This window comes from Lonchura striata, chromosome 6 (genome assembly GCF_050655825.1).
Source record: "Lonchura striata isolate lonStrDom1 chromosome 6, ASM5065582v1, whole genome shotgun sequence".
In the NCBI taxonomy this organism is placed as follows: Eukaryota; Metazoa; Chordata; class Aves; order Passeriformes; family Estrildidae; genus Lonchura; species Lonchura striata.
Window position 1 is genome coordinate 12,971,972 of NC_140708.1, and position 247,055 is coordinate 13,219,026.

Sequence of the window (247,055 nt, forward strand, 5' to 3'; positions counted from 1 at the left end):
CAGCTCAACCCAGGATAACTGCTCCATTTGCATCCAATACAAGGAGCAGCACTTGTGATTGCTGCCCTGTGGGCCACGGTGAATTCTTTTGGTTTTGAGCAGTGAAATGTCTGAGGATATGTACAGCAAGGCAGATGGGATTGAATCATTAGAGTTCAGTAGGTTATCATTGCTGTAGGAATAGGTAATGACAGATATTCTAATTAGAAAAAAGGACTCGGTGGTTAAGGTAAATTACAGGCTAGAGCTGATTTGACCCCAATCAGTACAAATGAGGGTACAGTGCTCCATCATACCGACAGCACCAATAGCATCAGGGTTCAAAAGCCATCTGTTCCTTCCAGCCTTTTAAAAAACTGTGCTCAAGGGTGTTTCTAGGACTCTGGTGTTTCAAACTTCAGTCTATCACACAGATGGGAGTGAGGTTGGCTTCTGCAGGGCAATCATTTTGCTTATCATTTAGGTAATTTTAATGTTTGGGTAAATTTTAGCTCATAATTATCATAAATGCACTAGCTGAAAACTTTAGCTAAGCATTATTTCATATTCACTTGCAAGTAATAGAACTAACAGTTCTTTCAGATGCAAACACCAGTCTTCATTGCTCAAACTCATGGATTGGTTTGTGTGGTCTTGGGCTTGAACAGGCATTTGACATAGTAGTTTCCCCTCTGATCTCATATTTCTGGTCATTTTTGCAAGTCAAAGGGTTGAAAAAGAGTGTTTAAGCCATTTCAAAGGAGATGATAACTTTGGGGCATAACTGCAAGTGAATGCAAAAGCAAATGGAGGCTTTTCACATCAACTACAGCAAATGCAGAAAGGTTGGTAGGGATGTTTAACCAGTGGGGTAAAGAAGTGCAAGGGTTCACAGCAAACCTGAGAAAAAAGGGTATTTAAAGTTTTACCCACCTCTGTATTCAGCCCCATTGCACTTGGAGCTCTTAGCAGGGCTAAAGCAGCCTGGGTTCCTTTGGGCCTGGCTGTGGGGGACATAAAATCAGGGATGTGATGAAGAACTGCAGGTACTCCCAGCTGGAGTCCCACAGGGTCCTGAAAAAATTAAAGCAAGGAAGTGTTGCAGTCTTGCAGTGGCTTTTGCAAGTTAACCTTGGAATGTTTCACTTTTATGAAAATGTGTGATTAGCACTCAAGGTCTTGGTGATAATCAGAGACTTTGTATTTAAGTATTCCCCTTATGCATCCGTAAGTCTTTAATTGCTAATGAAAGTTATTTAAGGAAGAACATACGTTGAAAAGTCTGACTTAGACTTACTGTAAATTATTTGGTAATGAAAATCTACTTCCATATAAGGTGAAATATGGGGTTTTTTAGGATATAAAATCTCTTCTGGAGTATCAGGAATTTTAGAAGAGGTATATATTATTTTCCATATCTCACTTCTGTTGAAATGGAAAAATAAATCCATTAAGGAACTCTTTTTCATACAGTCCAAATGTGGAAGAAAATTTCTTGGTTAATGTATCATATGACTTAGCAGAATGTTAAATAATGCTAATAGAATATTGCTAATTGGACCTTGTATGTTAGAATATAATGTTTAATTGAGAATAAGAATAAATGTTTAATTAAAGAGTAAGAAATAATATCCTTTTTTGAAATATTAGTTTGTAATTTTTTAATATTTTTCAGCTTAAGAAACCTAGTAGAAATACAAATAAGTAAATAATACGATCAATACTTTGTTAAAGAAAGGACAAGGTCCAAAATACAAACTGAGCAATATTTGTTTATATTGTGTAAGAGAAACCTCACACTGGTATAGCACTTGTGTGGTTTTGATTCCAAAAATAGGGAAATAACCTTGGAGTAAGCTTTCTATATTAAAGCAGCTTTTTTCAGTTGATAAATCTTGGCAAAAAGTCTTATGAAAAACACAGTTTTTAAATGAAAAAAATGTATGGCAATGTATAATGTAGCCAACTTTAAACTACATTGTAAAACCAGTTTGGGGAGACAGAAATGTCTCTTTTATTCCCTTTTATTTTTTTTTTTCTCTCTAGTTCTACACTGTTCATCAATTTTTTTCCTAAGAGGATTAGCTAAAGTGGAGTTTAGATTCCCTATCCCACTTAGTTCAGTTGTTTCAATTTATGGATTGCTGATGCTTACCTCTTTGGTAGAGAGGTGTCTCTTCCTCAGTCAATTATTTTTCACACCCTTGGACCCTGCTCTGCCTAGGCAGCTCTACAGGAACTCTTAAGCATCTCCAAATGGTGCTAAAGGTCAACCTGGATCCCTTCCAGTGAGGAAAAAACATTAAATTCAACTAGTTCTGTTTATTAAAGCTGTATCCAGGGTCAAATGCTCAAGAGAAAGGATGTTTCAGTTACAGCCACAGTTTAAAAAAGGTCAGAAATAAATGTGCTTAGTAACTGTTTAAACCCCGCTGGCTTACAGTGATGTGGAAGACTGAAAGTCTGATTGGGCAGTGGCAGGTTTCCCCTTGGCTGCTTGATTTCACTCCTTCAAGTGTCACTTCTAACCTGTGGAATGCTTTGATGAAATAAAATTTAAAAGTCCCTTTCTGCTTTGGGCTGTGGTAGTTCAGATTTTGCACCACATTGTACTTTGTATTAGTGACAGCTCAATGCCAACAGCTTTTGTAACACCAACAAACAGTGCCCAATCAGTGGGGTGTTGCTGTATCAAGCACACCACCTCTGTGACATGGGACAGGAGATCTGAATAGCCAAGGGCCACTTGAGTGCTGAGCACCCCCATTTCTGGGTGAGCAGCTTGGCAGAACTGCATCCAAAGGCTTCCTGGTGCAAACCCCTCCCACCTTCTGTCACTTCTATTGCTGCTCTGGGGACGCTTCTGCAGGACAAATCTGCCGTGTGAAGTGAACATCCAGAAATGCTGCATGCTTCTGAAGCGTTCACTTTGTGCCTTGCTCAAGTTCACGCAGCAAATTTCACAGCAGAAGCAGGATGCAAAATTCTGGAGCCCAACTCCGTGACCTTACCTCCAGTGCATCACAGGCCATCAGTTTTAATGTGACAAAGAGGTCTTTGTCAGAATGTCAACAAAAAGATGCAACCAAGCAGCAGCATCCTGTCTGCTGCTAGGCCATATTTTGTCCTTGGAGTATTATGTTGACGCAACACCGTTTATCCAGGATAGAAATCACCATATCACATTACTGGAGGTGTGACCAGTGCAGGGAGTTTAATTCTGAATAATTCTCTCTCTTTGCCCTGAGGTGAAGAATCACACTTTTAGCCTTCTTTTAAGCATTTCTTGAACTGCTTGGACTAAAGGCTTTCTGTTCTGCTCTTGGAAGCATCAAAGTCACACATGAAAGGGAACCACAGATTAATTCCTCTTTTCTGCTCTTTAAAGGCTACTGTGTGAGCACAGAAGCACTAGTTTACAAAGCTTTGGGATCATGCTTCCTCTTGTCATGGCTGCTTTTTGATCATGAACTCCATCTTGGTGTTCATGATCAAACCAATGGATTTCAGCACATTGGGAATAGCTTTATTGACAGTTAAACACGTGCTCAGTTAAACATGTGCAATCTCCATGTATTAAAGTTTGGGAGGGAGGGCAGGAGCAAGGCAGGGAGAAAACTTTTCTTGCTTTAAAAAGGCAGGAGTGATTTATTTAACACCTTGTGGGATGAACAGGAAAAAAGAAGGGCTCCTTTTCAGAGGTTTTTTGATCAGATTGAAAAGTTGTGGCAGGAATCTTTGCAAATATAGTTGAATAGTAGAAACTCCATGGAAGAAGAACTCACTTAGAAGGAATATCTGTTAAATTACAACTAATTAATTAAATAGGTCTTCAACAGCAGATGTCACTGAAGCCTTAAGATTTAAGAGAGGATTTCAGAAGGCAGAGGAACTGAAACAAATGAGCCTTGGTGTCACTTTAACCTTAATCATACTTAGCATGTACATTACTTTTATTACTCTGAGACTCTCATCTCTAGAAGATGCAACAAATTGGCATTTTTTAAATTGCACTCATTACTGTTACATTTGACTCCAGCTTTGCTAATTTACAACTGTGCTTTAAGTTTTTCTCCTTAAAATTGCCTTTCATATTTATAGCTCAATTTTATCAGCAAAAATGCTGAGAGGAGTCTGCTGTGTAGGAGCCATAGGGATAAAGATTATTCATATTTGCCTTCAGTCTTCAGCCCCTGGGTCAGACTTTTCCTGCTCTGTACAGCCCTCAGTGAGGAATGTGTTGCAGCCTATTTCATGCAGCCACTTAACTATGGGTAGTGGTGTTTCTGTGTTCAGAGATCCCAGTGACAAACGCTGCTTTAAAAAGCTGCCTGCCCTCACCAGCTGAGCATCACTGAGAGGCTCTGTGGCCCTGGGGCATCCTTGGGGATGTGTGGCTCATCTGGGAGCCCCTGTGGCTGTCCCTGTGCCCAGGGTCAGGTGCCTGTGGTTTGCAGCCTCCTGCTTGTCTGGCTGCCCCAGTGACCTCAATCACTGCAGGACCCAGATCTTCCCTGGCCCAGACAGGGAGAGGTGTCAGCAGCGACCCTGAGAAGGAGCATCCTGAATAAAGACAGGAGAGATTAGCCTCCACATGGTGAGAGTGATATTAAGCAGCTCAGCTGTCCCACTTTTTCAGGTCTTCTTAATAATGCTGCTTAAAGTGGAAGGAAGCTTAATATCTGTGTTTGTAGTAGTGCTGAGTGGTACAGCTCAGGACAGCAAAGTTGTGTGAAAGCAGGGTCAGACTGATTTTTCTGTACCAGATTTTAACCTTTCCTTATATCCAGCCTATTTTGTCACCCTGTGTTAACATAATGCAAATGTAATTTAATTTTCAAGAAATTGACCCAACCTATCTCACTATTCTAAAATAAAGTGAGTGGACAGTCACAATCAATTAGGACCAGTGTGGAATAGCCAAAAAAATCCCTATGGATGCAGTTATAAAACATCTGTATCTGATAATGTGTGTTAGATACTTGCTTTTTTAAACACCTTTGATTAGGGTGGGAGACTCTGGGTTATCCAAGCTGAAACTTTCATGGAGGAAGCTTAGGAGAATGAAAGTACGACTCTTCATTTCACACCCTTTTGAGATGATTTGCATAAGAAAATTTAGATCATGGTGTAAACATCATATGCTTTCCTGTTAAAATGTATAATGTGAAAAAGGTTGTTTTTTTCCTGTTTTTATCTGCTTTTATTAAGCTACTGAAAACAAATCAGCTTCTCAAGGTCTTCTGAATAGCTTCCTAACCCAAAATATCTGAAAGCACCATTATTCATAACAGTAATTCATTCCTGGAGTGTAAAAATAATCTGAGGCAAGGTCAGAAAAACACCTCACATTCAAATCCTAACCTTAAAGTGTAGGAATTGTAGTGAGATGGTCTGAACCCAGCACAGGTAAATGTGCTGCATTTAGGTGGGCTGAAGAGGAAAGAAAACATTCCCAAGGAAGGTCTACACCTCCTGATCTGCTGTGTGAGCACAGGAGGATGTGGTACAAGAACTCCCACGCCCTGGGATGTGTTTGGCAGCACGTGGCTGAGCAGAGCTGCCCTTCCTCTCCCTGTTCTCATCACCTCACGTGGCAGGGCTGGCTCTGGCTTTTTGGAGAATCACACACTGCTTTCCTGCCCCGTGCAGCACAAGGAAAGCTGGGCACTGCTCGACTGACACAGATGAATAATGAATAACATGCTGGAGATGTTCAGGCTCAGCTCCTGCACACCTTGTAAATATTGAAAGTGTTAGTAATGCTCTTGCTGTATTATAAAAATTCACCAAAAAACACTGTTGGTGATTCACCTTAGAAATTTCTGAGCTGTTCTGCATTGTAGAGGAAAATCTCACTACCCTGGCCTGATGAGATTTCCTGGCACACACACAGGCTGTATTTCATACCTTTGGTTTTTGGCTAAGTGATAGCAAATAATGAAATCTGTAGATACTTTTGCCTGCTGCTTGTGAACAGCCACAGGTCAAGAAGACTTGTGAATTTTAGCTGTGCTCTCCAGGGATCACTGGGAATACTCCAAGACAGATTCCCTATGAACAAACAAGCAAAAATTATTTAAATTTATACTGTAATATTGTCACAGGTCCTATAAGACATTGTTGAAGAGTCTCATCATGTCAATTTTAGCTATTTTCTTAATTGTTCAAGTCCAGCTTGCTCCAAGGGAAAGTATACTCTCAGGCAAAGAAATAAATGGGATGGCATAGAGATGCTGACAAGCTATTTAAACATGTCTGTGGGGTAAAACACAACTTCTGCAAAGAAATCAGAGTCAAAGAAGAGGCAGTAGGTCACAGTGACAGAAGAATTACTGAGGGGAATAAAGACACATTGCAGGCTATACCACAGTCATTGTATAGGACAGCAATAAAAAAAATCACAACTCTATTACCAGCACACAAAGATAAGTAAGCAGAGACTGGAGCACAATGTGCATGAACCCAGAGGAAGGGATGTGCACTCATGCTTGTAGTTCCTGAATAATGAAAACTGAGCCATTTAACTAGAGAATTTCTCCAAATAATTTTTTTAATGCAGTGCTGTTAACTGGTGATAACTGACAGATGCCGAGGAAAGAGAATCAGAATACATTATTTTCTCTCACTGCTGTTATTCTGCATTTATTTCATTCAAAAGGCAATTTCAAGAAACTGTTAATATTTTTTTCAAATAAATAAACAATAGCCAAAGCAGAGTATGATATGAAGAATATACTTTAAAATAAGTATTGATTACTGGGAATGTACATTTCAGAGCTGATCTGAGTGCTGCTATGTCCAGCTGCGACAGCTGTGCCATAAAGAGAGATTGTACCGAGTTGCCAGTTGCCAAGCAGAGAAGCTGAGGTGGCCAGGACAGCAACAGGGGCTTCTATGTTTGTTTGGAGACTTGCTTCAGTTCCCAGCACTGCAGAACACTTCTCCAAAGCAAAGATGTTTTGCCTGTCCTAAATTTAATCTACTGGAAGAAATCTTTTAGATTATAGCTGTGTCCTTTACTGACCCTCAGCTCTTACCAGTAGGTCGTGGTGCCAATATCTTAATTTTTCATTTTATGCTGCTTGCTTTAACAATGTGTTCTTTGGCAGGCAGCCATGTCTACAGCACTCTGCTATTAAAATGTCTGCTCTCTGCTGCAGCTGTCCATTTACTTTATGAACTGATCAGCCAGTCGAATGTGATTTAAGAGAATAGGGATAAGTCATAGCTGAGGGCACAAAGTATCAGCTGATGTGCTGTATGCAGGTCTGTCCTTCAGAGATTTCTGAACCTTACTTGTCATACTACATGTTTATTTTTTAATTAGTGCAAAATGCGAAAAGAGTGACTTGGCATGCTGCACATAGTGGTTGAATAAAACAAATCCTGCCCTGGTGGAAATGCTCTTGGTACCAGGAACACTCAGGAGCTGACAGAATGAACACAGAGCATAATACTTTCCCTACTTAAATATTATTACAGGTCTAGAGGGCAGACTAATTTGACTTTGTAATGACCTCAGCTTTAACATTTAAATAAAGATGGCCAGTTCATAGGGGACACTTTCATACTAGAACCAGACTGTAAGCTGGATTTTTACGTGAGAGATATTCCATAGAATGTCCTATTTGCCTGTAAGAATGGTCTGTGAGAGAGGGCGGACAGGGTGCCTGCTGAAGGCCAGGAAACAAAAACAGCTACTGGTACAAGCCAAGCACGGGGTTGACATCATGTCTGGTAAACAAGGGAGGAATGGAACCAGAAATTAATGCATCATAATTGATGTGCTGGCAATTAGAACTAACTGGCAGGCAGGGCAATGAGGGGGGTGACTCTGCTCCTTACATTTTCTGAAGTGAAGAAGAAGTGTGAGAAGTGGCTGTTGAGAAAGGCTGGGAGGATGGAAGGAATTTAGCTGTCGTCTCTGCCATCTTTAGTATCCCTGGGATTTGGAGAAGCACACCTGCTTCCCCCACACCCTCCTCAAAACTGCATCCTTATTGGGCCTGACCCAGAGACGTGCATCGATGAGATAGGGCAGAGATCAGGAATGTTGAGACTACAGTCTCATTCCACCAGCAAACAAAATCTGGGACTACCTTTTCTTTGTTCTCTGCCTTATTTTGCATCTCCCAGCTCTTTCTTTTCAAAACTAGGCATTAGCAAGCCATGAGAGACTCTGTCTCAGTATTTCCATGAGCTGCTGGCCTGAGAAGCATCTGAGATCAATGCCTGAAATGGCTCAGCAGTGGTGTCCCTTTGCCAAGTCTCCTAGCAGCCAGTGGGACTGAGTGCCTCAGTTCATTCCTCTGAGAACAAGCTGCCAAGGCTATCATATAGATACATATATATGATGTATATTCTTACAGATATAAATAGATGTGCAAAATGGAGACAGGAAAATGAATGCTAAAAATAAGCATAAAATATGTATCTACTTTTTATTCTTAAGTACAAACAAGGAAGCACCAGATGTATCATAATGATGATTTTTGCCCCTTCAATATGAAAAGAAACAGTTATAGACAGGTCTCCAGTATATTCCTTTCTTCTTGTCCTTCCCCCCAGTTCATTTGTAAGCTACACAGTACGGAATTTACTATGCTATTTAAAATACAGTCTTCTGCTCTTTTCTGCATTTTGATACAGAAATATATTCTCACTTGTATATACTATTTTACAGAACTCAGTGTTGCAGAGCAAATATAAACCCCATTCTCACTGATCTGGTGTTACTCTTTCTCTTTACTATCCATATGGATGAACTTTCAGTGCCAGCTTCATTTCTTCTCGGCAGTGACCAAAGACGATCTAACACAGAGCTTTAAACATATTATTAGCCTTTAAATGGTGAATTTCATATGAAATTACATGCTCTACAAAGACAGAGGTAATAGATAATAAGATCTTTATCTCAAAGGAGCTGTAAAGGGAACATAGTGAGATTTAATTCGCAGTCACCAACTGGGTCACATCTCAGTGCAGGCAGTGTATTATTTCTGACAGACAATATGGTCTGATGGCGATTAAAAGAACAACAGAGTAAGTTTTAGTCCTAGGCTAGTCCTCAGAGATCAAAGTGCTACTGAAGGATGGTTTTCTCAGTGGTTATCAGCATTTCAGTCTTGTGACCATGTACTCTTCGTTCTCTAAGGTTGAGTGTTATACATTTTGGCAAAAAGGCCACAGACTAATTAGACATGGGTTCCAAAGTATCTTTTCCTCTGAAAAGGATTTCGTGGCTTTGAAGAGAGATATGTTGGCAGTGGAACATATATTCCCTAAAGCTGTTTCAAAGTCATGTAGAAATAGAGAATTATGGTTTTCCAGTTCCTTAACCTGGTACATTTATCATCATAGCTTTCTAAATTTGTAAGAAGCTTAAATCATCCTCTGTTGAATTATTAATCATGGAAATATCTGAAAAGATCCATCAACATATCTGTGGGTTGCTTTTCTTCCAAATTAACTTTTACTGTAAGAGCTGACATTTGTCATCAGCTGTGGACCCCTGTAGAAAGTCTTGGTGAGAGTAAGCTGGAATAAACATAATTTTGGGCAATATCTTGGGGAAGAAAGAGACAGCTCAGTGATTTTCATGATCCCTAACAGCAGAAGATTAAGCACATATATATTTTTAAATAAAGACCTGTTGAGATGCAGGAAAAATGGCTGTGTCTTCCAATATACCCTTAATTAAAATCCTAACGTTCAAAATTCATTTATCAGGGCACATTATTTTAAGCAATAATTCTGTATGTTCATTGTGCCTAAGTCAAAAGCTTATGAGGAAATGCTTGCATATCCATTATGCACTATGTTTGGAATCAGTTAATTTAAAAAATATTTGAAAATAAAATATTTGAAATAAAAGACTATCCAAGCTGATATTGGATCTATAGTTTGTACCTGGAGGAGCAGGACAGAACCAGAAGTGTCAGAGAATTGCAGACTCTTGCTTAAGCTTTTTTAAAAAGCCAGTAACCTTGGTTACTGACATACCAACACTTCCAGATAAGCATTTCTGCATTAAAAAATACAGTGGCCTTCCAGGACTCATGGAATGGCAACTATTAATTCAGTGACAAAGGGAGAGTCACCTAAACGCTGATTTAGAAAGCAGATCTAAGGATGATCATGCTTCTATCCCATGCTTGCATTTTAATTCACTCACTGAATATGCAAAATGTATATTTAGCCAAGTACTTGAAATTGGCCTCAGGTGTAAAATTTTACAGATTGTACTTGTGTCTCCCCATTGATACCCTTGTGTATCTCTCTCATTAGGGGGTGCCCATGTAGGAGAATCAGGAATTAAAAGAAAATTGTGCAAGTACAAAGCTTCCACCACTCCAGGGGAAAATGACAGGACTATTTTTTTCACTTCTCTCTTATTAACAAGGTCATGTTCTCCTTCTGATTTGAAAAACTATTTTGTGACTAATTTTTTGATTTTCTGATTCCCTTTCTTCCTAATCTCTTATTTCCCTCTGTCTTTTCCTATCTTTGGACCACTCTGGGCCATCTGCATCTAGAGAAACGACACTTCCCATTCCTATCTGCAGCTGCTTTGATGCTTTCCAAACCAAAATTCTTTCACTGGGACTATAGGAGAAACACAGCTCTGGGGGAAAACCAAGGCTCATTTTTCTTAGCTAGTTCCTGCAATACTGCTCATGATTTAGGTGCATCAGCAGCACAGGTTACTATTTCCTTAATATTGAAAGAAGTCCCTTTAAATGTACACTGTCACACAATCTCTGTCAGGATGAAGGGTGCAGTTACTAATTTAGGAGATTATACCTGTAAATAATTATTTCCTGAGGAAAATTACCATAAACCATTTTTATTTTTCCCATTTAATTTCTCTCTTGTGACATATTTTGGAATCAGTGGAAGAACTTTAGTAGCTGAATTTTCACATCAGTGAGGGTTGTCATCTTGGCACATTTTCATAGGACTGATAAGGTATCTCTTTTATAATGAAAATGATTCCAAACCCCTTTTCCCTCTGGACACCACAGTGCATCTTGATCTAATTATGGTTAGACATTCTGGCTCCAAAAAGAGTTTTTTACCCCTAAAATGCTTTCTGATGAGCACAAGAAGATTATGTTCCATGCAAAGGTGTGTAACAGTGTGTCACACACAGAGCAGCAAAATCATGAATCTTAGCAGAAATTAAATCCTCCAAACATCCAGTGATGTGTGTCACTGTGTGCACTGGGAAAGCCTTAATTCAGGTAGTTCCATTCTCACTGTGGTAAGTGAATCATGCAGAAGAACATTCCCCTTTCACCAAGATCCTTCTTTCCCCATAGATGCTGTATTGAAACCCAGCAGCTGTCATTGTATTACTGATTTCATTCTCTAAAGTATTTGTTCTCACTTTTTTCCTGCTGCTTACAGTCAGGTTGCTTGAGTTCCATCCTGGTCTTGAAAAAGGATGGCGATGGATTATAAAAATGTAGCATAAAAAACCCCCAGCAGACATATAAAACATGTTTGCAATCAAATAAACAGCTCAGAATGATATTAAATGGAAGAAAGCCAGGCATTCCCTAGAAGTTTATCCACTTATCTGGGCATTCTACGTAGGTTTTTAATTTTCTATGTGCTTATCTACTAATACTTTCAATATGTCCATCATTGCAGTCTGAGTTAGTTCTGTACTTCAACTCTCCTCTCAGTAAGGAGATAACCCCCAGCTTCTCTGAATTGGCCTCTCCTTCTGGGAACACCCCTGGGACTCCTGAAACCTTGGATTTAACCATCAACATGTAGGCAAATACACACAAATACTGCTTCTATTTACTCACAGCTGTTCCTGTTAAAGCTTTTTTGCACTCAGTGTATCAAGTTTGATTTTCTTTCTCTGCACCAGTTTGGTATAGGATAGTTCCATATAGGGTCTGCATGGGTCAGTCCTAAATGTATGGATCTGACAGGGAGGAATGGTGGATTCTGCCTCTGGCTCACCACGAGCTTGCCAACTTGATCCTGGCACCTTTCTACACCTCACTTTATTTACAGTTAACTAGAAGTAGCCCTAACTCTGTCAAAGCAAATTCTGAGGGTACATTCAAGTTTGTAGTACCCCAGGAATTCCTTGATTTCAACTGATTTTGAGTGCAAAGTATTTCTCACAACTGTCTTGATAGTGAGACTGAAAGAACAGCAACTCTTCTCATGATTCTGCATTTAACTTTTTGTCTGCCAGCATTTTCTATTTTCTAGAATAAAATAAAATGTATTTTTATTAATTCTGAAACATATTTTTATCCATTAAAATGCTAGAGTCATGCTGTTAAGAATTTGTTGAGTCTTGTGACAACTATGGAAAGCATTATTATTTATTGCATGCATTTGTAAAATAGTTCAATCTCTTTCCAATTTGCCACTATCTACAGTTAGAAATTATCAACTTGGAGAAAAAAATCTTCCACACCTCCTGATTTAAAAGCAAAGCAGAACCTTGCTACGTGCGTTCCTAGACAGAGTAGGGACTGATTCTCTGGTGCCAGTATTTCAGGAAGCTGTCAGAATCTCTTGGGATAAATTCCTTCAGAAGTCCATGTATCAGAGGCAAGTATAATAATAAAATTTCTGGTTTGTCTTTGTGAGAATCCAGGGTTTTTTGACAGGAAAGCAAGCACTTGTCACTCACTGCAACTGAACTATGCAGACTGAAAACAGTGTCCAGAAAGATTCAGTGTTTAGGAAGGACCCTGGAGACAGACTGAGGGCTCATCCTCTGGCCCATGCTGAGCTGGGCTTCCCAACCCCACATAGAGGAACAGCCACTAATGATCCAGTAAATTGTATCTCCAGCTGCCCAGGGTCCATATTTATCAATCATCTAAACACTCACTACCATTCTCCAGATGATTACCAGTACCTAAAATTTTTAAATTTTTAAATTTTTAAATTTTTATATTTTTATATCTCTACATATGTACACACACAGAGGTATGTATATACATACATATACACATACATATAAATGAAGGTATATGTAAAGTTATGTTTTATAGAAATATATGTTTATTAGTATACATGTGCATATATAAGCACTATTTTCCTGAGTAACCAGGGTTAATAAAATAGGAGGGATGGAGTAAACATCAAAGTAGAAGAAAAATTTTATAAAACATTTTGTGAGATAATATTTCATGATTTTCCAAGCTACAGTGATTTTGGGCACGTAGTGTTACTGTTGTTGATGTTCCTGTGGAGCTCTGAAACACCGTTATTCAGTTAATTACTGGTTGGTCACACGTGATTTGGGATAAGGTCAGCTCACTCCTCAGTGCACATGTTACTGCCATGTGTCCAGGGGAAAAGCAATTGCATTTTTTAATCTGATCTTTGGTTTTTTATTGCTATTTAATACTGCAAATGTAATGGAATTTCTGTTTTCCTTTTTTATCTTCTGATGCTTTGACATGTTCAGACAAGAAAGATTAGGATCACATATATACATAGAATAAAACTATTTTTAAACTGTATTTTGAAACCTCTGTGTGCTACTGGAGCAGTCTACTTGTATTTTTCCTTAAGTTAATTGAACCTAATTAGTTGCATATAAAAATTACAGCACGATTGGAGTAATATTCATGGGAACAACATCACTTAGAGTCAACTCCTTTCTGCAGTCTGATTCAGCTATGATTCAAGACTTGAAATATATATGAATCCTCTTGAAACATCTTCATGTTTCATCTGAGCAGGCAGGAAGTATCCCCTGTGCCAGCTTTGGGTAAACTGGAATCTTGCACAAGGCCTGACTGCTCACACACAGGGAGGGGCTCCTCAGTGGGATGAGAGAGGAGCCAAGCTCATGGAGGTGGAATCTGATCTGCTTCTATCAGGCCACTGACTGAGCTGTGACTTTGCTCGAGGATTTGCAGCCTCATCATTTCAGGTGGCTGTGGCCAGAGCCCATGTGAAGTACAGCAACAGTGCAGGATCTGTTTTCTTTCCTGTGATCTCTCTTATCTGTAATGAGAAATAGATAATTTAATTGATTAGATGACATATTTTAATCATTAGTGCCTCCTTACAATATGCAAAAGCATCTCATGTGATACTTTTCTCGTATAACTCCCTAATCAGTGAGTGGGAATTTTCCCCAAGAAAGGAAGGTGGGATTAATCTATAAATCTGTCTGGTTTAGGATTCTTAAACTGAAAGAAGGCAGGTTTAGACATAAGGAAAAAGGTCTTTACTGTGAGAGTGGTAAGGCACTGGAACAGGCTGCCCAGAGAATGCTCCAGTCCTGGAACTGTTCTTGGCCAGGCTGGATAGTGCCTAGAGCAACCTGGTCTAGTGGAAAGTGTCCCTGCCCATGGCAAGGGGGCTGGAATGAGATAATCTTTAAGGTCTCTTCCCATCCAAACCATTCTGTGATATCACCCTGTCATTCTTATCTAGTATCTCACTGATTACAGAATATCTGTCAATGGTACAGTATCTAAAGAAACAAAATCATGGCTATAAAGGTAATTCTGGGCACTCCTTAAACCTTTCTAGCAAAATAGCAAATGTTACAGTGAAACACAGGAGGAGATAATGCAAGTATCTTATTTTAAAAATATTTGAGAGAACATAATATAATCAAGCTGTTGTTAGGGCTGGTGAGATGACTGGCAGTCCTAGAGTTTGCCAAGAATCAAACTGCTCTCTGTATATCACATTTAACTGTGTGATAATAGCATATAGGAACCTTTGGTCATCACACCACCCAGGTGTCTTGTCCTTTCTAAACATTTTTTGAAAAAGACCCAGAAAGATCATGTTTAGTTCACTTCCAGCTGTGAGTCTTCCCTGTGGATGCATGTTAACAGGAACGCTGTTCTTCTAGCAGTCAAATGAAAACACATAAATATGATGCTCTTGCACTGTTCTTCTCCTAGAGGCTTTCTTTCCTCTTGCATTTCTTAATATGTACAGCTCTGTTGGTCCATTATCCACTGTGTTGTGTGCTGATTATAAATAGATTGCAACTTCTGCAAATCTCAGGATTAAAAACTGTAATGATATCATAAAATGGAGGACACTGTCTATACAAACAAAAAAGCTATCATTTCATCTTCATTAAACCTTTTAAGGATTGTAGAATTTAAAAAGTTATTAAATTACAAAATTAGAAAACCCATTAATTACCCACATCAATCAGTTCAGAATTTGCATTAATTTAAAGCAGGCTCCTTTGTAACAGTGTTTACATAAAGATAAGCCATACAACTGCAAATAAATTTTCATCTTTGTTACTGATTTCTACTGAGATTTCATTGAATTACAGTTAACTTTTCTCATTCTGTTCAGTTTGAAGGCCATTATTAGAAACATGACTGTTGTCTTTTCTCTTGTGTAACTGAATGCCTTCACAGATAAAGAAAGAATCCCAAACACAGAAGAGCAAGTCCCTTAACAATGTCACTAGTAAAAGGCTATTTTTTGAGTTCTGAGATTATCAGCCAACCTTTCAGTTATAAAATGCAACGAAAACATTCATCTGTCCTGATTTAGAAAAAAATTTAATTGCACAAAAGGAAATAATTTCCATAGCTGTACATTAAGCTGAAATAAGGAGTTTTATTTATGTTTCAGAATCCTCCAAAATCGCACTCAATAATGGAAACAGTAGGCATTTGGATTCCTTTGGCCTTTCAGCCTACATACAAATAGAGTCACAATGAAAAACAAGGAAGAAACTGTATCAGACTTAAATGAAATACATTATACACGAATGTGTTTTAACATTCAGACACTGAGAAGCAGTATCTTCTGTAAGAAGAAATGAAAAGCATCACACTTGGATTTTAGAAATGTGCCATACCATTTTAATGACTGCCCAGAAAAGCTTCCCTGTGTTTGTAAAAGTGGTGTGGATGTGTGGATGATGCAGAAAACAAATACTCTATTTTAGAAGCAGCTTTAATGAGGCTTCTTAAATTGTTTAACTAGTCTGCTTAAATAATTTATATCTAGGTAGGTCTAAATTATTTAGACTAATGTAGTGTTTTGAAACATCATGCATGGTCAGCCCTCAGAAGAAAGAGCCCAGCAGCAGCAAGGTGTAAAGATTCCTGAGGTGGGTTTCAATGGCAGATTTTATTGAACTGGTCCAGGCTTCTTCTACTCCAGGCACCACTGAAAAATAAGAGCAGTTTAAGTCTGTGTAAATTCACTGCTTTTCCCAGCATGAACAGACAGTGTAGTGCACCCTGAGCATCTCTGGCCACAGAGTAACACATCAGAGAGTTTTAAAAGTACATCCTGGACTGATATTTGAGTATTCTTTCAGCAATGTTCGGAAGAAGAGTTTGACCAAAAAAACTTTTCTGAAAGAAAAGCTCACTAAACCTATAAATACAGCAACACTGTCTTTGCAAGGTAGAAATCTGAGACAATTATTTAAATAACAAAGCAGCTGAAACTGCAATGAACAGGTATTCATTTAAATATTACCCTATTAACTAAATATCATTTAGAAAGTGGTAGATAGCACTAAGGTCTGAAAAGATATCAAATCTTCAATTACTTCACTTGGATTCTTCTTCAAAGCTAAAAAAAAAGAAGGACTTAGTCTTAAATGTGAGAAGGTAAAAGTGTATTTCAGCAGAATGAGTTTGAGCTCACCTCTTAGTTTTCCCTTAAGTAAAAAGGGAAGAAGATTCATTGATGGGGAACCACTATAAAGACCTCAGCTTGCGCCAAACTGAATTATTTTATTCTTATACAATTATTTATTGCAGAATGGTACAAAGTTTCATTGCTTGTGGACGCTATAAATGGAAATAATACATATACACACATATGACCACACTCATCTCTGTGTGACATTAGCCCAATGCTTTCCTTCTTATCTCAGTAAACAAGTTAATAGACTTGAAATATCCATTTTAGTACATATTTTTAAGGTAGTACAAAAATGAAATTACCTGTATAGTTTAAAAAGTATAAGAAGTTGAAAAGTGAATAGGTAATTTTGGAGACAGTGACTCCTTTGTGTCAAAAGAAAACACGGAAAATAAAAGGTATATATTCCTTAATTAAAAAAAAAAAATAAAATTTGTAGATACACAGATTGTGAAGACAGCTGAAAGTTTATTTTTGATGCCTGTTGATGAATGCATTTTACAGAATCATGAGACATTTTGAAATGAAGAATTTCAACCCCTAACCAGCCAACTGCACGCACTGTCATATATTTAATGAAATATCCACCTAGACCCCAAGAAGCATATAGTTTCTAATTTTAACATCTGTTTTCCTTTTCTTGAATATTGGTGAATTAGTGAGAATCCATGCTGCAGTATTTGGTAAAGTAAAATGCCGACAATGAATACATTATTACTTATATGTGGGGGAAAAAACAGTTGCACCTGGGTGCTTATCCCTTTTGAACTTGAAAGAATGCAAACCAAGAAAATATAGCTCATCTGTCAGACAGCATAAAATCTGAGTACAAGCAGAATATGTTTGAATGCAGTAACAGAAAGTGGATGCACAAAGTAAAAGTGAAATTTTTATGAACAGATGAATTTGCAGCAGTCACAGCATATGAGCTACAGAGCAAGGATTTTTTTATGGACATCATGGCAAAGATAATTTTTATGAAGTGATGCAGGAAGCAGACTGTCCTTGCTTTGAAGATAGTTTTAACTCAAGCAGATTCACTCAGCTTCATTGTAATGAAGAGAATTACAAATACCTAATTCATATTTTCTAGAGTGTAGGGCTCTGCTACATGGTCAAATTTGAGAAATCCTTCTCTTCTTTTCCCTGGCATGTGAACTCTTGGGGCTGGGAAAATATTTGTGTAAATATCACTGATGGCACATCCAGCTCTTCTCGGGGTGGCTGGTGTCACCCACTGCTGTGTCTCTTGTTTTGGAGGCAGCATACTGCCAGGGCAGTGAGTAAAGAGGATAATAACAAGCTTTTAGTCCAACTCCCAGTGTAATATAATGTCCATTTAAATCAATTTAATAGAGAATCAATTCAAGGTGAAGACCTCAAGCTGAAAACATCTGATAATAAACTGTTAGGAAAAGATACTGCAGTTGATCATAGCTGGCCCTCAGTCTGCAGTCTGACTGTAGGAGGGTTAACACCATTTCTTGAGGCAAACAGTCAGAATCTGGAGTTTTGTATGTAACGCTTCCTTTTTCAGAAACTCTCAATTCTGCTTCAAGACTGGATCTTAATCTTTAGCCTATATAAGCACACGGAAATCTGTTAAATGCCTAAACAGACAGTGGAAGTTCTCAAATCCGTCCTAAAATATCTCTAGGTTGCTTTCTTCTTTTACATGTGTAGTTTTGTTTCAGAGCTCTGTTTCATAATTATTTCCGGATTATAAAAGCATGAGCTGGAGTTAAAAAATGTGGTTATACCACCACTTCCAGGTCAGCACACACAGCGTATGTGCCTCCTTTGTGCTGGTTCCAAGTGCTCCTGGTTCTCTGATTTTTATTCCTTGATCTCACCCATTGTGCCTCAGAGATGTACCAGAGGAGTTCCACAATCGCTTCGTGGGAGAGGACTTCAAGTACTGATGTTCAAGAAACACTCGTCAGTGCCTGCAGAAAGGCAGTGGGAAATACAACTCTTCCAGTGAGTCTCTAATATAATTTCTTTAGTTAGGAAACAGAGAAGTAAGTTATTAGGAAGAAATTTTTATGAGGAATGGGAAAGTTGTTATGTTGTTTTGATGAACAAAGTAGGGAAAAATCAAATCTATGCTAATGCAGTTGATGTTCAGAAGCTGAGAATGACTGGCAAGAAAGGATGATTGTGTGGTTAAAGCACTGAGGCCTGACTGAGGAAATCTGAGTTCATTTCCTGACCTTGCTCTCTTCAGCTTTGAGCAAGAGATTTAATCTCTCTGCTTGCCCCCCCTTCCTGTACCACAGGAGAGTCATTTTACTTCAGATTGTTCTAAGAATAAATGCATTAATGTGGCTGGTACATTTAAGTTTAAGCAGAAAAAAAAAAAAACAAACACATAAAAGCTTCAGTTCTCATTCCTTCTTTTTCTAAAAAGGCCTTTCTGCTGCCCATGGGGCGAATGTACCAAAGTCTTCATGCCCTGTGTCTAGAAAGATGAGGAGGCACTTGCAGTGCCTGGGCTGACATCTGGGCACACCCAGTTTCTAGTTAAGAGGTGAAGAAGGCTTATCAATTACAGGGTGTTGGTTTTATTTCTACACAAATATACACCTGAGGTGACTGCACAGCTTCCTCCCTCTGGGAGGCCTGGCAAAGCAGGCAGGCAAAAGCTTAGAAAAATTGGCTATTGAAAGTTTTGACAGAAAAGAAACTTTGAACACCCAGTGTTGAAGCACAGCAAATGAGATGGTGAAATGCTGTGGTAGTGTAAACACAAACGCCCCAAACCAGGAGAGATGCGGAAAGACATTGAGGTGTAAATAATGGTGCAGTGATCTACTTCACTGGCAAGGAACTTCTTGAGCCTTCTGTCAGTGCCTTCTAATTCCTAGCACAGGCAGAAAATTTGAGGAAATTAAACTTAATTAATTCTGTGAGCACCGGCATGGAGAATGCCTGGTCTCCCATGGGTGACTGCAAGAGTCCTTCAGGATTTTTGTACAGCTGGGTCACCACCTTTCTCCTTTGAGTGCCTCTGCTGTAGTGTGGGCAGCAGGACCAAGGCAGGGATCATCCCAGTCCCTGTGCTGGGCATTGCTGAGGCTGCACCTCGAGTGCTGTCTTCAGTTCTGGGCCCCCACTTTACAAAGGACATTGAAGGACTGGAGTATGTCCAGAGAGGGGCAACAAAGCTTGTGAAAGGTTTAGAAAATATATCTTGTGAGGAACAGCGAGGGAGCTGGGGTGGGGGCCATCATCACTGCCTGCAGCTCTGTGAAAGCAGGTTTACTGAGGTGGGGCTGGTCTCTTCTGCAGTGCCTGCAGAGAGGACAGGAGGAAATGGCCTTGAACAGGAACAGAACAGATGCTAGAAGACAATTTTTTCACTGTTTGGGTGGTTGGGCACTGGAGTAGGTTGTGCAGAGAGGTGGCACAGGGACAGTCTCTGGAGGTGTCTGTCATCGGGATCTGGTGTTGGGTGATGGTTCAGGGCTTACAGTGGCCGCACTGGGTGATCTTACAGGTCCCTTCCACCCCAGACGATGCTATGATCGTACCCTCCCATGCCGCAGGGCCGGGACACTCGCAGGCCCATTCCTGCAATGCCTTCAACAACTCCCATTCGCCCTTGGTTGTGCCAGCCAGCTCGGCGATTGCTGGGGCAGGCTGACAGAGGCTTTGCCCGCCCGGTGGCAGCGTCACACGGCCGTGGTGTGGCGGTGTGGGGCACGGCGGTGTGGGGCACGGCGGAGGGGGCGATGAGGCGAGGGGGGCGATGAGGGAGATGAGGCGAGGGGGGCGATGAGGGAGATGAGGCGAGGGGGGCTATGAGGGAGATGAGGCGATGGGGACCATGAGGGAGCCGGGGCGAAGGGGGCTATGAGGGAGATGAGGCGAGGGGGGCGATGAGGGAGATGAGGCGAGGGGGGCGATGAGGGAGATGAGGCGAGGGGGACCATGAGGGAGATGAGGCGAGGGGGACCATGAGGGAGCCCGGGCGATGAGGGAGATGAGGCGATGGGGATCATGAGGGAGCCGGGGCGAGTGGGGAGATGAGGCGAGGGGGACCATGAGGGAGCCGGGGCGAGGGGGGAGATGAGGCGATGGGGACCATGAGGGAGCCGGGGCGAGGGGAGCGATGAGGGAGATGAGGCGAGGGGGACCATGAGGGAGCCGGGGCGAGGGGGGCGATGAGGGAGATGAGGCGATGGGGACCATGAGGGAGCCGGGGCGAGGGAGGAGATGAGGCGATGGAGACCATGAGGGAGCCGGGGCGAGGGGGGCGATGAGGGAGATGAGGCGATGCGCTCCGGCGCCGCCGCCGCCATGGGCCGGGCGGGCGGGCGCGCTGACGTCAGGCGGGCCGAGGGGCGCGGGCGGCTGCGTGTTCCCGCCCCCCGCCCCTCCCTGCGCGGGCCGGGCCGGCGGGAGCCGAGGGCGCGGAGCGGCCCTGCCCCGGCAGGCGACAGTGGCCCGCGCCGTCCGCCGGTGAGTGCGGGGCGGCCGCCACCCCTGCCCCCCTCATCGGGGCTCTGTGCCGGCGGGGAGCGGCCGCCGTCCTCCCGGCAGCGCCGCCGCCCTGCGCCGGGGCGGGGGTCGCGGCTCGGCCGGGGATGCTGCGGCAGCGGGGCCGCGGGAGGCCGGGGCGGGGCGGGCTCGGCGCTCCCCTCGGCGCTCCCCTCCGCGCTCCCCTCCGCGCTCCCCTCCGCGCTCCCCTCCGCGCTCCCCTCCGCGCCGGCCGGATGCCGCGGGCGCGCCGCCGCCGCGCTGCGGCTCGGGGCAGCCGGCACGGCGGGCCCGGCGCCGGCGCTGCGGTGGTTTGTGCGCCCTGTAATTCGTGCTCGGGGAGACGCGCCCGCAGGTGCTGGGGGCAGCTGCTGCGAGCCCCGGCCGCCGAGGTGTTGTAGCGTCAGGTTTCGTGTCTCGAGGGTTTTAGTCTACGAAATGGGGAAGAAGCAAAAGCACCCAGTGTGTGTTCGTAGACAACAATTAAAAAAAAAAAACAGTAACGGTGGAAAATAATTATAATGGTGGCATTTCTACTTGAGCAGTGATCTGTTGAGATTTATACCAAGGGGATGTTCTGTAGGTTGTGGTGATTTCTCTTTAATGATACTGAGACTTTGCTTTCGTCACCCAGAGCCTGCTGTTCACTTCGTGCTCTGTCAAATGTACTTTGGCACACAATGAAACGTAGGCAACCTCAGCCTTTAACTTTGAGCTGGAGGAGGTCGAGCTGTTTATCTTCAGTTTAAGAAAGCAAAACTGCATGGGAAGTTTATGCTCTAGCAGAGCCGTAGTGTCCAGGCCAGACATCAAATTAAGGTAAGGATTGTCGATCTGGTACTCCGTCTGGTATGCTGTGTAAAGATGTAGAGCGCTTTTCAGGGAAGCTGGTGCATCTTGCAGGGTTAGAACTTCATATCTATAGCAGGTTTGTTCTTGGTGTCTGTGGGCTTTGAGCCTTGCTTTGGTGCAGAATAGAATTTTTTGCTGCGAAGGTGTTAAAAGTGAAATGAAGTTGAATCTTTAGTTCTCATTTTGTTACACTGAGAGCCACTTCACATATGTACCGAGACTTTAGTAAACTTCTATCTTCTTGGGTTAGCCTGAGGCAGTAACCATTTACATTGTTTGTTGATAATGAATGAAATTGGCAAGGTTTTTTTCTCGTGTATATAATGATCATGTGCCTCTAAATTCTATGGGCCCATTTTGAATTATATGCCTCCCAGCTGAAGAGGTGATGGCCTAACAAATGGGACACGAGTAACCTAAATGTCAGCCAAGGATCTACGTCAATATCCAACTTAAGAGTCTAAAAGTTGTTTCTGAAGTTGAAGTTTACTTTCTGCTCCTATATAGTATTTTTCATTATAAAAATGTCAATGTTTGGACTCCAGAAACTGCTCAGTATTGTCTTTTAACTGTAAAGCTGTTGAAAAGGGTAGAAATAGTCTCAGTTAATATAATGATCTCATTTAATGTATTGTTATACTAATGAGTAATCCTGTTTAATGGAACTGTTCATGTAAAAGCTTATTGGAGTAAAATCCGTTACTTTTGGACCTGATCATCCTTTAAGAGGGATTGGTTATTTGGAATAAACCAGTTAATGGGAAATGTTGGCAATGGGATCTTTAGATAAAAGGCTGTCATGCCATCAGTCTTGTCATGAACATTGCTTGCCTGGAATCCTTAGAAAGTGTGGATCTCTCGAAATGGAGAGGAGATGAAGGAATATAAGATTACAGAATGTAATATGATAAAATATATCAACAGTGGTAGTGGTGTTCTCTTTCAGCCACTATTCACTGTAAACAGCAGCACCATCTTCCTAATTAGAAGCTTTCAGGCAGGGTTAAGTCCCGTGCCAACAGGGATGCTAAGGAGATCAAAATACTAATGGTGCTTTTGGTAATTAGGTTGAAAATCCTGTATTGTGTTTCAGTTAGAGCAATAAAAACAGATTATGTAAATCTCTGGATACCTACACACATGTACGTTACAGTAAAATCCCAACAGCTTTAAATAGTTATCTTAAATTTGAAGTTTGGCTAGTCAGGAAAGGTCTTTGCATTTCTTCACAGCTCTTGGACACACACCCCAGCTCACCTTAAACTGTTAGCAAGTAGGTGCATTTTCAAGATATTCTGAAATGTTGTTTCCTCCTTGATCAAAAGTAGCTGGATTTGCAGAGTTCTGGACTTTGCTCAGTAGTCATTCTCTCTCCTAAAGGGAGGATTCAGCTGCAGCAGTTCTGCTGACATCCTATAGGAATTGAAGAAAGTCTCCTCAGGGTGGGGGTTTTGCTTATCCCTGGTCACATGGGGAACTGGTGTCACAAGTTCTTGCTAAAATGCCTGTTTCACTGCAGATTGTTGGGTTTTTCAGGAGCACTTAGTCTGTGCTAAGCTGAGGCCCTGCTCTGCAGAGTGCATTTTAATGGCCTTTATTGAAGAGGTACTGGCACTGCTGGCAATGTCCTCACTGCAAGGAGGCTTGGCTTCTTAGCCAGAGGAAATGGTTGATAAGGATTTACTTTGATGAGGTGGCTAAACAACTTACAGATCAGGAATAACCCTTAAATTGTAAATAATATCTGCAATTATTCCCTGAAGCCTAAGAAATTCTGTGCTTTTAGGCTAATCAGCCCAGATGGCTTGTGACACACACAGCACAAGGAAGCATCCAGGGAGAACTGCATGTCCCAGCTTCTCTTGATTCAATTATATGTCTGCTTTAAGCTGGAGATTCAGAAATCTCTTCTAGATGGATGCAGAGTTTATCACTACACTATGGATTTGGATGATAATTTGATTCACACTCTTTTTGTAAGTTGTTTTAAAGATTTGCTTTGCTTAAATGCTATTTTTTTGCTGATCGTATATGTTAAAATTATTACACAGCCATGTTGATACATATTTTTGATGAGTTGAGGGTTGCTGTGGCTTTTGAGTAACCTTCATCTCAGTAAGGCAAAGTTGCAGAAGTAGAAACTTGGCAAGGCCCAGGCTGCTGCTGTCAGTAGCATGAGACTTGAGGGGAGGAGCACAATCTGTCAGCCTGCATAGCCTTGTCCATCTGTAAACAGAGTTAAAAACAGAAAAAAAATCTCTGTGTAAATCTTTTAATCATGGAAGCTTTCTGAAATGGTAATTTGGATACATTTAGCTTTACTATGACTCCATGGAGATCCTTATTAAGCAAAACAAGCAATATGTATCGCCTCCCTGTAAATTTGAGTAAAATACAACATAGATGACTAACTCAGGAACTGATCCTGTGACAAACTGTCACTTGTAACTGAAGTTACATCTCAGTCTCTCAGAGAATCTTTTTTTTTTCCTCTTCAGTTTCAAACCTCTGAGGACATAACAAATATCTGTGTCTTCCACATTGTAGGAAGCTGACCTTGAGAAATACATTCCAATATAGCTGTTGGTGTATAAAGCTAGTAGGAAAACACAGAACACACATTAAAATCCTGTAGGCTGCCAATCTGTTGTCAAAACCATGTTGGTATTTGTTATGCTGTGGCAAACTTGCAAAGTTGTTTGGTACTCAAACATTTTCAGGGAGTCTGGTTTTGAGACTGGAAACTGATTTATATCAGTGGAATTATAGACAGAAGCTATATTGAGTCCAGCACTAATGAAATGAAACTCAATAGCAAGAAAATTATACTTTGAAGATGTGTTTTACAAATAAGCAAGTTTCAGCTGAAAGCTCTAATAAACAGGTGTGTGAGTGCAGTATTTTTTGATCAAGGGTAGATGTTAAGGAGAAACAAAACTTCAAATAATACAGTATCTTAATGAAAACACGTAGATGTGAAACAAACTGGAGTGTTTGGTAGCCAGGAGAGTGGGTATCGGTAGCCTCTTCTGGCAGTGTAGGGCGTTTAGAAGTAGTTTTAGCAATCTTCCTTGGGAATCTGTGCAAGACAATTAAATAACCTTGAAAGAGCTGTTATTTGGGCTCTGGAACTCCTTGCTTAAGGCTGTCAGGGATGCAAAAAGTTTGAGGCTCAAGGACAGGTTACACAAAATAGTGGACAAGAAATCTATGGAGGGTTCCTGAACAAACTGCATCAAATTTAAGATATTCTGTGAACTGAGAACAGTTGAAGGTTGAAGAAGTCACATTCTGTCTTTGCCCTAATCATCCCTTCCCTGGTGCATTTTTATTTTAAGGAAACCACAAGAGTTAATGGGATTTTTGTATTCTTCACCTCTAAAATAAAATTGACTGGAGGAACTATATGGAGAATTGAACTGGGCATTGAAGTGCCATGATCAGTGAAATTCCATGATTTATATAATATTCCCAGCTTATGCAGGATTCACTGTCTGTCTTTCATGATAGCAGTGTTAAGGATTTTTTCTGTCAGTCCTTTTTCTGGTGTTTTTTTAATCCAGCAGTGGCTGATTTAACAATATGGTTTTTTTAGATACATCATAATGTGCTGACATGTTCTTGTCTCAAGATCATGATCTTCTGTAAAAAACTGAACTATGCTGAAGTAGCATTGGCAATATGTAGAAAAGAAAATCTCAAAACTGGTTTTTTTCTATCTTCTTTCTGCTTCATCTTGTCTAATATTGCTCAATTATCATGTGCTAACCTCTTCAGACTTATTGAAGATATCCCAGTATCAATGAGTCTATGAGTTACATGCAGTCTCTTCCAATTATCTCTGCTTGGCATTCAACTTAACCTATAACTAGAATTCTTACTTGGGCAGTAGGAGAAAGAAATAAATAATGAGTGTATGTGGCTGGAGAGGAAAAAAAAACAACTTACATACTGGTTGAAAGCACAGCCTCATTGAAGATTTAAACCCATGGAAACTCTTAATCTTAAGATACTCAAATAGAAAAATTGTTCAGCAGCAGTTCAGACAGGAAGTATTGTTTCAGTTATTAGTCATTATTTAATCATTACAAAATAGATATTGAAAAATACAGTAGTACCAGTGTGAGGGGCTTCTAGCTCAAGACAGCTCAGTGTTTTTACATGGAGAACATGCATCAGTTGAATAAACAAACCAGAGGAGTAGGATGGACAACATGGCAGTCTAAAAAGGGATATTTCCAGTTAGAATTAGCTGTATACCAAGTTTCACTTGGCTTTCAGCCTGCCTGTTGTTATCAGCAAGAAAATCCTGCTCCAGCTAACATGTTTGTATGTGAGAAGTAGAAAACAGTAACTGGTAACCAGCTCTTTGAGTTTCATTCTTTGAGTGAAGTAAATCTTTCCTAGAAGAGTTAGAGATGGGAATAGTGTGTTTGAATCACTAGGTAACAGTGGATAGTGCTGAGGAAAAAGGTTGTTCTGTTTTTAAGTGAAATATTTGCTAGAGAACAGGAGGTAATTCCTTCTGGTTTGCAGTAGAACATTGCTTTTGAGAGATACAATCTTTCTGGATTTGTTTTTACAAGACAGATTAAATTACCCATGTGAAATGCTGCTGCTGAAGGACTTATACCATCAGCAGAAGCAGGGGCCTGTTTCTGCTGTCAGTTTGCTTTGATGCTGACATAATCACAAAATGTTTTGAGGAGAGATCAAGATCTGGCATTTCACTAGTAGAAAGCTTTAATTCTAGACTGCAATTGATGTTTGGAGTTTTTCAGTCAATCTTAGCCACAACATAAAATTTAAATTGCCTTTATGATGATGATGACACCTTTAAAACTCTTCTGAAAGGCAGGTTTCTGGTTACCTGCTGCCTTATTCTTCACATAAGAATGCCAGAAATGTTTGAGAAACCTTGGAAAAAAGATGAGAAAGAGGAGAATCTTTCCAAAATCGATGTACTTGCATACAGGCATATACACAATTATGGTTTATCTTCCAGGACAGAAATCTTGCTAAATGCAGGGAAGTTTTAAGACAGCATAGGAACCTAGATATAAATGTGCTTTATAGTCACAGTATGTTTGGGGTTGTTTTTGGAAGGGCTTGGGAGGTGGTGCTGGTGAATGATTAACAGGTTTTGGCCACTTTGTAGGTGTGTGACTTTGTCTTCAGGTTGCAGGGCATTGGATCTGTAAGGCAGACAGACTGTCTTCTCTTACTTTAGTTCTTCCCCTTTCTTTTTGTTATCCCTGCAAATTTGGTACCAAGTATTTAAAGTATCATCAATGAGAGAAACAAGTAAAGGCTTTTTGTTTCTCCAACAAAGATGTTGAAAACATCTGCATCTTTTGCTATTTAAGAGCTATTAAGCAACTCTAATGAAGAAGCTTGACTTGCTCACTGGGGTAGAATCTCTTGGATTGGTTCAGTCCAGAGAAGGCCATTCCTCGCATAACATAAAGAGTGAAATAATCCACATAATTAAATTCCTTCTGGCAGGAGTGTTTCTGGACTGGAGCCATATGTATTGGTCATGATTATGGGAATTGTTTCTGATATATGGCAATATATCCCTCCCACCTCCTGCAGGGTTCTTGGGGTCAGCACACCTAATGTAGTGCTTTTCTCATCTGGGCCTTGTGTTCCTTGTGTGCCAGTGAAAGCCACTGTGCTCTGGGTTGTGTGGTGTGGAGCTGGTTATGCAAGGGCTGCCTGGCATTTAGATCTGCACCTACAGGCTTTACATTGCTCATCCAGGTTTAACAAGGTCTGCTGAAGAAGGGAATTGATGACTTCCTCCAAGAGGACACATCAGATGAAGAGCAGGTTCAGAGAGGAGTCATGCATCTCCAATGTTTTATTCCAATTTCTAGCTGACCTGTCCCTGGCAGCAGTTAGGCTGTCAGCACTAAGGCAGGAAAGAGTAATTGTCATTGCACTTCACGTCTCATTTATGAGCAAACCATAATAACCTGCATCAACACTTAAGAGGAACTTGAAAATGTACTTTCAAGGCTTTCTTCTTGCTCATAGACTCTGATATTCTCTTTTACTGGGAGTAATTTATTTGTACCCTCAGGTAACCTCTTCCACCTTCTTTTCTTTGTGATAAAGCTGGCTAAGCATCTGGACCTTGACTGCCTTCCACCTTGTTAGTTGTGTAAGAATGCCAAAAATCCATGCATCTTCACTTGCTTGAGAAACAGGTTTTTAGCAAAGGTTTTTCTTGTAGTTAAAATTTGCATGATTTATCTTCAATAAAATCTAAAGGGGCTTATGGTAACTCATACCCTGTTTTGGTTAGGTTTGATGTAAAAATTTGGAGTTTAAAAGGCATAGTTACTGTTTGACTAATATGAAAAGCACAAGTGGGCAACAGTTACAAAATATCCTTATCTGGGCAGATAACACTTAGCCCTTTTTTGCTTCCTTGAAGTGTTTGGTGCTCCATGTAAACAGCATTAATGGCAGAGTGAACTGACAGTGTGGCCCTGAGCGATGCAGAGGGAGTTTTTGATTCTGGAAGTATTGTGGTAGCTTTCTTCTGCAAATAGAGCTGCTTTCTTTCTCTTCAGAAAGTGCTTATGTCCTCTTGGCTTATCAAACATTAAGGATTCTGATGAATAGCAAGAATGCTTTTAGAGATGACAAAGGATGTCACATTTTCTGCTGTATTGACTAAAGATACTGCTCAGTGTAAGAAGTACTGAAACTCTTATGCTGTATTTCTTGTTCTCTTCTCCCTTTTTTCATTATCATGTTCTGCTCCTGTTCTTTGACCCAGTGTATTTTGGCAGTAAATTGAGCACAAGAGCAGCTTGGATACCTGGTTGTTTGGTGTTTGCTGGATCAGCCATTCAAAGTGGGTAGAACCTTGTTAGTCTGAGGGAGAAAAAACAGAAAAGGGCGTATCTCTAAGCTGTCTTGAGACCTGAAAACAAAATCTTACCAACTGGGACACAGAAAGGCAAGGTAATTTAAGAGAAGCCTTTGCAGTCTTGGAACTTCTTGCTATGCTTCCTGACTATGGTACCTTCAGAAGACAGTGTCAGGGAAGCTGGTGTTATATTTGGACATAGGAAAGGGAGAGTGGCTAAAATTCAGGGATGCCTTCATAAAGCATTGGGAATTGATTCAAGAACAGGTGTTTTGGAGAAATGAAAGGATAAGGAAGGCAGCCTTGGAGGATTTTACTGCAGAGCTGATAAATCTTACTGGATCTTGGAGTGAACATGGCACTTTTGACTGCACTGAAACCACAAAATAACACAAGAAGTTGTAAATACTCAAAGTTCAATCTTGAAGCCATCAGAAGTTCCGGTTGCATTCTGATTCATTTTAATTCATACAGCATGCATGATTTCCTCAGGATTCATGATCTTGAATTCCCCAGGGCTTGTCATGTGCAGAGCAGGTGTTTGCCAGCTGGATCTCCTGCCAGTTTCTTCCATTCTATTAAGCTCCCATGGTCCTCTTAAAGCTGAAAATTGACTTGCAGTCATGCTGCCTATCTTGCAATGGTCTTAAGCGAGTGCTAAGGAAGCCTTTGCTGTTTCTGTTGCAGGGACCTCACAGATTTTCCCTGTTGACATTCAGTACCTCCCTAGGTTGGTGGAAATAAGGTATTTTCACATAACTGATCTAATGTGTTTTTAATAACCCAGAGGTATAAGAGGTGGCTTTTTAAGCTGTGCACAGGACACAATGGAAATACACGTGCACTGAAATTTCTGTGAATGAAGCACAGATCTGAAACTGCTGCCAGGGCAGTAGGTCTGCAGAGGGGAATTGCTCTGGCCTGTCACCAGTCTGTTGGATATGTTCCATTCCTCAGCTGGGTATTCCACACTGCTGTGACAACAGGAGGGGAATTCAGTCCCATTCAGGAATCTGGAACTGGAAAATGCTGATATCTTCTAGTGGCAGGGATTGTAGGGATTGCAGTATTTTAAGATGCTTAAGCTTTCAAATGTGGGAATCTTTAAGCTGTCTTCTGTAGGGCAGAGTCTCAGATGCAAAGCAGAACTTAGCTGAGAAGCTAAAGTATAGGAAACTGCCTTCCTGGTGGTGCTGAAACAAACTGTGAATGAAATTAGAGTGAATGTTGTGCTTGCCAGTAGAAACTAACAGTGCAGGATTTTATCAAAGTGTAAATAATTCTGTAGAGGAAGTACCAAGGAGGGTCAGAATGAATATCCTTTTGCTTATCACCAGGATCTTGAATATCCTTGAAGGTAAGGATGTAGCAGCTTTTCAGTTAATTCAGATTATACTTCAGAGGGGGTCTGTGGATTTTAACTCCTTTTCCCTGGATCATTATGTAAGGCTAGGCTCTTTATAATTAGCTTAATTCCGATTAGGCTTGTGTGCACTAGATAATGTATTTCCCAAGGCAAAGAATATAAAACTTGTTTGCCCAAATGGCAATTTTTAAAAAATCCATAGATTGCTTAAGTCTAAAAATACTTTGAATTTCTTTATAGTACAGTAGCTACAATTTAAATTGTATTGAACTTGAATCTTCTGGGATGCAGAAATCATGCTCTAAGTAGTAACAGTGCTGCTTGATAAGGAAATTTAATTGTTAGGCTAGTGTAATCTTTCCTAGTAAGCATAGCTAAAGATTAAGGAAGTTTAGAGAACTTAATAAGAAAATTCCCCATTTTCTGGGAAACGTCTGCCAGACATGATGCTGTTAAGTTTTAGTGGGTTTTTTGATGACACTGAGTGTCAGTGAAACAAGTGAAACCTGGGCTTGAAGAAGTGGTACAGTAGTTCAAGTTGCATAGCTAATAAAATACAGAGAAGTATTGTTTGTTTTTAATTTAATTACCTGAAGTGTTCTGGGCTATCAGTATGGTTTTGTTGAAGATAATGTGTTGTCTTTGCCTAATCAAGGATAAATGAGCAAGAGCCCTTTCTAGAGAACTGGAAAGGTCTCCTTTTCAAGTTTAATGTGAAGCACTTGGTGGAGGATTAAAGTAATCTAATTAAATGGCCTCATTTAAATTTTGCAGTCACCTAAGAGATGGTAGACAGATGTGAAAAGGGAATTATCCATAGAGCATGCAAGTTAAATTAGCAGCTTTCTAATTTAACTTTTTCAATTTGGAAGATTTCTTCACAAGACTTGCCTTTTCTTTAGAGTTAGGTTAACTTCTGAGGGATCTGAACTATGATGCTTGCTGGGAATTAACTCATCAGCATATTAAAGGCCATTTTTTGTTCATGGAGTTATTAAAGAAAAGCTTTATTTTATGTAGTTGACATGAAATAAAGATCTTTGATGTTGCCTGATGATATTATTTTCCTGTGCAAGGTATACAGATCCACTCTAGGCAGGAAGTCTGACATTAGACACTTCCATCCACGTGCAGACAGATGTCATACATGGCAAATGAAATGTTCTGTGGTCCCGGGGGAAGTACTTTTGTCCTTCTTTGCACACCTGGGTGAGGGCAGCATCTCTGGTGTGCAAGAATTCAGCGAGTCTTTGAAAAATCACATTTGTGTCTTTCACAATGGAAATGCACGCACCAGTTGCAGAATGTGGATTCTGATGTTTTCACAAGTTAGGAGCCTCTAAATGCCCTCTCTGCAGTATCTTTCTATCTTTGTAATGTAGATCTGCTTCCAGAAGTACTGCTTCGGGGCATCCTATTCACTGACAAATCCTAAGGGCATTTCAGTTTGCATGAATTTAATGCCACTTCGATCTTATCCTTGATTTTATCTTCAGTTATATCACTAAGAATGTAAATGTTTCTTAGTGACCTCTTGACCTCACTCTGGGGAGTGACTCACTAGAGGGTAATGCTTGCTGTGGTTACACAAGGTGTTCTGTGTACTTTGAATAAGTAGAACTTCTGAATTCGCTTACTAACACTGACCTTATGCAACTGTTGCACTGTACTTCAGGTTTTATGTGTGAATAAGATGATTTCTAAAGTAGACTACAGTCTCCATGCAAGGAGAAAACAATGACTAGGAATGTGAATCTTGATTTGGGAAGATCCATAACATTTGGGAAGAAAAAGTATTGTGGTGAGATGCATGATGAGTGGTTATTTTCTATATTTTAGGCATTGGGGAAATGAAAACAATCTCAAAAAATTAGCTTTTAGTCAGATTTTACGTTATCATTTTTTGCAGGTTTTTGCTGTGTCATATTTGTGGCTGTTTTAAAAATACTAAATCTTAAGTTTATAACTCAATAATTGTAACAGTTGGAAAGTTCAGTTGTTGCTGAAAATAGGTAAATGGAAAAAAAAAAAAGAACAAAAAAAAAAATCCAACCTCTTCTCAAGTTTATTTTATAGATTACAAAGGGAAAACAAAAAAAAATGGTTTTAGTAGAGAATGAAAGTTGGGAGGGGGAGCTGTTATCTGAAGAACATATTACTGCCAGATAATTGCTGGAACTCTGGAGTTCACAAGATGTTTCTGGGTTACTTTTTATCAGCATGGTGGAGTAATGCACAGAAATCTAGGAAGCATATAGTTAGAGATATATAGAAATCTGTGCTTAATGTGTGGTTTACTCAGGTTTAATATTGTTTTGTTTTTCTTTCTTAGATTCAAGCACCCTTTAAGGACCAATGTACCCAATAGCTCATGGAAGAAAAAAATCAAAACAGGACATCCTTGGTTTCCAGGCTACCGAAATATGGAACGAAAACTTTAGGGACTGTTTTGCAACCTATGCCAAACGGGACGGCTGTGAACTTAGCAGGGAGTAACGGTGGCAAAAACTTCAGCAAGCACAATGGCACTGTTGGAATGTCTTCCTTTGCTTTCAACTGGAAAAAATCAAATAAATATCAGCTTAATGATCAGAATGGCAGAGAGGCCAATGCCAAACGCAACTCTAATGAAAAATTAATTGATCCTGAGAAGTACCCTCAGTCTCAAGGAGCATTGGGCAATGATGAGCTCAGGCTGGGTTTGAACAGTACTGCTTCAGTTGCGTCAAAAGCAGCAAAGCAAACCAATATGTTTGTATCTTCTACTGAGGAATTAAATCCAAAGTCTATACCTGGACTCTCTAGTTCAGCTAAATTCACCAAAGGTACCCTGTCAGGAAGGACATATTCTGGACTTAATACTCCAAGATCAAATTTAAATGGATTTTATGGAAATCGGCCAGTGGTAGGTTTGCAGAGACCTAGAGCTAATTCTGGTGCCACAAGGACAAGTTTGGGAGAAACCCTGGCACAGTCTACAGACAATGCTATCAAGGCTTTTTCCTGTGACAAAATGGTAAGATCACAAAGTTTTTCACATTCCATTCAGAATTCTTTCCTTCCCACTGCATCTCTAACCAGGTCACATTCCTTTAATAAAGCTGTGGATCTTACAAGGCCTTATCACAGTCAAAATCTCACTGCCAGGACGTCTCAGAGGTCTGCTCTGCTGTCAAGAAACGCGTGTCAGTTGGATGTACCCAATGGAAATGAGCCGATGAAGTATGGATTTACCAGACCGTACTCGGCTATGTCAGCTCCTTGTTCCAAGAAACCCCCACTGTCAAATGGATCTGGGTCAGCACCTTCCTATGGATACAGATTAAGTCGTCCTTCTCTGCTGAAGCCTACCAGGCAGAGGTTTGCTGGGAATACCGTTGTGGATGGCAGCAAAAGCGTGGCTCCGGACACGCGCATGGTGGAGAGCGCGGAGATTTCAGCGAGCATCAATAGAGCCGTTGATAAAAACAGTATTCTAGAGAGCAGGGCTCAAAGAACAGAACCTGGTGAGGCCTTGCATGAAAGTCTGGGAAAACATGGGTCAAAAGTGATGTGTATGAGCGATGATGGAGATGAAATATCTATATCTTCTTTGTCATCCTCTGAGAAAAACGATTTGAGTGAAGACTTCAGTGACGATTTCATAGATATAGAAGAGGCAAACAGAACTGTACAAATCCAGCAGAAGGAGAGCTGCCTTCAGGAATTAGAGCATGGGAGCAGAACATCCATCGAGCCGTTCACATCTCTCAAGGGAGGTGGAGGATCTTGCTGTAATGCTGATGACTGGCTTGATATAAATGTGTCTGGTAAATACCTTTTTTATGTTCTGTTTGAAATTTTAGGTGCTAAATCAAAATTCTGTAATGGTAATTAAATTATTTAATGTAATTGACCATTGATTTGTTTCAGAATGGAACTGCTCTGTGCTGGCATATTTGTTTGCTTGTGTCTTTTCTGCATTACAATTTTTCCCCAAGCATTACTTTGAAGAGCTCTTTGTGATAAAAATGAAGGTGACCTCCTTTAAACACATTTGTGTTGTGGTTGTGGAATTCCTCATATCCTTGCTTTGCCATTCATTTTCTGGGTTGATGATATTTTAAGAAAATTTCACCTCGTGCTCCTACCTCTGTAGGCAGGGAACAGCTGTAACTGGTTCTAAGTAATGAAAATAAGTGTAGGATGTGTAATTGAATTAGTTCAGTTATAAACAGGATTGTTACTGGGTCTTTTTTGTTTTTTTCTGTTGTATATTAATTTTCTAAAAATGAGTTGAAGACACAAGAAGCTGCTTTTAAAAGCCACATTTTCAAATCTTTGATGGGCTTCTCATGACAAAAGCTTGTTTGAGATGTTGCAATTGAAAGTCTAGATCCAAAGGATATATTTTTGAACCCACCTTCTAATATGTTAAAGAGATACATATTTCTAGAAAGTAGCTTCCATGGTGGGTGAATTAGAGCAGTGTAAAAGGTTAGCAAAGATGTAGGTTGGAAGATTCCTTGGTTGTAGCTGCCAAACCAGCTTGAGCTTTTCTCCCTTCTGGGATGAGGGAACAATACTGTAGAAAGCTTTCAGGTGTTTCTGTTACAGTACAGTTCCAGCAAAGGTAGCACACCAGTAACAGGCATTTTAATATTTGTTTTTTTAAATATTGGATTGTTTTTCTAATCTTAACTGATGCTTTTCTCTTTAAGCAGTGGATGACAACAGTGAAAGCACAAAACACACTACTGAGAATGTCATCTCTTCAGAGATGAACTACAGAGCTGGCTCCTCCTTTGAGCTTTCTCCATCTGACAGCTCTGATGGCACATACATGTGGGATGAAGAAGGGCTGGAACCTATAGGAAGTGTCCATCCGTGTGGAAGTTACGACTCTTCAGAAATGAACAGCATAGTATGTATCCGCATATCTGCATTCATAACTTGCATTATTACAATGTGTTGAGTTTGTTGCTTATTAAGTATGTTTATTAATATTAGTGCTTTAAAATTTTTTTTGTGTTTCCTCTTTCCCCTGTAGTTGATTGCTTTGTGAAACTTCTTGTTTAGGAGCTCCTGTTTGTGGGCAGGTGACCTTGATCAGGCTGTTTGCACACATTTTTTTTCTTTCCTTAGTCTAAAGTCAGGAGAAAACAGGTCCTTCCTTATGCAACCTCATAGCAGTTCTCACAAGGAATAAAGAAATTTGAATTCTGCAAAGGATAGGTTCAATACCTCCTACTAATCTCTAAACATAGGAGTGAAAAAGCCAGAAAATAGCTATTGCCTCTGTGGCTTCTTGCATTTGTTGTTCTCTACTGTGTGCTCATAGGGCCCTTGTGAGATGAAGCAGATATTTGAGTTCTCTTTTCATGCAATCATAGCATCTTTGAGGTAGAGACCTGGCTGTAGCTCACTGTAGCAGGGCTCTTTGTGCATCTCCAGTGGGATGCACAAATGCAGCACAACCTTTTTCTTGCTGCTAAACTCAAACTGATGTGCATCATTAAATATGAGGAGAGTGGATGGAGTGTCGTTGCTGTTGTGTGATCCTCCATCTGAGATCAGGAAGTCAACCTTGGACTTCTAGTGGGCCTGAAGGAAATTCTGTCTGTCCTGTTTGTACTCCTTTGTCTGCACAGACTTCTGAATCAAGCAGCTTGGATTTTATTAACATGATGCTAACAATCAGAATGTTTGAGAAAACCAATTTGGTTTAATCAATGTGCCATGCTTTGTGTGTTTCAGGTGTGTTAGGTACTGTGTCACTACTGTCAATTTAGTAATGTAGATACCACTTTCAGACTTGAGCACAGATAGGTAATTATATTATTTATATGTAACTGAATATGAATTCCTGATATATTTTCAGCTGCTTGTGGTATTGTTTGCTCTCCATCTTATATTATTACGTTGGGATCTAGTGCTTGAAAGAGTTTAACAGTGATTATTAACTTTTTGAGGCATTTATGATCAGCTTGGAAAAGCTGTTAGAGATTTTTTGTAGTATGAGTTTTGTAGCTTTATTGGTGTTTATAGGGAAAACCCAAGCTTCATGGAGGCCACTGCAAAAACAAGCACCCTTGTCTCTAGACACAGGGGTGCACATGCTAAGAAAAGAGGGACGTTTTTAAATGTTGTCCTTGATAAGTTTTAAAAATAGGTATTTTGATGCATACTCTGAAAAGTAACAAACAAATGGAAGACACTTTTTTTACTGTGCTTTTGGAGCATATATCTAGGTTTTGATACATGTAGCCCCTATGAATTAATTTGTGCGTGGGTATGAGTTCCTTTTGAATCAATGTGCTGATTGACAGAAGCTGTTGTAAACTGATGTGGAGCAGAGGTACATTAGAAGCCTTTGATATTCTTGTTCACTATTTTGGATTATTTATTTGTTTATTGAAAGTAAAGAGTTTTTAGAGAGGGCTTAAGAATGGAAGAATGTATTTACTAGTTTTTGAGGGCATGGAGAAAGCAGATTTTAAGACTTGATGTTGAATCTAGAAGATCACATGTTTCTACCCATTTTGATTTTTTTATTCTGTTACTACTTTTCCTGAATTTCAGTGCTTACTGTACTGTGACATTTATCTGAATGAGAAAAGCATCAATGGCATGTTTTATTTTTGCAAAGCAGAAGTGTGTTTTGAGAGAGAAAAATGTAGCTCTGAAGTGTTGAATTGCCTCTTAGTAGTTTGGTTTTTTTCCCCTGTACCTGTTGATTTTGGTAGAAATTATCATATATTTGATTTCTTTAGCCTGAAGATTAAACAGTGATCTTTTCTAATCTGAAGATGCAGAATGATTTCTGACGCAGTTTTTCATTCTTTCTGAAAAACTGCTTTCGAGTAGGTTACTGTAAGCTTTTGTTCCATGTTTTTCATTTTCTCTGCAAGTAGGGAGTATAAAGACAAAAAATGAAGGCATTGAGAATAATTATTGTGATTAGTCAACACGTCAGATGTTTTGATTGCTGGGAGATCCGTGATCAAATTATGCAGTTTCTATTCTCCAGTGTGGTGAGTTAAAAGCAGTTCATATCTGTGTGTCAAAATCCAATTGATGAGAGTCAGATTTAAGAATTTGGAGTGCTTGGGCTAATGCCAGCCTGCCTGCCCCTTGGATTTAGTATTTCCAGGGCAGTCACCAAAGCAGTAGTTCTGGAGTTCCTGTGGCACCAGGCTGGGGTGAGTAGAAGCAATGTGTCCGAGTGACAATTCAGGGAGCTATGTGCTGAGTAATTGGGCATGTTTACTGCACAGTTGCCCTTTTTCTTCTTCATATCCATCCTGCTCTTGTTTTGGTAGTCTTTTAAGCTGTATCCTTCTTAGTAGCAGCAAATACTAAATGGTAAATGCTTTTCCTAAGCTTTTCTGTAGATGGCAGTGCAGCTGCCATTGGGTGATCTTAGTTTAGGAGTGTTCAGATCATCTTTGGAAGGGCAGCTTTTGTAAAGGGGTTTTTAACTGGGCTTCTGAAGTGAGAACCAGCATAGGAAGGTAACAGCAGGAACTTGCTGGCCTCTGAAGCTCATAGTTCTTTTTTGGGGAGCAGAAAAACCAATCTCTTTGCTATTCTCAGTACATCTTGGTTTTAAAGACATGAGGACGAAGAATAAAAGAAAATTTGGCCTCTTTTAGTATAGTCCTCTTGTTCTTTACTAGCTGAGCAAACAGCCGTGGAGAAAATATGTAATCCAGTGTTGGAGGTTTAAGAGTCATACCGATTTAAATAAAATCACAGGGAGGACTTAGAGCTTGGTAGGAATGTGTGGGGTTTGTGTAAGGATGAAAATATCTTTATTGTCTAATTGCATAATTCCACTATCCCTGTTGTTGTTTGATTTCTGCTTTTGAAGTCAACAAATCACTTGGATAACTTTCTTAATGCTGAACTGCTTTCAAATTTCTAAGCAGTGATTTTTTTGGTGCTCTTTATAGTCTTTTCAACAGCTGGACTTTGCTGCTCAGCACCAAGTTCAGTTCTGTGTGAGCAGACTGGTGCTTAGCAGAGCAGTTGATGGCTCTGTAACTCAGCAGGAAGGGCAGTATTTATCTATAGGTGCTCTCACTTGATTTTAGCTGTACTGTTTGCTCCTGTCCTGGGTTTTAGTCACTGCCTGCCATGCCTAGTTGCTTTAGTGCTTCATGGCCAAAAGCTGCTCAGCAGTGCAAGATACAACTCCTGGTTGTAGTTGAGTCTTGCTAGGTTTTTGTTACCAGTAATTTTTATCTGAAAATACTGGTTACCATAAGTGTAAGCGATGTAGCCTGAAACAGTCTCAGAGCTCCTCTGCTTGCCTCTCTTGCTGTTGCAAGGTTTGAGGTGTTTTCTCATCTCCAGCACATTAAGGAGACGCATAAGAAACAGAAGCTTTAATATGTGTTTGTTCAGAGTGAAGCTTTGAATGTTTTTGGCAAGTGCAAGTCCTTATTTACATTGAGAATGATAGGAAGTACAGCAGTTCTTGTTCTGAGGTATCTGCTTGTTTTAAAGATGCTACAATATTCTATTGCTCAAAGTCTGCAAGAAGTAAAAGTTTAAACTGAAAGCATTCCAATAGTTTTGGCTTTTGGCTTCTCTCTGTAATACTCTTGAGAGAAGTTCTTGTGATGTGATTTGGGGTTTTTAAATTTCTTTTCAAGCAATTTTGTTTGGACAGGAAGCTTTCAGAGTGTTCCCTGGACTGTCAGATTGGCTCTTTTTCTTGTAGGCTCCAGTAGCAATGTGAATCTTTGCTGTGTTCGTTTTTCCTGAACTAAATAAAGCCAGTATTTTTGGGTAGGTGCAGAGTGAACATCAATGTAATTATAAGGGCATAGGATTATGGAATAATAATTGAAATCTGGCTTGAGGAGACAGATGGGTTTTAACTGCTTTGCTGAGAATTTAATTGCTCTTGGGATGAAATCTGGATCTCACTGGAATGAATCAGTTTGACACATGGCCAGAATTTTAGCTGGAGTATAAAATAGTTATATTTTTCTCTTCTTCTGGGCAATTTTTGAACTTTTGTAAGATTTTTGTTGTTGTTCTTTGTTATATTTTTTCCCCTTTGTGACTGTAACTTGGGCAAGGGCAGTTCTGAATTAATTTTTGAGACTGGGCAGAATGCTTTCTGACTCCCGAAACATTGGTACTCAGTGAAATATGCTCTACTTCTTAGAGAAAATGAACTTGCTAAAGTAGAATTATTTAGTTCAGTTATTAATTTCTTTCAGTAGTTATTTACAAGTAATTTAGTGTTAATTACCTTAATTGTTTAAATAATTCACTTCTCAAAATGATTCTATAGTAAGGTTTAAAATGCTAATCTGATTTATCAAATGATTAATTTATTAATGTGAATTCAGACTTGTAATAATACTACAATAAATACATTTATTCCTTTTATTATTTTATTTATTTCTGTTTATTATACTTTCTTGATATTGCCTTCTATACATCTTCCTTTTTTTAGTTGAACTTTCTTTTAAGGAGATTAAAAATTCTTTTTCCACGAGCAGCTGGTCTTTTTAAGCTTTGTGATGTTTGGTTACAGCTGTAATGAAAATAAAGGTGCAAGTAAGCTTAAGACAATGTAAAAAAGTAGATAATATTTTCTTGGGTTAGGCCACTATATCTCTTGACAAGAGATATCACCGTAGCACATGAGGTCTTTTGTGAGGTTTTAGCTTCTATTGATGCATTCTAGAAAATGGCAAACAATGTGTGAATTTTTACTTGGGATATAGAAAGATTTATTGGAAATACATTGTTTGGGAAGCTGTCATTTCTGTGGTCAAACTTCCTGCTGAGGTATATATATGTATCTATATAGTGATTTTGGAATTGGAATCTAATACACGTCAGCCTTGAAAGCTGTTTTTCATTGGAAGTTGCATATTGGACATTGCTGTAGTTGGTAACCTCAATTTAAGCTTCTAAATTCATGTCTAAGTTCCAGGTTCTTTTGGCCAAATGTCTTCATGTTGTGTTCCAGAATCTGATGAAAATTATTCTGATTTACTTAAATTGTACTGTTCTAACTTCATACTTTTCATTTTTCCAATAATGCATGTACAGAAGTCTGTGGCATTTGTTTTTCATCTTCTTAATTTCTAAGAAGCCTATGCCTAAAAATGTATGTTTGGAAAACCACTAGACCACTTGCTCCTGATTTCAAAGCTTTAAAAGTCAGGGTCATCTTTTTGCCTGTAATCTTCATTATGAACAGATAGTATTTGTGAACATACTGAAATAATGGGAGAGTGTCCTTGAGTAGTATTTCCACCATTAAGTTTCTAGTACAAAACTGCAACTGTTATGAAAAGTATAGTCTGTATTGTTGCTTGTCAATACAGAACTAAGAGCACAAACTCATTTCAGTGTGTTCTGTCAGCTCCTCAGCCATTCCTTTGGTGGACTTTGCTGGCAGGCAGATTTCTGCTCATGGCAGAGAAAGGAAATGACATTAGATTATAGACTGATTTTAGAGTGAAAATAGCCACCATCTACTGTCCTACCTCTGCTCCAGTCTTCAACTTCTGAGTATAACTATAGCAGCAAGGGGAGGTGGTGAGAAACTGAATTACTTAATGAGATGGCACTTCTGTCTGTCCTGTGTTACATAGGTGTCCTTACTGTCAAACATTATTAGGGAGTAATATGACTATTGCAGTGCAGAAACCTCATGTGATAGTCATGAGATACATGACATTTTGTAAACAACCTTTTATGGCAAATTACCTTTTTTCCTTTGGGATGGGAAAGCTTGTATGCCTTTGAGAGCTTCTTCCTTTCAGAACTGACACAGTAAATCTTAGGCTGTTTTGGCTGGAAAAACCAAGGAAAGCAATTTCACTTGGACTTCTGTTCATGGCATCTATTAATGACACCTTTGGGTTTGTGCCATGGAGAGAGCGTGGCAGCTGCTGTGGTGGTGTGTGAAATATGAGAGCAAACACTGGTAGAAGTTAGCACTTGGTTCATTTCCTAGGCTTGCAAGGGACAGTTTCTGTAGGAGCTGGTAACTGGATATCCACGTATGAGCTGGTTCTGAGCTTTTGTGCTCTTGGCTGATGCTGACTGATGCTGTGGAAATGTATCAGGGTGATGTGGCATAAACACACTTCTGCAGTAGTGCACTTAAGTGAGGGAACACTTGCCATGTTGTTAGCAGCTCATGGAGAGATTGGTCAAAATAGAATCACCCCAAAGCAGCTCGGAGATATTTGAGGATTGTTTTAGTTTTAATTAGAAACAAGAATATTAAGCTGACTGTGTAAGAATAGAACACATTAATGGTGTGTAACGTGTCATAGTCAGGTTACTCCAAAAGTCTCGCTAGGGTAGAATTAAAACTCTTGCACAGAGGAAACAACTGAGCTCCTGGTACAGCTGTGCCCAAGCTGTTCCTCTGAGGTTATTGTTTGCTTCCTTTCTCAGCTGGGAATTATTTGAAGCATCTATATTTTCCTTAAAGCAAACACTGTACATTTAATACAGTGCAAGTCAGTGGATTGAGAATTATTCACAATAATTTCTTCCAGTTAAGAGTAGCTGTAGCAATTGCACATTGCTTAATAGGGTAAATTGCTCTGTTGTTGGTTAGATAAACTGTAAAAGCAATGCTGAACCTCTCGTGTTGGTAGCCTTTTTGTGAAACAGACTGGAAGCAGTGAGTAGGAAGAACTGCTCTTCCTCAGTCACTGTTTATGCTCACTGCTGGCTGCTTTCTGTGATTGTGTTTGAAAGTAAACAGGAACCTCTCTATTTAAAAGCATCAGCCTATTAAAAAAAAAAACAAACAAACAAACTAGAAAATCTTAAATTTTTCTGGAATTCTATAGAAAGATGGTTACAGTGCTTCCCCCTTTCAGCTTTCCTCATTGCTGAAGGCTAGATGGCAGTCAAGGAATGCTGCATGTGGCAGTGGGTGTAGCTTAGGCCCCGTGTTTGAAAGTGCTGCTGCTTATCAGTTGGTGAAATCTCAACAGAATGTCTAATATTTCTGGTTTTCTCTTCTTTCATTGTGAAATTGAATTTCAGATTTTTTACACAGTCTGACATCTGATTTTATATTAAAAAAATTAAAAACCAGCAAGTATAGATGCTTTAGATACAGTATGCAATAAGTTAATAATGAATTCCTCTATACCTTCAGTAAACCTAGGTAGAACATACAATGCCTCTGTAAAAATGTTTTCAAGAACAGTAAATCTCTAAAATTTACTACTCTACTTAACAGTTAAACCAAAAATGTTTTGGATTTCCCAGACTAAGTTGTTACATATGTTGCCACATCAACCTTCAGTTACAGAGCATGGACAAAATTATGAAATACTTGTTCGGCTTAATTATCTTCAATGTGACTTGTGCAGTGTACGCCTTTCCTATCCTGTCTTTGGTGACTTGTAGAGTTCTATCCCACCACTTCCCTGGGTGGTTTTCTCTGTTTTAAGGACTTCATTTACAGTGGGCTTTTCTCTTCAGCCCTGTAGTACAATTTGTGCTTTTCCTCTGCCTATGTTTTCTGCCTTCACTTAAGAGTTCTGTTCAGTTCCTATATAACATTGCCTTTTTGGACACTTCCTGTTTCTCTATTTATCTCTGTCTCTGATGTTGTCAAATGCTGAAAATAGCATTGAAAAAAACCCCGGAGGTTTCCTTCTTTTCTTCTGTCAGCTTTGCCTTGTGTTTGACTTTGACAGTTATTCTTTAGCTGCCCTTCGGATGAATGATTTACCCAGTCTGTTTTCTGTTTGTTTTTAAAAGCCACTTCCTTTTTTTCATTCCTCAAGTACCTGAAATGATGGTTTCTTAGTTTTGGTGCTATTCTTGAATGCTTCACTTGAGTTTTTTGGCCTGATTCTCCTGTAGTTCTTTAATTTTACTCACACTTATTCTGAGGTATCTGCTTGTTCTAAAGATGCTACAATATTCTAGTGCTCAAAGTCTGCAAGAAATAAAAGTTTAAACTGAAAACATTCCAATAGTTTTGGCTTCTTTCTGCAATGTTCTTGAGAGAAGACGTTCTTGTGATGTGATCTTCTGCTGTTGTCTTTTTTCAACATCATCAAAAGCAAGACCTAAGTCACTAAATCAGTTATTTTCCTTTAGCTGTCTGCTTCCTAAAGGTGGAACAAACAAGTGAGGTTTGAGATTGTGAGTTATGAAAACAGATAAAATGTTGTTCCTAATGCTCACCACCAGTTCATGACTCCCTGAAAGCAATTGCTTTTCCTGCAAACTGTTCTAACCTGGCATTGGTACTTTGAGCTCAGACTCTTCTCAGTTTTGGTAGCACTCTCTAAAATTAGTTTAGGGCTTTGCATTTCTGCACTAACCTTAATGCCTGACTTTTTTTTTTTTTTTAATTCCACTGTGTTAATTTTAATTCCACATGGTGTTATAAAATTTCACTGGTCAACATTTTTATGTTTAGTAGGGAGAAAATGAAGATACCTATCTGCCTTCTATTTTGGGCACTTTATGCTTTACTTTGGTTGCATTATAACCTTACAATACTTAGTGCAAAAGTGGGAAAGCTGAGAATCAGGCCTCTTGCCTAGGTTCAGCTATTAAGCTAAATGGAGCTGAGATTGGTTGGTGGACTGAAAAATAGCACTCCTCATTTTAAGAAAAAGCTTATGATGCATATTGCATGAGGAATTTTTGGAAACGAAACTTTTTGAAAAGAATATTTTGCACTCCAGTTCATTATGGTGAACGTTACTTTACAATGAAACCTGAAGTTTTGCTTCAGAAAAAACAGCTCTTCTTCAAAGCAGTGGGCTTCATGTTGTATACCTCACTAGAAAGGGGTGCTGGGCTCCACACCTCCAACAAACAGGGATAAATCCCAAGCTGTGTGGGTGAGCTGTTGTGTGTGCTTACTGAACCTGTGGTAAAACACAGCATCTGAAGACAGTCACACCAGGGATTTGCAGAATATTGAAGTTGCTGAAAATGGTATGACACATGTGGTGTGCCTTACCCTTTTAGCCTTTTCCCTTCTCCTTATGCAGTAGGAAGGTTCCCTGCACCGGGTGCTCGAGTTACTCAGTTCTCACACACCAGGACTCACAGGTGATATGTCTCACCTCATGCTTTCCCTGTTCTATTGCAGGAAGCCAGCAAAGCACTATGGAAAAGCTTTGTGGAGAGAGAGCTTGGGGACAGCACTGTAGTTGGACCTGGGATTTCACAGTCCCAAACTCAATTTCTTCCTAGGTTGTACCAGCTTGAAAATCTAGTGCAGAATCAGCCTTGTGAAAATTATACCCCTCTTAATATACGTTACTCTTCACCTATACAAGTAGAATGGGATTCCTTTTCTGTAACTTATAGTAATTGCTTAAACGTAATATTCTGTAGTTGGAGCTGATGCACTTGGAAAGAATTTCTTTATTTCCTATTCTGTTTGAGCTCATTGCCCTGAATCATTTCATGGTGCTAATTGTTGTTAAGCACACATTATAAATTATACTGTTCCCATGTAATTACCTGCAGTTCCTTATGCAGTAGAAAGAATAACAGTGGAAGTATCTATTTTTTTTTTTTTTTAATGCACTAGTGTGTTGATGAAACTTGTACTTTATCTTATGGCTATTTCAGGATGACATTGCTGGCACCTATATGTGTATTGTGTTTCCCAGTAGCTTGCTGGGGGAAGTGCTCCAAGTACATTCACACATGGCCCAGTGATTACAAAGTCTTGGTATTTGCAGTTGTGTTTTTTTTTTTTTTTTGTAGCACGGAGTTTCCTTTCCTCAGTGTGGTGAAGAATGTGTAATTAGGGAAGCATAATGAAATGTGCTGTTGACAGGAAAGTATGCCTGGAATCTCAAATACTGACCTTCTATGACACCATTACACTTCCAAAGTTCTGATTCAAAGATAGTAAGGTGGCTTATATAGATTTATTAGTAAACATTCTGCCATACTGTGTTTCTATATTGTACATTTTTAAATGCATTTGTCCAGTGATGGCAAAGCTTTTCCACTTTGTTTTGTGATTGTGGCTGCTGTTTTCATTTTATTTGTCATGCTCATTAAAGTTCTCGCAGTAGAAGAAAATAATGCTTGCTCACCCTAATTTGGAAGATGAACGCATGGCATAAGAAATAATTTATCAACTAGCAAACTGAAACTGCCTCTCAAGCATGCCTGTATTTTGCAGACTTGTTTGAAAAAATATGTATTAGTTTAGAAACTCCTGGTTCCTGAATAAATGGAAGGAAAAGTAGCAAAAATATACAGATGTTTTGTTGTCCCAAATATTAAATCCACATTTCCTTTAAACAGCTTCCATTTTTTTGTGAAGCTTTTCCATAGTTGAATTTATTATTATTTCCAATGCCTTGCTGTGTAGGTTTTTTTTTCTATTTGTGGACAAAGCGATTCAGATAGGACTTTGAAATATGGCAAAAACAGGTGGTTTTGACTCAAGTATTCCATCTTGATTTTGTATTGCTCATGTTTTACAAAGTGCAAAGTAACTATTTTCATATCACACTCTCCCTTCTAAGTCAATAAATAACTTGCCCTGCAGAAATGCAAAATGTCTAATGTCCTGTGTCACAACCCAAATCTCCCCAAAAATCTTAAAATATGCTTAGCTCTTGTCACCATTTATAATAAAACACAGTAGTGCTTTGTGAGTGCTGTAGGAAGGCTGCTGAAGAACAGCTGGAACATTTCAGACAAATACCTGTTAATGTTCTTCATTTTCACCTGTGCATCTGTGATGAAGCAAATCTAACAAATGATAGCCAGCAAAGGGGTGGCTTTGCAAGGGAATATTGTTGTGCAGTGTGTTGGTAGCGTGTCTGCCAGTGTTCACTTAAGTGTTTAATGATCATGTTACTCTGAGAAATAATTATAAAACACTTATTTGATTTAATATTTGATAAATTATACAATATTGGTGCCAGGCATCCCTTTTTTGGGTAGCCAATAAACCCAAGAAAAATCCGTTTCTGCTATTAGGAAAGAGGCCAATGTGTGGTGCCTGAGTCTGGTCTCAGGCCTTAAAGGCATGACTTTCACTGGGAGCTCAGGAGTTGGAGCTGGATATCCATAGGAGTTTCCTCAGGCCTGCTGTGTGTGGTAGTCACTTGGTGTTCATGGGTTTAGTTTCCTTGGAGTAATGGAGTGAAAGGGTGTCTGGGTTCTCTGCCCAGGCTGCTGTGGTTTCCAGCAGCACTGGCAGTGTCTGACTGAGCTGTGAGCTGGGTGTTCCACTGCCTTGACCTCCTCCGTTTCTCCTCCTCTTGGTGTTCTTAAAGCAAGTGTGGTCAGTCTCTGTCTTTTTAACACTGACTGGGCTTGCCCTCTTTAATCTACCTGACTATATTTAATGTATAATTCATTTAGCACTAACACTAAATAGCATTTTTCTTGTGCCATTAGCATACCCATGCAATGTGATGGCTTATTAATCCCTTTAGGAACAGCTTTATATGAACCACAATCTGAAAGGCAAAAAGAAGCAGAGAGCAGAGTTTGGTGCTCATAATAGTGTGTTTGAATCTTTGTTGTCCCAAAAAATCAAGATAACATAGGTTTCCCTCAGTTCCTTTCAATGATTTTGTGATAATATGAGAGCTGAAATAAGCTCATCTATTTAACATCATCTCTTCACAAAGCTGTTTTCGAATTCCAAGTAAACAAAGTAGTTGAGTTTCAAAAATGCTCCCAACTGCAGAGAAGGCAAGATATTAATGAATAATAAAGTCTTGTGAGTATTCCATAGGCATCAGGCAGAAAAATGTTTTAATCTATCTTTGTTTCATCTAGCACTGTTACTGTGTCATATTAGCAGATGTGTGATGATTGTTGCTTGTATAGATGGTCTCAAATAAGGCTGATCTTCCCTGAGGAGAGGAGGCTGCTGGTAACATTGGATGTTTGCACAATAAAAGTGTAACAAAGCTTTTTGTGACAGTGGGGTTTATGAAGTGTCATGGAACCAGCTGTATCTCACTTTTCCTTTCTTGCAGGATATCTTGAATAATCTTGATTCATGTGATCTTGAAGATGATGATCTCATGCTTGATGTGGACCTGCCCGAGGACCCACCTCGTGACAAAGGTAAGTAAGGCAGCCAAGCAATCTCACTGTGAAACTGCTTCATGGGCAGAAGAGACTTTTGAGTTGCTTCCTTCTAATGCTTGACTTAATAAATCTGTGCACTCTTCAAGTTGGGGTGTTGTTTTTTAATGTAACAACTCCTACTTTTGTGAAATACAGGAAGGGAGATATTTCTGTTTTCCCAAATACAACTCTTACATTTGAAAAAAATCTGAATATAGAAATGTACTGCCTTGAATAAAAGTGCAACCTTGCTTCACACTATTGTTTTCTTAGTATTATTTCTATAGAATAAATTTCAAATTTTTAAGTTAGTCTTTCAGTCTCATGATTCAGCTCCATTTGAAAACGCTGGGACAGTATTTTTTTTTTTTAGCTTTGGTGAATGACAGTGTAATTCTTTGAGACAAATAATTATTTTCTTCTACAAAATGACAATATCTCCTAATAGATATACATACACTTCAGGGTAGCAGAAGATGTAAAATTTAAGATATGTGTTTTCAAATAGTGTTTTATGCACTCTTGCTTTCAGTGAGGGTTCTGGCAGACTTTTCACAGAGAAGGTAGATGTACCTAGATGCCCCTGAAATAGAACAAACCCTGAAGAGAATGAACTTGGTAAAGGAAATTACAGCTGCACTTTCTCAAATCTCAGACTGGAAAAGTTTGAGGCTTTGGTTTGTTTATTCCTGAGCTACTCATGGGACTGATGAGTATTGTTATTATGATGAGATATTGTTATGTGAATATAGGTATTAGTTTTACCTCCAAGTTTAGTGGAGGGCAGTCTACAGAAACACTGAATGTGGAGCACTGTCAGGCCCTACCCAGTGCAAACTGGCACTGAAAGGAAGAGGGCTTTACTTACTTTGTGTAACATTCAGCTGCTTCCTGAAGTAAATTCAGGGAGTAAATTCAGTAAATTTTTGAGAGTACCTCCGAGTTATTTGGATGAAGACTCCTATATGTATATTAGATATGAGGCCAAATTTACAGTAAATAAACCACAATTTTCCGTCCATGATCATGGTGGCAGATCATGTTTTAACGTTGTGCACGTGTGCAGTACTTAGACTTTTAAATCTCAGAATGAGTTTTTCAAAGTGCTTGTAGGAAATGATTGACGACATTGCAAGTGTGCAACTTTTCAACCCTGACAGGTATGAATTTTTAACTTTTTTACTCATTTTCCAGAATGGGTAACAATGCAAGCCTAAGGCATATTCTTTCAGTAGGAATAATTTAATTCTGTTGAGGAAGAACTAAGAAACAATTTTAAAGGGTAGATCAATTTCTCCTAAGTTTCCTTGTTTATATGAAATGTGCACTGCATTTGCATCAGTCATTCCATTACAAATTATTCATTTAAAAACTGCTGGGAGGGCATGTTTTTAAAAGTAAATGTTTACCACAAAAACATTAAGAGCTAATTACTGCTACTTTTGACATTTTTTAGAGGTTGGGTTTCCTTATAAAATTAGTCTGACATAAACTGGGTATCTCTGCTTCTTATCCTGAAAATCCTGTATTTGCAGCTGAGGATCTGAAAAGAACTCAACAGCCACATCCAAGTTTTCCCTTATGTAAACACTTGTAAAAGCAAAACTTCTTGGTTAATCTCCACCTGTCTTTACTCGGTGTCTCAATATTTAGTTTTTCGAAGCTGAAAATCATAATTGCTTGTAAATTTACTGAACACTTACTTTGTTATTAATTTTCATGTGTTATGACCTGTAGAAAGACATTGCTAAAGGAAAATAAATCTTGTTAGTTAGGGTGAATAAGTTTATTTTATTATGCAATTTTTTGGTTATTTGCTAGGTGATAAAAACGGAATTGTAGGTATGATTACTTATTCTAGTAATGTTTAACAGCACTTTTTGCCAACACTTTTTCTATAATTATGTGCCACTTCACTGACGTCAGCCTCTTAAGACTTTCCTGGTCCTCAGAAACTCTCCTGGTTTCACTTTGGAGCCTGGGATGCTGCTTGGCCACTATTTATAGGCGCAGTTGTAGCTGCAGAAGCATGCAGGGAGTGAGGAGGGCTGTGTAAATCACAGGGTGACGCTGGGCTGGCTCCCGGCCCCGCGCAGGCTGGGATCCCAGCAGGAAGGAGGGCCTGTTCGGGAGCCGAGTGCGCAGCGGGGCTGGGGCAAACACTGCTCCCTGCGCGCCCCTGCTCCCAGGAAAGGACTGACAATGTGAGGGAAAGCTCCTTGGGTAAGTCAAGAGCAAGGGGTGGCGACAGAATCGCAGTTTAGGACTGTTTTTGCCAGATCTTACTCCTGGGTAGAAGTTGTTTTGGCTTTCTCTCAGTCGTTTCCGGGCTGTTGCCAAATTTAGCGTTCGTTCCCTTAAGACATTTGTGGAATTCCTGTGGCTTTGCAGAAGTTGGTGTTTTAAAGAGCTTGTTTGGTTTCCTTGTTTTAAATCATGCTGGTTGTCTGGATAAATACAGATTAAATGTCTCTGAGTCTGAAAACCAAACCGTGTGAATAAGACAAGGTATATCTGTATCTTAAGTAACGGAACAGTTTTCTTTTTGCAATTAAAAACTGGTCTTTTTTTACAATGTTGTCTTTCTGTGTTTGTGTGTTGTTAGAACTTGTTAATGGCCTAGAGATACCATCTGTAAGAGAGATAGGAAATTGTAACTTTTAAATTTATTTTTGCCATAATCTCTACCTCCTCCAAATGATTTGCTATTTAAAGTTAAAATACTGTTAAAGCTGGATTCTTCAGTTTCTGCTACAGGTTGCTATTCTTGTAACAAGTTTTTTTTAATAAAAATATGACAGTGTTGCAGAAGTCCACTTGACACTTCTAAAATGCATACTGTTTTGGGTTGGTTAAAAAAACCAAAACAAACCCCACAGACTTTACACTGCATCTGTTACCAGAACATAGTTAATATTTTATTTGCAAGGTCCTGGGAACAAGTCTTATGATTTTTTTCTAACATTATGCCCTCTGTAGAGGAATGTGAAAATATGAGTCGCTATGAGAGACAAGACAGAAATACGAGACAGCATCAAGAGGGATTCTGGAAAAGAGCACCACAACAGCGATGGAATACACAGGAGCACTATCATCTTGGCCATACTGACCATTATATCCATGGTAAAAATGATTTGAACAGGTAAAGCACTTTTCTGTATCCTCACAAACATTCAAAGCACCAGTGAGCAATTCCATTTTGGCACTAAGGGATCTCAAGTGATATTGAGTACAAGTACAACATTTTCGGAATAGTTGTATGTCTGAGTGGAAGCACCTCCGAGGGTGTAACAATATATTTTCAAAACTTACGCTTCTGTTTTCAGTCCCAGTACTTGTTGCTCATGTTGATACAATGTTATACATGTTGATTGAAATATCTTATGTGTTCCATGGAAAACCAATGTCTTATTACCTCGTAGGTTTGGGCAGCTTTTTGCAGTTTAACTTTTTGGTAAAGTAAATGTAACCATATAGTCCTTAAAGAGTTGAATGACAGTTTATAGAAATTCTGCTGAACTGACTGGTTTTAGGGTACTGTAGTTTATAGTCTGAGAGGAGTCTCTGGGAGTGGAAAGGAAAACATTAATTGAAATAGCATTGACATTTTCTGATTCATTTATTTTCTGCTGTGTGCCACAGTATGTAAGTATATCCCACATTGCATAACGCTTTCCTTTTTACCAACTGCTGTCTAGCTCCAGTTTGTCATCTCTGTGTGTTTCTGTTTTGGGTTTTTTTAGGGGTTCAAACTACGTGGAGCCTGCCGCGGGTCCCCTGGAGAGCTTTGGGGCGGGCAGCGGCTGCGCGGCGCCGCGGGCGCTGGCGGAGAACACGGTGATGCTGGACGAGATGACCCTGCGGCACATGGTGCAGGACTGCACCGCCGTCAAAACCCAGCTCCTCAGGCTCAAGAGGCTGCTGCACCAGGTCAGCTCTCCACAGGCACCAAAGCACTAAAATAAACGGGGGACTGGGCCTAGGTGGGCTTCTATTCTGTTTGGCTTTATTAGGGTATTGGTGTCTCATTTATACATTGAGTTACAAAGTTCCAGGAAGTGACTATGCCTTTTTTTTCTGTTTTCAGTAGAACTTTTCTGCCTTGTCAGGACTTTACTGACTCCTAAATACTAAAATTTTCAGTATTTATTCAATATTCAAATTTACATCTCTGAGAAAATGCCAAATTAAAGAAGAAAATCAGTGTAAATGAAATTCAAAAAAACTGGGAGTTAAAAAAAGTACTAAAATTGATCCCATTGATCAAACTTTTATTCAGCAAATCAGCGCTATTAGCTTTTCCTTAAGGCTTTGTTTTCCTCATTATTTTAATATTTTCTTAGTGTTTTGACAAGAAGCTTAGCAAATCCTGCTGGGTCATCTCTATTGGAAGTGTTCAGATTTAACCTTCCTATGTTATGAAATTGTCAAGCTTTTAAGGAGGTTTTACAATGTACCTCAAAACGTGGCAAGTTGTGGGAGTTGGTAAACTGCTGAATGACTCAGCAGAAGTATGGCATTTCAGCTACAAAAATGTCTTTGTTACCATAATAAAAAACAGTCCATGAGACTTTCTTAGGAGGCATACACATATTAGCATTGAAAAGTGTGTGATGTTGTATTTTAATACCAGATTTGTTGCTGTTCTTTTCTAATAGGATAATGTAATGAAAATAACTTTGTGCCTTAAAAATAAGGCACTAAAACAAAACATAACGAAACAAAAAGCAAATCAACCTTGAGGTTAATTCAAGGGTGTGATTGTGCCTTTTAGAAATGAGAGCATTTGTTTCCTGTGCTGAGATGTGTTCCTGGTTTTGTCAGGGGGAAAAACAATTGTAATGAAAATAATGCAGTGCCAGAAGTGGAAGGGGGTGCTCTTAGAACCTAATGTCTGAGTGGTGGGCTGCATAAACTGTGCTCCCCAACAGCCCCAGGCATTAATACAGAGGTGGCAGGGAACCTTTCTCTAGAACTTTTAATGCCTTTAACAAAAGGGCAGTTTGGCAGTTTGATGGATGATATGTGTGTGTGGTTCATGGTATAAAGGTTTGCACTTTATAGCTAAGTAATGTGTGGCCCTGCAGAGTATCATGTGTAAAATCTTTATCTAGTTTATACTAGCCAAATTGCAGAATAAAAACCTTGCCTCAAGTAGCTCAGCTTAATTTTTTAAAAGAACTTAAATGCACAGAATGAAGCAGTTACTTTTAATATGTCCGTTTTTAAAAATTTGCTCCTGATCTTGACAAATGCCTGATCCTTCTTCCCTGTAACAGTGAGTTTCATAATAGCAGGTATTATTCTTCCCTTCACACTTTGTCAGGCATACTTGGCTGTATTTTCCTAACCTAAACCAACCCTGTTTTGACTCACCACTTCCAAAACTCATCACTGGACTTCTGAATATTTATTCTGCTGTCCTGTGTATAATCCAGTCTTTTAATCAAAGAACATGAATAGTAATGTAAAAGTAAATTAGCCTGCTACAGAGGGGGAAATATCAAACCTTTACTACTTTAATTTGCTAAACAACTAGGGCAAAACTTTTATGAAATATTTTTTCATTACATTAGTGTTAAGCCTTTACTGTAAACATTGAGCTTCATACTAACAGGAATGAGTAAAAATACAATTCTTTTTTAATTCTTGAACAGAAATAATAGTTTTAAAAACAATTAGTTAAACTTTAGCATTCTGAACTCTGAGCTAGAACTAGGATCACAGACAGCTCCTTGCAAAATAGAAAAAAAATCAAGGTACAAAGTCAATTGCTTTTAAACTCCAGTTTTATTGTGGAAGCAAAAGGTCTTCTATTAGCTCCACCAATATTACACATTTAAGTCTATGTGTTGCCTTTCTCCATTGTGACATTCAGCAATAATATTTAATTTGGATAGGTAGGAATAGAGGTGTAGTCAGGACTTGGGCACGAGGTCTCAGAGGAACAGTTACAGTAGAGTAGGAAGAATTAGTAATTAAATTCAGTTTTATACAATTATCAGCTGTAGCGTGACTTAGTGTTGAGCACAGCATGCAGTGAATGTATACCTAACAGATTCCTGGGGAGACTTAATGTGCTGTACTGGATTCATTGCTGTGACTGGAGCTCATGTAACTGGAGATAAATTAGCTGGAGTATTGCTAGCAACATAGCTGCAGCAGCGTGGGGTTGGTGCTGCATTCCCAGTTCAGCTTGGAAAAAGAAATAGTTCTTTGAGTAACAGAGCCTTGGCTGAGCTCTGTGTGAGCAGGATAACAGTGGCAGCAGTAACACCTGCTGGCTGCTCACTCCTCACTCACTGCCATCTTCCTGTGCCTTCAGACAGTGAAATCAGCAATAGGAGTCTCTCTCATACAGAGCTTAGGAAATTTTCACAGTAGTGTGTATAACCTTCTCTGATTTCTCAGTGATGTTATATTAACCTATATGGAGTGAAAAAAGTGGCTTGTTCTTCTACTAAATGCAGCTATATTTGCAGAGAGATGTGCTGCTGGAGAGCATTCTCTCTTTAATACTTAACTGGAATGCTAAATTTGTATTGTAAGAAGAAAATGTTTTGGAAGTCTAATTCTAGTAATAATTGACATGTAAATGTTAATGCCACCAACATTGACTAAGGTGCTTCATTTGCATGTGTATTAAGAAATAAGTTTTCTTCTTAGCTTAACAATTTCTTCCTCCTCCTCAATTAATTTCATAAACTTGCTGCTCTGGGTGGAGGCTAATGTGTTAATACAGTTTTGAATAAGGTTGTGCTATTTCTGTTGCCCTGGAACCTTTGATCTTTGCCAGGATTGACCATCCTCTGTAGTAACCCAGCAATGACTTGCAACCAAGTCATTGCTTGCACTTCTGTTCTTGTAGGGAGGACTGAAACATTAAGTAGCTCACAGAACTGTGAGATCTGTGAAGCTCTTTATTCTGTGGGAGGCAGGTTTTTATAAAAAACGTTGCATTTCAACTTATCTTTCATGAACAGAAATGAAATTCTATTTTTCAAGCACAGCTCTTCAGTGTAGCTTATCAGATGTGGCCCATTTGTATGAAGAGGTGTGAATGAAAAATGTGAACCACGTAGTGCAAAATTGTTAAATGCATCAGTACATTTTGCTGAGGCTTTAGATCAGTAAGTCACTTCTGTACCTTTGAAATACGTATTCATTGTTCCTTTCTTTTTGCATCTGGTGAGATCCACAAGAGAGATTCATCTTTGTTTATGAGAAGCCTGATGTTGAGAAAGAAACAGTTATAAATAAAAGGACGTTTGTGTCATGCATTAAGTTGTATAAATTGCTCCTACACCTATTTTTTACTAACCACAAAATAGTTCACCTCAGTGATGTAACTGTGCTTGAAAGAAACAGAAGCAAAAGAGATGAACAAACAATAGCAAATCAGATTGGCAAATTTTAGGTTTAAGCCATTGTTTAACTGTCAAATTGTCGCTGTGACAGTGTTTGACAGTGGCAATGAGATTGACATAGCCTGGATGAAACTGCATTCAGAATGCCAAGCAGGCAGCAGGTGAATAGCACCCTCTGCTTGATGGCCACTTAACACAGCTTCTGCTTGCATCATTATAAAAATGCTTTTAGCAAAGGAGTCTATTCAGATGAGTGATTTGTACTGAATAAAGCTTGGAATTGGGAATCAAAACCTAGACCTTGGTAAAAGTTCAGTAGACCCTGATAAACTTGCCACTGCTCTGGATAAGTGATCATACCAAAATAAATAATGTGTTCTGCTACTGTAAAAATGTTAGCCGTAGCAGTTTTCTATATTGCCTGTTTTAGTGTGATGTGCAATACCTTTATAAAGTTTTTTTTATCTTTACCAAATGATGTTCTCTCCAAGTTTCCAAATTTAGGGTATCTTGGTATACTTCTTAGTATTATTTCTAGCCTACCAAAAATGGCATATGCATATAACCAGGTGCATTTTCTTTGCTAATTCTGTCATTTTTTCCGTTCATTCTGTTATGTTTTTTTTTTGTACAGGGATGACTCTTATTTTGCTGATTTCCCCTGTTTCATTTTAGCAGTATAATGAGAAAGAAACAAAAAGCACAAGAAGACAGATTTCATAGATTAATCCTAGCATGTGTTCAAATGGATGCTTGAGTTCCTACTGATAGTTAAAACTGTTTCTTTTCCAGTTGTGCTGTTTTCTACTTGTGTACTGAGGTAATTGCAGCAGTGGTGGGGGAATTGCTGCAGAATATCTTCGTCCCTGCTTTGCTGGGGAATGAGTCAGGAGTAGCACAGCCCTGGAATACTGATTTAAATCACCAGGGAGTGTGTGACATACTAACCTCCTTTGCAATCAGGTCTTAATCTGCTGTTGTGGAATGTCATATTGCTCCACTTCCCTGCATTTTAATAGCAGTTAAAGGTATATTGAGCATACAGAGCCTTGAAAAGCCATGCAAGACACTTTTGCCTGAAATAGTTTGTCTTGTTTTGTATTTCTTACCATTCCCATGATGACTCTTTCACGATTGTAACTGTGACCCTCAGTTGCTTCACTTCGAGTGTGTGTATTTGTTTGAATTGTTGCTTAAAATAAAATGTTTGTGAATTTTTTAATTGGGGGATATAAGAGAAATATAAAATACATAAATATAAAATATTAATAAATATGTATGGTATATAAAATACAAATAATATAAAATACAATATAAGTACACACAAAAATTGTAACACTGAAAGTATTCTAGGATTCTAATCACTGCACTTTTCCTCTAGCATTTTAGAAAAGTTTTGAACTAACTAATGTTTGTGTTTTTATGGTATTACTGTGCAAATTATTTCAAAGCATTCTGGTAGAAATTCTCTGTAACATGGTGCATAAACTGCTGCTTCATCAGTCTTTGATTTGCTGGCCATGGGCCTGGAAGGGACAAGCAGCTGCTTGAGAACTGATGACAACTGAGTGCTGGACAGTGTAAACTTCACTGTTCTCAAAATTAACAGTCAATTTATATAAAAGCCCAAGAAACAAAAAAAAAAAAACAAAAAAAAAACAAAAAACAAAAAAAAAAACAAAAGCATCGAAACCAAAACAGCACTAAAAACTGTGAGATGTAAAGTTCTATCAAGTTATAGAAATGAAATATAATTGTCTGTATCTTGGGCATTACTTGGGCATTGTACACAGGCTGCAGCGAGGATGGCTGTCCTGTGGGGGGAGAAAGGAAACTTGCTGTTTCAACAAGTGATTCAAACTTGTATTCTTGTGTTTGTCCCCTGGTAGAATGATGAAAATGTGTCACTCCAGGACATCACATTCTCAGTTCCATCAAGTCCAGAACCACAAGAACCTGAGTCAACTTTTAAGGTAAATGACATTGATTGACTCTAAGGAATAAGACCTGTTTATATTTAGAAAATACACCTAAAGCTTGTGTGTTACTGAAGTACTGCTTCTTGCTTCTTTCTTTGTTTAAATGCTAACATAAGTGAACTCCACAAAGTCAGTGGCAAGTTTATTGTTTTTTAGAATGAGTATTAAAGGCAGAAGAAATCACAATAGTCATGGCAAATGGAATCATCTTTTCTAGTTGCAGACTTGTAACATTCTGTTTTCAATGGTGGTAAGGTTTTGTAGCATTACTTGGTTCTTACTGTAAAATCACTATACAAAGATCATTAATTCTGTATTTATGGGAGGGAAACTTTGCTTACTAGAAATATAACAAGGCTATAAATACTTCATGAAGTTGAAGAACATGTAAAATCTAATGCCTGTTCTGAGTTCAGTAATTTCTGTTGTTGATAAAGAGGATTGTAGGTAGTATTTGCTTACTAGGCCTGTTCATCTGCATGCCACTTGTTTGCACAACAGATGAATAATGCTTCAAAAATGCAGCTGATTTACTTACCCTGGAAATTTAGTGGGTCAGCTGAATTTGGCCTCTTAAAGGAACTTTTAGTCAAGTTTCTTCACATTTTAGCCCCTCTCTGTGTGAACAGGAGGAGGAAAGTAGGTGCTGTGTCACTGCCATCCCTCCAGGCATGTCTGATCTCATATCTCCTGTAGAGGTGTTCCTTAGATCATGCACTCCTTACACAAAACCACTGTTCTGTTGCAGATGGATGATCTGCTGAATGAGATCAGGAAGCTTAAAGATGAACTTAGGAAAAAGGATGAAACAATCAACCAATTAGAACAGCAGCTTGTAAGTATAATCTAAAATGTTTAGCAAAATCCCAGGTGTGCCCTGCAGAGTACAACTTCAATAGGCAGTACTGATGAAGGCTTTAAGAAACCTTAGACAGCTATTTTTTTCCTACACTTTCACTGTAACAAAGGTAGGTTTGGGTTCCCAGTTGTGCTCCTGGTATCTTTAATTCCATAATCTGGTCATGATTTTGTGTGGCACTAAGCAAGGATGCTTATAGTGCTGTTGAAAGTAATTTCCAAAACAATTTTGAACATAAAATTCTTCTAGAAGCTGTCCAGGAGAAACAGTGAGGAAAAGGTAAGGCTATATTTAAAGTATTTTAAAAATGGACAAGGATTGGGCCTATCAGTCTGCTCATTCTGCTTAAAGTTTTTGTAATTGTTTTTTTCTCCTGCTCCTTTCCTCTACTGTCCATTATCTTAATAAAGAATTGCACCATATAATTTGAAGCTGAGCAAAGTACTATCCTAAGTTGATTGTGTTTCAAGGAAACAATACAAAACAAGTTGAGTATTCAGATTACATCTGCCAACTAGGAACAAGTTATGGGTCACTTCATCATAAATTAGGTTCAGGGAAACACAAAGCCTCAATCAAAAGTCACATGTGCCTTTTACTTTTTCTTCTTGTTCTGAGTTTGGATTTGCCATGTATATCTCTGCGTTTGCTTTTGTTAAATTCACCTGCTGTGACAATTATTTTAAAACAGCCCCACATTTTCAAGCCATTTCAAGCCACAGCAAGATCCTATAGGCAGGTAGATGAAATGTCAAGAGGTGCACACCATAGATGTTTATCATAGCTAGAGGCAATTCTTGTGTAACCATAATCTCTAATGAAATGTTAAACATGTGCTTTTATAGGTGTGTGCAGTAAAACTGATCTGTGGCCTTCATCCTCTCCCTCTCTGGCTTGGGAACATTCCCTCTAAAACAAAATTGAAAGATGAAGATTTGGTATTTGCTCTGCTCTTTAAACAGCAGAATCCCAGATCACAGCATTCCAAACAAATTACCTTGTTTGTTAGCATTTAGCAGTAAGTGTTGGGTTTTGGGTACACTTAATCTCACTCTTAACAGTCAGCCAAAATTCCTTGAAGGAAGTTTCTCCTTCTCTGCTCAGTCATGTACCTGATTGCTGGAGTAACCTGTAAATGGGGCAGCAGAGGAGCTCTGCTGTAGAGATGGGTAAAACTCACATTTGTAATGACTGAAAGATGACTTGAAGAACTCAGTGCTTCAGAAATGTAAGTGGAAAAACTCTTTCCAAAAGTCAGTATTTATTTTGGATTACTTCTCAGTATCCTTTGGGAAAAGCAGCAGTTGTGCAGCACTGTAAAGAGTGGTTTTTACAGTTTAATCATATTGTGCTCTACAGTCAAGTCATGCCTGATGTTTGAACACTGGGCCTTGACTGTACTTTTCAAGAGGCTCAGTTGGTTAATTTCTAACTAATTATTGTTTGTTTTTCTCTTTTTGGGGGTGATTAAGGCCACTAGATGTAACTGCCAGAAGGACAGTCAAAAACCTCCAGTGGCAGTGCGCGCGTGTGCCGATAAATTCACACAAACCTCCTGGAGGAGGAGTTCTGTGAGTAAAGTGGGCCCTTCATGCTCGGGTACCTCTTTCTGCCTTTCGTTCCCCACTTCTATAACCTTGGCTCTCACTCAGCTCAGCCCTGTTTAAGAGCTTCTCTGCTCTGTTTGAGTAGAGTTCTTCCCACTGTGCAACCCTTGCATTCTTTTGCAGCTTTGTTATGTAAACAAATACTAAAAACATTTATTTCAAAATAAATAATTAAACTTTAGAAATCTTCTTTTTAAATAATCACCCATTGCAGTATTTAAGTTACAGTCAATCTGAGTCAATCCTGTATATCTCGTCACTTAAGAGATTTTCTTATATCCTGACTTCAAAGTCATAGGTATCTCTTTGGGTTTTTTCCTGGTCACATCTTCATTGTTGAAGTTTTCATGTTTGTTGAGGAAAAGAAACAGTGTATTCCAAATTTAGCTGCATAAGTGTAAAAGCAAAAATTAATATTGTTTAACATTGCTGTTTTTTATAATTAATTGTAATAACTTGAATCATTAAAAAATAATTGTGTGGAAATCACTTTGACAAAAGACATCTTCATTCCCATATATTGTTGCATGGTTCACATTTGTTTCCACTATGTAAAATTTACATTCTTCATAAAACACTAAGAGAATATTTACGATGGGGGAGGGACAACACATTTCATATGATATAAGAAGAAATTACCTTTGCTAAACAAAGCTTTTCTTAGTTACCAGTGTCAAATAGCATTTGGATTTTGAAGCTACTGCTCTAGCTAGAAAACCTAGGACATTTCATTTAAAGGTTAAAAATGGGTTTGATTTTTTTCTTTGTTTTTATCCTACTTTGAGTTACTTGATGTAAGCTTGTAATAAAAATTAATCACCCATTACCCTTCTAAAATTGCTTTTTTAAATATATAGCACTAGAGCGCAGAAGCAGCACCACACTGTGTTCACCAGTTACTGGCAAACAGCTTTACCCATGTTTTGCAGCCTTCTTCTTTCTGTCATAAGAAGCTGTCAAAAGATTATAACCTTAAGTAGTTTCTGGTTTCCTTTGACACCTCTTCTCCCCCATGTAACCTCTTCATTCATCCCATGTGTTTCTCCTTTTACTTTGGAAGTTCTGAACCCTTGCATTGTTTCTTTTTCCCAAGTTAATTTCATGTGTGTGCTGTTCATTGGATGTCTTTGTGCATTGATACTGTTACAAGGTTTGTGGCTATTGTTTCCATCATCCTTTTTTTCTAGCTCATTTATCACGTGGCTTCAGTGACAAAATTAATAGTCATGGAAAGTTAGTTGCTAACTACATGAGTTTTAGTTTGTGGAACTTGTGGTAATTGATAAGACAAAGATACTGCAGAAGATGAGGAATTTGTGTTGCTGTCTCAAGCACAAGGAGTCACTCAGCACAGTTGTCTGGTTTGGGTCAGGTTGGCCAGTATATTTTTTTAAAGTTATATTTTAGTTTTGTTCAAAAAGACTTTTTTTTTTTGTCAGGAGGAAGTTTGGTTTAAGGGACAGTATCTTCAAGAAGAGCTAAAGGAGCCTCTGCTGTATTCATGGTTGGGCGTGTGGATATATGCATATGATACCCATATGTATTTCTAGGCATATGATCATTGCATGCACAATCCAAACATCTTCGTATTTTTATCCATGTGCAAAGTTTCTTACAAAATTGATAAAGGACTTAGGAAAATTCATGAAGTGTTAACAAATTTTGAAACTGTGCTGCTTTTCAGGACCTTTTAATAGCTGTGAGGTTTTGGGCATGTTTTTTGTTTTTTTCCCAACATCTTTACATGCATATTTGTAAGTGACAGGCTTTCTGTCAGCCAACAGAAACAGGAACTCTGTAATGTGGGATTTCTCCAAGGAGGACAATGGTCTGGCTGGTGCAGCCAAATTTCAGTTCTTATGGTCAGACCTCAACTTTCTGGTTTATGTTTCCTCTGCTAACATGCATTTGGATGCTTCCTTGCATGGCTTAACAGACGTATAAATGTGTAAAACAGTTTTTGATCTGGAACCTAATAACAAAAAACGTCTCTTGCAGTAGAAAGGAGACACAATCAGCTCTTATTTTCTTGAGGTAAGAGTAGATAATAAACAGAAGGAGACACCTAAGTAAAGCATATACTCAGCACTCAAATCCCAAAAAATCTCTTAAAGAAATTCTTGTGCTTTAACATTCCTATTTAGTTCAGTTTAATGGACTTGACCTAAGAAGAAAGACTAACAAAAATCATGTTTATTGGTCCTATATGCAGTATAAATCTTGAAATATTGTTAGTATTTATTAAATTATCAGTTTTCTATGTAGGCTAGCTTTTTTTTATGTAGAGTAGCTTTTTTTTTTAAACCAAGTTGTAATTGGAGTCTTGGCAATGATAGAGTGGCTCCTTTGAGGCATCTTAGCTTTTTGCTTCTTTAAGCTTGTTGTTTCCAATTTTGATTAATATTTAACTATTTCATTTTTTTCCTATTAGTGTTGACCTGCCAGTAATTTTAAATTATACTGTGTATTTGATGTATCAAAATTTTCAAAATTAATTTGGCTGTGTATAAATTCTATATATTCTATACAAATCAGAACTGATACAATGTCTTAATTCCTCAGGAGTTAGTACCAATCTGGGAACACAGTCATTTAGTATTCCAAGGAGTACTTTAAATGCTGACTGAAACATGCTTAACAAACACTGTTAATATAGTGTGTCACAAAGAATACGTGCTAGAATAAACTAGGAAACAATGAGAGTGGGAAGCAGATACTTCAGTTAGAAATTTAAGACCATATGAATTGCAGCAATTGCTGGCCATTTGAAGTGGCTGGTGTTTCTGATCACTTCATGGTTCTGCCACTAAATAAATAAATGGATATCATTAAACATATTCCTTTTTAAAAGTCATGTTCACATAGTTTTTGTTATTAAATATTTATAGAAAATGGCCCATTCTGATATGATCAGAAACTTGTCTAGTATTGTTCTTTTCGGGGACCACAGTTTTTCAAAGTACTTTTAGCTTTTTTCATATTTAAAGGTAAATATGTACATAAGTGAAAATTATATAACTTAATCCTTGGAACTTAGTACTCATGTAATAAAAACTAAGGGCTAGAAAGAAATGTTTGAGAAACTGGGCTTAAAAATTGATAGCTAGCTACCTATTGCCTGTCTACTGTGTCTTTGACATGGTATTTCTTTTAATTGTCCTGGCAGGATGCTCAAAATTTTGGTAATGTCTAGGTTAGGTTTGTGTTTTATTCTTGGTTAGCCATCCTTGGGATAAAGGCTTGTACAAATATTTGCTGGCAGGGTAGACCATGACATTTCTGGAAGGATCTCTTACAGGTCTCTTATACAGAATTCATTCCAGTTAGTGTGTCTTAGGATTTTACTATCATGGAAGAAAATAGCCAAGCTCTGGAAGAAGATAAAAATTACCTGAAGAAAATTAATGTTAATGGACAGCTTACAAGAAAGAAAAATGTGAGCTTCTATTGCCACACTTGACTTGCAGGCTTTGCAGGATTGTTTCTCTAATAGTAAATACTGATGTTTTGAAGACTTTGAGGGTAAAAGGGTTAGAAGTCAATTTTTTTTTTTTTTGATAAATAATTTGGTTTCTTGGGCTGGAAAGGATGTTGGCAGATGCTGAGAAGTAAATGGACAAGCAAGCAAACTGAAAAGCTCTGAATTTGGTCCAAGATGCCTAGAGAAGATTCTGGCCTGTGAGGACAAGTTCCTTCTAGTTGCTGGTTGCTCTTCCACTCCCTGCAAGAGTAGATACTCTGTACAGTAAAAGTTGGATATTTCCCCTTGGTAACAGCTCCCAGTGATGAGATGAGCTTTGCTGCCTAAATGTGCATTCGAATTCATTCTTGTCTCTGCTAAAAATTACAACAGAACCTGTCAGTTTGCATGGGAATGTGCATGGTCTTGTTCTTTGCTCCATCTTTTCTCTACTTTTGCACTGAAATATTCTTTGCCTCCCTTTTGAATTTTCTTCCAGTTTGTCATTCCAAAGCCTTTCATATCAATCATTTTGGTGAACCTTTGTAATCTTTTGTCTGTTTCTGTGTACTGTTGGCCTTCTGGTTTTAGTATCTCCTTCCATCTTAGCCTTAAACATCCTGTATGTGTCAGCGTCTCAACCATTAATTTAACCTTGCAGCTTTTGAGGTCCAGTCACTGTGTTCATCTTCACAGCCAGCCTTGTTTTCTCTCACTGTTTGCTTTGCTGTTTGCTTCATGTTTTTACACATGTACTTGGTGAAACAAAACCATAGCTGGACTAGGTGGTCATGTTGTGCATCTGTCTCTTGTGCTGTGACTGTGCATGATGTGGAGGGACTACATTGAAGACGATCCTTGAACCCTTCACAAGCAGTTCTTGTTGGTTTTGTGTAAACCAGCACGTAAAACTGAGTTGGTGAAGTTTTTCATCTGAATACTTTCAGAAAGAATATTTCATGTCATAACTGCTCATTCATGATCTCTTTCTGGGTGCTAGGACAGTAAGAGAAGACTGCTGCAGAAGCATTTTGTTTGCCTCAGTAGTGAAGTCTGTCATCCTAGGTTTGTTCATGATGTGGAGCTCTGTGTGTTTATGAGACAACTGGCAGTGCTTGGTAAGAGGCAGCAAAAATCACCTCCTCACTGGAGTGCTCAGAGGCTCCAGTTGTATGGATTTAAAAAAAGGATCTTTGCTGTATTTGTATTTGTTTCTGCAGCACAAAAGACTTTTAAAGCAGTAGCAGTTTTGTATGTTGGTGCATCCTTGGGAAAAGAACTGGGGTATCTGGCTGTTGGGCTAAAATTACTGTGCAGCAGTAGCTTAGAAATATTTTGCTTCTCCTTTTCTGGAAGAAGCAATTGCTTTTGTTCATGTGATTTCTTATTCTAAGGTTGAAGTCTGCTCATAACTAGCAATGGAAAACTCTGGCCTTAGTCTTCATAGTAGCATTTAAAAGAAGAAACAGCCACCAGGTTTTCCCAGTGCAGTTAGAGTCAGAACTTCGTAAAGCATTTAGTACAACATAAAGCAATAGTACAATTCATCAGGATCTCAGAAAAACATTTGTCCTTCTGGTTTGTAGTTAAGGGACTAACTACCTCAGTTGCTCTTATTTTTCCACTCCTGAGTCTCATGTTGTTTTAAAGTTCTGATTCACTTCTCTATGGAGATGGCTTTGCTATTTCACAAATCCAGTATCTGGAAAATAGGAGTGAGATTTAAGAATAGTGGCTGGATGCACATACTACCTGTGGGGAGAGACTGTTCAAACTGCTGTCTAACACTGAGGTCTTAGGGAAAAAAAGTTGCTTCAGAACTCAGAAGAATTCCATCAGATATTTTTGTTCGGGTTTGTTTTTTTTTTTTAATAAAAGTTGAGGTAAGTCATGTTGTCACCTTTCAATTCTAGAATTCCTTGCTTATGAGTTTTATAGATATTGTAATAAATAAGTGGTGATTCAGGTTTTTCTTCTTTCTTACTTTTAGTAGGAAACTGCCACATTAACTGTGTATTTTGAATATGTAGCATCATCTGAGGAGATACGTTTTTTAGTGTTCCTCCTCTTTTGATTTCTTGGGAACCTCAGTGCACATTTGAGTAATAAGAGATGAATATGAGTTGATGCTTAAAGGAGAAAGCTTGATAAATTTGCTGGAGTTCTGTACAGTAATTACTATTAAAGGAAAATTAATCTTTTTGTAAGCCAGGCATATTTGCGGATATTTAAATCTTAATGTGCTATATCAAAGGGATCGGTACATCCTTTATAATTGTTATAATCAGTTGAAGTCATAGCACTCAATACATTTCCCAGTGCTGTATCTGCTGATTCTTACTTTTTCAATTGATGTTGATATTAATTACCTTATTTGATGTACAATTAAACCACCCTTGTTTGAGGTATTTTTAGAAAACATTTATTTATTAATTTATTACAAAAAAAGAAATCTGGCATTTATTTGAAACTTACCTATATGGAGCAATGTCAGCTGCAGTATTTGGGAGAAGGGGATTAAAATATGCCTGGAGACCAGTTCAGTTCAGCAGGCAAAAGATTCAAGGAAGTTACTTGTACTTTCTTCATTTACCTCTCTAATCAGAGAAATAATAAACTAGCATGAAGAATTATTGAGAAGACTGTACTTAGTGCTGGGCTTTGAAGTGCTAATATGGATGCTTAAAAATTTCTGGAACATATCAAGACATGTAAATATTTCATTGCCTTTACAATAGTGTCTTAACTGTTACGTAGCTCAGATAGCTTGTGCTTCTCTTAATCTCTCTTTTCAGAGAGTAAAAGGGAGAGGATATAAAATTTTCACCTCCCTTCTTAATGTGTTAAAAATTTCAAAGAAAAAAGCCCATTGCCAACTCAGATGAAACTCTGCAAGATCAAACTTGTGTCTGGTGATAATGTGTTTTCTACTGTGGGAAGATTCAGTTCTGTTTAGAGAATGGAAAGATTTTTTTTCTTGGTGTTCCAGTACCCTGACACAATTTTGGATGAAATGCAAACAAACCTGTAAAATTCAGTGTTCTTTTGTACCATGCTATGAAAATCCAAAGCATTTGATAATTTTTCAATCAGTCATTGACTGATAAATCATGTTCCCAGGACTATTTATGTATTCAGTCTGTATGTACCTGTTCAGCTGATGCAGCACATGTATTGTCACATTGCTTGACTGAAGCTCATACCATTCCAGTACTTTCATGCAGCAGTCTAAAAATTGTGATCTTAATGACCACTGATGGAGGACTGTAAGAACATATTAGGTAATCAATACCTCCATCTAGAGATAATCAGACTGAAGAACTTGTTTCATTTTTCCCCTTGGATTTTGCTGCACTAATGGTTTTATCTTGGCTTCTGAAAAACAGTAAAGGAGTCTTGTCAGGCTTTTTTCTTTATTTCCTGTTCTAGATGAAAGGTGTTCTGACTAGCAGATTCTAAGACTTGACTAAGTTTCATCTTAGCAGTACTGAAACCTGGAATAATGCTGGATAAAATCTGATTAGGTAAGGATAACTGGAAGATTAGGGAGGTGTTTAAAACTCTTAAGACAAATAAAAGCATAATATTTATTTATGGAAATAATGTGATGTTTAACATTGTTGTAAAAAACGGATGGAAGTAAAATACTTTATTATTTGTCCAGCTGTGGCAGTATGGTCTGCAGCAGAGAATCTGGAAAGGAGGGGCAAATCTGGAGAGGAGGGGCAATCCTGTTTTCTATCATGTGGGTGCTGTTCAGATACCTTCAGCCTGCTGGCTCACAGGGTAGCCACAGTTGGTTGCTGTTGGTCAGGAGGCAGTGGGGCAGTCATTATTGTAGTACCAGTGTTCCAGGACTTAGAAAAGTAGTTTCCAGCTGCTTAAATGGCAAAAGGACTGTAAATACTTAAACCTGCCCTGCTGAAATAGGAAATCAAGATTGTTGTTTAAGAGGGAAGTTGCAGCTTGGATTTGCAAAGGTAAGGATGTGGGAAAAAGGAAAAGTAATAATAAAATTACTTTTTCTTATTTTGAGAACCTGGCAAACACAGTGTGTCACATTTGTGGTGATTTAAGAGCTCTGAAAGGCAAACCCTGCACTGCATGGATCTGCACAGTTCCCTGATCCTTTCATGGAAGACTCAAGCTCCAAGAGCAAAGTGCAAGGAAAACATTTCTGTGTCACCTCTTCTCTTCCATAATAAATAATATAGGTGAAATTGGAGTAAAGCGGCCTCTAAAGCACCAGGACTTGCTGGAAAATTTGTTTCTATGCATTAGAAATTTTTGTTGTAAAGTTGACTTGTTTTCCAGTAGAATAGAACTAAGCAAGCTACTACTTGGTGAGGCATTTTTTAAATACTTTTGAAAGCTGTATAAATACAATTTTGTCATGTATTTTTAATCATGAAAAGCTCAGCTTCTGTAGTCTTCTTCTAAAATTACTGAGGACAGAAATGTGTGCTTACATCTTGAATAAAAATGGAGGTATTTTGTAAGATTTCTAACTAGTTTAGGACATCTGGGCTCTGGTAGCATGTAACATTTGCTTTTACAAAGTAGAACAACTGGAAATATAATGATACCTTTCTGGGGGCAAAAGAATGGTGTGGCTTTTTGGTGTCTTGTTTTTCCCTGTTCTCTTTTTTTATTATACTTCTCCCCCTCTCTCTTTCTGCACAGGGTGGGTATTCTGCTCCCTCCTTCTCTCCCTGGCAGGGCTCATTCCAGGGCATCCCTCGGAGTGTTCCACCGCACCGCAGACAGAGTGAGTCTGTACCTCTCACTCATCTCCCTCACCGTGTTCCAGTAGCAGCTTCCCCTTTGCACGCACCGTTCATCTCGTAGTCTCCTCCTCTCTCAGGCAGATCTCCAGGCATACACCATAGTCTGTGCCTAACAAAGCGCTTCCTCCGGCCAGCCTACGAGCAGCTACAACTCATAGCTTTATAACAGTTACTCTGTGCCAGTAGACCTCAGCAGTTCTTCAGGCAAACCCGAGTAGGCCCTTGTTTCCAGTCTTGTCTTAACATCAGTCTTGCTTGCTGCACTTCCCTGTTTTCCATGGCTGTGGTGCACTCTCCTGTCCGTCTGTGTGTTCTGTTCGCTCACGCGTCCGCACGCGCGTCTGTGGGAGCATTCACGTGCACGCGTCGTGGTTGTACAGAAAAGTGTTGGTGGGACAGTGTCACTTGCATTGTCTCTCACAAAAAGTTTTAACTTTTCAGAATGCCTTCCCTCAAACTAATTATTTTCCCCCCCTCCTTGGTATTTGTTATAAAAAGGCTTCTCTTACATTGAAGTGGCTGTTGCACAACTTGCATGATTTATTAACGTTTCTTTTGCGCTAGCTACAATGTGGGCTGATATAAAATGCATTTGTTCACTTGGCTTGGATCTGCAAAGCAAAGACAATTGCTGATTTTAAAACTGTATGCTTACGTAGACATAGAGAAATGGTAAGTCTTATTTTGTGCTTTGGTATTGCATTTTGAACAGATAAGTGTTTGAAGAAATATAACTACTTCATAACGCTAAAGTTATATTTTTTAAATCTACTGTAATTTGCAAATTACAGTGTTTGCCTAGCAAAGCTCAGGAGTGTATTTGGACAAGAAATAAAGGCAAAGTAAAATTACGGAAACAAAAGTAAGATTTCCAGGACCAGTGGAGATCTGAAGAGTAAGCTGCACCTTGGAAAACTAAGCTTACATATATTTCACACTGCAGTAATGTTTACTTGTATCAATCACCGGAAAAAAAATCCAATATTTTGTAAACTGTGCTTCAAATACTCTCTTGATGCTTCTGTGACAATGTTCATGTAAACAACTCATCAGGAATGCACAGCCTGTTTCATGGGCTTTTCTCTGTGCAATAAGAGATGTGCTTCATTTTTCTGTGGTGTTTGATGTGGGACTCTGTGTGTGTAATGAACATAGAACCCCAAAATCTGATGATTGTGCCTTTTGTTGCTGAGTGGAGGGGCCAGCAGTAGCACAGCCTGGGTGATTCACTGTCCTATCAACAGAGACTGACTTCAAGGAGATCCTCAGAGCTGAGGATCATACAAATGTTATGTTTTTGGGGCTTGGACACTGACTGGAGAGTCAGAATGAGAGGATGGTGTCCCAGCTTCCCCGTGAGCCTCTGGTGTCACATCATTCACAGTGGCTGCTTAGCTGAAGAAGAAAACTTTGCTTGCTAATCTTGCTGCATTTCTGAGCCTCTACTCATCCCTCTCTAACAAGGGTGACCTCTTATTTGGTATTCCAAAGTAAAATTCTATTACTGAAGCAGGTTGGATTTTTTAGTATGCATCTTATATGTTGCATTCAGTTAATTGCTAGTAAAGGAAGTAAAGAAAGTGAAAATGGGCCCTTGACTAGTTAACCTAAACTATAACTAATGCATTGTTTAGGAAAGTAAGTTCCCCCTAGTGGAATGTTCCTAGGTTTTTTCATTAAGCCTGAGGTTTACTCTATAGAGCAACACTGGGAATAAAAATGAAGCATACATTAGGAGGTTCCTTAGACATTTTAAATGGAATTCTTGAAAAATCAGTGCTTTATCACTGTGTGAACAGTTTGTAAATTAAAACATTACTGGAACAGTCACTAGTATCCTTCTTTCCCACTTGGTTCAGTGGTTTCAGTGTTCAGGTTTTGGAGCTGATATGAAATGCCAAATACAGGGTTTTAAAGCAAATGCTGAGCGAGCATCACCACTGAGTGTAGGACAGCCTGAAACACTAATGTTAGTGTTCTTTTGCACTAACACAGAGAAGGTGATGGAAACATGAAGTAGTCTCAGGTTTTGTTTGGCTGTGTTTTCTATATAGACTTGGAAACCAAGCACTTCTTGGCTAACTTCTGGATCCTGAACCTAAAATATCTCTGCATATGAATTCTGCAGGTTTCTTCACTGCGCTGTTGATAGTTGATGGTTACATAGATCACTTACAGGCACTGTAGATTATGAGGGTGTAAATCTGTAAACTGTACATATTACAGTGTATAAACAACTAAAAATAATTTCCCCCTGCTGTACAGGACAGGAAATATATCCCTGCTAGGTAATATTACACTAGTGTAGGTTTATGGTTCTCTCTAAGCACCAGTCACAATGTCAGCACACCTGCTGCTGAGCTTGCCTTAGCTTATCACTGCACTGCAACAAACTTCAGTATTGGATGTATGTTTGTCAATTTTAATGACAGTTATTTTTTAATACTTACACATCTATTAATTTCATGTTTTTTCACCAGCCTTGGAAACAATTCAGCACTTTGCATTTCATAAACACTTTTATAACAGCACGTTAGTTTTGTCATTTTAGGAATAAAAACCAAATAGTTTTGTTCCTGTAATTCCCATGTGTCTTAAACTAAACTACTGTGTAAGAGTAATTTATTTTTCTTTAGGTCATAGGATATGTTTTGATGACATCTCAAACTTTATTCAACAGTTAAATCCTTTCCATTTGTGTTCTGGAGCTTTAATGATGCAACTCTAGAAACAAACATTTACAATACCCATTAGTAAGGAAGCAGTCATGAGTTTGTGTTGTAATACAAGAATATTACATGAACTTCTCTAGCACTCCTTAGTGCTTCTCCGCACAGAAATGCTGATCAAAACTGCTTTGTTATTCAAGCATTGCAGTTGTTGCATCTCCACTTACTGTGCACATCCTGGAAGAACATTTATTTCGACTTTTTGTGTGTAAGTATTACATATAGAGATAATCGAAGCAATTCTAGCAGGTGACACACAGCTTGTTATCGCCAGGAAGAAAGCTCCTCTATGCCTAGTGACTATAAATCAGATCCAGGCTGTGCTTTTTCATACATTTTCTTTTAAACAAATACATGTTGCTGAAATGTTTCCAAAGCTTTATGAACTGCTACAGCTTTGTAGGGTGTACAAAGTGCTTGTGATAGCAGAAACAAGTTAATCCAGAACATTAGCTGGGAAGTTCTGTGACCAATTATTAAAAAGATCCTGGAATTTGTTCCAAGAGTGTTCAGCTATATGAAGAGTCTTTTAGGAAAAACTTCTTTCCTCCCAACTTCAGTACTTAGAGTCAACTACAAGAGAAAGGACTCTTGCACCAAACTAAGTTCATGTTTGCAAAAAAAACCACTTGATTTTGTATATGGTCATATTTATCTGCTTGCTGCACATATATCCATATTTGTGGATGAAATACCTGCCTTGACGTAGTTATATGTTACTTGAAGTATTTTTTTTTTTTGAAAAAATAAATTTTTCCAAGTTGGGGTTTCTGTACAGATATGCATAAAGAATAATAATGCTTTGCCACATTACCGATTATTTTACTAGCCTCATGGCAGGTCAATGATGATTAAAAAAATATGGTTGTTTTGTGTCATTATCTGAGGTCATTCTCCATACTGCAGAATCCTGTATTTTAATGTTGGAATATGGATATAATACAGCTAGATCAAAGGGAAAGGAAAAAAAGTTCAAAAAGAAGGTGTTAGCAAATGCTACACATTTAAGGTGTGAAATGTTGATGTTTTCCAGAGGTAGAAAATGAGAGCTGTCTGGTGCAGCCTTTCAGCAGGGCTGTGTCTGCACAGGCCGTGGTTTGAAATGACAGCTTATCCTGTGCCAAGGCAGTGAGAGGAGGGATGACAGAACTCATGAGGAAATGGAAGAGTTGCATAGCAGAGTTTGTGACCCTTCCCTTCCACCCCTTTACAAAAGAACCTCTGGCAGTTGTCTCTTCCAACTCATAAGTGATTTGCTAGGAAGATGAGTTACTAAAAATGAGGGCACTATGATCCAAGCATGGAATGCTGTGCCTTTAATGACCTTGCTGTTCAGGGTTAGATATTGAACATACTTATGGATGCAAAGATTTTTCTTTTATTCAGTTTTAATAATACACACAAATTCTTGTTGCAGTATTTGAAGTATAGGAGATTAACTGCTAAAAATCTTGAAGTTATAAGAGCAAAGGTATTCCATGCAGATCTTGCTATAAATGTTTTTGTACTGCATTACTTAAATATTGTTGCTTCCTTTGTTTCTTGAAGGAGGATTAAAAACCAATGGGGGACACGGTAATTGCAATTGAAATGGTGAAAAGTTGCAGTTCTGTCATGGCAATTGCTCATTGTTTTGTCTTGGTCCTCTGACATCATTGTCCTTGTCTTTTTCTTGTCTCTGCTTTCCATTATGCCATTGGCAAGGAGTTGAGAAGTTAGTCCATTACTTCTGTGATAAAGCGTGGTACAGTACAACTTCAGATTTATTCCCACCTCTCCCTCACGCAATTTCACTGTTGGATTTTTTCTTTGCCCTGTGCATGATGCATGTCTGTGGGAGATGTGCATGCAGTTCTTGATTTTCCATTGCATCGCTTCCCTCCTTCCTCAAGATACTGCAGGGAAAAAAAGACTTTATTTCATTCTACAGAGGTATTATAAAGGGAATCAAGATGGGGATCAAGATAACCAAAGCAAAACTGAAGGAAATTTTCAGCTAATGAATGAATATCACAGTCATGACCACATTTTTAACTTCTTTAATAGTCCATTTAACTTCTTTAACAGTACAACATGATGTTTCAGTTTTCCAGCACAAAGCTAATACAGCCTCAGTAGTTTGATAACTGTACAATAGTGGTAATCTTTATTGTGGATGTCATCTTTCTCTGGATGATGTAACAGCCAGTTTTTTACTTGAGAGAAATAATAGAAAAATCTGTTGGGCTAATGAAGCAGGGAGTGAATTTAGTAATTTTGATTAGTGCATCAATATTTAGAAGGCTTTGAAGCTCTTGCCAGTACATAAAAATCAGTTTCTTTGTGCAGAAAGGGGCATGTGGACAGAGCACTTTGTCGAATATACTTCCAGTTTGAGGAGGACTGAGTGTCTTCAGTTACATTGTACTTGAAATGTTTGAGTCCAGCTTGGCACTTTAGGAGCATCCCAGAGGAGTGCAGATGTTTGTATACCTGCATGTTTTCTTTATGGGACATAAATAGAAGTTTGGGTAGCATGGCAGTCTATTCCAAATCATGGTCTGTCCCACCCCAGAAATATTACAACAAACTCAAAACAATGCACATGAAACCCTATTTTTAGGACTTGTGTGAAATAAAATACTGTGCCTGGAAGGCTGGATGCTTTTTTCTTTTTCTCCTTCACATGATGGAATTCACCAAGTACTTCAGTCCTTCAGCTGGCTTATTGTTTTTACCAGTAACATGGTCAGAATTTCAAAGACTTTCTTTGTAAGAGGAGAACTTGTATTTAGTACAAAGATATGAACTGTGGGTGGCAATAATGTCAGTGTTGGGTACCTTGTGAACTGTTATGTGCATATTTTGCAAGTGGCATTTTGCTGCTTTTAGTGTCATTTTGAATGTTAATGCATGTAGAAATTTGATTATATTAAAATCTGTCATTTTGATAATTGGACAGATCTTGAATACAAATGTATAATTACAAAGCAGTACAGCATTTAAAACAACTGGGCAAAGATGATACCAGAGCTTTAGTGTCCTCATAATTCTGAGCACTTAGACATTTTCTACCTTAGTATCACTTAACTTTCTAGGTAATAAGCTGCTTAGACCTTTTAAGGTTACAAAGGATAATGAGGAAAACATGTATTTAGCTGTTTTTATATGTAAAATGTGAAATTGCCTGAAGGGAAGAGCTCAAACACTACCTAGTCTTTGCCAGAAAAATTCAGAATAGCATTATTGAAACCTTGATGGCTTATCTGTACTTCAGATGTGTTTGTATTTAACTCAACTTTCCATACAAATTTAGTTTCTTCTGTAACATGCCAATTTTTAAATTTTGCTGATTAGTATTGCTAGAATTATTTGATATTAAGTTAGATTTTTTATTGATTAGATTAGATATTTATCTCTGTTTTTGTAAACTAGCATTTAAAAACCCTTCCTAGCTGAGGGAGAAAAATTTTCTGACAATTATTCTGACATTTGACACAGTACTGTGGGCTATAAATGTTTTAACTTTTTTTATTTCAAGTGGGATTAGAAAATAGGATTTGTTTGTTTTAGTATTTACATGGGAATTAGGTACATGTTGCTTTGGTTTCTGGATTCATTATTAGCAGTTTTGGTTTTGCAGGTGAGATCTCAAATCAGTAAGTCATTTTGGCTAACATCTTGCTGTCAACACCTAGACTGGAAGGATAATAACTTCTGTAACCCAAACATAAACACTGGAAAATGGAAAAAAAAACCGTGGAGGACTAACTTCATTTAAGCTGTAACTCTCTGTGTATGGAATTACTCCTTCTGTTTGTCATTTCCTTCCTGTAGGATTGTATGGTTAAGAAGGTTTTAAAAAGTTAAACTAGTTTTGGGTCACATAAGGAATAATGTTTTGGTACTTATCTGACACCATTTTGCAGGCATTTTTGCCTTTTTCTAAAATCTTTTCCCTCTTTCCAAAGCAATCATGTTTTGGCTGCTCAGGATATTTGGCTTACATGTCTGTCAGTGATAGTGGATCTCACCAATCCAGATTTGCCTTGTCTTATGAGACAACTCTTATATTCTAAAGGGAAAAATTGCCCATAGAAAAATAGATGGAGAAACCTTGATTTTCCTCTCATTAACCTTTAATTTTTTTTTCTTGATGAGGAATTTTGAGGATTCAGTTTTCAGTAGTAATCCTGCCAGGGGAAAGATGAAAAGCCTAAAGAGTCCTGAGATGGGCTATGACCCATTGTTAACAGGAATCTGGCATGAACAGTTATCATTGCATTCTTCCTGCTGATTCAAAGAAGAGCTAAGAAGACCAGCCAAATAATGAGGTTTTTGTTTAGAACTTGTGAATAATTCAGGAGAATGACTAAAATGACACTTAGTCAGATCTCCATAACACAAACATTGCTTCTTTTTTATTTATTCTATTTCACTAGTAAACAGAATAAGGCTGTTTACTGTGTACATGCAACCTGTCAGCTGGTAGGAATCCAGGTAGTTGAGTGATAACTAGTTGGCAGGAGTTTGGTTCCCCTCCTTTGTAAAGAAAATACAAACCTGCTAAAACTTTAGTTTAGGTTTTAATAGATTATGGGTTTTGCCACGAATTGCAGAATTTTTAGTAACGCTTCCAAGATCTATATCCAAGTAGCAGGTCTAGGATGTATTGTGAAGCTAGTAATTAATCTTTTAAGTCTCTTTACAGGGCAGAACAAAGAGAATAGAAATTACCCAGAAGAGGTACTGGCGATTCTTATCTGATGCGTGTTTGATTAGATTGTATCTTCTGATAAAATGTAAAATCTTCTACAGTTCTCTTTATCCCATGGCTATCAGTGTGGTCTCTACTTTCACACAAACTCTGTCTCTTTCAGCCCATTTGAAATCAGTTCAAGATAAAAGAGTTACTTAAGCTGAGTCAGTAGCCTGATTAGCACATACTTCCACCAGATTTTCTGGCTTCAGTAATGCAAGGAAACGCCTGTAAGCGCATGTGGTCCATCCAACTCCTTTCCTGCCTGTGCAGTAAAAGGGTTGGGGTAGTTGAGGTCAATATGCAGTGAGCAGAAATTAAAGCTGGACACTGCTGTTGCATTGGGTTAAGCACTTGGTTAGAATTGATCTGCACCGATGTTAATTCTTGCGCTGTCCTGCAGATTTGGGTGAAACCATCAACCATGCCTTCTTCATCTTTCCTTTATAAGCCGTTCGGTTTAGTTTTTGTCTTTACGTTGTTGTTTATTTCAGTGCTGGTATATTTTTTTCCACTTCAGTTACAAGTTCCATTTGTGTGTCCCATGACCCATCCTGTTTTGCCAAAGTCAAAGTTTTGATTTAAAAACCCAGTTATACAGCCCTTATCAAGCATCCAGTCAGCTCACGTTGGATTCTGAGTGTATCTGGTGTCTTCTGTGCTTAATATATTCTTGTGTTATTTTCTCTTTAACAGCCTCAAGTACTACACCCTTCCAGCAGCCTTCCCAATTCCACAGACCTCGCCCAGGGAAAACTAATAAAAGCTCCACATATCGAGGCCCACAATGAATATCCTAAACCAGATCTGCATGACAATAGAAATCATCAGAATCGAAATGCTGCAAATATCTCTCTCCCAAATAGCCTGAATGACGTAAACTCTTCAACAAATGTACAGTTAAACACAAAAGATGAAAATGCATCATATTTGGACAATTTGAAAAACAAAAACACTGAAGACCCTGGAGAGGTGGCTAGTAATAAGAAAGGTACATTACCACCTCGTCCCCACTTTCAGACCTCTACACGAGCTGATGCTCCAGAGGTACAGACTGGATTACCTGTGAAAGGTCAACCCTCATTCACAAACCAGGCTTCTCAGCCAAAGACTTCAAGAATCGTGAAACCCCCAACTGCTTTAGTGCCTCCTACCATGGCCATTCCCGTACGATCTGCAGATCACTCCGCTGCTTCCAAGGAACGTGAGCTTCTACCACTGAGTAGTTCCACTCAGCCACAGCCAACATCTGGGCAGGATAACCTAAAGGGTAAACAGAGTCAGAAAGTGTCTAAACTTCGCCCACCAACTGCGTCCTTCGTCAAATCCAAGCAAGTGAGCGGTCAGAAATCCACACCAGTACCTCCAGAGCCTCAGAACACCTCCCTGAAGTCTAACATCCCAAGGCCACCAGTGCAGAGAAGGGAAGGCGTGCAGACGCACGCCGCTGGTGTGCATTCCGGGGACAGCATGGCCTCCCGCCGGCACTCCCACCTCCCGAAACCAAAGACACACTGAGGCTGTTCCACATCTCGGCGCTCGATGCCGCGCCACGTCCCGCTTCCCGTCTTGTGACTGCCTCGGAGCCTGCTGCACCTGCAGCCTGCAAATCCTGAGTCACTGTTCCAAACTGCATCGTCTTGAGGGTTTGCATTCTCCATCCTGCCGTGTTCCGAGGCTGATGTTACGAGCTGTGCAGTTTCTCTTGAGAGTGCTTTATTTTATCGTTGGTCTGTAATAAAGATGGTATTGCAATCTTTGTAATTAAGCAAATACTGAAGTCTGTGGTAACCACAAATGCCAGAATGCTGCACTATTTATGTCAGGATGGCTGAAGTTATTTCTTACCTCTGTTTGAATTATTAGACAATGAAATTGCTGTTCTGTTTAACTTCTTGGTTCTGAGTACTCGTTAGGTCAGAGTGGTAGAAAATTAGACTGACTAGCAGATGTTTTATTGGCCATAATTCTGACTCTGTATTCCAGAGGCCTATGCAAAAATCCTTGTATTTATCATTCTCTCAAGACTGACATATTTAATGTTATTTAATCTCATGGGTTGGGTGGGTTGTGTTTTGTTTTGCTGTAATCTGAAGTAGCTCTGTTCTTTATTTATCCTGTTTTCACTGTTCACGGACATTAGACAGATTTCACAGGGTGAAACGAATCTTCTCGCTTAAACATCTTCATTTGTTAAATGATTGTGGTATGTTTTTATTGTGTTGAATAGACACATTACTGGGTAGATTCTTGAAATGCAGTGCTAAGGATGTTTGTCCAAACCTTCCAATGCAGGCTCTTAGGAATTGGTAAGTAGGGAGCCTCTGGGAATAAGGGGTCCAGAACACCTATGTTGAGGTTGCACAACATGCATTTTAAGTAATATTTTAAACTTTTATTGTTCTGCTTGTATTTATTGATTTCTGTTTAATATTGAAAGGCTCTGAAGTACCTGACTTGAAATTTTGCACAAACTTTGCCATATGTGTAAGAATTTGAAACTATTTTACAGAATAAAACTTATATTAAAAATGCAACTATTTTTTAGAAAGGAAAAAAATTAACCCCACTTTTTTGCTTTGAGCAATCCTATTATGTCCTAATCCAGAGCTGGTACTCTTAAGAGTTTTTCAAAGATGTGTTATTTTGGGGTTTTTGTATTTTGTTTTCCTTTATTTTTTTTTTTTTTTTTTTTTTTTTACAGTTTCTGAAGAAGTGCGTAACTGGTAAGGAGCTTCTTGGGGAAATCAAGCAGAAAAAAAATTTACATTTTTGTGCTCTCTAGGAGAAATATGTTTTTTCTGAAAGTCATCTTGATGCACTCTGGGACCATGACATGAATGATACAAGTTACATGTGAGCAGGTCCAGTGAAGCTTTGCAGAAATTTGTTATGTCCCATCTCCAATTCTTCCCATGTTTCCCATGACTCTCTTGGATGTTCCTAATTTTGTTTTTTGTTTTTGGTTTTTTTTTTTCTGTTCTTGAGTTGGTTTCAAAGTCAGCAGCAGAAGGCTGCTGCAATAATTTGGCCCAAAATCTGTTCCTGAAGAGCACATAATGTCAGTAAAATTCAACACAGTGTTATTTTGTTCTAGGCTCTGGCTGTAGGACATTGACATATTACAGTATTTTCTTTGAGAGAATTAAAGTGAGTAGGTGAAGACATTTCATAAATGAATTCAATATTCAGCTTCTATAATATAAGCCCTTTAACTTGGGTACCCTGATGGATACCTCAGTTGGGTGAAGGAAAAAAGAGTCATCTCACCTGAGTTTCCAGTACATCGATATTCAAGAATTATTTTGGATTTCTTACACTGTAATTTTATTTAACTGAAGATGAAGTAGATGAAGTGGAAAAATGAAAAGCTTGGGGAGGAAAATGGGTCGGGGGAGATTCTTTTTCTGAAGTACTTAGATCAGTCTGAAATAAGGGACCTGCAGGACCTTCTGTGAACTGAGGTGATGACAATGTAAGCAAGACATAACAAGACAAATAATGTTAATTGTTATAGTTGGTATAGGATCAGAAACCACAACGTGAGATTGCAGTAACAATTATGCTCTGGTGATAATTTATTCCCATGAAAAGCATTGAATTAGTGGTATTTAATGTACATATTTACTTTCAATAAGAAAATAAAACTCACTTTTTATATTCCCCATAACTAGCTCCTGGCAGCTATCTGTGTTTCTCAGGAGTTTAAAGACTGCTGAGGGAATGATCAGATTCCTGGTTCATTTTCTGGTCCATGTAGATTTCTATGGAAGGTGTGTTTTTTAAGTTTACTTTCCTTGAAGAGAAGCTGATTTTATTGTTAGTTGTATATGATTTTGTGTAAAAATACAATTTTCACCTAATGTTATTGACAGAAATTCATCATCTTCTGCTTCGTATTCTGGAGGTATCGCCAGCCTAATTTAGTGATGTTTCAATTTTTATGTTTACATTTAAAAGTATAGATATCTCTATTCATATCTGCACCTTTACTGAAAATTAAGGAGATGATCAAAGCAAATTAAGCAAAGAATATCAAGATGATCAAGGTTTTAATTAAAAAGACAGTTCCTAATTTTTCTTTCCAGAAGAAAATCTTATATTTATATGGCCGTGTACATATGTATTAAAGGAACAGAAGTAGATTATAGTCCTTTTTTATAGCATTTCCCCATTTTGTTCTGACAGGTTAGTGAGACACTGAGCTGGAGCCAGCAGGATTTGATCATGGATGAGACAGATGCTAGCCTGGCTTGTGTTTGGGTTCAGCTGCTAACCTCGCATCCCTCTAGGACAACTGCATGTTTGGGCTCTTCAGACTTTACCAGGGAAGGCTCTGTTGCACGTATAGTAAGTCCAGAGTATGGCAAAGCCTGCCACGAGATGGGCAGCTAGGAGAGAAGTGGTGAAGTGAGCTTTGAAGCTTCACCTCGGTGAAAGAGGGGGTTGGGGGAGTGATGGATGAGAAGGCACTGAGAGTGCTTGTCAAATGTGATTAAGAGAGTATGTTCAGGTATCATATCTACCTTATGGAAGGTGCAGATAGATCGTGAATACTGGTGCAGATTATCCAAAATGTGTACATTTGAGTAGTTGATATCTTCAGGGGTTTTTTTTTAGGTTTATAAAACTGATTTATTGCCATTTTTTTTTTGTTTTGATTTCTCATTCTTTTGTGCAATATTCACAAAAGTATTAAACTACTGTTCAGTATGTGTGTACAGAGGCAATTACGCATTTTAACAAGTGAATAAACACAAAAGAAAAGAACAGAATTGCACTTTAAATGAGCTTTATTGCTTGGAGTTGTGCCTAAAATGATCTAGATGCCTCCTGCTGTGTGTGGCTTTTGTTTGAAACAAATTTCTCCTGTAGTGTTGCTGTTTCCAAGGTATTTTCACATCACTTTCACAGGATCGATATGCACTCTAGCATGTTTAAAAGTATTCATATAGTGTACTGAGTTTTTGTTGTGCAATGACTTTAATTTAACCGTGGAATTCTAATTCTAACACTGATGATACAGCCAAATCATTATTACCTTCCCCTTCCCTGAAGCTAGCACTTCCTTCTGCCAATCAAAGCCAATGGCAAAATTTCCCTAGGACTAGCATAGCTCTCAAAGAAGAATGGTCCCAGAATATGGTTGTGAGAAAAGAAGTGCAATACTATCTCTCCAACTTTCTCAAAATAATTACAAAGGCCCTGAAAATCCAAAACGACACAATTTTAATACAGTTTGGAAAAAAAAGGGGTTCCTCAACTTTCCATTTTACAGCAGTGAGAGTAGGCATAGCAACTAGACTGCATTCTAGGTCAGTACAGTTCATTTCAGCCTCAATCTAAATGCTGATTTCTTGTAAGGATGCCTGAAAACTGAATACCATTTGCGTGATTTCCTTTCTTTGCATGTCACAGCCATATGCACATTCTAAAGTGTCATACTGGGGTAGGTTGCATGTTGGGGGGGGAAGTATTTCTGGTTTTGCACAGCACATAATCCTCTTAATATGGACATTCTCTTGCCGTACAAATGAAAATCAGTTCTTGAGTTTGGCTTCCGTAGCAGTTCCTTATCTCGTTACAGAGGCTTTTCCTGAGCAGAGTGGATTTAATGTGACCCTGGTGGTAGGGCTCAGTGTAGTCATCTTACAACTGTGCTTTCAAGGAAATTCAGTCACTGTTATGGTAAAGCTGCTCACTGCCTACTAATTGTAAAAGCACCACCATAAAACCAACATAATTCCTGTGTAGCAAAATTTTCAATTCAATACTAGCTAAAACAAGAGGTACCCTTACTGTCTGCTTTGTTGTTTTTGGTTTTTTAACCCAGGCCAGAGTAAATACTGTATATTGGAATTTGCTTGTAAAGTTGATTAAAAAACCTGTATGTAAAAATTCTTTCCTCAATGTTGCTCTAGTGAATAAAAATAAAACTCATAATTCTAATAAGTATCTCTTTCTCTTGAGTATTCATGTCTATGTTTTTTCAAGTCATTGTGCAAAATGCAGACAGAACTGTAGGCAGAAAATCTGGGGGGACACAGAGATTAGGTTTACACTTACAGTGGATTTTTTTTTTTAATTGTCTTTCTCCAGCAGAAATGGCAGGCTTTGAGTATGACACTGTTAATGAAGGAAAAAATAAAAGGAGGTAAAAAAATACTTAGAAGAGCTAAGCATTTTAATGTATTGATTGCAGATGAACGTGAACTGACATGGTTAGTTTTTAAAGGTATGTTATTGCACCTATAGTGCAGTTAAGACAACTGTTAAATACTCTTTCTCAGTATTGTAACAAGTTAAAATCTTTATCATAAGATACTTTGAGAGAGTTATTTCCCGACAGAAGTCCAAATGAATACAACATGTGCAAATATGCAAGTCCTAATTGTATGTCACCATGGTTTGAATGGTGTGCTGTTCTTGAGATGAAAGGAAATCTGCTCCATTAATTATTCTGACCTATTTCAGTAGATGGAAGTTCAAGTTTGAAATTATGATCAAAAAGGGAGGAAAATTCTGTAGTTTGAAGTAAGAGCATTTTAAATAGACCGTAGGCTGGCACTTGTAATCTTTAACCTAATGTTAGCTTCAAGATGGCCTTTGAAAATTCACATGGATTTTGGGGGTGGAAGGGGCTGCACAGGGTTTCTAAGTTCAAACCAAGAAGGAAGGAAGGTACTGTAAATGAATCCTGTAATCCTCCTGGGTGAGTGTGCTCTTTGTTACTTGTGGCCCAGACTGTGTTACTGGGATGTCTAATCCTTATCAATGTGGTCATCAGGTGTCAAACAGCTGATGCAATGACTATGGAAATAGTGTCCCTAAAAGCTGTGATTGACAGCTTCCCTGTCTTCCTCCTCCAGAGGCAAAGGCTTCCTCAATCTGCTGCTGTCCAAACTGAGAACAGTGGTTTCCTGGCTGCAGCAGAGCTGCTTTATTGCTGTCGGGCAGAATGTTACACGTTGGGAGAAGGTGAGAGAGGGTGAGACATTTCAGACATTTCCCTTCCTTTGCAACCCAGAATGAATACCCCGGCAGCTTTCCTTTGACAGAAATGTCTGGGGCTTTTATGAGCACCACTGAATACAGCTGAACCACAAGACAAGTTAATACCAAACTATTTGTAACATCAACCAAGTTTGTGCAGATGCTGCTTGCCCTTATGAGTTATGGGTATTAGCTGCTGTGTCAACAATAATTGGCTTGTAGTAGAAGGCACTGAACATAAATGCTCCAGCTCTAAAAATTAGTTGCTCAGATATTTAGTGCTAATCTGTCAATCTGAAAGCTAAAAGGGTGGGTTTCTGTTAGGATTTCTGATAGTTTCCTCTGAAGCCACAGGCAGTAAGAACTTTCAGGTCTCATACATTATGTGGGGTGCACTTCAGGCTTGCTCCAAGTCCTCACTGAAAATACAGTATGAGTTCTTATTAATAGATGCTGAAGGCAGAAGTAATTGACCAGGAACCACATTTTAAGAAGGATTTTGAATTTGATTATTCCAAAGCAGAGCACAATCTGGAACCTTCTGAGCTGTTTAAAATGCTTCCCTCTGTCACAGGCTCCGAGAATCCCTTCAGCTGTCTGAAGTGTTTCATGACACAGGTTGGCTTTTAAAGCCTGTTACAGTGCAAGCCCCTGAAATAATCCAAGATGAGGTGTTTAAAACCAGTTGTAGACATGGGATATTCCAACAGTTACTTCACTTTGGTTTGGTTTGGTTTTTTTTTTTTTTCCTGAAAATTCCATAGAAATGCAGCAATTTGAGAAAAGCATTTAGATTTCAGTGGAGCTTCACAGTCTGACATGTGGTTCTCAGCACCTCTCCAGTCAAAACAATTATTTAGATTTTATTTTGAAGAGACCTGATAATATCATTATCTTGGGTGCTTTGGTTAGAGGCATAACCTTGAAAAGCAGCCTGTGCATTTGCTCATTATATCAGAGCACCCTTTGTATACATAGTGATCAGTCTAGGGGTGGTAAAAAAACTAATTTAACTATTTCAGAAGCATATGTATATAAAACCTGTGAGCCTTTAAAGACTTGAATCATTTGGCGTGATAGGTTTCAATGCTTAGTAATACAAAAATCCAGCTATTCCCACAATTCCATTTTAATTGCTACTCAGTTTGACAAACTGTACTAATTATTCCACGCTACCTTTAATCTCTCTGCCTTAGTGTCCTCATAAATAAAATCAGAATTGTACTGATGTTAGAAAAGGCAATGCTCGCAAAATTCTATGCTGACATCATGAAAATAAAATTCCCTGAGGAAATTAATCCACCCTTATTTTCTTAAACACTTTATTAATCTTCCTGCATTGGCCTGCTCAGGAGTCTTTAATTTTTTTTTAAGTAATTCCTTACGTGCAAGTTTTGTGGACCTTGTTGAGACTCTTTTATTAGATCCAGTGAATTTCCATCTTTTATGAGTTCCATGGCAGTTATTTACAGGAATTCATGAAGTGTAAATGAGAGGGAACAGTCTCTCTGTGTGAGTTAGGTGCAGCACAGCAAATAAGTTCTCTGAAGCTGTGTAAGGAAGTCCTCATGGAAATCTGTGTCCCAAACAGCACACTGGCAGTTTCAGGGGGTGGGAGAAACCTGTGGCCCTGTCTTCCAGGAGGATCCCTAAGGTGTTCATCACATTTATGCAAACAGTTGTGAGTTTGTGGGATCCTTCCTTTTAATTCCACTCACCTTTGGCCAAGTGATTCCGTGTCAGAGACTGATGCAGGCAGCTCTGAGCACAGCCCTGGTTTAGTTCTCTCCTGTGTAGTTCTGTGGTGGTTGCTGTGTGTTCCTGTCCCCCAGTGGTGAGGCAGCAGCCCCCAGTGACAGGGACAGCCCCTGGTGTGAGCCGCTGGATCAGGCAGGAGGAGGGAAGCAGTTCTTGCTGCAAGACACAGCAGAAGGTTGTCAGGCTGAGCTGATCTGCCAGCATCTGAGCTTATGTTTCTACAAAGTCTGATGTTCAAACCATATGCTTATAAGCTGTTGCAGATCTGGTATTCCCATGCAGGATACCTAACGATGCACAAGCTCTCTGCCAATCGTGCTCCTGTGCTTTTCATCATAGCATTCAATTCCCGACTTCAAAGGAATTAGTTAAGGTCTGTGCATGAGCATTATATTAACAGCTGCTAAAAGCTCTGTGTGGCATTTCTGGCACATACAGGGCACTGGAAAAATACTATATGTTTGGAGTTTGTATTTAGGCATGAAAAATACGTATTTCCTTTAAAATGTGCTTCTAATGACACAACACTTTTTTGAGCTGCTTCGAGGGTGTTCCTTTTCTCAAGGGATTATCTTTGTGAGTTATTATTCTGCCAAGTAATATTTTCTGATTTCACAGAAATTTATTTATTTTAAAGGGAAAAAGGGGTCATGGAGGTTCTTTCACAGAGCTGTATTACACTTCTTATGTTACTGACACAGACGAACACTGCATCATTTTTGTTTTCTTGTGACCCATCCTGCAACGTGCTAGTGCAGGAACAAACTAGTAAATTTGAGGAGGGGTGTTCGCAACACACTTATGGCTACATGATGAATGTTATAGAAGGGCTTTTCAGCAGTTACCGTAGGTCAGAGCATGGGTCTATGTGTGTGCTAAGTGCTCTAAGCTCAGTACCAATTGCCCAGGCCTTAGCAAACATGTTTTAGGCAGTGTCTGAAAGGTTTACCCCAAAATTTGATAGTATACATTTTTTCAGTAAAGCACTTGGAGCTCTAGTAACAGAAAAAGACAAGAATTAGGATTATTACTTAAATTCTAAAGTCCCAGCTGGCAAGTGGATAACTGTGGGAATCCAGGGCTTCCCTCTGGCTGCCCTGGGACCCTGGCAGGGGTCAGGAACCCCCCTGGACAGAGCCCCCAGAGACACTGTCTGTGATCTCTGGCCATGGAAAAGAGTTTTCAATCTTACAAGATGAATTACCAGCTCTGACTGTAGGTAATAATTAAGTGTGTCATGGGTGCAAAAGTAAAATTTTAGGATTCTAGGTTAGGGGTTCAAAGGGGACAAGATGGAGGAAATTGGGTGTGCCTTGTCCTTTTTCTCCTTCTTCATGCCCTCCATGTCTCACTGTGGTGTTGGCATTTTTCTGTTGGTTCAGGCTGGGGACACACTGTCCAACGTAGGTGACAGATATTGGCACGTTATTGTAAATCCAGCCCAGGGAGTTTCTGGTATTTAATGTTTGTCACATCCCACTGAGGGCAGAGCCCCACACGCTGCCCTGCAGGACAGAGCTGGGCAGGGCAGCAGAACATGTGAGAGATAAACAGAATAAACAACCTTGAAACCAGCACAGACCAATTATGGCTTCTGCTTTGGCAGGGGGCTGACAGATAGAGACTTTCTACAATCTGGGGATCATCAATAGCACAGATTCCGACAGGTAGCAGTGAGCAGGATGAAATGTTTTGTGTGGGAAAAGCCCCGAGGAGAGACGCTCCGGTCCTTGGTGCTGGCAGCAGATGGCAGTGCAATGCCGGCGGCTGTGCAATGCCGGCAGCAGTGCAATGCCGGCGGCAGTTCAATGCCGGCAGCAGTGCAATGCCGGCAGCAGTGCAATGCAGGCGGCTGTGCAATGCCGGCGGCAGTGCAATGCCGGCGGCAGTGCAATGCAGGCGGCAGTGCAATGCAGGCGGCTGTGCAATGCCGGCAGCAGTGCAATGCAGGCGGCTGTGCAATGCAGGCGGCAGTGCAATGCAGGCGGCTGTGCAATGCAGGCGGCAGTGCAATGCAGGCGGCAGTGCAATACCGGCAGCAGTGCAATGCAGGCGGCAGTGCAATGCAGGCGGCTGTGCAATGCAGGCGGCAGTGCAATGCAGGCGGCTGTGCAATGCCGGCAGCAGTGCAATGCAGGCGGCAGTGCAATGCAGGCGGCAGTGCAATGCCGGCAGCAGTGCAATGCCGGCAGCAGCCCTGCAGCCTGGCCCGGTGTCGCACGGCTTCCCGGCCACAGGTGGGGCTCTGGCCATGCGACCAGCACACAGCCCGTGCCTCCTCACCCTCCCTCCTTCCTCTGATGGGCCAGCCCCAGAGTTAGCGCTACCGATGTGTTTGGTGCTCAGTGGAGACAAGGAAGCCGCTGTTAGGAGGTGGAGAGGTAAAACAGACACTGGAAACTGAAGAGCTGTGTAATTTGAACGGGAATGATTTGTTTTCCCTGCTTGGTCTCTGTGACAGGCTTGTGTTGTTCCAGCCGGCTGTATTTATCATTCAGCTCACTGACTGCTCAGGTGGGAAGTCCACAAGAGAGATGGGAGATAAAGACTAAATGTTCAAACGTGTTGGCACCTCCAAGCCCCTGTAGAAATCTTTGACTGCTCTTTCAGTGCGCAAACCCTGCAGAGCAAATCCTGCTGGGAAGAAATGATCATTTCACTACACCAACACATTTGTTGTGCTGGTGGTCACTGTTAGAAAATTGCTCAAGGAGAAACTCCGTGTATTTACTTTCCTGTTTAATTGTGTATAAACTTCCCTGTACATAAAACACATGAAATAAGTAGAAAATCAGTCTCACTATTGGGTCCTGTTTTCATTGTGTTTTAAATGAGCCTGATTTCTTGAGCATTCTTCTGGTACATCTTTAAAAAGAAATAATTACTTGCTCATATGGTTTCTTGAATTTCATATCCAGTAGGTAAAACTTCCTCCTCAGACCTTCAGCAGTAGAAGTCATCACTCCTGCTTGGGGTCAAAACTTTATTTGGATTTTATTCATATAAAAAATGAAGCCTGTTGTGATCAGATTTAATTTAAAGAAAATATTTCTTTAAGTAGAGCAAGTATGAACTAAGGTTAGAAGAACTTACCAATTACACATTACTGACCTGAATTGAGGTAGATATAAGGAAGCAATTTTTCAGGGAATTTAATTAGTGATGTATTAGACCTGGGTCTTTTCATTGGAGTCTCTTCTTTGTTTGACCTGCAGCTCTGTGATACCTTGGACTCAACCTTTTTTATTTTTCTAGCCATTCTATTCCAGTACACAGTGAAAAGATTCTTGATAACCCCTGAAGTGTAACTGTTTAAAAATGTCTCTCTGACCCTTCAGATAAACTGAGTCCACATTAACCTATCCCCATCTTCACATACAATTTTTCCTTTAGCATTTTTATTCAGAAATTTTTTTCCACATTGCTCTTTTCAGACAGAATCTTTTATTTTAACTGATAGCAAGCAAATCACATTTAAATGATTATTTATTAATTTTAGCAGGAAATTTATCTATTATTTGTTAATTTTAGCAGGAAGCAACCAGGGCTTTATTTATGTTAGCTCTGTAGAAATACAACATGGCACTCAGCACACATGCTGCTGCTGGATCTGTGTCGCCTTTCAGGGCAGGTGTACTTTGTACCATTCTGTAAAATAATTCTTTTTTGCAGACTGAATCCACCAGAGGGAGCTTTTTGGGTTTTGGATGGATTTTTTATAGTGATGGCTTTTTCTCCTATGTTCTGCAGATACTATAGCATGGGTTACTGTTGGTATCTCCCACCAGTCTGAAGAGCAGGAAGGTGGTGCTGCCTTATGTCACTGTAGGTTTGGCAGTGGCTGTTGAGGGGCAGGAGGATGCTGCATTAGCAGAGAAGTGGGAGAAAGCTGTAACATCAAATCCTGTAAAATCTCTTGGAGGAAGGACAGGGCAGCAGGATCAGTGCAGACTACAGTAACTTTTAGACCAGTAGCAGAGTAACTATGTTAATAACTATCCCTGTCCCAGCTCAATGACAATGCACAGTAGCTGAACCCAAACTCACCTTTTTATTTCCCTGGGATATTTTCATACATGTCCGCACTCTCTCCTGTCATGCATCTGCACGGTATTCTAGCTGTTTAGATGTGTGGATTCCTTTTATTTGTAATTCTAAGTGTATCAGCCCAGTAACTTAAGTAATTCTGAAACTTTTCCCTTCCTCTCTGTTTTAAATCAATCTGCAGCTAATTTACTCAGGCCAGCTTTTGATCTCCATGTCACCTTGCCTGCTTTTCCTGTCAGCCGTAGATTACATTTGGTCTTTGTGCTTTGTGATTTGATTATTGGTAGCTACTTCATTGTTCCTCTCTTCCATAGTGAGCCATGGGCATTACTGAATTTGTCTTTTCATTGCCTAACTACAGAGGACACAAACCTTTCAACAGCAGAGTGCAAACTGACAGGGAATTAACCTCTTACTTGTGGAACCAAGGAAGTGTCCCGAGTCTGCTCCTCAGAGATGTTTCCTGGCTGTGCAAAGCCCTATTGTCAGCCTCTGTGCTATCAAAGGTGTGGGAATAATTAATTCTCAGCTTTGAGGTTTGGGTGGTTTTGTGGAAACACTAAGCAGACACTGTATGGATTCATTTTCCATGTGGTATTTATAAGTCTTTTTGAAGCTGCAGCTTCGATAAGGATTCTACCTCTATTTTCTTCCTTTAATTTGCTCCATTAAAACATGCCTGACCTCTCAGCACACCTTTGGCACTTGCCTGTGTTCTGACTGGCTGCAGCTGAGCCTGCTGCCATGGCAGGGCACCTGAGTGAGATGTGATGGAAATGCACAGCCCTTACTCCCAGAGCAGCTGGCCCTGCTGGCAGTTCTGTACAGGGCTGTGCCTTGTCTTTCACTTTTGTTTTGGAAGTTAATGGCCAGAGCTCAAGCAAGACTATTTCCCAGAATGGACCATTTATTCTGACATGGTCTCCGTGGTTGGTTTTTCTGGGGTTCCTTGGGCTCTTTCATTGTCTTGTTTGGGTTTTTAGCTGCACAATGCTAAGGTGCCTTCCTGCCATGGTGGAAGGTACATGGGAATCTCTGGCCACTTACCCGGTGCTGGATGTCCTGCAGACTTTGGTACCTGCCTGTTCAGCAGGTGTAAAGTTCGGGTTGGATGCACACTGGTGCCTTGGCTCTCTGGGGACCACAGTGACCACTTGTCATGGCTGACCTGATAAATCTCAGTTCTCAACGTGGCCAGTAGTACCAGTGCCAAGGATTAAGGAAACTCACTCCCCCAGCCCAGGATCTCTCTTAATTTTGTGTTTCTCTGGCATGTTTTGTGGTCTGGGGGCTGGTGCTTTGCAGGGGCTGTGGCTTTGCTGAAGGCAGCCCTGAGATTTCTGTGAGCACTGGGAGTGTGTTGGACCAGGAGGAAATTGCACATTGCAGCCAGGTGAAGGCAGCATTATTCTGGTGCAAAGATCCACATCTCTGGAGGTTTCTGGAAGGGGAAGTGCCATTGCTAGGCACCATACTAACGGGTGACAGGCTCCAACTCCCTCCTCTTTGCCCATTTCACATGTGTGACACAGGACACCCCCAGGGGCAAGAGCCAGGATTCTCCAGTGCATGGGAGAGTGGGGGAACTCCCTGCACTGCAGACAAGGCTGTGATAACCAGATGCTGGGGAAGTTTCTGGCAGAGATAACGTGGTTTAGAGGTGCATGGTGTTCTGTGCAGAGGTTTTTAGCTAAAAGGTTGCAACTGGAGCAGCTGGTGTTGGATCAGATTCATGGCAAGGATTAGCAATGTGTATTACTGTATGTGGGTGTGATTCATGAGGGGTTTGAAAGGTACAGAGGGTTTCTTGGCACCTTGTAATGGCTGTTACTTTTCCCTTCTAAATAGGGGGATTGAAGAAAAGAGTTGCTCAGTTTTAAAAAAGGAAATTGTTTGCCTTTTTTTGTCTTGGTGCCTCAGGTGCTCCATGCAAGCCGGTTCAGTCTCTGTTTATTTTGCACAGCATCAGTCATTCAGGTGACATTTCCATTTGTCTTACTGCCAGCTGAACAGCACCTTATGGGCTCTCAAGGAGCTCACTGACGTGAGTGCCCTGACTACAGGATGTTCTTTTTCCCTCTTTGGGTACCAGCACTTTGAGCCAAGCAGCCTGCTGAATGTCAGACGCGGTGGTAGACCTGGAGTTTAGCTGGTGTACTCCTGAGGATGAAGCTGGGGACAAAATTCTGACCTGCCATCACCACTTGTGCTTTAGTGTATTTAATTCTGGAGGCAAGTGTTCTGCTCTATGCAAATAGCTGATGCTGGATGTCCTAAACCAAAGTGGAATGATTCCTGCCTAACATGAGCAGTGGACTTGCTGTCTGTATTTGTGTGTAAATGCTTTTGCATCATGTTAATGAGTCATGAATGGCCACAGTTTTGTCCTCTTTTCCAGAAGGTTCTGCCACAGAAAAACAACTGCATTTTATTTCTCAGGTACAATGAGCTTTCTCACTGCTCTCTGGTAGCTTATTAATGAGTTGTGACTGTGAAAATCAGGGATGCAGCCACTTTCAGGCAGGTTCATGAGCTGTGGTGCTTTGCTAAAGCCCAAAAAGATATTTTTTTTGGCAGTGCTAGAGATGATATGAAAGAATATCAAAGATGATTAATGCATCTTTTGTAAACACGGTCTCTTACTGATCTCTGTGCTTCTGCTTCTGGCTGGATAAAAACTGCCCACTGAGACTCCTGCTTCAGCTGCTGCCCCTTTGGGGTCTGGGAAGTGTGAGGCTTCTGAGCTGGTGCTCATTACTATTAATTAAGGAGCAGCTCTGTTCTTGGCAACCTGAGGCACAGTTTCATGAATAAAATACAAACTGTTCTGAGCTGATCAATAAGAGTCTGTTGCTTTCAAAAACTGGAACCACTGGTTTGTAATGTAGTGTTATTAGGTTACTTTATTTCTAAGTTAATTGCTATATGATCAGCCATAAAAGGTGGTCCAGCAAGATCTACTTTCTCTTGACAATCATTGCCCCATAGTAGCCCTTCACTTTCCATTTGACTGATTTGGAGGTAGATGTGTAGTTTTTAATTGGTTTTTAATTCTCCTCAGCTCTGGGAGGTGGTGACTGAACAATCTTGAATTAATTTATTGATTTGAGTTCACAGTTCTAAATTATTATTTTATCAGCATTTATTGCTTGTTCTTCTCTGTGCTTATGCAGGAAGTCAACACTTTTTTTTCTCTTTTAGAGAATGAATTAATAGAAAACAGTTAGGTAAAGCAGCAACTGAAAGTTTTGAGCTGGTGCTCAGCTGAGTTCCTGTCTCTCTTTTCCAGAAACCATACTCAGGAACGAGCACAGCTTGTATGAAGGAGCCAAGGGTGAGTCACTTCTGGAGCCAAGAATTGAAGGATCAGATCATAAATTCAAGCTGACTAAGTGTTTGCTGAAGTTCTTTACCAGAAGCTCTTAATATCCTTCCTGGTAGTCTGTGGTGGCTTCTGTACACACTGTTTATCACACTGCAGTTTGGGACCCATAAAGTGCTACCTGAAGCTCACTTTGAGCCCTTGCACAGCAGAGTTTTCTCAACACAACCTCATCTGGACTGGAGGCACTGTTCAGAGAGGCTGAGCAGTGCTGGGTCCCTGTTTCAGTCCATCCTGCCTGTTGTTTGGGGGTCCTTACTGCTGACTGGCCATGCATGTGCATGCTCTAAAGGTGAAAATAGCACTGCATTGTTTCTGGATTCTGCATGCCTTGCTATGTTTGATGTGGACTGAGATGGTCCCTCTCCTCCACTATTTAATACTTACAGGTTGTTTGGAGTCAGGGCAGGGGGGCTCACCAGGGCTATTCATTTTTCTTCAGGGCTCTGGGCATGATGCCCTGCAGTGAAATGGCTGGAGATGTGTGGGTTCCTGTCTGCCCTCCTCACAAGTAGAACTGCTTCCACGGTGCTCATCTCCAGCAGAGTCTCTGGTCTTGCCCAAATCCACTTCAGACACCAGCCATAAGTGTGTTTCAGGAGGGGAAAAGCACACTCCTGGAACATTTGAACTCCCTACCCTACCTTTTGGAGAGTTAGGAGGAAAGAGCCTGAGAAGTGGGGGAGAGAGTATCAATATGGACATTGCCCATCTGGAAAGGTGCAAGGATTTTCCTTGCCATCAGCAGCGTTCCTGCTGTGGGGTGACCAGCTGTACCACCCCCTTACTTGAACAGGAAGAGGAACAGGCAGAAAAGAGATCTCTCTGCTTCCAGCAGCAGCTGCATTCCTGGGTTGAGTGCCAGAGGATGATGCTGCTGTGCTGGAGACCTGCCATGTCATTGAACAGCATTTTGGGAGAGCTCCTGCTGCAGTGCCCAAGCTGGGCCACTCTTGGTGGGAGCCTGGTCATTAAATCTTGTTGTTTCCACCCCTCACATGCATGTAGTAATTAAAAGAGCTTATAATTAATGGGGACTGGGGAGGGAAATCAACTGGAACCTGTCAATTTGAGCTCTGTTCTGATGGTGAAGATTTACTCAGCCAAGTAGCTGATTTTCTTTTACAGCTTTCATGGGTCACAGCTGTACCTGGTCCTGTGAATAGCCAGTGAAGCCTGGCATACCAGGGGGGAAAACCTCAACTCATTAAGGATTTTAACTATCCCAGATATTTCATTTTACCTGCAAGTATCTGAGACTGCCACTCTAGTGATTTACGAACATACAGATTGTGGGAGGGAATCCTTGATTTAAACACATGTATATTTCCTTTAGCAATGAGAAAAGCTACTAAAATAGTAATTTAAATAAAATCTATTTGTGTTCTCAAAGGGGTACATATATGTGACCCTAAGCCAAGGGTCTTTAGAAATAACTGTAAAAAAACACCCAAAAGCTGTAAAATAGCCATGAAAATTATGCCTAATTTTTCATATTTGGTGGTTTTCTTCCTTTTTTGTAACAGACACAAACAAATTCTACATATCTGTAGGAGCCATAGCTTGCAGGCTTAAATGGCTCCCGTGTTGGGAATCATTCCTGGCCTTCTCAGTAGTCCTTGAACAACTGAGAGAGTAACCAACCCTCTCAGCAGGAGTGGCCACAGTTGGGTTTCTGCTGTGATCTTTCCAGGAACCTGCTGCTGCAACAATAACCTGAATTTGTACTTCAGTGTAAATTTTACAGCGTTGTTCCCAGCATCCAGAACTCTGCATCAATCAGGAGAATTGATTTACAAATAGGTTAAGAAAATAATTGAGCTGTATTGGCCAGGGACAAATCAGGCTCCAAGGCAGTGGCAGGAGGAGTGTGGATACTGTATGGGAGTGGATAGACTTGTCTATAACTGAGATAATTACCCCACTGACACGTCATGGCACCTCTCTGGGATTTAAGAAGTGTGACATTGGAAGGTATCCTCCTTGCTCTGCGTGGCCCTGAGACCCAGCTCACAGGATGCCCTTAGCCAGGACATGCATTGCAGGCCAGACATGCATTCCAGCTGCTGCTTTCCTGCCAGAGCTGCCTGGAGGAGCCACCCTGCCCTGGAAGCTGCTTGGGCACTTTTACAAGCTCAGTGAGTGTCAAATTGCAGGGTGCAGTGGGCAAAAAGCCCAAGCCAGACTGCAAAAAGCCCAAATCAAATTGCCTGGGAAGAGCAGAATAAACTGCTGCTTTGGGAGCCTCAGTAACTTTTCCCACATCTGGGAAGCCCTGCAGAAGAGCAGTGCCCTGTGTAATGAGGCATGAAGGGGGAGCTGCCAGACTCTTCCTCAATGTCTTTTTAGAGCTGCTGGTTTTACAACAGCCAAACTTAGCTCATATATTCCCCCTGTCCCCTTTCCTACAGTAATTCCTCAGCCTGCCCTCCCTCCTGCAGCTGCTGAATCGAAGACACCTGAGCATTTAGCTGGTAGCTTTTAAAGCCTTTCTAGGGGTTTTAACTGCTCACTTCCTGCTGTTTCTAATGGAGCCAAGCAGTTAAATGCTGAACTTGAAACCCTGAAAAGGTCAAAGGCAGTTACATTGCAGGTGTGTGGTGTTCCGAGGCTGTCCCTGTGCCTGCAGGAGCAGTGGTGACAGTGTTCCGTACACGAGCTGCCTCTGCTGAGCCCTTCCTTAATCCTGTGTGACACTGATTTATTAACAGGGCCATCAGTCCTGTGCTGCTCAAAGGACCATCCCCACTCTGCTGCGGGAAGAGAACGCAGGACACAAGTTTATCCAGGTGGGTGTGGTCCTAGTAGGTACCACCTTTTGAAAACAACTGAATATGGACTTGTTTTCAGTTAGTTTTCTAATTGAAAAGAGTCTTAACCAAGTATGAGGTGAACTGGAGAGATCTCAGCTGATGGATGAATGGCAGAGAGGCTGTTTTAGTGGCATAAGCTAGAAAACAACTTCACTAGGAGAAGAATATTAACAGGCTGAATCTGTACCTTATTAGCATGGAGTGACTTGATAGCAGAAGCACTTGAATAAATCCTGTAGGAATTTACATGAAAGGGTCAAGTAAGACAGATGACTTTAGTGAAGAATTTATGTCCTTAAGTTTTTTTAATTTGCTAAGTGTTTTTTTTTTTTTTTTTTTTTTTTAAGAATTGCCTTTACATTCTACTCTTCCCATGGAATTTCCCTCCGAGGTTTTTACAAGTAGTAATTTTATCTCAATTTCAGTCAGCTACTGCTTTTAACTGGCTGAAATGTGTGTTGCCTTGTGATGTATTCCTTGTTTTGCAGTCCTAATTAGGCTATTGAAAGAGTTAATAGATGCCCATTTCAGAGGCTGCTTTTGGCATCTTAATTGCAGTATAACTAATTCAAGCCTGTGTGAAGTGTACTTATCAATGTAAGGTAATAAAAGTAGCCTGAAAAGTGCTAGTAAATGTTTAAATGATTCTCCCTCTGATTGATTATGAATCTTTTCAGTTTGTGTAGGAGTCTTCAGTGGTCAGTTCTGTATTGGCAAGTCAAATCTTGTGATTGACACTGTGTGACCCTCCTATCCCCAAAAGCTATTCCTTTCCATATTTGGATTTTGAATACTTGGGTATTTCCAGTGAAGTCTTTGATTTTGTTATTATTCTCAGTTCTGGAAGAGAAAGAAGTGCTAGAATCTTATTCCATCTTATTTGGTTTTATTTTTATGTGTATACAATTTGTTCTGTTCATGCACTTCACAGAATTCAGTGGAAGTAAGATGATATATCCCCTCATAGATGGGGATATTTAAAGAAGGAGGATGCTGACGCACTTTAGTTACTACCAGTATTTCAGACACTTTCAGATATTTTATCACTGGATTTCATTGCATATTTCTTGCCATTTTGAAATCATAAAGAGAACTTTCATAAAGAACGATAAGACAGGAAATAGCAGCTTTCTTTAGCCTTTCAATCATGCACATTTCTTAAAAGAAAAAATGTATTGCTGCTGGATTTAGCTTTTACAAGTTTAATGGTGGGTACAAATAGAGATTTAATACTGTGTCAAAGTAATATGACTGAACAAGGTTAAAGGGTCAAAAGGAGAAATGTTAATTTTCAGTATTCAATTAATCACCCCTTAACAGCAAGATGATGATATGCTCTTTCATTCACAGGAAGCAATTGCTATTCACCCTGAGGGACTCAGAGCTGAGCATCCAACCAAACAAGAGGACAGGACTTTACAACTCTGCCACTCACTGTATCACCCTGTGCAACAACTGGTGTGCCTCACTCTGTGTGAGCTGCTACATGTGCTTCCCATTTGCCTCTGCTTTTAGTCCTGGATTTGGTTCAACATGCTGACTATGGTATAAATTGGTTATTCTCCAGTCTGGGAAGTAGTTGTTTCTGTGCTTTTAGCTTCTGCCACTGTTGGCATGGCTGAGCTGTGTCTCAGGGCCGACAGCATTCAGACCCATGGCTGAAATGGCTTCAGATGCATGGGATCTGCTCTCCCTTTTCCTTTCCCTTTTCCTTTCACCAGCCCTCAGCCAGTGCTCCTTATTTCCCCTGAGTTTTGTTTCTGCAAACTAAACTGACCAAATTATGCTCAGGGACCCAGGCTCCTGGATTAGTTTTAGATTGTGAAAAGCTGCAAATTGAATAGAAGCCTTAACAGCATTTTGGGCCATTCCCCTGAATTTAAATCCTAACTGTGGATTAGCTGCCTTAGAGGATTAGGACTGTGATACACCAAACTTGCCACCTTTCGATTCCTTCCTTAAGTGGTTATGAACTGAGCTGGGTCACTAATGAATGTGTTTTGCTGCATGAGGCCTGGGTCCTGTGCCAGTCCTGTCATGGACAGTTGTTTGCACTTTAAACCTGTCTTTCTGATCAGTGAAATTGCTGCCTAATGCACAACATCTCTCAGTCTGTAGCATTTATGCTGCTGTGATGAACAACATCCTTAATTCCAAGTTAATTAATTGATGTTAATGAGCACTCATTGTCCACAGACGCCCACACTCCTCCAGAGGATGGAGAGAACAGTCACTTAACATCCCAGCAGCCACAGGATGCACAAGGGAGTTCTGCTTGTCCACAGCTTTTTGTTGGAATCTTCTCAGAGTATTCCTTCTCCTTGCCTTGAGCTGCCTTGAACGCCTCCAGCATTTTTTTTTTGGTTGTGCCTTCCTTGAAGCCCTTTCAGCTGGCATGGGCACGTGTGTGTCTAACACAGGTCCAGCAATGGCCTCTGTGCTTGGTGAGGCTGTGAAGCTGCTCTGTGCCTGAGGTTCCTTTCTCACTCCTGCTGTATTCTGATGATCCTGATGAGGAGCTCTGCAGGGCAGTTCCCTGTGGGAATCCAGGGCTTCCCTCTGGCTGCCCTGGCTGCCCTGGGACCCTGGCAAGGGGTCAGGACACCCCTGGACAGAGCCCCCAGAGACACTGGCTGTGATCTCTGTCCATGGAAAAGAGTTTTTAATCTTACAGGATGAATTACAAGCTCTGAGTGTTTGATATAAGTAATAATTGTGTCACGGGTGCAAAAGTAAAATTTTAGGATTCCAGATTAGGGGTTCAAAGGGGACAAGATGGAGGAAATTGGGTGTGCCTTGTCCTTTTTCTCCTTCTTCATGCCCTCCATGTCTCACTGTGGTGTTGGCATTTTTCTGTTGGTTCAGGCTGGGGACACACTGTCCAACGTAGGTGACAGATATTGGCACGTTATTGTAAATCCAGCCCAGGGAGTTTCTGGTATTTAATGTTTGTCACATCCCACTGAGGGCAGAGCCCCACACGCTGCCCTGCAGGACAGAGCTGGGCAGGGCAGCAGAACATGTTAGAGATAAACAGAATAAACAACCTTGAAACCAGCACAGACCAATTATGGCTTCTGCTTTGGCAGCGGGGCTGACAGACAGAGACTTTCTACAATCTGGGGATCATCAATAGCACAGATTCCAAGAGTTCCCAGTTTGCTGGAGAGCTTTGTGCAGGAGCTTCAAGCTGCTTTCACAGCTCTGGTAATGGCACTCTGTGGGAGGCACTGCCAAAAGAGATGGGAAATCTGCACCCAGAGCTACATCTGGAGGGTTGGAGGGAGGGCCCTGAAGAGCTGGGCTTGTGGAGTGAAGGTTCAGGTGCAATGTGTGGAGGGGAGTGACCCTCAGCATGTCTGAAACTATCTCCTACAGCCTAACATTTTATTCAGGATAGCAATTTGGGGGAGCTAGTGCAGTATATAAACCAAAGCTCTCTGTTTCTGGGAAGTATGAAACAGCTTCCACAAGCCTTGTCTCACGCTTTGCATGAAGGTTTAGGGCACATCTTGATCTGTGCTGACAGTGATTTAGACACTTGCCTGTACTATTGGCAGTGAGCACTTCCTCGAGTAAGGGGTCATTTTTTTTTCTCCACAGACACAACAATTTGTTCAACAAAACAATTCTGGATTCATGTTTATAAAAGGTAAATCTCCCTGGGTTTTATTCTGAAATATTTTTGGGTTTGTGCTTTTCTGTCCTAATATCCTGAGCAGGGTTTGAAGAAAGTTCATGATCCAGCTGCATTGACTTGCAAAGAAAGCATTCTTCCCTATACCAATTTACTGTGTTAAAAAAAGGAAAAAAAAAAGAGATCTCTGAAACTCTTTTTCTCCTTACTGAGTTCTGTTAGTGTGTGAGTAATTCTACAGGTTTTGCTTCATTTTCTGTACCCCTGGATCTTTGCAAATCAGTTTAGAGGAGACTTCAGAGAGGCAAGGTTAAGAACTGCCTGGTAAGTGCAAGTGTGTAGTCAAAGTCTGCCTCAGTCTGCTCCCTTTTCCTTTTCTTTTGGGGAAAGAGGGTGGAGCTGAGCTCCAGCATTGATGGAAACGAACACTTTTAAATGAGGCACCATTGTGAACATCAGTGCTTAAAGGAAGATGGACAGTGAGACTTGACTACCTCTTACAGACCACAGTTTTGTTGGTTATTCAGAATGTATTGATTGCCAAGAAGTAGTCCCTGAGCCGAGTGATTCCCTTTTTCTTTCTTATTTTCAGTTCCATATTTATGGTTGAAGTAATGAAGATTGTGAGAGCAGCTAATAATCTTGTTGTTGCAACAGAATGAAGCTAGAGGGGGTTATAATTACTCTGTTTTTCTACTTGTTAAAGTGGCAGGGAGGCTGCTTCCAGCAGGGCATATCCATATCTGCCTATTTTCTCAATGTTCTCAATGTTTAGAGCAGTTATTAATTATGAAGTTACAAAGTCAGGTAGGTAATTTATACCTATATATATATATATATATATATATATATATATATACATACATAACATGCATGCATATATATACATATTTATATAATGTATACACACACACACACACACACACACACACACACACACATATATATATATATATATAACGTGTAGAGCTGTAGCTGTACTGGTTAGAGCCGAAGACCTGAGGTTGTCTGAGTTGTCAAAAGGACCAGACCTTGCCTATATGTGCAGTGGAAAAGAGATACATAAGAGCCAAGATGAAGGTGGCAGGATGGCATTCTCACTGTAAAGATGGAAGTGGCACTGAGGGTTCTTTCAGTCTGCCTTGCTGTGGGCTCAGTTATGAAAAGATTATTTTACAGTGTAATGGCAGGGAGAGTGTACAAAGGACAGAGCCAACATCTTCCTGGAGGTGTTTAAGGAAAGGATGAAAGGCATGGAGAAAAATCACAGCAAGGGAAATTCTCATTAGTTATTAGGAAAGAAAAATTGATCATGAGGTGGTAAAATGTTGAAATAGGTTATCCTGAGAGCAAGCTCAGCTGTTGACCTGACCTCAGAGCACCTTGCATTGAGGGGGAAATTACACCTAGAGGAGCTCAAGATTCCTCCTGTACTTACTTTTTCTATATTTTTTGCTTCTAATTTTGAGAGTTCTTGTGCTTATCAGAGCAGTAATGTGAAAGCCCAATTGAAAACAATAATATATCTTTAATGAAACCTGCTTGTGCCTTCTGAGCGATCCTGAGGGAGCAGCCAGTGTGAAGAGTGAGTCTGATGCTGAGTCTGGTGTGAGCAGGTTGTTAATTCCATAAGTATTTCAGTGATATTACAAATTTGGCTGATGAAAATAACAGTGCTCCTCGAAATCCAGCAAATAACAAATCCCACTGTATTTTTAAGCCCATCAGCAAGAGACAATCACCTCCCACAGTTAAACACATCCCTGGGGCAGCTTCCCCAGCATTAAACACAACCCTGTGCTGCCTGTGCCTCGCTCCCTGCATGCTGTAAATCCAGGAGAGGGGAGATTTCTGATGCAGTAAAATATGTCAGAACCATCATGAAACCATGCAAAAGGAAAATTGTGGCACAGAAACGATCACATAATTTCTGGATCTGCTAAAACTAGCCTGGGCTGGGGATGTCAGCCAGAGCAGGATGGTGTGGGTGAGTTGACATTGCTGTCCCACAGTAGTGTCATGAGCATTCCTATTGGGAAGTGAGTTTTATGGCTGTTTTCTTTGTTCCCACAGTGAAGGTAAGATGGAAGTTGTCCCTCTGAACAAAGCTCCTCAGTAGCAGGTGGAAGTCTCACTCATGGGGCTGGAAGGAGGTGCACTGCCTCTGTGTCAGAAAGCAGCAGGACTTGAGGTAATGCTACCAAATCTAACAGAAAGATTTGTGGAAACAAAACAAGCAGGGGGAGGAAAAAGTGAAAATCAATAATTATGAACCAGAGCCTAAATCAAAGGGCAAAAAAAGGGTATATTAGTTGTGGAGAGAAAGGGTATATAAGTTGTGGACAAGTTCTGGTCTGGAATTTCCTTTTTGGGCATGGTGGGATGGGTGGGGCAGTGGATCCCAAGGCAGAAACCATAACTTTAATATGATTTCTATGTTGCTGATTCTGAATTCAAATCACAGAGCACTTAATCATTGTCACCTATAGAGGACTGCTGACTTCTGGACCATTAACAAAATGATATAATGACCCAGACAGGAAATAAAACATCGTTTGGAACTTGTCAGGTTGGGTTACACAGCTGAGGCTGGCTCTCCTGAAGGCTCCCTGCAGCTGTGAGGGACTGGCACTGGATTCAGTGTCCTCAGCTTCTAAATCAGCCATGGAGCAAGGGATCTGCAGCACTGGCCCTGGCACTGTGTTCCTGGCAGGGGTTGCAGGGCCCTGCCCACCTCTGGTGGCACAGAGGGCTGACAGCAGGAGCAAAGCAGCCAAAAACAGTTGCCTGGGCTGCAAACTAACACAGTCTTTTCCTAAATGCTGCACTTCCAATGTTTTCAACATGTTCATTTATTTGTTTCAGCCTATAAAGCATCAAAACCAGTATCATCTTCCAGAAATAAATGCTTCTGTCCTGCTTTCATCTGGAATAGAGTGAATCAGTGCTGTGTTTTGGACAATTTGTGTTTTAGACTTTATCAACCTGTGATATTTTACTTGCTGTGGGAGTTGGAATGAGAACCAAACATAAAACTTTCCTTGACACACTTTAACCACAGCTGCAGTTTATCACCAGGCAATGGTAAATAAATAGTATGGGGCAGCAGGGGTGGGTGTGTAGTGTGGTGATTTCCATAACATTTTTCAGTTTCTCAGCATTCAGACAGACTCAGCGTTTTGGAAAGCTGCTCAATATTGTTATTGAATTTTTCTCCATTGTTTTAATAATAGTACCTTATCTTCAAGCATCCTTTGTCCCATCATTGTGCTGATAGCTTCAAACCATGTGAAGATCCCTCTCCTAATATTGTCAGATTTCAGTTCAGTGCGGCTGCTCTGCTTGCTGGAAGAAATAAAGGTGGAAAAGGGCAAATCTGAATTTCCCAGCTGTGTTTTGCTGTGATGGGCTCAAATTTCCTCTGTGGCATTTGGAACCAGGACTCAGCAGCAAAGAAAAGGAGTAGAAAGGTGGGTGCACACGTGTGGGTTATGAGGGTGGGCCAAAATCTGAGGACACCTGAAGTTAAACATTATATTTACAGTTTGGTCACTTTTGCTTTTACATGTACCTGTTTTGCTGCCTGTTTTTGCCTTTGCCTCAAGGAGCAGTGGAAGACAGAATCATTGCTACTTGATAGAATGAATTTTTTGTCTTATTTTTGTCACTTAACATAACATGCAGCTAGAGACAGTAGATGTGATACAGTGTTCTGGGAATGAATAAATAATTAGCAGAAATATGTGGTCTGTGCTTCTACAAAGTTTATTTGTATTTCAGACCAGGACAGGGGCAAGTTCACAACTGTTCTTGCATCACAGCTGTCTTGTCTCCTTGTGAACAAAATTCCCATGTCTTTTCTTGGCCCTTCCTCTATTGTGTGTCTACAATAGTTCCTCTGCTGGGGAAAAGAGAAACCTTGGACTTGTGTCTGCATTAAATATTTTGTTTTACATTTGGACCAGCTTTTCTGTATAGAATTCTTTACTCCTGCTCTAAAATGCCAGCATTTCCCTTTCCTCAGACTTGTTTCTTTTGAAGAGCATTTTGCAATGTTATGTAGAAGAATGCCACCCAAAATTAAACCGTGTGGAATTGTCTCAGTGTATTGCTCATGCAGCTCAGACCAGGTTATCTTCTGGCCAGGAGCAAGGCAATGACATGAGAACCTAGAGCTGACTGTAGAGTGTTATTTTTTATTATAGACAGAATAATAAGCTCAACCTTCTGCCAAATGCCCTTTCTTTGCCACACCCTTCTTACCTTTTTCTGTTTGTATAAGATTAGTGAAGTATAGAGAATGTTTAATTAAGTTTAATTGCATGACAGCTTAAAAGTGGGAAGGTAATTACTCATTTAATTATTGTGCTGCTTCGTGCTTAAGGTGTGTGTATAATTGCTCTTTGTATAAGGACAGTCAACTTTGCAAGCTTGAATGAAATTATAACAGCCCCACACCTTTTTAAAATGAAGCCAAGCAAAGGGAGAGGTGCATTCGGTTACCCCAGGCATTCTCCCTTCTCCTGACAGGTTTGAATGGTGTTGCCCTCCCTCTATGACATTTTTGCACTGGGCAGAACTGTAACATTAATCACATAACCCCTTCTCTTTTGCCTATTTTTCATTAGCAGTTGTAGAACGTACTGAGAACTTGGGATTGCTGACATGCCAGTGTAAATTATTATTTCCTGCATTGTCTTCCTTAATTATTTCTACAGTGGCAACCCAATATATCATGGAATTTGACTGTGTTATACAGTCAAAGGTTAAGTGACTCCTAGTTATGAGTGCTAATGTGGAGAGACTTTTCCAGTGTGCACAAAGATTCTCAGAGGTGTCTAAACAACTGCCCTTCTTTACAACAGCTCAGTTCTCTTCTGCCCTGACTAGCACTAGCAGTGAGGCTGAGATACTGAGGTTTGGGCAATCCAATAATGCCTGGAGCATCTACCCACGATGTCCAGAGGCTGATTTCCCTGTAGAAGTCACCAGAGTGGAGAGAAGCAGAGTAGTGAAGGAGAAAGCTATTCAAACACAATCACTTTTGTAATTGCAGGGGGACTCAGTCTGAGGTAGCTGCAGGCTCTGAAAGATTATTTTTTGTTTAAATAGCAAACAGTTAGATTATACAAAATCCCAGTGCAAAAAGTCCCTCTGTAGCCATTAGGCAAGGCACAGAATTCCCCAAACCCTCTCAAGGTTACTGTCAAATTAATTTGTGTGTTGCTGAGTTCTTTTCCCTTTCCCAAGCTGTAGTGGTGGGGGGTTGAGTGTGGCAGGGGGTCCTTATGGCAAGTCAGTGCTTTTCTGTGGTGGCTGATGTGACAGAGCTGTCACAAAGCCACACTGTGTGAAAGCTCCAGCCAGAGAACCAAAGGCTGGAGCTGCAGGCACCCAAGGGATGGTGAATGTCTGGACTGGACTCTCCAGCCTGCAGCTGCCCTGGTCTCTGTCCCTGTGCCTCCAGGCACTTTTCCTGCTCTTGAGGATGGGGTGGTCTGGAGCAGCTGAGGTCTGTCCCCTTGGTGCACTGCAGAGCCCCTTGGGACCCCTCCTGTGCAAAGGAGATTGTTCCTGGGCACTGGCAGCAGCTCTCAGCCTTTCCAGCCTCTCAGTCTGTATCCCTCACACATCTGCCATCCTTTGACATCCCAGAGCTTCTCCACTGTTCCAGCATTCCTCCTGCAGCTCGGGCTGTGTTTCTGAGTCAGTGCCTGAAGGGGGTGATTTGGCCTTTCAGCATCTCTTTGGGGGCTGCTGCCATCCAGACCATACACTTCCCCTATGAATCCTATGGCTGTTATGGAAACTTTTCTCAGCAAGATAAACTTTAGTGATAGAGCAGTAGGTACATTTATGGCATAAGCACTAGGGTAAGAAAATTTTAGTGAAAATAACATGACATCCTTTCTTGCCTCATCTTTTACTGCTGTCAGAGTGGAAAAATACATGATGTTTTCTTGCAAGAAAACAAGAGAGCACCAAACTCGATACTTGGATATTTCAGCTTTTGTCAGATATTTGCAAGACCTACAGGTACATATTGCCCAGTGATAAGTAATTCCTACTGGTCTGTCTGCTGGGGGAGTGGGGAGGCAGGATTTGGAGGGTGGTGACCTGAGAAAGCAAATTTCTTTGCATGGTGTGGAAAAGAGAGTGGGTAGTTGGCATTAAAAGTGGGATAGGGGAAGAGGAGGAATCCAGAATCAGTAGGACTCCTGATGTGTTCATAGAGACAAGGAAATTACTGCTTTGCACAGGGCTGTGCCAGCCTCTGGTGAGGCCCAGAGCATCCTTGGTTAGACAGCTCCCTTTAAGCACTGACTCCTGGCACACAGGATACAGCCAGTTCTCTGCTGCCTGCAAGCCAGCATCTCCAGCTCCTGATGGATTTGGAGAGAGCTGTTTTGGGAAATGTCCTCTCCAAGGCAGTAGGCTTCTGAGCCAGCAGAAATGTAATGCCTGGCAGGGTATAATGTTTACAGCCTAATAATGCTGTTAAATCCATGTTCAGGTTTTTTCTAGGAGAAACTGTGAGGAGGAGTAGAGAGAGTCTGCATTGGAAAAATGAATATTTACATTTTATTTTAATTTATTATTGTATTTTAATTACCTGGAAGCATAGCCATGGGGTGTGCACAGATGTGGGAGCAAGAGAAGTTTTGCTTAGTGAATGATGAGGTAACTTGGGCAGAATTGACCAAAATGAGTGACATGTGAATGTCATTAATGCCATTAATGTTGAATTAACCTCGTATGAGAACTGTTTGGGTAATTGGCAGCTTCATTTGATGAGCATCAGGTGATCTTGATTTTCTTCCACCTGCCACCTAAACCTCATCTGCTGATTTGGAACACCAGGTAATCAAGTACTAATTTCATCAGCTGTGTGGCCTGGGCATTTAAAGTGTTGAAAGTTTTGTTGACTATTCAAGGGTTGTGCTCCTCCAGATTTGGATGTTTTATTTGTATTTAAGAGCTCTCTTCTGTGTTTAAAAGGATCATCTCTCTCTAGGTGCAGCCATTTATCTAAAAAGTGTCTATAGGAAGCAGCCATTGCTGGGTGTGGTGGTTACAGCATTACTGCACAGACAACTACAGGTAAGGAACAGGAGCTGGAAATGTGCTGGAATGCTTTGCCTGAATCCTCAATCTGACTTGTTTGAACAAATGGGGTTTGTTTTTTTCAGAGGAAAAAGAATTAAAACCTTTCTTAATGGATGTTTTGCACATAATAATAGTGTCACAGAGTAAAGAAAGTTAATATGATTTTTAGATGAACTGTGCTACTCCTACAGGCTTTTTCTCCCTTTTTTTTTTTTAATTTGGTGCAAAGAAGAAATCCTTACTTCAAGTAGCAAAATGGCAACTCAGACTATTTTTTTTTTTCCCTCCAGGAAATGAAAACTTTCTCTTATGCTTCATGCTGAAAGTACAAAAAGAAGTTGATAAATTCAGTGCCTCAATGCCAGTAATTTGCTTTCTTAGAAATGTTATACAGACTTACTATAAAATCTTGAGTTGAAAGACCTATAGAAAGAAGTCTTTATGGATGTTTTTATCATTATTATACATGATTTCTTCAAAAAATGTTAAATAACATGTTGGAAAAGGAAAGGTCAAGCAAAAGTGGATCTGTGTAATTTTGCTCTTGGAAAGCACAAAGCATAACTGGAATTTCTAGCACTCCTGTGGAGGTGGGTCTGGTTACTTAGGGGTCTGAAAGAGTGCAAGAGATGGGATGTGTGATGACAGGCTTACTTTCCACGAGGAAATTGATTAATCTTGCACTATTATTTCTGAGAAGTGAATTCACTTTATAATTTCTGTTATTATTTGACTTTTTATTCTGGAAGATTTCGGGAAAGCCTGAAATTTTCTGCTGAAAAACTCTTGCATATGGGAGAACTACACAAACATAAGAGGCTGAAAACAAATCAATTTACACTACAACTTATTGGATACAGCAGCTTGGCAAAATTAGCTGTCAGGTTTCTCAGATGCTGCTGGCCTGAAGGGTAAACATCGCTCCAGTGTGGTCAGTGGTGCTTGCCAATGATGAAGTGTAGGTTTCTTGGCTGAGGTGGTGCAAATGTTGCTTTATCTAGGAACAAAACAGCTCCAGCTTTTGTGCTTCTAGGCTGGCCCGGTGGTGTTTGGGTCTCAGCAGCTCCTGGGGTGCTCTGCTTGGTCTTTAATGGCAGCCCTGGGTGCTGCTCCAGACACACAGTGCCCATCCCAGGAATGTGCCCTGGGCTCCCACAGTTTTCATTTGTCAGGGGGAAGCTGATATTCCCCTCCCAGGAAGGAAAAGCTTCAGAGCTGAGAGAGGAGCTTGGAAGGTGCCGGAGCTCACCCCTAGGGGTGGCTCCGTGTGGTGGGAAAGTCTCTCCTCCAACCTGAGCTTCCAAAGAAAGGCTCAGCAGTCTCTGTTGTCTGGTCTCAAGGCAGTTTATTGCAAGTTATCTAAAAGATTTTCTTCTCGGGCTGCTGTGGTTTGCTCACAGCTCAGGCAGAGGCACACACACACCCTGACATCCTCTCTGACCCCGACTGCTTCTTCTCTCCCCGCCCAGGGCTGCTGCTCTCTTTTGTATGGGACATTATGTGTTACATGTTTATAGTTTTTCCCCAATGCCTAGCACCTATATTAAATAGTGCCTTTCTACTCTAAATCAATCTGTGAGTGCCAACATCACCAAGAACATGGAGGTAAGGAAGAAGAAAGAGGGAGGACAGGACAGGCTCAAATCCCTCCATCTTAAAACTTCTGACCCCCATGTACAAATCAAAAACCCCCCTGTACAACGCTAAAAAATTCTTCCCTCTACTTTGTAACTACTTCTACTATAATATCTAAACTTTTGTGACTTCTTGTTCTTCCTGCAAAGTTGGTAACTCATTCCACAACTCAAACCCAAAATCACAACTGTTTCCAGCTGCCTGCCAGGGTCTCAAATGCCCAGAACCTCCAAAAATGTCTGAGGGACATTCTGAGTTCCAACTGGAAGGAAAGCTCCCCAGGCAGGGAATAGCCAGGAGATGCTGGCAGGAACACAGGAGGTGATTTGTTGAGGGAAGGAGAGGTTTTCAAAGGGCAAGTACTTACAAAGATTAAATGTTACAGAGCTTGATCTGCAGCTGGTAAACAGGAAAATGCCAGGGTGATATTTCTGATGTGAATGTCTCTGCAGATTAACAGTAATTAAAGCTGGTCTTAGTCTGCTTGGGGCTTTCCTTTCCCTCAGTGGCCACATGCTTAACCATTAATCCTACAAATCAAGTGTATTAATACCATTTTAAAATGTCTATATATTTTTTTTTCCCATATGAAAGCTCTAGTATTATGGATCAAGTCTGTACTATGTAAACCTAACTGCTCCAGTGACACTTCCTCTGTATTCATGCTTCCTTTTAACTGCATCTCTCATTTATAATCCCATATATTTATGATATATCCTGCTTAAACTTCCCCATACAAACCATTCAAAAATCAATATATTAGCTAGACTGGTAACACAGTTACTAGTTGCAGAAAATTTCGGTGTCTTGAACAAATTCTCCTTTGCTGCAAATATGCTTAGGAACAGATTTTTTTTTTTTTTTTTTTTTTTTTTGGTTGGTTGCCTTTTTTTTATCTCCCTTTTCCTTCTTTTGCCACTTTTTTCCTTTTTCCAAGAATATTTGCATTTAGAAAGAGCACAGTGTACTCTGGAAGATACTCTTTTTATGCACAGTGGCTTGTTTTTGGGAATACAGAATCCATAGAGCTGTATCTTTGTTAAATGTGTGCAGAACTGTGCCCTGAACTTTCTCACTGAGCAGTGTGGGATGAGTCAATTGCCTTGACCTTGGCTCTGGTGTGAGTCCAGCTGAGTGTTTCTCTACATTCACTCCCTGCAAAGCATGAGAAAATCAGATTCTGCCATCCTGGACACAGCTCTCTGTTTATATACAACAAGCAGTCACAAGGCTATTGCAGCAGAGGCTGATTCCAGGGACCAGGATTGCAGCTTAACCCCCTGTATTAGCATAGTACTGCACATGTGTATATTCTAGCTCCATCTAGCAGTTTTCCAAGGTAATGTCTGAAATAATAAAACATAAAATAATAAAACAGTGCTTAATCAAAGTTCTTATGTAGTCTGGAAAGAAAGCCCCACTGAGTTATCTTTCATGCTCAACCTTATGTACAGATGTAATCTCACTGCCAGGCTGGGACTGTTGGATCCCATTTGTTTCCCCTTCAGGTGGATTTGGAATCAAGCAGTCACAATCTGCCTAAGCACTTCCACTGATAAGCAAGGTCAAACCACCACAGAATTTGTACTTCTCAGAGTATCTGTTTGGTCACTTTGCTGCCTTCCACCTGAAGGCTGTGAGCACATCAAATGGAAGATAAAGTGCTGTTCTGGCCCCAGCAGGGGGAAGCTGGAGTTGGAGAGACTGAATCCTTGCAGGAGGTGCAGTGGAGCCTTCCTGAAGCCCTGTGTCTCTAATAAAGCTTGTGAGAGATGCACATTGATGACCCACCTGGTCTAATGCACAGCTTTTCCCCCTTCCCTCTGGTGGTAATCCTGTCCTACATGTGCAGTGGGGCTTGCTTCCAAGAGCTAAACTGGCAGGATTTAACCTCACAGAAGCAGTTTTAGCCTGTGAAGAATGTCAGTGTGCTCAGCAGCCACGCTCAGTGTATCAGAACCATTAGACCATAATTACCTGGTGGTGGGTAATGGGTGGGTGGGGAGGAAAGTCAGTGGATTATTCACATTATGCAGTTTTGAATAAAAAAATAAGAAATGTCCAAATCATTGCATGTGATGTGAAATGAGACCCATGGCAGATTAAAATATGTGATTTTTATTTATTTTTTTTTACTGAGCATAAAACACCTCTTGGATCCATCCTGTTCCCGCTGTGTGTAATAAAGTCAAGTAAAGGGCAAAGAGATAACTCAAGAGTTGCTGGTATAAAAGGTTAGGATGTAAATTCTATAGATACTAGGTTGCAAGATAAGGCTGTGTAAAGCATAAAGTATGGCTGTCTTTTTTTTTTTTTTTTTTTTTTTGAGGCAAGAGATAAACCAAATCAAAGAGACAAAAAAACCGCAGCTCAAGTATCAGATTAAAAAAAAAAAAAAAAGCTCAAAACATTATTTTAAAATAACTAATAAAACTAAATTCCTACTGGCTTGAAGCAAACAACTCACAACTAAACAAACAGAAAGAGCAAATCACCAAAACAATAAAACAAAGCCCATCCAGGCAAGTTTTGGGATCTTTGTAAATCACAGCTTCCTCTATTTGTAACAGGCAATTCAAAACCTCAGCAGTGTCCTTCTGATGAGCCTTTAAATCACTAAGCCCTTATCGGTGCAGAGTAGAATAACTTTTCCTCCAGCAGGTTTTTGCTTCCCTTTCATTTGAATGCAGCAAGGCAGAGCACAGTGTCGCTCCCCCAGAGTGAGTGTGGCTGGTTCATATTTGTGTCTCTCTGTGGACAGGCTTCACTCTGCTTCTCATGGTCTTGTCTGCAGTGTTGCCCTCATCCTTATGGGTTTATCCAGGAAAGCACATTGCAGGTGCTGTGCTCTGGTCTGGGCTGTCTGTTAGCCATCGTGGTTTATGCTAACAGGATTTTTTGTTTTGAAGGAAGCTCTTTGGGTGTTTTTCTGCATTCTCCCAGTCAGTGTCTTGGATGAAGGTGAAAGCTCAGGTAAAATATGGCAATGAGTGTTTTGACAAAAGGTGGGGGTTATGTAGAGAGAATTAAGTTTTACTTATCTAAGAAGTGGGAGCAGCTGACAGAGAAACTTTGTTCAGCTTTGTCCTTTGGGCCAGGGTAGGAACATCTGAGTGATGTCTCTGAACTTTTTCTCACACTGAATTGTGGTTGTGTGTTGAGGCATGGACCTTAGGGCTTGAGAACCTTGAGCCTAGCCCAAAATAAGAGTTGTGATCCCATTCATCACTCCAGAAGGGAGAAAACTTCTCACACTTGACCTTATTACGCTGCTCTGTGTCCCTGTATTCCCAACAGGTATCCAAGAGTTGCCTTTCCTAATGCATTGTCTCTCCTAGAGCAATATCTTCTCAGCAGTGAGAAGTGAAAGACAAGACCTTCTGCTTCAAAAACATCATCTTTGTTGTGCTTCCAAAGATCTCCTTACCTACTACTGCATCTTCCAAAATTGCTTAAACCCACTAGATTTTATCTTGTTGTTACTTCTTTTAGTAAAAATGAGAATTGTGGCAGGCTTCCAATTCCTAAATTCAAATAGAGTGGGAGACAGATGTCTCTTTTTTCCTGTGGCATCTTACATAGGAAAATGAAAAGTATGTGTGTTAAATCGGAACAGGATTTGGAAACAGATTGTCAGCTAAAGGTGAGGTGGCCTTTGAGACCAGCTGGTTTTGTCACACCTGTGGTTAAATTCTGACATCAGGTTTGCTTAGTTGTTGGGTCTTTACAGGATTTCAAGAGGAGAAACAATATATTTATTTCCATGAACTGTGAAATGACATAATGATGCCTTTCTGGTATTCCTCATGGGAAGGGGAATAGACTGAAAGATCTTCTGGTAATCAGGACAACCTAAGTGTTGGCCAATAAACCTGCACAGAACTGTCAATTTTACCTGGGGTCTACAAACAGCTCTGAGTATTTCTCTTCTGCCTTACTCTGATGAAAATAAATGAAATTTCTCTGACACATTCTGAGTGTGTGCACGCACTTGTTACACTGTTCTATTTTACCTCTTGTCCTCATGAGCTTTTGTGTTGAGGAGAGTCCTTTATCTGTCTTCTGTACACATTAAGGAATTGCTCAATTGTTTTGTCAGAAGGCATTGGGCTTCATCTACAGATGGAATGCCTTGGAATCCTTTGAAAGAAAGTCTCCTAAGGCTACCTGTGCTCAGTTTGGACCCTTAGCTCCTCTGCCTTTCAGGCTGTGCTCTGACCTGTGGTCGCTCCTTTCTGCCCTGAAAATTACCTCTGTTGTTGGAGCTGTCACAGAGCTGTTCCTGAGTGCCATGAGCTGTTGGTGCACATCATGTCAATGAGTTGAATGCTTCCTGGAGGTTTTTCACATGCCACTGAGCTCTACAAATCTGCTATTCCTCATACTCCTCTAGCCCAGTGTTCTTGGTTTTACTGCCAGCTCCTCTGCACCATTCCTCTGGAGACTCTACTGCCTCCCTAGATAAAGAAGAAAGTCTGAAACTAGAGGTAACATCCTTTGGCTGGTGCTTCAACTGCAGATTTCAAGTGTTCAGGTAGATAACCTGTTTATCTCTAGTTGCACTGGTAATTGTAGTACTTTCTCACCTTCTACTCTGCAATTAACAGGAAAACCACTCTGCAATTAACAGGAAAACCAAAGAGGCAGAGCAAATGCTGAGGTTTAAATAGGAGCAGTGAGTAGAGTGAACACGAAGGAGTGAGATTTTTCATGGCACAGAGTCTCACTGTGTAACCAATCACTTCTTTTTGTTGATGTAAAATTACTTGGTCAGCCTTCCCAGCTGTTTTTGCTCTCTGTAGGTCCTGTTTTGGGCACTGCCTGGTTTACCTTTGCTCTCCTGCAGCTTAACAGGGTGAGTTTCTAACAGTCAGCTCAGTGAAGAGGAGGTGAGTCACTGACCCGTGTCACTGCAGTAACTTTGGAAGGCTGGCAATTGGCATTATTACACTTGCATTAACCATTTAGACACACAATTATGTGCAATAGGAAGATAAATATGCAAATGAGAATAAAATCGTTTGGGCAATAGCAGGAGAGAACAGAGATGCCTGTTAGTGAAGCAGTGAGAGCTTTCTGTTTTGGATAGCACCTTAAAGTCAGCTTTGGAAGCTTGGAGAGAGAAAAAGGGAAGAGGAGATGGCAGATATCAATACAGGCCTTTTCCTATGCAGACAGAAAATTCACTCTTAAAATAGCCAAAGGAGATTTTTTGAAGGTTTATGAATGACCCTGTGCTGAGTGTTCAGAAGTGACTGCAAGGAGCCACAGAGAAAATCCTGTGGCAGCTGAGTGAGCTGATGCATTGCAAATAGAAGCGTTTATTAATTTTCAGTCTAAACTGAAAACAAAACAGAAGTAATGAATTTAGTGTCCAATACATCTGGGCCACAGCTTGGGGTAAAATGCTCTCTTATCACCTGCTGAGCAGAAGTCAAAAGGCTCATCAGTGCTGCATTCTGAGGACATTGAGATGAACAGCTGCTGCGAGGCTGCACAGATGGTTGCACAGTACCCAAGTGTTACAGCTGTGCTTCAGCCCCCTGGCTCCAGGAAACCAGAGCCTGCCAGGGCAGAACCAGCCTGGCCACAGAGAGGCATGGTTAAAAACTTGGGAATTTAGACTGATTGGACACATGGGCACCAGAAGATCCATTAGAGTTCCACCATGTGCCACAGGACTGTGGCTTCCAGTAGGGTTGGGACAGATTGATTTCTCTTCCATTAAAAAATTGATCTTAGCATTTAGAATTTTTTTTTTCCCTAAGTTCATGCTCCTCACTGGGTAAATACATTTTAAAAGTTTGGATATTTGATACACTTTTCTCTCCAGCTCTGCAAAAACAAAAGGAGTTGAATAAGTTTTGTTACTTCTACTTTAATCTTGCACAAGACACAGATTTTCTTCCTCTTGTTTCTAACAGATTTTATTAGTGGAAGAATTTAAATAAATACTTTATTCTTACTCTAGTACAGCAGCTGCCCTAAGTTTGGCTGGTTATTGAAGCTTGTGATTAAAACAATAACTGCTTTCCAGTGATTTCCTGGAGATGTGAGGCTGGAAGGGAAGGCTGTAAGGGTGTGATCAGACCTGCCTCACAGCATGGACCAAAGGATATCTCCTAATAATCTCTGCAGGAAACCAAACTTTCTGTTTTGACTAGGGTATTTCTCTTGAAAAGACAGGCTTTTCAGTTTGCTGGTAATAGGAATTTTGCTCCCTAGAGTGGAACACTCAAATACAGAGCTCTGGTTTCTCTGAATAGTAATGCAGAAGTTCTTTGCAGAAGTGGGAGAGAAAAGTATGCAAAATAAGCATAAGGCTTATTTAGTTCAGTTAGAGGTGAACATCTTTAAGCATATAGGTGCAGCTGTTGGAATTGATGGAATTATTGTGTTTCTAAATTATATATTCTTCCAGGTTCAGCTGAGCAGGGTTTGGGTGTTTGATTTAGAAATAGCTTATCTGTGTGGTGAGGACACAAGCAAAAGGGGATAATCTGAATTGTGTCTTGGAGTGGAATAGTTACTTCACACTAATCCTTCTGCTGATGCTTGCAAACTTAATTAACTGAAATTTAATTCAGCTGGTGTTGATTCACTTCCAAAGCCAGGTAAACTGAGCTAGAGACGCACTTTTACTAATGGCTGTAGCTCAGACAAGTTTGTTTAGTAAATGTGTGCTGTGCTGTTGCCAAAGGCATTCCTGTCCAGCACAGAGGAGACAAGAGCAGCTCTGTCAGTCCAGCAGCTCAAAGATGAGTGAGCGCTGGATGGGGTGATTAGCCCAGCCTGGTAAGATCTGCTGAAAGCTCAGCCTCAACTAAAAGCCATCAAGATAATGTGGCCCACTTACTCTCCAGCATCTATTTCACAAAAGCTCTTCTTCAATAGTTTATATGGATCTTTCAGTTGGTGGTATTAAAATGACTCATTCGTTTTAAACATTGCATTCAAAACTGGAAATAAAATAGAGACTTCAGATGTTCTCTCTCATATTTTGGGAAAAGAATAATAATCAGTTTTTCAAAACTAACTTTTTCTGACTGCTACTGCACCCCAGAAAAACCAAACCACATATCTCCTGTCTGGAACTGTCTAATTATCTGAATTTTGATATGCTGACATGAATATTCTGGGTTAGGTATTAAAGTCTTAGCAATAATTAAATGGGGACGCAGACAATCTGTTCTCTGCTTTTTCTGCTGCATTTTGAAGTGGATACTTCTCATTTTATTTAATCTTTGATTGGAGTTGTACTGCTTGGGAGAGGTAATATGCATCATTCTTATACTAATGGCAGAAGAAATAAAATTAACTAATTACAAAATTCCAGTTCTGTTTTACTACAGTAGTTAGGAGAAAAATAGCATCTTTCAACATTCTTTAAAAGGTGTTTTATCAAAGAAATGAAACAAGTACTAGCAAACTCAGGCTGCTTAATCAAGTCCTAAAAATACAGAGTTTCTAGATGTGTATGATAAACATGCATTTACAGCTAAATGCATAATTTTAACATTAAAGTACCAATCTAGAAGGAGCAATTTTTTTCAATCTCTTATTCCTGTGAAATTGTTCAGAATGATGTTCATTGTCACATATTTTGCAAATAGAGCCCACAGTGTATTTGAGTGTGGTACTACTTGCAAGTACAATTGTTATTGTCTCTGTTTCTGTGGAAACAGGAGCAAATGTCATCACCACTACTACAAGGAAGGCAACTGGATCCTTTAACATTCTGCTATTCTGTCTTGGTCTATTACTAAAAATCAAAGATTTGTCATGGCTAATGAATGTCTAGGATGCAACACTGGCGCTGGGTTAAAGTGATAGAGTAAAAGAAAACATTAATGATTTACTTTTTATTTTCCTGGTAGGATGTATGGAAGATTGTAATTCCTGTTTGGTTTTTTCCCTTTAAGTGCTTGCAGTATTTTCTGTTTCCTGGTTTTGTGGCTCTTTAGCTGAGGTTTCAGGTGCAAACTGAACCTCGGTCAGTGCACATCAACCATTGACCCTGTGACCAGAACCACTGACAAAGCTCTAAAGGAGATCACAGTGCACAAATGGGCTCAATAGGAGGCAGAAAGAGCTTTATATTTTCTGATAAGGGCAGTGAAACCTCACATATTTGTCAGTTTTAATTTTTTTAGTAGCTGGAAAACAAATGGATATGGACATTCCCAATAATGCAGGTTACCTTAATATTGAAGATTTATCTTCACTAAAGCAGCTTCAAGAATGAAGATGCCCACTGATGTGCCATAAGTTGTGTGTCCTTGCCATGGCATGGATAAAAAATTGGAAAGAACCTGGGAATGGATGATCAGTTTTCAAGTGGATAATGTTGTTATGAGAGAGAAGCTTGTATTTGAGTCAGTGCTGATTAACATATGATCTTCAAGATAATCATGGTCAAAATAATTCTGAAAGTGGATTAAATAGACAGGAGATGGTTTGTTGACAGTCCTAAGAATGTTACTATATTAATGACCAAGGACAACTTGAAAGAAATGCAAGGAAATTATTTAAGCTGAAGTCATTGAGTGAAAGAAATAGCAGATGTAACTTTGTGTAGATAAATGCAAAGTGATGAACATAAGAGAAAAATAATCCCATCTGTACATATTAAAAAATGGATTCTGAGCTGTTTCTTTCAGTTAGGAATCAGATTTTAGCACCCTGATGGATGGTGTGGTGAAAATATTAGCTCAATTCTCATTACTCTCTTAAAAATACATGTAATGCGTTAGATATATTGTGGAAAGACTAGAACAAGTCAAACCCACCCAGAATCTTATGCATACTCCTGGTTCTTTCTGCTTAATAGGTTTCTGGGTATAACTGGAAAAGTTACATGGGAAGGTGTAAAGGAAGTCCTGAAACCTCCGCACGATCAATGATACAGAGGAAGAGCCTTTACAGTAGAAAAGAAGTTTCTGAGAGGGAATATAAGAGAGAGGCAGAAAGAGGGAAGAGTTTGTTCTTTTTTTTTCCCTCCTCCAATAGAAAAATTAAGGAATAGCAAATGAAATCAGCAGGTGGTCAGTTCAGCACTGATAAAAAGCAATATTGGATTACACAGCTTTGAGAATGCTCCCCATGCTAAAAGTTGACATGAGTTCAGAAAAGCAATGGGACAATTCCTCTGAAGATTTGGAAATATCAAGACATTGTTTCTGGCTCCAGAACTCTCCTAACTGCAGTTTTCTGGAGCTTAAAGGGGTGCTTGGGGGAAATAACACTACATTTGTCCAGAACATATCTTGTGCCATATCCCACTGTCAGACAGGCTGGGCTGGCTGCTGGACATGAGGGGTGTTTGATCTGTCCAATGGTTATATCTGGATGTATATGAGAAAAAAAAAGAGGAAAAGAAACAAAAGATCCCTGTCCTCTGCTTTGTCCCTTCCCTTTGCAAAAAGTCCCTATGTATCAAAGATGAAGAAAAAAAAGCCAAATCTTTGGCTTGTTTAAGGAGAACAGATTGTACAGCTTCTTATGCCAATTCCTTTTTGAAGTGTTGCCAAGCAGAGAACTGTGGGAACAATGGAAAAGGCTGAGTCCAATGATTTTTCTCCTTTAAAATATACACTTCTGAAAGCTTGTAAGCATTCCTGCTTTGCTGGCTATACTGGCAAATGCTATCTTCAATGGATCGTGGATTAATGTTTCATAAATTTAAGCTTAAAATTAAAACCTGAAAAGGTAATTTCTCCTATCTAACCCACAAGGGAATGGTGTTTTGTTCAGCTTGCTGGAGCAGTCTTTTTGTGAAAGCATATCTAATCTGAAATACAATAAACTGTATTTTTTCCCTTTCCCTCTGTTAACCATTTTGTTAGGCTGTCCATCCTTTTACATTTCTTAGCAGGCCAAGAAAAAGAAGAGTTTAATTGTACAAAGCAGATCACTTGCACACAATTGCTTCTCCCAAGAAAATAAATTATTTCTATTCTTCCTGATCATTTCTTCAAGCCTTTTTCCCCTGTGCATCAAGCCTTGTGTGCATGTTGAATTTGAACTCCAGAGGTACCAGCCCTCTTGGCCAGTGACCTTGGCTATGAGCAAGGTGTGTTTGCCCCTCGCTGCCACCTGATCCTCTGGGGACCAAGCAGCAATTCCTTGTGGTGTGTCAGCATTAAGCAGGGAATTTTGGCGAATGTGGCAGGATGGTTCCTCTTCACCCTCAGCCAAGAAGGTATTCTGGGGAAAATTCTCTTCGGAGAGTGGCTGAACAGAGGTTTTGCATCGGTAGGAGAAGCCTGGTTTTCCATTAGATTTCAGTGGTACTTCCCAAATTCCCTCTGCTTGTTGGCATTTCTGTGAGACAGCTGTTCTCTAGCCCTCAGTTTATATTCTGTGATTTGACTGGAGGAATTCCTGCAAATAAAATAATGAAGAGGTAAACATTTGTATTTGATATTTCTTAGTTTGCAGAGCAAAGGAATAAACTCAAGAAAGGCTGGGAATGGCTATAATTTATTGCTATTGTTATTATCTTTGCTTTCCAGACTCTGCAAACATTGGTCCTACCACAGAGACAGCCTGTCCCTGCCTTCTCTGAGCTGGTCCATGGGATTTATGAATTTCATTAGAAGTTATCCCATTTTCAGGGGTATTTCTTGTTTCTGTAAACAAGCAGGAATGCTTTCCAAGCTACCCAGCAACCAACAGTTTTATGTGTAAAGAGGCTGTTTTTCTGAAGATTTTCCTCTTTCAGTTTTCTTCCATTTTCTCCATGTTTCTTGCTTCCTTTTGGGTTTTCCTTTACCCGACTCCCTGAACACACAAGAGAGGCAGCTTTTAAAATGCCTGTAAGTACTTAAAAGGCCTTACTTTTACACAGAATTTTTAGCTGTATTTCAGCAATGAGTTAATAAAATGATAAAAAACAGTGAGAGAAAAGATTGTCAAGTTTTGTTGCTGAAGCCGATTATGACTTAAGTTTGGGTAATTTGTTGCAGTCTAAGGAGGCTGAAATGGACACTTTTTTCCTAGAATGCTTTTTTTTTTCCCCATCATGTGCACATAGTTGATTCCAATGACTGCAAGGGCAATTATGTCTTTGTTTGCCAGGAACATTCAAATTGTTATGGTTTCCACAGAAAATGTGCTCAGACTCCCTGGAAGTGAGTACACAATAGGTTGTTACAGCTGCCTTTTCTACTGGAATTATTTTAGGCAAAAATGATGCACACCAATTAACCCTTTGTGCTTGATGTACATCATAGGCTCAATCAATGGGCACTTAATAAAATGACAGGATAAGAAATTTCAAAATTCAGTTCTGAAAAGTGTCTAGTTGAACTTTTGGGATCTTCAATAATAGTAATCTTTCAATAGCATATTGGATTTCTCAGAGGGTTATCTCATGGATTACATCAATAAAAATACTTTATTTTAAACTCACTTTGAAAAATGTGGAGGTCAAGTTATAACTTGGAAGATTGAGATGCCATATGTGCTGCTGGAGACAATTCTGTAGACTTTGCTGTCTTGCCTGAAACCTGACCAAAATCACAGGCCTCCACCTAACTCTGCTAAAATCCATCCACCCTCTTCGTTTGCCACACAGATAATTTCTGTTCCCTGAGAAAAGGAGTTGAACAAATACCTTTCAATTGTTGTTTTTCACTTGAAAAAAATAAGATTGAGATGTTTCAATCTATAGCTGAAAATTATTTTGAAAATTTCCAAGTGAGTGTATTAGTGAGCAGTCCTGAATAGGAGAGTATGAAAAACATGCTGAAATGCTTCTCTTTGGGGTTTTGAGGCAGGTAATCCTGTGCTCTACACAGAATTACATCTGACATTTGTTAAGTTTTGAGCCCAAATTAACTTGAGATAATGGAGAAATTTCCATGATTGGGTCCATAGAGATGGATGCAATATTTCAGGTACTGGTAAATAAGCAAGTACCTGAAAAGCAGCAGAGCTTCCTGGAAAATCCATCTATTTTCAGTGTAGAAATATACTGATTTAAGGGATCCTAATTAAAAAATAATAAAGTATTTTAAAAAGATGCTTTCCATTAAATCAAACTCTTAAACATGCAACATTTTTTGGTTTGTTTATTTTTTAACCATTTCATGAGGCCAAACCTGTAAAGAAACCTCCCTGCGTTTGCACCTGCTCTATCAGGATCACAACAGATTTCTTATTTGGCTAATTTGCTGAATGCAAAGAGAGAACCTCTCATTTTTCCTATTTATTGGAAATCACCCAGGGTGTTGGTAGTTCACATTCTTATTTACACTTCAATTTTCTAGAGCACATTTTTTACAGAGAAAGACTGAGTAAAGAAACACAAAGCCTGGTGGCTTGATTGGTGTTTCTGCATTTTGTACACACATGTTTAATGCATTGACATTTTCACATCTGGTAACTGTAGACTTTAGGACTATGTTTGCTGTGACAGAATTTCTATTTTGATAAAAGAAGTGCAATAAGTTTAATGAATAGGGGAGGAAACAATGGACAGGAAATGCAGTTGCTTTTGACAAGCATTTATCTTTTTAAGCTGACACATTTTCCTCTGTGCATCTCAGTGCCTCAGAAAGCTTTACAGTGAAATTTGGTGCTGCTTTGACTTTGGAGAGAATGGGAGCTGTACATTCATGGGCCCGGTCAAAATTAAACTATTAAATTACTTGATTGAATGTCGTGCAATGAAAAAAAAATTCTTTGAAAACTCTTTGTGCTATTAAAGAGCAGGAAAACAGGGCTCTCTGCATTCAGTATTCTGCCTCTTCAAATTAACTAATTGTTGGCAAAATGTTTACTTGATATCTGAGATTGTTGTGTTGAGATTTAAATTGTGAGGCTGCTGATGCTGTCTTCTTAAAGACTTGAAATTCTGCTTGATAAACAAATCCCTTTTACAGATCAGATGCCTCTTGCACTTGACTGCATCAGTGATTCAGATAATGACTTTGATAGGGGATTTATTGTGTTTTAATGTAACTTACAGCTGGGGATTCTTTTCCCTTCACGAGGTAATTCATACAGTGCAGTTATGGTAACTAATGTTGATTAGCTGTTAGGATCTTTGGTGATGCTGGTGAGAGTGGGTTAGGAGAGAGCTTCTGTAAGACTGTCCTGGTTTCATGTTCCTTTGAGGGGGTTTGTGGTGTGTGGTCCAGTTTGTAGCAATGATTAGGACTTTCACCTGGTAAGAGATCCAAAAGGTCAAAAAGCCTGTGGTAAGGACTGGAGAGACTTGCATCTGGATCCTAAATAATGCTACCTGTTCTTGTCAGCTCTACTACAGGTCTCTAATTGTGAAACTGAAGAAAAGGGCTCGGGCTTACATGGAAAATTCAGTTTGTGCAGAATAGTACTGAAAGTATTAAACTTTTCTTGTCAGAGCTAATACTCAGCACTCAGAAAATTGGCTTGAACTGTAAGCAGTAATAACTCCAGGCAAATCCTGAGAAGAGATGGCTCAGGAGGACCTCATAAAGGTATGCAGGGTATCAGGAAGATGGAGCCAGGCCATTTGTGCCTGGAAAGATGGAGGCTGGAGCCCTGGAAAAAAGAAAGGCATGCAAGAAACTGCAGGTCCTGCTTGTCTGTGGAAGTGTCCCTGCTCTGGGGTCAGGGCTTGGCAGTCACTGTGGGAGCAGCAGTGGAGGCACATCCATCGTGGAGCAGGCAGGGATCAAGTGCGGGTGCAGGTCCTGTCACTGTGTACCATGTGTGTCTTGGTGAAGGAGATAAAACCCACCAGGACCTCACCAAGGTAATTTACTGCAGCAAGAATTTAAAGAAATGTTCCTGATAAAGCCTTTGTTTGTATTGGGTTTCTACCTGGGGCAGAATCAAAAAGTGATGTGTTGGTGCAGCACAGAGATAGGGTAGGTCACGTGCTTGGTGAGCAAGAGTTAGATTGCTCTTGCATGTGTTTGTTACCTGGCATCTGTTTTGCATGTGTATTTACCTTAATATTTACATTTTAGCTCACCTCTATTTCATTATCATGAACTGATGATAAAAATGAAGCTTTTCTGAACATTTTGCTAACTCTGAATTGCCCATCTCTTTGCTAGTTTTCCTTTGCTATATTCCTCTTTTCCATCCTCTTTAGATTATTTGCTAATAGTTTAGGTATTATCTAGCTATTTAATCTTCTAATTTTAGATCTCATTAGATTCTGTCTGGTTTTCCGTTATTACTTTCCCTCTTTTCAAATAATCTTTTCCATTTTAGACCCCTTCCTTTTTTTGAAAGTAGCCTTTAAACTAATTCTTTGTAATCGGGAGCATCTCAAAATACATCAGTACTCACTCAGTGCTCTCAAAGTTGTGGCTGCTTTTCTCAAAGAAAAATGCTGCTCTAAGCAGCACTGGTGCTTAGAGATGGTGGTAAGGATTCTTTTTTTTTTTTTTCCCCTTCTTACAATTCTCATCAGAGGTTTGATTCTCACTGGCCATCATTGTTAGATGAGGGAAAGACAACTAGAGCAGTGCAGCTGAGCATGGCCCTTGGCAGGAAGGTTAATATCCTGAGAATTAGTCATCCAGCAGTAACATAACAGCTCAAATATGCTCAGGAGACCTGAATATTCTGAAACAGCTCTGCAAGCACCATGCTGTGAGTCATATATGCTATAAAACCCTAGGACAAGGGAAAGGATTAAGCTACTGATTCATTCTGTCTGGGGCTGACTCTTGCCAGTGTGAGAATCTGAATAATCTGTCATTAGGCTTGGTAAAATGTAGCTGATGGTTCTTGTAGCCTTGATAGCATAAGGATTTAAAGGAGAGGCAGCATGGGGTGAGTGTCCTTTATCAGCCAAAAGGGCAGAGTGGCAGTGGCTGTGCTAGCTGTGTCCAAGACTCTTCTTTGGATAGGGATTTGGGCCTTGAGATGGTATTTTATATCAAAAAGTAGAGTGAAACAGGAATTCTGAGCCCTTCTGAAGTTCTGCTAGAACATTGTGCAGTGTCTTTTATGAGGCACTTTGCTTTAATTACTTCTGCTGTGCTTGTCTCTCTGCACTAACTGTATTTGCTGGTTAATGAAGAACAGACATCAAAACTCCCAGCCCAGTGGATTTGGTTTTACAGCAACACTTGTACCCCATAAACCTTTCTAATATTTGTGTGTCAGTCTTGCAGGGATTTACCGCAGGATAAAAAGCTCTGTGGAGCAATATCACTAGACAAACCTTGAATTTAATTTTATATACATATATATTTGAAGGTGTAAAGGTGCAGTGCTTTGGTCCCCTGAATCAGCACTATCATGCAAGAGCAGCCTTGCAGACAATGAACAGTGAATGAGCAAAACCAGCAAAAACAGGCAAGTCATTAATGGTTGCATTTAATCTTTGATTCTGCAAATACGGCTCCAGTTAATTCCAAGCTGTTTGTACATGCAAACCCCAGACTGCAAACCTGATTAGAGACTGAGACTGCAGTAAGTTACCAAAGAAAGAGAGAACATTTACTAGAAAGACATCTAGAAAAGATAAATTAAGGTTTGTGATTTGTTTAGGGCTGTATAAATCAACTTAAACAAGATTTTAAACCAAACAACAAAAAACCACAAACCAAAAAGCCTGACAAAAACCCAAATCAAACATCACAAGAAAATCCCAGCAAAATAAGGATGCAAATAACCTCCCCAAGCCTAAAATGACTAAAATTGACCATGAATTGTCACTGAACATTGTAAAAGTTCAGTTTTTCATTCATTGTTTATGTAGCTGCCTGCCCAGACAGGGATGGAAGCCATGAAACAGACTGACCCTCTGGAGAGAAGCAGAGTTGGGCTTGAGAGATACAATCCAAGGGACTTTTCTGACAAATAAATTCAGCAAAGTGCCTGAAGCTATTGAAAGACCTGAGAGATGCCCCAGTAATGCTGCTCAGCTCACTCCTATTTTGTCACTGTGCTTGATGTCTTCTGCTGGGAGGGTCGTTGCATTTAGACACCTTTCTTGCCTTGCATGGCTTTTTGCACAGTAGCCACTTAACCATGGCAGGTAGATAAGAAAAGTCACTTTAAGTGAACTGCTCTGGGCCTGTGAAATAACCCACAGCACCTCACAAGTAGATGCATTGAGTTTGTAGGCAGTATGAAACTCATTATGGGCTGGCAGGTCCATCTCCCCTCTCCATGGATTAATCTCTGTGTGAAGACTCACCACGTCTACACTGTTTTTTTTTTTTTTTTCTTTAGGGATCTGGATCTTCCTATGCAAAATGCTTTAATTGTATTTTATGAAATAATAAGTTTTCACCTTGAAACCAACAAATGCAGAATAAAGCAGCCCAAGTGTACATTTTGAGTTGACAAGATAGCTGATTGTTTAATCTCCCAAGAGTCCATGTCTATTAAAGAACTTGCATTTTGCTGTTCTTCTTTCAATTACAGAAATAATTCTCTCTCCCAGGCACAGAGTTTGAATCTTTTCCAGAGGTTTTTAATGACTTGAAAGCTGACAGAAATTACTTAACTTTTTAAAGTCTCTTTCCAAAGCCAAGAGGGTCTTTTAAGAGCCTGTAATATTTTTATGGTCATGCTATATTGCCTCTTGATTGAAAAATACTCTGGAAATGGAAGAGGTAGGGAAAGAAGACACAGGTAGCAAAGGAGACATATTTTTTGTATTTTCCTTGATTATAGAAGGGTTTTTATACTTTGGTACCTGAATAATTGGAAGACAGTGGAACTGTGGGGAGGAGGATCAGGACCAAACCTGCTGCAGCAATGTCAGTGAATACAAACTGTTCTTTTCTTGCTTTCTACATTTATATTGACAGTAGGCTGGAACTTTGCCCTTACAAGATGTATTGTGATATATGTACCTACCCATTCTTTCTTGTAAGGACTTTTGGGGCTTTTTTGGCACCTTTTTTGTGCAGATGTTTTAGAGTAAAAAGGAGTTCATGTGCTAAAGTCCTGATCACTGTGAAAGGGCAAGGAAATAGGACGTGAAGTACTGATGTAAGGTTGTGTACCTGCCCCGTTCCTGAGGAAGTCCAGGTTGCAATAACTAAAGGAGGCCTTTTATCTGGAGATTTGGTGGTGGTTTTGTGCTTTCTTGGTATCTCAAGCTAATGGGCTTGTCTGTACTCACATCAGCCTGAGCTGGTTAATCTGTTTGGCTATCACCACACTCTCATGACTTTCCCTACTGCCTTTCTTCCAGAGGTCCCAGTTTGTTCCTGTAGCCAGGTTGTCCAGGATGGGAGCTGAGCTTGAGCTGGTGTTGATGAAGTGTCCTCTACCAACCTGAGTTACATTTTTGTACTTCCAAGGCTCCCTGCAGAAGAGAGTGAATTTTTGCATGTCTTGAACATTTCTGTGTCTTGTATGAATATTTTATAATCTCACTGAAATGTGGTGAGAAATAGCTTTGGGTGGTAATCTCTGCTGAATAGCATTTAAATATATAGATAGTTTGTTGAGAGGGAGATTTATTCTATAAAACATTGTTCTGTGTGGATTTTTTGCTGATGATATGAGTGGAAGGATACTGAGTGCTGAATCTGCTTTTATTATTGGAATTTAAGTTGTATTCTGAGATATTAAAGAGTTATATTCCTGAAGTGTAAAATTCTGGATATGGCTCTTGCAATATGGAGATGTTTTTCAGGACTGATTCTTTGTGTGCTCAAGAAAATGCTAGCAAAAAAAAAAAAAAAAAAAAAAAATTCTTGCTTTGAGACAAAACCATCAGAGGCTGTTTGTATGCTTATAGATTTTTTTCTGTTTGCTTTGCCTACTTGCTTTAAGAGATGAGAAACTTTTTGTTTAGTTTTGGTATTGGAGAATTATATAGACCCTTTAGACAGCTACCAAAAGAAAAAAAAAAAAAGATAAAGAAAGCCTGAGCTGTAATGTTTAAAGAGTGATGCCAGAGGAATGGTTTTATTTTGTTACCTCAGTGAGTATCATAGTGTTTTGCTTTTCCCTTATTGTCTCAGTGATGCTTAGATTAGTAAACAATAATGACACTTTGCTCTTACATAGTGCTTTTGTCCATACATCTCAGAGAAGGTTATGAAAAAAGAGGTTGGTGCTGTTGCCCTGTTTCAGGATGGAGAAACACCGAGGTGAATTGGGTTTCTGAAGGGTATCCAATGTGAGAGAGCTGGCAGAGAAATTCCTGTCAGTGTCATTTTTCATTAGGAAAAGCTGATTCACTGAAACTGAAACCTTTCATGGAAATTCATTAGTGTCCAGGAAACTCTGCATCTCCAGAAGCTGAGGAAAATGTCACGTGCTGTAGCAAGGAGCAGCTAGAAGCCTGGTGGCAAAGACATCTGTGTGACAGGGGAGACCTGTGAGGTTCCACTTTTGGAACTGTAGCGGAAAGAGATTTCAGTCTGTCTCTCTCAAGGCAATATCCCTGTCTGTAGATGTGGAATGCTGCTTAGCCATCCCCCCCTGGCCACAGCACAGCCTTCCTCAGATTGCTCAGCCAGCAGTGGCTCTGCTGAAGGGTTTCAGCCTTTCCAGATATCATTCCATGGTTGATCCTTGGTGGGGATTGGATTTTCTGTGCATCAAGGAGTGGATTTACAGCTTTCATAGATTTAGTATGTGGGGAAGACAAAAAAAAAAAAATCAGCTAAAAAATTTACAGCCAAGAAAACTCTCTTCTATGTGGCTGCCTTTTTTGAATGTGTTTCTATTTCTAATTTGGTAATAGAAGGTTTTGGAGGAAAGGAGGGTGTGAGAACAGAAGGATAGATGGGCATGAACATACTGTAAGGTCACATATGATATTTTTCTCAAGAACCCCAGGCAGAGTCATCAGAGGGTATTGATTATACCATGGTTCTTGTAGAAAACTTTGGGAACAACAACCAACCAAATGTTCCACTTTTCAGTCCCCTAACTCCACTGATGATCTTGGACAAGGGATCACGTTTACAAGCAGAGAGGGTGGTGGCTTTTTGCCAAGGAAAAGCTGAAAATAAAAATCTAGACTGAACCTCTCGGGTTGAGTGTTTCACATGGCAAATTTAGTCAGACTAGAAAATAGAAAGTTCAGACTGTTGCATTTCATGTATGTAAGCCTAAAAAGAGAATCTGTTTTGCTCAAAAATGCTGGAGCAGTCATTGAGTTTTGGGATAGACAGCTGGAGGCAGCTTGACTCGGCAAAGAAAAAGATAAAGAAAAAATAGCTACTTATTTTCAATAATTTAGATTGAAATACCAGACAAAGGTTTTATTTTTGTGAAAAAGTGTTGGCAGTCTCACGTAAGAGAATTCTCCTCCAAGAATTTTTAGCAACAGGTGCCCATCACTGAAAAGTGCTGCTGATCCCTCTCTGCCTTTTAAGAGATCTTTGCTATTACCTAAGTTGGTAATAAGGTGCCCAAGATTCAGTATAACAGCTCCCTGACTGTGAACCTCATTATAACTTTTTTCCTCGTATTGCAAGTCCACCTCTTCCTCATCTTTGTCTTATATTTGTAAATCAATTCCTGTCATGGCAGAGTATTACACTAATTTTCAAAAAAAAGTAATTGTGCAGCTGCATTAATCAGAGGAGTAGTGTGCTGAAGGAAATGTCAGGCCTATTAGCTTGTCAGTGATCAGTGGCAGAAAAGCTGCTTTCAGCTAGTTTGCATTGTTTCTTTGACACTAATTAACAGATTTGCTACATTTTAAAATATGAGAAAAGGGAGAGGGGGAAGACCTCAAGATGTGTGTTGCTGTGGTGGGAGTGGAACACCAGGTCTTGCACATGTGAGGATCTTTAAGATGGTTGTCCTGTGTCTCTTTCTGTGTTAGCTGTATGGGTGATTCTTAGCAAGTGAAAACCCTAAGCAAGTTATCAGACACGTGTCCCTTTTTGCCCGAGGAGGAGTCCAGGGTTGCCTGGACAGATGGGGCAGCAGAAGGGCTCAGAACATGCTGTGATCTGGCTGTGTCCAAGCGGACGCTGCCACAGGCCTGGCTCAGCTCTTTCACTCATCTCCTCACCCAGTCTCAGCCGTGTGTGCAAAATGCTGGCTGTAATCACCTTGTATGAGGAGACCAGAAACCTTTCTGTGATCCTGGGTGTTCTCTACACTTGTTATCAGAAATCACCTGAGAGAAAGGCAAACTTTCCACCCTTTATCCACCCTTGCAGTGGTTCATTCTCTAAGCAACTGAAAGACAGAATCCTGCGTGGTTTTCTGAGCCCTGTGAGGAAGGAGAAATTCATGAGCTGCTTGGGTTTAGTGAGTTATTAGGGAAGCTAGTCCACTGAGCACTTCATCCATCATGGGGCTCTTCCCTCAGCCACTATTTAAACGAGATATCCACACAGCATCTCCTCAGAACTTCATCCAGTGCTTCCCTCCCAGCAAAGCAGGAGCTGCTTGGTGCTCTGCTTGCCAGAAGGGCTGATAGGTGAGAAACAGCCAAGGGTGTCAGTGAGTGCATTTTAAGGTGACTTAGAATCAGAATTGTGAATGTACTTGACAAAGAGAATTGTAAAATACTTTCACCGCTCATTTTGTGGCCATTCGTGTCTCTCGTAATCCATGCTTTCCTTTCCAGAAACTCTGGTGTTTTCAACATGTGAGCAGGTGGGTTCCAGAATTAAGACAAAGTATTGCTTTTTGTTCTCTTTCATGGAGATACATACACACACATTGAAACTAACAGTTCAGAATTGAAGCAAATAATTTCAACAGTAAGAAAGTCAGAAGTAAATTCTTTTGCCTCAGTTAGGACATTGTTTTATAAATATTCCTTCAGAGTGAGTAGTAACAATTTTCTTCATCATTACTGCTTTCTTTTTGGATGCTGTGGATTACTTAAAGCATATATTTAAGTACATATTTATTTATATATATAATATATTATAATATCTTGTATTATATGTATTTATATATATATATTATATATTTAATTGCTTTTATAGATGTATATTCTCAGCTCTGAAACTGCACCTGAGCTGTGACATGTACACAATGGGTGCTATATTTTCCCATTAAGTTACTGAATTTATTCTCAGCTCTGACAACTCATAAACCTACCATGAGTCATAAGAAGTCTCTGCCATTAAATTCCCTATTTTTCTGATACATCTCAGGGTGGAAATAATTAGAAGTTGCATTGCATATTAGATATCTTGTAGTCTCTGTAAAGGTAATTATGAGTTGAAAATTGATGGGAAACTAGTAAAAATATTTTTTATGAGTTACTAAGAAAGGACAGTACAAGCTGATACACATTTAAAGCTATTTATCATTTTTTATAAAAAATTGTACCATATCAAAGAGTGTTGAAATTAATCCTTCCCACCTTTTGGTAGTCTTTATGTGCCAGGCATTTTGAAGGGTATTGAAAGTGTACCCTTCTGCTCATGAGAATGCCATACTGCTCATAAAAAATGCTTCACCTCCTGGGCTGGCAATTTGGCACTTCTAGCTAGTTATTTTCAAATGGGCATTTTATGCAAATAGACTGGGTTTGATTGAATTCAAGTGTAAAAAAATCAGGAAAAGCTTCAAACCCCAGAATGTTCCATAAGAAGATGCTGAAATACCTTGATTTAAAGGGCATAATTGAAGAAGCCAGCCTTTCTCCTCTCCCTGGTTCCTCAGTGGGGATAAAAGAGCTTAATGAGAATTGATACTCTGAGGGCCTGGTTACAGGTCCTGCTCTGAAGTACCCTCCAGGAAAACTCCTTTCTTTCCTTTATCTGCAGGGATGTTAGTTCTTCACAGAAGTTACCTTTTGGCATTGTAAATCCAAGGCAGCAGGAATACCTCTCAAGGGTGGGGAATAAAGTTGGGCAGGTAGGCCTGCTTGCCTGAAAATAAAAAGAAAATTAATGTCCACACCTGCTTCTGGCTGGCACCTGGGCTTAAAGGGCTGCCATGAGAAAGAAATCAGTAGTGTTATATTTAGTTAATATTGGTTGCCACAATCATTCAGATTGTGTTACATTAAAACAAACACACAAGAAGGTTTGTGTGGACTTTATTCTAGACACCAAAATGAGAAAATAGAGCTGGGAAACCTTATTTTGCTCCATATGGTACATTCCACATGACCTTTCATTTTGGACATTCGCAAAAAAACAAGAGCAGATTCGTTGGAAGTTTTTCCACCTATACACCACAGGGAAAGGCAAGTGTGTTTCCTCTTGAGAAGGCTGGGCTAAAGAAGGCCAGTCTCCAAATTCACCTTAGGGTCCTGATGCAAGCGCCAGTTTGGGATCAGGCAGGGGTTGTTTTGGAAGGTGGAAGAGTTTGTGTGTGAGCAAGAAACACGTACCTTGTCAGGAACACTTAAATGAGGCTCGTGTAGAAGGTGGCAGAACGAGCATTGCCCTATTTATGTCCTGGAGTTAACATCTTTCCCCAGCTTAATGGTTACTACAGTTTTAATTTCCACTCAGCAGCAGACTTTTTTAGTGTCTCCCTCTAAACCACGAAGGAAGCTTGTGTCCTGCTGCAAGGAGCAGCATGGGCCTGAAGTAGGTAAGTGGTGTCATGGAAAAGAGAGTGCTGTGACTCTGGATGTGTAGATAGAAAATGGCTGTAATTTGGGTGTTTTATTCTGGACAGCAGCTGCTACCATTAAGTAAGTGCTGATTCAAGTGCTGCAAGTTGTTCAGCAAGTGCTGCTGGTGATTGCTGACAGGGCTTGGGAGTGCAATCCCATCCATGCTGCGCTTCCAGCTCGGCACTTTCAGCCAAGTTCTCATAGGGTCAGTTTGTGAGGCCAAAGCATGAGCCTCAGTGGCAGAAAAGCAGATTTGGCAACTTCCCCTGCTCCTGCCTCAGCAGGGATTAACTGCTGACCCAGTGCCCTGCTCCTGCAGCTCTGGCTTCTCAGGTGAATGAACGCTGATTCCTGGTAATCCTTGGTGAGCCTGCTGGGAGTGCAGGTTAGTCCTTTGCTCTCGAGGGGAATTTCAGATTTTCCTCAAGTACATGGAGTTAAATCCACTGGCCATGACTGAAGCCAGCTTTTTAGGATAACATATTAAAGTAAAACCAGTCAGCTGCACCTCCTAAAATTCTGAACAGCAGAGGATGTTTCCAGACCCAAGCTGCCACCACCACCAACTCGGGCTGCCCTGGCAGTGCCAAGCACCTCCTGCACCCTGACATCAGGGAGCTGGGCTGGTGGCTTTTGTTTCCCATGGGAAAGGGCCAGAATTCATGTCCAGGGGCCTCTGGCCCTCAGTGGGCTGCCACCTCCCCCATCCCAGGGAGTTCTTGGGTTGCTGCCCATGCTAACATATATGTCCTATAATGGGTGTGGTTTCTGCAAAAAGGCAGAAATGGCTAAATGCTGTATGGAATTAAGGGGCAGATAAAGCACTTTCTTGCAGAGCAGCTCTGAAAGTCTCTGTGTTGTAAATTACGGCATAAAATTTTGTTGAAAAAAACAAGCATTTATTGTTTTTTTATTTGTTAGCCTTGCAGATTCAGCCCAGCTGTGGATGAATGAGTCTGCTTGCAGGTAGTTCCCAGGATCGTTAACTATTTGTGCTCTTCATTGAGAATCATTCATTATTTTTTGTCTTTACTGTTACTGAGACATGGGAGGCTCAGAAAACAGGGCTGGCAATTAGGAAAAACATCTTTTCTTTACTTCTAAATTAGCAAGGTTGATTTGGAAGGCAGAGAAAGTAAACACATCCCTAGTTTTTCACAAGGTCACCTGAGAGAGTCTAATCATGTTTTAATTTGGAGCAGTGTCTTTGGAGTGTAGCCGGCAGCACCTCACGGTATAGTAAAGGGTGGTCCCTTGTCCTCAATGGCTTTGGCTTAAAAAAAAATAAATGAATGCTTTTGTGAAGTCAATAAATGAAAGAAAAAATAATAGTAAAATTCTCTGTGCCATAGCAATATTCTGTTTTTCTTTCCCTTTCACAGTAAGGAAGAATGCCTGTAGCAGTAGCATTTGCTCTCACTCACAGGTGCTGTGCTGCTGAATGGAATGAGAGCAGCTTTCAGAAAGTCTCGTTTGTTCCAGAGTGCTAAACTGTTTGGCAAAGTATAAATCATTGACAAAACCTCCTGTACAACTGGCATAAATGTAAACTGCACTTTAGCAGTTTATCTGTAATTCTAACAGATTGCATTACTGGTGAATTAAAGTTGGCCTCTGCCAAGATTTCAGTGGTGGCTTTGGCTCTCTGAGTACCAAGGAGACCAATGGAAGCAGGAAATCAAATTCAGATATAGTCTCTTACTGAAAGCACTGCAGAGCAGAAGAGGAACAAGGGGCAGATGCACGCTAGCATTCCTATTATAAAAGGTATATTCTAGAGACCTCCTGCTAGTTAGACACGTCAGAATATTAATCAGTGCCATGAAATGTCATGTCTCCTTTGGATAAAGCTGGGGATAAACAGCTAGTTTTTAAAATCTTAAAATGCTGAAGAGGAGTTGTAAAGAAGGTAAGAGACTTGCTGATACACTTTAGCTTTGTCCTGCAGACAGTGTGGTTTATTTATTTTTTTTTTTTTAGGGTAAAGCAAAGCAGTTTTTGTTTGCAGAAGTGTCTAATAGTTTGGGCTTTCTTTAGCTCAGAATGCCAATTGTGAGTGCTCTGATGGAGCCTGTCCTGAAAGCATTCTAAAAATGATTCCCTGCTAAGGCATACACCTTTCCAACTTGCCCTGCTTCTGCTAATAAGGAAAATAAACTCTGTCCTTATGGCCAAATTCCCAGCAGCTCTGAGAGCCAGGTAGTGATTTGGTGTCATCTCTTTGCCTACAGGGGGAAGCTGCTTTCATCAAGCTTTCTTAAAGCCTTTATCCAAGGGAAGCAGCAGAAGCTCAGTTGCTCCTGTTCTTTTTAATGACAGGAGATGTTTGACCTGGGATAGTTGCTGAGATGATCTCCAGGTGCTGTTGGCCATGTGATGGGCTGATCTTAAAAAGCCTGAACCATCCATCAGAGCAAGCAGCTCTTGATTCTGAGCCAGCACTGGAGCAGGGAAGGCTCTTCTCAGTTGCCATGTGTGTGCATGCCCTGGAACCCTCTGTGCTCAGCTACAACCTGCAAGTTACCATTAATAAAACCCCTGCTGGGTTGCTGTCACACATGGACAGGACTTTCAGACAAGGCTTTTTTTCATTCTCTATGTTGCCAGCCTCTTGCTATCATCAGTCAGTCTCTTCTGAGAGTGAAAACATTTCAAAAGAGTTTTCATCTCCAACTTCTCACAGAATAGAGAGAACTGTATGTGTGAAAATCTGTATGAACAACTGGGGCCACTGGAGGGAACTTATACTTGTGAAATTAGGAGTCTTTGAGAAGGAGAACAATTGGCTTACAGCAAAGAAATGTATTTTTCAATAAATATAAGGACTTCTATTATGTTGCACAGCATTTCTGTCTGTCCCGAATGGTGTCGGTGTTCTTTTCCCCTGTGCTTGTCATTTGAACACAGCACTGAACTCTCTCTGATATTTTGCTTATTCTCAGGCTGTGGTTAGACTTTTGCTTCAAAAGTGGATGGGAGTTGCAGGTCTTTACAGCAAAGCATTTTGGCTAGAGGAAGTAATGCCTCTCTAGAAAGAGAGAGAGTGAAGACTTAATTTTTTTTTTTTAAATTTTAGTTGTGATTTTCATAGGGTTTGTCTCAATTTTATTGCCCCACACCTTTGGTTTGGTAATAGAGACAATTAGAAAATAGCATTAAAAACTGTTAAAGCATTAATGTATTTACCTTATTTGCCAAATTTGTTTCTCAGTCAAACAGAAGGACCATCTGTGTAAAGGAAAGAAATGGCTAGGGTTAAGCCTTGGGATCACAATTCTGGACAAGTTTTGACCGACTTTCAAGGCTAATTAAGTCCTTTTATGTCTTTGCAGGCATTTTCTGTGGTGGACATCTTCAGTGAGTTTCCCATGGTATTCTTTTTGAAGTTATTGAGCATTCTAGTTGTCAGATGCCTCTCCTTAAATGCCTAGTTAGTATTTCTGTAGAACTGAGTTTTTTGACAGTGTCCTAGACCTTGGATGCCTTTCCTTATGTAAAGTAACCTGAAGCACTCATCCTGAAGGAACAATCTATATAGATTAATGGATTTCCTGAGTACCTACACAGTGTTCAATTATAGATTAGCATTAGCTGATGGGCACATTGAAGTGTTATGTTGTGGTTTGGGCAGTTTTGTGTGGTTCTGAATTTCTCCCTGTCAATAGGAATGCCAATAACAGTAATTGAAGAAGAAAAAAGTGAAACTTTTGTTTTCTAGAGAGCACATAAACATTTCTGTAAGCAACGAGTTTCCCCAACATAAAAATAAATATTAAATTAGCCCCTGTTACTTATATGAGTGCAGAGTTTGATGTCATAATTTATTAATTTCTTGGCTCACAGTTCAAGTCGCTTAAAGTATCATTGATGGACTCTCTGCTAGAGTCTCTGCCTTTTGCCCTTCCTCATGTTTGCTCTGAGCTCCTGTCTGGAATGATGCCAGCAGAGATGTGCCCTTGGGATAGGTGCAAAGGTTTTTCAAGAATGCTTTTGACTGCCAAGTTTTTATCTCGTTCCTTTACTGCAGTACCTTTATTTTCACTGTAGGACAGCAGTTCAGGCTGCCCACCGGTAGGTGCAGCTGGTGCTGTGTGATGCTTTCTCTGCCCACGGGGAGCAGGACCTGGCAACCTGTGGAGGGTTCAGGTCCCTCAGACACACTGGAAAATCCCAGTGATGTGCAAGCACTTTTCCTCTGATCTCTATTTGGAGTAATATCTGGAAGTATTTGAATTTTCTTTGATTGATCTTCTCATTAGCCCTAATTTTCTTTCCATTGCATTGGTCAAGAGGATTGATCTTCATTCAAGAAATGTTTCTGTGATATTGTTCTTCTGTATGAATGTGCAGCAGTGCATGTTCATTGAGTGCTATACAATTTCTGCTTTCTGTATATGGATTATAAATAATTGTGCACTCATAGAGGTTTAAATGGGAACTATTATGAGCTGCATATTTTAAAAATTGATATATGAAATACTCTGTGAAGGAAAGTTGGATGTGTAGTTGTATGAAAATGTACCTTTTGCCCATAATTTGTGGAAAGACAGTAGTGATCATATTATAATGCACATATAACACCCAGTGACTTTGTCTGGAGCTCAGCACTTTGCAGTAATCAGCCCCATGTTTCATTATGATTATGCCCTTGCAGCTTTCTCATCTCAATTTTTCTGTAACTAATATAGTCCAAACTATATTATCCTATTAGGAGGCTCTTTTTTTTTTCCTCCAACAAGCAGCATGCACCTGTCTGCTTACCATGAGGAAAGCAGTGGAAGTGTTCTCCCTCTATTGTTTCAATGTTAAAGGAGATAATTCAGGCTGTAAACAGGGAAGCTTGAGCTCGTTGAGTTAAAATGAGCACATTAATTCTTGAACAGAACCCTGCTTTATGATTTTCCCCTTCATTACTCATTTTACATATTTTCTCTGCAGTGGGTGGGGAGAGAGGCAGGCTCAGAGTGTGATTTGGAGCATCTCTCTCAGGCCCTGTTTGGAATAAACAGGCTGTTGCTTTGCCCCAGCTGGAACACAGCCCCAGAGCTCAGTGGTGGCATCTCCAGTTAGGCACACGAGCTCCTGGTGTGCTCAGGGTGCAGGGGAGAGAGCAGGAAAGAGGAGCTGCTATGATTTAAGCAGTGCTCCTACATTACAGTAAGTAATGAATTGCCAGTCAGGCATAATGCCAGGTTTGAGCTGATGGGAACTCTCATCACAAGTAGATGGAAATGCAGCTGTGTTGTCAAAACTGGGAGGTGTCATACAGCCTTTTGAACAAGGAGTAGTGTGTTACAACAAAGCAGTTCCTTTTCTCTCCTTTCCCACCTCCAGGATTATATCTTTTCTGTTCCTTCCTCTGAAGGCAGCTGGAATCATTCTGTGCTTTTTCCATCTACATCATACCAAGTTAAACTTGCAAAGAGAAATGATGCTTGAGAGGTCAGAATTTAGACAATTGAAAAAGCTGAAAGACAAAAATGTTGATTTTGGCTAACATGATGTACATCCTAGAGCAAATGTGGCTCAGGTTTTCACAGAAGGACTCTGAAAATGGGTCTTTTTTAGGTGTCTTAATAGCCAGAGAAGCCATTGGAAGCCCAGTGTCAGGATGACAGATGATTTGACAATTAACAGCATCATTTAATGAACTCCTACCATGTCTACATTTATTCTTCATATTTTTATGTGAATGATTATGTAATCCTGATCTTTGGGCTTCAAGTTGTTTCTGATAACAGGGCACAGGCTGCTGAGATAAACCCATGACCGAGAGACTGAAACACCCCTGTTGAAAACTGTCTGCTTGCAGTGGCCATCTGCTCTCTAGCTCTGTGTATGAAAACTTAATGTGGAGATAGAGCTGATGCCTGAGGCAAAGAACTTTTGAAGCAAGTTTGGATGTTTTCCCTTTGCAAATTGTACACTGAAATCTTTAAACACCTTCTCCAACACACTTCAGAATATGGATGGCGTTTGAATTTGTTCTGTGTAAAACTTAAACACACATTTCAGCTGCAGCTTATAGCCAGCATTACACGGTGCATTTGCTTGGTCAACAATGACCAGGTTTTTTTAAAGATTTCATCTTTCACAAGCAAGACTAAGACTTAAAAGGACTGATACTGTTTTCCCTGCTTGCTGAGGTGGGAATGTTACAACCAGGCTGTTGCCTTGTGAATTGGGCACCTGCTGCTGAGGATTAACGCCTGAGAATCTGTTTCTCTGCACAATCTTAAGTGGTCTTGAATTTTTCCCTCCCTCTCATTTCTCACAGGTCAGTGTCCCAGTGCTGTAGAGAAAGCTACCCTGGATTTTGCCCTTTGACCAAATTTACTGCCTTGGCTTGATGTTACAAACCAGAGTTGTATGTCTGCAGCATCCTTCACATGTCGTTCCAGGTGAGTGTTCCTTGGGGCTTGAGAATAGCTGTGAATCATCTAAGGAGAGTTCAGACAAAAAACTCCTGAGTTCCATTGTTGGTTTCAAATTTTGTTCTTTTCTAATAGAATTCATGTTCCTCAAATTTACCTCTACACAGTGAATAGCAAAAGTGTGTGTGCCACTGAAATTTTCAAGCTAAGGTTAATGACAGCCTCACAAAAACTTATGTATCAACTCCTGAGCAGGAAATTTCACTTTCAGAGTCCAGGATCAAAAGCACCATAGAAATCATTGCTCTGATGTCTCTATTGAAAAGACAGTATCATTAGTGCACTTTTCTAAGTGCTAGTTCTCTCTAGTGTGCATCACCATTAAAACTTCCAGTACCAAAATCTATATTACTTTCCTTTTGAAATGAGGTTTCCCTCAGTGCCATCCCTGCTTGCATGAACTGTGAATGATTGCTCTGCATGGAGCATTTTGTAACCCTCCTCACGGAGGGAGCCACATGAAAATAAGCATTCCCATCAAGTCTGTTTTGCATACTGTAGCTGAGTGTAATTCCTGAGGCTGGCATTCACTGCTCTGCTGACCCTGATTCCCCCAGTGGGATCTGGGCAGGTTTTGTGGCAGTTTAAACAAATGTAGTGTCAAAGGATTGCAAAGGTTGCAGTTTGTATTTCTGTTATACAAGACAGAAGAACAGGAAACTTCTATATAATATTTACACTGTTATTAAAATACGTCCTTCTTTGAAGGACAATCACTTAAGGGCCTGTCCTTATAAAGCTATTAACTCATCATTTTCAGATCATTCTCTATGGATCCCTGTTGGTCTATTAGCTGCTGCTAAGAGATCTGAGAAAGGTAATTAAGAAAGGCAAGAATATTATTATTATTATGCTGGCATTGGGGGATCCAAAGGGAAATACCTAAGGGTCTGCAAATCAGCAGAGCAGGAAAAACACCCTGAACCCACTGAGTGAAAATTTCTAGGGAATGCATGGACACACTGTGTGTTTTTTCGGGTCATTCTAATAGGAATGTTTCATCTGCCTCAGCAGATTTCAAATTTTGCAATCCCATTGTAGCTTGGAGGCATCTTAAGGGTAGATGTTGTAAAAGGTCACATTAACAAAAACAGGAAATTTTTGATTTGTTTGTGTCTTGAGAATGTCTGGAAAGAACAGATCTTGTAGAAACTTTGGTTGCTCTGTGCACTGAAGCAGGGAATGGCAAAGGATCAAAGTTGTGCTGAGCTTGGCTGTGATCTGTGGTGCTGTCTGGCTCCAGAGCAGGTTTGGGGTGAGGGTCTGGAGCTGTGGCAGTGGCATTCCCAGTGGTGGCTGGAACAGCCTGGTTATTCCTGCCCAGTCCAGAAGGATCTGCAGGATCTGGTGTGTGCTGTGGGCATTCCTGGCTGCAGGTGGAAGCAGCTCGGCTGGGGCTGCTCCTGTTCAGCACTGCTCCTGTTCACAAGTGGCAGGAATGGTCTGGACTTCTCCAAAGCAGAATCAGTCTCAGCTCCTCTGTGGCCTTAGAAAAAATGTAGAAGGAAGTTCAGTACACAGAGGAGCCATCTGTTTCCAGATTTATAAAAGTCTCCCTCCCCCCCAAATTTAAGCTCCTTTTGTTCTAGGGAGGCTGAGGAGTTTGTGTAGCCCCAAGTGTGCTTTACTTGTGCAGCTGAACCCTCCTCTGCTTTGTCCTCTCTGTGTTTGCTGTTCTGCACAGGGCAAATTTACCAAGGAGCTCAGCTGGGGCTGGGAGTAGCTCCTCTGACTTGGAAAATGCCTCTGAATAAATTACCTACTGTGAAAGAACAACACATATTCTGCCCAAGAGCCAGAAAATGAAACAATAAAGGGTGTTCCTAGAATAGTACTTAAGAACCTGGTACCCTGAAGGAAAATGAGACTTCTGGAGGGCGAGACAGAGAATCCATTTTAGGAACCTGCCTCTCCTTTCAGTAACTGTACATGGAGCTATCAAACTAAGAATGTCTAAAGTTATGCTGTGAATACCTGTCAGTGAGCAGCTTTCAGGGGGCTGAGCAGCACAGGGACAATTTTTTGATAATTTTTGGGTTATTATTAACTCTTCTTATTCTCTTCTGAGAGCAAGAGCATTCCCTTGAGCTCAACACTTTTTGCACTGCATGGGCAATGTGAAAGGGCTCTAACATTTCATTTGTTTCCCTCTGTTTTTACATTTGTGTGGCTGGATTCAAGTTTGTTTCCACGCTGAATGTGTGTGTTTCTATTAAAAAAAAAACAAGAAATGGTCTGAGGAATGCAAGCTCTTGTGGTGAAATTCATATTATTTTACACAGCAAACAAGATTAGATGTTCATAGGAGCATCTTTAGGCCCTGCAGCCAACAGATATGCAGGATTATCAACATGTCCCTGCAAATAACATTTTTTGTAACCAAGCAATACTTACGGATACTGACAACTCTAAATGAAGATGCTGAAAACAAGATCTTTATTTTGGGCTGTTTAGGAGCCTGCTTCATAGAAAGCTGACTATTGCCAAATGTCATGGGAATTAAACATGTCACTGAAGTGTGTAAGTTCCTTCATGATGAAGTCTCAGATAAATTGGAAGCATCTCAAACTTATATTTTGGGAAAGCCAAGCAATTTTCAGATGGAAATGAATGGAAATTAATTCAGGGTGTAGACTTAAACCCAGCCTCTAGGGGCACAGCAATTGTGCCTTTTAGGATATGGCCTCCTGCTCTTTGCATTTTAACTGTCTGTAATTACTTTTGTGGTTTGTTGGTTGTGGAGGAGCTCGTCAAACTGGGAATTGGCAGATTCACTGTTGCCTTTATTTACAGTGCTTTTGCCAAGTTATTAAGTCAGCTATAAGAGGTTTTATCCTGACAAAACTAATCCCTTGGTATGGCCAGACACTGCATTTTCCTTTTACCTTTACTATTTAAAACTGTTTTGCCTAAGATTTGGATTGGCATGAATTGTCAGAAAACCACCAAAATCAGTATGGATAATCCAGGTTTTCTCTCCTCCATCTGTCATATTTCATCTTTTCTCACAATGAGCTGTGCAAAGCTGATTATGTCTAGGGCATTCTGTGGCCCTGGCTGACTGGAGTTGCTCCAGTGGGGATATTTGGGTGCTGCCAAAGGGACAGGGAGCAGGAAGTCAGTCCTGCAGGGGGCTTGCAGATAGCCAGGTGATGTCACACTACAACACAAAATCACTCTGCACTCAAGATGCAAGAAGGAAACGTGGAAGTTTTATTTCTGACCTTGTAATGTATAGAATTCTAAAAGTGACAGTGGATTGGAAGGTGAAATTGCCACCTCTCCAACCACACTGGTCAAACCCACAGTCCATCAATTCTCTCTCCCACAAAGAATGCAAAACAATCATTATTTACATGAACAGTGTGTGAGAAACTCCAGCAGAAATATATAAACATCAGAAGGCATAGAAAACTTTTAAAAGAACTTTAGAACTTTTAAAAGAACAGGGTGACAAGGTAGCAGCCAGGAGCTTTCAGAGCCTGTTGGATGTGTTTGCCCCATGAATGCTGCAATATCCCACCCTGAGCACTCAGTGTGATCTGCCAGCACTGCCTGGGAAGGAGCAGGAAGGGCAGGTGCAGAATGCTCTAGTGGTGCTGCTGACCTCCAGGACTGCTGAATAACCACCTTGGGGCAGAGATGGGCTTTGGAGAGTGCCCAGGGACACTTTGACACTGGGTGTAATGCAAATGCTAATGCATGTTTTTATCATTATTCTGTAGGTCCTTGTACAATTAGGCTCTGACCTCATCAGAATAATATTTGAATTGGAAACTAGCAAATATCTAACATCCTTGCACTGGAATTTTCTCAATTCTATTAACCCTGGATATATTAAAAACTGGCATTAATGGTGATTCTCTGGCACCAGCAGAATTTAAAAGTGCTTTACACTTTCTGCAAAGTGACTTATGAACTCTGGGATAAAACCTGTAGTAGCTGCTGCAGCTGGAGCTCTTGTCCTTTCTGCCATAGATCTCAGAATCAGCTGAGCTTCAGATCGAGTCCAAGCTGATTTTGGGAGAGGAGGAACTTGCTGAAGAGCTTTCCTGTCATCAGGACTAAGCAGTCTTCATGAGATTCACACAGACCCAGTCCGGAAGCCTGTCCAGGTTGCTCTGGATGGCATCTCTCCCCTCCAGTGTGTCCATCACACCACACCACACAGCTTTGGCCATCAGCAAACCTGCCGAGGGTGGGCTGATCCCACTGTCAGTGTCACCAGCAAAGACACCAGTGCTGGTCCCAGTACCAGTCCCTGAGGAGTTGTTCTCCTCTTGGAACTTGAGTCATTGAGCACAGCTCTTTGAGTGTGACCGTGCAGCACCACATCCACACACCAAATCCAGCGTGTGAACTGACACAGAGGCAGCCAGGGCGAGCACCAAGGCCCAGCTACAAAGAGCAGATTTATTTAATTGCCTTGCCAACACCACCAGGAGGATGAAGGGACACAGGCACGTGGGGACACAGCATCTCTCAGGCTATTCTTAGCATTCCCAGCTGCTAGGCCACTTTGAGTGAAAGTACTCCCTGCTTGCTAAATCTTCTGGGTTTAATCCTTTTTTCTCAGCAATGTTTGTCTGGTTTAGACACAAGGACATCAAACAAGACAGTGTCAAATGCTTTGCACAAGCCCAAGGAGATGCCATCAATTGCTTTTCCCTTATCCACTAACACTGTAACTGTGACAGCCTGCCATCAGATTTGTCAGGTACCACTTGCCCTTGGTGAAGCCATGGTGGCTATCACCAGTTGTGTCCCTGTGTGCCTTAGCATGATCTTGTTGGGCCCCAAGGTGAGACTGACCAACCTGTAGTTCTCCAGGTTTTCCTTTATAAAAATAGAAGTTATATTCCCCCTTTTCCAGTCAGTGGGACCTTTACTGAACTGCCATGACTTCTCAAACATGATCTTTGTAGCTTTGCCACATCCTCTGCCAGTTCCCTCAGGACCTGTAGATGCATCTCAGCAGATTCCAGAAAAGATTTCCATGCTGCAGCTCCCATTAGGTTGGCTTGTATCTCAGTGATAAACTAGTATTTAGGAACAAATTCATTTTGACTGATATTTAAATAACACACAATTTCATCCCTGAATCGAGGATCTTGCACTCTAGGGTAGATTATTTCTGTGAATATTTGATCCTCATTTTCTCAGTGAAATAAAGGCTTGTTCATACAGCTATGAGGCATTATTAAATGGCAATGGCACACAAAGTGGTCTTCATTAGAGAGCACTGTTAATTACAATGCCAGGCAATTTGCAGGCCATCTATTCTGACTGTAATTATGATGTCTCTTGCAATAACTATATCTGAGACTATTTTCCTCTAACTAGGGCTCAATTCTTTTGACTCAGCAAGGAGCCTCTCTAGATTGTGGAAATAGCTCTTTTCCTGTCTCCATGGGCAGAGAATAAGACAGAAGGGAGGGAAAACTTGGGAAACAGCCAGCAGTGGAAGCAGGCAGTGAACCCTAAGTTACTGTGTGGGCCTACACAACAGAGGGAGCAAGTCTTGAATGCAATATAATTTAAAAATAGGCTTAAAACAGGCCTGTTTGCTGGTGTGCTTTTTGCTCAGTGCAACATGTGTTAATTAGAGCTTTAGCACAGCTTCTCAGTAAACAGCATTTTCTCTCAAAGAGAGACAAAAAAGCAGAGGGGGAATTTTGATTCTGGGAATAAGGTACTATGAATAAGAATCAGCAGCAATGGGTTTAGTTTAAGCTAGACTGGAATTTATTGCAGCTTTATGTTTTTATAAAGGAAACCTGTGTGTCAGCTTCTAGTGGTGACAGGGATGCTGAGAATTGGCAAGTGAGGATAATGTGATAATATAGAGACACCAGGGAGCATGTGTACACAAAAATGCATCTCAGCCAGGCAGAAGGCCATGCTGTGATTTCAGTAAAAAGCTGTGACAGAAAATCAATAGCTTTGAGAAAGGCCCATGGTAAGGCAACAGCATTATCTGTGTGTTCTGCATTCTGCTTTTCCTTCCTTCCCTTCACAGAGACAGAGCTGCATGAACTCATGTTTGAGTTTTGTTAACTCTGTGCCTGAGCAGCTCCAGCAGTGAGGCAGCTCAGGAATACAAAGTATGGGCAGAGCAGGCAGTGGGGATGGAGAGCAGGGCAGGGCATTGTTCATTGTTCACCGACAGGCACTGGGTGCCTGCAGCCTCCCAGCTCTGCTTCCATCCCAGCTCTGCTCTGCTCCTCAGAAACTCTTCCCACTGTTTCTCAGAGCAGCTTGGCTCTGCTCTGTGCTTTGATGTGTGCACCAACAGAGAGCCCCTTCTCCAGGTGTCCACAGGGGCCAGGACATCCTGGCAGGGTGATCTGGCCAAGTGCTTCCAGGTTATGCAGTTCATATTAGGCACCAACTTCAAGTGAGGTTTTCTAGGATGTTTTGGTGATGTTTTTTCTTTTGTTGTTTATTTGCGTGGTTTTGTTTTTGTCTGTTTGTTTTTATTCTTCTCCAACTCTGTTTTTTGTCTAAAATGGCAGAATACAAATTGTTAATGAAAAGCAGAACAAAGGGCAGACTGCTCAGTATTAGCTGACACGTGATTTGTAACTGTGTTATTTTATTTCAGTTTGTTATGCTGCCTCTGTATTTTGTCCATAGGCATGCAGTACACTCAGAGGGGATGCTGACATTTGGGAAAAGAGGTCCACCAATAACATTCAAAGGGAGTAGACTTTTATTTAAATGCACGTAAGACTGAATATGATGTAGAGGAAATCTGCAGGAGAGGATGAGTGAAAAGGATAATCTCTCATCAGATTGGTGAATAGGGCATTGCTAGGATTGATTCTTCTTTTTTTTAATTGAAGATGATACAATGTCTCACTTGTAGATGATGTTCTAAAGCCAGGAAATCTCTAAGGTTTCATTATTCTTAAATATTTCCATGTGCTTGGGTATATAAGCATTTTGGAATTGGGAGACCTTTCCCATGTTGGTACAGAAAGGTAATGTTAGCAATCCCATATCATTAACTGATAATCTACTGAGAAATAGATGATTATCTAGCACAGAATTAGACTGAAGTGGCAGCAAGGAGAAATCATGTTCTTTTTGCTGACACTTCTGGTTGCTTCTCACCTCACCCAAGAACTCAATTCTTTCTCTATGCAAAACTCTGAGAAACAGCCACAGATTTGCTCATTAAAAAGAGGTGGTTCTAATTTGATTTTATCTGTGAAACCTTCTTTTTGTCAGAGCTTAATATTTCAATACCTCAGTGCATAAAAGATTATTCAAAGAGTTACACAGTGAAAAACTCAGAGGAAGAAGAGGGCATTCTCTGGCACCTAGGAAAACCTTCCATGAATAAATACAACATAATGATTGCTTTGTTCTAGGCTATGTACCCTGAAGTTCAGGCAGGTGTTTGTTAGCTGGAAAACATAAGCCAAAGTTTGTTAGGGCTTTGTCCTTTGTGCAGCTGAGCTGCACAAAACACATGAAGTGCAAGAAAGTAAGAACATGCTATGTATGTAATCATTAAGCTTTCAGGGGTGCTGGGGTTAGCTGGTGTCTTAATTGCCTTCCAGTCATAATTAGATCATAGTGTGGGTCACAAGTACTTGGAGAAGTGTTTGAGAAACAAATGCCTTCACAGTACCAGTGGGGTAGGGCTGGGCCTGGGTGACTGTAAGTTACTGATCAGTGCCACATTCAGGTTTGCTTGGGCATGAACTGAGCAGCCTTCCCAGTCCCCTAAAAGCTCCTGCATCCCAGGTGGGAGACTGGAGCCTGTTGGATCTCCTGATCATTTCCTTCCTCAGCCCCCAGACATCATAACTCACTGCTCTTGAGCAGCCAGGGCATGAGGAAGATTGGAACTTGGAATATTGTGGCAGGAGAGAACCCCTGTGTGAAAGTCTTCCTCAGAGATGCCATTCCCACAGTCTGAATCCCAGCCAGGTCAATCCCAGCTAGAGCAGCCACGAGAGCTTCCTTTGGGAAATGGAGAGCTGAGGATGAAATGCACAGAGAAGCAGCACACAAATCTCTGACCAAACTGGCATGAAAGCCTCAGGGCATTGGAGCATGGCATGCCAGCAGGATTTAGAGGTGGGAAGGGAGGCATTGTGATGGGACATTGCTCCCTAAGGATGCCGACAGTCCCCTTGAAAGTCCCTTGGGTTTGTTTCCCTGGTCTGTGCTTGTTTATTCATATTAATGGCTGAAAGCAAGGACGACTTCTACTGCATGAAATCAATCACATTTTCTGTGAGCTGTCCTAAAACTTAATTATTTTATTTATTTTTCTATTTCTTCTCTTTTTGGATTCCTAAAAGCCCTGCATTTTTATCATTGTCCCTTGTATCTTTCTGCTTCAGACTTTTAAAATATCTTGAGGTTAATACGTACTGTATGTACATACTTGTGTTCTGTTAAATTGTTATTCACTTAAATAATACACTTTTGTGCATTTAAAGGCAAATGATTTGTAAACAAGAAATGTCAAGCTGAAATCTGAAGTTGGATCTTTAATAACAGATTAAGAATCAGTGGCAGTTCTGAAAAACATGTTTCCAAAATAGAAAATATATCAAAGTGGATTGTGCCCTTGGGGGAAAATTATTTTTGGCAATTTGGTTTCTGCCAGCTCACCAGAAAGCTCTCAGTCAGTGAGCACTTTCTAGAACAGCACGAAATAACATTGGTAGGAGTTGCAAAATCTTGCACTAATTGGCTTGCCAAGGCCCCAGCTCACTCAGCAGAGAAAACTTGCTTTCATTAGGTGAGCAGAGCACTTCATTAATACTTAAAAAAGGTGGGTTTGTCTGTCCAGAGACTGCAGGCTGGAAGGGAAAGGCTGTCACTTTTGTAGCTGCAGAACTCCTAAAACCATCTGTGGGGTCTGAGAAATGTGCCTGCACTGAGCTGCCAGTATCCCTGCTCTGTAGTGCTCACACAGACAGAAGGATCTGCTGAAATCCCCCATCATTTCTGGCTTTCAGCTGTCCCCCATCATTTCTGGCTTTCAGCTGTATTGTGGAGCTGGATGCAAAGCCATGGCACTACCAGCCTTGCTGGTTGCTGGTGTTTAAAAATAGAGGTCAAGAGGTGCATGGGCATTTGAAACAGCTTCTTTTGATGTGCCACCCCAATTGACTCCACATCCAGAGCAGGTCCAGCACATGCAGGTGGATCTGCCCCAGCACCAGTGGTACAATCAGGGACAGGCAGGCATGTCCATCACTCTACTTTTATTACAGGTGTGAGGCTTTCTCAGGAGGTGGAACTTTCAGGTCACTTATGCCAAATTCACCACTTGCATAAGTGAACTGCTGAGCTGCAGTTTTCTGGAACGGTGCTGTCTTTGCTAATTTGATGCTCTGCCTTTGGAGGAAACATAGATTTCCTGTCAAAATTGGCATTATCTATTCAGCAGAACTCACCTTTCTTCCTGATGGGTCACAAATTCTTCTGAGCAAAATAGTATCTTCAAGGATGTTGTCATCTTATGCTATACATAAGATGTGTGTTTGGGGTGAAATACATTTTAGGGAAACAAAAAAGTATTTTGCCCCATGCTTTATCAGTTCCAGGAAGATCCCAACCAGGAATGTACAGCCAACAGAAAATGGGGCTGTGCTGTTGGCCAGATTGCCTACAGAATTTTGGTTGTGCATGAAGGCACTGTCAGATCTCAGACATCCTGATGTGCTGCTCAAGTGGAAGACCTGCAGCCACAGCCAAAGATCAGAGTCCCATAACTGAATCCATCCTGGAGTGTTTGGCTTGACACTGAATTTGCATCATGACAGTGAAAAATGTTGCTTAGAAATCTACACTGCAATGGCAAATCTTTTACCTGCATTCTATTTGCTATGGATCATGCAGGGTCTGGTTGCAGGAATTATCAGCCACATCCTCACAAGCAAGAATGGACTTACTGAAGCACAATTAATTCATTGGTCTAAGGCAAATCTCTCTTCCTCAGAGTTCAGTGGTGTAGGTCTTTATCCATGCTTTCCAAAAGTAGTTAGATTTAATTGCATTATAATCTGCTTAAAATTATCTTTACTTGAAGTCAAGCAGTCAAAAATAATAAACAGAGTAGTTTTTTATTAGAGAAATCCTGTTGTGTTAAAAAACCCCAACTGTCAGGAGCTGGCTGCTTTCAAAGAATCCTTCAAACCAATTATTTCGAATGTTAACTGACCTAACTATATCTTTCTCATTTCTATGATTTCTTCCTTTTTTGTTTTGAAATATTTCATTTTGATTCATTATGTTGCAGCATAAAATGAAATTTGGAATGACAGATTTTCATATACAGTGTGTTTTAAATTATGAAGGGCAGGAATAAGCAGAGGTAAATACTTCAAGAAGTTTATGATGATATTTTTGACTCATGGAGTTTATATTCTCTGGCATTTTTGAGACCTGGAAGTTGAAGACAATGGCATTCTCTCTGTATCTCTGCATCCTTCCTTGCCCCAGCTTTTTTGTACTGTAATTTCACTTGTCCTGTCTTTGTGTTGTTATCTGCACACTGTTCTGATCCCTGTTTCCTTCTGCTTCTTTCTAAATAACAAAGATCATCTTATTTTTTAATATATTTAAAAATTGATAACAGAGCCTGAGGCCTTTAGATGAAAATACTGTGTTTCTAATCGGAGCTTCCTAAATACATTTTAGTTCCTGTCCATGCTGCCATAAAACAGTGCACAAATGCCTAGGATTGCTCACTGGGAATATTAAGAACTTGGATTTGGTTTGTATCCCTTGTACATGTAGTGACTTTTTGACTTCCCTGCACTGTAATTTCACTGAGTTACAGCCCTTTGAAAAGGAGGTGAACAGACTGCAGAGAGAATACTTGCCTGTTTTCCTCCTTCAGCTTCTGCATGTTTGGCTCACTGGGGTCCCAGAAGGGAGGAGATTTCTCTTCCACAATGAGCAGCTTTTGGGGCTGAGGGGAGAAGCCTGGGGAGTACAGGGCAGGTCAGGAGCACTCAACCAGCAGCCTGACACAGTCTGAGGTCATGGTGAGAGGAGAGAAGAGCAAAGCCAGTTTGGGAAGAAATGGAAGAAGGATGATTTCTCCATGGGAACCCACAAATGAGTGCTAATCATCACCCAACTAAAGGCTGAGCTGGACCAAGCCTGACTGCAAGGACATAAATGACAGGGCAGAGATTGTTGCTGCATCTCATTTTTTCTTAATGTGAGTCATTCTGGGTTCTCCCTCTTAAAATGCCTTTTGGTATTCCTAACTCCTCTGGGATTTTATAAACTCTTTTGTAATCTCAAGGAGTGTGTGTGGATAGTTTCACTTAATCCTTGCCTGTTGGTGCCACAGCTGTGTTTTAGTGGCTGCTTGCACAGTGTCTGAAGGGAAAGAAGGTCCCAGGCATTGGTGAGACCAGTGAGCCATGGTGTGTGCTGAGGGCCCTGCATGCTGTGAGGTATCTCAGCCACCCTCTCCCAGCCCCACACACTTGTCAGACCTGTTCCATTTGGCTAACCCAGCCATTTCTTCTGATTGAAACAAGAAGGGCTCCTCCAAACAGCTCTGCCAGCAAAAACGAGGTCCCCAATTCAGCAACAGCTCTCAGAGAGATGGTGGCAAGAAGCTGAGGGCTGAGAGTAGTGGATGAACCTCCTGTTTTGTTGTAGCTGATGGTAATCTGCAAACAGAATGATGGTACAAACCCAAAGCACGTCTGGATGACAGAGGTGTCCCATATTCCCACTGCTGCTGTGCAGGAGCAGCTCCAGTGTGTGTTCAAACCAGCTGCAAGAGAAACAGGTTCAGAGCAAGGAGACAGCCTGCCACGGTTCTGCAAGTTTGGTTTGAAGCAAAAGGCTTTTGCCCTATGAATGACTCCTTTGTTTATTGTCAGGCCCTGCACTTCCACACGCAATCAACTCCCTAAAACTTAAATCAAATATTAAAATGAGTGGTTCATAAGTCATTCAAGTGTTAAGTTAGCAGAATCTTTTAGCTTGCCCATTTTAACAAACTGTCATCCTGATGCTCCCGGCTTTGACACCTCAGTGACAAGTAATTCCATAAGATAGATGTGCGAGTCCAGGGACCTCGGAGCACTTAAGTTGCCACTGTAATGTTATAAATATAGAAATTCCCTGTACTAAGTAGCTCTAATGTGATTCACCCCAACACACACAACTCTGAAATCAGAGTATCTGCATGAGGGTGGCTTCAGGGCAGGTTTTAGAGCCAGCAAAGGCTGGAGTTGCCCAGGGCAGTGGGCTGCCTTCCCTGCCTCAGCTGGGGCAGGGGGAAGAGCTGGGAGGGCAGGACGGGGTGAGGCAGCCATCCCTGCCCAGCCCTGCTCAGGAAAGGCTCTCCACGGGGAATCAGTTCTGGTTCCTCCTGCCCCTGCACACGGCTGGAATGGCACAGCCAGCTTTGCCCTTTGTGCACTGGGATCACTCCAGGGCAGGGAGGAGGGGAAAGGAGTCCACAGGAGGAGCTGGGCTGTTGGAAATCAAAAGGATTCTTCTGTCCTGCTTCCCACAGATCTTTTGAAATCCTGATCCTTTTGGGAGAGTTTACAGAGTTCAGTCTGTTCAGAGGAGCAAGGAGACAATAACAGGGCATCTTTCATCAAGTGCATGTGCAGTGTGGAGGGAAAACTGCAGAAAATTAGAGAGCTTTTGTATTTATTACAGAAAGATTTCTCTGCACCACAGAATGAAGGAGTGATGACAGCGTGTGTTGGGACTCCTGGACTGGAGCAGGTGTTGGTTGTGATTGAAGAGGTGTTGGCACAAGTTGTGACACATGTGGTAGCTGCAGCACAAAATCCTTCCAGGCACCAGCCACTAGCAGAAGCTGGAGTAGAAGCAATGGTTTTGCTTTTTTTTTAAGGTGTAGGAGCATCAGGCAGTGTACCAGAAAGGCGCCTCCAGTTTCTACCCATTTTTGTAGAGAAAAACTACTGCCAGACCTTACAAACTTTGCCTGGATGTAATGCAAGATGAAACAAAGTCTGCTCTCTACATGTTGGATGCCAAAGAAAACTGAACATAAGGGACACATTTTAATTAACTGCTACAGTAATTTATTGAGGAAAGTGATTTGTTGATCACTACTCACAGTCTTTAAATAAGAATTTGCTTTCTAAGAGGAGTGCTTTTAGTTCAGACACATTTTATTCCTTTTGGCATAGGAAAAGCTGGGGAGCATTCCAGATACTCTCAAGCAGATCTGATGAGGTGGTTGCCACAGTTCTTCCTGCCCTCAAAATTAAAAATTGCTAGCATCTCCTGCTCATATAGTTCAGGCTAAAATTAAAAGATAAAGCCTGCTGTGTGTAATGAGGTATTGTATTTTATTCTAAATCTGTTTGTTCATTTTTTGTTGGAGAGGCAGGTGAGGCATCTCCAAGCTGAAGTAATGGGTGGAGCTTCTCAGTTAAAATCAGAACTTTCTGATCTTTCTGCAAGAGAAATAAAACTTGGTGGGACCAATTCTTACATCTCTGACCTCTCTGGTTCCCCAACACTGAACTTATATTTCCAAAATCTCTTTCCAATGCAACTGGGGTGGTGGAAATGTGGATGTCTAGGAAAAGGAAGCTCATAAATGGCTGATTATATAATTTAGACTTAAAGGAATCACTGCTGTTCATGTCATTAAAAGAGTTGGGATGATTTTGCCAGTATTTTTGTCTTGTTCTCCCTCGTGCAGAGTGATGCCAGTTGTAGGTTAAGTGCTTGTATAGATGATGTATTAATATTATTAAAAAGGTTATTGAACAGGGATGGATGTTGATCAGACCATTTGTTTTATATGCAGTGCTTCAATTATGTTATCACTGTAATTAGCTTAGAAAGAGTAGTTTCCCAACAGATGATAGGAGCCAGCATGTAATAAATATTTCTGACATTAATGACATTAAAGAACCTTATTGATGGAAATTATCTACATTGGATATCATCTGGAATAAAATATATATATTACAGATATACCTTTTGATCAGCTTGTAATAGATAATGAAAAAATATTTATCATATCCTCTCACTTTTATTTGGTAAGTTTGCCTAAAATTTACAAAAGTTGTCTCCATATGCTTGGACAAAATTGACTTGTTTGAGGTGAATTATTTTTTGTTGAGCCAAAGCAAAAAAAAGGAGAACTATTTCTTCAATTTATTCTTAGGAGAAATTATTTTAAAATTATTCTGTGAAAAAGATCTAGATTTGGATGGATTTGAGACAAGAGAAGCCTGCTGTTTGTTAGCTACTCTCTGCAAGCTGGTAGTCTAATAGGTGGGTATAATTTTTTGGGTGACATGGATTGCTTTTTCATGAATTCTGAGGGTTTTGCATTGAATGAGCCTTCAGAGGTTTTCAAATCTGTGACTGGAAGCTTTTCCCGAACAGTTTTCTTCTCAGCTGGAGAAAATTGTGTGTTGCTGTTTCAAAGTCTTACTGGCAAGGCACTTTGGTCAGTACAGCATGATTCTCCTCTCCTTTGAAAGACAATTTCTCACCAGATGGGAGCATACTTGTCATTTGAATCTTTTGAGCTCCCTTTGAAATTCTGAGGCAGCTAATTTGCAAAAACCAGGGATGTGCAGTTCCTGTGCATTCAGTGAGCTATTAGAGACTCTCATTTTTGGCTGTCTCCCTCCTGTCTGCATCACCAGGTTATCTCTGGATGTGCCTGGGGGGTACTGCTGTCTTAATCATGTGAGGAAACTGCTTTTAGCTGGTTTATGTATCAAAAACGTCTCAGTGGATTTTCTTTCAATTGTTACCTTTTAGAAGAGACAAGAATTAGAAATTACAATTTGTGAAACTCTGCTTTTCCTCTGAATAATTTTGAATAATCCAGTGTAGTAGAAATCACTCTGTCGTTCCAGTCTCACAAACAAAAACCAAATTTATAATCTATTAGTTCATGGTGTAGACTTGCTTGAGTTTGCATTATCTCTGTAAAAGAATAGGGTGTGCAAAAACAAATGTGAGCTTATTGAATTCTATATATTTTTCTCTGGATAACCTAACAAGCCACACATAAATACAATGGTTATCTTCCTAGATACTGACCTCTAAACTTATGATACCTGAGAAGGCATTAGTGATCTTAAAGGACTTTTTTTGCATCTGTTGCACACTGAGCCTTAGAGTGTGTATAACTAAGTAGGCTCTAGATTATGAGAGGGAGGAGCTAGAATAATGGAAAATTATGCTTTCACATCCTACAGAGACTGGATCTTCCCTTCATTTCCCCCTCACAGCAAACAGAAATTCTTCACTCCCATTGTCTTTATCTTGAGGTTCTCTTTCCCTGTGGTGGCTTGGACAATGAAGGAACTTTACCTAAAACTCCAGACACTCACATAGGTGATCTTTCAGCAACCCCAAACTGTTGAAATGCAGAGGGAAAGGTGTAAAAGTATACCACCCCTCTGCAGAAACCCATCCAGATGGATTCTGGGCAAGAGCTGAGGTGTTTGATCAACTCTGAGGTCCTGTAGCCCCCTGATATAAGTCTCAGTCCACCTATATCAAAAGAGATGATCAGAGCACAGTCCTGACAGTCCCCTCTTTGAAGGTTTCTCTCCCTTTCTTTTCAGCAAGTTTGAGCCTTTGTCTTCATATTTTTTGCAATCAGATCTGGAGAAATGGTTTTTCTCCCCTATGGTGGGGTGGCTTTGTTGAAGCAGTACTGTTCTGTGTTAATGGAAAGGTATTATTCTTTCTTAATTTCATCTGAATGATTTATCTGTTTGGACATTTGTTGTCTCCTTCCAACAATGGCAGCTGACTTATTCAATAAAAACTGAGTCTTACGTCTATTTACAAAGATCCAGGGATTTGTAAACTCCCTATTGTGCCAGGCTTGTGGGGAAGAGGGGACCTGTTGCTGTGCTTTGTAAACGCTGGCTCTTGTTATACTTCATAACCTTCACACCTAGCTCATAGGAGCCACATTCTCCCCACATTAGAAAGGTGGTAGAGTTTTCAGCAGCTGTAGATTAATTACAAAACAACCCATAATACAATAAATCTACCATGAGCCAAGGAATAAATAATGTCTTTGGGCTGCCTGCTCAGTGCTCGTGTGCTACTTCAAGTGTACTTGTAGCAGTTATTAATAATAATCATCATAGCCCAGCTGTCAGTGGGTACAGAAATGTCTGCACCCTGGAACTTCTCATCCTTGTGACAAGGTGTTGAATTTAAATAGAGAAGCTTTGGTTTTGTTTGTACTTATCTATTGTGAGAAAAGGTAAAGGAATGAAAAGCAGTGGGAATCCATATGGGATGGCAAACAGGAACTCCTCTCCTCTGAGCATGGCAGTGGCTTTATTTTGAAAGTGTGAAACAGGTGGGGAGTGATCACCTTGTGCTCCGTGTTGGTCCAAATCCAGCCTGGGCTTCAAGCTGGTTATTGTAAGCAGCAGCAAGACCAGAGTTCCCCAAAATCTCCTTTTAGCAATCCCAGACTTTGGTGTAAAACAGGAGGGGGAGGAGGGCTGGTGGTGTTCACACACAGATTTTGGCTGCTTTTCCACCACTGAGCACTCCTGAGGCTCGAGCAGAGCAATCTGCATGCAGCCCCATGGCAGCACTGCCAGAGCTCTTCAGGCCACTCTGCCAGTGCCACCCACCAGCACCACCTCTGCTGGGCATGTCCAAGCAGCCTCTCACATCTGGGGCCTTCAGCTGGGAGAAAAGCAATAAAATCGCTCTAAAAAATGTTTGTTCACTTTCAGCTGGGAGGAAGGTAGAGAAGATGAGAGGGGTTGAAATATTATGGGTTGTCAGAAACTCAGCAGGAACCTGGGAAGGAAGAGAGGAGGATGTGGATTGAAGGAACTGGAGCCCTGAGGGCAATCCTCTAAAAATATATTAGAACAGTACTGTCAGTAATAGTATTCTCAAGACATGCAAGTCCTGCACTCTTAATTGAAAAGTGCCAGGGGTAAGGTGCTCACCTTGAAATTCATTATCTATTAAAATAATTTCTTTCATTTTCTACTGCTAAGGACTTGTTTTAAACTGAAGTAAGAGTTGGAGTCTGAAATGCCATTTTCTTGTTGTTCTGAGGGCCAGATCTTTCAAAGGGAATGGTAGAGTACAGCTAATAGAGCTTGGTTATTTAGGGTATATATTTATGGTTTACCAATTATTTAGTGCCTCTAAGTTTAATAATATGCCTCTTCTCCTCTCAAAATATGAGAGATTTGATCATAACTCTAGTTTGCATGTGTGTGTGTGTATATATGTATATATCATTAGTATGTGTGTATGTATATATCATTGCGTGTATCTTTGGGCACTACTGTGGTTTGGGGACTGCTTTAGGGATTTTGTGCTGAGGTGGCTGAGGTCTAACTAAACAAAAAAGCAGAAAAAGAGAGAACTATAACTTCTCCGAACAGATTGAGAACAGAAGCATAAAAAAATCAGTGACATATAAAATCAAATGCAGAGTCTTATACACACCCAAAGCTTATTGAATATGGTTATTGATTACTACATTTTCGTCTGATTATGAAATGAGAGAAGATTTTATACTAGGATTAAAAATCTGATATTCTCTTCTTAAAGTTCAGAGCACATAGTTGAAAAACTAGAAGATGGACAACTCAGGAGAATTGACTCCCAGGACAGAGATAAGGTCTTCTCTGTCAGTTGAAGGCTGAAGCCCAGGGGATGTGGTGATTATTGAGTAATTCGTATCAATCTTTGCAGAGCAGAAGAGAAAGAGGAATTGAAAACTGGGAGGAGCAGTAGGGTGTTACAGCTTTAAGGCCTTCTTTGCTTATCTCTGGGCTCACACTGGATCCAGAGTTCAGTTCAGCAGTTTGTAAAATCAATATCTCTGTATCCGATTCACCTTCAGATCCTTTGTCATCTCCTCATCAGCCCTGTGACTTGGGAATAAGGCAGCCATGTGTGTCTGAAGACAGCAGCTCATAGCAGAGTGTTGCTCTGGTTTCTTCTGGGTGCTATTTGCCCAGTTATCCCAGTCCCACGAAGCAGGAGCTGGGTGAGCAGTGAGCTGGGTGACCCTTCTGCAGCTCCATGCACTGCTGGGAGTGGCAGCACTCATCTGACTGCTGCTCTTGAGACTGGCAAAGCAATTGGCCTGCTCAAATTGGTAAATACTTCATGCTTCCTGAGCTACAGGAATTAGTCTGGTCCTGTTTTGGTTTCCCTTCTGCCTTGCCTGAAGGCAGGAGGGTAACTGCCCCTCTGTGACAGTCACATTCTCTGGACAGAGAGACATAATTCTGTCTCTCAGGAGAAGCACAGAGAGAAGAAGAGAAAACAATCTTTATCTCTGCTCCTTTGTTTTCCCCATGTGGAATGTGGTGTGGGGATTGTTTACCTGCAGCCATTGCTGGGTTGGATTCTGGTGAAGGTTGTTTGGGTTCAGTGACCAATGGGATCCAGCTGTGCCTGGGACTCTCAGCAGAGTCACAAGTTTGTAGTTAGGTAAGAAGTAAGTGTGTAGAATAGTATAGTATCTCTTTAAATAGTACATCAATGTAATATAGTATAGTTTTAATAAAGCTATCCTCCAGCCTTCTGATCTGAAGCCAGCCATCATCATTTCTTCCTGCATCCGGGGTCACTTGATTTTACAGTGCCCCCCAAAAGCCATGGGTGCTGAGGCAGGATGCTCCCTCCTTGGTGTGGGGACCAAAACCTGACAGCATCCAGCCATGAGCTCAGCAAGGATGAGGCTGGGGCAAGCCACTGAGCATCTCTGATGCTTTGGTAACACCCCTTATGCAAGGAGATAAACAGCAATACTTGACTCTTGAAGCTTGTGGTTCCCTCTTGCTTCTCCCATGTTTCCTTCAGTATTTAAGTTGCAAATCCAAAGTTTGTTTTGTTGTTGCTTATTTCTCTTTTTCTTCTTTTTTCTTGGTGGTATTGAGCAGTGTTGCAGTGTCTGACTGTGTGAAACAAATGAGCAAAAATAATCCTGACTCATTCTGGGAGGAAGGGAGATGGCAGCTGCTTGATCTCACCAGTGGGAGCTCCTCTCCAGATTTCATTAATCCTTAATCTTGTCAACCTGGGACAGAAAGAATCGCCCAATTCTTTTAGAAGCACAAAAGTCATGTAATCCAGCCTCTGAATAGCAGGTGTTGGGCTGAGGAAAAGGGTTCATTGCTGGTCCAGAACATACTAAATTCCACAACAGGTTCTTTCACCTAAGCAGGAACAAAGCCTGTCCCTGCCACTGAACTACAGCTCTAGGACCAAGACACTTCTGGAATTCTAAGGTTCATTTCTCCCCAAGTCACTACACTTCTCCATTGTCTTTTTGACCTGTTCATAACAGGAGGAAGTTATTCTTTAAGTCTGCTTTCATGAGCAACTTCAAGCTATGCTCACTAGGAGCTACCATGCAAGTCTGTGTTCTCTGACTGCTTTATACTTAAAATCAGTCCTTAGTGTGTCATTTGAAATCTGTTTTTATGCAAAAATTTCCAATATACTTGAAAGCCATGGAATGACATGATTTTGTGGGATGTAGCATTGCTTAAGGTAAGCACTAAATAAAGTTTCAGGCACTTTCTTTGTGTCTCTTTAGCTTCTATTCACACCAAAATACTCTGTGTAGTTTATGTAGTTTTTCTGAAAAACAAGACAATCTAATTTACTTAAATATTTAAATAAGCTTCTTCATGTTTACTTCCAAGGACTAAAAGGTAAATAACTCTAAGCACTTTCTAGAACAGTGCCAGTTTGGCAAAGAGTGGCTGCATATGTAAGGGATGGGCCAGTGGTCAGATGTATAACAGGATTAAACCCTGGATAATGCATATATCTGTGTGGTTTGGGGCAGACATGCACACGTTTTACCCATGCTCAAAGCTGACTGAGTCCTGCTTTGGAGTGTTGGTGCTGCTCTTCAGCAGAAGGAAATGCAATTCCATCCTTTTGACAAAAACATTTCAAGGACCCTTGGCTTAGTCATTGCTGTAGAGGTATAAAAAAAAGTAATCCAAATTAAATATGCCCTAGGTTATCAGTTTTTCCCTTTATTTTCTGGTTAGCTGGGTTTTGTGGTTATGTTTTCATTCTACATTGAAAATCTCTATCAAGGCATCATCAGTTTACATTTCAAATTAGAACCATGATTTTCTTCCCTTGTTAAAGAGAAATGCTAAAAGGTTTGACCAGAGGTCCTTATAGGAAACTTCACATGTTTTTAGTGGAATAGGAATGTGACTCTATCATAATTTTCAAATTATGTCATTCACCTTGGGGCAAGCAATGTGAGAAAGAAAGCAGCAAGGAACTGGCATAGTGAAAACTTATCAATACTTGTCTTGTGTGATGAAGAGCAAAGATTCCTTTAGCCCTACACATTTCTAATTGCTCATCCCAGCTTCTGGGAGCTGGTGGTCTGGGGGGCATCCCATTTGCAGCCTCGTGATAAGCAGCTGATTCCTTGGGGAATTCATTTCTGAAAGTGAGATAATCCGATTTGAATGGAGCTGCAGACACGCACTCATTCAACCAAGCCAGGAGAGAAGGGGGGAAAAGAAAGATTTTCCTGTGTCTTCCTTTGCGCTCTGCCATGATTCAAGGACAGATAAAAATCTTGGCTTTGCTTGTCTCCTGTTTGCAGCCCTTGATAGCTTTCTCAGTCTGTTATTTTGCTGGAAATCAGACTCACTTCACTCTTCTTGGTGTAATTCTTGCATCTGTAAAGCTGAGACTGTGCCAACACACAGGATTTATATTCTGATTCAGCAAGGAATATAGGCAAGTGTTTAATTTAAAGCATATTTTAAGCCCACCTGTATTCAGCAGAGCTCTGAAGCTATTTATGTTGAAGACTCGCAGTGCCCAAGAGTGGGAAAACTCCTCATAGGATTGGGAATGTGTGTGCATGTGGGAGCTGTACACATCCAGGAGCCCATCTCTGACTTATCAGATGCCACAATTGCTCAGCAATTTCACAATAAATTTTTGATGTTTTTCACCTTGATTTTAAAGGGAAAAAAAGCTTTTGTATTTCACTATATCTTTCCTCCTAACCCCTTCCCTATTTTTACATTTTCTCAAGTTGTTGCAACATGCAAGAATTTGGTGACCCTTTCTCTGGGTGCAGATTTCTCGTACAAGCTGCCTGAGCAGTTTGGTGTGCAAGCCAGGCTGCTCTTTTACCAGCTTCCCCCAGGCTCTGGTCCATCAGCAGTCCCTGGCTTGTCAGGTTTCTCCTCTCTGCACTCCCCATGGAGCTGTGCCTGGACATAAACCAAGGTCTAAGTGAGCCTTGCTCAGAGTGAACTTGGGAATATCTAGTGAGGAACAGACATGGACATGGCACTAAACAATGGGCCAGAGGCAGTGAGGCTCTATGGAAGATAGACAGAAGAATTTTTTATTTTTTAATGACAAATGGCCCAGGATATTGTTGGCATACAAGAGAGAGTGGGAGGATGGGATGGCAGCTGGCCAGGCTCAGCTGCTGTGCACCAGGAGCAGAAGGAGCACAGGACTGAGGAGCACTCACAGAATACTGAGGCCCCCTCTGAGGAATGCACATCCTGGTAAAGAAATGTGTTCAAAAACGTTTATGGCTAAGACTGCTTTACTGTAATTTAGGTTGTATGTCAGGAAAGGTTCCTCCCCCAGAAGGTGGTCAGGCACTGGGACAGGGCCCCCAGGGAATTGATCACAGCACCAAGGCTGACAGAGCTCAAGGAGGGTTTGGACAATGCCCTCAGGCACAGGGTGTGATCCTTTGGGAGTCCAGTGAAGGGCCGGGAGTTGGACTTGGATGAATCTGGTGGTCCCTTTCCAACTCAATGTATTCCCTGATTCTATGATCCTTGCTGAAAGGGACAGTAACCAAACATGACCCATCTGAGACACGTCACTTTCATAGATTTCCTCCTCCAGACCCATTTTTGGTGGGGAGTGATCTTGGTCATCATGAGGGCACTGTGCTTATATTTACCTGACTGTGCTGGGAGCCTTTTCAGAACCTTTGTGCCTGTCATTCCTGTCTTATCTCTCTGATTTTAATGTTAAAAGTTCTCTTCTGTCATAAACACATTTTTTTTAGATTAAGGAAAGTAATATTTCACCCTCCCTGTAGCATATACAAGATATTTACCATTAGATAACACCATCCCTAAGGCAGTATTCACCCAAGCCTATGCCTGCAAAATTATATTCCAGCCTTCCCAGAACATGTCTCTGCTGTGAAAAAGAAGCTACTTCAGTAACATGAACCCATGCCAGGAGCAGTGAGTGTCTCTGCAGTAGAAAAATACATTTGTACTGCCTGCTCAGATGAGGAACTGTCTGCCTGAGAAAGAGTAACATTTCCAGATTTAGAAATATGCTGGTTTTTTGTATTGGTAACGTATTTATTAGCTGTAATTGATAAATCCTCTGGCTGGGGACTGAGTGGGTCAGACTTCATGGAAGTAGGATGGGTCTCTCCCAGCTGTAGCTTCCATCACTTAAAGGTTTCACATGGATGCTTTTGTAGCTGTGTAGCAGTGGCAGTCCAAAGGTTAAAAGGCTGCTTTTCAGCTTCTGCACAGCAGTCATAGGGGATTAGGTTTTCTCAGTGGGTTTCTAGGTACTCATGTATCACAGAGCTCCCTTGCTATGATTTCTTCCTTTTTCTGTGAAGCAAGTGACCTCTTCTCAGCAAGATTGTGCAGGTGATGATATTTTCCCTGTGGCAAGCCACAAAACTTTTGTGTTTTGTTCTTAGAAGGTTATTGTTGGGGGGTTAAAAATATCCAGGTGCCATCTCACGAGAGAGAAAGGTGGCAACTCACTAATCTATGACAGACTCTGCTGCTCTCCACATTCTCCTGGCCCACGTGTGCCTTTAATGCATTTGGCTGATCCCTTCTTCCCAGCACTATTTCTTTGTTTACTGCCTGAATTCCCTTCTGGAAATACCAGAGTTTCTTTGTATATAATAAAAAGGATTGGGCAGTTTATATGTACATGGGAAAGAGCATGGCAAAGGGCAGTGAATAAAATATGTGCCTTCAGCCAGCAGCTGCTGTGACTCTGCTGGGTGGTCCAGCTGCACTTAATTTGTTACACTCCTGTGTTAGTAGCATCAGATTTAACACTTATTAGTTCATAGTTATGCTTATTGCAGGACACTTCTCAGCACCTGCCAGGGGTGGTATTGAAGTGGAATACACTAGATCAAGCCCATCCAGTTTACAAGAGATTTTTGTTATGTTCAGCCCATCCTTTTTTCTCAGAGCATTGTCAATCTGGTAATGGTGCTAAGATACTAAAGGAGATTCTGCAAAAGAATAATGCCTCCTTGCCAGATATGTATGCAAGTCAGAACAGAGGGCAGGACTGGACTGGAATTAAGTTTATGGAGTTAGGCTTCAGTCTGAGAAAAATCTTTGAAGCTCTAGGCTGAATGGTTCTTAAGGGAATGGAAGAACTAAGGTTTAAAATTCAGAAGCTGAGGGGAAGAGGATTGCAGCCTGGGAGCTTACCTTGGAGGTGGCTGGGAATTCAGGGGGTTCTGTGGCTGGGATGTGCAGATTCACAGCTTGTATTTGACAGTTTAGGCTTGCCTTAATTTGTCTGGCATGGCCTGGGATTGCCCCAGATTCTGAAAGCTGGAAAATCTTTGAGAAAGTGTATATTTATTGGGGAAAAGCATATTTGCTATGACTAGCATATATCACAGAAATTTGCTGAAACAAATTTTCTGATCAAACACATGCAGGGATTTCTGGAAATGGACCTGGTTTGCTGCCATTAAAACTGCAGCATGGCTCTGGAGCAGGGAATTCTGGAGCCTTGGAGCACCAGCTGGCTCCTGGTGAGCAGGCTGTTTGTCACAGGGCTGTGGTTGGCAGCCAGGGACTGAGAGGTGACATTTGGGTGCTGTTCCTGTTGATTTGGGTGCTGAGAGCAGAGTGTGAACCAGAGGGGACCTGTGATACCAAGCTGCAGGAGGGGTGATGGGAAAGCAGATTCCTGCCCAAAAAACAGATGGGTGTGACCCACCCAGAAGTCCCCAAGGCTGGATGGTGATTTAGGGACATCAATGGGTGTTTGATATTTCTTGGAGGAATTGCAAGGCACCTTGGCATAAGTGAAACAAAAGACGAGGTCTGGGAGTACTTTCTCCTTTAAAATAGTGGGCACGATGGTAAATCATGCCATATCTTTCCTGATGTGAGGCAGCACTAAATCACTTAACTGGAACTATTGTCAAACATCAGAAATAGTATATGACAAGTAATGGATTGAAAAATTAACAGTATATGCTGAAAAATTCATAGAGGAAAGAACAAAGTAACATTTTTCTGGGAAATAAAGATTATTTCTTAAGGGACAATGATTTGCATGAATGGATCTTTTTCTGTAACAACAACATTAAAAAGAGGTCACAGACCTCAGTCTTTAGAATTTAGTGGCTCTCAGGCTGAAAGCTCTCATAATCAAGAGAATAAGAAAAAGCAGATCAGCTTTCTCAAGCTTTAATACAGAAAACTGCTGCCAGGCAAGTAAATTGATCTCCGAAAGGAAGGAACAACAGAATTTGAAAGCGCAATAAAAAATGTGATCATAAAACACGGCATAAAAACATATGTTTAATGCATTTTTATTCTTTATTTTCCATTTAGCGCCGTTATTATGCCGTAGCTAACATCAGCCATTACACAAATCAGGGGCAGACAGGCTGAAATACTGTTCCAATTACCCTGCTCACAGCAGCTCACCCCAGCCCAGTTATAAATAACCAGCAGATCCTCCGTGGCTTTCTGGATTAAGATTAAAGATGGGCAGATAATTTAAGCCCTCAACATGGATTCCTCCAGTGCAGAATGTCTTTTGGAGCCAGCTCCTTGTGTCCCCCAAAAGAGAGTACACTGCTCAGAGGCTCCCATGGAATGAAGCATTAGGCTAATAGTGCTTTATGACAAGGTAATGATAGGCTAAAGAAAAGTAATTCATCTCTCTCTCTGTGTTGCATTGTGTCAGATAGGTAGGAAAGGTGTTTTCCCTTCTTCTAACCTTTGCAGGCTCCTGGGGACACGAGGCAGTCTGTGCCTGTGTCATGCTGTCTCCACAGAAGGGAGCTGTATCCCACCAGCCAGGCTGGAGGGAAGCTGTTTCCCCAAGATTCTAGTGTGGTTAAACAGTTTCAGTTGGAATGGTAACTAATACAAACACAAAACTCCTCTAAACCCTCTCTATTTCTGGAGAATCAGCACGGTACCTATTGGACACCCAAATGACAAGAGAAGCCAAATTATGCACAGAACAGCATCCCCCTGTTGGAACTCAAAATGTCCCTCAGACATTTTTGGAGGCTCCAGGCCCCTCTCAGAAGTATTTGAGACCCTGGCAGGCAGCTGGAAACAGCTGTGATTTTGGATTTGAGCCATGGAATGATTTACCAACCTTGCAGGAAGAACAAGAAGTCACAAAAGTTTAGATATTATAGTAGAACTAGTTACAAAGTAGAGGGAAGAATTTTTGAGTGCTGTACAGGGTGGGTTTATGTCTTTTACATGGGGGTCAGAGGTTTTAAGATGGAGGGATTTGGGCCTGCCCTGTCCTCCCTCTTTCTTCTTCCTTACCTCCATGTTCTTGGTGATGTTGGCACTCACAGATTGATTTAGAGTAGAAAGGCACCATTTAATATAGGTAATGGGCATTGGGGAAAACCTATAAACATGTAACATGTAATGTACCATATAAAAGACAGCACCAGGCCTGGGTGGGGAGAGAAGAAGCAGTCGGGGTCAGAGAGGATGTCAGGGTGTGTGTGTGCCTCTGCCTGAGCTGTGAGCAAACCACAGCAGCCTGAGAAGAAGAAGAAAATCTTCTAGATAACTTGCAATAAACTGCCTTGGGACTGAAAAACAAGAGACTGCTGAGCCTTTCTTTGGAAGCTCGGGTTGGAGGAGAGACTTTTCCACCACACGGAGCCACCCCTGACCTAGGGTGAGCTCCAGCATCCCCCAGAAGTTTTCATGTTGTTTGAATACCTCTGGGCTTAAAATGAACTGTATTGTGAGCTGTGGAGCAGGAGGGAAAGACATTCTGGGAGCAGAGTGAGCTGTGAAGGCTGCTGGGCTGTGTGCTGTGAGTGCTTTGCTGGGAGCCCCAGAGAATGGAATTGCCTGGGAGCTGGTGGCACAGAGCTGGGTAATTCCGTGCAGGACAGAGCAGGGTCTGCTCTGAGCTGAGCGAGTCCTCCTCAGGCTCTTGTCCTTGCCTGGGATTTATATTCATGAACAATTTCTTTGAAAGAGATCTTTCTTACTAGACAGGTGAAAGAAGAGCAAAGCTATTTCCTTCCTACTCTTCTGATTTTACTGGATATATCAGATAAGAGCTCATATCCAGGGTGTGAGAGATGTGATTTTGCTGCCCTTAACTTGACAGGACCACTGCCTGCATGTTGGATGGGCTGGTGGAGTGCCCCAGCCACCAGGCTGCTGAGCTTTTTGATTTTCAGTGAACAGCAAAATATTGATTGAAGCCCAGTAAGAGTGAGAAAAGACTGAGAAGTAATGTGGTAGTTAACTCCTTACTTTAGCTGCAAAATCCTTGGACTTCAGCCTTATTTATCTCACAGTACACGTCCTCAGATTTAGCTTCTTTCTCTCCCAGATGGAGCTTGCAGTCAGCATGCAATGCAGTAATTAATTAATTTTTTTTGTTTGTTTGTTTGTTTTTGTTTTTGTTTTCTCTGATTCAGGGGGTATTTTACAACTTTAATGGGGAGGTTAGATAAAACATTTTTGTTTAAATTTTAGATAATTTAACTGGGTTCTTGTTTATAGTCCCTGCAAAAGGAGAATGTTGAATATAAATCTGCCATGTTTTAGACAAATTTGCCAGTCACTGTGCTAAGAGGTAAGGGAAGAGGTTTGGAAGACAGCCACGCTGGGGTGTAAAAAGCAGTGCGTTAGTGAATTTGTGAGCTTTGGTGTACACATGACCTTCTCAGGGTGTTGTGGATCCTCAGAGAGGCAGCATCTATCACACCTGCAGAACTCAGACCCTTGGTAGGTGTCCATTTTGTTCATTCCTATCCTGCTCTCTACTACTTAGGTATAATTTGTTCTAAGTGCTTTATAAATCTTAAAAGAGTTTGAAATGTCTACACCATTTATCAATACACTGATTAATGAATCCAATGTATTAAGGAAGGTAATTTGCTCAAACATCTCAGCACACATAGGCTGTGTCTGTGAATGCCTTTATTCCCAGGGAATAGGTTTAGGTTGGATGTCAGGAAGGAATTCTTCCCTGTTTGTGAGGGTGGTGAGGCTCTGGAACACATTGCCCAGAGAAGCTGTGGATGTTCCATCCATGGGAATGTCCAAGGCCAGGCTGGATGGGGCTCTGAGTAACCTGGGAGAGTGGAAGGTGTCCCTGCCCATGGCAGGGGCTTGGAACTGGATAATATTTAAAGTCCCTTCCAAGCCAACCCATTCTTTCTCCTTTTGCAGTGAAGCTGTGGTTATTGATACACTGTGAAGATGAGTGTGTGTGTACTTCCACGGCAGGGAAGTACAGTGAGTAAAGGAAGAAGAGAAAAACACCATCATGGGGATGGTTTTGACTCTGATTATTTTCAGTGACTAAAGGAACCCTCTCAGATACAGCCCTGCCTCATGGGGGTGTGAAATGGTCAATTAGACATAATCTGCTAGAAGATGTCTGTGACATTTCACTCCTTTCTTGTCAGCATGCTTGTCAGAATGATGGATGAGATATTTGCAGGAAGGGAAAGTCTGTTCTCTTGTGGTTTTTGTCGTGTTTCTGCGTGACAAAACCCTTCCTTCGTTTTGGGTTGCAACGTTGAGACATCACATTAGAGATACCAGCACTTGGTGGGTAAACAAAAGTACAGCACGTGGTAAATAGTTCAGGAATGAGAGGGGGTGTTGGTAACCATGACAAGGAATATACATCTGAAGAAAAGAACCAGAACCTTCAGACTGACTTGAGAGGTTTAGGGACCTCTTGCTGCTGGAGTTCCTGGAAAAGGACAGCTCCAAATTGCACAGTTTTACTTGATTATCAGCTGTGGAAGTGTCATACACACTGATCATTAAAGGCTCCAATACAATGCTTTGTGATGAAATAATTTGCTGTAAAGAGTAACTGTAGCTCCTGTACTTAAGACATAAGTGTAACAGCCCTTCAAATGAGGTCAGACAGTCCTTTACTGGGCTGTAGTAGAAATAATGCTGTCAGACAGTTATTTACTTTTGTTTCCAAATGTGGCTTTAAAATGAAAGGGAATTTTTTTCAAAAATAATGGCAAGAGGGTTTGTTGGGTTTTTTTCCATATATGCAGCCCTTAACCTTTTGTCATGGTAGGATGCAGCAGAGTCCAATCTCAAAACATGCTGATCACCTGAAAGTCCCAGTGATTACTGAAAAGTCTGAGCCAACAAGCAAACTCAGTACTTTTGTACTCTTGGCAAGCTGAGAATTAACTCTGGTTCTGTGGAGAGAAAAGACCATAGCTGCTTCTTCCAAGGAGTAAAACTTTTCCCCAGCTGAAGTAAAGCCTTGCAGCTCCCAGGCAAAGCAGAAAGAGAGAGGCACCTGAGCTGGGAAGGGGTCACAGTATAAGGCAGGGAGAGAAGGAGCAGCCAGGTTTTGCTGGTAGCTTTCTAAACAGCTTGAAATTTTGGCTGTTTATAGGAAAGGCTTGGTACCACCTCTGGGTAAATGGAGTTGGGAATAATTCCTGTGGTGTGAAAGCTTAGGAGCCAGAGGAAGGGAGTGGTTGAATGACCTTGAATGAAGACAAGCTAAATTCCCTCTCTTCCAGCTCCCACCTTGCATTAATCTCCCCTGACAGTGCAGTTAATTGAGGGAATTCTCTCTAGTCCCTGCAAGCAGTAACAAAGGCAGTTACCACGGTGGAAAGTGCAGAGACTTAAGCCAAAAGGAGACTGAGAGAGCTTTGCAAAGCACTTTTTTAGTCTCTAAATTTTGTAGGGATGAGGTGTTGAAAGTTAAGAAATCTCTCAGTTTCTTTTCTGCAGGGTTTTAAAATCACATAAAGCAGACCCAACTGATGAAGTTTTCCACTTCAAAAAAGATACTCTATGAACAAAGAATCTGGCTTCCTTTTAGAGCACCAGCAAGCTAAAGGGGCTGGATACAAATTACTTTTTGCTTATCTGTTTTATGGACTTCTTAACACCTCCATCCTAAGCACTCCTAATGGCCGCAAATGCTGTTGCAGGTGGCTCTGGACCAGATGTAGAAACCATTTGAAAACAAGTCATCTTTCTGACAGAGTTCTCTTCTCATCATTTCCTTGAATCAGCATGGACTGTTGCACCTTTTAATTTCAGGGATCAGAGTAAGGTGGGGTCTGTATCCACGTGGGAGAATGTTTTGAAAGTCAAAAAGCAGACAGAGAAGCCACAGTCTGTGCCTGTCTCTGCTTGGGTGAGCAGAGCCTGCTATCTCCAGCATTTCTGACCTGAATGTAAATTCAAGATTCAGTTCCTGTGAATAGTCTCTACTTGAGCTTATTATTCATTGTTCATTTGCCCAACTCCTGCCAACAGTCACATTCTCTGGTGTGTTTAGCTGGAGAGAGCAGGCACCGGGTGTAAATACTGCTGATGTGAATTCACTGAGTTTCAAGTGACTCTTTCTGTTAGTTTTGTGGCATTCCCTCAGTTCTGTTTGTTGCCATGCAGTCAGTTCTCAGCCATTGTTCCCTGGAGTTACACACCAAGGCTAAAAACATTGTAATTTGATGCAAAGGAAGAGTAAGACAAAGTTCCTATCACCAGTCAAAGCACTCATTGCTCAGCTGGTGACTGATGGGTTTTTAAGTCTTGGCTCTCCCAGCTCTTTGTTTTATCTGAGCTGGAAGACCCTTGTTTATTCTGCACACATGCCATGAAACCTTTTGCTCCTTTCACTCCCACTGTCTGCTCAGAAGTCTGATGCTGTCCTTCAGTTTGTGTTTTTCCTCCCTCAGAATAAACCAGTAAGGGAAGTGGGGTTCTTCCAATGCCTGCCCACTGCCTAGTGCCAATATCAGACAAACTGCTTCCACCTGGTAGGCTTAAGCAGTGGCCATGAGCTTGTAAAATGGGGATATAAGTGCCTTTTAAACTTTTATAAAATTATAAAAGTTAACTTTTAACTTTTATAAAGTGCCTTTATTACTTTTATTTCTTATACACTTAGTTTTGGACTTGTAAGCTTGTTCTCTTCTCTTGTTTTCCATACAAGAAACCAAATGTTCTCATCCCTCTGCCCCAACACTGAGTAGAGAAGCCTGTGTTTTTGTTCCATGGTTGAGTTGTTTGGCAGGTTCCCTAGTGCTGTAATGAATTAGAGTCATTGCAAGGTTGTTTCTCTTTGGTATTTCTGGACCTTGAGAGAAGGAAGCCACCTGGTTTAGATGCTTTTTTAGCCTATGTCTCAGTTGACACTTTTCTCTCCAATCCAGGGAACAGACAGTTCTGCCATTGCCTGAGCTGTCTTTCACTTCTGACAGCAGCAGCATTCTGGGTCAGGTCTCCTACATTTCCACAGCACTGATTTCCTGCTGGTCACTGGGATTTCTTTAACCAGAACAGGACTAGACTTTTTTTTTCTTATTTTTGATTTGGTTGCATCCATTGAAGTTGTCCCAGATCAAAAGATTCTCTAACTCAGAGGAGTTTGATGCTGATCATCTCAGGGAATTGGTGTGGAGATGGGATTGGATCAGGCAATAGCACTGCAGTGGGAATTCTGATGAGAATGTGGTGCCAGTGGGAAATGCCAGCCCAGTCAGTAAAATATGGAATGGCAAATGTTTGACTTTATGAATACTTCCCCACTTGGAACAAGAGCTTTTCATTCTGGAGTTACTCCTCTGCACAGTGATTAATGTGTTGTCATTATCTGCAACTTTTTTAAATGAATTGAAGGAAATTCAGGCTGACACCAAGCTGTCAAAATCCAGCTGTAAGTAGGTCTGGGGCCTGTGCTGGCTGTGTTGCTGCTTTCCCTGTGCATGTGTCATCAGTCACAGCATACAGCAAAGACACAGATCCCTAAACTGCTCTTTTCCAGCTTACATGCTGAGATGGGATCAAGTGGTTCTACCCTTCCAGGAGGACAGACATGCCATGGATAAGTCAAGAAAATTAGATCAGAGTCTGACTGCATTCTTGATAGTTTTTCTGAAGCAAACTCATTCATGCTTTTGCCATTTAATCTGCAACTAGAAAGAGAATTTGAAGAATAAGTGCCTGTAATGATGCTTTTGTGGATGATAATTGTGGATGATGCATTCTGTGTTATGCATGGAGTTAGAAAACATGGCTCTTCTCTGGGAATTCCTCTGTTAAACAGGCTCAGGATGAGCAAGAAGCAACATTCTGAATTCTCCTCCAAGGGCTGCAGCAGCTGTGGCCATCTGCAGAGGAATCACTGGGCCACAGTGATGGACTATTTCTGAAGCAGCTCCAGTGAGCTGCAGGAGCTTCATTCCCACAGAATCCATTCCCAGGAGGTTTCTCTGGGTTTCAGGTGCTGTGGTGTCACTCCAGAGCAAGGAGCACTGTGAAGAGGCTCAGCAGGAAGCTGCTGCCTGGAGAAAGCAGGAGTGGGGCAGAGGAGCTGTGCTGGTCCCCCCATCAGATCTCCCCCCATCAGGAGTGTGCAGTCCTGGCTGGAGCTCCTGTGAGCAGGCAGGGGAAACCCAAGGCTGCCACCACAGATACCTGATTCTTGAAACCTCTTACAGCTCTGGGGTTTGATTTCCCTGCTGATGGAGCAGAGTTTGGGCTGTGTTTAGGTCTCTGCATGCCTGGCCCTCCTGCCCCACTGAATCCCTCTGTGAGCACTGCTTCATAGCAGCCCTCCAGTTCCCATCCCCATTCCCAGTTTTCCATTACCTGCTTTTACCCAGCTGACTTTGGGTACCTTTCAGATTTTTCACAGCATTAAAATCCATTATTTTGTTTTGGAAAAGACCTGTGGATGAATTCTGTTCCACCAGGAAGCTCAGACTTCAGGGTTTTCTCATTTGCAAGCAGTATCAACATGTCACCATTGCATACACGGATTGTTTTGAGCCTTTCCTGTAATTTTTTTTAAGATGGGAGTGCAAGGGCAAAGCAGGAATCTGGAGGAGACTCCACAGTTTGCTGGGGCCAGAGGTGCAGCCCTTGTGCTGAGAGCAAGCACACCTCTAGTCAGGAGTGTTGTTTCTGCTGCACCAGGTACTGCACACCAAACCTTTCCTGCCAAAATCAGCACAGGGGAGTGGTGTTTGATAACATCCAAAGAGTGGCAATGAAAAGGTGCCTTCTGCCCTGTGCTCAGTAAACTGAACAAAGCCTGAGCAATTCTGCTTTTGGGAGAGAAAAGTGAATCAATAACTCGATGAAGACTGTCAAGTAATGCTGTTGTCTGCAGTGTCTTTAATGGCTTCGGTCAATAATCTGCAATTATTTTACAAATATATGTTGTGTTCTCTTCTAAATCTATCTCTCAGTTTCCTATAATGAATTTTTAAAAATGAGAAATATCCTAAGTGCTCACATTGTATAAAATCTGTGCTTAAAATCAATAGATGTACAACAAAAGGCCTGGGCTTGCTTGTTCAAAATGCATACATACAAAATGCCATGTCTTCCACAGTACATTTTCTCATTTTTTTAAAAGGAAAGTTCGTAATATATCATGATTTATAAATTTTCAGAGACACTTCAGAAATATATATTCTTTCTGTCTCTCTTTGCTTTAGAGGTTTGAATTTGTTTATGTATCACAATATATTTTGCTTCACAAGATTTAAAAGAAGAAAGTCATCTCCAAACACCTCTACTATATTAATTTTTCTGTCTAAGTAATTTTTATTTCTGCTGTGCTGCATACTCTATACCTGTCTTCATTTTAGAGTCATAACAATATAAAGATTCTTTTTACTTTACCTAGCATTTAGTTGCTTAAGGGTAATTTGTTTTTCCCTTTAAATAGTAAAAAGAAGCAATGGGGAGGTAGAAGACAGTTTATTAAAAATCAAAACTGAACTCAGCATAGGAGATGGGGTTTTGCTGTCTAATCTTCAAAGCTTATCAAGATGGTACCTTTCAAATATTTAAAGGTGTGCTACTTATTCAAATGTGCAGGTGTCTGTATAAAAAACAAAACAGCAAGAATGATCTTATCCTTAGGTAACAGTGTTCACCCTCACTCCTACCAGAGGACCAGCAAGAGTAAAGAAAGGCAAAAGATTATTGACAACAATAATTGAAAATTATTATTTGATAATAAGAACATTTTCAAACATGCAGAAGGGTGCTAGGGGTTGTTTCAAACTTCCTAGGCATCCAGCTCCTCTGTAGATTGGAATATTTCTCCTGTTTTATTCACCATTAGTGAAGTAAATAGTGAACACAAGCCCCTGGCCTTACTGAAAAAAATATTCTGATAAAAGTAATTAAAATATTTTTGCTCTACTTCTGCACAATTTTTTATTTCCTAAAGCTTATTTCAGTGGGAGTAAGAACTTCTTGAGTATTCTTGACATTTAATCTTTGAAGAACCACTAAAATCTGGTCTCATTTGCCCAAATGGACTAATCAGGTTAAAGTGGAAGGGGGAAGAAAATAGAGATCCATTGCACTAGGCAGCAGCATTGAAATTCTATTGGAACAGGAGGGGTGTTGGCATCCTGAGGCACCCAGCCTCTCCTTCAAGTGGGAATTGGCATCTCTGTGTGCAGGCAGCCCTCCCTGGGCCTTTTGGGGTTAACTCACTGAGGAGAGGTGCTGAGAGCCTTGCAGGGACTCAGGGGCTCACCTGAGAGAAGGAGGCTGTTGTCACTTCAGAACAAAATGTCCCTCCCCAGCAGCTCTCCTTCAGCAAACATCTCCCAGCTCATGCTCCTCTCCATCGTGGTGTGTCTGAGCTGCAGCACACTCACCTCTCTGCTGTAATAGCCTGGTAATGCCACTCTAAATTAGCAGTGCTCCTTCCAATAACCCCTGTGTCTCACATGCTGCTCAGACTGTTGCAGAAACAGGAAACATAAAGATCTGCTGAGGTAAATAAGAATAAATTTGAGATTAGCTACTGTGTATTTTGTAGCTATTGTATGTTTTTACATAGTACGGAAAAGTAACTTGATACCACTTGATACATCAGGTTTTATTCTGTTTGCAAAAGCAGTTTTGAAAATGCTGTGTGGAATATTTTTAGCATGGACCTTTTGCTTCTTTGCTGGGGAAAAGAAAAAAAAAAGGATCTACCTACTTTGCAGTTCGAAGGATATGAAATTTGAGAAATGATGATAGAGTTCAGAGTGCATGCCTGCCTCTTGTGCTCACTCAGGCTTTCCCCTATTCAGTTTCTCTCCCAGCATCTGCCAGTAGTGCTGTCATTTCTGTAGTTCTTTGATATTCCTACAGATACCCTTTCCCAAAGCTCAGAGTTCAGTGGCAGGAGAGGTGGGAGCACCTTGAGGCACCATTTCACTTGGCAGTGGCATGGAAATGTATTTCTGGGACTGCACTTCTGGAATTAGGAAACACAAGGTGTACAGAAAGGCATTTGCAGCTCTTTTCTTGGAGAATATTGCTGTGTGCAACCTGAAATTGCAGCATCAAATTGCATCTTGAGATAGGTAAAGGTGGGAGATTGACTGTCCAGAGGCACAGGGACAAAGAGGACCCCAGATCAAACCTTCCCCATTTCCAGAATGCACTATGTGTTTATGAATCAGTACGATACAGGCACTGCTATTTTAAAACAACAGCCTAGAGGGTTTTTTCCTTATACCCTGTTAATCATGTGTTCAAGGTTTGTACTAGCCACCTGAGAGTCAGAATTAAAGAAGCTCTTTTAAATGGAAAGCAATTTTCATCATGTTTAGCACTTGTTTAATAGCCTCCTCATGGGTTTCCTCTGAGATAATTTAAAATATGGTTCCATAGGTCCTAGAGGTGTAACTAGGACTGTGCTCCAAGCAAAGGAAGGGCTGGATGTCACTGTTCTGGTGGTCAGTGGGATTTTGCTAAAACTGAGCTTTCCTGGAACAAATCAAGACTATTGAATTTTGGCTGCAGCTTTTAAAAATGTTGGAAAGATTTTGTAGTTGCTTCAGGACATTCAAAGTGTTCAGTCACTGCAGCAGTGGAGTTGCAAGGTTTGGAAGGCAGCAAATTGATTCACATAAAAGGGTGGGAGATCACTGGGCCCAGTGGCTGCGCTTCCTAGAGCCCAGGCTGTACTTCAGTATTTAGGAATGTTCATGATTCATTCACTCTTGTACACCTAGTCTCTCTAAAATACAGTGGGAAAATATTCTTCCCTTTCCAAAAGCTGGATAGAGAGGCAATGATGCTTTCACAGGTTCCAGCACTGACAGTGAATGGAGAAGGCTTGAAAATGGTAAGAAGAGGCATCTCAGAATAGGCTGAACCTTTTTCAGAAGCATTTTGAAAACAACAATCCTGTTTGACTACTGTCAAAACTGCAGGAAACTTTCTCAAGGTTTTCTGGCAAGATCTGCAGATGCCCTCAGTGTTCAGTGGTACCAATGAAAGGCTGAGGGGGCACATGGCTCCCTGATTTGAGCCTGACTTTGTTCTGGTGCTCTGGCCTTGGCAGGGACTAGAACAGCTTGAGTGCCATCCATTAGGTACCAGAGCCAGCTGGGACCTGCTGTGGCCATGCCTGAACGTGCTCAGTGCCTCAGTGTACAATGTCTTTCATAAAGTGAGAAAGCTTTTCACATGGAAAGGGATAATGTTGTCTCTTCTGTCCCAGTAAGTGTTTTATGTGTGTATACACCCACAGGAGTGTTTGATCACAAGACACACACCCCTTAAAGACTTAAAGAAACAGAAGGTGCTGCCTGCACACGAAGGGGATCATAAATTAGGGATCTCAGTGAGCAGTATCTTCCATGTATTTGAGATGCCCCTTCTGTGTGTGACACCAGTCAGTCTCTGGTCCTTCTTCACTCCCCTCAGTAACTCCCCTGGCATCATGGTGCCTGTTCCTCCACACATGATCCTGGGGCACAAAAATGGAGCCAATGCAAGTGCCATGGCTTTTTCATCAAAGCAGAAATGTGGAGGTGGAAAGGGAGGGCAGAGTTGGCATCAGGCTTCTTGGAGAACGGTCCCAGCAATATGAAGGTGCCTCTGTCCCATAGAACAGCCACAATAAAGTGACTTTAAAACTTTCTAATGAGTCTGGCAGCCTGTAAGGCAGAGACAGTGTGTTGAATTCACATTTGTGTCTGTTTCATCATGCTTTACAAGCCCTGGGAGGCTTTTTAAAGGGAAGATAATGTTTTGGCTCTGTGCACTATTTGCAGCTGAGGAATAATCAGAACAGAGAAGCATGACTTGCCTTAGTGTCTGTGCCTTGCAAAGACTGCAAACCCTAATCTTCTTAGTAACTGTTTATATGCTATTTTTGTGTTGTGCAAAGGGCACAGATTTCAAGAGCTGTCCTTTTGAACAGAACAGGAAGGCAATAACTCCCCTCTGGCTTGTGCATCCCCTGCAAGGGGGGGAGAGGGATGGGCCACCAGGAGTATCATTCCAGTGAAAGCATTGTGATGCTGCTTTCACAAATTTCTGCTGGGAATTCTTTGGTGTAATTGCAAGGGTTTTGTCATAGAAAAATAGGCCATATGCTGCCTCGTTGTCTGCCTGCATGAATAAAAAAATGACAGCCTTAACAGCAAGAAAAAGGTGGAGATGTTATATTCTAGAAAACATGGCTGGTTTTATTCAGAGGAGAGAAGGTGAGTGAAATTAAGCAAAAGCTTTCTGCCTCACCGTTTTTCTTCTTTTAAATAAAAATGTATTTAAATGATTGCTGACCATTGTTATGCAAAACCAGAATCAATAGCTCATACTAGGGCTGAAATTTCTGAAGACTGCCAGCTTGATTCATTTTTAAGTAATGTATCTGAACTGCTTGTGCTGATTCAAAGTCAAAATTTGCAGATTGTATGCAGTGTATAGTGAGAACCTTTGGGCTGCTCCTAAAGTTCAGCATCTTGTCCAAGCACACTGATAGGACACAATTCACTACTAGCATTACTTTTTTATTATTTATTTATTTATTTATTTCCATCTGTTCATTTAGGTGCCAAGTGTAGCATCAAAGTGGCTGCTGAGGCAAACTGTGTAGCATAATGATGTTTGAGTCCATAAATCTGTGTTCAGGAAGACTGTGGGCTTGAATACTTTTTTTTCAAGGATTCCTTGTGACTGGTGAATGGTGAGTTGAAAGGAAAGAAATGTTGTTCCAGAAAGATGACCCTGGGAAGGTTCTTTTCTTTGGACTTGTGCATTCATAGCTTAAAATCCAAACATTGACATTGTGTTTTTGTATCACTTTCTGGATGGCATCTCTTTTCTAGCTGAATAGACCCCTGTAGGTGTTGCTGCAATGGGCAGCCTGAAGTGTGAGAGAGAAACATGCAGAATTGCTGTGCATCATATTTATCCTGCCCTGCTGTCACGTTTGAGCCTTACAATGAGGACATCTGGTTCCAGGGTGTGAACATATGTGCTGGCCATTTAGCTCCATAAACAGTGTTGGAAAATATTAAGTTGGTGTTGCATATCATAGTATCAAGGCCACTTCTGACTGCAGACACTTCTGATATATCTTTAAATTTAATTAAAAAAGAAAAAAAGCAGAAATTGCTCAACTTGTCAGACTGAGAATTAGTTTGAGTGGTGTTAGGTGTTATCAAGCCAGATCCAAAAATGCTTCTGTTCCCCAAAATCATGGACAGAGTGCTACATCTGGAGATCAAAGCATTGGGGTTATTTTGGATTAACATGAGAAGCAAATTTCAAATTCACACTTTGGATATGGAAATTTTTCTCTAGGCACTTGATGTCTGCCCACTTTACAAGGGCATGGGTTTGTCTGCCCACAGGAGCAGAAGCTTTTGTCAGTGCACAGAAATGAGAGGCATCTGGAGGATTTAGCCAAATAAACCTGCACAGGCTGCTGACTGCAGCAGACAGAGGCTGCTTGCCCCACAGTATATTGGACTTCCATGCTCTTAGCAGCTTTATTTGGATTGTTTGTCACAATGGCAGCACTTAGGAGGGAAAATCCCAATACAGAACTGTGTTTTAATTTCTACCACAGTGACACATCAAAATTCTTTACAAAATGAGCAAGAAGGGGAACTCCTGTGTTAGCCTGCCTTACTGGAGGGCACTGGCCATCACTCCTGCACAGTCCTCAGCCTGCTTATTCCAGTCCTGGTGAGTCTCCATGGCTTTTCTGTGGATCTGTCCGTGCCCTCTTGCCTCTTGTGAGTTCACAAGTGTTTTGCTACTTTCCAGCAGCTATTATTCTATGTGGGATTTCAGTCAGGGGTTCCTGTCCTCTCTGTGTTTTATTAGATGTGGGGGACATATATTCCAGGGAAATTCTCAGCTTTTAATTTGTCAGTAACTGAACAGGCCCTCTGCCAAAGCCTTTGATGTTTGTAATTCATGCACACATTCCCAAGTTTCCCTGGAATTTAATGGCCTTTGAGAAGGGGAAATGCAAACTTTGCTTTAGGCACAATGCATGCTTGAAAGTTTTGAAAATAACTTTTCTCTGCCTTTGTGTCTTCACTGTTATAGTCCTCTCTGTGGAAAGCTCTGCCTTTCTTAAGCAACCCTTAGCTGTAAATTGATACACTTCCCTTTTAGAAAATTTGCTCTGTAGGGATCAGAATATATTAGTTTTGAAAGTTGTTGGAAATGTTTTCTGTTATTATGGGAGCTTGTCAAATTCACAGTCCACGTGGAATGCAGATGCAGCAGGAACACTGACTCTTGTGTTGATGGCAGTGCATTCCAATTATCCTGGTGCTGGAGCACAGGAGGGTATTTTGAGTCCTTGGGAAGCACAATGGCATGATGCCACATGTTATGAGATCGAGTTTTTTCCCTGATTTCAGATGTAAGTGTGGGGTAAGTGGTACATGAAATCTCAGGAGTCCAGGAGTGAGTGCTGAAAGGAGACTGATGGAATTACAATAGCATATGGAGATAGAATTACAAGCCCGAATTTCAATTTCAGCTATGGCTTCTCAGCCACTCAGGAGTCAATCAGCCATTTTTCATAAGCTAGGGCTCTGTGTGCATTGATTTGTTATTGTTGCACAGCCTTTTGTGCTGGGCTCAAAACCTTTGAACCCCTGCTGGGGGTTTGGAACAGACCATCTCCCATCCCAAAAGCTGGGGATGTTCCTGCAGCAGAGCTGTGCCAGGGGTGGTAACTCTCCACTGGTCTTGTCATTGCTCAAAGGCAGGACTGTGACACTGTCCCTGGCAATTACATCCCCACACAGGACAAGCTGTGCTCCTAAGAACAATTCAGCTCCTAAAAAGCACTTTTGGAACTCTGTGGGGTAATATTCACTGTTTGGATTTCACCAGGCTCCATAAAGCATTCACTGGGTGTTTTTCTCCCAGTCATTCTGACTTTTTTCCTTATTTTTCTTTCCCCACAAATGCAATGCAATCTGCAAGGGAGACTTTTGGGGCTGCATTCACCTGCCTGTCAATCACAGATCAGATCTCACTGAAATACTTAAATTTTGGAGCCAAAAGCCGGAGATTTCAGTAATCATTCCTTCATTCTGACAACTGAGTACCCCAGATTTGCATTGTGTGAGGAGGCAATCCAATATTTTTATGGTAACATTTGAAATGTTTTATTAATTGAAAATGATAGTAGCAAATAAGTTTCATGTGAAATGTCTGTTCTGACAGGCCTGCAAAGGAAAGATGTCAGGATTATGTGTAACTAGAGGATAACTTTCCTAAACTCAGATTTGTCAACAGCAAACCAGAAGGCAGAAACAATGTGAAAATGTCATTTCCCAGTGGAACCAGTTCCTAATTGGCACTTGTAGTCTGCAATGCCTGTTTCTCATTTAACAGCTTTCACAGCAGAGGCACTTAAACTTTACCCCACGTTTTCTTGTTTAGTCTCAATTTCTTACTTTGACACACAGCAGAATCCTAAGGGGAAATGAAACAACAACCCTGCTGCTTGTAAGCTGATGAAACCTTTCTGGGAGAATCAATCCAGAAGAAAACTTGATATGCTAGTCTGAAGCTGGTTCTATGCTAGGTTTACAAAGCAGTATCTTAAAACATGTTGAAATTTTTTTTTTTTTCCTCTGGAAAAGTCTCCAAGTAGAGCATAGAGTTCATTCTCAGACTGCAATTTTAAAATCTGGTGAAGCAGATCCTTGCATGTTTTCAAAAGACATTACTGTTTCTCTCCCTCTCCATTAAAAAAAAACCTACAGATGTTGGGTGAGCTGATGACAGTAAAAGCTATATTTTTTGTATTTTAAGCCCTCAGATAATAAAAGGGAGGATAGTGGTGGTTTTTGAAAGGAAGGAGGAGAAGATTTTACTTGGCTTTGAAGAAGGTGGTTAAGGGAAGTGGTTTTGTGGAGGGGAAAGGCTGCTCAAAGCAGGTATACTCCTCTAGCTTTTATTTCTGGGAAAGGTGAGATTTTAGGTCTGTCCCCAGGGAATCCCTGCTGGCTCTGGGAGATGTCTCAGTGCTTGGCTGCTCTGCTGGCTCCCAGCTGGTTTCCTGGCTCCTGAGGTTCAATGCTGAGATTATGGCAGCCAGGGGAAGAGCCTGGGGGCACCTCTTTGGGGACAATTACACTGAGCACCTCTCCTGACAGGACAGAGCCTCCGCTCACACCTGGGATGACACTGCCCAGGTCAGAGCAGATTCCCCCTTCAAGGGGACCCAGATAAAGATGATTTCCCCTGGCTCCTTAGGCTGTTCCTGGCCTCTGCACCTTCAGTTCTCCTGGCAGGGAGCACATACACCCTGGGCAGCTCCCGGGGCTCCCTGCACTGCTCGCTTGGCCAAAGGTTGTGCTCAATACTGTGACACCCAAAGGTGTTTACAAGCCTGGGCCTTTGATTTCTAGGCCATAATTCAGAAAAAAATTGCATGCATGATTTAACATGAATCAGCTCCTCAGGAACCTGTTCTTGATGATGAATGTAACTATTTTCCTTTCTTCTGCTCTTCACCTGGAAACTGTAGAGTTGCAAATTATTTCTATTTTATGACTATTTTTCCTGTTTTTCTGCTTCTTTCCTTAATCACACTGTTTTCTCCCTTTGGTTAAAAGTGTTACAGAGGGTCTTCTGGTTTTTATACTGCTGTGCAGCACTCTGCTGCCTCATATGTTTGTTTGTTTGTCATTAAACTATTCATGTGTTTCATGTGGGCTATTTCTCTGAGCCTTTCAACTCCTGTTTATTAAATAAACAAGACAGCAAAGTCAGTGCTAGCTTTTTCCTGCTTACAGATTCAAAGAGTGAGGATTCAACTGGCCACCTAAAATGCAAAGTTCCTTGCATGTAAATATGCAGGTCTTAAATCCACATGCCATAGAAGAACTTAAAAAGCATTTTTTTCCTAACAATATAGAATATAAGTAGTGCCATTAGTTTGTTTAGAGGAATACTAGATCAAACTAGGAAACATCTCCAAACTCATCTTCCACTCTGAAGTAATTTTGTATGTGACAGCTTTGGTTTTTGCTGTTTACAAAAATATCTTTCATCTTTTTATTCCTTTCACTGAAAGACATTTCACTTGTTTGAAGGCCCTTGATCACCACATTCAAACTGGATGGCACTGACAGCTTCTGTGCACAGGATCCTTGTCGTGTCCCCATGTGTTTGCTTTGAGGCTCACCTAATTTAAGGTGAAAAAGAGTTTTGGGCTGTCTCCTGCACCACATTTGTGTCTAAACTTCCAGAGCTTGTGCTGTGTGCATTCCTGGAAGCTGGAAGGCAGCAGTGGGCAGGATACGTGTAGGACTGGGGGTGTTTTGGCACAAACTAAATCCACCCAGCTACCAAGGGAGAAGAAGTCTCACCTTTTCCTGTTGGCTTTTAGCCCACATTTCAAATTCTCCCAGCTGTCAGAGTGCCTGCCCCCACATCTGGTTGAAAGATAATCTGTTTCTTTGAAGTTTAGCAGTTTAATCCAGGTTTTAGATTACATTAGCTGACCTAAATTTTCATGTTGATTTGGATGTTCCCTTTCAAGGACTGGCCTGAAAGGCTGATGTGAGCAGCAGGGGCTGGCCTGTGTTTCAGTGAGGTCCCAGCCCTAGAAAAGCTGAGGTGTGTGCTCAACCACCCCTGCCTCTGGCAAGACTCCCAAAATTCAGGCAGAGTGTGTAGAATCAGCACCTAAAATTTCAGTCAGGGTTTGTCAGAGTGTTTAGCTCAGCTGCCTCATATTACACAAATTTTCAAAAAGAAAACCCCAGTGCTTCCTTCTGCTTTGGTAAGAGGAAAGGAAGTTCTGCACAGCCTCCTCTTATGGGGGAGCATCCCCAGTCCTTTTGCAGCCTTTAAGAAGGCTCCCAGTGCTGCAGGGAGTCCCAGCAACAGGCAGGCCTTTTAGTAAATGTATTTTCTGATAGTTTGAAAGGAGCATGCCAGTAATTCACTTCCCTTTTATCAGCTCTTTTGGTTTGTTTTGTTTGCCTTGTAAAGTGTGGCACGTTTTCATCCCCACATCTTAAGTTATTTGTCTTAATAGCTCCCTTGTTTCACCTTTCAAACAGGGACTCTGGGTTTTGCATGAAATCTGGTCTGTAGGTGGCCACAATTGGAGCTGTTAAGAATTTCTCTTAAAAACAAGAAGCTCCCTCCAGCTGTGAAGACCATTTGTTAAAATAATATACACAATTGACATGAATCTTGCCTAAAAAATGCAGTCACAGTTCCTAAACAGAAGGGAAACTGGCCTCTCTCATCCTGAAAAAAGGGGATTTTCCAAGGTTATCTCCTCTGTAGTGTGAAATGTCTTGACTTTCACTGCAACACAGTCAATTTCAGCTGAAGTTCCTTTATACTTTATTTTGACAACCATTGAGGGAAAAGGCTCGAGGCTAAATCTGAGATCTGTATAGTGTGCATTTTAGAACTAAAAGCTCCGTGAATACTCTCCAGGGAATTTATCCATGTATGAGCAACACGTGAGCAATTAAAAAATGATATGATTGGCTAACTTTGGCCTGAGACTAAAAAAGGAGTAACTTTAGCAAGAAATATGATGTCTTAAATTGTCACACAGCTCTCACAAATATTTCTCTATCCTTGCAAAAAATACACAGGATGGCTGTGGCAGAATTAATTGGAAATATAAAGAAGTAATACTGAAATTTGAAATACTCCTTCTCTCAGTCTTTAATACAGATATAACTCATAACAAGTTTGATTTGTTTATGTAAAGAGAGTGGCTCATTTAATTGTTGAAACAACTGACTAACGAAGCAACTCCCTGCCCCAGCTATGCTGTGAAGGGAGGTTTTACACTCTGTGCTCTTTCAGTTTTCCAGAGTTAAATAACTGCTGGAAAAATGGAGCCAAGAGTGTTCACATTGTGTATATAAATCAGTGACTTGCATCTGATTTGCCAGGTTCTAATTTACTAATTAGCAAATGCTATTTAAATATGTCTAAACCACAATTTCAAATTAGCATGCATGGTAAAATAAACAAGCTAATTGAGAGCAGGCAAATGAAAGTTCACATGAAACCGTTTGTATTACTAAAAAATCTGCTTTCTCAGTCATAGAACCCCTCATCATTTGCCTGAGTACAGAGTTATTTCTTGAAGGGGGGTGACAGTGGTGCTGGAAGTCACAGCTCCTGCCTGCTCTGGATGTTTCTGGTCCAAGGTATTGGTGCAAAATGCATCAGTACAGTTGTATAATGCACTCGTAGTGTCTAGGCTACAACAAACTAGCCTTTGCCTTTGAAATATGCTTGGGGACACTTTTAGTCATTTTCATATATTGAATTCTCAGAGAATATTAGTACCATGCTTAACGTTTTACTTACTCATATTATTTAATGAAGTGCTCAAGTTAATAAGCAAAATGTCACGAATTTTCTGCTTTCTGTCACTGGGGAATAGCATCGAGTGTCAAAGAATGTGTCAACCTTTATTATCATGCCCAAATGTGATTATGGAGCTACTGAGATGCACCTTCGAATTCTAATTTATTTTTCATTCTAAGTTTTCAACAATAACTGTAGACATGCCATTCGGGCTTGTACATTACATTTACAAATTATCTGTTACAAGAGTACTACAAATATCAGACCATAATTTAAAGAGTCATTTTGGTCAGGTGTCAAAGACCCAGCCCAAAACTGTCTTACAAAAATAATGAACAAATTAGTACAGTTCAGTTTGGTATGAAATCTCAATTAATATTCAATCAAATCTTGTTAGGCAAGATGCAGCAGAAATGTGCATATATTCAGGCTGAAGCCCTGTAATCACCAAGTCCAGGGGAAATTGCAGCCCCTTAGTATATTTAATGGTAAGGTTTTTTCCCCATTAACTGATAATGCTAGCAAAAATAACCAGAGGAGGTGCTGGGTTAAAAACAGAGTGGGGAGTACATTGGGTCTTAACCAAAGCATAGAAAAGATGTGTTTGCCTAATTAAGGAAAAAAGAATAAATAAACTGAATAAAGTTTATTGTTCAGTGAGTTCACAGCTTTTGTTACTCACCCTTGTGGAGGAGCCAAGAATGAAAACATCCAGCAGCACCAAGAAGAAAATGGTACTTAAGGTTTTCTTTCCTTGGAGCTTTGACCAAGAGGATGATGGCAAGAACATCAGCAGCCTCAGACTGCTGCTCACTTCTTTTCTCTGCAGTGAAGAGAAGGGAATTGATATTGTGCTCTGAACAGCTCCCAGGTTAAACATGGCATGCTCTATTCTGGGAAGGGAGCACCAAGCCATTGGTAAGCAGTGGGATAAGTTTGATTGATAGATTTAGCACTCAGAATGTTTGTGTTCATCTCGTGACACCATCCATAGAACTTTTTGGGGATATGAGAGGCGTCTTGGAGTTTGGAGGGTCTTGGTCTCACTTATATTTCCCCCTCTCAGACATCTTGCACAGTTCTGCTGCAAAAAGAGAGCTTTGCCATTTTGTCTGCTTTTCTTGCAAGGAACAGCTTAAGAACTTTGGCTAAAAACCCTTCCTATTTTAAATTTTAGGGCCATCTAAATTTTACATCTGCCACAGGTTTGTTGGAGTTTGTTTTTCCCTGTAGAAGCAGAAAACCTGAAAGCAAGAATCTCAATCAATCTCTGTCGAGCACCAGATCCATTTCCTCTTTCCAAGCTCAAAGTTCTATAACTGCAAAATTGAAAATTTTGCAAAGTTGATGCATGGGGAAACTATGTGGCTGCTTTTTGTTTGTTTGTTTGGTTGGTTTGTTGTTTTATTAATCTAATCTTAAGGAAAGTAGGAAACTCTTATTTTCATAGCAGAACCAGTGAGTTTTTCCTTTCGCATAGAAACATTTTAGTCTTGGAAAGCATTTTAGTCTTGGAGAAAGTATGAAGCAAGACTTAAAATATTTGGTTACTGCTAGAAGTCAATTGTGAATGTGGGACCCCTGTATTTGATTATAGTTTATTTGAATATGTGGCTCCCCACTAGCCTAGTTTACAAATTCTATCTCTCTCACAGGCTTGGTACTTCTATGCCAATTTTTTTTTTTTTCCCTGGTGTGGGCTTCACATGCCTTCCTCCAATTCTTTCCTCCTCCACAGAGAACTGAAAATCCAGGGACTGATACAGGTTAAGAAATGTGAGGTTTTCACACCAGCTGCCCACGCTTTATTGATTGTTGCTTTGCCTCAAGCAAAAAGTAATTGTATTAAGAACTCTTACAATGCCTGATGTTATTTCCATCCACTACTGTGTGTCCTAGGGACAAGTCAGAGTAGCTCAATTCCCCTCCTGCAAAAGTGAACACCATGAAGAGAAATACATGTAGTGAATTTCAATGAAGGAATGAGGGGGTCTTTCCCCCTGGGACTGCACCAGAGCAATCAGTGAAAAAACATGTTCACAGGGCCTACAAATACTGCTAAGTTAAAATTAAAAGTCCCAAAGTCCTGGTGTTGTGGGACACCAAGACAAGAAAATGGCAGTTCTTCATGCAGTGTGGCACCAGAATAGAACTCCGGAATGAATTAGTTCCTTTTTTTTACCAACTTGTCTTTGTAGCTTTGGTTGGATTTTTGTAGCTTCCCTCCAGCTTTGTACTTATTTTCTTTTTTCCTAGTTTTACCTCTTTAGTTACTGCTGACTATGGCCCTGGCTGACAGAGCAGATGTTCTTATGCCTCTTGCAGGACCTCTCCAAGATCCTGTGGCCCTGTGTGGCTTCTTGTGATGCCCAAGGGAAGCCTGCTTAGAACTGACATGGAATGAAATGTAGTATTGAGACAGCAGTTTGGGGAATTTTCCAGAAGGGGAGTCATGAGGTCTGCTGCAAATGGTGTCAGGGCTTAGAAAAAACACCTGCTGCCTGCAAAATCCCAGAAAATAGGTCTTGGAACTTTCCAGCTGTCATTGGGATTTCCATCAATGCACAGAGGCCCCCACATAAATATCTACATATCCACACAATATACACACAGTTTACATGAATAATTTTCTGTTGTGCCAATGTCAGCAAGTGTGAGCATGGCAAACTCACCTTCAACACTTCATCATGGTTCCAGGCCATCAGTCCTTGATTCACAGAACTTTTTCTGATTCAGGCCTCTGTTGACCAAAGTTTTCATCATGATTTTCTCTCCTGGGCTTTGTGGTCCTTAGAAGGATCACAGCTTAGGAAGTTAAACTTCCAGATGTTTTCCAGTCACAGCCTTTACCTGTCAACAAGATTAATCTCCCTGCAAATGAATTTAGATGTCCTTAGAAGGTGGGAGGGCCTTTGGCACAACCTTGAACTGTCTGGCAGTACAAGGTTGACATATGTGGAGGATGGTCTGATGTGTTCAGTGCTCAATCTCCAAACCTGTCAGACCTGTGAGTGTTCTGAAGTGTAACTAAGCCCAGCAGTGACTTCCAGATCTCTTAGCAACAAAGCAGTTTAGGTTTGAAGGGAAGAAAGACTTGAGGACAGCAGTCTGGACTGCTGTGACTTACCTGAATGTCTGTACACAGCCATATTTCTGCTTTGAGCAGTGAATTTTGTGCACACATTTCACAGGGATTCTGGGTAGGAATACAGCAGCTTGGGTATGCTTCATCTCTCCTGTCTCCCTTGGAGCCATGCCCACTTTCACTTCCATTAATCCTGTTCTTTTCACTGAAAATTCACTCTCTGTGTTCTTGAGATGCCTCCAAGAAGTACTCAAAGAAGCCATAATGTTACTCATGAAAGGACACCATTCATTTTCATTCATTGCTGCTGAAGTGACAATGGATGGACCTGCACAGTGGTACTTTTTGGGTAGAATGCATAATTTAATTTTTTTTTTCCTTCATCTAGGTACTAGAAAAAGAAATGGCAATTTACTGAATATTTTCAACCCCACAGGAATGGCATTGACTGTCTGGGAGGAGTCTCTTACCAGGCATCATTCAGAAAATGTGTTCCAATGGCCCTTTCACTATGAAGAGTATTTCTTGTGTGTGTATGCTTCCAGCACCAAATCAATCACCAGCTGGCATGAGCTGTCATAATGATAAAGAATTGAGCACTAAAATATCATAAAACATAGATATTATAAAGGCAAACTAACACCCTTGATTCCTATATATATATATTACATTGCAGGGCCAATATAATTCTTTACATCTCTTATTCCCCTTTATTTACCTCCCTCACCAGAAGAAGTTCATCAGGGATTTTATTAATTCAAAAGAAGTAGAAAGAAATGTTCTCAGAGCTTTCTGTCCATAAAGAGAGAGACATAAATTGCTCCTCATTGATCCAGGCTTGATTTTGTCCTGCTCATGGGAAGCAGCCAGGTATCAGTGTCACCTTGCCCACTAAGCTTGTCAAATGTGGGAAAGTAACACACAAACATAACAAATCCAAAATAATTTGATTGACCCAGAAACATATTTCCTTATCTTTGTATATTGAGTACAAACTATTTTTTGTGATACTCATGTTTCAGAGTTGGATAGCTTTCTAAAACTTTAACTTTTGTACAAGAAGAAAATTGTATTTTCCACCCAGCTTTAACTTTTTTGTGTGTAAAACCTACTACCCAAGGAGGGCGGGACCTTTCCTCTCGCTGTTCAGAGGCACTGAGAGAATCTGAGAATTCACTTATAGAGAAATGTCACTCAGGGATTGTCTAAACACCCGTTGTGGTTGGTCATCTGTGCATGGAAAGAGCAGCACATAATAAAGCAGGAAATACAGAGATGCTGCTTATGAGAACTGAATTTCAGAAGGGGAAAGTGAAACTGTGAACTCTGTGTTAAGATAAAGAGGATCCCAGAATCTTTTCCCCAGACTGGAATTTGTTTTCTGGTGTGCCAAGTTCAGCTTGTAGTAATTGGTTTATTTTAATTGCAAACTGTGGTACAATATTCAGTAAAACCCTGAGAAGAGCTCAGCAGGTCAGGGCATGGTGCTGATGACACCAAGGGCATAAGTTTGATCCCTGTACAGGCCATTCACTTTACAGTCGGACTTGATGATCCTTGTGGCTCCCTTCCAACTCAGAATATTCTGTGAAATCTTGCAGCACAGAAATAAGGAATAATGATTGAGCCACATAGAATAAATTAGATGTCAGAGGAGCTGCTCTGCTATCTGCAGGTTTCTGTAACATTATCACATCCTTATTCATCAGGTTGTGCTTCTCACAGGTGTAAGCACTACAGATAGAATGATAAAGAACCTTCAGCTGTGCTCCAAGCTTGGAAAATGGTGATGCTGTTGCATTGATGCTTTTGTTCTGCATGTTTACTGGATAAAATGTACTGTATTTCATATTATTTTTTGCAGGATAGTGCAGTTGTTTTTTTTTTTTTTTTAAATATCAGGGAAGTTATAAAAGGAAGTGGTGCTCACTCAGATGTAAGCTGCATAATGAAACCTAGGGGTTCTTTAATGGCATACCTATTTTCAAGATGTTTCTTGCTGTTCCAGTGATCTTATTTGAATAACCTCACAAGGAATTGGTGGAAAGATTTTTTTCATTATTCCATCTCCATCTGCCTTTTCTGACAAACTAGGAACTGTGGTATCAAAATGTTGGGAACTTTTTAGATTCTGTAGAGACAGAAGCGAGTCCACATTTCCTCTGTAAACAGAGGTCTTGGAAAGTAAGAACACAAGCAAGTTTACAATCCAAATGAACTCCTTGTCTGTCTTTTTAGCAAGGAAAGCTGCCTGATCCAGCAGTCTCTGCTCTCCAGGACAGTTCTGTTATCACTTGCATGGCTGAACCTGCCTTACCAGAGAGGCAGCAGAAAATTCTCCTTCAGAAGCAATGGGCATCATCTGCAGCTGGAGTCAAGTGTAGTTCACTGCTCTGGCCATTCTGGGTGGGTGCAAAAGGTGCTCTGGCTGGTGGCCACAAGAACCTGTGCAGTTTCTTCTCTTCCTTTCAAGAGTTGTTTCAGTTTTAACTGCTTTTATATTTGAGCTATAAACTCCAAGTAATATTTTTCCTTTTTTCTAGCCTAGGACTCCTGTAAGGTGTTTTACCCTGCCTGTGTTAGAGCCCCTGACATTACCAAGAATATTCTTGAAGTGGTACAGACAGAATAGTTCTGAGTATCAGATAACCAGATCCATGGGAAGAGTGTCAAGACACAAAGGTATGTATTCTTCACTGGAGGTAATTTCTCTTTCATTTTCTTATTTCTTTACCTGCCAATTCCAATTGTGTTGTGGCATGTTTGGAAAGACTTTTTACAAAATATGGCCCCAGCCCTGAAGTCAGAAATGTGTGTGAACTTTCTGTTCATGTGAGCATCCTTTTTATTCAGTGACTCTCTGCAATGGTATTTGGGTCCTTTCTCATGTGTCAGACTGCCATGGGTGAAATAGGGAAGTCATGAAGATGGCACATTTAATCTTCTTCTGCCTAAATTCTTTTGGGAAGGTTTCCAAACAGAATTCATAACAAGGAGTTGAGAAAAGTAGGTTGTTCCAACCTGAAAATAACTAGGGATTTCCATCTTATTGAGGCTACATAACAGGCACAAATGAAATTCACTGTTCTGTGCCTCTTTTTCCTTTGTGTGAGGATCACGTGAAGCAGGAAAAATATGTTCTCCTGCTCTGTTGGGGAATTCTTTAGAGGAGAAGTTTGCTGCAAAAAGAACTTTCCTCTGAAGAATAGTTCGGTTGCTTTGACAGTAGAATATTGGTGGTGAAGACACAGCCTAGGGCTGATCTAGGCTGCAACTTGATTTCATTTGCCTGAAAAACTACCAGTGGAAAGAGCAGTTCCCTAGCTAGAAATTTAAAGAAACTGTGGAGAATGACTTCTGGAGGGAAATATAACATATTTAGAATGAAGAATAAATCCATATGAAAGAAAGAATGCTCTCTTTTCTCCCTTTCCCTACTGTTCCTACAAGGACATATCTGTTCTTCAGCTTTTCTTCCCTCCATCACCTTCCCCCTTCACAGCTGTGCTCTCCAAAAGGTTTGTTGCTGCAGGATTATGAGGAGTTCCTATAAATCTCACACCTGACATTCATCTGGGCTCTGCTGGTCTCAGGAATTGCTGTGATTTAGACACCTTGTCACAAGGTGTCCTGTGTGGCTGAGCCAGACCCTCCTCCCTTGCCCTGCTGAGCCCTGTAATTTCTGTGCTGTGCTGGGACAGTGCTCAGCACTGCTCTGCACAGGAGAGGCACCACAGGGAAATCTGCCTTTTCCTACACATGGGAAATTAAATAGCACATCCCCCCACCCATGCAAATGCACTCTGTTTTCTGAAATTAAATTCAGAAGTGTTAAGCAGACTGCATTAGAGAACCAGCAGGTCTACATCAGCCTAAAGTTGTTGATCAGACTGCAAAGGCTGCTGGCTAGTACATAAAATAGGGCTGTTCCCTGGAATCAAACCTTGGTTTGCCTTCCAATCAGTTCAGAAACCCTCTCTGTCTGTCACATCAAAAACCTGCCTGTGAAACCTTAGTTTATTGGAAAGTTTCATCAAGCATTGTATCTCACAATATTGAGTATTTCTTACTACCTACACACTTTTACTGGGTGCTTGAAAGCTATAGAACTTCTGTTTAGGCCTGAGAAAAGAGTAGACTTGGAAATAATATCAATAAATATTTTCTTGTAGCAGCATGAGATAAGGTCATGCCAGGGAATAGACAATACAAAGATAATAAGCAGGCTGTTCTTTATCTCATTCAGAAGATATAAGAGCAGTTAAACTTTCTAGAGATTTTCTTATAAACCCCAGAAAATACCACTAATCTCATGATGATCTAATGACTCGCATAAAGATAATAGAAAGAAGTATCCTAAAAAAAAAAAAAAAAAAAAAAAAAAAAAAAAAGGCAAACTCTCAGAGCAACAGACTGGAACTTCTATTTGGATTGAAATTGGAGTAATTCAACACTGAAGGACAAACTTTGTGCTGGCAAAATTCAATCTAAAATGCAGTGCAAAGTCCATCAGGTTCATTTGGAAGCTGTAAATTAATTCAGATTTTCATACAGGGGGTGTGGAGGCAAAAACTTTCCAGAACAGGAACAGTGTTGCTGCAGCTATGTAAAACTCACGTGGTGTGTGTAACACTCCTTTGGATAAAGACTTAAAACATTGAAAACAAGGCCACAGGCAGCAGGATCAAATTAATTACAAGGAGAGACAGCGTGCAAATTCTGTTTTGAAAGGTAGTACTGTCATCATTAGGGTCACACATGAGAAGATTATTTAGAAATTTTGTGTCCTGCTGAGACCAGGTCTTTGTAGCTGACCAATGATCAGAAACTCTGAATTAGAGAAGGGGAAATGATGATCTGCTCTGTGCTGTTTAATGAGCTTGGAAAAGGTTTTACTTTCTGAGTAACTCAAACAAATGCCTTGAGACTTTTCTGATTCAAACAAATATCAGTCAGTCAATCAGACACTTAAATTTCCAACCAACAGTGCAAAATTCACCTCTAAAATACCTTCAATACTTGAGTGAATATGTAGTCGGCTACTTTTGCTATTTGTATGTTATCTTTCTTCCATTTATTTTATTCCATTGGTCCTTGAAATTCCCTTTATCTTATTATGAAAGCTGACAGTACTAAGTAGCTTTATTAATCCTTTCCCCCTGGCTTTCTCAGTAGTTTAATCAGATATTTACTAGAAAACAAGCATAGATTTAAAGCTTTCTAATCCATATGATTCAGCTATCCCTGTCAGAAACACAAAACCTGACAAAATCTATGATTCTCTATGGAATCAACCCTGTTGAAATTCCAGGTCCTACTTTTGGGACCTTTTATACAAAATCCTGCTTCTCTGCTCGTGCAGTGAAGGATTTCAGGTGCTCGTTTGAGGCCAGTGAGTGGCAGCCCTCCCCTCTTTGCCCTGGCTCATGCCAACCTCTTGGGTGGCCATTGAGTGCCCTGGCTGCTCCACAGCACAAGGGATGCAAGCTGGCAGGAGAAAAATTGTTTCTCATAAATCACCTGATTTCTGCCACTGGAACCTCAGGGTAAAATTTGCAAGGTTACAAGGGGCAGAACAGGAAGAGGCATTTGCAGAGATGTGAAAAAAGAGCCATAACAACCCTAAACGTGGACATTTACACAAAAATTCTCCTGCATGCAGAGACAGAGACATATTTACAGGAATTCACATACAGCAAACTACAGCAGTGACATATGATGCTAACTTTGAAGAAATATGTTGTTCCAATGTCATCTTCCATAAAAGCAAAATCCTTTTGAACATCTCAAATTATCTGCATTCTTGAGTCTGAAGCTTAGTAAGTTAAATGTATGAGATTTTTGACTTCTGCTTGCTATATAAGTAACAGGCTTCAGTAGTGCAAGGTACAAAGAGGCAGAAATGCTTTTAATAATGAATAGACAAGTTATTTCTGGGATAACTCGTTTTCCATGTGGCTTGGAGAATCTTCAAATTGCCTTTCATATAATTGCCAGGGAAGGCTGCAGGTTCTCCAGGGTGTCACTGTTTTACTGGCTGGTTGGTTGTTCTCAGTTCTCTGCAGAAGTTGTGTGACAGAGCCAAACATACAAGCAGAGGGAGAAAAAAGGTGATACAAACTGAAAGTAAAAGCAGCAATTAAAAAAAAAAGTATAAGAGTTTTCATGCTCATCTCCACAGAGACTATACAAAGTTGATGACAAAAACTGAAAGAAAATGCAACAAAACCACAAAAATAAATAACTTCCAAAATCATATTTGCTTGGTGTTGCATGTTTGATCATATTTTTCATCATCCTCATTTGTCATTACTAGGAAGAAATGAGCTTGTGTGACAACAGAGCAATGGGGTATGGACTCAAATATGTATTGGGTATGGGGACAAGTCAGGTATGTTGTTATGCCAAGAAGATCATATAAAGCTTAGAGGGTCTCTTAACACAGAATGAGTGCAGTAACAAAAATTAGAAAAAATCTGCAGTTATTTCAAAGTTTTTCCTGAAGCTGCCATTTGGAACTGAAGGCCACTGAGTTTGATTTTTCATTTAGCTTTTTTTTTTTTTTTTTTTTGAGCAGGAGCTTTCTTTGTCCAACTTTCCTATTTCTACAGCAAAATATTATCATTTCTAATGATGCAGAGTTATGTGGGCACAAACACTAGACCAACACATCAGGTTCCTTGCCAAACTCTGCTCACAGTTCTTCAAATAGAGCTCATTTGTACAGTGGAGGCAAAGCATTTCTATGTGTTAGACACACAGTCTTGGACTTGTGGCCATGAAAGCTTTACCAAAAGTAGTTACAGTTTGATTAATTCACAGAAAGGGGAAGCAGAGTGCAATTTTATTGTATGTTTTCTATATGGCAGTTAAACTCTGCATAAAAAAATGTCCTTGTGATTTCTCTTGCTCTGTTTGTTTGCTCCAGAAGATGCACAGGACCAGTTGGAGTGCTGATGGTCTGGTATTGATCTGGAAGTCCTCATTCAAAAAAAAATGTTCAGACAATCCATTCAGACACAGCCTTTCTGGTCTGCTAACCATGCAGCCCCTCCGGGGGCAGGAAGGAGCAGTACAGAAGCAGAGCATGAAAATGTCATCTGCCGTTTCTCCAGTGTCCTGCAGCCCTGGCTGCAGGCTCCACCTCGGAATCAGCTATCCATTGCCCAGATGTTCAGCCTCACTTGGCTGCTGGGGATATTGCCTTTAAGCAATAGCTTGCAAAGTTGGAAGAACCAAGGTTTAATGTGCTCCCAGAAGCTTGCACACTGTCCTGCAGGGTATTTGTGCAATATTGCTATGCTAAGGGAACATTAATAAACACCTCTGTCCATTTTTTTTTTTTTTTTTTTTTAGATTATTTCTTCATGCTGGATTTCTTGGTACCTGTCTGGAAAGAACAGATATCTTCCATTTTTGGAAGAGAAGTGAATTCTATGCATGTTTGCAGGTTTCTGCCAGCAAGAGAACCTCTTGAAAGTGAGTGAACAGGAGCTGCACAAGCATGAAAATTCACAGCATCATTTTTCTGCTCTCCATCAAAGTTAATAACTTGTATCTAAACTTGGCCAGGTTTGTTCATCACTGCTACTGACCCCTGAGCAAATTCACTTTGACAGGTGCTTTCAGGTGTCCTGAAAGTTTAAAAATTACCATAACTGTCCTTTGTTTAATGCATGTGTCTTGTCGTATCTGCTTATATCTGTGGGTATTTATGTTTTGCCACAGCTTGGTAGTATAACTGATAAAAAGAGCTGCTTTCAATTACAGCAGCAGAAAAACCCCTCAGACTATGCTAAATCCATGTTTGCCTGTCTGACCTCAGCAGTGCAGTCCCTGGTTGCTTTCCTTGAACTATTTTTTTGGCATTCATTCCTTCCCCATCCCAGTCCCATTAATGTTTCAGTCCTCCTTTCTGTGTTTATTCTATTCTTTGCTTCTCCTCCCTCTTCCATACCTGTGCCCAGATGATTGAATACTAAATTCTGTTATGCACTAAACTAATGTTTAATGTTTTTACAGGCTTATCTGTAAATCATTACCATTTTCTCTGCTTCCTTTGTTCTTGCCTTTCCACTTAACTTACTTCTATATCACCTCCCTTGTTCTCTTCTCAAATATCTCTTGAAATAAAAAGACTTTTGACTCCTTGTTGTAGCAAACCAACACATCTCCCTCTTCTGATCTGAGACCTGCACCCCAAAAAATTCCCTAGCTTGTCCTGCTGAGTCTGGAAAGTCTGTTCACAGATGAAAAGGTGAAGAGAGACAATGGTGCTGTTTCTTTGCTTGTCTGGGATGGATTTACATAGAAATTTTGGTTTGTACATGCCTTACCAGGGAGGGAACAGCTCCAGCCATACAGGGGTGACCTCCTTAATCCCTGAGTCTGGATTAAGGCAATTGCACATCTCATCCAGAACTGTCCCACCTTTCTTAGCCTTCATTTTCCCTCCAGGTGCATGCAGTAATAAATATCCTTTCACTGCATGTGGTGCTCCTCAGAAGTCTAAATGCTAATGGTGCCATTTGGCAAGGTGAGCTACATCAGCTATGTACAATGTAAGTGAAAATTGGAAATTGTTTAAGCTTTCAAATTTGTTTCATGCCATTAGATTTTCTCATGATTCATTTGTCATTCTAATTGGATTCTAACGTGTACTTTACATTTCAAAACTTGAAATGATGAACACTGCATAACAAAGAATGCTTAAGAATAGGCAGCTCCCCAAGCTGTGTTTAATTTACACCAGATGAGTAAATGAAGAAGGTGAAGAGTCACTGAGTAACAAAGTGATGCTGCCTTAGAAATCCAGCAATTAATTGCAATGATAATAAGAAGAGTGATTAAGTTGATTCATTTAAATCCTCCAGCAGTGTTGTAATTGCTCATTTGAGCAGGATGCGAAGGATGATTTTTACCCTTGTCCTTCCAACTTTTTTCTAGATCTTTCACCTACTCTTCGCTGACTTGACTTTGCACAGGACTACCTGAGGAGTAAACAGAAAACTTTTTCTGCTACAAATGGAGCAGAACAATAACTAATTGATTCTCCTTCTGGAAAACAGCAGAAGAGCTGGAAGTCCATGTGGGAAGGCTCTTCTCATCCCTTCTTGGGAGCACACAGGTGTGTTCCTGGCTGACCACATCAACTTACAGCAAAGTTCTGTAGAGAGTCCTGAGGTCTCCAATGGCCTGAGCCTGGTGCCAGCCATGGGCAGGAGCTTTGTGTACCCTGGCACATTTCAGACTTTGTCTCCGTCTTAATGCAGTCATTGCAATAACCAAAGTGTAATTGCAATTGAAAATTTTATTCTAGTTCTCTGAGACCTTAAAACACAAATCATATGATCACAGTGGCATTTCATGCTGTATTTTGAAAAGAGATAATTGAATCATAAGCTGTTTTTTTTCCAGCCAGCTAGGAAATGGGCAGGTTTGCACTGGTGCCTGCTAATAGCAGACTTTAGGGTGTGGATGAAGTTTGTTTCTATAGCCCAGAATGTTATGCCAGTGACCTCAACACCATCAGTTCATTCTTTCCCATTCTTTTATTCTGAATTTTAGAATGCAATCGTAGAGAGCAATGTTCTGCTGCACTTCTTGGATGTTAAAATACAGCACTGAAAAATCCAAGGGGCATAGATCTTGTTTGGGATAGAAAACATACATATGTAGCATCAACACTAACTGGGATTTTCTGGTGTATGTCAGAGATGTAGATAACTTCTGCAGTATTTAATTTCTTTCTTTGCTCTGTGACTTAGCTGCCTTTTTTACAAAGATTGAGAATATTGTTTTTCTACATCAGAAAAAGCTGTGCTGGAGGAGCTCAGCTTAGCCAGTTGTAAAGAAAGTTATTGCTGAGATATGAAAAGTAAGTCCATTTTTTAACTTTTTGTTTTCTCTTTTCTGCCCAGCAAGACCATCTTTGTGTGAAAACCTTTTCATTGAAGAACACAGCAAATATGGGTATACTAAAGTCAGGGGTACATCAACATGCAAGCATATTATAAAAAAAATTCTCTTTATTATCCATAACTTATTTTTACAAAAGAAATATTTAGCACTTCAAGCATGAATACATAAAGATTTACACAGGTGCTGCATGTTTTTAGACCAGATGGGCCTTTTAGACAAGAGACAAGAACATATTGGATACAGCAAAACAAATTTGCATTTTTAAATTTCTTTCTTTTTTTTTCTTTTTTTCCAGTGTGTTAATGCTCACAAATACAGCAGCAGAGAGTTGTGCCTCTCTTTTCAAACCAGGTGTGATGCAGGCAGCAGATGTGCTGCTGTGCCCGTGTTGCTGTGCCCGAGCAGTGCTCACTGAGCCTGTGGGTGGGGTGATATTTCCATGGTACCAGCTCCAGGGGCACCCAGGCCTTTCCCTGTCAGCTCTGACATGACAGAGGAGCAGCCTTTTATTGTGGGCTTTGAATAACTCCACTATTCATTCCCAGGAGCTGGAATGGGACTCTGGAGCAGCCCTCAGTGAGCAGCAGCTCCTTCCCTGGGCTCATCTCAACTCGCTGGCTCCAGAGTGAAGCGTTCCTGCTGCAGGTGATCAGAAGGGGCTGAGTCACTTAAAAACAACAGTTCTGGTAGTATTAATCACAATTTGTATTCTAATGGTTTCCAGATGTTGGTTCATCGTTGTGCACTGTATTATACAGACAGTCTGAAAAATCACAGCCCACTTTGGAAAACGGGTTTCTGAGAGGATCACTGATTCCCAGAAACTGAGGATTTCTCAGGAATCCTGAAATGTTTCCCTACATTTATAATGTTACCTCCCCCTGCCCCTTAATCCCAGCTGCAAAAATCTTTATTATAGGAAGGAGCAATTTAGCTTTGTTTTTTTCCAGAACATCATGTCTGCTTTCCTTGGTACTGTGGTTCCATGATCAGCCAGCCCGTTTGTTACATGGCTATGTGATGAGGGATTTTTTTTCCAAGGAAAATGTAAACACAAATCAGGCTAGAACATTTTTTTGGTTTTAATTTGCCTTAAAACTAGTCAGCTCCTCATTAGAGAATGTGAAGAGCTTCATCTAAAAAGAATTTAATTGAACAGATTTTTAGGAACAAGTAATATATACCATGAGGAAGACAAATTTCATGAAATGTTTTGTTTTGTCAGAAACTCATTTTTCCCTGAGAAATGGATTTCAGGGGAAATTTTCCAGAAGGCCCTGCTCATTTGTATGTGTGACTGGAGAAAAAATAAGAAGCCTAAACCAGGAGAAAAAAAAGATAGAAAAAATTTTGTCAGAGAAGTTAATGTCTGATGGCAGCTGGCAAGGAACATAGTTGGAATTCCTAGATCTCTTACTTTCCAAGGAAAGCTTACACAGGTACTTTCTGTTCTACAACAGTTGTGTCTGGTTTAGGCATTGCTGGACTCCAGCACATTTCTGCAGCCTGTTTTAGCATCTCACTCATAATTCTAACTGGAGAAGCAACACCTGTGATTTTAACTGGTTTCTAAGAAGCATAAACCACAGTCAGGAGTTAAGCTGGGTAATTCTTGACCTGTTGAGGCAATTCATTCAACCTGTTTAAAAAACCCAAAAGAAACCAAATTTCTGCCAATTCTTTTGACTAGTCTTTGGCTCCTAAGTGAAGAAAGGTATACCTTGACATTTTAGTGTTTTTAAAAGCATCTGTACTTTGAGCCCTTTCATCCTGCTTGTCTGCTTACCATTTAGTTTATTTTTCAAGAGGACACCTGCTGCTTGTTTCCAGCATGGAGATTCCTTCAGCACTGCTGTGCCATTGGGAACTAGACTCCAGTCTGATGAAATTAATCTAAAAAGAATGAGAGGCCCTCTTGATGTAGCAGGCATGTGATCACAGATTTGGAGAATGCTCTTGATATCTGTTTGATCACATATGGGTTCTTTACACACTCTTAAAAAGTAAAAGCAGCAGCAGAGCTACTCAAAGGAGAACCCCATTAAGTCTGAAAATGGCTCAGACTTAATGAGATCTTATTTTCCTTATATAATGAAATCATCACACCTCCTTTTATTTCCCCAGGAGCACTTGGGGAGGTTGTAACTTGGGGTGGTTGTTGCCTGTTGCCATGAAACACAGCTGTTTGCAAGGCAGGTAAGTCTCTGATGAAGGGATTTAATTGTCTGGTATATGGATGGGATGAAGCACACTCCTGCATGTCTCAGAAAGAGCTCTGTGTGTGTAGGAGGCTGCCTCAGTCATGTTAAATTCATATTAGGTAGCACTTCCAGAAATGACTGGAAAGTAGAGCTGTTGTTGATGCAAAAGGTCACAGACATTAATAGCCTGCAGAACAATTCCAGGGTGCAGAATTATTCACAGCTGTCAAAACACAAAACAAAGACTAAAAAGAACAAGGGAAAGAAAAGGTTTGAAACAATGACATCTCTCTGTTATTACTGCTGCTATACTTTGGGTTTTTTAAAAATGCTCATCTTGGGAGGGGAACCAGGGTGTTAATTCTGAGCTGTTTTCTGCTTTCTTCTTTTAAACAGCAACAGGAAATGTGTCCTTTTTTTGTGCTGCTTTTATTGCATTTAGAAGCTTTTGTGGAAATATGAACAGCAGTGAGTCTTGATGAAATGCATGTTCTTCTGACTGAGAATGGCCTTCAAAGGGAGTCCAGTCTTTTTTTTTTCCAAGGGCTTCAGACCAAGATAGAAGAGATGGAGGGTCAGGAAAGGGAAAGGATGGAAGGGAAGAGGAGGAAAGCAGTGAAAAGGAAGGGAAGTTGTTGAAGATTCAGACAAGAATATAGGCTGTTCCTTAGGATTGAAAATATTTTGTTGCTCAAAGAAAAACAAATTCCTCTATATTTAAGGCTTGTTGATTACTTGTGGCAGAGGCACAGAAGGGAAAGGCATAGCTCTTGAAAGCCTTTACAGGAAAAAAGGAATGAAAAGCACAAAAAAAATCAAATGGTAAACTTGTGTGTGTGCTGTTCTCCCTCCCTCCGTCTCACCAAGACTCACAGCCCCTCTTATTTTCCTCACAACCCCTTGCAGACAGTCAGGGGTTCCAATCAGGAGACAGAAAATAACAAAACATCTGTCTTTATAGTCAGAACCATAGCTGGTATGATTTGATAACCCAAGCTGGTAGCCAATGATCCTCTTCTTTGTACACTGGCATTTATTATGCCAGCAAAGTCACAGATCAATCATTTTCACCCCTGCTGCTGACAGATCAGGTGTAGGCTTACAGCAAGTGAGAAACTGGGCAGATTAGGAGCTAGCTCTATTGTTCTGATTACAAATCACAAAGTCTTTGACTTGCTGAGTAAAATAGGAACAGACATTTTCTCTTTTTCCTTTCGGACTGAAAAAATGTAATTACTCTTGTATTTATAGCCACCCTTTCCCTTCCCACTAGCATTGCCCTCCCCTTTAATGCAGATCAATAGTTCTGTCCTTTCCAGCAGATATTTTCAGAACTCCACCAGTCTGCACTCACCCTGTGAAAGGAGAAAGCCCTGGTCCATATCTGCATCTTCTTAATCTGGGAAGTGCACTCCCTGACTGGTTTTATCTGTGTTTCCTCCATTGTTCCTCCTACAAAGAAATCTTTGTAGGGGTGGCTCAGGAGACAGCCAATGATCTGTATCACCTTTCCCTCCTACATTTGCTTCCAGCAGTGATTATTGTCTTGTGCTGTTTGGGGAAAGTGAGTTCTCTTCATGCTCCTGGCAGAAAAGTGTCCAAAGGATGGGATTCATGGTGTTCATGGGTGGTAGTTAATGGGCACAGCTGTAGGGTGATGTGTAGAACTGGAGCTGACACTGGCTGGCCAGTGCTCTGAGAAATGTATGGACCAAGTGCCCCTTCCTGGAGGTATTTGGGGTTGCATAAAACTCAGTAGGTAATGGAAAATGATTGTGTGAATTTATATTTTTTTTTCTATTCTTACACCATACCTGCCATGTTTGAGTTGTCTGTAAACTGGCAGAGTGCAGTCTGTTGTTAATGATCCCAGCACATAAGGAAGCATGAGCTGGCCTCTAATGAGTGTAACAAGGTCTTCCCATGTTTGTACAGAGACTGAATAATCTGATATATGGCACTTAATCAAGAACATTTCATAGGGACTTGCAATCAGATGCTGACACAAAAAAACCCAAAACAAAATCAAGAACTCCTGCAAGCTAACATAGTTAAAATAGTATTGATAAGAAAATGAAATTGTTTGTAATAGTTTAGCCAATGTTCCTCCTCTAAATATTGCCCAAGGGGTGTACATTAGTTTGTCCAAACTATTGACATAACACATGATCAAATAACTATCACTCAATGGAAAGGGGAAGGAGATGAAAATCCAGCCCAGGAAATCCTTTTTCTTCTAAGGGAAAGAAAGCAAGAGTCTGTATTCCTGTTATGAGCCTGCTAGTCTCCCATCCTGCCCTTGTCTTTCCTCTGGTCCCTGGTAATCAAACCAGCCTGGGAATCTGAGACAGGCTGGATGGGGAATATGATCCCATGTAAATGTTGTCAGTGTGCTTGCCTGACTCTGGTACCAGTTCATACCTTGCCAGGTGATGAAGAAGGCTGGGGAATTTGTATTTAGCTCCTGTTCCAGTGGCTGCTGTTTGCTGGAGCATGGGCTGCAGCTGTAGGTGTGGGATGTGCAGGGAATGTGGGTGTGGCAATCTCAGCTGGAGATGGTGATCATCTAAGGAGCTGAGGAATGCTCAGGGGTGGCAGTAAATCATGACACAAAGACTTCAGAAAATCTGTTATCTGCATCACACTTCCACTAAACTTGATGTGGAGTAGATAAAGATATGAAGGATCAAGCAATAGAGCAGGACAGATTTTGCCACTGCTGGCAATTAAATCTATTTATGCAAAAAGGTATAGAAATATTTCTATATTTCTATACTTACATTAATATTATAATCTATATTAGCATATAACAATCTATATTAATAGTAATTCAACTGCCTCTGTAAGAGTTCCAGTAACATTTTGGTTTAGTTAGTTAGTTTGTTGGGTTTTTGTTGGTTTTTGTTTTGATTGGTTGGTTTTGGTTTCTTGTAATACTTGAGGGCTGATTCTAGGGGACAGATCCTGTAGCAAACAGGCTGAGGTATCCCTGCTCAAATGTCAGCCATCCAAGTGCTGCACTTGGTGATATGTGTAGAGAATATGAGCCCAGGCTCAGAGTGCACCAGAGGTTCCTTGGGATGGCAGGAGTCTCATGCATTTGAAATGGTTCTACTTTAGCTATTGCCCAAAATGTTTTTAACTTTTTACTTCATATTTCTGTCATTATGTCAGAAATCATCCCATAGCAGTCCTGGTGCCACGACTCCAAGCTCCAGACTCGGCAGTACCAAAATTCTGATGTGCTGTTTGCCTGATCTCAGAGACAGTGGATAAAGAAGCCCTGAGGATGCTCACCCGGAGCAATGGGGGTTGCAAAGCCTTTTTCTGCAGCAGGATTTCCTCCTCAGCATTTAAATAAAAGGGCAAGGAAACTGGTGAGATTCAAATTTACAGTTCAGCTGGGCTGCAAGCTTTCCTGGCAATGCTTGTACTTGATTTGCTCATTCTATGAAGAAAAGTCACATTTTTTAAACAAAAAATCCTTAAGAAAATTCTGGTCCCCAGTTTTTTTATGCTAGTGTGCCATGAAGGTCAGAGAAAGGACTTGTATATGACAGGAAAGGCTTTTGCATGTGTTATTGCATCCTATCTTTCCTTGTTTCACAGAAACCCCGAGTGTTAACAAAATTTGGAGAAAGCAGTCTGACTGATTACATCCATTATTTCCTTTCCTACTTTAGGTTGTCATGCAAGTATTTTGTGACAGTGGTTCTGAAAGACATAACAAGGGACAAGTCTTAGGTAACATTTTTTATTTTTAAGTTTCATTGAAGTTTCAGATTACTTGAGGTTAAAATTCACACTAAAGACAATCTGAGAAGAGACAAAGGCATCTGTTGCTTACTGCCAGTATTTCATTCTCATTCAAGTCATTGCAGGAACTCAGCTGACATCTTCGTGAGGTGTTGACACTGCTTGATAGTTCTTCATCACTGCGAGATTAATAGAGGGGAAATACTATAGTTTTTCTTCCCTCTGGCACTTTGAGCCAGCGTTTCTGTTTTTGGAAACACCAAGTGCATCAGGCTGAGCCTCTGGAAGATGTGGTGTCCAAGACCACCCTAGTTCAGGGGTGGCTCCGTGTGGTGGAAAAGTCTCTCCTCCAACCCGAGCTTCCAAAGAAAGGCTCAGCAGTCTCTTGTTTTTCAGTCTCAAGGCAGTTTATTGCAAGTTATCTAAAAGATTTTCTCCTTGAGCTGCTGGGGTTTGCTCACAGCTCAGGCAGAGGCACACACACACCCTGACATCCTCTCTGACCCCGACTGCTTCTTCTCTCCCCACCCAGGGCTGCTGCTCTCTTTTATATGGTACATTACGTGTTACATGTTTATAGTTTTTCCCCAATGCCTATTACCTATATTAAATGGTGCTTTTCTATCTTTTATATGGTACATTACGTGTTACATGGTTACAGTTTTCCCCAATGCCCATTACCTATATTAAATGGTGCTTTTCTATCTTTTATGTGGTACATTACATGTTACATGTTTATAGTTTTTCCCCAATGCCTATTGCCTATATTAAATGGTGCCTTTCTACTCTAAACCAATCTGTGAGTGCCAACATCACCAAGAACATGGAGGTAAGGAAGAAGAAAGAGGGAGGACAGGGCAGGCCCAAATCCCTCCATCTTAAAACCTCTGACCCCCATGTACAAAACTAAACCCCCCTCTACAGCACTCAAAAATTCTTCCCTCTACTTTGTAACTACTTCTACTATAATATCTAAACTTTTGTGACTTCTTTTTCTTCCTACAAGGTTGGTAAATCATTCCATGGTTCAAACCCAAAATCACAGCTGTTTCCAGCTGCCTGCCAGGGTCTCAAATGCTTCTGACCTGGACCTGGAACCTCCAAAAATGTCTGAGGGACATTTTGAGTTCCCACAATGTGGTGCAAGTATTTTGGGAGCACCAGCTCTCCGTGAGACTGGCTTTGAGAAACAACATGGTTTGGAAATAGATCTGTAACACGTTGATGTGTAACACACCATCTGAGGCATGGCAGGGTTTGCACTGCTGGACAGGGACTTTTGGTTCCCTTTTGCAGCTGCCATGCCCTGGCTCATTTTCAGGAGAGTTCAGGAGAGCACCCTGCAAGGCTGACCCTGCCAGGGCTCTCCTTCTTGTGCTCCTTCCCTCACACACAAACCTGCATGGCCTCACTCCTGCCTTATCCTGCAGAGACAGGAGCCAATGACCAGGAATTCCAAACACCCTCCCTGCATTCAGAACAGGGGCTGGGCAGGTGGGAAATATCTTTTTGAGGCTGTCTCTGTGTGCAGGTGCTCTCCGAGATGGGTGACCTCAGGGAGACTCTGGAGACAGTAAAAGGCAGAAAATCTTTCAGCTGGTGCCATTTAATAATGAAAATACATTTCAGCTCCTCATTTGCAGCCATGTGGAGGGGCTGCCTTTTTCACTTGAAAAAGAAATCTTCCAGAGAGGAAGAATAACTGCTGTTTTTGAAAGAATTTTGCTACATGAGCTGTAACAAACTGACAGCACTATAAAGCTATTTATAGATCCATAGTTTCAGACCAGGGTGCTCAATAAAGGCTGATGGAGTAGATTCGTTATGTGAATTTCAGTTAATTTACGTAAAGTCATTGTTTCTCTGGGAAATCTGGTTCTATTTTCCCTTTTTTTAAGAAGTTTTTCCAAGCAATACTTTGACATCTGAATTACTTCTCCAGTGCTGTGGGAATAAGGAAGTGAGTGTCCTTGATGCTCCTGTTGGCACTAAATGGGAAGTCACACATTGATAAACTAAGGGTGAAGAAAATGTCTTTGGAGAGTTCTGATCTTCAGTGGTGTTTATACATACACTTTGTCTCTACTGCTTTCACACAGTGCCTACTGACACACTCCAGTTACCTTCCCTGAGGTCAAGAAACATTTCTCTGGTTCATTTTGGGAATAGAAACACTGAGAATTTTCACTATTTTCCTCCTCTTTTTTTTCTATGTCATGGACTGACACTTAGCTCATCTTCCTACTTCAGTGCTTTAGTTTGATCACTTCACAGTGTCCATCTCATTCAGCTGCCAAAATGTGCCTCGTTTGAAATCCTGCATCCCTTCTGTTCTTGGAATGAGGCACACTGGGCTTGCTTTGCTGCTGTCCTGGGAACAAGGTGGGAAGGTTGTGCTGCTGGCAGCAGTGCACACCTGCTGGCATGGCCTGTGGCTGTGCAGGCATCCCTGCTCTATTGGAAATGCAGGCGAACCCAATGGGAAGAAATGAGGATGTCTGACTCCATTCAGAAGGCTGAATTATTTCTTTATAATAACTATGCTAAAATACATCAATATACTATATAAAAGGAGGCTACTAAAACTACATACTACTTTCTCTGGCTCTAACCCAACTCGTGACCCTCTCGCTGGAGTCCAGCCCCAGGTGGGTTGGATTGGCCATCAGGCTCAAACAATCCTCACCAGAATCCAATCAAGCACTCACTCCAGGTAAACAATTCTCCAAACACATTCCACATAGGAAAAACAAGGAGCAGAAATAGAAAGTGTTTTCTCTTTCATTTCTCTCTGTGCACCTCTGTGAAAATCCTGAGATTTGCCACACTGCTCCTCACCAGGATGCTGCATGCCAGTGAGGGGATGAGCTGCTTCTGCTGGAGCTGCCTGCCAGGGTGCAGTGAGTGCCTCCTGCATTCCACACAGCTCTGTAAAGGCTGCAGGGTTTGCAGCTTGGGCATTTTGCACTGAAGGTTTTGCTCACAGGTACAGATATAATGTCAGTTCTCTCAGGGAGAAACTTCTATAGCTGGGAAAGTGGTAAAATATATTATCTTAAATGTCTAAACACTGGGCAACTTACTAATAATGAGATATATTTAATATATTGGTCCACAGATTTTTCAAACCCAAGGCTTGCTGTGAGTATTACAGTTCTTCCAATGTAGCAGTGCAGAGTAAGACATTATTTCTTCTAAATGTGTAGATATAAAAAATAAAGGTCTTTTGGCAAAGGAATGCCATGCTATTTAGCAAAGAGCTACAGCAAACCACTTACTCCACCACTGGAACATTGCAAATGTGTTTCTCAGCAGAGAAATGTGTCTTGGTAAACTAAATCTAAACACTGATTAAGAAACTAGAAAGCTTTATAGCTGTGTCTGTTTACACAAGTCAGAGGGTCATTGTTCAGTGTGGCTAATTATGTTGATTCTTAAAAATTTAGAGACAACATGAAAAGTATGTTGGGAGGAGCTGTAATGACAATGGATATTAAGGGAAAAAATCCCCTTTGAATGGGTTGTCAAGTATTGGAGCAGACTGTTCAGGGGAGCAGTTGAGTCACCATCCCTGGAGGTGTTTAAAGATGTGTAGATGTGGCACTTAGGGACATGATTTAGGGGTGGACTTGATGGCTTTAAGGGTAATTTTTAAGCTAAACAGTTCTAAGATTCTGTGACAAGAGTAACAACAATTGGGAAATTGTTCTGCACATCACATCTTTCTTTTGGTACCAAGTGATTGGTTTTGCATAAAATGTTCACAATGCTTGCCTGAAGTCTGTGTACAAACACAGGAAAAGTCCTTTGAAGGCTCACTGGAAGGGCAATTTGGATATTTAGTTGCTACTAAAACCCTCCTGATAGTTTATGCTGTTATGTACAGGTCATTCAAAAGGATGCCTTCTAACAGGAAAAACCTTTGCACAAGGGAAAAAAATCAGTGTAAAACATGCTAAAACTAGAACTGTAGGGGGGAAAAATGACAGAAAGATTTGTTTTGACCATTCAAATAAAATATTTGCATCTGGCTTTGTATAATTTCAGGCATTCCAAATTTTCCTTTTTAAAAACACTACCAATTGCTACAAAGGAGGTTTAGCTCCTTGCAACAGGATAAATGTATGAATAAAGAGTTATGTGAGGCTCCCTGAGTCCAGAGAAATGACAGGGCAGCCTCCTGGGTGGGAGTGTGCAGTGCTCTTTGATAAATAAACTTGTGGGTAGCCAGCAATAAAAACTGGCAGATTTACATTCTTTCAAGCACTCAAGCAGTCACCAGGGAATATGTCCAGCTTAAAGCATTTCAAAATTCATGAGCCAGAATTCCAAAATCATTGAGGAGTTTGTGCAAATAATGATTAGGAAAAAAGCTGTGAACCTTTGCTTTCTGATGCTTTAAACTGTATATAACTGCAGTTTGTTGTGAGGCTCACATTTCTCATACGAACACCCCATTCCACCAAAAAAAGATTGGAAAATGTGAGTGCTCATGGTGAAACTCATGACAAAGTATTGCTGTTCCTCTCCAACACTTATTGGGAAGAAATTATCTGCTGTTTTGGATACCTAACCTCTGGGATCAACCCCCAGTTTTTGCAGTGTGGCTTACTCTAATCACTAAGACACTCATGTTTTCCACCTTTGCTTCAAGTTTGCTCCACAGTCTTCATCTCCCAGCCAGGGGTTGGAGGTGTCACTGTTGCATTTGACCAAGACAAGTGCAGACATTTCTGCTCTGATCTTGCCACTGGCTTTTCAGCCACAATCTACCAGAAGTCATTTGTGATTTATCCCCAAGCATTCAGCAACTGCAGCTGTTTCCATCCACCTGTACAGCTCTGTTAAGTTAGGGAGCTGCAGAAGCTGAACCCAGCAGTGCTGCTTGTTACAAGCTGTGTTTTACTGAAAAGTCAGATTTTGAGGTCCTTATTCAGAGAAGTTAAATATAAAAGGCCTCCCTAGTAAGAACATAGGTTTAGTTTTTGTTTTATCACAAAAAGGGATATTGTCGAAGTAAAAGCACCTGAAATTAATGAAATGAAGGGCTTAAAGTAACAATTCTATTTTCCTCATTTAGAACAAAATTAGCAAAGTTGCCAAACAGACCAAGAAGGATTCCTTTGCAACCACCTAAAGCATGGGCCGTGCCTGGCAGAGGGACTGCATGTACATCTGCCTTTCCAGCTCTCACTAAGGAAGTTGTCTGTCCCTCATGCTAGGTCTGTCATTTAATACTGTTTAAAACCATAGGACATAATGTAATTTTGTACTGTTAAGCAGCAGCAGACAGAAAATGAAAGAAAAAATGGACTGTCTCTAACTTCTTAGAACAATCACATTTTTGTGGCAGATATTCTCTGTATTTCTCTTTCTTGATTTTCAGAGTATTTATGTACATGGAAGAAGACCTCTCTTTCCTGAGAGATCATCCCTCCCTGCTGCTTGTACCCTGTTTGATGTCATGATCTTGGTTGCTGTGGAAATGATTAAGCTGTCATCAACAGATTCAGATGGGGAATAAGCTCTGGGAGAAGATGACACAACATTCCTTCTTTTATGCAAATGTGTGCAGTTAAGAATGGCAAACAAACAAACAAGCAAAATATAGAGGCAAACACTTTTGCCTCCCAATTCACTATTTAGACTGAGCATACTGATTTAAATGAGCCATTTTTCCCAGGGGGTGTCAGATGGTGCCTAGAAAATGTCACCCACTGCTGTGGAAGTGGCAGAAGGGAGCTAGAGGCCAGTGAATGTCTTCTCATCTCTTTGGCTTGAAGGGGTACAAATTCCAAAATAGATGCCAGAACCCCTTTTGTCCTGAGCTTTAAGCAGCTCATGACAGGTGCAGTAAGTTGGACAGGTAAGTAAGAGTAACACATTTTTTTGTGAGTGCAAACAACTGTGTTCTCTGCCCTTAAATAGCCTCCCAGGGCTGTGTTAAGCTCAGCAAGTCACAGTGGGAAAAGTGATGCTCCCAGACATTAGATGAGGTTATGTTGACTCAGGAAAATGAAATGCCTCCCAGAAGTATCTTTGGATTTAATTAATATGTGTTCAGAGTAGATGGCTAGTCTCCAAAGAGGACTGGTGTTAACCACCACCTGATTGCATCTGGAATTGCACAGGGGATTTTTCAGTGGCTGGTGCATATAAATGGGGAGCGGGTCACCTAGGTTGTGTGTTTGTAGTTGTAATTAGAAAGACAAACAGTGTGGGAAGGGAAAGTCAACAATGATCCTGATAATTAGTTTAATACTGCTGTGCGCATCTGCTGTGCTCTTGGAAGCAATGCCCCTGTCTCAGTGGTGGGTGTAAATACCTTACAGTAAGTCAAACCCAGCTACGATGGGCTTGGCAGCACTAATGTCTCAGACATGGTCTGTATTCAGGAAAGTGTCAGAAAATGCTCAGGAAGAAACAAACTAGGGTTTTCTCTCCTACAGTTTTGGGCCTTTTTCCCCCCAGGATTTCATGGATATAAAGCTCAAAGCCTTTAGCTGCTCTTTACCTGCAGCTAAAATAATACACAGCATAAGGAAAAGTTGATATGTGAATAAGATACTCTTATGCAGACATCAATAGAACATTTTAAGGCATCAGGGTTATACAGATTAAGGCTGATACCAGGAAAATCGTACTTGAACTTTTAAAATAATTCCTGATGTTTCCAGAAATGTGTTGGGGGAATTTCCACTCAAGAAATATGTGCTGTTTCTTTGTTCTTTCTGATGACAATTTCTCAGAGAGGGCATGCCCTGAGACATGATTTGAATCAGGGACTTCACTCCCTTTGGATGATGCTGTGAAACAGCACAGATAATTAATTTTGGGGTGTCATTTTTGTTTCCTGTTTCCTGATGCTATCTGGGGGCATCATGGGGTGTTTGGGTCCCAGGTCTTAAATACCCATCTACATCTTTGAACACTTTTTTGAAGCACCTCCACAGTAACTTTTTTAAGTAGCAAAATGTTGTGTTGCAGGGTGAAAATAAGCACATGCACAAAGGGGAGGGGGTGAAATTAAATGTCACATTGCGTTATTGCTACCATTTCTAATTCATAGAACACAGGATTGCAATATTTAAACTTCTCATTAAATAGCAGGGCAAAGCAAACTTTCCTTTTCTCTGTTTTTGATGGGGGCTGAAAACAGATTTAATCTTGGATCTATTCAAAAGTGCAAAGCTCTATCTGCCTTCTTGTTTTATGCTATACAGTCTTTGCTCTTTTAAGTTTTACAGCTGTGTAAGTCCACTGACTTCAGGGGAATTCTTATTTACAGCAAGGGCAAGAGAGGCAGCAAAGTCATTTGCAATGATCTGTGAGAAACCCAAAGAGTACAAGGTGGGCTTCTCCTCAGGACCTGATGTTATTCCATTAGGAATACCACAGGGATTTGTTACATGGCCTCTTTATTTCCTTTTACACTGCTCCTGGTTTAGCAGTAGGACACACAGCACTTCCTGAGACACCCTGGAGAGCAAGGAGTTATCACAGGCAGGCCAGTGAAGGAGAACAAGGAGAGGCTTGGTCCCTTGGCAAGGCTACAAAGTGCCTTATGTTTTAATGACAGATGCTGTCAAACACTGCACAGATATGCCTCAGAATTAATATATTAGCGGCTAGCACAAAAGGTCCTTATCCGTGACTAGAAATAATGCAAATATTGATAGCAATTACTCATGGGACTTTCAGTGTAGTTTTCCCTTACCCTTGTATCCTTTTTTTACTTTTTTTTTTTCTTCTTTCTTTCAGGAGAATTTTTTTTTCACAATGTCATTTCTTTAAAAAATCAGTGGCTTCCATGATCATTCATTGCACTTGGCAATTTTATCTTCATCATCCTTTAGTATGCTGGTTTAGTTCTTGAGGGCATCAAGACTGCCCTATGTAATGAATGCTTCATGTGTTTTAGAAACTTTTTAGTAGCTAAGTCCAGAAGTAGAAGTTCACAAATTGGCAGAGAGAATGTCACAGCAATGGTCTCATCCAAAGGGCTGAGCGCTTGTGGGTCAGTTTTGGTGGAGTGACTTAAGCAAAGTGAAGTTCTTTGGGACGTTTCAGACTTCTCATATTCCTCTCCTGGTCAATGTAGGAGAGAGTGCTACAAAAAGTAGGAGAAAAGTGCTACTGACACCTAATTCTATGCAGAGTCCATGGCCATGGGTCACTTAACCACATGCCAACACCTTGCCAAATAGCATGGGGAAGTATTTATTGTTTTACACCTGTGGGAGAGCTCGTCAAATGCTCATTTTCTCTCAGAGGCTGCATGTTCCCAAAGAAAAATATTTGCACTTTCAAATCCTCTGCACCAATTGCTGTCTAGGTGCCCAGGCCTATGCAGGTGGCTTTGGTTGGTTGGCAGTTTTGAAGTGCCTCAGCACCCCTGTTCAAGGGGTGAGCATGGTTCAGATGGCAGCACTGCCCACAGCCCATAAATCTAGTGCATCTCCTTCCTGCTTTTTGCAGCATAGGAGAGGTTTGATGGATTGCCTTTGGTTCAGGCAGTAAACATATCTCATTAAAATCAGTCTCCTGAATCTAATGTTTGTCTAATAGATTGCTTCCCTCACAACTCAACATATTTAGCTCCTAGTAAAGAGTTCAGGCCTCTTGGGAGGACTCCCTGTCATTTGGCATCTTCTTAGCACGAATTAGAAACACAGACCTTACAGGAACACTTCCTGTGTACTGGAGCTGTTTGGTCAGATGCTATTCATGCCCTGAAATAGGAGCTTTAATCAGGTTTCCTCGTTCTGAGAATCAGACTGAAGGGATAAATAGCTTATCCTTTTTCCCTTGCTGCAGCCTTGCATTCCTGTGCACTGTGTTCCCTGTGGGTTCCCCTTGGTTTTCCTGCTCCAGAGGCAAAGCCTTGCAGCAAACACCCACGGAGGGGCCATGTCCCAGCTCTGCTGCAGCTGGCACAGAGCCCCTGCTCCTCTTCCTCTGCTCCTCCCTTGCTGGCAAAATACCCATTGGAACCCACGTCTGGCAGGGAGCTGGTGCTACCCTGGACTACAAAAGCCTAGGGAAAGGGAGGTGGATTGCTAAAATACAGCCTGGAGGCAGATAGGGGCTTTGACAAGATGTAAAACTGTTTGACATCTTGGCTGGGGCTGAGGGACCTTTAGCAGCACAGCTCTGGGGACTGGCAGAGCTCAGCAAACGCTGCTGTGTCTCAGCCTGGCTCTACAATTCCTTCCAGGTAAGGAAAGAAATGTTCTCAGGTGAGGGGCTGGGAATTCAGTGGTGAGTCCAAGAGACAGACATCTAGGAGCACTGTTCTCTGAGCTGCACTCAGAGCTCAGCTCCCATCATCCCAGGCAGCTCCTACTGCTCCAGGCTTTGAAAGTCGTGTTTGTTTATTTGTTTGTTTGTTTGAAGAGAAATCTAAAAGATGTAATCACCATACTGTCTCTCTGTTTTAAGCAGCAGCAGAGAGGAGTTGATTACACCAATCCCCCTCAACGTATGGAGCTTACAAGACATGTAAACAGTTATCAAGGACTTTTTTATCAGAACAAAGTAAATTCCCTCCGTTCAATTTCTTCATTAAAGCAACATTTTTCTTTCCTGGTTTACTCAGGTTTACTCTGTATTCATGTACTGTTTATCTAGATTTCATCTCCACAGGGTTACCTTGCTGTTCTGTAAATACAAGTATGTGTAGCAAAGGGAAAATTCATCCTGAGATACAATGTTTTGAAAACTGAATCATCACAGCTTCCACATGTTCAGTGTAACATCCTAGCCCCATCAATGCTGTGTATGCTTCATTCCAGGAGCGGCTCAAACAGAAAATAAATTATTCAGACTGAAAGTCAGAGGACAGTAAGTTTCCAGAGTTGCCAGAAGTTGATTACTCATTGATGCCTTTGTAGAGGCAGACTTCTGAGAGAGGTTTTCATGTAAACACTGTCTCCTTCAGAGTTCTGGGAGCTTTAGTAGCTCACCCTCTTCCTGGTGAAAAACAATGCACTTGGTTTCTGATTTTCTGGTTTCCATATGTAATAAAGAAAATAGAAAGAGTGATATTAAAGAGAAATAAGATAATAAACACAGAGGATTTCAGTACAAAAAAAAGAGAAAAAGTTAACATGGAGCTCCAGATGTGTGTTTGTCGATTAAGCAGCAAATATCTCGAGAGGCAGGAATTCATTGTTTATGTGCAGATACAGAAATACTGAGACAAAAATCAAGACATTGCTTAGCAAACACCTTGCACCAGATTCAGCTCCAGTCAGTGGATTTGGCGTTCTTAGGACCTGTTTTGTTGTCAACATTTGAATCTGATGCTGACTTTTTAGGCTGTTATTCCGCAGAAATCTGCTGCATGAGCAGTGTGAAGGGGGCCATATGGGTGTGCAGGCTGGTGTGTGTACACAGCAGTTTTATTATTAAGGAGACATTTGTGTGACTGCAGTGGCACAATTCCAACCAGCTCCCAGCTGATTCCACACTCCTTTCCCTGGGGGCCTGAAGGATGCAGTGGGATCCTGAAGCTCCACAGCACCATTGTGGTTTCTCTCCTTTCCCCTCATCGATGCTGCAACTTTGATGGAGTTGCACTTGAGTTTCATAGAGTGCCAGAGAGATCTCTGACAAGCAGTGGAAAGCAGAGGAGCTCCAGAGGTCCTTACAGAAATCATTCAGATCCGTATACTATGTCTGAGTTTATTCTGGATCTGGTTTCCCTGTCTGAATGATACATGGATAAGTAAAAAGTATCTCTCTAGAACCCAGTTTATCCAAGCAAAGTCTGAGATAATGCTGTTCTCCCCCAGAAAGCAACTTGAGAAAAAGGAAACAACCAACCAAACCACAACCTTATAATAAGCTGATTTTTTTTTTAATACCTTGATTTGCCATTCCTTCTTTCCCAGTTTTTTCTAAACACTTTATTAAACACACATATATTCATTTACAGTTATCCATTTGTCTAATTTCTTTGCAAAAATAAGAATCTTTCTTTGCAAGAATATTCCTTGTAAGAATAAGAATCGTATAATTATAAATGCTGACTAGCAGCATAATATCTCAAACTCAATAGTTTTGTCCTTTTGATTGAATGTATCTTCTGACTCAAGGCTATGTGTAGCTGTAGTTGAAAAAGCAAAAAGGAAACTGGATTCCATTGATTGTTTTAATGTAACTGCTAGAAATCAAGGGAAAAGCTTTATTTTTTTTTCAGTGATACAGAAATCAGATACAAAGAATGAAAAGGTACTTTTCAGCTTTAAATGTCCTTTTTCTGTTCTGATGTGTCACTTGACATATGTCAAAATAATGTAGCTGCAGTGGAATTTAAAATCAGGGAGCCACTGAGTGGTTTGGTACAGCAGTAATTGTTTCCTTTTCAAGTTCTTATGGATAATTACCACGAGTGACAGCAAAAACTTTTAGCTGAGCTACCAATTGCCAGAAGGGCTATATCATGACCCTCATTAATGATGATGTTGGACTAGTGAGGTTCCATTCAACTTCATTCAGTGAAGTTGCTGTTTACCCCAGTGGCTGTGCAGGACAGCAAATCTGGAATAAAATGCTGAAGAGGAAAAGGGGTTTTTTTGAGCTCACATTCTGTTTAACAGAAAGATTGCTTAGAACAAGAATCACAGGGTCCTGGATCAAGACAAGTGCTGAGAATAAAATCTCAATTGAAAACTAGAATTGCAGTTCTCAACCATATGCTGATTGTTGTATTTTAAAACCAATTCCACCCAAAAAATTCCTTGGATTGAGCTGTTCCTGCGAGAGACTGAGCACTGGTTCCATCTGAAGGTCAGCACTGTAGCTACCCACTTCTCACTGCTGAGCTCTGGAAAGGGCTTTGCATTCCAGAAAAACCTTCTGAAAGAGGTGTCACCAAACCAATTCCTCAGCAGGGTTACAAGTCAGCACCTGTCAAATACAGGAAAGAGAAATTTGAGGGCTGAAGGCCATTAACAGCCCATAACAGAGACACAGAAAAAATAACAAGAATTAACAACGCTAAAAGCAGGATTAGCCTTAAATACAGGGTTAAAAGTGGTAATGAAGATGCCGTTTCCCAGACTGACAATAATTAGATGAAGTGATCAAGTGAAGAGAGGGAAAAGCTTGGTACACTTCAACGTTGTTCCTAATCAGTGGAGATTATTCATTACAGCTGGCTCCAAAGGACACTCAACTGGAGGAGATCTGCAATTAGGGCCTGAGGCAATACATTGGGATTATTATTTTATTTTTAAGAACTATGCCTTGTGCCACACTTCATGCCTGGCTCCATGTATGAATATTAAACTTGCACTGAGGAGAGTGCAGCACTAATGCAACAGGTGCAATCAATTCTCCTGATCATGTAAGTTAGGAGGAACCTGCTGCTTCTTTTGGGTGAAAGGTTAGGGTGCAGGGGAAACAGCTGCAGCTCGGTAAGTAATTAGCAGATGATAATTAGCGGAGGAGAAAAGCCAGTAGAAGCCTCACCGAGGACAGGAGTTGGGCGGTGACTGGCAAAGTGTGAGTACTTTTTTGGGAAGCTTCTTGGTGTTCTTCTGTCTGTGTTTTTTGTTTGTTTGCTTTTTTAAATAATGGTGAATTAAAAGGCTGGGGGTATTTACCAAGTGGAAAGCATCACTGTGAGAGGATTGGGAGTCTAGGGCCTATTTTTCTTTCCTCTGAGGGAAATGCTGTCTCCTCCCATAACTGGAGGATCTAAGTGCTAAATGTTGCTGGGTTGGCTTGCTGGAGTCCATACAGAGGGAGTCTGCCTGCTTTCAGGAAGGTCTGTGAGCCTTTGTTTTGCCTTTTTACTGTGAAAAAATGTAGTTTTTTTTTTTTTTTTTTTTTTTTTTGTCTGTGGCTGCTTTGTGCTCTGAAGTTGTGGTCCCTCCCTTCTCTTCTATGGTAGTCATTCTTTGCTCCTGGTGTTATCCCCATCAGCAGTGACCGTGCTGGGCCTCTCAGCCCAAACCACTGCCATTTCCAGGGCTGCTGGGGTGAGAGAAAAGAGATACAGCACTAGCTGTGATCCTGTCAGCCACTCTTTCTTTGGTTTCTTAGAACCATTTAAGCTTCTGCTTGTGTTTGGAAACATATTTTGGCAGACTCTTGTGGGATGCAGGGGCTGCTTCAGTTGATGGAAAATGCTGCCCATTTGGAGGTCTGCATCACAGCATTCCCAGGTATCCTGGACTACTAGCAGGATTCCATATGAGTGCAGTTTTCTGCATGGAGATTTAGGAAGCATAGCATGGGAGATATTAGAAGAGGTTAAGAAGCAAGATACAAGGAAATTGGCATTTCTATCTAATAGAAATACAATTGTTCAGATTAAGCTGAAGAACTGGTTGTCACAAATGTATTACTCTGAGAGGAAAATAAGCTCCCAAATGGCATATAGTGCAGTACTTGGCTTGCTGAGCACTTTCCATAATGACTCATTCGTAATATTCCTGAAGTGTGGGGAGGGGAGGATGATGTTCCTAACTAGATGTGGTCTATCATTTCCTGTATTGGCAATTGTATTGTAACTCATAAGTTGCAGATGAAGGACTTGGCGTACTCTGCAGCTTTGTGATAAAAGGGGGAAATGTAATGCTTTTATGAAACTAACCTTGAAGGTAAAAGAAAACCTCCATCCATCCAGATGCAGGTCCATTAAATGTTCCCTTAGTACGTGTCACAATAGCAACATTTAAGCAGGCAGTGTAGCAAAAATTGAAGAAATATTAAGTATGAAGTCACTGTATCACCTCACTTTTTGCACTACTATTTTTGTGTCACATACATTGATTTTTTTTTTTTTTTTTTTTTTCTCTCTTGGGAGTGAAGCAGTAGTCTTGTCTTGCTCTGTGATCAAGTGGAGAAAATACCTGATGAGACATGGGGCTTTGGGCTTTTTCTTTTCACCTCTATAACTATGTGTGCCATTATTTAACTACAAGCATTTAAAATGCTTGTTTCGCTGTACTGCTTTGATTGCATTACCTATTGACATTTTGGAAAGGCAGATCTGACCTTCTGGGTTTTTTCTTTGGAGGTGATTTATTTGCAGCTGGCTATTAACGGAACAAGAGGATATTTTAAGGAAGTATAAGAGAGGCAGGGACTTAAGACAATGGGAGAGGAAGGAACAAGAAGTCAATAATGTGAAACTCAGTTGGAGGTGAAGTTTTGGATGTGGGTCCCTTCTATGGATCTTAGAGTGATGAGAGGTGTGTACATATCTACATCTCTGTATGTTTGTTTATTATACCTTAACATCCCTTAGGCAGGTATGGTGTGAAATAGTCTCAGGCAGGTAATAACTGAGTTTAATGGTACTAGAATGGGAAACTTGGGGCCTGAAGGCAGGGGTGGAGAAGTCAACTCAAGTTTCTACCTCAGTCCTAAGGAGGTGTTCTGTCTCTTATGTAGAGGATGAGGGAATTGCACAGTGATTCTCCTGCCATGAGGACTGTGGAGAAAACCTGGAGGACTGCCTGCTCTGAAGCAAGTGGTTTTAACTGCTTGGGCGTTTAAGGACAGAGCCCTGTGAACTGGGCACTCTTTCCATTGCTCAGGGTCTGGGAAACTCTGTTAGCAGCCTGAGGGCTCCCAGAAATGTGTGGGCAGCCCCAGGGCCTTCAAGGACAGAGGAAGGCACATGTGCTCTCCTGCTCTCTGGACACTGAGGGGAATCACTGCCAGATCAACCCTGATTATGGCTTTGTGGAGAGAAAAGGGATGATGGCTTACCAGCTTGATGCTCCATCCTGGTCCTGTATTAGCTCCTTCTCTTAGGTGATGTAAATGTGAATTGAAAAAGGAAAGGGTCACTCCAAAAGGAGGTGCAGTCTGTTACCTTCCATCCTACAGTAGTCTCACTAGAAAGGGCATTTTTTGTATTTCTATGTGTGTTATCTCTACTAAGCTATTTCAAAAGCCTATGGACAAGTGCTTAGACAGAAGTATTTCATAGAATTGTAGAGTGCTTAAAAGTCATCTGGTTACACCCCTGCTGCTGTGGGGGAAAGGTAGAAGCATTCTAAAAAACGATTTGCTCTTGGCAGTGGGAATACCTTTCCTGAGCTGTTTCTCTCCTCATTAAAAAATACCACAACTCTTCAAAAGTTGATTAACAATTGTTACCCAACAGAAGCTGCAGGCAGATCTGCCTTTCCAAAATGACACTAGGTAATGCAATTGAAGCAGTACAGGGAAACATTTTAAATGCTGGTATTTAAGTAATGGCACACATAGCTATAAAGTTGAACAGAAGTAAAAATTATGACTGTCACACAAAGATATCACTTTAAGGCTGAATAATAATGAAGTGAATGACTTTTGTGTGAGTGGTGGTAACAATACAATATTACTCATAATTCCATGGCAGAGTCAAGAGACATTTCCATATATTTTAACTAGGAATATAAAGGTGTCTTCTGTGAAGCTAAAATGAATAGAGGCAATTACAAAACCAAACTGATAATACATATATTGAAAGATTTGAGGTGCTATCAAGTCAATGTCTCCTCCCACAATTTAGAGCTGCACAGAAATAATACATATGAAAATGCTGGGTCTTTTCCTTCTTCTGCCAAGTTCTTGGGGAATAAGAAGTGAAAACAGTCTTCATTTGGAGGTTTTGAAGCTGCTGTTCAGGGTTTAAATGTTGCTATGTGCCCATATATTTCTGTAATTGGACATGGCCTTAACACTGGAAGATGTGGTCCCAGTAATAGAGTTAGTAGTAAAAGTTAATTTTGTCAGCATTCAATTCTTATGTCTCATTGATAATATTTTACTGATAGTAAATTCTGTAATAGGAACAATGATGAGATTTAGTACCTACCAGCAGCTAATGCTTTATGGCCATGTTAGTAATAATATAGGAAACACATGGAAGAAAGAAATGCAGTGGAGGTTGAGATTTTTGTGTAGATTTACTTTGGGAATCATGCCAATGCTTTTGGACTGCTCTCAGTTCCTCGATATCAGGATATTTGGACTAAAGTGATTTCTAGTGGTTTCTGATAACTTCTGGGTCATCATGCTGTCAGAATCTCTGTTACTGTCTTGGCAGATTTTCACAGAACTGGGCACGCTTTTAATTTCAGCGACCTTGGATGTGTGTGAGGTGGGGAAGTGCACTCAAAGTGAAACATTAAATTGCATTCCTAGGTAAAGCCTGAGATGCTGAAGCCTAGTTGGAGTTCTTGGGATATAGTTTTCATGAAGATCTTATTTTAAAATAAATCAGACACTCATTTTTTTAGGGAGACATATTGCCTTTTAACTGTTTACTTTCCTCAAGTGCTTGTTAAATTCTGTAGAATTTAAATGGAAGCTCTTATATTATTTTCTTTCCAGCGCTATTCTCAAAAATAAAATTAAGTTCTGTGACTTAAGCTCAGGCTTAAAAGTTGGTTATTTACAAGAATAAAATGTGAGCTTGAGTGCGGCCAAGGTCAAGTATTTGCTTCCCAGAAAGTCCATCATATAAAAGGATATATAACTCTAGCACATAGCCGAAATCTGCATTTAAATATATTAATGGTGGAGCAGCTTATATCTATTTTCATCTGTGTAAAGTTTGATGTTATTTTGGTTTTTTGTAGCTTAAAAACTGAAGTTTTGTGGTGGAGGGTTAGTGGGCACCTGCAGGATTTGGGATGATTTACTTGGTTGTGTACTGGGTGTTGCATTGCTTAGGGAGAGTGGCAGGACCAAGCAAGAGTAGTGTCCTAAAGCCTTGAAATGAAATCAAATGCAATTCTCAAGTTCTTTTTGTCAGGAAGATCCTAAGCAAAGGGGATTGACAGTTTTAATCAGACCACATATGTATAGAGCTCTGAATTAGATGGTGTTTTGAGGTACTTTTTTAGTGCTGCTTGTATATATTTCATTTATGTAATTAGGATTGAAGTGGGTGTGCTTTCTGACAGTGCACTCTCCAAACAGCAGCACTGTTCGGGGACCCTGATAAAAATGAACCAAGATTAAGGAATTTTTCTGAACTCTGTGTTTATAATCAGGAGAGAGATGGGAGGCAGAAGGAAATTCAGTGCCTTGTGGGGCCCTAAAAGCAGACAAAATAAAACCACTCCGTTTTGCATTTTTTATTAGTCTTGCCTGGGAACAGAACCTGCAGCTCTGGTCAGCTCATGTCTGTGGCCAGGGCACCTCCTGACCTGTGTCCATGCCCATGTGGCTGTGCCACCATCTGGTGCCTCAGCAGCTCCTGCCAGCATCCCCTCCCCGAAGGCTCTGAGCAGGGCTGGGACCTGCACACCAGTGAGCTGGGCTAGAGGGAGAGAAGGGAGCATGTGTGTGTGAGTTTTGGTTTGTTTTTGCAGTGCAGAGGGTGCCAGGGCTCCCTGCTGTCCGTGTGGTTTGTGGCATTGGTGGAACCATGTGCCAGGGCTCCGTGGGAGCAACAGGGAGCCAGGGATGGGCCCTGGGATAGAGCTGTCCCCACATGTGGGGTCTGGGGCATTATTCTGCTATTTTCTTCACTGAAAGGGTAGTCAAGCACTTGTAGAGGTTGCACAGAGAAGTGGTGGAATCATCATCCCTGGAAGTGTTCAAAGAAGTGTAGGTGTGGTGCGTGGGGAAATGGTTCAGTGGTGGACCTGGCAGTCTTAGGTTAATGGTTGAACTTGATCTTAGAGGGGTTTTCAAACTGAACGATTCTGTGAGGTGAGAGGGGACAGCAGGGCCAGGGCAGGTGGTCTTTGAGTCCTGCTACGGAGTGCAGCTGCTTTTGAATCTGACCTGGTTGAAGCAGTTCCTTTTATTATTTCCCTCAGTTAACATTTACTTACAGGCTTCCTCAGATGCTGCAGAGGAAGTCAGTCATGAACTGCTACAAGGCACAGGAACAGTACAAAATATCAGGAAATAACAGTTTCTGTGACAGGATTGGAACATGAAGCTCTGAAAATATAAAAGGGTGGCATCAAGTGTCAGAAATAATACTGCTTTGAACTTTACAGCCCTAGAATTTCCTCTTTTGTAATTCAAGCTGTTTAGGATCATAAACAGTTATTCTCAGGAATGCTGAAACCACGGTGACACTCGTATCATCATTTTGATGTTTGAAGTCTGTCATGCATCAGAAGGCAAACACAATTGCATATCAGGAATATCTCAGAGCTGTTTAAGAAGTCAAGGTTAGTCACAGGATGCTTTTGATGCTCCTCTGTCATGACTGTAGAGTTTTAAGTGTAATGGGGATGTTCTAGTTAAGGTTTGAGAGATGATTGTTGGAGAAACAGGACAGACACTTCAACTTGCATTTCTAACAAATGACAGAGTCAGTGACCTCTTGTCAAACTGTGGGGAAATGATCAGTAGTACTGTGGGCTCTGGGAAGCTAAGGTGAAAAGGTAACATTTCATTTTGGAAGAAGTAGAGTTTTTTAAATGAGTCTTGAGTTGTTTAGGTCATGCTTCTCACTTGCCATTCATCAAAACACCCTGGTTTGGATTCTGTGTCAGTGATGCAGCCCATTACAAGAGTTGCTGCTTTGCCTCAGTAATTTTGTTTTGTGAGTTGAAAGAAAATGGCTCCTATGGTGTTAAAGCTTCTTCCATGCATGCTCACCTACCTGTGCTGATGCAAGATAGAACCAAAAGCACCCTTTCCTCTTGGCTAAGAGGCGTGTGTGTACAACAGGTGCTCCATGTTGTACTGAGTCTATTATTGTAGAATTTGGTGGCAGAAAAGACAAGAACAACATTAAGTCTGTTTTGGTTATCAAGCCACAGTTCTTTCTGAGAGCCTTTTGAGAACCTGAGTGTGTTGAAAATCCTCAAAACATCTACAGCAGTCCTTGGCAGATTTCCATTTGCCCCTCTTCCCCACATCCTTCAAAACAAGTCCTGCATCTTGGTGTTGAGGTAATCATGGCCATCAGATGCTGCTATTATTGCTGCTGTGTTATTGTCTGGGATTGTTTCATCAGTGTGTAAAGTCAGGCCACTATCTTCCAAATGTTTTCTGCTCCTCCTTTTTGTGCTCAAGAGTCCCTTCAAAGACAATAGAGTGGCTTGGCAAGTGCAGTGCAGCACATGCACTTACAGAATGAGCACTTCAATCTCATTAATATGATGGAAAAGCAGATTGTGAGAGTGAAAGCTCAGTGTGGAAAGAGCAATGCAAGAAGCAATTAATTTATAGGAAGAAAGATTTTGTGCACAGGAAGCAATGTTGCACAGAAACAGGCAATGCTCCAGTAGTGGGGCTTCAGAAGTGAAATTGTCAGATAGTTGGAGAAAGCCCTGATCCTTAGCAGTTATACAAACACAAGAAAATTTAATTAGCATTGTATTTTCAAATTGTGTGGTGGATCATTTAATGTTTGGCAAACTCCTTTTATTTATGAGAAAGCTGGAGTTGTAAGGACTGGTCTGAATCTTTGTTGTTCTCTTGGGCTTAGTGCTGTGGGCAGAGGAGAGAAAGAAAAACAGACTGGGTGCTAACACTAAAGGTGAATTTTGGGAGGAGTTTGAAGCAGGAAGTCAAAAAGTTTTTTCAGCTAAAATATTAAATAATATGAGAAAACTGTGTGGTCAGTCTGCCAGAGGAGTTTCCAGAGGAGGAAAAGGAGGATGGATTGTGGTTGGAGTATTAGGTTTTGACCACTGGCTATAATAAAATCTCCCTGATTTAGCTTTGGTAGATTACTTCTCACAACTGTAGTTGTCCCCTTCCTTCTAGTTTCCACTTATATTTTTATTTGGTTTTTGATGTGGAAGCCTTTTATTCTTTAAATAGCAGTGGTCCAAGGACTGAATCATGTCTTTGTCAGGGAAGTGTGGAATTCCCTTTGGTCTTTAATACTCTCCTCTAAAAAGGTTGTAACAGCTCCAGTATTTTGAAAATAGATTTAATAAGGAAGAGCCAGTATATCATGATGCATTCCTGAGAAGGAAGTAATAATAATGGTTTCTGTTGGAAACCTGGAAATGCCAATATATGCCGGTGGGCCAACAGGGTATGTGCACTCACTGTGTGGCTGTTATATTGCTGATGTATTCAGCAAAAAGTGAAGCCTTTTTCCCTGCTGTAAATTCCATGTTCACATTGCATTGTTCACAAGCACAATGCAATAATGCAGGTAACTGATGGTTTGGGCACAGCTTTTGTTGGCTGTTGCTAAAAAAATCAAAACCAAACCAAAACCACAAAACCCAAAGAAACGAAACTGAGCTCAGTCTGATTCAGATGTTTGCTCTCATGGCTGGCATGGGCTATGAACTTTTATGCCACCATTTAGCAAGTTTTCTGGACAACCACAGGAATAGAATACAGAAATCGGCTCCAGACAGATTCTCTCAAGATTGATAAAACTGGAGTTTTTTTCACCCAACAGCAGGTTATAAGATGGGCAGATGCAGGCTTGGCTGTTCCACCAAACCCAGGTGTTGGGAAATGGGGTAAGGGAGCTTCCTTTTTTTCCTCATTTGATCCCTCAGTTCTTAGTGAAAAAAAGGCTGACTACAAGCCAAAACCTGTTAAATTTGAACATTTCACCATAACAATGCTGCACTTTTGTTGAAGAAGGAAAAAATACAGAAAAATATTGCGCTTCAAGGCCGTATTTTTATCTGGAATGATATATGAAATATAGGAGGTAAAGAAAAAGGGCTAATCAGTGTGCTGCAGACACAGCTGATAAAGCAGCTCTACTTTCAGCAGAACAAAAGAAAGATTTCCATATTGAATATATACTGTAGTTCAAATTTTCTAATACCAACTAAAACATTTTTTGTTTGGCGTTTCAGTAATGGCTCTCTTTTGCATGGACTCCAAGATCTGCCTATCATGAATTGAGTTCACATTACAGCCTTTCAGGAAGTAATTATTAGGAATTACCTCCTTTGCTGGCTGTAGTTCCATTAAATGTTTAAGTATTTAACCTTGTCAGACCTTGTTGTCAGATTTAACTGAAATTAGTCATTGGATTCAGGGGATGTCCTGTTCCTTGGTCTTGCTATAGAGTGGCTGAAAATACTTGATAGATGGAGGTTTTTTTTATTTCTATGACTAGCTCAATGGCTCTAATATTCACATCAATGTCCTACACCAGTAACTTAAGGTGCCAGAAATAGCAGGCTCCTTTTTAACAAAATTTTTCAGTGACCTCTACTAAGTCCTGCATATTGAGGGAAATAAATAGTAGGATGTAGGCTATTGTTCCTAACAAAATCCCTACATGCTGTATTATTTTAGTATAAATTTAACAGTTTTTACTTTTGTCTGCTGAGAGAGTTTATAGAGATACTTTTGGGTTTTGTGAAGATCTTGGGATATGGCAGCTGTACAATGTCACTTAGGCACAATGAAATGCTGGCTGGGGTGCTGCAGTGGCAAGGAGAGAGCAGCCTACTGCATTGTCCCTGGCTGAAAAGGCCATTCCAGTCTGTGTCCTGATTCTCCTTCCATAAAAGTAGAAGCTGCTATTGTAAGAGCAGCCAGGTTCTTTCCAAGTGCAGCCTGCTTCTCCTAGGGTAGGGTGCACATCTTCTGTCCTGCAGAGATAGCTGCTGCTGGCACGTCCCGGTGGGATGGGGGGAAAGAAAAAGATGGATTTGCTTTATTGTTTTTGCTCTTAAAATACTTAGAATGAAACAAACCCAAGCGAAATCCCTAAATCAAACTGCAGACACCAAAACTTCAACAAACCCCCCCACCAACAAGCCCAAAGCCTTCAGCTGTTTCCAGGACCATTTTGTTCACACAGCATTGTGAGAAGTGAGTAGATACATTGGATGAAATTAATGAGCTGGAGGAAATCCAGGCATGCTGCTCAGCTGAATGGGGACACAAACCTGTTTTACACTGCAGAGGGCTGTGGTGTTGAGCCACAGCAATTTGTCCAGTCCTGAGCCTGAAAAGCTGCAGACACTCCTGCCTTTTGTGCGTTGTGTCCCATGGGATTGTCTGCTTTATCCCACCAGATGGTGAATTTCTGTTGTGAATGAGCATGGTGAAAGGAAGAGTCAGTTCTACACAAGCACCATCTAAACTATCTAATTGCCAAAGGTGTGCCAGGGAAGGGTGAGGGGCTGGAAGGTAAAGCCTTTACAAAGGCAGGGGAGATGGGAGATGGCACTATCACCTGAGGCATAGTAACATTTGGTAAACAAATGTTTCCTTAATGTTGATTTCCTCTTGGGACTCCTCTGCTGGTCAAAGATGTGCTGCAGGGGTTTGATGGACCATGAACTGATTAAGGAGTGATGTACTCAAAGTCTAACTTGGTGTTTGTGTTCTTTCTCCCACATATGATGGCCTTCAACAGTTGTCAGTGAGGCTTTAGAAAAAAGGGAAGAAAAGCTCTAAATATTTTTAATAGTAGAATAAGGATCTCTTGTGTTTCATGAACATTTAAGGCTAGCTCTAGCATTTCATAACCACCTTTAAACCACCCCCAGGGCCCTCAAGAAGCAGTTCAATGGTATGTTTAGGAAACAAAGGGAATGACAAGAACTCAGTTGCCTTGATTATAGACATAGTAGGTGATAAGACTTGAATCTAAGGTGGCTACTTGCTTTTAAAAAGAAATCTGTGTATTCATAACCTATTAACCCTGTGAAGTGTACAGGAACAGAACTCATTATTTAAACTTATCTTAAAATTCTATCTCGTGTACAAAAAAATTTAAATTGCTTTTATTGTTTTAGACAAATCACACAGATTTAAGTAGAAGTGTCAGAAATTAATTAGCGTAATTAACAGGGAGATATGCATAGGCTGTTTTAAAGAACTTGGGTTTTGGCCTCCAGCAAAATCTTTCAGTCTTTTCATTTGAGAAACGTTCTCCCTTTGGATCTGAATGACTCTGAGTGACAGGAAAAATTGTCAGCTTTTCACCCTAATTCACTGTTTCAAGTGTGGTTAGTAGTAAGTGAAAGTTATATTTCCTAATGCATGCTTGGTGATTTGAAACATGGTTCTGAAGACCAGAGGCAGCTGAGGTGTCCAGAAACAGGGCTTGCTGGTCTAGACTTTCAGCACCTGGCTCACAGAGATGAGCTCCTGTGTTCTCTGTGGTTCCTAGGACAGGGTTAGGGAAAGCTGAATGCCTGAACACATGGCTCTGTGAGAACCAGCCACCAACAGGTAGAACATGCTGGTGAGGAAGATTTAACTGAACTTTTGCCCCATTCCAGGGACAAATTTTGTCTGATTCCATTCTACTGCCTGACTTCACTGTCAACTATTTGTTACTAATTAAAAAATGGGGCACTTCCTTTCATAGCTGAGAGCTCTGAGTAGTTTTTTGCATATCCTGGGGCTTCTGACACTCAGGTTACCAAATTTTTTCCTGGAATGCCTTCAACAGGAAGCAAAAAATCTGCTCAGTTGCTCCAACTTCACTCTCTGCCAAACACTTGTTGTGGGATTAACACAAGCCTGCTGTGAGACTTGGGTTTGCAGTCCCTCAGGCAGAGTAGAGGACTGAACCAGGGTCTGCTTTTTCCAAATGGAGTCTCCAGCAGCTATGAAGACTGTTATAGATGGAGGGGATGTGGTTCATGCTTTCTTGCCCTCTGCCTGGGCAGTTAATATCAAATGTTAATGCTGCATTCAGATTTTTAGAGTTAGTCAGGAATTTCTGTAGCAGTGTAGAGCTATCACAGCATTATGGCTTGAATTTCCAGTTTCTGAGAAGCAGTTTGGACATGAGAACATTATTTGGATCCTAGTTTCACGTTTTCTTTCCACCAGATTTTGCACAAAAGAGACTTCAGCATGCACACATGCAAGAGAACGTGTTCACTAATCACATTGGTAGCAACCATATGCTAAAATTCATTCAATCAAAAATGTCTTTGCATTACTTTCCAGACAAAATCTCTTCACAACTATCAGAGGTGTGTCAGCCCTCTTTTAAGGGTTAGTAATGAGTTCTGTGTCATGTCTGGGAGCCAAAGAAACTGACTTTGCTGCACTTAGTCCATCTGTGTGGTCCTGGGTCCTATTTGCTTTGTCATTCCTAAAACCACCTTTTGAGCTTTTGGGTCAGTTGTGATTGGTGAGGGAACTGGTTTCTGTTCAGCTGTTTCAGGTGACTTGTGGAGTCATTTATCAAAGAGCCTGTGGTGCTCACTGCTTTCCTGGGAGTCTCCCAATAGCTCTGAGAGTCCGCTTCTCAATTAAAATTCCTGTAGAAGAAATAGTGGCTGCTGCCTTCATGGCTGTAGTCATTTCATGATTGCTTGAGGAAATAGGTGGCCAGCTGGGGTGAGGAGAAATCAACCATTTGTCCTCCTGTCTTTCAAGTAAACAGTCCATTGATCACCTCCTAATAGTCTTGTTGGACTAAGTCAAGGATCTGAACTGTAGCACTCTACTGAAGTAGCAATTCATCCTGTGGCTATTCAGGTACTATTAATGACACAAAATGGGAAAGGATATGAACAAACAGAACTTTGAAATTTTTTATAAGGCAGAGAGGGAGTGCATTCTTGAGAAAGCAGTTTGGCCACAATTTTTTTCTCCATAGTAAAACCTCTGGCACAGAATTACTCAGCCCTGCAAGGAGGTGTAAAAATGCATGTCCCACTCTTGCCTAGTTGAAATACTGAGTTTTTTAATTCAAAAATGTTATGATTTTGCTTCCTTTTACCTTTCAGTCTAAGCACTTTTTTTGACTGTATGTTTTTCAAATCATTGCAGTTGTGAAGCAGGAAAGGTTATTCTGGGTTGCTATTTGGACACTAGAGTCTTGAAGGTGCAGGAAGACTCCTTCAAAGTGAAGAGCTGTTAAAACCTTTCTCCTTTTAGAAAACTCCATCTATTCATCTGAACAAGCCATTTCAAAAGATGCAGGATGCACTTCAAAGCAGACCCTCTTATCTGGAGGAGAGGGGCTTACACAAAGGTTGCATTTCAGACTTAAATATAGGACATGGAACAATTGCCCTAAGGCCTTCTTGGTGCAGATACACAGACCAGTTCCTTCACTTTATGCTTGGAATTTCCATTAGATTAGATCAGTACTTGGCTTCTTTCCTGATGTCCTATCACACTCTGCTGAAGTGATTTTCTGTGATCCATAATGAGCCTTGCTGCTCTTCCAATACTAATCACTGCTGAATATTAGCCAGGTAACAGAAAAAGCAAGGATCTAGGTTGAGCTGAGAGAAATCTGGGCCTGAAGAGTTTGTCCCAAGTTCTTATTCTCTGGGTGAGGAGGTATTTCATCCAGGGTAGGGGAAACTCAGCTCTCCCGTAGGGGGCTTGTGCACCTTGTACCTCTTGATACCATGGCATTGTTGGGTTTTGTTTTGGCTTTTTTTTTTTCATTCTTTCATGACAAAATTTCTTTCAATTATTTCTCCAGATTTAAACTGAAAGCAGGTGCTGTAGACTTGAACATCTTGTATCTTCATTTACACCCTTCTCTTATTTGAAAAGGAAATTGCCAGCCAAAGCCAACCATTGTATATATTTCAGCTAAGTTCCATTTCTAAAGTGTAAATTAGAAGGTTTTAAAGTGAACTCATCTTGTTTGTTATATTAAAACAATCGTTTCATAAGCAGCTTGCTTAGATGTATTGCAGAATTTATTAGTTACGAAATATTAATATCTAGCAGCTATTGAGCCAGCACAAATTCCTGATATCAGTTTGTAGGGCTCCCTTGGGACTGTCAGGGCAGCACCAGTTTGAGGTGGGGGCAGCTGGGGTCTGGGACACATCCTTCACTGTTCAGATTTTTTGCTTCTATGAAGATAAAGGCGACAGATATGGTCTGCAGGGTGTTATCTCAAATGTTGCTGAAATGTTGAGCATGCAATTAGCATCTTATTAGGGTAATAATGTTGAAAGAATTGTTCAGACATTTAATTGGTATCAAACAACATGTGATTGTTGATTAGATGTCAATTGCAACAAGGCACAGGCTGATATTTGCTATGCAATGGTGACTGATAGCTTGCTTTTGTTATGCCAATTAAATATCTAAGTAGAATTATAAATCATTAGAAAATCACTAACATGTTTGGCCACTGGTCAAGTGATAGATAAACTGGGAGGTTTCTGCCTGTGTATGGGAACTTGGACATTTTCTCACAGATTGGGTCTGTTTAGCACAGACACTTTGGATAACCAAATACCTAATTCTGTGAAGTTATGCTATTCCTCTAATTTGCTGAAATTGAGGTATAAATATACTTAATGAATTAGGTTAAACACAGTTAAACCAGATAATTCACAAGATCTTCTTACCCAATTTTGCCAGCAGGCATCTTGTCTGAAAGTTGTTCCTTGTCATGGTTTAATCTGTGTATATCTATATACATACCTGCCTACACCTTGATTTACATTTCTCTATGTAAATTATGATTTCTTCCTTTGTTAAGTTGACTAGAGCTTTAAGACAGAGTACCAACTGAAAGTCTTGGAGGAAAGAATGTAATTTTCTTTTGCCATGCAAGCAGGGTGTTATTTTTCCACATGCTTTGTAAAGCAAGGATTTTGTTTCAACCTTGAAACAAAATACTTTTCTCTGCTCAGTGCATGTTATAACTGTGACAAGAGTTTAATATGAGAAGAAAATTAATGAACATATAGGAAAGGGAACTTCTTAGAGAAGGAGAGAAATCTATGGGCATAAACCTCAATAAGGCCCCTCATTAACTTGTATAAATGAAAATATTTCAGGAGTTATGCTTCAGCCCAGGGCTTTTTTGTTTCAGTTATGCTCTCAAGCTGAAGCACAGGAAGGTAAGGGATGTGTGTTCCTGGAAATCTTGACAGAAGCTACAATGCCTTTCTCTGTTGTGTTTACAAACATACCTAGCAGACCTTTCCTATTCTGAAAGAAACTCCAAGGGGAAAAGGAATATTTCCAGTCATATATCTGTATCTATACTGTATTTCCACTCATATTTCTATACTATCTACACTTACCTCTACTGTTCCAGTATAGATTTCTCCTGGCTGTGCTATAGTGATACACTGAATGCAAAGGCAGAAGCTCTCAGTCCTGTGACTGACTCTTGGCAGCCTTTCTTCTGTGTTGAGCCAGGTCATGGTGGCCAGGACAAGAGGAGGTGCCAACAATCCAGAGGAACCAGTTTCCCTTTTCTCCTTCTCATTCCTACTGCCTGGGGTTTCCTGGCACAGATGATTGCTGGTTTGGGTGCCTCTCCTCTTTCATACTTGCTACCCTGCAGTGGCTCTGACTTTTTGGTCTTTGCATCTACACTAAAGAATATACATGGCTTATAATTTTTTTTCCTGAGTTAACTCAGAAGGAACAAGGGAAACATTTCTGTCAAGTGGCAGATGATGGTAGTGTTTGTCTGACTTCAGTTTCCCTGCATGAGCAGCTGTGTAGAACTATATTTCAAAACACTACCTTATTAACTTCTCAGGCTCCTGAAGGTTGTGTCCTGTGGCATATTTGCTCAGATAACCAGAGCATGTTGCATACAGCACTGAGAATAGCTGTGTGGGTAGTGTTTTAGTGCCTTTTTTTTCCCCATATGAAATGAAATTATATTTATTGCCTATGAAAAAATTAATTCATCAAAATGCAAGAAGGCTTGTCACTGAAATGTTTTAAATGTCAACAAGTGTTTTTATCATGATGTAATGTCAAAATTAACTTAAAATGGCTTTATTACATGCAAATGAAATGTTTCTTTGGGAAATGATCCATTCTATGTCAACTTCATTACCTAAACTGTCTTTGATTACTTTGATGTATAACATCTTGCTGTAATTCAAATACCTTAAATGAGTGCTCTGTAATCATTGTGATGCTTTCAGCAGAGAGAAGATGGATAATTATGTGCTGCAACCTGAACAGCAGAGAGGGTAGCTCTTGGCTACTGTTTGCTCAGCTGGGTTATTGCCATTTGTTTAAAACAATCTTGCTGGGAAGATGGGTAAAACCGTACTTTTGAATAAGTTGGGAGTTTTTTGAAAAGTTGTCACTAAAAGAGTCGGTGATAACTTTGAAATATCCCAAGTGCTACTGAAGCCAATAGCAATCTCGCTTTTTGTTGTAGTATTGAACAGAAAGGTTATTCCTTTCCTGTTTGAGATGCTATAAATGCAATCTTCCAGCTTTTCTGTGCAAAATGTTGCTTCTGGGGAGAGAAATGTACCAGATGGAGCATTACAAAGTTGTGTTTGATGGTTTATTTTGTGTAGTTTGAGTTTTCTTGGTGGTGTGGTGTCTTTGGTTTGTTTTTATTGTTTTTCTAGTTTTGTTTTTTGGTTGGGTTTTGTAGGTTTTTGGTTGTTTTTTTTTTTTTTTTTTTCTGTGTTTTAAGAAACAAAAAAGTCCAGACAGACAGGAATTCTGTGACTTGTTTGTTAGAGAAACTTGCATGGAATCTGGGCTCAGTCTGTGCAGACCTGTCTACAGTGAAATGCATTATGTAGGATTGTGGTGATTCACTGGTATATCATTTTAGAAGAGAAGAAATAAACCAATCTGATGTTGGAACATTCTATTTCAATGTTTCCCAAATGGTGCTTTATTCGCTTTTGGCTGTGATTTGAATGTTTTGTCTTTAGATATATTGATACAGACTGGAGAAATAAAAATCAAAAAACGCTTTCCAATTCCCCTACAAAAGTGTTTCGATTAGTCAAAAATGAATAGAAATAATCCTTCCTTGCCTTCCCATCTACAATTTGTCTTCAAAAAATTTAAACTTCAAGGGGTTTTTTTCTATATTAGATGAAGCAAGAGAGCTGAAATACTCCTGCTTTCTGCATTGTCTCAGCTGTGCTTCTCTGATCTGTGCCTTTTCATATTGAGTATTTTGTGCTTCACAAATATGTGTTAAATAAATACATAATTGCTGTTAATTTGACAACTGAACACAGCATGTACTGTAAGAGTCACGGAAGTGTGTTTCTCTGTCAGCTCACTGCACTGCAGTACCTAAGAAATTTATTTCTCCCTCTACTCCTCATGCAGAGCAGAATTTCACAGACACCCCCTCCCTCGTGGTGAGTTTCCCCAGTACTTGAAAGGTGTTACTGTGAGCCCTTTGGACCAAGGGGTCACCCCAAATGAGGTAAAGTTGTCACAGCATCTCACTGTCTCTTCACTATCCCAGGGAAAAATCTTCCCCTCAGAAAACTTTGGAGAAGCACTCCTGCTTGCAGAAAGCACTTGATTTCTCTAGTTAATTAGCTTAATTGTAGCTTTGAGCAATCAATCTCATGCTTACGTTGTTGGGGTAACTTCTGTGCCTATCAGAGTATCTCGAGTTCCACTTGTGGCTTGGCAGGAATGCTTGGGGAGGGGAGAAATCCTGTTGTGAGCTACTGGAGGTAATTAAAATGCTGACAAGGGTGGTAATTCTTCAGCTGGAGAAAGGAGATGCTGTTAAGGGGTGAGTTTTTGAACCCATCCAGACCACATTTGGTGCCAGTCTGAGCTGGAGGTGAGGTGACAGAGGCAGAGCCTCTTCCCATCTCCTGCTGCTGACCAGGCAAGGCAGCCTCACAGCAGGAACAGCACTCACACCCTCCTCTGATGGGAGAGGGCATGCTGAGAACAAGCTGAGGGGTTTGAAGAGCCTTCCCCTTTATCGTTCTCCCTAACCTGTCACATTAGGAATGGAGCCCTTTTTCCTGATCCACACTAGGAACAGAGCCCGTTTTCCATCGCACTGGCTGAGATGGACAGAGTTGGATTCTGTTGGCATCTTGGATTTTCTGTTGTTTCAATTTGCTTCCTAACGTGCTCCCTTTCCACAAGGAACTTGTACAGAAATGCAATTTGCCAGTGAGTGAGTTTGTGTTTTCGGTTAGCTTTTTTTTCTTACAGTACATGATATATGGCAACAAAATAGCAGTGTAGTTCTCAAAATCACTAAAATGGAGCTGTTCTGGGATGGGGAAAGAGCAGTAGCTCTTAAGTAGTTCAACTGCTGATCATTTTGCTTTATCAGATGTCAAATGTTGAGAATTTAAGGAGTGTTACCACCTGAATGTCTGCTCTGCTCTAGCTGCACTGTAAATTGGCTGTGTAGGACATAGTGCTTTAAAAGAAGTATGTGTATTGATGTAAAGCATGAAGTGGAGATGGTGTGATAGCATTAGGAACCCCCAGTTTCTCAGCTTGTACTTTGGGGGACATGTGAAACTTGTGTTCCTGCTCTCAGTAAGACAGATGTGACCCTCTTCTCATTACAGATGACTTACCCTCAACCTAAATGCCCTTTCTTCCTGGCACAGGCTTCAAACACTCCTTTTCCCAGGTCAGCTCACAAGAAGGAGGCTGCTGGTGCATTGCACAGGGGAAACAAAGCTGGGAACAGTGGGGAAAGCAAACCTGCACCTTTCCAAGTGTGTGTGGGACTCTGGGCTCCATTAACTCCTGCTCCTCTTAGATCACAGGTGAAGCTCTGTATTCATGTTCTTTCAGCTCAATACTAGCAGCAATACCTCAAAAATAACCTAGGAAGGGAAGAAAAGATGGTGATGTTTTGTCATGGCAGACTATTAGTCTTCTGTCTTAACAAAGAATACTCATTAGAAAACTCAAATTAAGTGTAATAAGCTGAGGTGCTGAAAACTTACTACCAGGAACGATCTTTATTTTTACACAAGCCTCTTAAACTCAGAGAGAGGCTGAGAAATGGAGAGAATAGGAGAGCAAGAAGGGAAATAGGCTCATTAATCTTCTTTGGATCATAAAAATGAAGGTGGAAATGCCATTTACTTACCTAGATTTGTTCGAATGGTATGGACTAACACTATAAAACACATTACACAGATCTGCCAGGAGGAAAAATAAAAACACTTTGGTAATAGATGGGCAAGATTCTTTTACCTGAAAGCAGCATTTTAAACTTTTTTTCCCCATAGCAAATCTGCTGCCCAAAGAGAAAATTTTGTCAAAACTGTTCAATAGTTTGGGACACCTGTGTGCCACCTTACATAGCATATAAAACTTCACTTCCAGAATGCTTCTTGTTGCAGTAATTGTATTGAAGTTGAGTAGAATTAGCTAGTTAGCATCTGTTGAACACATACCATTATATTCTGATGAACATGTAAAAACATCTCTCCAACACCATCAATTCTGTTCTCATTTCCTAGAGCAAAACAGCTCAGGTGCTTGCCTCGCATCCTCTGCAGCATGTATTCCAGCCCAGGAATAAATGGCTGTACAGAGCCAGAGGAATGGATCAGAAACCTTGCCACCTGACAAGTGTATCTGAGTAATGAATGATCTTTTTTTTATATTAGTTGTCTCACACCCAGTCAGCAGCAGTCTGTTTTAAGAAGCCTCCCTTGAGCTGAGACTAAGGATGATGAATTGCATACAGGAGATCTTTTCAATCTGAAGCTTTTAAAGATAAACTTTTGAAAACATTAATAAAGTGTAAATTCCTGAAAACAAACCAGCAAAAATTAGACAGTCTTCTGTGCCAATGATCAAAGCTCTAGGGCTGAAGATGAGTTTACTGATTACAGGTAAGTGGATTGAATCTTGAAGAACTCTGACCCACAAGCACTCGGATCTACTGTTTGTATTCCCTCACCTTTTCCTGAAAAGTGAAGTGCATGCAGCTGCCTTATAAATATAGGCAAGGATTGCTTGAAGAAACAGAGACCTCAGCTTTCAAAAAAATTGAATATCAGAGTCTAGAAGCAGCCACAAAAAACTGGGTACCCAGTACCTTTCAGTGAGTAGTACTACTAGACCAGATTAATCAAGCCTTACTTTTTTAGATTGAGTCATCTGATTTTGTTGGATTTCAATGAACACTGCAGCATGGTGATCTAGCTGAATACCTTGTGATTTCCATGTGACCCCACTGCTGGGTCTTCTTTTGGGATCCATGGTATTGGTCTGCGTGAGGAAGGAGAAAGCTGTGCAAATTCAGATCTTTTCTCTAAATGGTATATAATGATACCTAAGGAAGAAAGAAGCTGTATATAAAAAAAAAAAATTAGTTATGATCCTTGAAGTAAAGCTGCTTTAAAAGTTCAACCTGAGCTTGAGTGTGCAGTATCTGCATATTAACGTTTTCACTTCTGTTCTGAAAATATCTGTATCTTGTAAGGTAGTCCTAATAGACATCATCATTCCACAGATAAAATCTTTTACCTTGTTGAAGCTAATAGCAAAACACCTACAATTTTATTGGGTCATGATCAATTGCCAGCTTATTCTGCATTTTACTGACACTAGATGGCATTTAAAACTCTCATATTAGCTGGAAATGGTCCATTGTCTGGGAATTATTTCCTGTAGTAGTGCCAGTTTCCTGTGTGGTCCCTCCTCCTCCCTTTTGCTAATAGAAATTGAATTCCACAAGTTAGATTGTTTATTTGTTATTTACTGGATTTAGTGTTACTTGCTGAAATCCAGATGCCTTTTCTCTGTTTTCATTCCTCCCTGTATCCTATATATTGTGAAAATCTGAACTTGCAAAGTCCTTTGCATAGAGACAGTTCTCCGTTCTTTCAGTGGTTGCAAGACTGTTGTTATCCCTTGTTACCATTCCAAGTGGGGGTTTTTGAGTCCCACATTGTGCCTATTGTTGATGTGGAGTATTATACAGATAATTCTCATCTCTATTAACAAATAGTGATGCTGCAGGGGTTGCTGGGAAATGGAGCTCATGTGTACATTTATCAGGCCTATATTTATTATTTCTAGGACTTGGCTTTTCATTTGAGACACTATTTCTTCTTCTGCTGTGCTTTGGAAGGTGTCCTCCATTCAACTGATTTGTTTCTTTCCTTGACTCTGCCTCCAGTCTGATGTGAGAAGTGCACTTTGACTGCAAAACTCTGTTGAAATCTGATAGTCTTTTTTTTTTTACCAGAGAAAGTCCATTAGGCAGGTGTTTATATTTCTTCATGATTAGCCACAATGAAATGGAAGACTCTACAGAAAGATGGAGGCTCTCTGCAGCTTTTCACCTTCTAACACTCCTCAGTACAACACGAGGAGTTTGCAAATACACGTGTCCCACACAAATGCTTCCAAGGCACAGGTACCTCCTCAGACCCAACAAAAGACTTTGTTCTGACAGCCTCTCTGGTCCAACTCACTGCTTCCACAGCTATTTGCACTAGCTGGTGTTTTTAATGATACAAGACAAATAATGTAACAATGTCAAACCCGAAAGCAGGGGAAACACTTTGATTTTTCTATTCTAGTTAGAACTTTGTTTCCCTGAGGTTGATATTCCCAGGGTGAAGGTATCTGGCAAGAATACCCAAAGTTTCTGCAATGCTGAGACCTGGAGGCCACCACTTTGCTTTGCAAAGCTTGAGATGGTTTCTCTCACAAAGCTTTTTACATCTTGAACTAATCTTATCATTGCCCTGACAGTGAGTATCTCTTACTCCACTTTGGGTTCTGAGTTTATGAATGAGGACATGTTATTCACTGTGTCATGTAACCACCTCCTCTTGTCACAGCCTGATATTTGAACCACCCCTGCTGCCTTGAGTTTAATTTGCAATAATGCTTTTGAGATGTGCTGGAGGGGAAAAAAAGGGTCCAAGGCCAAAGGTTCAGCCTTCTCTGAGGCCACAGTCAAGTCTGTAGTTCAGCTGAGGGCCCATGCTGCCTGCTGACCTGTGTCTTGGCTCTAATTCCAGTCAGAGTATTTTCCACCTGTGGTGCTTATGGGGATGCTGGGCAGCCTCCTGTTCCCCTATTTACTTGATTTGTTGCTTGCTTTTGTGCATTCAGGTAATTTAGGTATCTTCTCAAGGGGCTCTGAAAGAACTCATGTGCCCAGACACCTCTGAAGTTGAGAGCTGTACAGACACTCAAGTGTGTCAGGCAGCAATGTACTAGACTTAATGAATGCCTAAATTTCATAAGAAGGAAGTGTGCTTCTGTGTTGCTGATAAATGCAAGAAACCAAAGGCTGAATTGCAGCCTAGAACGTCAATCTTCCATCAATGTGCTTAAATATATACCAATTGCTTACAGAATGGTTTACCACTACAATGAAGGCTGCAGGAACTCTTTCTGAAGTTTGATTTGATGTTTACAGATAGAAATTTTCTTCTGACATAGCCAGGAGATTGCATTGTTTGTGTGACATGGGAAGGAAAGGATTACAGTAATCTTTTCTTCTCTTACAGCTTTATGTAGGAGGAGAAAGATTATAGCATGCTTCCATAGGAACATGGAAATGATGGGGGAATTATCTGCAGCACTTTGAATAGCGACCTGGCATACATTATAATATTGTCACATTACTGCTTTTGCCACGTAACCAAGTCCCTTGTGAGCCACTAGGCACAGCTCTTGAAAGGGAAGAGAATTATCACTTATTTGTGTGTGAGTGTAGCAGCAGCAGTTTGAGTAAAATCAGGCATTTCAGTGGCATGAAGGAAAAGGCCTGGCTGTTTAATAGAAATGCAGATCCTGAATGAACTGACAAAGGCATCCTATTACTTGAATGTGTACATTCCTTGTTTTTCCCCCTTTAAAGAACTTGCTCAGGAAACAGGGACACATTAGCATTATAAATGGTATTGGCAAGGAAGGGAAAGGGCTAGAATGATTTATTTTAAAATTCATATTCAGTGAAAAGCTGTATATACCGTTTTCCTATTCTTTTTTTGATATTTAGTGTTTTTTTTTTTTTACCAGGGGTTTCAAATGAAAAGTGTGAGGCCTTTGATCAAAGGATCAGAAAAGGGTGTTTGGTTTCAGAGAAGGAAGTTCTTTCTTTTTCCTTTTTTCCCTTCATGGAAAGTGCCTTTGTGAGCTCTGATAGCAGCTCTTGTCAGGGGATCTCCCAGACTGTGCTGCCATTACATTAACAAAACCAGTACTAAGCAAAGGGTTTGCTCCAGTCCTGCAGGATTGTTTCCTTAGGAGAGTCTGAGGTTTCTTCTCTGAGCAAACACTCCCCTCCTTCCTTTGCTCCCACCCAAGGCAGGGAAGGAATACCCTGGATCACAGTGTGGCAGCCCTCTTTCTCACATACCTAAATCACTTTGAACATGATTGTTAACTAGAGCCAACACGTGAATTTTCTAGTGGGTTTGTGTCCCTCCTATTGGTAGAGATCCTTGGAAACTGGTGTAAAATTCAGCCAAGTGGCAGGAGCCCGAGTCAGTGGGTGCCCATGGGGGTTTAGGTGACAGCTTGGTCTGGAGCTGATTCTCCTTGCCTGGTGCTGTTTCAGCAGGAAGGGGCTTTGTTGGGCTGCAGTCATCTGTGAGACCTGTTCTTCAGGACACTGAATGGCAAAAATGTTATCAAAACACTGGGGTCTGGTTTCTTCAGCCATCAAGCATTGCTACCTCTGCCTTTGAAGCTGGATAGGGAATCCCTTATGAAATAACACTCTTAGCTATGCCTCTTGGATTCTTGTATTAACACTATAAATCATCTGAGGCTTTTGCTGGGTGGATGGTAGAACTTTTCTTGCCTTTTTTTTCCCTGTTTGATATTTAAAAAAAATTATTTGCTATAGGAGAGAAGATGGAAATAGGAGTGTTAGTGAGAAAGCCAAGAGACTGACAGCAGGAATGAAAAACAGACTGTAACAACTGGTGTAAAACTGTGAATATTAAAGGATCTTGTTACCTTGGTAATTTAGCAACAGTGGGCTGCAGTGCAGAGATGGGAATAAAAGGAGCTTGTAAGTATGAACAGATCAAATCAAATCTGAAGTAAGAGAAACTTGTCCATAAATGTGGTGTCCCCCAGGAGAGTGTTGAAATCTGTTAGGAAAGCAGTTAATAAAACTCCTGGGCAGCACAGCTCGGGGACTGACATGATAGAAAAGTTTTCTGCCTGTGGCTACAATGCTGTGTCTGCTGCAGGAGGGCTTGTTAAACACCTGAAGTGCCTGCCTACCTAAACAGCTGGCAGCCTGTTGTTTGCCCACAGTGGGTTTCCCCTTTTTGCCAAGGACCTTTGTATCTTCAGATGTCACAGGTTTCAGGTTGGTGTTGTGTTCCTCTCATTGAAAGTTATTAAATCTTTGCTATCTCAAAGTACAGATAGAATTCTCCCTATTTTTCTTAATTTTCCACATTATTTCTTTACTTCTGATCCCTTCTCTGCATCTTGCAGCAGAAGTAAATTAGTATTGTGCTTTCTAGTGAAGATCCAGTTCAGACACTCAGGGGTGTGAGAACCTTAATATTCTCTTGGAGCTGAAAAGCCATTTATTGCAGGCCAATTGCATTCAGTAAATGGGACTGTTTTATGCTGATTCTTACCTGGCAAAGATACCACTTGCAGGGAATCCAATCAGAAGTGTTTTTCTTCTTCTACTGTTTTTGCTGTTGTGTTCTGCTTCTATCAGCAAGAAACTAATCTGTGATTGAGCCATTCTAGTAGTAGAAGTAATAGATTCTCACTAGAATTAAGGATATTTTGTTGTAGTTTCACTAAGGGACATAAATGGTGCTTTTTTTTCCTTGATGGATGTTTCTCTGCAGGTTTTTAATAGTTTCTGAGACTGCCTCTTTCTTCCAATTGTTACAACCTGCTTTAGAACAAAACCCAGACACCTCTGAACTGCAGAAGATTCTGGGTTGACAGAATGTTCCTGTCACTGCAGTGTCACAGCTACCATCAGGACAGACAGCAGTGAGAGAGCTGCTGCTCCTCCTGTATCTTACCCAACCTACACATCTCAAACTTTCCTTATGGTGTAGTGGAAAGAAGAGTTTTGGGTTTTTTTTTTTCCCATGTATTTGTAAGAGGAGGGTATTTTTACAAAAGATCCTAAAAATATGCTCTGAAATATTTCTTCAACTTCACAGAACTTTCTGTGATTGAGATGTGTTTTAATCAAGTCCCTCTGGATCGATTATTTCCTCTACTGAAGAGGATAGGAAGATCAATGTCCCACTTCCATTCTTTCAGCCAAAAGACAGAGTTGATTAAAGCTGCCTTGTACACCTTTCTGAAGCTGAAGAAAAGCAGTGTCTCCTTTTAATTCAGAGATGCCAGAGGCTCCATCATATGGGGTGGACAAAGAATGGTCTGGGAAGCTCTGACTGCAAAATATCTGATTTACATAATTCCTGTTTACTTTTGCCCTTTGAAATCCCAAGAACAGCAAGAAAAAGGAGTCCCAAAGACACCAGATAAGAGTTGCAAAGCATAATCTAGAATTTAAGTCATTAATGGACATTTCCATTCTGCTGTCATTTTTATTGATTTTGACATAATATAACCATTTTAATCACAGCACTCATTGAATGGATGGAGTAGTCAGCAAATTTTAAAATACTCTTATCTGACCCATTTTTATCTGCTTAAGCCAGTTGTATAACAATGAGATTCTAAATTGTCATAAATGAAAATAAAAGTAGGAGGAGGAGTGGGCAGGAATAATTGGTAGAACAGGTTGTTGTTTTTCCCTCACACTCTGAAAAACCATGTGTGAGCCAAGCCCTACCAAAAAAGCTTTCATGGTATTTCTGTTTCTTTACAATGGCTTCATTTTCCCAATATCCAGTATAATCTGGCATTCTATCCCACAGAATGGCCATAACCAGATGCATCAGAGGAAAATTCAAAGTCAGTGATGGAGATAATCAGATGGCACTGAGAAGCAGAATTTTTTTTTAGTCCTACAGGCTGAATGTGAAATGCAGCCTGGGAAAGGAAGGAGCTGCTTTACCTACTTGTTTGTGGGGTCACGACTGGCTGAATGCCTTGTATTCACCAATAGGGTTCAACCCCAAGATTTACACCCATTCTTGCTCCATATTAAAGAAAAAAAACCCCAAAAAACAAACAAAAAAATCAACTTAGGGAAATATTTGAAGAGCTGGCATTTTCTGCCTATTTTTTTATTATTTATTTTTAATTTGAAGGCATTAGTTTTTTCTCCACTGGACAGGATAGTTTGCGGTATTTAATGTATGTCTGCATGCACACAAATGTGAGGAATAATTTTATGGATTGTTGGCTCAAAGTAAGCTTCTGTTCACTTTTGGAAATCAGTTTAATAAAAAAATGTGGGTTTGGTATCTAAAATGATACTGGGGAAGCTATGAAACAGAATTTAATGCTGATGAAAAACAAAACCTGTTAATAAAATTGACAAATTCCCATCACCACAACTCGTGGTGGGGCAATTTTTGGTGAAGTTTCCAAAGCCCTTGCTTTATTGCTCCCAAATACCTCATGACAGACCGTGGGGCTTTAGAGAAATAAAGCTTGCTCTGCCTTGCCTTGGTCCTTCAATGCTCTTTAATCCAATGGACGAATGGGCTGGAGGAGCTTGCAGCTCTTGGAGTTGTTTTGCTTTCTCTGTGGTGTGACTGGGGTGCCCTGCTGCCCTCTGAGCCTGCACAGCGAGTGCAGTCCAGGATTATTGGCTGTGAGACTTCTCAAGTGGCTGTCATACATGCTGACTTTTGATGCATATCTCTTGTAAAATTTGCAGACAGGCCCTCTGGGGAACAAAGAAACCTCAAAATAGAAGCAGAGAAGTAAAGTGCTGTCAGGGCAGAGGTCAAAGCCCCTCCTCTTTCCTTCTTCTACATTTATATGGCAAGTGCATGTTCTTTTACATTCTTTGAAAACTCAAATTCTCTCCTAGGCAGACAGTGCAGCACTATCCTTGTGGGGTTTTACCTCCAGAAGCTGTCACTGAAGACAAATCTGCAGGCTCTGAAGGAGAGAGCACAAGATCAGCCATTCTGTGTCCTTGGGGAATGACAAATATTTTTTGCTGAGGAGGAGGCAGAGGATAGAGATTGCCAGAAATCCCTTTTTTTATGGTAACTGAAGTAATGAACTTAAATGAAAGGAATAAAATAGAGGTTTAGAGTGGAAGTGCCATTTCAATTTTAACTACAGTGTTGCTACTGCAAAGCTATAAATTAGAGCAGGGTGGTTAGGTAGGATGAAATAAAGGAACAAGGGCAGGGTCCTTGGTAATAGGAAACTCAGAGGAGCCCAACCTCTGGTAATTGCTGTACATGCCCCACTGGCAGAGTCTGCTCTAGTGGTAATTAGCAGGGTTGGCAGGAAGATGCAAAGAACAACTTGCGCAGGAGGGTGGGTGCTCTCCTACCTGGGCAGGAAACTTGTTTTTGCTGATGATTAAATGCCTGGTCTTCCAGTCTTGGGCCAGAGATTTGTAGCTGATTACTACAGCATGTTTTTCTGACAGTGATTATTAGAGAAATCCATGGGCTGCCATGCAGTGTCTTCTCCAATAAATATTCCTCATATTCTTTACCTTCAGCTATTCCTGGCCTCTATATCCATCTTTGTGACCCAAAGCTGAGACTCTGAAATTCTACCATCTTTCTTTGCCCAGGCAGGGAGAAGTCTGTGGAACTTATTGGCCTAATCAGTCTCTATTTTGTCCTCCCTTCTGCTTTATTTTCTTGTGAGTAGACTCCTTTCTAAGAGTTGATGGAAAGCTGGGGGTGGATGCTGGATTAAGAGAACAGGGGAAACACATGAAACTCTTCTTAAAGACCAAAAAGGACTCAGGAAATATTAATGTAGGTCAATTGGTAGTTAATAATGCCTTACAGAAAAAGAATAAAGAATTGGCAAATCCCACAGAATATAAAGATAATCTATTTCTTTTTATTTAGTGTTGAAGCAGATGGAACTGCAAAAGGTTCAAATGCAACCTCAGTAACTTTTTGCTGCTCTGTAGGTTACCACTGCTTCATTGCCAGTGCTCACAAGTTCCCACTGTGGCTGAGAGGGTACCTATAAATATTAAAAAGGTGAGTTAAGGAGCTGCTAAATCCCAGGGAATAAAGGACATCATTAATTTATAGCTTGCTGTGCTCTAGTATGTAAGAAAAAGCTTTATTTTCTCTGGAAACCACAATTCATTTCCAAGAACCCTCCTGTACTTAAATTGCTTTGGAGGCTCTAGGCCATGTTTCCAGCTTGCCTGCATTCATGGGAGCTCTCAAATGAGATCCTATGCCAATTTATACTTCTGAGAATGTGTCCCTGTATGTAAAGTACCATGTGTGCATTGTCTTACAACTGCCTTGTATCTGATATGTGATGAAAGGAAGAATGGAACGGAAACAAACAGTGATAGCTAGTCATATCTGCAAACCTGCCTGATTATAGAATTATACACATAAACTATAAATAATATCTGAATAATTTTACCTGTGGGTAAAATTCAATGAGCTGAACTTGGTCAATTTGTGTATGCTTTGTCAGGTAGCTGAAAGCCTCATACATATACAGGTAAATGTCTGTCAGATCTGCTTCCTTCTTAGAAGGCAAACCAGAAATGCTTCTGCAGTTCTAATGTCACAAACAAAACGTGTGCTGCTCAAGGTTAAGTTGTTCTTGTCACAGAAAGCTGCTATGTGTCTTGTAAGGGGGTGTTCCTGGGGAATTGGTTTCAGTTACCTTCCTAAAAGCTCTTTCATTCTAGAAAATGCTGAGTCACTTAGCAGACAGAGGTCTCAACCTTGCTTTTTGAAGGAGTGATGAGTTTCAGGGAGTTTGACTAAACGTGTCATCTGCTGCTGCATGATTCAAGCAGGACGTCTCTGATGTTTAGTCTCCTCATAATGCATCACTTACTATCCTTGCAGGAGAAGGATTAAAGCACTGCTCTGACTTAGGTAACTAAGCATTAGTTCTCAGCACAACTTGGTCTCTACTTATCTTTCAAGTTACAAAATGGAGTGTGCACGTAAAGCATTTGTAGTTTAACTTGGACTTCTTTTCCCCATTCCTTACCCCAACCTGCTGTAGTGCCCATGGCTAGTAATTCTGTGTAATGATGGCCTGAGATTTATTCTCTTGAGTCAGAGTAGCTATTCAGCTTTATCCTGCAACACAGTAAGCAGGAAACTTCACTTGTATTAAAATGGATATTTTTCTTAGGCAGAACTTCTGTATCTTGAGTAGGACAGAGGTTTGGTTCCCCCCACCCCCCCCAGATTACGTAGAGTCTATAGGTATCAAGCACTTTCATCTTTGTAAATCTACCCCATGACAATCTTGCACTTACTTGCTCAGCATGGGGATGAAGACATCTCCATCCCCACACACTTGCCTGCAGTGGAGAGAGCTGGTTTAAAGCCCCACATGCAGTTGGCAGCAGGACCTCACTCCTGCCTTTCTGAGAGCTAATGGGATCACAACCTGGGACCAAAAGGCTGCAGTAAATCAATAGTCACAAATCTGCACTCATAAATCTCTGTGCACAGAAGAGCTACAGAGAGGTCTCTCTGCAGGGCCTTACAGATAGATCTCATTCATGAAAGACTTTGCCTTGTTACTGTGGCACACATACCTGTTTTGCCAGAATATCAGTGCTGTGGTGAGCAGCCTTTATCAAGCTGTTTGTGCTGAGCTTGCTGGGGATGACATGTCCCTGCCTGTCATTGCCACAGCTTATCCTCTCAGCAGGATTTAGTCTTTATATTAGTTGTCATACAGCAAAACTAAAGGGAGTGGGAGGGAACACCCCATCAGTCAGTGCAGGGGACAGAATTTCTGGGAAAAGTGAGATATAGGTTTTTTTGACTGGTCTCCTTGAAGAATCTGGATGGTCATGTGTGAATTATTTCAAAGATCTAACCTGTAGATGCTTTCTGTGGAACCTCATCTTGTATGGCAGGGGAGCAATTTCACAGGGACAAGTCACACATGGATTAGGTCAAATATCTTGTATTCAGATGTTAATTGTGGCTTCACATCTCATCTGGTCCTCCTAACTCTTACAGAGGGATTTCCATGTAATTCAGAGACTACTTTCAAGCTTTTGAGCAAGGTTCAAGCTTGATGTACTCTCTTCTGCTGGAAAGCAAGCAGCCAGTGCTCCTCCCAGGCTTGGTGTACCTCGGGTCCAGAGCGCTGTGCTGCAATGCCAGCTGTATTTCACTGGGGGTTGGCTGGTCCAGTTCTCTGCCCTGCAGATGGGCAGGAATGGCAGGTGCAACTCCTGTCCCCTCTGTGCCAGAGGGCCTCCTGCATCCCAGGAATATTCTTTATGGAGATGTAGCTCATTCCTGAGGCAGGGATACCAAACCTGGTGTGACCAGGTACAGGTCAGTGCTGCTTGGGGCACTGCAGGAACAGCTTGCAGGAGCGCACTGCCATAGATCATTCTTTCCTGTCTGCTCCATTTTTCCTGAGGAAATAAATCACTTGGTTGTAGGGGAGAAGCCATGTGGCTTTGACACATATTCACTTTTTTTCTTAAAGGAAAATACTTTGCTTATGAAAAGATGGGAAAATGCTGTACCCTTGATTTGCTGCTGAATGTGGAAGTGATTTAAAATAGGATAAAAGATAGGCTGGGAAGTGTGCAAACTGCAAAGCATAACTTGATATACTTTAAAACTGGAACATACATAGGGTTTGGGTCTCAGTACAGGTTGCTGTTTGATTTTGGGGCCTGGACTTGGGTCCCTTAGCAATGCTCTTACCAGAGAACATGCATGAAAAGTAAATAATTTTTTTACCTGTAACTTTTCGTTCAGGAGACAAAAATCCACAAAGTCACAGAAAATGGATCTTCATTTTGGTTTCTAATTTAGTGTTTAATTTTTGTATGGGTGCAACCTTTGAACTTGCAGAAGTTCAAAGGTTCAAATCCCACTGTGATTTTAATGTTTAGTTCCTGGCCTGGAATTCTCCAGGGACTTGAGCTGAGATGATTGAGGAACCTCAGGTCCAGTAGATGACTAGAAGCTCATGTCTCTAAAAGATTTGGCTTTGTAGCTAAAGCTGTACTGATAAACTAACAATAGAAAAAGGATAGAAAAAGGAGAGGGAAAGAGAAAATATTATTATTGGTGTTACTGATGTTCCTGATAAATACAGAGTTTTTTATAATCTGAATTGCAATCTCTATAGTCCCAAATTGGGGTTTGTTTTTAATTTCCCCTCTGTTGAAAGGATTTTACAACATGGTGAGAGTACCTGCTTACTGCTAATTATCTGAGTATGAATAGCCTCTCTTGGCCAGCCTTTTAGTACTTCAGATTTTCTTGTGGTTCCAGCACATGCAGCTCAGAACTGGGTTTCCTTTCTGAATCAAGAATTGCACTCACAGATTCTATAATACACTACAGCCAACAGGTTTCTGCGATTATTTTTTTTTTTTATTTTGTTTTTGATTTTTTCCCAAACTCTTACAGGAGTTGTGCTTTCATGCTGCAATAACTCAAGTGACCCTCATTTGAACAGGGATTCAGGGATTCATTGCCTGAATACTGCTTACAGATACTTCTGTTTCTTGAGTTAGTGTTGCTTCTCAGATATTTTTGTTTTGTCAGTTTAAATCACGTCATTTACAACTACAGAAATCCCTTCTTGTGCTCTTTTCTTTGGCATAAAATATTGTTTGAAACAGAACTGTGTTTTACCTCTTGAGATATTAACCTTTTCCTACATGTGCCTTTAGGCACATGGAGAATTTTGCCTGTAGTGGCTCTAGAGCAGCAGGAGGTCTTGTCCTATGGAACTTATTACTCTTCCTTGATTACTCATGAGCTCATGGCAAATAACTGAAACAGTGAGGGGGAATTAAGGGTGAGAATTTGAGAGGCCCAGCACTGCAGGGGCTGGTGCTGAGTGATCCCCAGCTAAACCAAGAACCTTGATCTCAGCCGGAGCTCCCTGGAGGCGAATTGGAGCGTGTCCCTGCAGTCAGGTGCAGAGCCACGTTTCAGGAGCAAGGGCAATTGGCTGGGTATAAATAGTGCTTTGTTTTGATATCTCAAGATGATTCCGTGTGATTTGGCTTCTTCTTTTTTTAGATGGGCTGTTCTCTGAAAAGCTGTGTGACCTCTGTGTTGCTTTAAATGCAAAACCTGACAGACCTGGATAACAGTTCTTGTTTCAAATTTGCTTTCCTATTTGCCTAAATTTTAATTGTGAGGTTTTCCTGTTGCTTAGGCTGTAGAGTTAAAATACTTTGCCTCTGTTTTTATCACCATGCCAGTGGATCAATGAATTGGAGTCTGCACTAACCTGCAGGATTCCTGTTTTTGATTCCGTTCACCTTCTCAGTTGTGTTTATAACACATGAACAAAAAAGGAGGAGTTGTGAAATTGTTAAAATTGAGCTTCAGAACTGCAGCAGGGATAGGGAGAGAAAAAGATGCTTGTACTCAGATGCTTGAAGCAGTGCAAGTTTTATGTTGGTGTCTGCATATATGCAATGACTGAGACTGCTCTGTGTTTATCTTGTATCCTTCTTAGGTTATTTATAACTCTTGTATCTCTATTTTTGTCTTGTCATTTAGGAATAAATTAGGTTTTACTGTTCCTTGTTACTTTAGCATGCTAATGGGACTTATGTGTATTTAAAAGGACCAGAGAGCCAAGATGTTTCACTAGGCAATTTTTTGTTTTTTTTGTTAAAGAGATAGATAGTACTCAATAAGTAAATGAATGCATTTGCAAGAATTAATTTATTAATGGACAGAGCTATGAAATAAATTAGCTAAAGTGCTAGTGACAGACATTCTCTCTTAAACATTCACTCTGTGTTGGCTGACTCAAGCTTGGAAATGTTAGCGCTTCACTTGGGACAGTATTTTTTAATCAAGAATATCAAACAGTGATACAGATTTTATTTTTTTTTAAATTTCACTATGCTTTAATTTGTCTTGGGAAATTGTTTTATGATGTCCTGGTACTGGGAGTCCTTTAATAAAGCCAAAAGCTGGTCTTCCCTTTGAGTTATCCTGTAGCTACCGTAAATGTGTCCAACTTCTTTTAATCCAGCAAACTGCTGTGGGGTTTTTTGTCATTTTCACTGTTTTCCTCTGAACTCATAGTCATTGCTGTCTTTCTAGTCATGCTCCTAAACATCACCTCACTAATAACCATGTAGCTTCACTGCTCGAGCCTAGAAATCTGAGTTCAGATACAAGCTGGCACATGTGGCATAAACTCAGGGATAAAGTTTAGGCTGTATTGCAAAACTGAGTGCACAGTGTTACTTTCCTTTGATATTAAAGGCAATCCTAATATTAAATAAAGTTCTTGTTGAGGAACAAAATCAGTTTTGAAAAATTTCAGAATTCTTTCTTGAAAATGGTCGTGTTTTTCAGTCAGGAAATAGTAGTTTTCTGATAATCCTATGAGGTTCCTCATAGTCAGAATTTATGCCTGTATCTGGTCCATTTATGCATATGCGAATTGTCTCTCTATATAGGCATACATACATACATAAACACATTCTGGTTTATTATGCTATCAAGTTCCAGCTTTCCTTGCTACAGAAGATCTGTAGACCAGCTTTTTGGATTATTTTGTTCCAGATGCCTTATTTTAAGACTTTGCAAATTGCATTTTGCTGGTCATTTCTGCCCATGTTTCTAATCCCTTTAATCTGGAGTTTTCATTACATGCTGTTTCCTGATCATTGTTATAAGCATTAAATGGGACTAGCAATGATGCCTCCAAGCCTCAATCATTTGTCATTTAGTATTATCATTTGTTTGTACAATTTAAGCTATCTTGTATTTTGTAGGGTAGATCTCGTGTCCAACATAAGAATTAATTGAGAGGAAATTTATGCAATGCAGTTTTGAATCTCTAAAAGCCGCATCTTGTAAATCTGCTGAAGGCCCCCATCTACTAATCTTGTTTTGTCAATAAAAATAGTAATGCAATCAGCTCAAAGAATCTGCCTGTTACAAGCTTGTTCTAGTTTCTTCTAGAATTGTGACATTGAGGCTGCTGCTGGTTCTAATATAATCTGTACCTGTTTCTTCAAATTTAAAAAGTGTAACTGTGTCTCTATTCTGTATGAGCACAATTCTGGTGTCAGAAAAATGTATTACATGTTCCAAGGCTACTCTGCAGTTATTATCTGTGCCAGACTATAAAATAGTGTGTTGGCAGGTCTCTGGACTTGTCTGGAAAGTTACAGGACGAGGATAGAAGTCTCCACGAGGAATGTAGGAATTTGAAAGTCTTCACTTCTGGTGAAACAAGAGAAGCTTGATTTCAGAGTATTCTTTCCAAAGCAGCAAATTAATTTCAGCAAAAGTTGCAGGTGGGCAAGAACACTGTGAGATGCTTGAAAACTTTTACAAAAAGGTCATAGAAAATTTTATTTCTGCTTGTGAGGATTGACACCCCCTTCTCCCACCTGTGTTTACCAAAAACTGTTCTGTAATACTGCCTATTAGTGTTTTGTGAAGCTCTGACTTAGAGAAGGCTGGTTTTTGTTTTTGTGTCTTCTTGCTGATGGTCCGATTATTATTTATTATTTACTATTTATTCTCTGTTCATGCAGTGAATGTCTTGTGTCCTTTGGCTACTGCAGTAGGAGCTGAATTTCAGAACTGGTCTGTGTGAACATACTGACTGGTAATGCAGTTTTTCCTGCCTGCTTGCTGAAGACATTGCTGTGATGGATTTGTCTGCTCCTCAGAAAGATGCTGCCGAGAAGTATGATTTTGTTGTTTTTTTTTCACTGTAGCGAGCAGATCTTTGAATTCTGGATAAACTGAAAAATCACTTCTGCTTGGCTTTCACTGAAAAGCATCACCATTGCTGTAAGGCCACGTTTCTCAGGGCAAGGACTTCAGCAGCAGCACCCACCATAAGGCAGGGAGGGGATAATGGTCTTGTCTGGTCTTTGTTTTCTCACCAGATTATGCTGAGTTCATGGGAGGTTTTGGATCCTTTTCCAAAACTGCACATTTCCAGTTATGCTGGATCAGTCAGACACCTAGAAGCAGCCAGCCAGGACAATCACAATTATTATTTATTTTTTTTGTTAGGGTCACTCTGTTTCGGTTTCTCACTTCTCAGGCCCATTTATCTTCTCCCAACCACAGCATCTACTACTCAGCTGCAGGAGAAATCTGCACATTCTGTAGTAGCAATGTTCCCCACTGAACAGGATCATGACATCTGTAATTGGCTCAGAAAGCTGAGGAGAGCATAATGCAGATGTAACCTTCTGGAGGATTTGACCAAAATAGATATAAAATAGTCTTCCAGAGCTTTCCAAATAGCAGTTTTAGGCCTTTTCTTCTAAATTATCTGGTACTTCAGAAAGGGTAGAGAAGAAATATGGAAATGAAGGAAAGAACTGATGTTCAAACTACAACTAAAATCTCATCAGGAGCATAGTCTGTCTTCAACATTTTCTGTTCTTCCTTTGTTTTTCACTGTCTGTGTTTATACAGTTCATCTTATTTAGAGACTCTGGCTTCAATTGTTTTCTTTTTTAAGTTTGGAGAAGAGGTGGGCCTTTGGAATAATCAGTGTGTTGTCCCGTTGCAAACTCAAGAGGAGGTGAGTTTTGTTCATCTCTCTGTAGATTGATCCAATTAGTGCTTATTGGTGCTACTTAGAGAAAATCTGGTTTCATTAAAGTTAGTAATGACAATAATATGCACTTAGTTACTGACCTTTTGGGACAGCAGCTATTTCAGATGAGAATAGATTAATTTTTAAAGAGCTTCTTATACCCTAAAGTACAAAAATCAGTTTCAGGCTATACATCTGCCTGGTCTTGTTCCTGGTTTTGTTAACACAATTACAATGTTATGCTCAAATAAAAAGTTCTGCTTCTCTAGCTGGTATTGTAGCATATCCCTAAATCCTTCTGGACAGGAAAGGAATGGCAATGCATGCTCACATTAATTTAGAAGCACAAGTGTGCAAGGCTTTTTAAACTTTGCCTTTCCTGAGACTATTCGCCAGGAAACTTTTTCCAGGTTTCTTTCACTCTTGCTTTATTTATTACTTATAAAATAGAGATATTGTTGTTCTTAACAATGCAAAAGCTATTGGCGGGGCGGGGAAAGAAAGTTTGTGTGGTTCCTAACGTTAGCTAAGCATATTTCTGATAATCTTTGGAGGTTTTTTGATTTTTTTGGTAGGTGGGAGGAAAGCAGTGTATGGATGAGTCAACCAGAGACTGACTTCAGCTCAAAGTACATAGTGCTTGGTGACATACATGAGTTAGAGTCATAGAAGAAGTCAGTTTTTGAAGATAAAACACTTTGTTGCAGTTTCTGACATGCCTCTGGATTTTGAGTGTTTGTAAGTGTTTGTATTTTTTTTCTTGCCTTTTCACTGTGCCAAATGAATTCAGTGAGATGACTTTTATTGTTAAATCTTTGTATTAGGAAGGTGCCTGACTGAAAGGTAAGTGTTCTACTAATGAACACAAGAAGGCAGATTAAAAATATTTGGAAAAGCACAGGATGCAAACTTTTCCTGCAGCTGTCAAGGTTCTACCATGTGTGGGATAATAGATAAAATACTATTTTGTAATGGTGTAGTAGTAACACCAAAATGCCCCAGAATCTTCTCAATGCAAAGAAACTTGAGTCAGCAACAGATTTTCTCACAGGGAGAATTATATCAGTGTTACATTTCATTTAACTCTATTCATACTTGGCAGTGTGCCTATATAAATGCTTGGCTACCACCAGGACAATTTGTTACAAAGTGGGGTTTTGAGTCCTGCTTTGGCTTGCTAAATTAAAAATAGCAGTAGAAGGATGCAGAATGCTCTGGGGGTGGCAGCATAAACCAGGGTGCTGATGGCTTGCTAAAGCCACGAGTAGCCTTTGAAATATGTGCTTGGATTCCCTCTTCCTGGCTCTGTCTGTACTCGTCCTCAGGACTTTCCCTGGCACAGTAGGTTTCAAGCATGGTTTAGGTTTAAAGTCCAAAATAGTGACTTATTTCAGCCTTTTCAAACTTTAAATTTATCTTCAATTCTTATGAACCTGAAAATTACCAAATATTGTCTGCACCCTTTGTTATTTTGGATTTTTCACCTGATTTTGGACAGTAGTGGCTTGAAGTAGATCTTAGTCTACACTGACCTTGTCTGCATGTAGACAAAGAAAAGGCTGCAATTCAGTGTGGGTGGGTATGGAGGGAGGCTTAATTTAATTCACTCCCTGATATTTAGAACAAGTATAGTGCTGGGCATTGAAAAAGAAAATACAAAACCGTAGTTGATGTTCCTTTTATAATGTATTCCAAAATTGAGATGCAAATCTGTAGGCATAGTCCAGAGTAACAGTCACTGGATGTATTTCCTTATTCCATTATTCATCTCTTTCACAAAATTATTTTGTTTCTGAATGTAAAAGACTCCCTAAGTCTTCACTACAGAATAGGATGTTAAGATGAACTTTTGTATGTCTCAAAAAAAATATGGAAGGCTATGTCTGTCAGTT

At 40.5% G+C, this 247,055-nt stretch overlaps 1 protein-coding gene and 2 long non-coding RNA genes across 12 annotated transcripts; 2 read left to right on the top strand and 1 right to left on the bottom strand.

Moving 5' to 3' along the window:
- Positions 1 to 20,978: 20,978 nt before the first annotated feature.
- CCSER2 (coiled-coil serine rich protein 2) lies at positions 20,979 to 80,763 on the top strand. 9 transcript variants are annotated; one of them, XM_021535785.3, is made up of 13 exons: positions 20,992 to 21,090; positions 21,743 to 21,927; positions 32,542 to 34,018; positions 34,910 to 35,112; positions 47,189 to 47,279; positions 50,262 to 50,424; positions 51,026 to 51,212; positions 56,539 to 56,622; positions 57,377 to 57,463; positions 58,960 to 59,058; positions 67,238 to 67,322; positions 71,775 to 71,814; positions 75,505 to 75,614. In XM_021535785.3, exons 3-13 carry the CDS (start codon positions 32,581 to 32,583, stop codon positions 75,566 to 75,568), a joined length of 2,541 nt encoding a protein of 846 aa, XP_021391460.3. In that variant the 5' UTR covers positions 20,992 to 21,090; positions 21,743 to 21,927; positions 32,542 to 32,580; the 3' UTR covers positions 75,569 to 75,614. The 9 variants fall into 9 exon arrangements, with proteins under 9 accessions (XP_085439357.1, XP_085439358.1, XP_021391458.3 ...); XM_085583231.1 differs by lacking the exon at positions 21,743 to 21,927 and having other exon boundaries at positions 20,979 to 21,090; positions 75,505 to 80,763; XM_021535786.3 differs by lacking the exon at positions 71,775 to 71,814 and having other exon boundaries at positions 75,505 to 80,763.
- Positions 80,764 to 85,739: 4,976 nt separating this feature from the next.
- Positions 85,740 to 229,911, top strand: LOC146767033 (uncharacterized). 2 transcript variants are annotated; one of them, XR_014956111.1, is made up of 12 exons: positions 85,740 to 93,581; positions 93,700 to 93,777; positions 95,152 to 95,346; positions 97,405 to 97,453; positions 99,512 to 104,539; positions 134,932 to 135,055; positions 184,615 to 184,753; positions 189,428 to 189,550; positions 191,018 to 193,431; positions 194,117 to 194,188; positions 197,368 to 207,166; positions 223,280 to 229,911. It is a non-coding gene; the product is annotated as an uncharacterized LOC146767033 (long non-coding RNA). The 2 variants fall into 2 exon arrangements; XR_014956112.1 differs by lacking the exons at positions 184,615 to 184,753; positions 189,428 to 189,550; positions 191,018 to 193,431; ... (1 more) ...; positions 197,368 to 207,166; positions 223,280 to 229,911 and adding exons at positions 135,849 to 135,905; positions 139,067 to 146,932.
- On the bottom strand, positions 187,961 to 197,371 carry LOC146767034 (uncharacterized). Its single transcript, XR_014956113.1, has 2 exons — positions 195,548 to 197,371; positions 187,961 to 194,971 (listed from the first exon to the last, which is right to left on the bottom strand). It is a non-coding gene; the product is annotated as an uncharacterized LOC146767034 (long non-coding RNA).
- Positions 229,912 to 247,055: the final 17,144 nt, after the last annotated feature.

Excerpts from the sequence above, each read along its gene's own strand:
- CCSER2 (XM_021535783.3), top strand. The coding sequence starts at position 32,581 with ATGGAAGAAAAAAATCAAAACAGGACATCCTTGGTTTCCAGGCTACCG. Across the intron at positions 35,113-47,188 it reads CTTCAGAAATGAACAGCATA|GATATCTTGAATAATCTTGA; the intron begins GTATGTATCCGC and ends CCTTTCTTGCAG. Across the intron at positions 47,280-50,261 it reads GGACCCACCTCGTGACAAAG|AGGAATGTGAAAATATGAGT; the intron begins GTAAGTAAGGCA and ends TGCCCTCTGTAG.